This window comes from Sciurus carolinensis, chromosome 1 (assembly GCF_902686445.1).
Source record: "Sciurus carolinensis chromosome 1, mSciCar1.2, whole genome shotgun sequence".
NCBI lineage: Eukaryota > Metazoa > Chordata > Mammalia > Rodentia > Sciuridae > Sciurus > Sciurus carolinensis.
Genome location: NC_062213.1, coordinates 165293942 through 165582299, shown reverse-complemented (window position 1 = coordinate 165582299; position 288358 = coordinate 165293942). Strand labels below are relative to the sequence as shown.

The 288358-nt window shown below is 42.3% G+C and overlaps 4 protein-coding genes, 1 non-coding gene and 1 pseudogene across 9 annotated transcripts; 4 read left to right on the top strand and 2 right to left on the bottom strand.

The window, feature by feature from the left end:
- Nucleotides 1-13360: 13360 nt before the first annotated feature.
- On the top strand, nt 13361-22259 carry Tmem61 (transmembrane protein 61). 2 transcript variants are annotated; one of them, XM_047519243.1, is made up of 4 exons: nt 13361-13717; nt 15027-15135; nt 16078-16427; nt 21789-22259. In XM_047519243.1, exons 2-4 carry the CDS (start codon nt 15112-15114, stop codon nt 22147-22149), a joined length of 735 nt encoding a protein of 244 aa, XP_047375199.1. In that variant the 5' UTR covers nt 13361-13717; nt 15027-15111; the 3' UTR covers nt 22150-22259. The 2 variants fall into 2 exon arrangements, with proteins under 2 accessions (XP_047375199.1, XP_047375207.1); XM_047519251.1 differs by lacking the exon at nt 15027-15135.
- Nucleotides 22260-27344: 5085 nt separating this feature from the next.
- Bsnd (barttin CLCNK type accessory subunit beta) lies at nt 27345-37785 on the top strand. Its single transcript, XM_047521881.1, has 5 exons — nt 27345-27426; nt 28614-28894; nt 33636-33730; nt 34947-35210; nt 35995-37785. Exons 2-5 carry the CDS (start codon nt 28718-28720, stop codon nt 36410-36412), a joined length of 954 nt encoding a protein of 317 aa, XP_047377837.1. The 5' UTR covers nt 27345-27426; nt 28614-28717; the 3' UTR covers nt 36413-37785.
- Nucleotides 37786-56649: 18864 nt separating this feature from the next.
- LOC124985269 (DNA-directed RNA polymerases I, II, and III subunit RPABC4-like) lies at nt 56650-56827 on the bottom strand (annotated as a pseudogene).
- Nucleotides 56828-78553: 21726 nt separating this feature from the next.
- On the top strand, nt 78554-106616 carry Pcsk9 (proprotein convertase subtilisin/kexin type 9). 2 transcript variants are annotated; one of them, XM_047556748.1, is made up of 12 exons: nt 78554-79056; nt 82060-82251; nt 82742-82865; nt 85200-85333; nt 85551-85692; nt 86760-86956; nt 87977-88160; nt 89733-89906; nt 90421-90569; nt 91293-91470; nt 103562-103743; nt 105236-106616. In XM_047556748.1, the coding sequence occupies exons 1-12, from the start codon at nt 78850-78852 to the stop codon at nt 105449-105451; spliced, it is 2079 nt and encodes a 692-aa protein (XP_047412704.1). In that variant the 5' UTR covers nt 78554-78849; the 3' UTR covers nt 105452-106616. The 2 variants fall into 2 exon arrangements, with proteins under 2 accessions (XP_047412704.1, XP_047412697.1); XM_047556741.1 differs by having other exon boundaries at nt 90409-90569.
- Nucleotides 106617-109643: 3027 nt separating this feature from the next.
- Nucleotides 109644-249845, bottom strand: Usp24 (ubiquitin specific peptidase 24). Of its 3 annotated transcripts, none has more exons than XM_047538426.1 (69): nt 249389-249845; nt 211541-211706; nt 209842-209909; nt 206097-206240; nt 205309-205431; nt 200678-200713; nt 199972-200037; nt 195763-195828; nt 193436-193510; nt 192706-192864; nt 191503-191617; nt 191206-191309; nt 189120-189227; nt 188831-188926; nt 188579-188739; nt 188102-188149; nt 186145-186208; nt 182591-182698; nt 181828-181977; nt 181163-181294; nt 180296-180407; nt 177570-177646; nt 176319-176459; nt 176054-176107; nt 174957-175072; nt 171765-171831; nt 171534-171644; nt 170764-170862; nt 170497-170670; nt 167865-167950; nt 167605-167698; nt 166427-166582; nt 164469-164566; nt 157184-157279; nt 156840-157068; nt 155833-155992; nt 154278-154433; nt 152013-152083; nt 151118-151278; nt 148202-148263; nt 145667-145858; nt 144585-144702; nt 142144-142288; nt 140820-140939; nt 140194-140319; nt 139441-139539; nt 138519-138601; nt 137933-138074; nt 137614-137733; nt 136987-137207; nt 136519-136643; nt 135197-135338; nt 134582-134732; nt 133999-134094; nt 133258-133361; nt 131453-131566; nt 127650-127746; nt 125222-125338; nt 124580-124672; nt 122888-122990; nt 120815-120936; nt 119745-119858; nt 119125-119190; nt 116998-117064; nt 115610-115688; nt 114381-114456; nt 113295-113381; nt 112860-112970; nt 109644-110387 (listed from the first exon to the last, which is right to left on the bottom strand). In XM_047538426.1, exons 1-69 carry the CDS (start codon nt 249707-249709, stop codon nt 110325-110327), a joined length of 7923 nt encoding a protein of 2640 aa, XP_047394382.1. In that variant the 5' UTR covers nt 249710-249845; the 3' UTR covers nt 109644-110324. The 3 variants fall into 3 exon arrangements, with proteins under 3 accessions (XP_047394382.1, XP_047394393.1, XP_047394398.1); XM_047538437.1 differs by having other exon boundaries at nt 211541-211703; XM_047538442.1 differs by lacking the exon at nt 186145-186208 and having other exon boundaries at nt 188575-188739.
- LOC124968559 (U7 small nuclear RNA) lies at nt 154717-154773 on the top strand. The gene has a single exon (XR_007105764.1). It is a non-coding gene; the product is annotated as a U7 small nuclear RNA (small nuclear RNA).
- Nucleotides 249846-288358: the final 38513 nt, after the last annotated feature.

The window sequence follows — 288358 nt, the reverse complement described above, 5'->3', positions numbered from 1 at the left end:
GTGCCCTGCTGGCCATGTGGAACTGGGGGGGATGGGAAGAAGGAAAGAGAAGTGGCTCTGGCAGTTGCACAGGCCATGACTCCCCTGGGCTCAGGCGTGGGGACAGTCAGATGGCAGAGCCCAGCCGAGCCTGATGTGCTACTTCAGTGACGGTGTGTGAAATGCACAAAAACTGAAGTTTTGGGATCCAAGAGAGAGGGAATAGCAGGGGTCACCTGATGGGCAACCCGACCTATTGTGCCCCAAAGTTCCTGGGCAGTGCCCTGTGCTTCGAGCCCTGGGCCACTACTGACCGTTCGTGAGTCCTCTGAAGCCATAGGGTGGGTGACTGAGAGCAATCAGGCAGGCTGAACCCTGGCCCTGAGGACGCAGCTGTGCAGAGGTCACCGGAGCACTTCCTGTCCTGAAGTTTATGTGGCCTGGGACCCAAGGGGTAAAGGGTCCTTCATTGTTGAAATGCCATAATTAGACACGCCATGGTAGAACTCACCTCAAGGTGGCGCTCATAGGTTTCTCTGTGTTTTTAATTTCCATTCCTCAAGGTCAAATTTGGGATTCTTGCTGGTTACTGAACAAATAGAACCCTGCCTTCACAAATCACCAGGCTGACTCCACATGCTGTGGGAGTTTCTATTCCACCACGTGGCAGCTACCCCCCAGCCTGGGACAAGCAGACTAGGTCTGAAGCCAAGATCTTTCAACAACCCAGTGTGGACCGCAGACTCCAACAACCTCAGCACTGCACACTGGCCAGCCACGTGGCTCTGGGCAAGTCCTTTAATCCCCTGCAGCATCTGTTTTCCTCAAATGGAAAATGAGCATGCTGATCTTTCCTCCCTCATAGGGTTCTTGGAGGGAAATAAGAAGAAATAGAAGCTGTACGTGCTTATCAGAATCCCCCGGCCCCAGCCCTGCACCGCATCCTCCAGCCAACATTTACAGAGCCCTGCTCCCCTCCAGACCCTGTGCTGGCTGCTGGGGAGGCACAGGTAAACAAGAGGCATGGGCCATTCTCAGGTGCCACAGTCAGGAGGAGTCTCCCTTGAGGCTTCTGGGCCCAGGATGTGAGTGACATCCTCTAGGTCTCTCAGCCAAAGTGTAGCCCATTGAGGGCTGAATCCTGAGTATCCTAACTACCTGTCAAGGTGATAGGAACTCAGAACAGTGACGTCAGCTCTCCAAGGCAGAAAAGGCTCCCTGTGATACCTGCCCATTACCTGTTAACACCTTGGCATTAGGTTGACTGATCCCAGTGAACAGAGGGGCCAGTCTTCATGCCAACATAGGAATTTACAAAGAAGCAGGGTCAGATTGCTTCCAGAGATGACTCGGTTTCCTGCAGGTCTGGGCCTCTGCAAAACCATAATAGGAGGCATTGTCCAGTTGGTGACTCAGGGTCACCAGGACAGGGGACCACATGATGTGCTTCTCCTTGAATAAGGTTCCAGGAAGGGTTTGCCTCTGTGTACCAAGCTTGGGCTGCTTTCTCTTCTTAGGAAAGAGACATCAAGTGAGCTGGGCCTTAACCTAACCCTAACCCTAACGCTAACCCTAACCCTGACCTTCCCTCTGAGCCTGCTCAGCCAGAAAAGGGCTGGAAGTCAGATTTGACGGTGGCAACTCTTCTCAGATGCCTGGTACCAGTGGCTCTTTCTGCCTCTTTTGGACCGGCTTTGCCTACTCCGGAGTACAGCGCGATGGTTATCAGCATGCTGCACTTCAGTTCAGCCTGGGCAAAATCCGGGATCTACTTCTTGCTGGCGGCTGTGGAAGCTTGGTGAAGTGGTTTAACCTGACTATGACTTAGTTTCCCCCGATGTGAAATGGGTTCCTGCGAGAACTGAACGTTTGTTTTCGACGTGTTCGCAGCGGTGCCTGCTGAATAATAACCACCGTGCAGGGGGAAGCTTGTCTGTGTTTTCTCCACCTGCCACAGTGGCCCTCTGTGGAACACACCAGAGAGTGAGGGACGTGCATTTTAAGGCATCATATCTGAAGTGCTTTACGCGCATCATTTGCAAAGCTCTAAATACTGTGTAAGGTGGGACTTCTCACCCCCATCCAATGGTACAAGGTCACCTCTGCTGTGGAGAAGTCACCAAGTCCCCAGCCCCCAGGTGGGGCTTCTCTTCTGACCTCTGTGTCTTCTGGCTCCTGCTGTCTCTTGTCCCCTCTTCACTCTGATGGGTGTCAGGAGCGTCAGCGCACGGTCGAAGTGCTGACCGTTCTCCACACTCACCACGCTGGAGATGTCTCACCCACATCGCAGTTTAAGGAAGGTCAAGTATGGGGTGGGGGTTTCCACACCACTGTGTTTCAGCACAGTCACTTGGGGGCCCAGGTCCTTCCATCTAGTGACCTTGCCACCCTCCCCCACATTTGGGCATCCAGTGAAGGAAGAAGGAGAGCATGGAGGCTTGTTGGAGTGGGTCATGGGTGGAGGCTCTGTTGTGTCTGAATCACGCCTCTGCCCAGGATGCATGAAATGCATGTTTGCTGAACTGAGGGGATCATTGCAGGGGAGCCTGGAGGACACCTAACGCTGCCTGGGGGAGTCGGGGGAAGTGTTCATCACAAAGAACACACTGAGTTGGGTGTTTTGAGGAGTGAGTAGGAGTTCTCTGGATAAGAAGAGGGGAAGGGCTTTCTCGGAAGGAGGAGCACATGTGCAAAGACACAGTAAAAAAGTACCCAGCATGGGCAAGAAAGGTAGGACCCTGTTATGGTTTGGATGTGAAGTGTCCCCCAAAAGCTCATGTGTGAGACAATGCAAGAAGGTTCAGTGGAGAAATGATTGGGTTGTGAGAGTCTTAACCCAATCGGTGATTTAATCCCCTGATAGGGATTAAGTGAGTGGTAACTGAAGTGTTCGGGTGTGGCTGGAGGAGGTGGGAATTGGGGGCGTGGCCTTGGGATATATATTTTGTATCTGGAGAGTGGAGACTCTCTCTGCTTCCTGATGATGTGAGCAGCTTCCCTCTGCCACACTCTTCTGCCATGATGTTCAGCCTCACCTCGAGCCCTGAGGAATGGAGCCAGCTGTCTATGGATTGAGACCTCTGAAACTGGTGTTATTTTATCAGCTGCTTTCTCCATATCTATCAAGATAATCTTATAAGTTTTCCTACTTGTCCATTAATGAGATAATTTCATTAGTGGTTCTTAATGGAGGATAATGTCCCAGAGGACATTTGGCACTATCTGGGACATTTCTGATGAACTCATGTGTGGGTAAGTGTGTGCACTACTGGCATCTATTGGGTGGAAAACTAGGGTGTTAGTAACGTTCTACAATGCCCATAACTGCACCCCACGGCAAGGAACTGTCTAAACAGCATCACAAGTGCCGAGGTTGAGAAGTCCTGTTTCGTTTCTGAGTGTCGGATCAGCGTTGCATTTTGGAAACTAAACCAACTGGGTTGTGATGTGAGGGACACTCAGGAATAGTAACCGAGGCCAGGCAGTGAGTGGCGCTGTCCAGGCCATGTGGGAAGTGTGCAAGGCTGATGTGTTCAGGGCAGTGTGGCCAGGGGACATCTGGCAGGCCATGTGGAGGTGTGCGTGTGTCGGGGGTGGACTCAGGGAGTAGTGCCCTCCTTTGCAGGCAGCGGAAAAGGGAATCCCACTGGCTGTGGATTCTCTCTCTCCACCTTTTCCATTTTGGGGCCAGGGTAGCAAAGTGCTAAGCAGGTAGTAATGATCTGTGCTTGACAGAAGAGAAAGGAGGCTTCTGAGGATGTGGGATCATCAGGGGTGGAAGAAAAGGGCCAAAGGAGAGGATGAAGACAACAGCCCCCTGGGGAGATCAGGCAGGTAGAGAGGAAAAGTGCCAGTGTGCCCAGGGCCCTCCTGTGGGGTGCAAAGAACAGGGCCCAAGCAGCGTATGACAGTCGTCTTTTCGTTCTGGTTAATTCGACCATCCGAGTGTCAGTCTCCCCACCTATGATGCAGAGATACCCACAATTCTGGGAATTAGAACCAACCAACAAAATGCAGATGTCTCTCGGGAGCGTTCCTCTCCTTGAATACTTACTGTGGTGACTTAGGAAATTGTCACCCGAGACTTGCTGCCCTAACGGAATGGAATGCCTGATGAGCTGACAGGAGCACCTGCTTACTACCTGCTTAGTACTTTGCTACCCTGGCCCCCAAACGGAAAAGGTGGAGAGAGAGAATCCACAGCCAGTGGGATGCAGCTTCCCCCTTTCCGCTGCCTGCAAAGGAGGGCACTACTCCCTGAGTCCACCCCACACACACGCACACCTCCACATGGCCTGCCAGATGTCCCCTGGCCACACTGCCCTGACTTCTGAGTTACGGGGCACGAGGCGAGCACCCCCCTTTATTGTCCCATTCACGTGCTGGGTACCCTTGCTAGCAGCTTCCTCATCTTATGGGTGAAAATATCCTCTAAGAAATTTGAAAACCAGTTAAGAAAGTAGGCGAGCCTGAGTGGACTAGAAATGCCCTTCATTAATAGATAGCACAGAAATGTAAGAGCACGGGAAGTGGGGCTCATGAGTGGGATGAGGCTGGTGTGAGCCCCTGCCATCGGCTGTGCCAGTGTTGGGAAGTCAGACCAACAGTGGTGACCAGCGGCAGAGGTCACAACACACACAGAGGCACAGAAGTCAGAATCCAATGACCAAAGCCGAGCGTGAATGCACACATCTGTAACCACAGGGGCTCGGGAGGCTGAGGCAGGAGGATCACGAGTTCAAAGCCAGCCTCAACTTAGTGAGGCCCTAAGCAACTCAGTGAGACTGTGTCTCTAAATAAAATACAAAATAGGGCTGGGGATGTGGCTCAGAAGTCAGTGCCCCAGGTTCAATTCCTGGTACCAAAAAAAAAAAAAAAAAAAAAAAAATCCACTGAGCAGAGCATGGTGCCCAGAGATGCGTAACTGTGAGCAAGGGAAAAGAAACACGAGTCCACTTGGATGTGTTTTTAATCCCAACAGTTCATGGCTTCAGCATAGACAATGGGTGACAGACATTCAATTCCTGCGTCCTACATGTCCAGAAGAAAGGGCCTCCACCAGTCCCTTGGGTGTGGACGTGGCATCTTCACCCCACCTCTTGCGGTCACAGGCTCCTCCTGTCTCTGCTACACCCCGCTCAGGCAGCACCCTGATGATTTTCAGTTCGGCTTATTTATGTATGGTACTGTGCTGAGTGGCACTTGTATTCAACACGTGTTTATCAGTTCAGCATACTGTCTATTACAGTGCATGCTTATTCAAAGAAAATACAATGCCTATCCATTTCTGGACAGCGTTGTGTGTGTCCGTAACATCCTGCGAGGTCAACGCTTCGTATTATGTGGAGGTCATAGACTTCATATTATGTAGGAATCCTTGGTGGTGTGTTAAATGGAGGCTTAGGGGTATTTTAGTGGTATCAGAATAATTGGTTGGGCTTTTTCAATGGGCTGTGAACATAATATTCGCTTTTCTATTTAAAACAATGGAATATAAGCTTCTGCTGGCCAAGTTTTCTCCTGCTGCCTGGAGAGCCACAGTGAGTAAGGGCCTTCAATTGTTCCAAAGGACAATCTGGAAGCTTCCAGAGTGTTGAGAGGAGACAGACACATCCTGGAGCTGTGAGCTAAATGAAGCCAGAGCCCAGCACGTCAGGGCTGGGGGCTGGGGACCCTTGGAGGCAGGGAGAGCATCGTGGCTTCCCCTGGGAAGGGCAGGCCCAGGGCTGCATTATGAATCAGTCCTCAGATGAAGCCCGAGCTCCCGTCCCTAACGCCAGTGCTTTTCACTCTTACGCGACCTGGGTCACCTGTCTCAACTACTGATGGGGAAATGGATGCTGAGGTTGCAGAGAGGAACAACTTGACCCAGGCAGAGGTGGGAGTCAAATTGGAACATCTGGGCTGGTCAGCAGCCTGAGCCTCCAAGCCCAGATCCTTGTCTCATCGCTGGGAACAGCCCAGAAGGTGCAGCAAGGCTCGCTCTGCTGCCAGGCCCAGGTCCTGCTGGCACTGTGTCTGGGCGGGCAGGTGGAGGTGCCACCACTGAGCCTAGAATGAGGGGCAGGGTGGCTGAGTGGGAGGTTCCTGTGGGACACAAGCAGTTGGAGGAGGGGGCCTTGGGGTGGGAGGTGACCTGGCACAGGAGTGGGAGTTGAGGAAGGAAAGGGGCTCTTGAGAAATCCTGGGTCACCAAGGCAATTCCAGAGGAGCCTCGGATACTTGTGCAGAAGGCTCCGACAGTGAACGAAGCGTATCAGATGTGGGTGGGAACGTGTGGGTTCGCGAGTCTAATTCACAAGAGGAGGGAAGGGAGGAAGACAGTGAAGCCCAGAAGAGTCTCAGAGCTTGAGAGGATCCCACATTTGTACAGCAGGGAGCCTGCGGCTGGGAGAGACAGCACACATCAGTCAGGCCCAGGCCCAGCTGTCTAGGGCCCTCTCCATTGCAGCGTATTAAGAATAGTTCTCCACAGTGACCTCCAGGCCTGCTGGATCTTTCTAAAATCTCTGTAAACAGAGGGAGCAGCTGGCTCTTGCCCAGAATCCAAGCCCTTTCATATGTCTGCCTGAGTTCCCTGAGGTGCCCCTGGAGTCAAGGCAGGCTGTCGCCAACCCTCCATCTGGGCTCCCAGACAAGATTTCCTCCTCCCACGGCATGTATTCCCCCAGCTCCGGGGCTGCTGGCTGCGTCTCACCCCTGGGCCTTCCCAGAACAGAGGCCCCAGAATAGCCCTAGTGGACTTGCTTGAGCAAAAAATGTCTTCCAAGGAAGCTGGGGCCTTGAAGTTTCTGATTCCTTTCTTACTCACGAGCTGCAGTTTCCTTTTTTAGAACATGAACTCAGAGGACGCCGCTTCTTGCCTCTCCATGAATAGACTCTCTCCCAGGCACAGAATTCCAGGAATTGACGGGGCCTCCAAAGACGATCAGTCGTGGGACTTTCAAGATTGGCTCAAGGGAAGAGCACCTCCCTTTCAGTGTGGCTGTAGCCAGCCCCGACAGTCTGAAAAATTCATCCTAGCACCAAGCCTGATAACACTGTGGACCGAACAGGAGCCTCAAGATCCCCAGCTTCACTCACCTATCCACACTGGCTCACTCTCCCCTTCATTTAACAATTGAATGAGGGTTTGTTTGTTGGTACTGGGGATTGAATCCAGGGGTGCTTTACCACTTAAATTTCTTTTCTTTAAATTTTGAGACAGGGTCACAGTAAGTTGCCCAGACTGGTGTTGAACCTGTGATCCTTCTGCCTCAGCTGTAGCTGGGATGTCAGGCATTCACCATTGCACCTGGCCCTTTAACGAGTCTTTATTGAGCACCTACTCTGCAACAAGCCTCTTCCAAACAGTAGCTGTTTTTAGATACAGCAGACAAGACAGTCTATTAATTTCTGCTTTCCAGAAATTAATATTTTATGAGGGCAACTGTAGGTGGAGGACATGGTGGTGCATGCCTGTAATCCCAGCAACTCAAGAGGCTGAGGCAGGAGGATCACAAGTTCGAAGCCAGCCTCAGCAACTTAGAGAGTTTCTCAGAAACTTAGCAAGACCCTGACTCAAAACTAAAAAGGGCTCAATGGTGGGGGATGGGGAGATAGCTTAAGCAGTAGAGCACTTGCCTTGTAAGCACAAGGCCCTGGGTTTGATCCCCAGCACCCCCCCAAAAAAAAGGGGGGCTCAATGGTTAAGTGTCCCTGAGTTCTATCTCCAAGTACTAAAAAAAGAAAAAAGAAAAAAAAATGGTTAAAAGAGAACTTTGTGCTATTTTATATATAGCCAGAGGCAGGAGGGGACAGAGCTTTGGCTTTGAATGGATCTGGGTTTAAACCTGCTCTCTTCTATGATCTTGGGCAACTGAACTTCTTTGAGCCTAGTTTCTTCCATCTTAATATGAGGGTAAAAATTATTACCTTATTCTCAATAAGTAGAATATAGAGTTAAACTCACGTTCCAGCAAGTCTGCTCCTAGGTTATAGGTCCAAGGGAAATGAAAACATGTCCATATAAAATCTGGAACAGAATGTCCACAACTGCAGTGTCCGAATAGCCCAAAGGTCGAAATAACCCACATGCCTAGCCACAAAACCATAGGGAAGATGTGGCCCCATATATCCACACCATAAGATAGTATTCAGCAATAAAAAAGCATGAAGTCCTGATGCATACTCAAATGTGGATGAACCTTGAAAACACACGACATGAAAGAAGTCAAGACACCGAAGACCATGTTATGACTTGTTATGACTCCCTGTACGTGAAATGTCCAGAGAGGCAAATCCACAGAGAGAAAAATAGATGAATAGTCAGTCGCCTACGGCTGTGGGGAGAGAGGAATTAGGGCGTGATGGTTAAGTGGCACAGGGTTTCTTTTTTGGGGATGATGAAAAAATTCTGAACTCGATCATAGTGGCAGATGCACAATTCTGTGAAGATGCTAAAAGTCACTGAATCGTACACTTTAAATGGGTGAGTTTTATGGTGTGTGAATTATACATCAACAAAGTGATAAAAAGAAAAAAATTCCTATTGCATAGGGCAGGAGACTAAATGAGTCAGGACTGCCTTGTATGTGGCATAATGTCCAACCTTTGTAGGTTTGCAAGAGATGCTGGCTTTTATTCTGTTGATAATCTTCAAACCTTAAAGGTTTATATAAAACCTTAGAAATATGTCCATTGTCAGGGCAACAATGACATGGCCTCTGGCATCCACGACTTGTCTTGAGGAGGTGGCCTTCCCTGCCCTCAGGTCCTGCCCTTTGTTTTCCTGTGGATATTCTCCATGTGCCATGACCCAGTTCAGATGCCACCTCTGCAAAGCCTCCTACTAAACATCTGGAGCATTTTCTGTAGTGTCCTCTATAAGGGGCATTCAGAGGCAAGCTTTGTCACCATCTGACTTGTTTCCCAATTCTTGGTGAACACACTGACCATGTGTCCTGCTGTCCATGTCCATCCTTGTGGCTCCTGCAGAGGTCCTGTGGTGAGTGTGTCCTCCACACACGCTCTCCATGTTCCTTGGCACTGCGACTGAGACACAGCTCTTCTGACCTTTGTCCTCTGGTGTTAATCCTGTGATTAGGAGACACTTTATGGCCAGAGGGATGGGTGGATGTAATTCAGGTTACTAATCAGCTGAGGCTAAGCTGGGCAGCTGGGAGAGGCCGAAGCAATCACAGGACACCTATTACAACTGTGGGTTGACCTATTACAGCTGTGGGTTTTCTTTGACTGACAGCAGAAAAGGCAGGCAGGGAGACGGAGACATCAGGCAGCTTTGACTTGCGGTTCTCCTCTGCTGAGATGGAGCGAGCACAGGACCCCAGAGCAGCCACCAGGAGCAGAGTGGCTCTATGACTGACAGCCAGAAAGAAAGGGAGGCCTACACACACAAGAACCTGACCTCTGCCGAGACCCTGAATTCTTCCTCAGAACATTCAGACAAGCCAAAATCTTGACATGGCCTCGTGAGACCCTAAGCAGAGAAACTGGCTGAACCTACCCTACAGAACTGTGAGTTAATAAATAGGTATTATTTTTAACTGCTGTGTTTGTAGTCATTTATTATGTAATAGAAAACTAATGTGACACCCATCTGTAGAGAGAAGTTTTATCCCTATTTTACAAGTGCGGAAGCCCAGAGAGGTGAAGTTATTTGCCCAGGATGACACAGCACAATAGTGACAGGATGGAGCCACAGCCTGAGCCTGGGCAGCAGCTGGCAAACATTTTCCATTAGAGTCCAGGTAGTAAATATCTCAGGCTGGAGAAGCCTGGCTTAAGCTACCTCTTTCATGAAACTGAACCTCAGAATCCCATTGCTATTTGATGTTATGAAAAGTGTTTTCTTCCCTTCTGGAGGACATGAGCTGTGTTCCTGCCAGGGGAAGAGCCCATGCTCTCCACAGCATGTGTTCACGGTGGCCTGATGTGTGCTGCTTTGAGATGGTATGGGGTAGGGACGCCATGAGATGTCCCTACCTGCCCTTCAGATGTGACGGTCAGTAGGGGAACCAGATACGTGAGCAAAGAATTAGAATGTTCATGATAAAACATGTTAAATGAAAAAACAGTGTGCAGTGTGTGGTCAGATTTTTGTAAAATATACACATTTGGAAAGTTATATCAAATGTTGCAGGAGTTGGTTGTCTGGGTGGTAGTGAAGGACAGGAACCTGCTCTGGAGGCAGGAAGTAGAAAAGAGAGAAGGAGAGTCTCTCCAAGGGACATCATGATTCTTTCCTTGCTTCTCTTCCACTTGTAGACTAAAAAATAATAGCAGCCAGCCACGGTGGCACACACCTATAATCCCAGTGGCTCGGGAGGCTGAGGCAGGAGGATGGTGAATTCAAAGCCAGCCTCAGCAAAAGTGAGGCACTAAGCAACTCGGATAGACCCTGTCTCTAAATAAAACACAAAATAGGGCTGGTGATGTGGCTCAGTGGGTGAGTGCCACTGAGTTCAATCCCTGGTACCAATAATGATAATAATAATTAATAATAATAATAGCAGCCAGTATTACTAAGCACCTCCTAAGAGCCACTGTTGCTAATCATTACATAGTCATTCCTTTAATCCTGATAGCAAACCAAAGAGGCCTGTCTGATTTCAGCACTTATTTCTTGGTACTTCTCCAAGTGTGGCTGCATTTAGGGAAATGTTTTTCTTCCTTTTTAGGATTGGAACTGTTCCTTATCTCAGCATACTGTGCTTTCTTTTAACTTATTAATAATTTTAAACTTTCTGCAATGTCCACCTATTTCTTTTCTTTGGAAAAAATAGAAAAACAGTATGTAATTTTGTCTGCATGCCAAGGGCCATGATGGATGGATTCGTAAGGTCTGCTGGAGCCTGGAAGAGGTACTGGAGCATTCTGTTTGAGGAGAAGTCACTCAGAGAAGGTGACCTGTGACCTGTGAGTGCATGAACTCACAAGGTGAAGCTGGTGAGAAGAACCTTTGTGGCCAAGGCGTGGCATTGTACCTGGGACCCAGAGAACAGTGAGTTCAGGAGTGACATGGGGTGTAGGAAATGAGGCTGGGACATGGCCAGGGTCTTGGTCACAGGCACCTGGATGCTTAGGAGCTGGGGTCATTATTCTAAGGCAATGGGGAGCCATTGAAAGGTTTAGGCAGGTGAGGGACTGACTGGGACGCTCGTGAGGAAGCCCAAGTGTGTGGATCATGAAGGGCAGGCGCTTGGAGGCGGACAGCAGGTGAGACAGCAGCAGCACAGGCTGTAGGAGAGAGGGGAGCCATGGTGCCTAGGGGTCTGGAAGATTCTGATCACATGGATTTCAGCACCACCTGGCCCCACTCCTCACTTCGTAGCTGTGAACCCTAGGCAAGGCACTTTGACCCTCCGTGACTTCGCAGAGGCAACAGTTAAAGGGAAAAGCACCTGACTGGTGACATCCAATAAGTGGGTGTCAGTGGTGGCCCCCTACCTTCCCCAAGATGCAGAAGCTGGTGACCACTTTTCTCCTCTGAGTTGCCCAGCTGATGGCCGAGAACTTGAGGCTCCTGTACACAGAGGATGTGCACATAGGTCTGCACCCACAGTGCCCGCCACCATGCCTGGGCAGCAGGCAGACCTGAGGGCCGGGCCAGTTTCTGAAAACTGGAGAAGAGGAAGATGGAGCCAGAACGAGCTAGATCCTTGGATTCCAAGTAGCACCCAACTGCAGTCCCCTGGAGCCCTGCTGCGCTGTCTGCCCAGGTCTTAAGCCAAATCACACGACTTCCTCCCCTCGGGGAGGTGGCCACAGACTAGGGGAGAGTCACGAATAGAGTCACTGTGAAATGTGAGAGCAGACCAGGCCAGTTCCCTGGGATTCAGGCCTTATTCAACCCTAATAGCTCCCCTGGGAAGGAGATGTCCTTGTCTCCAAGTCCAGAGCTGGACATGGCCAGTCTTCCAGGCTGGGAGTGACTGAGGCAGGATAGAAATCATGATTTGCCAACTTCTGGGTCTGAGTTTCCAGTGTGGGCAGGGAGAAGCGGGCCTGGGCTTGGACCTCAACCTCACCAACCTATGACTCACTTCAGGGACAGTGGCAGGGAGGGGACATCCATCTTTACCAATGAGGGTCCTGCGCCCTGCATGGACACCTGCCCCTGCAGAAATGAGGGGATCTGAAAGCTTCATGGCCTCACACTTCCCTCTCACACTTCCCCTGAGCCCACAGGGGCTCCAAGACATCTGCTGGTGGTCTCTGGTCCCCAGGGAGACATCCCCACCTCCAAACTGAGCAGAGTGAAGTCAGAGGAGTTCTGCCTGGTCCTTGTCTCAGTGCAGTCACTTTTGAGCTTCTTAGCCTTGCTCTAAGCCTCTCCCTAAGCCCCAGTTGCCTGATGTAAAATGGGGCCCTTTATACAAACCACACACATAATGAAGAGGAAGAGATGAGGACTTCACTGCCAGAGGAGTCAGTGCGCAGAAAACTCTCATACTCTGGGTTGACTATTCAGAGAAAGGACTTCCAGGCCACTGACCTGCTGTGTGATGCAGAGACAGAGGCTTCCCCTCTCTGAGCTTCAGAACCCGGCTGGACAGGCTGCTCTGATCCTCAGTATCTCTGGGTTGGGAAGAGAGGTGGTCACCACTAGGTTGTTGGGGGAACCCCTGGCCACGGTGGTGGGCCATCTGGCCCCAAATCTCCAGTCGGTGGCATGTTGCAGCATCAGCACCCACATGAGTCCCTCAAGATTTTTCCTGCCTGTGACTGTCCAGCTTTGCACAGGCTGTTCCTGTTGCAAGCTGGAACCAGCTTCTGAAAACTACTTACGTGTCCTCCCACAGACCCCCCGCCCTCCACACACACACACACACACACACACACACACACACAGCAATCCCCTTTCCCAGGATCACCTGTTCACAAAAGCTGCCTCTAGTGGGACACACCCTGCTTCACTTAAACACCCACAGGCTTCTGATGCCCGAGGAGGGCTGGGCAGAGGGGCCAGGTCCCACACTCCAACCCTGGCCTTTCGGGCTGGGGCAAGTGATCTCAGGTAGAGGAAGAACGTCAGTGCTGGTCATCATACTGAGAATTCCTGCCCGCCAGAACGTGTCAGGGAGGTCCCTGGTGGGCTTACTCTCCAACTAACCCCTGTCCCCCAAAAAAGCTGATTTGGTCCTTGCAGGATGTGGGAAAAACTTGGGCAAGTGGCTTTCTCTCATTGGGCCTCAGTTTCTCTCTCTGTGAAATGGGATTGAGCAGGCCTGGGCGCAAGAGTCCTAGAGTACAGATGGCTCTCACAAGTGTGTCTCGGTTCCCAGGCCCGCCCCTGTAGGTTTGTGGGGTGCATCGGCTCCAAGGGTGGACAGTTCCCGGACCTTCCTAGGGCGGTTCCGGCCAAGAGCAGCCCCGCCGCTCCCCACTACGCGCCAGGAACCCCGATTCCCAGCCGGCCCTATCGTGCTGTCGCTTTAAGGTCGGGCGGGGCGGGCTGGGCGACGGCACCTGGGGCCGCCCAAGCCGGGCCACCCAGAGTCTCGGCGGCGGCGAGCGGCGAGGGCGCGGACCGAGGCCGCAAGGGGCGGCAGAGCGGACGCCACCGGCGCGGCGGGCGAGAGCCCAGGACCCGACGCGGAGAGGGAGCGCGCGGCGGTCTTGCGCGCTCGGAGGGCGCGGCTGCCCAGCTGTCCCGCAGCCACTATGCCTTCAGGCCCGCCGGGCTCCCCGCGCGCAGACCGCGCCTGACGCCTGTCGCCCGATGACCGCGCCCCAGGTGGGTGTGAACCCCTCTCTCCCCGCTTTGCGACCACCTCGGCGCCGGCGAAGGCCGACCCTTCCCGAACCCCTCTCCTTAACCTTGATCGCGTGTGGCTGGACACCCAAGTGTCCACTTGTGTTCTAACTTGCGGGGTGGCCTTAGGCAGGGACACCCAGGGCCTCAGTTTCCCCGGCAGTTAACATGGGAATGGGTCGGGCCACTTCTTCAGTTGGCTTCATCTTTACAGAAACTAGCACCTAAAGTGCCCTTATTGGTGGCGTGGGGTGGCTGCCGTGGCACAGCGCATCCTGCCCCGCCACCCCAGGGCGGAGGCAGCTCCTCCTGCAGCTCTCCCACGGCAACAGGGCTTTCTACCAGGGACTCAGGGGCCCCGCTGCCGCCTTGCCTGGGCCAGAGCCTAGACTCAGGCTGGCCCTCGGAGTGGTGGGGACAGAGGGAGGGCGGCCCGGTACTAAGTGCTGCTGTGGAGGTAAAATCCCAACTTAGGAGAATGAGCGGTTTTCATATATTTTAATTCTCCCGGTGCTCCTCTGTTTTTGTGCCCATTTTACAGAGTAGGGCACCATGGCAGGGGGAAGCTTGCCCACTTTAGAGCCGGGTCCATCCTCTGTCCGCTCTGCCTCCCAGCTTCACTTGTGGCCCTGCTCCCCACACAACCCCCAAAGGCAGGAATTTGAACCCAGGCTTCAGCAGCCTGCTCAAGGTCCAGCCCTAACAGAGTGACCACAGTGAGGGCAGCCATGGGTGGACCCTCCTGATGCCCAGGACCAGATCCCTGACCCCTCTGGCTGGAGGCAGGTGGGCATAGCTCCTGGAGAACTTTGGGGAAGGGGTGGTGTTGGGGCAGCATAGCAGGCGAAATGAGAGACCTAGATGGGAGCAGAGGCCTCCCCAGGCAGAGGGAGCAGAAGACCTAGTAGAGACCCCCAGGGGGCCAGAGTTTGGGTGAGGGTGGGGGAAGGCAAGAGGAGGTGGAGGGCAGTAGTAGAGGCAGGTCAGGCGGGCAGGCCCCACTGAGTGTCAGGATTGAGGTGGGACTTTTTTGGGACTGGAGGGGCTTCCTGCCTGCCCCCTAAGGTTTGGGGTTACATCCTCCAGGGCAGGGAGCCCTTCCCTCTGCCCCATCAGGGTACAGGGTCTGGAGGTGCACCAGCGTGTCGGTGGGTAAACTACCTGGAGACCACCTCTCTGAAATGGATGTCGTGGGACAGGACACCCTGATGATAATCAGTCGTAATCATAAAAGAACCACAGCACGACTGCACAGGCTGTCCTTCATCCAGTGGACATTGACACTTTCCAGCTTTCCCGATGGCAGGTTAGCGAGTGCCCTGCCTGCCTTGGTGATCCAGCTGGAGGGAGGAAGGCCCACACAAGCAGATGACCACATGCCACGTGAGAACACACTCCAGGTGACTGCAGGCCCTCGAGGAGGCGAGGCAGGAGGGAGTGCCACCCACCTCCACAGCTTACAAATACACCTTTTTTTGTGGGGTACCAGGGATAAACTCAAGGGCACTTGACCACTGAGCCACGTCCCCAGCCCTATTTTGTATTTTATTTAGAGACAGGCTCCCAGAGTTGCTTAGCACCTCGCTGTTGCTGAGGCTGGCTTTGAACTTCCAGATTCTCCTGCCTCAGCCTCCCGAGCTGCTGGGATTTACAGGCGTGCGCTACCAATCCTGGCTGAGTGTGTGCCACCAACCCTAGCTTTTTAATGGGTTAATATGAATTATTCCATCTACAGACTATGCCATAGTTCACTGACCGTTTTATTATAGTTGGGCATTAAAATGGCTCTTTCCAAATTATGACCAGCATAAGCAAGGCCACAGTGAGTGTCTTTTTGCACAAAGTCTTGCTCCACGTAGGGATTTTCAACACCTCTCATGCTTGTCCCGGGTCTTTGAATCTTCCCCTGTCAAATGGAGAAAACAGCGAGACCTCAGGACCTTGTAACAAGATGAGGTAAGGCAGAGGCTAACCAGCAAGTCCTGGTCCCGGCAGGCCTGGGGACCTAACAGGGGCATGCTCCCCACCCTCCTACTTGTCCATAGTCGTCATGGAGGGGAGCCTATGCCCACCAGGCCGTGAAGCCCCTGAAACCTGGAGAGAGGCTCAGAGGGAGTGTGGCCGCACTGACAGGGCTCCTGCTCTGTCCCAGGCTCAGCTCTAAGGCCCCCACACACATGATCTGTGACCCTCAAAGCAGCCCTGCAAAGTCGGGGCATCGTCTCCACTTCACAGAGGAGTCGGACGAGCTCTCCGAGGTCACACAGTGACCTTGGGTAGAGAGGACTACAGCCCAGGTCTCTGGTCACCTTTCACACGCCTTTCTCTCTTTTTGGCTCCAGATGTGTGACAGGGGCCAAGTGGCCTCCACCTTTCGCTGTTGCATGACCATCGGTGGCACAGTGTTGCTGGTGGCCGGGACACTCTGCTTCGCGTGGTGGAGTGAAGGGGATGCAGAGGCTCCGCCTGGCCAGCTGGACCCTCCTGCTGAGCAGGCCACGTCCCAGGCCCCGGGCCCCCTGCTCAGGCCCGTCAGCTTCTTCTGCTGCGGTGTAGGTGGCCTGCTGCTCCTCTCTGGCCTGCTGTGGTCCCTCAAGGCCAGCATGCGGGGGCCACCCCGGTGGGACCCATACCACCTCTCCAGAGACCTGTACTACCTCACTGTGGAGACCTCGGAGGAGGAGAGCTGCAGGTCAGTGGGCAGGGCGGGGACCTCAAGTGACTGAGCACAGTTACACTATCCAGCATTTACTTAGTAAATTCTCCTGAGGCTCTTCCTCTGGACCAGGCCCTTCCCTGTGTCCCAGGGACGTGGAGGTCGATCAGTGGGTCTGTAGTAACCTGAAGGAGTTGAAAACTACTCTGGCTGATGACAAGCCAGAGTTAGTTAGAGCTGTGTAAGAGAGGCAGACATGGCCACCTGGGGACTTGAAGAAATCCAGGCAGGTTTCCAGGAAGAGGTGCTGGCTGGGCTCAGTGGCATAACAGAGGAGTTAAGAGCCCAGACACAGGAAGGGGTCAGACCCACTGGGATCCTGTGCTGGTTCTGTCACTAACTAACTGAGGGACTTCAAGTCCATCACACCCCCTGCCCCATAAGCCTCAGCTTCCTCATCTGAATTTAAACTGGTACCTGCCACTTGCTGCTGTTCACAGTCACGTGCTCAGTCCTCATGGTGGCCCTCTGAAGCAGTTATTGCTTTTTTTTTTTTTTTTTTTTTTGGTACCAGGGAAATGAACCCCAGGGTGCTTAACTACTGAGCCACATCCCCAGCCCTTTTTAATTTATTTTTTATTTTGAGACAGAGTCTCACTAAGTTGTGTAGGCCTCAATAAGTTGCTGAGGCTGGCCTTGAACTTGGGATCCTCCTGCCTCAGCTTCCTGAGCCGCTGGGATTACAGGCGTGCACCTCCACACCCAGGGCAGCTACTGTTTTTAACTGCATTCATAGAAGAGGAAACCAGACACTGAGACGTTAAGTCACTTGCTTGGGAACATCCAGCTAGTGTGTGTCAGAACTGGGACTTGAACACAGGCAGCCTCCCCCTACTCCCTATGACATGAAATGACATGATGTCTATGTAGAGCACAGCCCAGTGCCTGCCACACAGTAGGTGCACAGGAAAGGTCAACTTTCCCTCAAGGGGACAGGTATGCACAAAGGAACAGGTCAGGGTGGAGACAGATGCTGCATGAGTTTCTCATCCTGTCCTGCCATGATTGCTGCCATCCTGGCCTTTTAGGACCTTGTTTTTCTCCATGAAATTTGATTCCCATAGTTGTGCATAAAAGGACTATCACCCCAGCCCCAGTACCAATTTTGCCCTGGAGAGCATGCCTGAGTGACACATGCCCTTATGTACTTATTTATTCAACAAAGTACCCAGCAGGCCACACCCCAGTGGCCTGCATACATCATCTGTCCTTCTAGCCTTCTGTCCCTCTGGGGCACCCAGGGTAAGAATTACTATTGCCATTTGCAAGGCACAGCTTGGAAGTGGTGGGAGACGCTGGCGGCAAAGCTTGGGGCCCCTCCCCTCCCCCGTGCTGGATTCGGGTGCAGCAGGGCTGACCCAGACTCCTGAGCTGCCCCTTCCCCTTCCCTTCGTTAGCGGGCAGATGCCTTCCGAGTTGAAGGATGCAAGTATTTCTGCTGTAGTTGTGGCTCCTTGAGGCCAGACACAGCTCACAGCGTGACCACTGAGCCGAGGAGTCAGCCCTTCGGTGGGGTGGACTGTTAGAGGGAGGACTAGGGCCTTGGGGACCACCCAGTCAAACCCTGGACTTCTCAGATGGGTCTCAGAGGGACCAAGTGACTGTGGGCTAGGAGCCAGGCCAGGCCTTGGTTCTCTGGATGGGAGCTGCTTGTCCCCGCCCAGCCGGGCCGCGCAGGGAGTGGGTGTTGTCTGTACACACAGCTGTGTTGAGGCAACAGGGTCCAGGCCACGGCTGTGCCGTTCAGGTGGGGCCACTCCGCCTTCATTCCAAGCAGGCTGACACCCACCAGGAGGCTGCAGGAGGCTCCTGGCCAGCAGGCTCTGGCACTCAAGTCTCAGCTTCTGGCTGGGGTGGCTGTGTGTCCTGTGGAGGGGGCTCTCCTGCTAGTGTGTTCCTTTCTGTCACTGCGGCTGGCCCAGCCCCGCTCTGCAGCCTGTGGAGCCAGCTGCTGGCTGTTGGATTGTGCCTGTCTTCAGGAACCTCGCTCTCTGGGGGGCGCCTGGCTGTGGGTAAATTCAGGTCAGAGACACAGGCCTCCTTGGTCTGAACAGGTTCCTTCCCCTGCTGGGCCTCAGTTTCTCCATTTATCACCCACTCATTCTTTCATGCATTTATGTTTATTGAGCACCTACCGTATGCTGGGTCCTATTCTGAGGGCTGATGATGCAGCAGTGGACAAGACAGACAAAACTCCTGTCCTCAGGGGCTCACAGAGGACATGGAAGCCCCCTGCAGGAGGTGGTGGACATGGGGCCTCCCAGGGGCCCCACCTGCAGTGCACACAGCATGACTTCTCGGAAGGCGCGGGTTTCCATCTCTGCTCCTTCTTTTATAAACTGCATGTCTACGAAGGTTAATAGATTTTCTGGGTTCCACCGGATTCCTCATCTGTCAACTAGTGTAGACCTGTTCCCTACACTGCTGCGAGGCTCAGGTGCACTGAGAGATGGGAGGTGTACGCTGTAAAGCTCACGCACATGCTGGCTTTCCCTGCCGGGACCGTGCTTACAGCTGGCAGTGTCCTCTCATGCCCACTAACTGACTGGAGCCTCAGTCGCCTCTGAAGTGTGCGTAGGGATTGGGCCCATTTTACAGAAGGGAAGACTGAGGTGTGGAGAGATTGGTTGACTTTGGAGAGAAGTGTGATGGTGGGTTTAGCTTGAGCTTTTGCCTTCAGGCAAAGCGGGGCCTTTGCCACCTAGCTGATGTGTGACCTTCACTCACTTGTCCATGGGAGGTGCTGCCCCCTGCTCCGGTGGCCATGGATCTGAAATGAGATCACAGAGCTTGAGTGTTAGGCAAATGGTATCTCTTCCCCGGCCCTTTCCCCTTCCCCTGCTGTGTCTGCTTCACTCAACTGAGGGGCTGTGCAGCGGGTGCCAAGCCCCAGTTCTCCTGCCCTGACCAGGCTCCAGAGAGCGGGGTGAGTCCCGGCCTCCATGGAGCTTTCTGCACATGGGGACTGTTGTGGCCCACACACCTGCTGGGGCGCTGGCTCCAGAATACATACACCCTGAGTGGAGCCCGCCCCCAGTGTGTGCCTTGGCTGCCTGTGTTCCCCGGGTTCCTGGCACTATGGACCATGACCTTGGCGATTAAGTGCTAGTGGGTCCAGCTGGCCACCAAGGTGACAGGAGGTGGTGTTAAGGGCCGCTCCACATCTGCCCTGTAAGCAAACTTCCTGCGTATGCTAAGCCCACATGGCACCTGTGCCCTGCCCTGCCAGCTGTCCCCCTCAGATCAGGGCTTAAAGAACCTGGAGTGGGCAGACCAGGACTGGGAGGGGAATAGACCAGGAGATGTGGGGGCTCTAGAAACCCCACTACTCTCATTTTTCTGAGTGCTGTCGAAGCTTTTTTCTATTTTTCCTTCTCTGCATCTGTGAAATGGGAATTATTATCCCTGTTTTATGTGGGCTCAGAGAAGGTGTGCACAGGGAGCAAGTCACACAGCAAGAGAACCCAGCTTGCCTGACTCCAGGAGCACTGTTCTTTGTTCTGCCTTCTCCTGCAAAGGATGCTGGGAGCTCAGAGGGTGTGAGGCCCTGCTGGCTTCCTCAGCAGGCTCCCGGCGGATAGCCTGTGTTCTACTGCCACCCAGGCTGGGTTCAAATCCAGGTTCCCGTCAACCTGCTCTGTCCCCCTGGTCTGCGATGAGGAGCAGTAATCCTGTTTCCCCAGTAGTCTGGGCCAAGAAGTCACACGACCAGAGAAAGGCTGTGTCCCCAGCAGGCATTGGGTGTTTCCTGGAGGAGCGGCAGCCAGTTCCCAGCACAGGTCCCTGGCGCTAAAACACATTCCCCATCTCTTCTGTCCCCTTTGCTGGCCTCCTGCTACTGGCCCCTCCCTGGTCTAGACAGTAAGACCGCTGGCATGGGGGAAATTGAACCCCCAGCCAGCTCCATGCTGACCATGGACAAGCAACTCGGCCTTTCTGAGCCTGTGCAGGCTTACCATATAGGACACCTGTGACAACGGGTCCTGTCCCCCACCCCTCCTTGAAGCCCTTTGACATATGAATGGCTCCTATTTGTGCAGCATGTGCTGTGTGACTTCTTGCATCATCTCACTTAATTTTCATACTGTCCGCTGATATGGGTGCCATTGTTGTACCCATCTGGCAGATGGGGAAAATGAGGTCCTGATTAATGGAGTTACTAAGCCATGATCTCCCAGCAAAACTGTGGCTGGACCAGCTGATGCTCAGAATCAGGACCAGCTCTCGAGGGACTTGGTGTCAGGAGTGACCTTCAAGATCACCTGGTCAGTCCTATATGTGTCAGTGTCCCCCAAAACTGTAGCAACCTGGCCACAGACCAGCAACACTCCTGCCGCCCGGGAGAGGCACCGACTTCCTGGAGATGACCCCGCAGGGCTCCGAGAAGGCTGAGGCCAGTCTCACTCCTGTTAGTGTTGGTGTGACTGAGGCACGAGTGACTCGTTCTTGGTCTGGCCTGCAGAACTTCAGAGGACCCCAAGGCTGGGACCCCAAGTCCCCAAGGCTGGCTCCGGGGCTCCAGGTGGGGGTGGGGAGCAGACCAGCAAAAGCTAAGCCAGGTGGTGGGCTTGGTAGGTGGCAGGCTCCCAGCCCCGGGAGGTGGCCACAGAATGACAATGTCCAGGCAGGCCTGCCACATAAGGCCCCTGGCATCCGAGGTCCCTCCCATTCTGCCCTGAGCATCGTGTGATCTTGTGAAGGACGTTTCAGGAAGCTGGCCAGGTCTCTCTGTTCATGGACCATCGATTGGTGGTCCAAGAACATCCCCAGACTCCTGCCCTCTGTCCCTGACAACCAGGCAGTGTCCCCACAGTGACAGGGAAGAGCACTGTGAGAACAGAGCGGGAGAGGAAGCTTGACCCAGGAGGAGGTCAGAAAACGTCAGGAGGACTCTCCAAGGACAAGCCAGGAGTGGTGGGGAGCGCTTTTCCCTGCAAGGGAACCGAGGAGGCAGGAGGGAGGGGCGGGAGAGCAGAGGCCCAGAGCTGCCCATGCCGACTGTCCGCTGTACAGATCCGGACTGGGAGCCCAGTGTGGCAGCTCGGGAGGCTGCGGCAGGAGGATCGGAGTCCAAAGCCAGCCAGCCTCAGCAACTTAGGGAGGACCTGTCTCAAAATAAAAATAAAAATAAAAATAAAAAAGGAAAGAGAAAAGGCGGGGGCTAGGGGTGTGGTTCAGTGACTAAGTGGCCCTGGGTTCAACCCCTAGTATCAAAAAAAAAAAAAAAAAAAAAAAGATCTGGACTGTGGCACGGAGCCTTCCCCTCCTCCCCATCGCCCGGCATGCAGCAGGGTTGTTGTCCTGGTCCTTGCTAATGGTCTTTCTTCTTTTTTGTAGGACCCCAAAGGTGGTTTCCATCCCTACTTACGAGGAGGCCACGCACTGCCCACTGGCAGAGGGCTCCCCAGCACCACCTGCACGCCCCACGGAGGAAGGCCGGAAGTGTGGCGCCCCAGGGGACGTCCTGCTGGGGACCCCGCCCCCCTTGGCTCTGCCCAGCTACGAGAGCGTTTTCCTTGCTCTCGATGCCATTTCTGGAGACACAACACCTGCTCCAGGTGCTGCCCGCTCCTTCCCAGGTCTGGCTCAGACTGCAGGGCAGGATGGGGGGAATTACAGGCTCCTGGCAGACCCTGAAACTGGCGACAAGTGTAATACGCCATTTAAAGAGTCTCCTACAGTGCCTGGTATGCAGTAAGCACTCAACGAAGGTCTGTTGCTGAATGCTGTTTCATGTATCTATTGCTGTGTACAAACCACCCCAAAATCTAGTGAGTTATAATAAATCCCTTTTTATTATGTCTCACACCCCTGTGCGTGGCTGGTTCCCATGATTCTTCTGCTCCATGCGGTATCTGTGAGGGTGCAGTCATCAGGGGCCGGACAGAACGTCCAAGATGGCTCTCTCACAGGACTGGCACCTGGCCCTGGCCAGCATCTGGGAGAGAACACAGGGGCCCAGAGGCAGAAGTAGAACTGGCTCAAGATCACACACCAGGTTTATGACTGAAAGAACGTGGACTCTGAGTCCAGACCGCCTGTGCGTGGATCCTAGCACGTTCACACCACCTTGGTGACCTTGGGCAGTGACCCTCCCTCTCTTTGCCTTGGTTCCCTTGTCTGTGAGGCAGAGTTGAGAATCACAGTGGCACCGGCCCCACCCGGGAGTGCTGAGCTGGGGGCAAGAGTGGCAGATATGGAGAGCTGCCATGGAGCCTCAAGCTCAGTGCCAATGTGGTGCATAATACATGCAGGTTTCTTAGCCCAACACCAGGGTCCGATTAAAGTATGCAGCTTTTATATTAATAGAGGTAATTTCCCTTTACCAACTGCAGATTTGGCCCCTGCTCCATACCTCCTGCTTTCCAGATGTGGCCAAGGTGTCTACTTCCTGTCCAGCTACGTCTACATCTCTACCCACCTCACTTCCCCTGAGAAATCCAACTTGATGAAGTTACCTGACCTTCCCAGCAAGCAGGGGTTCCGAGGCCCGGGTCTCAGTCAGAGGATAAGGGTCAGAGGATAAGGTGGGCTGTTGTTTCCCACCTGCAAAACTGCTCCTTACAGCTGGTGAGTCCCCATCTGACAGGGTGAAGACTGCACAAGAAAGGCAAAAATCTCAGCCGGGCGCGGTGGCGCACGCCTGTAATCCCAGCGGCTCAGGAGCCTGAGGCAGGAGGATCGAGAGTTCAAAGCCAGCCTCAGCAACTTAACCAGGTGCTAAGCAACTCATGGAGACCCTGTCTCTAAATAAAATATAAAAAGGGCTGGGGATGTGACTCAGTGGTTGAGTGCCCCTGAGTTCCACCTCTGGTACAAAAAAAAAAAAAGGCAAAAATCTCAGAGAATACAGTTAGAGCCGCTGTTTCCTGAGGCCTGGGATCACCCACTTGTGCCTAGACATTGCAATCTTGGCCACCTGGTCTCCTGCTTCTTGCCTGTCTCCACTGCAGTCCCCTCAGCCAGGGGCCAGGGTAAGCCTCGTCAAATGAAGGTCAGATCAGGCTCAGAACTGATCAGGCTCAGAACTGGTGCCCAGCTTACTCTGAATAACAAAAGCCCTTGCACTGGTCTGGGGAGGTCTGGTCTCCGTCCCAACCTCCCGTCTCCGCCTCCCTGCCACCCGCCCTGGCTCCCTGCACAGCAGGCTCCCAGGCTCTGCAGCCTTCCTCCCTCTAGAAGTTCTTCCTCGCCCACCGCTGGGTTCTGGAACCCTCTCCCTCGCCAGCATGGGAGTTGCAGGCCCGGATCCCCCTCAGGGCCTCCCTCCCTCCTCCTCTGGGACTCTGCTTCCTTCCCCTTCGCAGAGTTACCCCCAGGGCAGTGTGGGAGTTGCCTACCTTGCTGCCCTGACCTTGGGCTGGACACACATATGTGGGGACCCTCTGCAGTTCGTAACAGGTGGGCGCTCCTGCCCCCAGCGTGAGGAATGTCCCCGGGGGCAGGCAAGTTAATGAGTGGCAGGTGTGACCGGAAGGCCCCACTTTCCCTGGCAGGAACGGAGGGGGCAGGGTGGGAGTGCTGGGCAGCCGGAAAGACCTTTCCACGTTCTCTCCACATCACTCATCTGCGTCTTAATCAAAAGTCCTCAGGAGGGACAGTGACAAGGTCACCAGCGCCCTGCCGGCTGAGCCAAGGCCACGGAGATGGTCTCCTGACGGAGGCTTGTGGCTGCCCTCTTCTGAGCTGCAGTGGCCTTGCTGAAAACTGCAGACCCTGTGCCAGCGGCAGGAAGCCCCATCCAGGAGCCACGCCAGAGCCAGGTCTGCCCCTGGGCAACCCTGGTGGCACCAGCTAGCTTCCTGGCCTGCTGTCCAGCGCCTTCACCCACACTCAGACCCCATCTGTGCTGGTCGCTGGAGACCCAGATGTCAGGGACCCTTGGAGCTCAGCCCTCTCCAGGCCTTCCCTGGGCTCCTCCCAGGCTTCCGTTGCCCAGGCAACCCTTCCCTTGGAGGCTCCTCCAATCGGCCCAGCCCAGGCAGAAACTCACCTGCTCCCGCCCCCCACCCGCTGCTAACTACCTGCACTTGGATGGGCCTCTCGGCTACTGAAAAATTAGGAGGTCCTGTCCCTCCCCTGCATTACTCCTGTTCTATGACCTTTTAAAGAAGGTCACGTACCTTCATGTGACCGGGGAAGTTTCCTGCCTGTCCTTCCCTCTGGCCTCCCTCTGCCCTGCTCCTTACAGTCCATCCTTCTACTCACAAATACTATCTAGAGTCTCCCCTGTTCTAGGCCTAGGGACACAGGAGTGAACAGAACAAGGCTGCCACCCTGCGGAGCTTGGTCTACTTGAGAGAGAGAGAGAGAGAGAGAGAGAAGATAAACTAATAATGGGTATGGTATGATAGATGGTATGAATACTATGGAGAAAAATAATTTGGGAAAGGAGGACAGGGCACCACTGGGGAGGGGCTTCTGTGATCTTAGAGTATGACCAGGAAGACCTCACTATAAAGGAGACATTTGGTGGAATCCCTGAAGGAGGTCAGGGAAGGAGCCATGTAGCTATCTGAAGGAAGAGCATTTCAGGAAGGAAGGGCAGGTGCAAGGGTCCTGGGGTACCTGTGCATTCCAGGAATAGCAGGGACCCCAGGAGGTCAGAGGAGTGAGTATGAGCTCAAAGGGGTGATGAGCAGGCTGCGGAGGCACATTATCCAGGGCTTTGGGTCATCCTATATCTTGGCTTTTTCTCTGAGAAAACAAAGAACCATTCCAGGGTTTTGATCAGAAGAGTGACGTGCTCTGACCTCGTCTTGGATTAGAAAGAGACTTCATGGGTCCAGGATGGAAGCATAGACCAGTTAGGGGCAGAGAGATGATGGAAGGCCAGACCTGGTGATGAGCAGTGAGGGCTGAGACGTGCTTAGATCCTCATATCTGGAAGCTTGGGCCAATGGGATATGGGGGTGAGAGGAAGCGAGGGTGGTGGCCTGGACATCCAGGTGGATGGCCTGGTAGCTCATGGGGGGATGGAGTTGGTGTGAGAGAGCAGGTCTGGGGAGGGGTAGGCAAGGTGGACCAGCAGTGTACAGCATGTGGAGTCCTGTCTGCAGCCATGGGTCAATGGGCATCTGCCTCTGGGACTTCGCACATGATGGTCCCTTTCCTGGAAGCCTCTCCTGCCCTGTCAGAGGGATCCCGTCTGTGAATCTGTCCCTGCACCTCCCCATTCTGCTTTTACCCCTCTCTGCTTTGTGCTTGTGCCGACCTAATGCATAGTTCGGACTTCATCATACGGTGCTGCAGGAGGACTGAGCACTCCCAATACTGTGTTTAGCAGAGCGCCTTACACTTCAGTGTCCCACCCGTGTTAGGAGCCCGGCCAGAGACTCACTGAGGAACTGGTTTGAATCCTAGCTCTGCTATTTACACGTTCTGTCCCGTGGGTGGCTCACCTTGCCTCCCTCACCTTGCCTCCATGGGCCTCATTTCTGCCACTGTCAAATGGGGATGCTCTTTCCCTACCTGCCTCTTGTGGGAGGGTAGGTCGTAAAGGCCTGGCTGGGTGGTGCATGCCTGTAATCCCAGGGGCTTGGGAGGCTGGGGCAGGAGGATTCAAAACCAGCCTCAGCAAAAGTGAGGTGCTAAGCAACTCAGTGAGAACTGAATAAAGTGCAAAATAAGACTGGGGATGTGTCTCAGTGATCGAGTGCCCCTGAGTTCAGTCCCCAGTACCCCTGCACCCCGCAAAAAGCGTAAAGACGAACCTCTTTAGAGTGGAAGATGGCAGTGGTTAGCGCGCCCCCTGCTGGAAGGTGACTGGCGGCGCAAAAACTCTCCCCGCCTCCCCTTCGCCCCAGTTCTTGGGGGAAGGTAGAAGTCAGAGGGGCGGGGGACTTGCGGGGAGCGGGAACCGCCGGGAACGTTTTCCAACACACTACGCACACATTTTCCCATTTAGTCTTATCACGACTCTAGGGAGAAGATTAGATTAGACCCGTGTTTCTTTTTCTTTCCTTTCCTTTCCTTTCCCTCCCTCCCTGCCTGCCTCCCTCCCTTCCTCCCTTCTTTCCTTTCTTTCATTAGACCCATGTGTCTTTTTCTTCTCTTTTCTCTTTTCTCCTTCCTTCCTTCCTTCCTTCCTTCCTTCCTTCCTTCCTTCCTTCCTTCCTTCCTTCCTTCCTTCCTTCCTTTTCTCTCTCTCTCTCTCTCTTTCTCTCTCAGAAACTTAGGGAAAAAAAGGCAAAGAAGACTAAATCGTGACTAAAGGTCGGGGTTGCAAGAGAGTGCACGGGTGACCCAGAAAGGCCCCCAGGAATGGCTAAAAGTCAGATCCCTCTACACTGGGATTGGGAGTGCGTTGGTTCTGGTCCCCGCTCAGCCTCCGCCTCAGTTTGGGAAGATACTGACCGACCTCCCCACTCCTCGGTCTCGGTTTCCTCATCCCTGCCCCCTCTCACCTCCCACCCGGGGCTGCTGCCGCCACCTCCCTCTGGGGACTGCAGGACGGAGGCACCCACCTACCATAAGATGACAGGAGGGTGCGAGCGCGTGTTGTGGCGGCCACCAGGGGGCGCACGAGGCCCTGACTGGACCACAACCATCTATTGGGCGGCTAGTCCCTCTGCCAGGTTCTAGGACCAGGTAGGCTGCCGCCCATTTGAGTTTCAGTCTCTTTTCCTGGGAGAGACATCAGCTAGGTGACCTCAGATTCATTGCTTCCTGTCTATGAGCCTCTGTAAAACAAGTGTCCTGACCTGTGAATAGTCACAGGTTACCTCCCCTCCCATAAGTTGTTTCCAATTCATAAGTGACAAAACTCATGCCCACCTGCCCGAGTTTGCCCTGGAATCAGATCTGAGGTGATCCAGTATCCCAGCCCTCAGCATCCGCTCACGAAGGTTCCCTGAGCTCTGTGCCAGGGGACTTCCTCTACTATCTGTAACAGGCAGACCGAATGGGTGATGGAGAAGCCCCTGCTGGGAAAAGTGTCTGTGGGAAGGAGCGCCAGAGCAGGTGCTGAGCAAAGGTGAGTGTGAGGGAACCCGCACAGCCTGCCAGGTCGCAGCGAGAAGGTGCTGACCGCCATCCCCAAACCCTGAAAGTCTGGTATCCAATGACGCCCCTCCACCCTCGCCAGCAATTCAACCCCCCAAGAGCTCCAGTGCATGTTCTCTTAGAGACGCCCATGACCCTCATTCTGCTGCAGTCCTGGGGGAGACTCCGACTTCTCCCATCAGCTGTCCTGAAACTGACCGTCCACCAGTAGAATGTCATCCTCAGGACCGAGGCATCTTCCCAGGCTGGACTGCAAGGACTTAGGCTGTTGCTACGGGGCTCATTCACCCCCTGCAGGGGCGTCGATTCACAGCAACCTTTTGGGGGTGGGGGCAGCTCATTATAAGCAGGTCTGGATGGCACACAGCATATGAAGGGGACAGAGGAGGCTAGACCTGGAGACAGCTGCAGTCCTGGGAGGGACTCTTATTATCCCTGTTTCACAGAGGAGACTGAGGCACAGGCCACAAGACCACACTACCCAAGGTGGTGGAGCCAGAATCCAGACCGAGACCCTGGGGCCTGTGCTTTCGCCGTGTGCTGTGGGGAAGCAGTTTGCGTTGTGGCCAGGGCATGGCCTCTGGGCTCCAGTCCCAGATGCTCTCTGCCATTTCTACTTTGTGACCTTGGTCAAGTTCCTCATCTATGAAGTGGGAACAGTGGCGCCTGCTTTCATAGGTTTCTGCTTAAGTAAAGTGACAGCTGTAATGTTTCTAGAACAGTCACCGTTCAGTAGATATGGGCTCTTCCTCCTGAACCCCAGATGAGCACAGGGTTCTTCAGGGTTCTAAAACTCCAAGCTGTAGGATCCCGGAACCCTCCAGCAGCATTCCAACCTGCAGGACGGCTCCCTGCTTCCCTCGGCTGGAAGGTGTGGAGCTGCCTGGTCACACACTCAGCCCCACACTAGGCAAATGAGGTGATGTCAAAGCCTTGGCTGGGGCCCAGCCTCTGCAGCCTCCCTGTCCCTCCCTGCTCCTCCCTCACTCAGATCCACACACACGGTCGGGGCGGCTGGGCCCAGAGGGAAGGTGGACGGCTGGGTGTGCCCGTCCACTGGTGCATGCCACTCCAGCTCCACTGAGCTGCTGGCCCTGGGACGGGAAGTGGCCCTGAAGGGATCCTACTCTCGCTTTAACTTGCAGCCTTCATTTGCAGCGATCCCCGAGCTTCACCCCTCCCTGGTGTGCCTGCGGGGTTGGCATGTGATTGCTGGCCTCCCTCTGCTGGGGGTGCACAGGCTGGGGCCTGGCCAGGTGGCCATGGCTGACGAGAAGACCTTCCGCATTGGCTTCATCGTGCTGGGGCTCTTCCTGCTGTCCCTCGGCACCTTCCTCATGAGCCATGATCGGCCCCAGGTCTACGGCACCTTCTATGCCATGGGCAGCGTCATGGTGATCGGGGGTGTCATCTGGAGCATGTGCCAGTGCTACCCCAAGGTAGGCAGTGGTGGGCCGGGTGGGGGTGGAGGACCGGGGCCGGCAGCCTTCCTCAGTCCTCGCCCTCCTTCCGTTGACTCCTTGGCTTCTTCCCTCTGCTCTTGGGAGCATCTGTTCACTCACCCATCCATACTCATCACGAGGGCTGATCGGAGCCACTGGGCCCAGAGGCCAGAACCAGAGTCACGGGGAGACGCAGGCAGCTCGGTGCTGGTCCTTGTGCATGATCCCAGAGGTTGATGGGTGTGCACCGCGCCGGGCTCTCCCACGTCTGTGGTGCCCATCTCTATAGCTCCACTGCAGGCTCCGAAAGGCGAGGTCCCAGAGCTAAGTCTGGACTGGAGGCTGTAAAGGGCAGTCCTCCATCTCGGGTCCCCCCGGGCCCCAGAGCTGCCGGGAGTCCTGGGGTGGGCCAGGCCTAGCCGGAGGGCGCATGAGCTCTCTTTCGGTTTTGATATATTCCCAGTCTTGTGAGTCCTCTGGTGATGGGAGGAGCACTGGTTTGGAGTTCTGTGTTCTGGTTCCAGCTCTGTCCTAAGCTCTGTGTGACCTTTGTCTCTCTGAGCCTCAGCGTCTTCATCAGCAAAATGGGGACCCCAAGTCTCCTGCAGCCTTGTGTGTTATGATCAGAGATGGGAATAGGAATGTGTGTGAACTGTAGAGTGTCATATTTAGGTAAAGGCTGCTACTGTCACTGTTATTGATCTTCCCAACAACCCCGTGGAATGGATGTATCAGGAATGTAACCTTCCTTACCCAGAGAGGTTGGGTGACTCTTCCGAGGTCACACAGCAGGTCAGAGACAGACTCAGGGAGATGAGGAGCCTGTTTCCTCAACTGTACAATGTGTGAGCAAAGAAGACAGGTTGTGCAGGGACAACCGAAGGCCCTGCTGAGTGTAACGTGGAGAGCTCCAGGCCCAGGCAGCCCAGCCCCCTAGCCCCTGCCCCTCCTCTCCTCCCACAAGGGCGGCTGTGCTCAGGAGTTCAGGTGGGGAGGAGGCTTGGGCTGGCCCAGGTTCTCCCAGTCCTGCCCTCTTTGTGGGCAGCCCCGGGCGGGGGGGTCAGTTGTTGGCAGCTGGGGCGGTCTGAGCTGGTTTGTGGTCGTTTACCAAGCAGTTTACAGTCAACTGGCCCCTGTCCCTGCAATGCCCTGAGTAGAGGTCACCCAGAGAAGAGGGCCTCGGGGCCAGAGCCTCCACGTCAGACTCTTCCTCCCCAGGGAGGGGACGGACCTGGGCAGGGGACCACGGGCACACAGGGCAGCATCCTTCCTGCCGCTGCCTTCCCCAGAGGTGGCTCGGGTGGTGGGCAGAGTGACCACAGTGGCAGCGGGCGGGACACTGCTGGGTTTTAATGAGTTCTTGTTGATGGGCTCACGTGCTCGTGGGCGGTGGGGGCAGCGTGGTGGGGTGGAACCCGCGCCTTCCAGGTCCACAGGCCCGGATGCAAACCCCTGCTCCCTCCACCACCGCCGTGGCCTTGGCAGAGGGGCAGGTGGGGCACGAGTGGGGATGGGGGCATCACGCCTGGCTCGGAGCAGGTGCAGAGCAACCGTTCTGGACGTGGGTGCTGGTGGCCCTGGGTGGGTCGTGTGTGAGTCCAGGGGCGCGGGGTGGCCGTGGGTCTGTGTGTGTGCCTCGGGACTCAGGGTGGCTCCAAGAAGGGGAAGGAGAAGGAGCGTCGAGAGGAGGGGGACCACGAGGGAGGCCTGGCCCCGCACAGCCCACTGGTGCCAGGCCAGGGGAGCCAGTCCTCCCGGAGCTCCTCCCCGGCCCATGGACAGCTTCAGAGAAGGGATTTTCTGGATTGAATGAAATGTAAACATAAGGGACTGGAATCGGCAGATTGAGGTAGGAGGGTGAGGAGGAGCCGTGTGTTCCCACGCGAGTGAGGCTGTGCTGTCTTTGAGAAGCTGGAGAGCTGGAGGGAAGGAAGCGTTCTGCCTGAGGGGGAAGAAGTAGGCCTCGTGGAGAAGCTGAGCTGGGCCTTGGAGAGAAGTCGAGGGGAGGCTTTTCAGACCCAAGAGCCAAGGGTCAGACCCACGTGGAGAACAAGGCAACTGGGCAGCGTGGCTGCGGGAGGCTGAGGGGAGGAGGGCAGAGGGAGAGGGGCTGGCTCAGCTCCTGGGCCCCGACCTGCTGAGGCGTTTGGACCTCACCTTTAGTGGAGGGGCAGGAAAAGGCCACGGTTGGCTTTGTGGTTTGGTCAGGTTATCAGGCTGACACCTGGATGGAGGATGGTCGGGGCAGCCAGAAGAGTAGGGAGGCTTCTCTGGTCCAGGTGAGAGATGATGGTCATCTGGACTAAGGCAGAACTTGAGCCCAAGGCTACGGGATCTGAGAAGACTCTTCCAGTCCAGCCCGTGTGTGGGGCAGGCCTACCGTGGCCGGCCAGCTCCAGGACCTGGCCTGGGTTATCTCACGGAATTTCTGAAGCGCTCCTGGTCAGATCTGGACACGCACTGGGCCTCAGGACGGGAAGCGGGGCAAATCTAGTGGGCGAGCCCTTGGGCATGTTGACTCTGATAGCTCCGACGGTGCTGGGGAGCTGGGAGAAGGGAGGAGCGGCAGGGGGAGCAGACCCTGGCCCCCAAGGCCCGCTCCTCACTTGGCCAGGGACCTGGAGGTTGAGGCAGCTGTCTCTCCCATGGGCTTCCTGCTCTCCTTCCTCCCTCTCGGGACTCCTCCGGGTTCTGCCTACACATGTCTGACTGGGCGCTCTCCTGGGAACTCTTCGGAGGACCCACTGCTTCTAGATAAAGGCCGAGCTCCTTAGCTTGATGTTCTGGGGGTCTGGTCTCCAGGGTCTGATCTCCCCTCCCCAGCTTCCGCCCTGCCTGTCCTCCCTCCTCCCCTGTGTTCTAAGATGCTACCTCCTCCCCTCCTTCTCCAGGCTTTCTTTACTGATGCTGCTGATGCTGATGGTGATTGACAGTGGTGATGGTGGTGATGATAGTGGTGATGGTGGTGATGGTGATGGTAAGGATAATGACATGATGACGGTGAAGCTGATGCTGATGATGGTGGTTGGCAGTGTTGATGGCGATGGTGGTGATGGTGATGGTGATGATTGACAGTAATGGTGATGGTGGTGGTGATGGCCATGGTGTTGATAATGAGTGGGCCATGAGATACCGAGGGAGGAGAAGAGGTAGCTCCTAAGAAGCTGCCTGGCTACACGGCATCCTTAGTAGGGGTGGGCAATGCCCGCCTTATTTCTAGACATCTGGGGGAAGTTCACCCTCACAGGGGTCTAAGAACCCCTCCATCCATCATTCCCTTCTCACAGGGCGGAGCTTTTCTGGCACGGACGAGGTCTCCTACTCACAGCCCTCCGTGGGCAGGGAAGAGGGTGCTACCTGTGAGCCTGGTATCACACAGTAGGAGCTCAACCAATATTGTTGAAAGAATTTCCAGCGGAAGAGAGCGAGGCCCAGGGAAGCCAGGCAGCTTCGCCTTGGGTAGCGCCAGGTTGGGGTTTGCTGAGTGGCTGCTGCGTGCCAGGCACCACGCTGGGAGGTTCCTTATGAATGACCTCCTGGCAGCCTCACAGCGACCGTGGGACAAGGCAGAACCAGCGCCATCTTTATCAACTGCCGTAAAATACACAGACATAAAACGTGCGGTCTCAACGGCTCTGCATCGTTCAGCCTGGTCAATGTGGGGCCGCAGACTCCAGAACTCTCCATCTGCAAAACTAAACTTTATACCCGCCAAACAGCACCCCCCGCCGCCCCTGGCCGGCCTGCAGCCGTGGCTCTACATCGTCCCTCTGTGCTTCCCCTCCTCCGGTGCCCCAGCTGCGAGGCACCTTCCCGGGTTGTCTCCTCGGGACTGGGATGCCCTCGAGTCTCCCCCATATCACAGCACGGTCTGAACTTCCTTGGTTTTCAAGGCCCAGTTGGGCTCTGATGTGGGGATCTACCAGGTTTGCTTACCCACTCACCTGTTGGGGACACCTGGCTTGCTGCCACCTTTGGGTTGTCGTGCCCAATGCTGCCGTGAGCATGGAAGCTAGTCCACTACCCAGGACAGCACAGAGGGGCTCTGGGTGGAGCCGTGACCTGCCCAGGGGCCACAGTAAGGACCTGCCAGAGGAAGGATCCTCATCCAGTGTCCCAGACCCCAAAAGCAGGGCTCCTTCTGCCCCATCTGTGTCTCCTCCACAGCCAGCACCCCCCATCCCACCACCCAGTGTCCCCACCTGGAGCTGGACTCCCTCCCGGAGACACTGGACGTCTGTAAGTGCAGGGACAGAGACTGGAGGTTGTGACTGAGCCACCCCTTTCTCTGTTCCTTACAGCAACCCCTGAGCCACAGAACACATGACCTGCTTCCCACTCATTCACCAGATATGGATGAAGCACCTACTGCATGCAGGGCATGTGCTGGGCCCTGGATGAAGGCCCCCGGGATGGGCTGAGCCGTGAGCTCAGGGCAGGTTGTCTCTTTCACTCACCTGCTGCCCCATGCCTGGGAGAGTACCTGCACACAGTAGGTGCTCAATGAATGTTGGGGGAATGAAGGGGAGCCAGAGTAGGAAACAGAGCCTGGGTATATGGGCTGCTGTGCCCTGAACAGTCTCCTCCCTGGTCCGACAGAGGGGTCCTGCCTGGTGCAGTTCTCTCCGGGGTGCGTGGACAGGCTTGTGGGGGCTCCAGGGACAGGAGCAGGAGATGGCGAGCTCCCCCACCCCACCACAGTCCCCTGCAGAAAGGCCATCTCCTCTCTGCCCTGCAGATCGCCTTCGTACCCGCTGACTCTGACCTCCAAGGCATCCTGCCCTCTAAGGTCCCTGGCCTGTTGGAAAACGGGATTGCCACAGAGATGAAGAGGTAGGTATGGGGCGGCGGTCAGCCACCAGCCTCCCCCGGGGGGACAGCGGAGGGAGAGGGCCAGGAGGAGGGGCAGCCTCTTCCCTCTGCTGCAGGGCCCAGCCTTGCCTTCCCATTTCCCTGAGAACACATTGTCAGAAATCAGGGACTTTCAATACTGTAGGTTATACATTATTACTCCCATTTTACAGAGGAGGAAACGGAGGCTCAGAGAAATGCCATCAGGAGTCCTGAGTCTCAGGGGGAGTTGGTGATGGAGGTGGGGCCTGAACTCTGATTGTCCTGGCCCCAACCTGCCTTCCCCCTGGAGGGGCCAAGCCCTGGCCCTGGCTCTGGGCATAGTCAAGAGCATCTGGTCTCGGCCACCTGGGCTGTGACCTGGAACTTGAAGGCTGGGCCATGGGCCCAGGTTGTCAGGGCTCAGATGCTCTCTTTGGTTTGCTTGGGGATGGTGGTGATGATGGCATTTTTTGCTTCTGCCACACAGACAGGACAACTGTCCCAGTGGGTGTGAAGCGGTGGAGGGGTGGGTGTGGAGGCATCCCAAGCTCTCTTGGGTCACCGGGCCAGTTATAGGAGTGGGCTGCTGTGACAACTGAGGCTCAGGCCACCCTGGGTTCTGGCCTCTTTCCTGTCACCTCCCAGCCATGGGACCCTGGGCAGGGGACCTTGTCTCTGAGCACCAGTGTCTGCATCTCCATGGGTGCAAGCCACCCTCAGACCTGTGCCTGGGTTTCCCCGTGGCACCTCCAGAGTTTCGGGGAGGTTAGAAGAGCTGAGGCCCAGGGTTGGCAGGCGAGCGGCCCTCGGGAGCCGGGGGCTCTTGCTGCCGATACGCTCTCGTCTCTAACATGGGAACGGTGGTTTCCGCCTCAGGGTGTTGTGTGGGATAGCAGGGTGGTGAGGCCTGGCACCCACACACTCTCCAAGTCAACTGACCTGACTTTGCCATCACACCCTTGAGGCTACCTTTGGAGACAGCACGTGAAGGGAGCCCTGGACCGAGTCAGAGGCGGGGTCAGGCCTGAACCCTGCTCTTAATTTACTCACCTTCTTGGACCTCTGCCTCTCATCCATGAGATGGGTACAGTGGCACCCCCAAAGCTTCTTGTGAGGTTAGGGGGGCCAGAGACGAGAGCAAGCAGGGCAGGGGAGGACGCCGGGCCCTGCCGAGTGACTCGCTGCCCACCTCTTCCCTCCTGCTCTGGCCCCGCAGCCCCCAGCCCCCCTACGTCAGGCTGTGGGAGGAGGCGGCCTACGACCAGAGCCTGCCTGACTTCAGGAACATCCAGATGAAGGTCATGGGCCACAGCGAGGACCCCCGCCCCCTGCTGGCCCCTGAGCTGCAGCCAAGAACCAGCGACGACGGAGGGGCCGGCAGCCCACGCGACGCGCAGGCCTGGGTGGAGGCTGCTGTGGTCGTGCACAGGGGCTTGGACGAGAGTGAGGAGGAAAGAAACCGAACTCAGAACCGGCCTGGGTGAGCGCAGAGCTCAGGCGGGGGCGCTGCCCAGCTCCAGGGCAAGGGAGGGCAGGGGCGCGGGACCCCAGATGGGGGACGGGACACTGGGGAGGGAGGGGAGGCCAGGGAGGTGCAGGACCCTCAGAGCGGCAGGCAGAGTGATGGAGGAGGAGTCAGACAGGCCTGGTGGGAATCCCAGCTCCCTGGCTGCATACATCCAGGAAGTTTCCTGCTCTCCTGAGACTCAGTTTCCCTGATGGGAAGTCATTCCTAACACACCGGGCTGTTGTGGAATGGGGACAATGTATTTAAGTGCCCTGGGACCTCAGGCAAGTGAGCTCTTGATTCATCCATTTATTTACTTATTCCATTATCAATACTGGGCACCGACTCTCTGCTAGGCCTTGACTGACCTCCAGCCTTCAAGAGCTCCCCGTCCAGCTGGGGGAGGCAAAAGAGGGAACAAAGGGAGCCCTGGTGCATCAGGGGCTGTGAGGGAAGAGGGAGAACCCTCTGGCGGGGGAAGTGGAGGCGTGGCCTGCTTTGGATAATAGCACAATAGCCCTGTTTCTTGAGCACCTACTCCATGCTGGAGATCACACAGAGTGCTTTGTACGTGTTATCTGCCACAAACTCAGAGACAACCACGGGAGGGAACGCTTGCTTCCCCTGCTTTGTAGGGGAGGAAACTGAGCCCAGAGAGGTGAGCTTGCCTCCCCAGGCCGTGCAGCTGGGGGCTGGCTCTGGACCCAGGCGGCCTGACTCAGAGCTACTCTCACCCTTGCTCTCTCTGCCCTCGCAGCTCCCCAGCCTGTCCCCAGGGTCCTGCGCCCTTGGCCTCCTTCCAAGATGACCTGGACTTGGGCTCCAGCGAGGGTAGCAGCCCCCACCCATCTCCACCCGATGCAAAGGAACCTCACCCCCCACCACAGAAGCGCGGGACTGGCAGGAGCCCACCGGACCACTTCTATGACTTTGCCTTAATTGATGACACTTCTGTGTCAGAGGACGTGCCCCGACAGGGCCAGCAGTGGGAGACAGCCCTGCCCAACAGCTGGCAGCAGTACCCGAGGACAAAGGAGGAGGAGGAGAAGGCCGTGGACCCGGGTGTGGAGGAGCCCGAGCAGGAAGAGGAAGACTTGTACTATGGACTGCCGGACAGCCCCGGGGACCCCCTCCCCGACGCCGAGCTGGGCTTTGAGCCAGACGCCCAGGGCTGAGGGGGCACTGCTTTCGAGCTTCTAGACCCGCCTCTCAGGGCTTCAGTTTCCCTATCTGCAAAATGGGATTATATAGAGGACTGGCTGAGACAGTGGACCCAAGAGCACTTTGAGAACTGGGAAGGAAGGCCCGGGGAGATGCTCTCCCCAGTTTTCTCTGCCAGCTCTCGAGGGTCAAATGGGATTTGTTGGAAAGATTCACAGCAGCTGGGCTCTCAAAAGCCTTTTCTGCTCCCCCAAAGCGGGCCTCTGACAGGGCGCTTTCCCACTGAGTTCCAGTCCATGGGAAGGTGACGTGGCCCCACGCACTCAGAGCTGACTGGGTCTCCCCCTGGCCCGGTCAGTCCCTTCTGTGGCTCCCCCACTGCTCCACACCTTTGATGACTGGCCCCTGCCGGTCACCCAGCTGCAGCCCTGGGCAGCCCCACCTCGTTCTCTCTGCTTCTCCAGTCTCCATCCCGCTGCTCAGGGCGCGTCTCCTCCTCCTCCGGGAAGCCCTGGTTGCCGCCTCTGCCTGGCTCAGTCTGCAGACCCCTGTGGAGGTGCCCTCCTCTGAAAGCGCTTCCTGACATCGCTGCCTCTGGAGTGGCTGGGCTCCCTCCTCCGTGCTCCCTCCTCCGTGCTCCCTCCTCTGTGCTCCCTCCGCGGCTCATTCGCGTATCACAGTGGCATCATACCTGCCTCCGGCTCCCTGGTGGCCTCTTGGTAGATTCAGAGTGGCGGTGGGGGTGGTCACTGAGGGCGTGCAGGATTCATGAAGGGCCGGGAGCCTTTTGCAAATAATGTCGCTCTCTCCTACTTCCCCAACTTTTAGCTATATGGCCTCTTTACCCCGTGACATTAAAACTTCTGGCCAGATATAAAGCTCCCAGAATGCCCCCCCAGAGCATGTTTGCTTTGGCTTAGAGTGGGTGGAGATAAGCATCGGAGTTCAGTCCATTAGACTGCGTTGTATTTCCTGAGCATCTACTATGTGCCAGAGGCTCAGCTGGGTTCATCAGGAGGGGAGAGCTGGTAAGGTTCTTGACCCCAGAGGACTCACCGTCTACTGAGCCAACTTTCTTATAAGTTTGAGACAACAGCACAGAGCAGAAGCTAAGGTGGGAACAGAGATGTACACAATGACCCTGGAGGCAGCACAGTGACAACTAGGCAACCATCTGGCCCATCAAGGGCAGCAGCAAAGAGCCTCAGCAGCCCTGAAGGCTTTGCCGTGTCCTGGCCTCACAGGGTAACGCCTGCCTCCTGTGGATCCTCTGTGCCCCAGCCTGGGACAGTGACAGCTGTGGAGAAAAGGGAAGTGGTGCCACCTCAAACCAGGTCCCTCACACCTGGACCACCTGGGAGTGGGAGGCATCACCTGGGCTGGGTGGAGGTTGGGGGTCCTGACCAAGGGAAGGGAGGCCCCTCTGCTGGGTCCTTTCTGGGCCATTTCTACCTCTGCAGTGGAGGGTGCCACCTGCATCCTCTCTGCTGGTGGACACAGATGTCCCTGCTCGTGCCCAGGTCATGGCTGAGGTGAGGTGCAGCGGGCCCTGTGCTCTGCTGGTCAAGGCAGGCGCCCCCGTGACCACATCAGAAAGAGCGCCAGCGCGAGGCTGGAATAAAAAAGCTGTCGACAGTGAAGGGGTCACCTTCATTCTCCGGGAAATTCCTCCCTGCGAAACTGCCCACCGCCCCTGGGGCTGGATGAGTGAGCCATCACGCCCCGGCTCTGAGGGCGCCGGAGAGTGAGCCGCAGACATCCGTGGGCCCGTGTGGGCGGCTGGATGAGGGCTCCATGCCCCTAGCCACAACCAAGGGGCCCTGGGCACGATCTGCAGAGAGCCTGGCAGCCAGGCCTGCCCCCGAGGGCCTGCAGGGGGACTGGGCAGTGGAAAGAGGCTCCCCTGTCCCACCCGACAGTGAGGTGACTGCATGCCTGATCTGCCTGGGAGGTCCTGTTTACACTGTCTCCGCTCACTCGAATCTGTCCCCTCTGGATGACAAGTTACATATTCACCCTCCCTGCTCTGTGACCTTGGCAGGTCAGGGTCCTCAGCTCCCTCGTGCATGAACAGATGACGCACCACCACCGCTTTGAGGCTTGCAGGGCCCTGCAGTCGGAGACCACCAGGAGCACAGCCGCGGTTAACAAGCTGGTTCTTACCTGTCGGGTGGGGAACCTGCACCCTGGGAACCGTGAACTTGCCGGGGCTGCGCTGGGCGCTCGGGGAGGGAGCCGGGCTCCAGATCCGAAGCAAGCGAGTCCTGTGGCTGGGCCTCCTCATCGATCCTGTCCAGAGGCAGAGGGCCCAGACAGAAGTCAAAGCTGCCACTGGCAACCAGGCTGCGGTCACCCTACAGCCCAGAGGGCCGAGGGTCCTTCCTGTGGCTTGGACACTGGGGACCCCAAGTTGCTCACTTGCCGCCATGTCCGAACCCACCACGTGCTTCTCCCCGTGGTCAGGCCAACTCTCAGTCCCCTCTAGGAACGCCAGCACCCCTGGCTGTCCCTGGAGGTGGTCAAGTGACATGGAGGTCCCAGGGGTGGGTGGGGGTGCCAAAAATGACCAGAGGAACCACCTTGGGACGGTGGGGGCGGTTCGTGTGCCAGCGCCCGCTCCTGCTCACTCTCCGGTCGGCTCAGAGCCACTGGGACATCTGTACTCTCTGGGGAGGAAAAGGCCCTGCTGGGGGCGTGGGCAAGGGAAGATGGTGACCCTGGGCACAGGGAGCTCGGGCTCTGCTCACTGCTTGCTGTGACCTTGAGCACATTACCGCCCCTCCCCTGGGCTTTTGTCCCTTTCTCTACGTGATTAGGAAAAGGGTCGAGATTCCATTTCCACTCCCAATCCTTGGATGCTGTGTGCTGGGCACACTCGCATACCTATTTCCCCATCTGGTCCTCAAAACTGCCCTGGGGTGACAGAGCTACTGACCCCCTCGTTTCTTCTAAATCTCAGACTTGGGCATGAAAGACTTGAGTTTGTGCTCAGCCCCCTGCCAGTGCCTTGCTGTGTGAACTTGGCCAAGTCACTGTCCCTCTCTGATCCTCGGTGGTCACATGGATGCAGTGGGAAGGAAGACACCTACCTCTTGGGCTGTCATGAAGACTTGCTGGGTACAACACCTCTGCATCACAGGGACTCCAACAGGGTCAGTCTCCTTCCTTCCCTCCCTGGGTCTGCACAGTGGGGGTCACCTCTGTCCTGCTTATACACAAGACAATAGGTGAGGGACCCATAGGGAGAAGATGTGTGTGAAAGTGCCTGCGAAGAGTGAAGAGCACCTACTGTGTGCCTGCGACTGAGGACAGCCTGCTGTCCGGCAGCTGAGACACAGATCAATCCCTCCCGCAGCAGGAAGCGGGGAGGGAGTGGCGTCTGTGCAGCCGCAGCAGCGGAGGGGCCAGCAGGAGTGCGGGTCCCGGTCAGGTCGGGCAGCAACCCTCTAGAGCATCACCTCACCGGGTTTGACCCTGAGAGAAGGCATCCGGGGCGGGCTGGGCCTGGAGCGCCGGGCCTCTGAGCCTGGGCTGGCTCCCCACGCTCCGCTCCACACCCTCGCGAGACTCGGTCATGCACCTGCCGGGCTGGGCTCCCCTGATTCCACTTCATCCTCACAGTGGCAAGGCTGGTGCATTGTCCCCGTTTTACAGGAAACCAAGGCGCAGGCTCCATCATTTGCCCATCTTTCTAGAGAAGGTTGAATGGGGGAGGGGACATATAGCTGCAGGGGCTTCCATTCCTGGCAGGAATTGCCCGGTAGCCCCAGTTATTCTGGCCTTGGTGCCAACAGGAGACTCAGACCAACCAATCAGGCAGCAAGTCCCTCTGAGCACCTGCCTGTGCCTTGCCTCTGCTTGTGCCGCGGGACACGCACCCTCGCTCCCACATCTTGTATGACTCCCTATTATCGTGTGAAGGTCGGATTCCTCAGCCTGACCTTCCAGGCCCTGCGTGACCTCAGCTGGCCTTCCCAGATGAATCTGCCACTTCCAGCTCGGCAGTGCTGGAGACCCAAGCTTGATGCCTCCCGGCCTTTGTGGGACTGTTCCCCCTCTCTGGATGCCCTTCACCCCTTCTCTTTCATCCCTCAAGGCCTGGCTCAAATTCCACCTGCTTCCTGGAGCCTGAGGCAGCCCCACTCTCCCCTCCCAGGGCAGAACCCAGCGCCCAGCCTGAGTCCTTCCCAGCACTTCCTCCGTGGCTGGCTCTGTGCGCACCATTCAGGATGCCGAGCCCCCGTGGAACCGAATCCCCTTCACCGGCTTTCTCATTGTAGCACATATGAGAATTGCAATTACACATTTCTTTGATGAATTTCTGTGTGCCTTATTAGATGCCAGGCTCCATGAAGGCAAGGACTTACTTTGTTCACTATTGTGTCCTCAGTGCCTAGTTAAGTTCCTGGAATGCAGGATATTGTCAAAAAATAGTGTTAAGTGAACCACTGAGTCTGAATGTCTCCCCTCACACTGGGACACTGAGGATTGAACTCAGGGGAGCTTTACCACTGAGCTACATTCCCGCGCTTTTTAATTTTATTTCTCACTGGCTAAGTGGCTGGGATTACAGATGTGTTCCACCCCACCCAGTCCTGAGTCTGTATTTCTTGATGTGAAAATTTGTTAGTAATAAATGATCAAGAGAAAGAGCAAATTATAAAGCAGCATTCATGCTGTAGCAGACACTATTGTGATTTGGATACGAAGTGTCTCCCCAAAGCTCCTACTAACGCAGGAATATTCCGAGGGGAAATGACTGCACTATGAGAGCTGTAACCTAGTTAGTCCCTCCTAGTCTGAATGGACTGACCGGGTGGTTCCTGCAGGCAGGCAGGGCTTGGCTGGAGGAGGGGGTCGTGGAGGGCATGCCCTGCAGGGTGCATCTTCCTGGGGGCTCTTCTCCCCCACACACCCCTCTCTCTCTCTCTCTCTCTCTCTCTCTCTCTCTCTCTCTCTCTCTCTCTCTCTGCTTCCACCATGCCCTGAGGGCAGCCGCCGCCCTTCCCAGGCCCTCCCCAGTGGTGTGCTGGGCACCTCTGACCCAGAGCAATGGAGTCGTCCATCTACTGACTGAGAGCTCTGAAACTGAGCCCCAAATAAACGTATTCCTCTGCTAAGTTGTTCTTATCAGGCGTTTTGGTCACAGAAAGGAAACTGACAAAAACACTGTTAGTTCCCTCTTTCATTGATTTTGTTTGGGGAACCACATGTCTACTCTCATTTGACAAATGATGATTGATTCAAAGCCAATCATTACGATCCTATTTTCTGTTGCTAAGAATGGCCATGAGATTCAGTTCTCGACAATGAGACTTACAGAGAAATTTGTTGGGGGCCGCTTCTGAAAAAATTTTTTGTTTTCCTAATTAAAAAAAATGTGACTGCCTTTGCTGGCCTCGAATACATATATACAGAGGGTGGCGCTGCAGCAGACATATTGCGACCATAGGAAAATTCCAAGAGACTCACAGGGGTGCTGGAGCTGACATTTTTGAACCAGTGAACCACAGCCAGTGACCTTAGGTATTCTACCTACATGAGAAAAATTAACTGCTATTCGTTGAAGCAGCTGAATGCACTTCTAATAGATACAGGCTATGATGCCAAATTGCTTAGTTTGGATGTTAACTGTGCCCCAAAGGTCCATAGGCTAAAGGCTCAGACTTCAGGGTGATGTCATTGGAAAGTGCTGTGGACCTCTAGGGAGGAAGGGCCTCTGGAAGGTCCTGAGGTCATTGGAGCATGCCCTTAAAGGGGATTGTGGGAACTGGCCCCTTCCTCTTTCTCCCTTTTTCTCCCTGGTTACGAGGGGAGCTGGCTGCTTCACTATATGCTCTCTGCCACCCAGGAGACTCCTAAGAGACCGGAAGCAGTGGGTTTGCTGGATCTTGCACTGGGAATTCCAAAAATCATGAGTTAGAATAAACAATTTTGGGCTGGGGATATAGCTCAGTTGGTAGAGTGCTTGCCTTGCAAGCACAAGGCCCTGGGTTCGATCCCCAGCACCACAAAAAAAAAAAAAAAAAAAAAGAATAAGTAATTTTTCTTTATAAATTAATTGCCTCAGGCATTTCATTGTAGTGATGAAAATCTGACTCACACACACACAAACACGCACGTGCACACACAACACATCTGTATGTTCAAAACAGAAGTGAAAAAAGTGTAAGTAACTATGTCTGGGCAGAGGGAGTCTCCTTCATGTTTTTATCTTATGAAAGTTTTGCAGTGAGTATGTAAATAACAATCAGAAGAATGACATTTTACATTCTGAAAATTAAAAATTTTACTAATATATAATTAGTATGTATACTAATTATATTATTATGTAATTATGCTAATGTATAATCATTGTACTAATTATAGATATGCTTCGAATAAGAAAACTGCTGGGCTCCAGGAAGTAATTTACTCCTACCTCCTGAGGACAGATTCAAACACCAAGCAGGAGGTTGGACTTGGCCTATGGAGCAAACTCCAGAGCAGTGTGTGGTTCCAACCTTAAGAGGGCCACAGGTGCCTGGGAGCCGGGAACAGCCTGAGGCTCTGGAGGGGTGCTGGTGTCCTTTAGCTCCTGCAGGACTGGTCTGTCTGTCTGTCCTCACAGCCAGCCTGTCTGGCAGGCTCGCAGCACCAGGTGGATGCATGGGTGGAAGGGGAGCGGATCCCAGCTGTCCCAGCCCAGGACGGTGGACAGGCTGCACCTGTATTGGCTGTAAACAGGTTTACAGGAAGAGCACCGCCACCTCTTCCCACTGCGAACCCGGATTGTCTGTGAAAGTGACCCTGAGGAGAAGCAGAGGGAGGCAGAGAGACGCCGGCCAAGGACAGAAGGGCAATGCGCTGGGAGACGCTATTGATTCTCTTCTCAGCAAACATCCCCAGGGCAGCGGCTGTGCTGTGGGACCAGCCCGCGCGACAACTGCCAGCCTTCTGCAGTGGCAGTGGTGGCTTCAGGTGCCCGCCGTGCGTCCTGAGCACGAGCTAGCTGCAGGGTCCCTGTCCTGGGGGGCAGGGGCGGGGGAGGGCCAGACACCCAGCTGTTCTCCAGGAGAAGCTGGAGCCAGGGATGTGCACCGACGACAAGGATCACTGTGGGGCGGGGGAGACCCGGTGGGGAGGTCCCCGTGGGAGAGGACATGGCAGTGACACCCTCCGCCCCACTTCTGCTTTTCCTTTAAAGTGGGGGTAGTCAGGTGTCCCTCAGTGACCCCAGGGCTCCTTCCCTTCCTCTTCCCCTCTGAACCCCAAGCTCAAGTCACCTGCCTGAGTCTCCATTTTCTCATCTGCCTGAAGGGGTGCCTGCCAACCCTCCCTACCTCCTTCCAGGGCTGATTTCGATCTTTCCTGCCTGGGCTGGGGCCCTTAATCCTGTGGGATCTTCCCTGGCCTTGGTCCCTCACTCCTGCCATGGACAGCGCGCTGCCTGCCTGCTCACGGGTAGTGCCTCTGTCGCTCCTGTGCTGGGCCTCACACCGCTGGGCCCAGGTGGCTGACTTCCCTGCATCACTGACGCCCTGTCCGGGAGGCAATGGAAACATTTTGACCTGGGGGTGAGGGCTGGGACCCCTGGAGCTCCCAGGCACGTTCCTCCTGGTCCCCACCCTACTTGCCCAGGGCCCTGGCTGTTGGGGTTCTTGCCTTTCACCCCAGACCAGGAGCATGCACTTCACACCTCAGAGCACTAGATGCAAATTGGGCACAGGCCCTTGGGGTCCTTTGGGTCCACACCGCCAGCTGGGTGTTTGTGGAGGGGGGGCTGCCATCGGACCCTGACAAGACCCTTCCTCCACGCTCACGAGGCCCCTGCTTGGCCACGAGGCAGCCTTTCAAGGCCTGTCATTTCCTTTGGCCTTGCCTGTCCTTGGTGAGGCTGGAGCTATCGTCACCCTTGTACGGATGAGGGAACTGAGGCTCAGAGAGGGCAAGCTGCTGCCCAGGGTCACGCTGAGTTTAGTAGTAGAACTCAACTCGTGCTCTGAATCCCAGCTGGGGTCCTGTCCCACCTGCAGTGATGGCCCCTTCCCCATTCCTTCCCTCCCAGCCAGTCGCCTCACCGTCGCCGCCCCCTGGGCGGGGCTTACCATCACGAGGCCCTGACTGGCCCCGCCCCTAGGTCGGACCCCACACACCCAGCCGAGGGGCCCAGCGGGAGGCTCTGAAACTACTCACAGAGCCGACCTGGGCTGCAGGAACTCCTGGTCCAGGGACGAGATGGACACACAGTAATGTCAGCATCCCTTGGCGGCGGAGTGAGGGAGCACAGGGGAGAGTTCCTAAGTGCTGCTCCAAGGAGGCCACCCCCGTGATGTGTCAATGAATGAAGGGAAGAATGCTGGGAAGGGTGTTCCAGCAGGGTGGAACAGCATGCGTCCAAGCATGGACCCGTCTGGTGGCTGTGGAATGGACAGGGGCAGACTGCAGTCCTGGGCGGCAGTGCCCAGGTATTCCGGGAGAGTCAGAGGAATCTGCACGTCCCATGGGGTGGGAACATGGCACCACGGCCCCTGCCCAGGGACCACCTCTGAAGCAGGCGGTCCCTGAACAGGTAGAGAAACACCAGCAGGAGGAGGGAGTCTGGCCAGAGCACCGTGAAGGGGCTGGGTGGGTTGTAGGAGGTGCCGCTGGGCTGGAGCCTCGGGGACCACCCTGTTAAAGAGTGTGGCTCTCCTGTCCCTGTTCCTATGACATGTCCCCTTCCCTGTTACTTTTCTCAGTAGTTCTTGTCGCCGTGGCACACACTGAGCATTTGGCTGATTCGTTTGTGATCTCTTTCACTCTGGGAGGGAGGGAGGGCCTCGAGGACAGGGACTGTGTCTGTCTCGTTCACTGCTGGAGCCTGGCGTCCATGACATGGAGGGTGATACAGGGCACTTTTCTTTTTTAAATTTTATTTATTCATTCATCTATTTATTTATTTTTAGGTGGAGGAGACCTGAGCATGCTCAGAGGCTGGCAAGGAGGCAAGGGGCTTCCTGGGAAGGGGCGTGGGAAGGAGGGAGAAGAAGCATTACTGAGGCAGGGGCTCTGGTCAAGACCCTCTTTTGCTCACAAACGTCCAGAATCTGCCTACCCTTAGGAAGGGGCTATGTCTTGCCTTGACCTTGAGACACTTTAAAAACCAGCCTCCAGCCGCAACATCTGCACTGGGCATGCACTGCCCCCTGGGTGTACCCCCAGGACAGATGGCTCACAAAGCCCAATTGGCCTCTTCCAGGAAGTTGCCCAGACCCAGCGCCCGCCTGACTGGGCTCCCACAGCCTGTCTCTTCTGGTGGGACTTCCCTCCTCCTGCCTCTCATCACTGTGCTGGTGCCTGCTACCCTGTGGGTCTTGAGGGCAGAGCCAGGTCTGACTCATCTCAGGGCCAGAGCAGGTGCAGGGATTGCTGGGCTCTGCTCGGCTTGGTTGCCCATTGCCAGTTCTCACACTGGGTGCTGGGCGCCCTCTGCTGGCCCAGCTGGGCACAGCCACCGCTCCTGCGTTATCTTAAACCATCTCTCCTTGGTTTCTTCCTTCCTGCTTCCTGGCCTCCTTCACTGGATATCCTGGCCCCTCACCAGCAACCCCTTGTCCTCAACAACCTCTGCCACATGTCCGTCCCACCTAGCTCTAAAATGCCTGCCCCTGGGGACCTGCCTCCCCTCTGTACTCTCCTGCAGCCTTTCCCCACCTGAGGTCCAGTGAGGGTCCTTCTGCTCCTCGGTGCCTGCCTCTTCCAGATTACTGCCCTCTGTGCTTCATCAATCTGCAGCATTTTATTCATGACACAAGCGCCACAGTGTTCTGTATGGAGACCTAGCCCTGAGCTCACGGTCACCTTCTCCTGCTGGGGGGATTCCAGCATGCACAGAACATCTCTTCCTGAGTTTGGGACTCAATCCCTCCACCCTCCCAGCCGGCCACTCCCTCTGGGCTGATCCATACATAACTGTGTCTCCTCTAGAACCTCAGTTTCAAACACCTCCATCTGACCACCACTTCTCCACTTCTCCCCTCTACCTCTCGCTCACCTCCTCAGAAGTCTCACCTCCAGCCAGCCTAGAGTCGTGGTCCCGCCTCTCTCACCCCCGGCCCCTTTGCCCCACTGTTTCATATTCACAGGGAAAACCCCCTCTGCTTGAACCCAGGGTCCCTCCCCTCTGCTCCTGCACTCAGGTGGGAACACATGCATTTCTAGTTCCATGAACCACAGACCTGCCGTGGCCCCGAGGCAGCCCTATGGGCCCACTAATCCCTAAGTCCGTCACTGCCCAGATAATTTATTTTTTTATTTTAATAAAAGTTCACATGATAGTTACCTTCTGCAGGCGATATTCACAGCATGTTATGCATAGCAGCTCCTTTAGTTCTCATCAAACTCTGCGAGGGACATTCTATACTTCTTACCATTCTACAGATAAGAAATAGAAGCAGGAGACAACCTGAGTCACTTGCCCTGAAACCCACGTCCCCAACCCCAAACCATGCTGCCATGACCCGGGCCTGCGTTGTTCCTTCTGCTTCTCCGGGGAACTTCCAGGATCTCCTGCTCCATCCTTCCTGGAGGCTGAAGCCTCACTTCCTGTTAATTGAGAAAATAGAAGCAACGGAGACAGGACCTCTGCCACTCCCACCTCCATGCCTGCCAGCCCGAGTCTGCGCCCTCCTTGCCACTGCCGTAGAGGAGGTGCATAGAGGTCTGCGTCCTGCCCTGCGCCTCTGGAGGCCCACAGATGCTATCTCCTGCCTCTGGGGAAAAGAAACACTCCTTCCTCTTTTTTTTTTTTTTTTCTTTTTTTTGGTGCGGGGGATGGAACCCAGAGCCTTGTGTTTGCAAGGCAAGCACTCTACCCACTGAGCTATCTCCCCAGCCAGAAAAAAACACTCTTTCTTGGCCTCACACTCTCTCTGGCCACAATCGATTTTGAGGGTACATTTAAAAAATAATTTTTAAAACATTTAAAAAATATTTTTAATTAATTTTTAAATTTGTTCTATTTTGTTGTACATGGCAATAGAATGCATTTATATATTTTGATAGGTCATGCATAAATGGAGTGTAATTTCACATTCTTCTGATTGTACATATTGTAGGAGCACATCGGTCCTCATATATGCACACGAGGTAATGATGTCTGTTTCACTCTACTATCCTTCCTACCCTCCATACCTCTTCCCCTCCCTTCACTCCCATCTACCTGATATAAAGTAACTCAATTCTTCCCTATTTCCCCCCCTTATTGTGAATTAGCTTCCGCATATCAGAGAAAACATTTGGCCTTTGGTATTTTGGGTTTGACTTATTTCACTTAGCATGATATTCTCCAACTCCATCCATTTACCAGCAAATGCCAGAATTGTACATAATTTTAGGGTGCAGTGTGAAGTTTTGATTGAAGCATACAATGTGTGATGATCAAATTTGGGTAATCAGCATCCCCATCACCTCAAACATTGATCTTTTCTGTGTCATAAGCGTGTTCAAAGCTTCTCTTTTATTTATTTATTTTTTGAGGTACTGGGGATTGAACCTAGGATGCTCTACTGCTGAGCTAATTCTAGGATCTTTTTATTTTTTACTTTGAGATGGGGTCTCACTAAGTGGCTGAGGCTGGCCTTAAACGTGTGATTATCCTGCTTCAGCCTCCTGAGTAGCTGGGATTACTACCCCCACCTGGCTAAAAGCCCTTCTTGTAGCTATTTTGAAATCTATGTTATTAGCTATAGTAACCCCATGCTGCAACAGAACCCCAGAACGTATTCCTATCTGTCACCCTGCTGGCCCATCTCCTGCCCGGTTAGAGGAAGATCCAGGGAGGGAGCCGTCTACTCACCTCCTGTTTCCCTTCATTTCCTCCCATGCACTCTCTCTCCATCAGGCCATTCTGGTGACTTCGACTTTGCTAAATCTGGTTGCCTCATGTGTTCACTGGATCGATTTTCTGTTCTCAAGATGGTTGCATTGGTCCCAGCTGGTCTCTTCCTCCTCCTAACAGGTTCCCTTAGTGATCTCTGTGAGTCCCCATTGTTGAATGTCATTGATAGGCTGACAACTCCCCACTTGGGGTCTTCCCTGAATCCCTGGGCTGGGATCCGTGGTCACCCTGCTGATGGGGCATCTTGGACATGGTGTCCTGGATGTCTGGTGGACCTCAGTTTCCCTGCAGAGCTCTTTGTCCTGAACTTCCCAGTTCAGTAAGCGATCCTTTCATTCTTCTGCTTGTGTCAACCAAAGCTCTTCCTCTCATATGCCACATCGCAATTGTTGGTGAGTCCATCAGGCTCTACCTTCAAAGCATATCCAGAGTCCGACCACCCCCGCAGCCCTGATCCTGGGGCACAAGCCCTCTAGTGTGGCTCCCAGCTCCTGGCTGGTCTCTGGCCTGCTGCCATGGTTTATCTAAAGAGCTCACAGCGACCCTTTAAGAACACGCGTCAGATTTGAGTACTCCTCTGCTCACAGCCTCCCTTGGCTCCCATCTCCATAAGGAAGACCAGGTCCCTAGAAGTAGCCCACACCACCTAGCAGCTCCCTCCTGTCTCTGGGCACATCCCCTGCTGGGTGTGCTGTTCACCACATCCATGTCCCATTCCCCAAGCCCCTGTCCTCTAGGATTCTCTTCTCACACTGCCCTGTTTTATTTTATTTGGTACTGGGGATTGAACCTAGGGGCACTTAACCACTGAGCCACATCCCCAACCCTTTAAAAAAATATTTTATTTATAGATGTGGTTTCTCTAAGTTGCTTGGGGCCTTGCTAAGTTGCGGAGCTTGGCTTTGAACTTGCAATCCTCCTGCCTCAGCCTCCCTCCCTTCCCCTACCCATACACGGCCCCCCTTTCCCTTTTGTCTCTTCACAGCAGCTCGGTCTCACATAGTGCGTTTGGCTCTGTTCACTGCCTGGCTTGCTTTCCTGGAGAGAGGGCTGCACTCTCCCAGGTGGGGATTCCGCCCACCTTTCTCACAGCTGTTGCCCTCCATCTAGAACAACACTCTGCACCAATGTGTGCTCAGGAATCATTTAAGTCAATCATTAAGTGAACACATCAATCTCTGGCTTGGTGCTGGGGACATGGAGGTGATTTAGACAGGGTTTCTGCTACCACCAAGCCCACAGGTCCATGGGGGAGGCAGACACCTTACTTGACAGACGTGCAGTCAGTCATGGGTATTTGTCCCTTCCCACTGAACTTGGGAGGAAGTGCACTCCCACAGAGCGCTGCAGCTCTGCCACCCCCACGTCACCAGCCCCCTCCCCAGAGCTCCATTAGCTAGAGGAAGAGCCCTGGGCTCCTCAGAGGCAGCCCGTGGTGGACTCAGCCCTCGCCCTTCCCTCTGGGCCCTGGGGCTTCACAGACTTTAGAAACACCTGGAAAGAGAGTCTGGGCCCACTCTGACTCGCAGCTGTGTGATGTCGGCAAGGCAATCCCCTTTCTGGTCTTCAGGGTTTTCATCTATTAAACAGAGATGATGACCCCAGCTCCCCAAGCTCCATGGGACTGGACCAATGACGCCGTGTTTTAGTCAGCTTTTTCACTGCTGTGACTAAAAGGAGCCAACCAGAACAACTGTAGAGGAGGAAAGGTTTTATTTAGGGCTCACAGCTTCAGAGGTCTTAGTCCACAGAAGGCCGGCTCCATTCCTTGAGGCTCGAGGTGAGGCTGAACATCATGGTGGTAGAGTGTGGCAGAGGGAAGCAACTCACATCACCCTCAAGAAGGGGAGAGAGGAGAGGGGGAAGGGGGGGGACTCCACTCGCCAGATACAAATACATACCCCAAAGTCACGCCCCAATTCCCACCTCCTCCAGCCACACCTACCACTTCAGTTACCACTCAGTTAATCCCGATCAGGAGATTAATTCACTGATTAGGTTAAGGCTGTAACCGAATCATTTCTCCTCCAAACGTCCTTGCATTGTCTCACACATGAGATTTTGGGGGACACCTCACATCCAAACCATGACACACAGGGAGAGTGCAAAGGCTTTGTGGGCACAGAGCAGTTGTAAATAGACCTGGAGAGCCATCATGCTCACTTTACAACTCCAGACACGACAGAGCTGTAGAGCCCACGTATCAGGACGCCCTGTAATTCGGTTGGGGTCTACACCTTAGATTTAATGCAATTCCTGTTGGGGTTCCAATGACATTCTTCACAGAAATAGTAAAAGCAGTCACAAAATTCATTTGGAAAAATGAGGCCTAGAATAGCCAAAGCAATCCTCAGCAAGAAGAGTGAAGCAGGTGGCGTCACAATATCAGATCTTAAATGACACTACAGAGCTATAGTAACAAAAACAGCATGGTATTGGCGCCAAGACAGACACGAAGACCAATGATACAGAATAGAAGACACGGACAAACCCACATAAATATGGTTATCTAATGCTAGACAAAAGCACCAAAAACATTCATTGGAGAAAAGATAACCTCTTCAACAAATGGTGCTGGGAAAACTGGAAATCCATATGTAATAAAATGAAATTAGAACCCCTTTCTCTCACCTTAAGCAAAATTTAACTCAAAGTGAATCAAGGACCTAGACATTAGACAAGAGACCCTGTGCCTACTAGAAGAAAAAGTAAGCTCAAATCTTCATCATGTAGCTTAGGAACTGAATTCCTTAACAAGACTACTAAACTGCAAGAAGTAAAATCAAGAATCAATTCACAATAGCTAGATTGTGGAACCAACCTAGACGCCTTTCAACAGATGAATGGATAAAGAAACTGTGGTACACATACACAATGGAATATTATTCAGCCATAAAGAATAATAATACTATGGCATTTGCAAATAAATAGGAATTGGAGAATATCATGCTAAGTGAAATAAGCGAATCCCAAAAACCCAAAGGCCAAATGTTTTCCCTGATAAATGGAGAATGATATATAATGGGGGTCAGCGGGGGTAGGGAGTGAGAGAAAACTGGAGGAACTTTAGATTATGTAGAAGGAAATGAGAGGGAGGGAGTATGAAAAATGATGTAATGAGACAGACATCACAACACTGTGTATATGTATGATTACATGAATCGTATGAATCTACATCATGTACCCATAGAAAAGAAACGATGTACCTCATTTGGTATAAGAATCAAAATGTAGTCTGCAAAAAATTAAAAAATAAGTAAGTAATTTAAAAATAAAAAAAGAATCAATAAATGGGATGGTATCAAATGAAAAAACTTCCTCACAACAAAGGAAACAATCAAGAACCTGAAGAGAAAGCCTACAGAATGGGAGAAAATATAGCCTGCACCTCAGGTATAGCATTAATCTCCAGGTTATATAAAGAACTCAAAAAACTTAACACCAACAAAACAAATAACTCAATCAATAAGTGGGCAAAGGAACTGAATAGACACTTCACAGAAGAAATACAAATGGTCAACAAATATATGAAAAATGTTCAATGTCACTAGCAATTTGAGAAATGCAATTTAAAATCACACTGAGATTCCATCTACTCCAGTCAGAATAGCAATTATCAAGAATAAAAGTAACAAAAAATGTTGGTGAGGATGTGGGGAAAAAGGTACACTCATACATTGCTGGTGGGACTGCAAACTGGTGCAACCACTCTGGAAAGCAGTATGGAGATTCCTCAGAAAACTTGGAATGGAACCACAATTTGACCTAGTTATTCCGCTCTTCAGTATATACCCAAAGTACTTAAAATCAGCATACTACAGTGACACGACCATATCTATGTTCATAGCAGCTCAATTTACAATAGCTAAGCTATGGAACCAACCTAGGTGCCCTTCAAAGGTGAATGGAAAAAGAAAATGTGGTACATATACTCAGTGGATATTACTCAGTCATAAAGAAGAATGAAATTATGGCATTTGCCAGTAAATGGATGGAACTGGAGTCTATCATGCTAAGTGAAATAAATTAATCCCCCAAATCCAAAACTGAATGTTCTTTCTGATGTGTGGATGCCAACTCACAATAGGTGGGGTGCGGGGAGGGAGGACTGGAGGTTCACCAGATTAGATGGGGAGAATGGGGCGAATCAGGGGGTGGGGGGACTGGAGCGGGGGAGGGAATGGGAAAGAAAGGAGAATGAGTCGGACACAACTTTCCTATGTTCATATATGACTACATGACCAGTGTAACTCCACATCATGAAGTTATACTCCATGTATGTATGATGGGTCAAAATATATTCTACTGTCGTGTTTAACTAAAAAGAACAGCAACAAAAAATTTGTTCTGTCAACCCAGAAACTGACATTATATATGCTTATGTGCCTTGCCTTGGGTATCATTTCATTGTTTGAGTGTTCCTGAGGGTTCATTGTAATGGAAGGCTTGATCCTCAGGGTGGCGCTGTTGGGAGGTGATGGAACCTTCGGCAGGCAGGGCCCTGTTGGGAGGCTTTTAGGTCATTGGGAGCATGTCCCTCAAGGGGATTGTGTGAACCTTTTGCCTCAGCAGGTACCCTCTGTCACTGGCATCTGACACCCTCGCCAGAACTGATCTGACCAGCAAGTGCCATGCCTTTGAACCCACAAAACTGAACTAAATAAACCTTTTTTCTTGATAAATTAGTTGCCTCAGAAATCTCACTATAGTAAGATGAAGCTGACAGATACAGTATGTAACTACTTTATTGAAATGGGATCATAATATACTATTTAAAAAGTTATTGATGTTGGGTATCTTTCCCTATCAATATATAAACATCTCTTTCATTTTTTTTAACAGATGCAAAATATTCTGCCACACCAATAGACTAAAATCTGCCTCTCCATTGGAAGGATATTTGGGTTACTGAACCGTTAGAAGAATTCAGTGAAGGCAAACAGAAGTTTATGACACCTTGGCAGATCCAAGTGACAGCTTTATCACAGGAGACAGGTGTGCTAGAAGGAAAGGAGAGGGGCGCTAAGTGAACGCGTGCGCTGCCATCAGCGCCCAGAGTCACACCCGCTTAGGGGAGGAGAGGGCGCAAACTGAGCCCTGAGCAGAGTTGGCCAGAGGCCCTGTGACTCCTAGCAGCAGACCAGATGCAAACCTCCTACCACACGCCTGGGCTTCTTATGCCCTCCACCGTCCTTAATGAGTCAGAGATGGTTAAGAGCTGAGAGGTTGGCCTGGGCTTCCATCAGTGGTAGACAGCTTGCCTAGCATGTGTGAGGCACTGGGTCAGATCCTCAGCACGGCAAATAAATAAATTAATTAAATGAAGGTCCATCCACTGACTAAAAAAAAAATTTTTTTAAAGAGCTGAGTTCACCCATTATTATGCATTATTATGCAGCATTATCTGCATTATTATGCAGAATTAATTTCTTTCTTTCCTTGTCCCTCCCAGTGTTGGGATTGACCTCACACGTGAGAGACATGTGCTCTGCCACCGAGCCACACCCCAGTCCTGGGAAGCTCTTAGGAATGAGTGCAAGGACCCATGATCATGAGATCAAGGACTCCTATCCTTGATCCCCCAGCCACCTGGGCCATTGGGCCAGCTCAGGCTTGTCATCTGATGATGGATGGATACCCCTGGGGTTCCTACTAGATTATGTTAGGCTGCCACACACTTCTGTTGCCCGCACTTTTTCACAACGATCATTTTTATAACATTAATACCCTCTGTCCCCTTGTCTAATTATTTCCTTGGGATAAATTTCTAAGCAATAAAATTGCTAGGTCAGACCATATGCATATTTTCACAGTTACTAAAGAAGCAAAATGGAGAGCCATAAACAGATACAAAGCCATAGGAGAACTGAGTCACTAAGTTGTCATTTCTAATTAGTGGAGAAAAGATAGGTTCCTAAATGAATGGATTTGAAGCGGTGGGCTAGCCATCTGGAAGAAATAACCTCACTTCTTTTTTGTTCGCTTGTTTGGTAGGGAAGGATTGGGGATTGAGCCCAGGGCTACTTTGCCACTCAGTACATCCCTAGTCTTTTTTATTTTTTATTTTGAACAGGGTCTTGCTAAGTTGCTAAAGATCTCACTGAGCTGCCCAGGATGACCTCAAATTTGTGATCCTCCTGCCTTAGTCTTCTAGGTTGTTGGGATTACAGGTGCGTGCCACCACATCTGGAAAACCCCATTTCTTTTATGAAATAAGATATTAAAAGAAGTCAAGATATTAAAAAAAAGTTTTAAAAAATATTTTTATATGATCCTGATAAAAGGGCAGACTTTCTAAGCACAGTGTAAAATTCATAAGTCATTAAATACAAGACTGATAATTTGACTGAATGAAAGTTCATTCATTTATTTATTTTTTTAAAAGACACATTTATTCAGCATCATGATCAGACTAACATTTAGCAATTGACAGCCTAGGTGCAAAAAATAAAAAGTCTACATTAAAACCTTTGTTGGAATGCTTTATACTTTCCACAGAACAGAAACTAAAATACCCGTTACCCAATTAGTCACAAATACAGTTCTTGAGGGTTTTTTTGCCCATATACATGAGTACTGTCTAAATCATGTCTTGTTTGTAGCATTCCCTGTCACTTCTCTGGCCCTCCTGCCTTGCTAAGCTTGGTTTCCTGGCAGTAGTAAAATCTTCTACCACTGTCATAGCTACTGCTGCTGCTGGAACCACCAGAGCCACGTTGGTTTTGTGTTTTGGCAAAGTATTGGCCTCTAACACCATAAGGTCCGCACCTTCTGCCTCCAGTTTCCACCCTTAATGGGTCCAAAATTTGATGACTGTTGTAACTGCCAAAATCATTGTAGCTTCCACCACCTCCAAAACTGTTTCCATCATTACTAAATCCACTGTAGCTGTCCCTGCTGTCACCATATCCACCACCGCCAGTTGCCAACAAAGCCACCATGGCCAGTTTTCTCCACAAAATAGTCTTTTCTCCCAAAACCACCTCTACAACCTCCACCAATGTTTCCCGAACCACTTCGACCTCTTTGACTAGACGAAGCACTAGCCGTCTTGTGCTTTGACAGGGCTTTTACCACTTCGCAGCTGTGGCCATTCACAGGATGGTTTTTCTGAATGACAATCTTAGACACGGTGTCAAGGTCGTCGAAAGTTACAAAAGCACAGGCCCTCTTCTTTCCACTGTCTCAGTCAGTCATGATTTCAATAACTTCAATTTTCCCAAACTGTTCATAATAATCTCATAGGTGACATTCCTCAGTGTCTTCTATAATGCCACCAATCATTTTCATAGTTAAGTGGGCCCCTGGTCTTTGAGAATCTTCCCTTGGGACAGCTCTCTTTGGTTCCACAACTCTTCCACCTACCTTGGTCTTGCATTCATAGCTGCATCCATTTCCTCCACAGTGGCATAAGTGACAAACCCAAAGCCCCTGGAGCACTTGGTGTCTGGGTCTCTCATTAACACACAGTCCATGAGTGTTCCCCATTACTCAAAATGGCTTCACAGACGCTCATCAGTTTCAGCTCACGTCTTTGATGAATAGCTTCTGCAGATGTCTGGGCTCTTTAGGGGACTCTGATTTAGACATGATGGCAGTAGGAAGAGAGACTTCAACAACACTTTCTTGGTGGTGTCCGTGGGCAAAAACGCAACCTCATCTTTTCCCACTATCTCACTGTTGAAGTTTAAGTCACACGGGCTTCATTTTGAAATGGAAACAAGACAAGTTCACATTCTGCCCCAGAGCTTTTACACAGGCTGTTTCCCCTGATCCAGTAATGCTCCTAATCTTTCAGTCTTCTACTCAAAGTAACTACTCCACCTTGATAAATTGTCTACATAGAACGCATTTCAGAAGAGCAGGCATGCATATGTGAAGAAGCAACTTGTTTTCACACGTTCTCAATCATTCTTTTATATATTCATTTCTGATTTTACCTATTATTTTTTAATTCTTTGTGTCTTTATACTGAGAGCAAGTAGACTAGTTTAATCTGTACCAAATAATGCTAGGGAGTTTACCAATAGTTCACAACAGAGAATTGTGGTTTCCCAGGAACTCATTTAATTAGAATTTTATAGAACTCTAGAAACCGGCATTTCTAACAAGCCTCTGATTAAAGTGTGATCTTGGGAAGCAATTTTAACTTTCGTTTTGTGTCAGATCACATAATAAAATAATACAAAGTGATTTAATTAAACAAAAATCTTTATACAAATTATTGATATCTAAACACAATTTGGTTTGGAAAATGAAATGAAATAAAGTGAAATCATATATATATAGTTGTATTCATAAGTGTGCTAAATGAAAAGCTGTACGACAATGAGAAACATTAAAGGGTCGAATCCAAGTACAAAGGAAGACACTCCTCTGAATTCCCATGTTTCATCGAGCATCAAAAACCACTAATCTTTTGGTTTTTTTTCTTGTACATTATTCTGTATCCACATTCTCTGCATCTGATTAGATCCCTAGATTTTATTTCATTCTCTGTGTGACATTCTCCACAGATATATATCATTGGCTGCTGCTTTGGGGGTTGAACATCCTTCTGGGTGTCCATTCCTAGCATCTATATGGCTCGGAGACTTTTCCCTGCATTTCCAAACAAAACCCCAATCGTTGAGGCCTCGCAGTCAATTTCGAAAGTTTATTTTTGAAAATTACTTTGAAAGAAAAAAATTACTTTGAAATCTGGTCTTGCTAAATTGTTGAGGCTGTCCTTGAACTTACGATCTTCCTGCCTCAGTCTTCCAAGCTGTTAGAGCGAGAGGTGTGCACTACTGCACCTGGCTAGGGCATGGGTTCCTGTGAGTGTTTAAGCTATAGGCACCGGGCAGGGGACAGTTTCAGTGTTTGGGGTAACAACCTAGACATATTTAAGGGTGTCTGGGGATGTCCAAGCCTGCTGGGAAACCCTGCAAGTGGATGCAGAGCAGTTAGAGTGCTCCATGATTTTAGGTCAGAATACAGAAAGAAGCCCTGAGGCCGGGGTGAGGTGGGGACAGCGGGACCTTACAGCCTGCGTTAACATATTAGAGCCCCAGGATCCAAGAGAGCTCCAATATAAATAACAAGTAGATTAAAGAAAGGGATTTAAAATGACGAAATAGAGGCAGACTGCATTCCTAATTGCTCCATGGCTCAGGACTTGAGCAGCAGGAGCAGGATTCTCAGTGAGGTACAATACTGGACAGTCAGGGTGATTTAGAGACTCAGAAATTTAGTTATATTAAACGAAGAAGAACCAGTACATTGGAGCCAATCCAGTTATGCAGCACAGAGGGAGAGAGAACACACAGAAAAACAGATTTGGTACAGAAAAACCTGAGACCAGAGAAGAGGCCTGACCCAGAGGCCACACTGTGCTCTGGTGCTTGAAGAGTTTGCTGTGTTTCCCAAATGGCCGCGGAGAGCTGAGGTGGAGCCATCTTGAGGTGGCCACACTGCCGCCGCGGTTGTGGGAGCCAGGAGATCAGAGCAAACACTGCCACACTGTCCCGGCAAGCACCTGCCGCGTGGCCTACCGTATACCCAGCAGACTGAGAGTGAGACAGAGGCAGAAGATTGTACCCAAGGGGATTGGAATCAGAAAAGCAAAGGAGAGCCCAACTCACTTCCCCCTTTGAGTCTGGCAGTTCTTGTGATCAGCCGAAGTGGGTGGGGAAACTGAACAAGTGGGCGTGAATACACTCAGGGACTAGGCCTGGGAAGGCTGTGTTCCTCGGCAGTAGAGTGTGTGAAGGATTGTCTCTCCTGCCCCAGGAGTAGAATTTTGGGGAGGATCCTGGGATTCAGGCCCTGGAAAGAAATCAGCAACTGACAGGCCCTAGGGCTATGTTGACCTAATCTCTCCAGAGCAGATACCGCCCAGCAAAGTCCCTGAGGCCTGAAGAGAGCTAAGTCCAAACTTGCTTGAACTCCTTCCACAGAGCACTACAGCAGCCCCACCTTGGAAGTGGACCCATCTGGTCTGTGTGGACAGAACTCCAACTGACAGTACATTCCACTCCATCCCACCTCATGCTGGTGAGAGGGAAGTTGAGAATTATATCAACCAGCTTAGGCTTAGGCCACTCCAACCGGAAGCTCAGAGAGCAACACAGGAAGAGGAGGGTGTTAACAACCCCAGCCCTTGCTCTCACTCTCAGTACACAGGCTCGAGAAGAAATGGAGAGAAAGTCAGGCATGGACAGTGACTACCCATTCTCATGTACTATTTTGACTTCCTTAGTAGAGATGATTCTGTCATTTTTCATTAAGAATCTATTTCCTAGGGCTGGGGAAATAGCTCAGCTGGTAGAGTGCTTGCCTTGCAATCACAAGGCCCTGAGTTCGATCCCCAGTACTGCAAAAAGAAAAAAAAAAAAAAAAAGAATCTATTTCCTGTGTGTGTATGTGTGTGTGTGTGTTCTCCATATGCTGGTTGATTCAGGGACATGTATACATATACATGTTGCTTGTCTGTTTTTTCTCATTTTTAGCATTTTAAAATTTTTCCTTGCTGTGTCCTTTAAGGGTTAGAGTTTTCGATTGGTAAATTTGGTTTTGTTTTGTATTATTTTCATTTGCTTATTTCTCTTTGTTGCTTTTCTTCTCGTGGGAACTGCCAAATTCTATTCTCTCTTCTCTCTCTTGACTTCGTTTCTTGTATTTTTTTCTCTTCCTTCCTTATGAACATCATCTGCTACATCTCTTCTACATTCTTTCTGTTCACTTTTTGGAACTCTAAACTCTTTTCTACCTTCCTGTCATATTTTCTTTTCCCTTAATTAATTGTATTTTTACCATCTTTGAGAATTGGTTTATCTAACTATGACCCCTAACATTCATGCTGATGAGATCATTACTGCTGTGTTGACAGTTTTGACACCAGTTGTTTGCTTTAAAGCCAGATTTAGTTCATGGTTATTGATTTTTAAAAAATGTTTTAGATGTTGATAGAACTTTATTTTATTTATTTATTTATTTATATGTGGTGCTAACAATTGAACCCAGAGCCTCACACATGCTAGGCAAGGCTGAGCCACACCCCAGCCCCCATGGTTATTGTTTTTACGGTTGATAATTGCTGGCCCCACCATTCCTGTTTTTCATTGTTGTTGCTTGTTTGTTTGTTTTTGGTGGCAATTAACACAGTAGATGTCATGGTAGTAACTTGGTATTTATTTTAATGTTATATATGATCTGCATCTGTTCTTGCTATTGCTTGTTTTGCCCTATTCTGTCAGGTGCTGGGAAACTGTGAGGACACTACAAGTTCACAGGGTGGAGATTCTGCTGCTGAACTGAATTCAAACAAAAGACAGCACACCTTGCTCCACACACAAATCAATGACACTCAATCTCCAGCTATACTTTAATAAAAATAGAAGAGACCAAAACCCACACTAACAACCAAGTAGAAATGGCTAGGGGTTGCCACAGGGTCACACCAATGAACATTCACTGCTACAGGAAAAACAGAAACAACACAAAGGCTGTGGACACTGTACCTACGAGCGTGGGCGTGTCTCAATCTAGATCACTCTAGGACACTTTGGCAGTGTCCTAGTCTATACCCTCAAAAGGCCACCATAACAATGGAGGAGAAATAACTCCAAACAGATGCATAAAACAAACACAGGAATAGAACAAATATGAATATGAAAAAACAAGCTAACACAACACTTCCTAAACTTCAAAATTCATCAGAAAATAACCCCAAAGATACTGAAATGGGTGAAATATCAGATGAGGAATTCAAAAAAATAATTATCAGAACAATCAATGAATTCCGAGAGAACACAGAAAAACATGAAGGAATTAAGAAACTCAGAATACAACATGAGTGAGAAATAAATATTGAAAAATAACCAACAGAAACCCTGGAAATGAAAGGCACAATAAATCAAATAAAATGTTCAGTTGAAAGTGTCTCTAATAGAGGAGACCATGCTGAAGACAGAATCTCAGAGCTGGTAGACAAAGTGACCAGCTGTGAACATTTCAACTATATTATAAACAAATAAATAAATAGATAGATAAATAAATAAATAAACAAATAGATAACCATGACCAGAACATACAAGAACTTTGGACAACATGAAGAGATCAAAGTTAAGAATCATTGGAGGTGCTGGGGTTGTGGTTCAGTGGTAGAGTACTTGCCTAGCATGTGTAAGGCACTGGGTTTGATTCTCACCACCAAATAAATAAATAAATAAATAAATAAATAAATAAATAAATAAATAAATTATGGTATTGTGTCCATCTACAAATAAAATATTTTTTTTTAAAAAAAGAATAACTGGGGTTTTCAAGATGGCGGACTAGAGGGCGGCTGCATTTCATGTTGCTCCAGGACTCAGGATTTAAAAGAGGAGATAGTGAGTGACTTGGGACCAACTCAAAGCCGCCAGGTGAGTTTCTTCCATTGGGGAGGCGTCCCAGATGGGGCAGTAGCCCCGGAACGCAGGGAACTTTGTGAGAAGAGTTGCCTGGCGAGACACCCCTCCCCCCACTGGAGCGGTAAACACGGACCACTGGGAACTTTTCAGAGGAGGCCGCGCAGCACAGCGCTTGGTTTCAGAGTAAATCGCCAGGCTTCGGCGGCTGCCCAGAGGACGGCCTGCATACGCAGGCGATTAGGTGCAGAACAGGGTCCCAGGTCCTAGGTGGCTTTTCGGTGGAAGAGCTGCAGAGACAAGCTGAGGGGCGCAGCGAAGGTTCCAGGACTGCGGGCAGATTCTGTGAGGAGAGGCAGCCTAAGGAGACTCGTCTGCGAAGGGTGAGGCTCCCAAGCCCAGGAGGTAGGTCCGGGCCCCTGGGAACGTTGCCTGGGAAGGCTGCCCTGCCCAGGCTGCAAGATACCCTTCTCCCCGCTGGAGCAGTGAACACGGACAGCGGGGAACTTTGCAGAGGAGGCCGTGCAGCACAACGCTTGGTTTCAGAGCAACCTGCCGGGGATCCGGCGGCTGCCAGAGGAAGAGCTGGGCGGCGAGCTGTTTGGACTCAGAGCAACCTCCTGAACAACAGGGGGAGCTGTCCTGAGGAGGTGGAGGTGCGCAGTGAGTTGCTTGGTCTCCAAGCACCCACACAGAACACTGGGTGGCTGCCTGGAGGAAGAGGCGAGCGGCGGGTCACTGGGGCTCGGAGCATATGTATGAGGCTCCAGGTGGCTGCTCAGAGGAGTGGTCGCATAGCCAGGCGATTAGATGCAAAGCACGGTCTGGGGACCTAGGCGCCTTTTGGTGAAAGAGCTACACAGAGACAAGCTGAGGGGTGGAGAGAAGGTTCCAGGACTGTGGGCAACTTCTCTGAGGAGGGGCAACCTAAGGAGATTCATCTGCAAAGGGTGAGGCTCCCAGGCCCAGGAGGTAGGTCCGGGCCCCTGGGAAAATTGCCTGGGAAGGCTGCCCTGCCCAGGCGGTAATTGTGGACTGAGGGGAACCTCTAGGAGGGGAACTGACCAGCGAGACCTCCCCACCAGGTGAGTCTTCCCCGCCGGGTGAGGTTTTCCCACAAGGACGGTAAAACCAGAGACACAGGCCCAAACAGGCCTTGCCTCAGCCCACAGTCTAGTACCCCTTTGGATGACCATTGGTCAACAAGTGGAGGCACCTCTGCCCACTAGCAGGGAATATACCCCACCTGAAGACCACCACCCCTAGAGAGGCAGCTTCCTTGGGGAGCACCGCATTATCAACTTCCTCCAAGACTTCAGGCTACTGAAGGATAAGAGGGGATACACTAGCAATCTTCTATAAGTCAATAGAGGAAATCTGCAACATCTCAGCAGTCCACTGATACCTGAACGACATGAGAAAACAAGGGAAGAAAATGCCTCAAACAAATCTGGATGTTTCATCAATAAAATCCAATGACAGCATGGCAGAAGAAATGTCATAAAGGGAGTTCAGAATGTACATAATTAACATGATAAGGGAAGCAAACGATGAAATGAAAGAGCAAATGCAGGCATTGAATGAACACACCAATCGACAGTTAAAAGAGCAAATACAGGAAGCAAAAGATCATTTCAATAAAGATTTAGAAATACTGAAAAAAAAAAAACAGAAATCCTTGAAATGAAGGAAACAATAAACCAAATTAAGAACTCCATAGAAAGCACAACCAATAGGATAGAACACCTGGAAGACAGAACCTCAGATGTTGAAGACAAAATATTTAACCTTGAAAACAAAGTTGAACAAACAGAGAAGATGGTAAGAAATCATGAACAGAATCTCCAAGAACTATGGCATATCATGAAAAGGCCAAATTTGAGAATTATTAGGATTGAGGAAGGCTTAGAGAAACAAACCAAAGGAATGAACAATCTATTCAATGAAATAATTTCAGAAAATTTCCCAAATCTGAAGAATGAAATGGAAAATCAAGTTCAAGAGGCTTATAGGACTCCAAATACACAAAATTACAACAGACCCCCACCAAGGCACATTATAATGAAAATACCTAACATACAAAATAAAGACAGAATTTTAAAGGCTGTGAGAGAAAAGAACCAAATTACATTCAGGGGGAAACCAATACAGATATCAGCAGATTTTTTCAATCCAGACCTTAAAAGCTAGAAGGGCCTGGAATAACATTTTTCAAACCCTAAAAGAAAATGGATGCCAACCAAGAATCTTATACCGAGCAAAACTTACCTTCAGATTTGATGATGAAATAAAATCCTTCCATGATAAACAAAGCTAAAAGAATATACAAAAAGAAAGCCAGCATTACAGAACATTCTCAGCAAAATATTCCATGAGAAAGAGATGAAAAACAAGAAGCAAATCAGCAAAGGGAGGAGCTATCCTAAAGGAACTCTCAAATAAAGGGGAACCAAGTCGTGTCAAAAATAAACAAATGAATGAATAAAATGAGTCAAATGACCAGGAATACAAATCATATCTCAATAATAACCCTGAATATTAATGGCCTGAATTCATCAATCAAAAGACAGACTGGCAGATTGGATAAAAAAGAAAGATCCAACAATATGTTGCCTGCAAGAGACTCACCTCATAGAAAGAGATACCCATAGACTAAAGGTGAAAGGTTGGGAAAAAACATACCATGCACATGGACCCAGCAAAAAAGCTGGAGTATCCATCCTCATTTCAGATAATGTGGACTTCAAGACAAAGTTAGTCAGAAGGGATAAAGAAGGACATTTCATACTGCTTAAGGGAAGCATAAATCAGCAAGACATAACAATCATAAATATCTATGCCACAAACAGTGACTCACCCATGTATGTCAAACAAATCCTTCTCAATCTCAGAACCAAATAGACCATAATACAATAATACTAGGTGATTTTAACACGCCTTTCTCACCACTGGACAGATCTTCCAAACAAAAATTGAACAAAGAAACCATAGAACTCAATAACACAATCAATAATTTAGATTTAACAGATATTTATAGAATATACCATCCAACGAAGAGTGAATACACTTTCTTCTCAACAGCACATGGATCCTTCTCTAAAATAGACCATATCTTATGCCACAAAGCTAATGTTAGCAAATACAAGAAGATAGAGACACTTCCTTGTATTCTATCAGATCATAATGGATTGAAGTTAGAAATAAATGAAAGAGTAAAAAACAGAAATTGCTCCAACACCTGGAGATTAAACAATATGCTATTATATGATGAATGGATAACAGAAGATATTAGGAAGGAAATTAAAAAATTCTTAGAGGTAAATGAGAATAAAGAAACATCATATCAAAATCTCTGGGACACTATGAAAGCAGTACTTAGAGGAAAATTTATTTCATGGAGCACATTCAATAAAAGAAGTAAAACTCAACAAATAAACGACCTAACACTACAGCTCAAAGCCCTAGAAAAAGAAGAACAGACCAACACCAAAAGTAGTAGAAGACAGGAAATAGTTAAACTCAGAGCTGAAATGAATGAAATTGAAACAAAAGAAACAATACAAAAAATTGACAAAATAAATAGTTGGTTCTTTGAAAAAATAAACAAAATTGATAAACCTTTAGCCACACTAACAAAGAGAAGACGAGAGAAAACCCAAATCACCAAAATTCGGAATGAACAAGGAAATATCACAACAGACACGACTGAAATACAAAACATAATTAGAAACTATTTTGAAAATCTATACTCCAACACAATAGAAAATTTCGAAGATATCAACAAGTTTCTAGAGACGTATGAATTGCCTAAACTAAACGAGGAGGACATACACAATTTAAATAGACCAATTTCAAGTAATGAAATAGAAGAAGTCATCAAAAGCCTACCAACAAAGACAAGTCCAGGACCTGATGGGTTCTCAGCCGAGTTCTACAAAACCTTTAAAGAAGAGCTCATTCCAATACTTTTCAAAGTATTCCATGAAATAGAAGAGGAGGGAACTCTCCCAAACTCATTCTATGAAGCCAATATTACCCTGATACCTAAACTAGACAGAGACACATCGAGGAAAGAAAATTTTAGACCAATATCCTTAATGAACATCGACGCAAAAATTCTAAACAAAATTTTAGCAAATCGCATACAAAAACATATTAAAAAGATAGTGCACCATGATCAAGTGGGTTTCATCCCAGGGATGCAAGGTTGGTTCAACATCAGGAAATCAATAAATGTAATTCATCATATCAATAGACTTAAAGTCAAGAATCACATGATTATTTCAATAGATGCAGAAAAAGCATTTGATAAAATACAGCACCCCTTCATGCTCAAAACACTAGAAAAAATAGGGATAGTGGGAACATTCCTTAACATTGTAAAGGCCATCTGTGCTAAGCCCATGACTAATATCATTCTAAATGGTGAAAAACTGAAAGCATTCCCCCTTAAAACTGGAACATGGCAGGGATGCCCTCTTTCACCACTTCTTTTCAATATCATCCTTGAAACTCTAGCCAGAGCAATTAGACAGACCAAAGAAATTAAAGGGATACGAATAGGAAAAGAAGAACTCAAACTATCCCTATTTGCTGATGATATGATTATATACTTGGAGGAACCAGGAAATTCCACCAGAAAACTCTTAGAACTCATAAGTGAATTTAGTAAAGTAGCGGGATATAAGATCAATGCACATAAATCTAATGCATTTTTATACATAAGTGATGAATCTTCAGAAAGAGAAGTTAGGAAAACTACCCCATTCACAATAGCTTCGAAAAAAATAAAATACTTGGGAATCAATCTCACAAAAGAGGTGAAAGACCTCTACAATGAGAACTACAGAACACTAAAGAAAGAAATTAAAGAAAACCTTAGAAGATGGAAAGATCTCCCATGTTCTTGGATAGGAAGAATTAATATTGTCAAAATGGCCATACTACCAAAAGTGCTATACAGATTCAATGCAATTCCAATTAAAATCCCAACGACGTACCTTACAGAAATAGAACAAGCAATCATGAAATTCATCTGGAAGAATAAGAAACCCAGAATAGCTAAAGCAATCCTTCGCAGGAAAAATGAAGCAGGGGTTATTGCAATACCAGAACTTCAACTATACTACAAAGCAATAGTAACAAAATGGCATGGTATTGGTACCAAAATAGACAGGTAGATCAATGGTACAGAATAGAGGACAGGGACACAAACCCAAATAAATAGAATTTTCTCATACTAGACAAAGGAGCCAAAAATATGCAATGGAGAAAAGATAGCCTCTTCAACAAATGGTGCTGGGAAAATTGGAAATCCATATGCAACAGAATGAAACTAAACCCATATCTCTCACTGTGCATGAAACTAAACTCAAAATAGATTAAGGACCTTGGAATCAGACCAGAGACCCTGCATCTTTTTTTTTTTTTTTTTTTTTTTTTATTATTGTACACAAATGGGATACATGCTGTCTCTCTGCCTGCACATGCAGATTACACCATTTGTGTAATCACAAACCCACATAGGGCAATGTTTGATTCATTCTGTTATTTTTTCCCTTCCCCCACCCCTCCCACCCCTCTTTTCCCTCTATACAGTCCTTCCTTCCTCCATTCTTGCCCCCCTCCCTAAACCTAACTCTAAACCTAACACTAACTCTTCCCACCCCACATTATGTGTCCTCATCCACTTATTAGCGATATCATTCTTCCTTTGGTTTTTTGAGATTGGCTTATCTCACTTAGCATGATATTCTCCAGTTTCATCCATTTGCCTGCAAATGCCATAATTTTATCATTCTTTATGGCTGAGTAATATTCCATTGTATATATATACCACCTTTTTCTTTATCCATTCATCAACTGAAGGACATCTAGGTTGGTTCCACAATCTGGCTATTGTGAACTGAGCAGCTATGAACATTGATGTGGCTGTATCTCTGTAATATGCTGATTTTAAATCCTTTGGGTATAGGCCAAGGAGTGGGATAGCTGGGTCAAATTATGGTTCCATTCCAAGTTTTCTAAGGAGTCTCCATACTGCTTTCCAGAGTGGCTGCACTAATTTGCAGCCCCACCAGCAATGTATGAGTGTACCTTTCTCCCCACATCCTCGCCAACACCTGTTGTTGCTTGTATTCTTGATAATCGCCATTCTAATTGGGGTGAGATGGAATCTTAGGGTGGTTTTGATTTGCATTTCTCTTATTACTAGAGATGTTGAACATTTTTCCATATGTTTGTTGATTGCTTGTAGATCTTCTTCTGTGAAGTGTCTATTCATTTCCTTAGCCCATTTGTCGATTGGATTACTTGCATTCTTGGTGTTGAGTTTTTTGAGTTCTTTATAGATTCTGGAGATTAGTGCTCTATCTGAAGTATGATTGGCAAAGATTTTCTCCCACTCTGTAGGCTCTTTCTTCACATTGCTGATAGTTTCCTTTGCTGAGAGAAAGCTTTTTAGTTTGAATCTATCCCAGTTATTAATTCTTGCTTTTATTTCTTGTGCTATTGTAGTCCTGTTGAGGAAGTCTGGTCCTAAGCCGACATGTTGAAGCTCTGGACCTACTTTTTCTTCTATAAGATGCAAGGTCTCTGGTCTGACTCCGAGATCCTTAATCCATTTTGAGTTTACTTTCATGCATGGTGAAAGATATGGGTTTAGTTTCATTCTGTTGCATATGGATTTCCAATTCTCCCAGCACCATTTGTTGAAGAGGCTATCTTTTCTCCATTGCATATTTTTGGCCCCTTTGTCTAGTATGAGAAAATTCTATTTATTTGGGTTTGTGTCCCTGTCCTCTATTCTGTACCATTGATCCACCTTTCTATTTTGGTACCAATACCATGCCATTTTTGTTACTATTGCTTTGTAGTAGAGTTGAAGATCTGGTATTGCAATACCCCCTGCTTCACTCTTTCTGCCAAGGATTGCTTTAACTATTCTGGGTTTTTTATTCTTCCAGATGAATTTCATAATTGCTTGCTCTATTTCTGTAAGGTACATCATTGGGATTTTAATTGGAATTGCATTAAATCTGTATAGCACTTTTGGTAGTATGGCCATTTTGACAATATTAATTCTTCCTATCCAAGAACATGGGGGATCTTTCCATCTTCTAAGGTTTTCTTTAATTTCTTTCTTTAGTGTTCTGTAGTTCTCATTGTAGAGGTCTTTCACCTCTTTTGTGAGATTGATTCCCAAGTATTTTATTTTTTTCGAAGCTATTGTGAATGGGGTAGTTTTCCTAACTTCTCTTTCTGAAGATTCATCGCTTATGTATAGAAATGCCTTAGATTTATGTGCATTGATCTTATATCCCGCTACTTTACTAAATTCACTTATGAGATCTAACAGTTTTCTTGTGGAATTTCCTGGTTCCTCTAAGTATACAATCATATCATCAGCAAATAGGGATAGTTTGAGTTCTTCTTTTCCTATTCGTATCCCTTTAATTTCTTTGGTCTGTCTAATTGCTCTGGCTAGAGTTTCAAGGACAATATTGAATAGAAGTGGTGAAAGAGGGCATCCCTGCCATGTTCCAGTTTTTAGAGGGAATGCTTTCAGTTTTTCACCATTTAGAATAATATTAGCCATGGGCTTAGCGTAGATGGCCTTTACAATGTTAAGGAATGTTCCCACTATCCCTATTTTTTCTAGTGTTTTGAGCATGAAGGGGTGCTGTATTTTATCAAATGCTTTTTCTGCATCTATTGAAATAATCATGTGATTCTTGACTTTAAGTCTATTGATATGATGAATTACATTTATTGATTTCCTGATGTTGAACCAACCTTGCATCCCTGGGATGAAACCCACTTGATCATGGTGCACTATCTTTTTAATATGTTTTTGTATGCGATTTGCTAAAATTTTGTTTAGAATTTTTGCATCGATGTTCATTAAGGATATTGGTCTAAAATTTTCTTTCCTCGATGTGTCTCTGTCTAGTTTAGGTATCAGGGTAATATTGGCTTCATAGAATGAGTTTGGGAGGGTTCCCTCCTCTTCTATTTTATGGAATGCTTTGAGAAGTATTGGAATGAGCTCTTCTTTAAAAGTTTTGTAGAACTCGGCTGAGAACCCATCAGGTCCTGGACTTGTCTTTGTTGGTAGGCTTTTGATGACTTCTTCTATTTCATTACTTGAAATTGGTCTATTTAAATTGTGTATGTCCTCCTCGTTTAGTTTAGGCAATTCATATGTCTCTAGAAACCTGTTGATGTCTTCAAAATTTTCTATTGTGTTGGAGTATAGATTTTCAAAATAGTTTCTAATTATGTTTTGTATTTCAGTCGTGTCTGTTGTGATATTTCCTTGTTCATTCCGAATTTTAGTGATTTGGGTTTTCTCTCGTCTTCTCTTTGTTAGTGTGGCTAAAGGTTTATCAATTTTGTTTATTTTTTCGAAGAACCAACTATTTATTTTGTCAATTTTTTGTATTGTTTCTTTTGTTTCAATTTCGTTTATTTCAGCTCTGAGTTTGACTATTTCCTGTCTTCTACTACTTTTGGTGTTGGTCTGTTCTTCTTTTTCTAGGGCTTTGAGCTGTAGTGTTAGGTCGTTTATTTGTTGAGTTTTACTTCTTTTATTGAATGTGCTCCATGAAATAAATTTTCCTCTAAGTACTGCTTTCATAGTGTCCCAGAGATTTTGATATGATATTTCTTTGTTCTCGTTTACCTCTAAGAATTTTTTAATTTCCTTCCTAATATCTTCTGTTATCCATTCATCATATAATAGCATATTGTTTAATCTCCAGGTGTTGGAGTAGTTTCTGTTTTTTACTCTTTCATTTATTTCTAACTTCAATCCATTATGATCTGATAGAACACAAGGTAGTGTCTCTATCTTCTTGTATTTGCTAACATTAGCTTTGTGGCATAATATATGGTCTATTTTAGAGAAGGATCCATGTGCTGCTGAGAAGAAAGTGTATTCGCTCTTGGTTGGATGGTATATTCTATAAATGTCTGTTAAATCTAAATTATTGATTGTGTTATTGAGTTCTATGGTTTCTTTGTTCAATTTTTGTTTGGAAGATCTGTCCAGTGGTGAGAAAGGCGTGTTAAAATCACCTAGTATTATTGTATTATGGTCTATTTGGTTTCTAAAATTGAGAAGGATTTGTTTAACATTCATGGATGATCCACTGTTTGGGGCATAGATGTTTATGATTGTTATATCTTGCTGATTTATGCTTCCCTTAAGCAGTATGAAATGTCCTTCCTTATCTCTTCTGACTGACATTGGCTTGAAGTCCACATTATCTGAAATGAGGATGGATACTCCAGCTTTTTTGCTGAGTCCATGTGCATGGTATGTTTTTCCCCATCCTTTCACCTTTAGTCTATGGGTATCTCTTTCTATGAGGTGAGTCTCTTGCAGAGACCCTGCATCTTATAGAAGAAAAAGTAGGTCCAGAGCTTCAACATGTCGGCTTAGGACCAGACTTCCTCAACAGGACTCCCATAGCAGAAGAAATAAAAGCAAGAATCAACAACTGGGATAGATTCAAACTAAAAAGCTTTCTCTCAGCAAAGGAAACTATCAGCAATGTGAAGAAAGAGCCTACAGAGTGGGAGAAAATCTTTGCCAATCATACTTCAGATAGAGCACTAATCTCCAGAATCTATAAAGAACTCAAAAACTCAACACCAAGACTACAAATAACCCAATCGACAAATGGTCTAAGGAAATGAACAGACACTTCACAGAAGAAGACCTACAAGCAATCAACAAACATATGGAAAAATGTTCAACATCTCTAGTAATAAGAGAAATGCAAATCAAAACCACCCTAAGATTCCATCTCACCCCAATTAGAATGGCGATTATCAAGAATACAAGCAACAACAGGTGTTGGCGAGGATGTGGGGGAAAAGGTACATTCATACATTGCTGGTGGAGTTGCAAATTAGTGCAGCCACTCTGGAAAGCAGTATGGGGATTCCTTAGAAAACTTGGAATGGAACTACCATTTGACCCAGCTATCCCACTCCTCGGCCTATACCCAAAGGACTTACAATCAGCATACTACAGAGATACAGCTACATCAATGTTCATTGCTGCTGAATTCACCATAGCCAGATTGTGGAACCAACCTAGATGTCCTTCAATTGATGAATGGATAAAGAAAAAGGTGGTATATATATACAATGGAATATTACTCAGCCATAAAGAACGATAAAATTATGGCATTTGCAGGCAAATGGATGAAACTGGAGAATATCATGCTAAGTGAGATAAGCCAATCTCAAAAAACCAAAGGAAGAATGATATCGCTAATAAGTGGATGATGACACATAATGGGGGGTGGGAAGGGTTAGTGTTGGGGTTGGATTTGGGTTTAGGGAGGGGGGCAGGAATGGAGGAAGGAAGGACTGTATAGATGGAGGGGAAGGGTGGGAGGGGAGGGGGGGAAGGGAAAAAATGGCAGAATGAATCAAACAACATTACCCTATTTAGATTTATGATTACACAAATGGTATGCCTTTACGCCATGTACAGACAGAGAAACAACATGTATCCCATTTGTTTACAATTTTATAATAAAAAAAAAAGAATGATAAAATTATGGCATTTGCAGGCAAATGGATGAAACTGGAGAATATCATGCTAAGTGAGATAAGCCAATCTCAAAAAACCAAAGGAAGAATGATCTCACTGATAAGTGGATGATGATACGTAATGGGGCGTGGAAGGGGTTAGTTTTAGGGTTAGAGTTAGGGTTGGGGGGCATGAATGGGGGAAGGAAGGACTGTATAGAGGGAAAAGAGGGATGGGAGGTGTGGGGGGAAGGGCAAAAATAACAGAATGAATCAACCAACATTACCCTATGTAAATTTATGAGTACACAAATGGTATGCCTTTACTCTATGTACAAACAGAGAAACAACATGTATCCCATTTGTTTACAATAAAAAAAAGAATAACTGGAATAGCGAAGGGCTGTGAGATATGAGCTAATGGGATGAATAAACTCTTCAGGGAAATGATAACAGAAAACTACGCAAAACTTCAGAATGAAATAGACATCCCAGATACAGGATGCATTCAGAATCCCAAATACACAAGATAAGAAAAGAACCTCTCCATGACAAATTGTAATTGAAATACCTAACCTACTGAACAAAGATAAAAATTTTAAAGCCTCAAGAGAAAAACATCAGGTCTCATTTAGAGACAATCAGAATCACTTCTGATTTCTCAGCACAAACTACAAGTCAGGAGGGCTTGGAATGATGTGTTCCAAGTTCTGAAAAAAAATAGCTGTCAACCAAGACTGCTACATTCAGCAGTTATCCTTCAGAATTGAAGATGAAATAAAAACCCTCCAAGATAATCAGAAATAAAAGTTTACAACAACTAAACTGGTACTACAGAACTTACTTAAAGAAATACTGAACACAGAAGAAATAAAAAAATAAACTCAGAGATCACAAATGACAAATCTCAGTTGAAGACTAGCTAAGTAAATGAGAATCAGGACCAAACTAAGCATTGTAAATAAATCAAAATGGCAGAAATTAATTAACATCCATCTGTAATAACATTGAATGTAAGTGGGCTCAACTCTCCAATTAAATGATACAGGCTGGAAGAATGGATTAATAAACAAGATCCAACTATTTGTTGCTTGCAGGAGACACATCTTACAGGCAAAGACCATCATAGGCTGAAAGTGAAAGGATGGAAATTGATACACCATGCAAATGTAGCCCCAAAACAAACAGGAGTAGCTACTCTCATATCTGATAAAGCAGATTTCACACCAAAAGTTATCAGAACAGACAAAGAAGGTCACTTCATACTGGTATAGAAAACAACCCAACAAGAAGATATAACAATAATAAACATTTATGTCCCACACATGGGTGCAACTAATTGCATAAAAGAGACACTCCTCAAATTGAAGCCTTAGAAATATCCCAATACAATAATACTGAGAGATTTCAACACACATCTCTCACCATTAGATAGGTCATCAAGACATGAACTCAGTCAAGACTCTTTGGACCTGAAAAATTTTATAAATTAAATGGACCTAACAGATATCTATAAAATATTTCACCCAACAACAGCTGAATACACTTTCTTCTCAGTGGCTCAAAGACTTTCTCCATAATAGATCACATTGTAGGCCAAAAAGCAACTCTGAGTGAATACAAAAAACTGATTTAATTTCTTGCATCTTATCAGATCCTAATGGTATGAAATTAGAAATTAACATGACAAAACTCTACAAAAAATATATGAACACATAGAGATTGAACAATACTGTTTTGAATGATGAATGGATGATAAGAGAAATTAAGGGAGAATTTTAGAATTCTTAGATTCAAATGAGAATAGTGATACAACATACCAGAATTTCTGGGACACTATGAAGGCAGATCTAAGAGGAAAGTTTATAGCCAGAGTGCCTACATGAGAAAATCAGAAAGATCCCAAATAAACAACCTAATGATTCATCCCAAGACCCTTAAAAAAGAAGAACAGAGCAATTCCAAAATCAATGGAAGGAAGGGAATAATTAAGGTCAGAGCTAAAATCAATGAACTTGAGAATAAGAAAAATACAGAGTATCAATGAAACAATAATTGATTCTCCGAAAAGAAAAACAAGATTTATAAACCCTTAGACAAACTAAAAGAGAAAAGAGAAAACCAAATTAATAAACTTAGAGATGAAAAAGGAGAAATCACCACAGACATCTCAGAAATCCAGTAGATCTCGAGGGACTACTTGGAAAATTTATACTCCAATAAATTGAAAATCCTAGAAGAAGGGGATACATTTCTAGATAAATACAATCTCCCAAAACTGAATCAAGAGGATACAGAAAACCTAAACAGATCAATAACTTGTAATGAGATACAAACAGTAATAAAAAAGCCCTCTGACAAAGAAAAGTCCAAGACCAGATGGATTCTCAGCTGAATTCTACCAAATCTTTAAAGAAGAATTAATGCCAATACTCCTCAAACTATTCCATGAAATAGAAAGGGATGGAACACATCCAGATTCATTCTAGGAAGCTAGTATTATACTCATACCAGAATAAGATATGGACACATAAAGGAAAGAATACTACAGACCAATATCCCTGATAAATTCAGATGCAAAAATACTTAATAGAATATGAGCAAATCATGTTCAACCACATATTAAGAAGATTGTACATCACAATGAAGCTGGTTTTATTCCAGAGATGCAAGGATGGTTTAATATAGGCAAATAAATCAATGTAATTCCTCACATAAACAGAATTATGGACAAAAATCACTTGGACATCTCAACAGATGCAGAGAAGTCTATGACAAAACCCAGCACCCATTCATGATAAAAACACTGAAGAAACTAGGGATAGAAGGAACATAGCTCAACTTCATTAAAGGTTATATATGAAAAACCCAAAGCAAACCTCATACTAAATGGGGAAGAAATGAAATCTGGGACAAGACCAGGATGTCCACTCTTACCGTTTCTGTTTATTATAGTGCTAGAAATTCTAGCCAGAGTAGGAAAGAAAAGAGATAAAAATAGGAAAGGAAGAAGTCAAATTACCACTGTTTGCAGATGATATGATCCTATTCCTAAAGATCCATAGAACTCCACCAGAAGACTTCTAGACCTAATAATACATTTGGCAAAGTAACTGGTTACAAAGTCAACATGCAAAAATCAATAGCTTTCCTATATACCAACAACAAATCTGCTGAGAAAGAAATCAAGAAAATAATTTCATTCACAAAAACCTTTAAAAAAAAACTAGGAATAAATCTAACTAAAGACATGAAATACCTCTACAATGAAGACTATAGAACATTCAAGAACAAAAGTGAAGAAGACCTCAGAAGATGGTAAGACTTCCCATGTTCATGGATAGGAAGAAATAATATTGTTAAAATGGCCACAAAACCAAAAGCAAGATACAGATTCAATGCAACCCCATCAAAATACCAGTGACATTTTTCACAGAACTAGGAAAAACAGTCCTAAAATTCCTTTGGAAGAATAAAAGACCCAGAAGAGCCAAAGCAATTCTAAAACAGAACAGCAATGCTGGAGGCATCACAACACCTGACTTCAAGTTATACTACAGAGCTAGACTAACAAAAGCAGCATGGTACTGGCACAACAGACACATAGACCAATGGTACAGAACAGAAGACACAGAGACAAACCCACACATCTACCATCATCTGACCCTTAACAAAGTTGCCAAAAACATACACTGGAGAAAAGGCAGCCTTTTAAACAAATGGTGTTGGGAAATTGTTTATCCATATCTAGAAGATGAAACTAAACCCTTATGCCCTGCACAAAGATCAACTCAAAATGGATCACAGACCTAGGAATTAGATCAGAAACTATGCAACTCCTAGGAGAAATCTTAGGGTCAATAATCCAGCTTTTAGACATAGGCAACAGCTTTCTTAATAGGATTCCTAAAACTCAGCAAATAATTCCAAGAATTAATAAATAGGATGACACCAAAATAAAAGACTTTTGCACAGCAAAGGAAACAATTAGGAATGAAAGAGAGAACCTACAGAATGGGAGGAAATCTTTCTAACTGCTCTTCTGACAGAGGGTTAACATCTAGAATATACAAAGGACTCAAAAAACTTAACAACAAAATGTCAAACAACACAATTAATAAATGGACAGATGAACTAAACAGACACCTCTCCAAAGAAGATATTCAAATGGCCAACAAATACATGAAAAAATGTTCAACATCACTAACAATTAGGTAAATGCAAATCAAAACTACACTGAGATTATCTCACACCAGTCAGAATGGCAGTCATCAAGAATACAAATAATAATAAATGCTGAGAGGATGCGGAGAACTCTGTTGGTTGGTGGGACTGTAAATTAGTACAACCACTATGGAAATCATTATGGAGTTTCCTCAAAAGGCTGGAAATGGAACCACCATATGACCCAATGATACCACTCTTCAGTGTGTATCCTGAAGAATCCAAGTCATCTTATTACAGTGACATGCACACCCATGTTTATAGCAGCACAATACACCATAAGCAAACTCGGGAACCAGCCTAGGTGTCCATTGATGGATGAATGGATAAAGAAAATGTGGTATGTGTACACAATGGAGTTTATTCAGTCATAAAGAAGAAGGAAACCATGGCATTTTCAGGAAAATGGGTGGAACTAGAGACCATCATGTTAAGTGAAATAAGTCAAATTCAGAAGGTTAAGGGTCGTATGTTTTCTTTCATATGCAGAAGGTAGAGAGGAAAAAGAAAAAGAAAAGTGGGGGTGAATCTCCTAAAAACCAAAGGGAGATCAGTAGAGGAAAAGGACCAAGGGACAGATAGGAGGTGGGGAAGGAGGGGCCAAGTGCTGTGGAGTGACATTGGCCAAATTACATTGTCATATTGTGTATTGTGTGCATGTGTAAATACGTAAGGACAATCCCATCAGTGAGTACAACTATAATGTACCCAAATTTAAAAAGTAGGAAAAAAGACAAAAGAGCCCCCAGGATCTAAGAGGTTAAGGTGTTCCCTCCCCTTATTCCCAATATAAATAAAAAGTTAACAATAAATCATAAAATAAGTGTTTAGAAGGTCATTTACAAATATTTTGACAAAAATAGCATATCTCTGAAAAGAAAGTAAGTGGGTATATCATTTTCCTAGGGATACTCTAACAAATTGTACAACCTGCATGGTTTCAAAGAACATAAATTTGTTCTCTTGAAGTTTTGTAGGCCAAAAATCTTCCATCAAGGGTTGGCAGGACCACGTTGTCTGAAGGCTTTCGGGAGAAACTTCCTTGCCTTCCAGCTTCCAGTGGCTTCTGACTTTCCTTGCCTATGTCCCCATCACAGGTCTGAGCCTCCGTCCTAGGTGGCCTTCTCCCCTTAATCCCTCTCTATGTTTTACACTATCTCCTCCTCTCTTACAAAACCAACCATTGAATTTAAAGCCCACCCTAAACCCAGGATTAGCTCATCATGGGGTCCTTTGCTTAATTACATCTGTAAAGGCCTTCTTTCCAAATAGGGTCATAATCACAGGTATCAGGGGATAGGAGTGGACATATCTTCTGGGGACACTAGTCAACCCCCTGCCATGGGTAACAGTGTTTTCTCCTAGGAAGACAGGGTTCAGGAGTGGGAAGAAGACAAACTTCTCCTGTACATTCATTTGAATTTGACCTCTCAAGGAAGCAGGCTGGTGATCAGTGTCCAGAATACGGGAACCGGATCTGAAAAGAAGGAGGAGGTGACCCAGTCGCTTTGGGTAACTTACAGTGGAAGATGATTAATGAGGGCTGAAAACCCTGCCAAGTGGCAGAAGACCCAGCTGGGGCTGGTCCTCCAAAGAGTGCAGTGGAGGATGCGGGATGAGAAGTGATTGCCCCTCTGGTTCCATCTGTTGCAGAACCCAGGGTGCCTGTGGAGCTTCCTTCCTCCCTCACCTCCACACAGACATGCCCACTGCATTTTGGACAGTGGTCCCCTCCTCCGCCTGAAGACATCCCAGTCCCTCTGTGCATATGCATCATCATCCTCTGGTACATGCTGGGAACCGCTGACAGGTGAGAAGCCTCGCAGGAGAAGTCTTGCTCCCAGCTATTCTTAGCTAGTCTTGCTACAGGAGGAGGCCTTGGATGAGGCAGCTGCCAACAGCGAGTTTGAAATGCGATTCTGTTTACTGGCCACAGGAAGGAGATCCTCCACTTACCCCTTTTAGCAAAAAGTAATGAGCTCCTATTTTGTGCCAGGATGGCGGGGGTATTTGGTGGGGGGATGAAGCAAAAGAACAAAGTGGGGTGGTTGGGGATATAACTTAGTTGGTAGAGCGCTTGTCTTGCAAGCACAAGGCCCTGGGTTCAATCCCCAGCACCGCAAAAAATTTTAAAAAAAAATTTAAAAAGGGGGTGGCTTTGATCTCACCTCCCACAGGCCACTGTCAACTCACTGGTTTTATAGTTTTGTTTGGTGAGCCCTCTGAAGTAAGGTCTTTCCAAACAAGGTGGAAAGGGCAGCAAGACTCTAAGACCAGACTCTGGACTCTAAGACCCAGATTCTGTCCTAAGAATTCACTGTACATCTACAGAATGGGACCCTAAAGCCACCTTTGTTTTTTCCTTCTGGGAAGAGGACATCTCATATTTTGTCACACAGCAACCCAAGGCCTGAGCTTCCCTTTCCCATTTGCATTCTTCTGCCTGGTACAAAGTAGGCATTTACCAGGCACTTGTCCTGTTGAGTTCTTGGACATGGTGTGTAAAAGGAATCTGTGCAAACTGAATTGTTTGAAACACTGAGCTTGTGCCTACAATGGAATTTTGAATGTATCTATATGCCATATTTGCAGATTTAAAAACTGAATCTTAATACAGCAGACTGGAAATCAAAAGCGAGCAGTGTCTTCAAGGTACGCCCATGGTGAGACCAGGGGCAGGGTGCCTAAGGGGCAGAGGCCAGAGAGGGATTCAGGCAGAGTTTAGAATGCCAAGTTACTGCCGGTGTAAAGAATTCAGTGGGCAGTGACGAGTCTGCAGTCAGATTGATTAGGAAGGGTCACCAGTCACAGGAAGGAGGAGGCCCAGGAAGGTTGTTTAACATCCTTCGAGGGAGCGGCGAAGGGATGGTTGACGGGTGGCAGGGCAGACCCCGGAAACACCGGCGAGGTGGGCCAACAGAACTCGGAGCCTGGCATCTCACTGGGCTCCGGGTGAGAGGCGGAGACCGGACGATTCCGAAGCGCAGGCCCAGCTCTCAGCCCAATTAGGATTTGGGATTGTCTTTTACTCCCTGTGAGCGTAATGTGACGCTGTTTGGGGAGGGCGAGGCCGAAACCTGATCCTCCAGTCCCCGGGCTCCGTTAATGTTTAATCAGATAGGATCGTCCGATGGGGCTCTGGTGGCGTGATCTCCCGGACCCGGGCGTCGAGCACCCACACCCAGAAGGTTTCCTCCCCGACGTCGAGGCACCCGCTGCTTTGGGCAGTCTCTGCGCCACGCCCCTCTGGGTCCAAGCCAGCGGGAGTGAGCCCTGCTTTCTGACTCCGGCTGCCCCGGCGGGACTCCGCGCGCTTGGCCCCGCAGGATCCCGAGCTCCCGTGCCCGCACGTCCTTCCCTCTTCTAAGAACAGGGCGCGGCCTCTGGGTCTCTGGCGGTTGGAACGCAAATCCCTCCAATCGCCCTGATGGGCACCGGCAGCTCTATGCGGCCACGGTGGCCGCTGCCGTCGCTGGTGCTGCTGCTGCTCTTCCTGAGTCCCGCGAACGCCCACTCCCAGGAGGACGAGGACGGCGACTACGAGGAGCTGGTATTCGCCTTTCCCTCGGAGGAGGACGGCCCAGCCGAATCGGCCCCGCACGTGGTCGCTGCCACCTTCCACCGCTGCGCCAAGGTGGGGGCGCTGGGGTGGGAGGCGGTGGCGCACTTGCCACCCGGACCTGTGCGGATGCCCTTTCTTCTCCTGCCCCAGTTTCCCAGTGTAAGGGAGGGGCTGGAGTGAAGGTCTCCAGGGTCTTCTGCTGGTCCTGTGGTGGCTTGGCGCGATCTCTGGCAGGACAGGCTAGGTAGCTGGGGAAAGAGAACTGACAAGGGCGCTTGGGGACGCGCTGGAGCTTGCGGCTGCACCGTGCGGTGGAACAGTAGCGTGGATGCGGGGAAACTGGCAGCCACGACGGCGGCGAGCGGAGTACTGCCCAGATCGCCTGCCCGGGTTTTAGAGGTTCGGCTCACCGTGGCTCGGAGGGGCGAAGGAGGCAACGCCCCAGCGCACTTAGCATGGCCCGGGGTGCTGAGGAAGCAGGCTTATTCCCGTGTGTTCTGACTTAGTTCTGGGTGTGCGGAGTACTGGGGAGAGGGCATCATTTTATATAGGGGTGGAGAATCGGGAGGCAAGTTCTTCGTGTCTTAGAACTCCGGCTCTGACACTGCATCTTTTTTAACCAAAGAAACTAAAGGGGAACGGGTCGAATTATTCTCAAGGTCTACGGGGATCTTTGGGAGTTTAGGTTAGAGGAAGGGCTTTCAGTACTGGGGGCCTCGGAAGCTGGTGCACCAGGTAGCCAGGACCCTGGGGCGAGTCCTGCGCAGGTGCGGGTCTCCTAGGGTGGGCAGGGCGAAGTTCCTGAACCTCAGCTTGCCCTTGGCCCTGGTCTGTAGGAAGCTCCTGCCCAGGGTGGGGCTGTCGGTTCCCTCCAGTTATAACCTTCCCAGGGTTGGGCTGAGGTTCTGTTGCCTAGGCTTGGAATCAGATGTGGTATCATCCGTGGCTTCCTCTCTCTAGCTGCGTGGAGCTTGGCAAGCTACTTAACCTTGAGTCTCTATTAAAGCGGAAGTGACAATCCTTTCCGAAGGGATGAGGGGAAAGGAATGTTGGTGACCCCTGAATGACCCCAGGATGTAAGAACCAGAAGAAGTTAGTTGCAGCAAGTAGTTATGTCCCTGGTTGCAGTGTGACCTGGCCACACCCTCCTGCACAGCTGTGGGGGCGGGTGTGCAAAGTGGGGATTCTGTGCTAGCAGCTGCCTGGCTTGCCCTTCTGTGTGCTGGAGCAGGTGTCAGGCCTTTGCTCAGTTCCGAGCACCCTCTATGTTTCCCCTGATCCTTTCGCCTGTGGAGAGATATCCTGGGGTTGTGGTCTCCCCTACCCCAAAATAACTGTTCTGGCACAAGCGAGTACCCCATCCTGGAGGCCAGTGATCAGAGGCTGGACAACCACCTGGGCCAAGTGCTTGTTTCTTCCCTGGAGGAAGTTTGGAAAAGCAACTTCACGAAGTTCACTTTTTCTTCCATGCAATAGATGATTTCTGGGAATAGAATTTAGAATGAAAATACTTTTGGCAAACAAGATTTTAGGCCTATCCTTTGTTTCAGACCTGAGAAATTGAGGCCCAGAGTGGGAGTGCACCATCTCCTGGTGCACTGGAGTGAGGCTTCCAGGAGAAGTCTCATTCCACTGTGCAGAGCGACCTCCTGATTCATAACATTTTCCTATAGTGGAGAGCAGGAGAATTTTACTCTAAGGGAGGGAGCAGCGCAAGGGTACAGAGCTGGGAAAGAGAGGCGGAGCACAAGGAAGCAAGGAAATGTAAAGTGTTCCCAAAGCCAAAGACATTTTGTAATTTATTTAGTGGTAGATCCTAGCCTGAACTGAGTTTGTTCATGATCTTTGTTCATTCCACTTGTGCAAAGATGCATATTCATACATTTGGCAGTATAGAGGACAGTGCAGACTACTCTGAGCTGGATCCCTGATTGCTCATTACTGACTTTTCTAAATCCAAATGAATTCTGAATCTTGAAATCCTTCACGTCTTAAAACTTTGAACAAAGGGCTGTGGACTCTTCTCTGCTGGAGTCTAAGGTGCCCAGATAGAGATACAGGAGGCAGGCTGCAGAGGTGGGGTGAGGCAGAGTGGCTGGGGAGGACACGGAGACTGAACTTCATTCATCAGGTTGGGGAGAACCAGGGAAGCTTCTCAAGCAGGTGTGTCTGCTTGAGGCCAGTTGCAGCAGGCAAGAGCTAAGACCAGATAAATCTTGGACAGTTGCGGCCTTCTGCCTGCATTATACAACCTTCTCTCTTGGCCTTGACAGCAGGCCTGTTCCATAGGTATTGTGGTTCCTGTAATTCAGAGGCGATATCTGAGGCTCAGAAAGGTTAATGACTTGCTTATGCCACACAGCCAGTAAACACTGGAGCTGGGATTCAGGTCCACATTTTTCTGGCTCCAAAGCCTGTGAATGTTCTCTTTTGCCCTGCCTCTGGACGGGAGTCATGGAGGTGCTAGGACGGTGAGGAAGTGATTTTTTTCTGACTGGGGTACTAGGAGGGAGTGTGACTAGGAAGGCTTCTGGGAGTGACTGGCCTTTGGGCAGGGCTGCAGGAATGACCAGGCCTGGGTTTGTTCCTAGAAACGTGGGTGCAGTTACAGAAGAGACCTCTTTGTGCCCCACTGACCAGCTAGGAAGTGTGTAAACTATGTTAATGCTGAGAGTTGGACTATATATGGGCTTTGCTTTTCAGTCCTAATTTGGTAACTTGTGTTTATAGTTGACTATACTTGATTGTGCTTCTTATGTTATAATCCTAATTTGTAAACAGGGATGGATAAGGTAAGGGGAGGGCTTGTTGGTAGTTTTTTTAACTGGTACTTTATAGATGAATAAAATTATGGCATGTGCCAGTGAATGGATGGAACTGGAGATCATCGTGCTCAGTGAAATAAGCCCAATTCAGAGAATCAAGGGTTGAATGAAATCCTTTTTGCTAGAGCAAAATGAGGGGGAAAGGTGGGATGGGGGCTTGATATCATAAAGACATAGGGAAGATCAGTGGAACAGAAGGAGATTGTTGATGTTTTAATGTTCATCATGTTACCTTCCTCGCTTGGGGCAGGATGCCTGGAGGTTGCCAGGAACCTACATAGTGGTGCTGGGGGAGGAGAGCCACCGATGGCAGACGGAGCGCGTGGCCCACCGCCTGCAGGCCCAGGCTGCCCGCCGAGGCTATCTCACTAAGGTCCTGCATCTCTTCCACGACCTCTTTCCTGGCTTCCTGGTGAAGATGAGCAGTGACCTGCTGGACCTGGTAAGTCACCCTCTCTGGACATGGCACTCTCTGATGGAGATGGACAGCACTTGCATGTTGGGCACTGACATTAATATGCCCATAGCTAAAAACCAGGGGGAGACAGCAAATGTTTACTGAGCACAAACAAGGGTACCACCAGTACCAAGCCCAGTGACCGTTGGCTCAATATGTAGATGCCTTGGAAGCCTGGCTGTACCCCAGGGGTACGTCCATCTAAATTTGAAATGAGGATTCTGAGGTTCAAGAAAGGACCAGGCAGACAGCTAGGGACAGAGATGGTGTCCAACCTGCTAGGTACCCTTGTGCAGAAGCCTCTGCTACTTGTGGGACCCTGTGGGGACAAGGCCCTGGGACACTTGCTGGAACCTAAGCCATTTCAGAAAAGCATATAAAAGGACTTTTATAAAAGGACATGGAGACAGGTTTGATCAGGTTCTGTTGACCAAGTGGCTCTGAGGCAGAGTCCCCTGGCCCCTGTCTTCTGCAGGCCCTGAGGTTGCCCCATGTTGAATACATCGAGGAAGACTCCTCTGTGTTTGCCCAGAGCATCCCGTGGAACCTGGAGCGGATCAGGCCTGCACACTACCAGGCGAAGGAGTACCGAGCCCCCAGTAAGACCGTTGTGTCTGGCCATCTGCACCTGAGCTGAATGCCTTCACTCTGCTGTGGCCTCTCTTCTCCACGCCCTGGGGTCTCGCCTCTCAGAGGCTTGGGACTCAGTGTATTCTGCTGACCTCTTCTGTTCTGTCCCCTGTACAGCTCCCTCTGATTTTCTGTTCTCCCACCCAGAATGCAGGCGTCTTCCTTAAGTGATCCTCTCTTCCACCTTCTAGAAGCTCTTGTTCACCTCTCCTCTCCAAGGCTACATCTATCTTGGGGAAGGCTAAATCGGACCGTGACTCATGGTCTCTGAATGCCCAGTGCTGCAGACAGGACCAGACCCCTGAGTGGGACAGACACAGCCTCATCTGGGCTGCCCCCACCTACCCCTTGTCTCCTCACCTCCCACCCTACCTTCAACTCCATTAGACTGCCTGGGTCTCCCCGTGTGGGTTATGCCATGTCCCCTCCAGGTCTTGCCACCTAACCTTCCTTCTGCCTGGTACAGCCTGCCTATGGAGGTGGGGAGGAGAGGCCAAGAAGAATGGCCTGGGTCCTGACAGGGCCCCATGGGTGACACTGAGGTGGAGAAGACTGAAAGCACCCCTGATTAGGGGAGAAGATGGGTTCTTGTTGGACCATGTTGCATTTGAGGTGCCCACAGCCTAAGATTGAGCTCTGTGGAGAGTCAGTGCAATGAGAAATGAGGCCTCAGAACTTGGGGTGGGCTCAGTCTCCACCCCTTTCCTGATAATTGCAGGGTCTTTGGGAGCTGCTTCCCTCTCTGAGCTTCTTTTTCCTGATCTGTAAAATGGGCACAGTAACCTGTGTCTGTCCTCTTCACAGGGTTGTTGTGAGGTTCCAATGAGGTGAAGGATGTACAAAGGCTTTGGGAACTGAAAGGGGCTTCCGAGTTGCTGTCCTTGTGACAGGAAGGGGTTACACACAGGTGAAGGGCAAGGAGATGGGACACCTGATGAGGGTGAGAGCCTGGTGTGGGCAGCCTGTGCCGGGTAGCGCCAGGGGGGCTCTGCAGAAGGAGCTGCCTTCCATACAGGTGCGCCTCTCCAGATGAGTCCTAAGGTGCCCAGGGTCCCAGGTCCACACCCAAGGGCCAGAGAGCAGCAAGGTCCCAACCAAGCAGGAGTGAGGGAAGGCCTGAGCATGCTGTCACCAAGTACCACGAACCAGTGGCATAGATGAGAGAGGTTTCTTCTCCAGTCTCCTTCCACCACAGGGCGGGGTGGACAGTAGCACGGAGGCCGGGGAGATGACAGACTGGAGCAAGTCCAACTCTGGCAGTGTGGTGTGGTGGGACGATGTGGGACAGGGGCTACCTTGCCTGAAATTAGTGTAGGATCTCAGAGAAGCCACAGGTTAAATGATCCGTGTACTCAGAGCCTGTGAATGTGACCTTATCTGGAAAAAAGGTCTCAGTAGATGTAATTAAGGATTTTGAGAGGAGATCATCCTGGATTGTCCAGCAATTTCTCAATCCAATGCCCTTCCTTGTAAGAGAAAGGCAGAGGGAAAGTTGAGACGTACAGAAGAGGAGGCCCTGTGGAGACAGGCAGAGACAGAGCAATGTGACCACAGCCAAGGAATGCCAGTAGCCAACAGGAAGTGGAAGAGGCTTCCTAGAGCCTTTGCAGGGAGTGTGGCCTGGCTAACCCTTTAGTCTTGAACTTCTGGCCTCTGTAACTGTGACGGAAGAAATGTCTGGCGTAAGTCACTGCATTTGTGGTAATTTGTTACAGCAGCCCTACCCAAAATACACACTTTGGTCCTGTCATGATACATGACGTCATGTCACATTGACAATGAAGCATTTTCAGTGGGTCACCATGGTAGCCTTAAAGGAAGGTGGCACAGCAAATGCACAGGCCTGGTGCCAAGAGGCCCAGACTCATGCAGCCTCTCCCAACCCGTGTCCTCAGTGACATGAGCTGGCCAGCTCAGGTGGCCCTGCTTTTCTCCTTGAACTCTCCAAATCTTGTACTGTCCCCCTCTGGCTCAGGGTCCTGTCAAAGGCTGTAAATGTGGGCTCGGTTTATTTACACCATGATACTTATTGTTTTTCAAATGCCCCTATTGTTCATGATCGTGGTTCATTTCCTGTCTCTGTCGCTTGCCAGCTGCTTGGCCTTGGACAGTTCCCTACACCTCACAGCCTTTGTCAGTAAAGTAAAAACGTAATGGTACATAGCTTGAATTTTTGTAAGGTTAAATGAGTTAATGTGTTTACGGTGCTTACGGCAGGGCCTGGGACATGGTAGCCAGCTTGTGTGCAGTAGTTATAACACTGACCTCATGGGTATCCTCTCCCACAATGCTGCCTTGGAAAGATGGAAGTGGCCTGGTGGAGGTTTACCTCTTGGACACCAGCATCCAGAGTGGCCACCGGGAAATTGAGGGCAGGGTCACTGTCACTGACTTTGAGAGTGTGCCTGAGGAGGATGGGACACGCTTCCACAGACAGGTGAGCATGACTCTCAGGTGGGAAGGTTGCCATCCCTCACTCCCCTCTTGGATCTAGGGGGAACCCCACCCCTGGAGCACCGAGGCTACATGACCCGGCAGCCACTGTCCCTTCTTTACTGTTGGGTGGGGAGTCAGTGCCAGTTCGTCCACCCACTACTGAGGTCTCAGGCGGGGTGGGCTGGCTTTCTCACGTGGTCCTTGTGTTGGTCAAGCAGGCTAGCAAGTGCGACAGCCACGGCACTCACCTGGCAGGGGTGGTCAGCGGCCGGGATGCTGGTGTGGCCAAGGGCGCCAACCTGCGCAGCCTGCGTGTGCTCAACTGCCAGGGGAAGGGCACTGTCAGCAGCACCCTCGTAGGTGAGTGGCAGCCCTTGAGGCGCTGGCCTCTCTCCATCTGGACCTGGTGTGGGGGCGGGTGGGTTAAGCCCAGATGCACTAAGTCTCCGGGCCGAGAAGGCTGAGGCAGCCTCTGCCGTGGAGGTCAAGAGCGTTAGACAGGCGGGGCCCTGAGACCACACGGGCAAAGGGAGAAACCCAGGTCAGGAGGGTGGAGGCTCAGCCAGGTGGGTACTCTTTCCTCAATTCCTCACGCCCCCCTTTCCACCTCCTTTGAAATAGTTGTATCTCTTGTCACGTTATTTTAGATTCAGATGGACCCTGAGATGATTCAAATGAGCTCCCTCCATCTTCTGCTTACTTACCTCTGAATCCAGTTGTCTCACTGACTTGCATGTCTGATCAGGCCTGGCAGGTCACCCTGGCCAGGCAGGCTTGGTGGAGGGACTGGCAAGGGCCTTCTCCAGATTTTTGCAGGTCACTTCATTCTGTCCATCTGGTGGCACCTGGGATGTCCAGCTGAGAGCTAACACTCTGGGGGCCTGTGGACAGAAGAGGGAGGGAGCTCTGGCTCACCAACATGCTGCTGAGCCCACATACTGAACAAAGGACCTCACACAGCAGGCCCTGAGGCTGACACCTGTTAAACCATTAGTCCAACCAGCCAGAGACGGTGCCCTGCCTAGGGTCACACAGCTAGAGTCTGTGATCTCACTGGGGAAGCTGCAGGCTCTCAGCTGGCAGAGGCAGCCCCAGCCTGATTGAGAGACCGAGTGGCTCAGAAGCCCGGCTGTGCCCATGAGCTCTGCTCTCCTACCTCCAGAGACCTCGTTCAGTCTTCTCTGTCTTCTAACTAATTGGAAGGGGCCTTCCATACACTGGAGGTTACCTGCTCAAAGTAAATGAATAAGTGGTTTAAATGTTAGTTGCATATAAAAGCTGTCTTCACAGCAGCATTTAAACTGGGGTGTGACCAAACTCAGGGCACAAAGGTGACACAAAATGAACCATCACCCTGTGCCCCTGCCGGAAGAGGGTGCAGGCGCAAGTACATCTCCCCGGGAAGTCACTGGGCTTTGTTCTCCTAGGCCTGGAATTCATTCGGAAAAGCCAACTGACCCAACCCGTGGGGCCGCTGGTGGTCCTGCTGCCCCTGGTCGGGGGGTACAGCCGGGTCCTCAATGCTGCCTGCCGGCACCTGGTGAGCACTGGCATGGTGCTGGTGGCTGCTGCAGGCAACTTCCGGGATGACGCCTGCCTCTACTCCCCAGCCTCAGCTCCAGAGGTAGGTGCCAATGCTGCTGGCCCCCGGGAAGGAGGGGAAACGGGCAGGCCCCGGGGCTTCCGGTGGGGTGTTGCTGGAGGCGGAGCAGCTGCAGCTTTGGAGGAAGTTGTCAGACCCCTCAGTGCAGGAGCCAGGGAGGGGGCTGTGCCTCTGCTCTGCCAGTCTAGGAGCAGCCGCACCCCAACTCCCCTCCCCATGCAGCCACACCCCCAGGTCCTGTCCTGGCCATTTTCTTCCCGAAAGTCTTCTGTATGCCCAGTCCCTTTCCTCCTCCCAAGGACCTTGGGCCTCACCTGGGCTCCTCTGTGCTCTCCTGAGTGGCCAGAATGGCATCCTCAGCCTTCTCCCACCTTTCCCTGCTTGCTCTCCCAGGCCACCTATGAGGCCCCTGGGGCTCCACCTAAAGCACTAGCCAGCCCACCCCTTTCTCCTGTGCAGCACCCCAAAGCCTCCCCACCGTCCATGCCTCCCTAAAGCCCCTGCCCCTGGCCCTCATGACTGACCCCCTGAGCAAGGCTAATGAGATTGGGAGCCATTGAGGGCCCAGAGCCACTCCTGTGAGGAACATCCTGAGCTCTGCTGTGCGTCTGTCGCTGTCGCAGGCATGTTCCAAGCAGTGGGGCGTGTGAACACAGATGGCGCCTCTGCTCTGGAGGAGCTGATAGCAGGCAGGGGTGGGGGGCACCTTGTCCTTCATCTGAGTAACATTTGCAGGACCCCCACCATGTGTCGGGCTGTCTTGGTGCTGAGGGTACCGAAGGGAGGGGCTCTCGTTCCACTCTGAGGGCTTCATGGTCCCGCATGCGGCATGGGCGGGGGTGAGGGTGCAGGTACAAACCTGGTAGTATGACCTGGGCCTCATGGGTTTCCCCATGAGGCTTATAACTGCCAAGGAGCATGGGGTGGTTTCCTGTTTAATGTCTGACACTCCACCAGGATGACAGTTCCACAGGGGCATCAGGAACAGTGCTGGGCATATGGTTGTCTCTTTTTCTGTCACCTACCTCCCTACCTTTCCAGGTCATCACAGTTGGAGCCACCAATGCCCAGGACCAGCCAGTGACCCTGGGGACCTTGGGGACCAACTATGGCCGCTGCGTGGACCTCTTTGCCCCAGGAGAGGACATCATTGGTGCCTCCAGTGACTGTAGCACTTGCTTTGTGTCACAGAGTGGGACATCACAGGCTGCTGCCCATGTGGCTGGTGAGTCACCACCCTGTCATCCTGGCCACCATGATGCAAACAGCCTGTTGGGCAGGCGGGCAGGGTCTGTGCCAGGACCTCTGCGTGCCAGGCTCCGTGTTGGAGGACCAAACATGAGGAAGACCTGAGAGGACTGTGCTAGTTGGCTTCCTATTACTGTGACAAAATACTTGAAGTAATCAACTTAAAGGAGCAAAGGTTTATTTCAGTTCATGCTTTCTGGGGTTTCGGTCCCTAGTCTCTTGGCCTCTTTTTCTCTGGGTCTTTGGAGAGGCAGAACATTGTGGTGGAGAGTGTGTGGTGGACGAAGTTGCTCATGGTGACTGGGAAGCAAAGAGAGAGACAAGAAGAAGCCAGAGTCCCAATATCCCCTTCAAGGTCATGGCTCCAGTAACTTATTTCCACTAGGTCCCCTCTCCTAAAGGTTCTGCCACCTCCTAAAAGCTTCACAGGTTGGGAACCCACCCTTGAACATTTGGGCCATGGGAGGACATTCCAAACCGAGCCCAGTGTGTTAGTCACATTTTCATTGCTATGACAGACATCTGACAAAAAAACAAAAACTTAGAAGAAGAAAGAATTATTTTTGATGCATGGTATCAGAGATTTCAGCCCATGGTTGGCAGCTCCATTGCTCTGGGCCTGAGGTGAGGCAGAACATCATGGTGGAAAGATGTGCTGGAGCAAAGCTTCTCAGCTCATGGCAGCCAGGAAGTGGAGAGAGAAGGAGCTGGGGACTAGATGTACCCTTCCAGGACACGCTCCCAGCGACTTATTTCTCCAACCATGCCCTACAGTTTATATTTCCATCACCTCCCGATAGTCTGCTCAGCTACCAATGGTTAGTCCACTGATAAGATCAGAGTCCTCATGATCCGATCACTCCCCCAGAGCCCCCACCTCTGAGCATGGCTGCACTGGGGAACAAGTCTCCAATACACCAGCATTGGAGGACATTCCAGATTCAAACCACAACAGCTAGAGATGGTAATGCACAGTCTGAAATCCCAGGAACTCAGGAGGCTGAGGCAGGAGGATCTCAAGTTCTAGGGCAGCCTGGGCAACTTAGTGGGACCTTATTCCAAAATAAAAAATGTTAAAGAGGGCCAGGAATATAGTTCAATGGCAGAGTGCTTGCCTAGTGTGTGCCAAGCCTGGGTTTGATCCCTAGTACTGAAAAAAAAAAGATTCAAATCATAGCAGTGCCCTCACAGACACTCAGTCTGATAGGCTAGGCAGATGGACAAGCAAGGGACACAAAGTAGTCAGGGCTCTGTCAGAGGGACCCCAGAGGAGTCGCCTGTACTGCCTGAGGGTCAGGGAAGCTTCTTGGAGAAGGGTCATTTGATTTACAATTTGGTGGGTGAATAGTTCTCCTGAAGAGCAATCGCCAAGACCCGGCGGCAGGAGAGCAGGATGTCTGTCTGATTTCGCTAAGCCAGGGACTGCAGGCGGCTTATCTTCAGGAAGAGCAGCTTGTTTGTGTGTCTGCCTGTGCATGTGCACCCTAGCAGGAGGGCCCTGGTTGGGAAGGAGGGCCGGATCACTGACATCTCTGACTGCCCCCCCCAGGCATTGTGGCCATGATGCTGACAGCTGAACCCGAGCTCACTCTGGCTGAGCTGAGGCAGAGACTGATCCACTTCTCTGCTAAAGATGTCATCAATGAGGCCTGGTTCCCTGAGGACCAGCGGGTACTGACCCCTAACCTGGTGGCGGCACTGCCCCCCAGCACCCATTCAGGAGGTAAGCAAGATGGCAGGACGGGCAGTCTGGCCTAGGGCTGAGAGGCCTGTGTGATCTTGACAAGTCTCCCCTGTCTTTGGTGTGTGCCAGGAGGATTGCACTGCTTAAGAGAGAACTGGACTTGGACAGGGCTTTGCAATTTTTTTTTTGGCAGGGAGTGGGGTGTGGGATTGAACTCAGGGGCACTCGACCACTGAGCCACATCCCCAGCCCTATTTTGTATTTTACTTAGGGACAGGGTCTCATTGAGTTGCTTAGCACCTCGCTTTTACAGAGGCTGCCTTTGAACTGGTGATCCTCCTGCGGCAGCCTCCTGAGCCACTGGGATTACAGGCCAGATTTACATTTACATTACTGTGCCAGATTTACAACATTTTTATAGTGTGTTCTTATGGAAAAATTCCATGTGTTCTTTAAGCTCTGCTCTCCTCCCGTGAACTAAAGCTTCTTCTAGCATCCCCTGGCGCATGCTCCTCACTCCAGCACCCTCTCCTCACCCGAGGCCTTGTCACAGGTGGACAGCTGTACTGCAGGACTGTGTGGTCAGCACACTCGGGGCCCACGCGGACAGCCACAGCCATGGCCCACTGTGCCCCCGGCGAGGAGCTGCTGGGCTGCTCCAGTTTCTCCAGGAGCGGGAAGCGGCGGGGCGAGCGCATCGAGGTGACCTCACGCTTCTGTTCGTGTGTCTACACGGGAAGCAGGGTTCTCACTTCCAGGCCCTGATCAGCCCCCAGCCCTAGTGACCCCAGTGGGTCCCTGCATCCTCTGGACCCCAGTTGAAAGGGTTGACCAGGGCAGGGGTGGGGTGCTGCTGGTGCACCACACCCAGAGGGCATCCTGGAAGACTGCAGGACGTCCAGAGCCCTCCTGATGCGGGGGGAGGACAGCAAGAGTCAGGGCTTGGCTGGCCTGGACCCAGCATCCCAGGGACCTTTTTGCTCAGAGGGCCCACGGCCGATGCTTCAGGGGATGCACACATGCACTCCTACCACTTGGGGGCAGGCTGTGCCTGGCTGGGAGGGTGTGGGCCCCTAGGCTCTTCAGCCTGGGAGATTCGCTGGCTGCGAGTGTGGCTTAGAGGGGCCACTGGGTCAGGAGAGTGAGGTGGGTCCCTGTGTTGGTGTCTTAGATTCCATGTACTTTCACTTTAAGGTCACTGTCAGTTTCTGGAAGGACTTTATTAAAACACACAGCTGCCGATGGGCTGAACAGTCTGCCTTGGGCAGGAGAGAGCTCCTTGTCTGCAGAGGAGTGGGACACAGGACGTGTTGAGGATCCCAGGGGCTTGCACTGGGTGCTTGGGTGGATGCCTTCTGGCCCTGGCATCTTGTGTTTCCCAAGCTATTTCTACAGTGGGTTCCTGTTTCTGTCTTTGGCCCTCAGACCCGAGGGAGCAGGCGGGTCTGTCTGGCCCACAACGCGTTTGGGGGCGAGGGTGTTTACGCCGTTGCCAGGTGCTGCCTGCTACCTCAGGCCAACTGCAGCGTCCACACAGCTTCTCCAGCCAGGACTGATACGGAGACCCGTGTCCACTGTCACCAGCAGGGCCATGTCCTCACAGGTAGGAGTCTGGGCCCTGCCCCAGGGTGAGGAGGAGTCCCTGTCTCCTGACACGGCCAGCCCCTGCCTGGTCCTCAGGAGTATGAACAGTCAAACTCTGGAGCCTCAGTGTCCGTTGCAAACTCCACCTTTACCACTTCCACAGTGTGACTCGGCAGGTTACTCTCTCCGACTAGCTTCCTTCTGCATGAGAAGGTGGCACCTGCTTTGGTGGCTGTGATGAGAAGGAGGGCATTTGGAGCAGGGGCCCACAGCTCTTCCAGGGCGGCAAGGAAGTGCAGGGTAGAGCAGGCTCCGGGGCCTGGAGGGATCTGGGAATTCCACTCTCCCACTCACAGTTAGGCAAGTTAATTAACAGCTCTGTGCTTCAGTTTCCTCATCTGTAATTTGGAGAGGATGGGTGCCATGGGTTGAGCTGGGGATGGAATCGTGCACATTCTAACTGTTGTTTTTATTATTATTTATTTCCACATTTTTGGAAATCCAATCCTTGATGGAAGATTTTTGGCCTACAAAACTTCAAGAGAACAAATTTATGTTTTTTGAAACCATGCAGGTTGTAGGATTTGTCAGAGTATCCCTAGGAAAATGATATATCCACTTACTCTCTTTTCAGAGATATGCCATTTTTGTCAAAATATTTGTAAATGACCTTCTAAACACTTATTTTATGCTTTATTGTTAACTTTTTATTTATATTGGGAATAAGGGGAGGGAACACCTTAACCTCTTAGATCCTGGGGGCTCTTTTGTCTTTTTTCCTACTTTTTAAATTTGGGTACATTATAGTTGTACTCACTGATGGGATTGTCCTTATGTATTCACACATGCACACAATACACAATACGACAATGTAATTTGGCCAATGTCACTCCACAGCACTTGGCCCCTCCTTCCCCACCTCCTATCTGCCCCTTGGTCCTTTTCCTCTACTGATCTCCCTTTGGTTTCTAGGAGATTCACCCCCACTTTTCTTTTTCTTTTCCTCTCTACCTTCTGCATATGAAAGAAAACATACGACTCTTAACCTTCTGAATTTGACTTATTTCAGTTAACATGATGGTCTCTAGTTCCATCCATTTTCCTGAAAATGCCATGGTTTCCTTCTTTATGACTGAATAAACTCCATTGTGTACACATACCACATTTTCTTTATCCATTCATCCATCAATGGACACCTAGGCTGGTTCCCGAGTTTGCTTATGGTGTATTGTGCTGCTATAAACATGGGTGTGCATGTCACTGTAATAAGATGACTTGGATTCTTCAGGATACACACTGAAGAGTGGTATCATTGGGTCATATGGTGGTTCCATTTCCAGCCTTTTGAGGAAACTCCATACTGATTTCCATAGTGGTTGTACTAATTTACAGTCCCACCAACCAACAGTGTAAAAGTGTTCACTTTTCTCTGCATCCTCTCAGCATTTATTATTATTTGTATTCTTGATGACTGCCATTCTGACTGGTGTGAGATAATCTCAGTGTAGTTTTGATTTGCATTTACCTAATTGTTAGTGATGTTGAACATTTTTTCATGTATTTGTTGGCCATTTGAATATCTTCTTTGGAGAGGTGTCTGTTTAGTTCATCTGTCCATTTATTAATTGTGTTGTTTGACATTTTGTTGTTAAGTTTTTTGAGTCCTTTGTATATTCCAGATGTTAACCCTCTGTCAGAAGAGCAGTTAGAAAGATTTCCTCCCATTCTGTAGGTTCTCTCTTTGCATTCCTAATTGTTTCCTTTGCTGTGCAACAGTCTTTTAATTTGGTGTCATCCTATTTATTAATTCTTGGAATTATTTGCTGAGTTTTAGGAATCCTATTAAGAAAGCTGTTGCCTATGTCTAAAAGCTGGATTATTGACCCTAAGATTTCCCCTAGTAGTTGCATAGTTTCTGATCTAATTCCTAGGTCTGTGATCCATTTTGAGTTGATCTTTGTGCAGGGTATAGTTTCATCTTCTAGATATGGATAAACAATTTCCCAGCACCATTTGTTAAAAAGCTGTCTTTTCTCCAATGTATGTTTTTGGCAACTTTGTTAAGGGTCAGATGAAGGTAGATGTGTGGGTTTGTCTCTGTGTCTTCTGTTCTGTACCATTGGTCTATGTGTCTGTTGTGCCAGTACCATGCTGCTTTTGTTAGTCTAGCTCTATAGTATAACTTGAAGTCAGGTGTTGTGATGCCTCCAGCATTGCTGTTTTGTTTTAGAATTGCTTTGACTCTTCTGGGTCTTTTATTCTTCCAAAGGAATTTTAGGACTGTTTTTCCTAGTTCTGTGAAGAATGTCACTGGTATTTTGATGGGGATTGCATTGAATCTGTATCTTGCTTTTGGTTTTGTGGCCATTTCAACAATATTATTTCTTCCTATCCATGAACATGGGAAGTCTTACCATCTTCTGAGGTCTTCTTCACTTTTGTTCTTGAATGTTCTATAGTCTTCATTGTAGAGGTATTTCATGTCTTTAGTTAGATTTATTCCTAGTTTTTTGTGAATGAAATTATTTTCTTGATTTCTTTCTCAGCAGCTTTGTTGTTGGTATATAGGAAAGCTATTGATTTTTGCAAGTTGATTTTGTAACCAGCTACTTTGCCAAATGTATTATTAGGTCTAGAAGTCTTCTGGTGGAGTTCTATGGATCTTTAGGAATAGGATAATATCATCTACAAACAGTGGTAATTTGACTTCTTCCTTTCCTATTTTTATCTCTTTTCTTTCCTTTTCTTGCCTAATTGCTCTGGCTAGAATTTCTAGCATTATATTAGAGTGGTAAGAGTGTACATCCTGGTTTTATTCCAGATTAAAAGAAATGCTTTCCTTTTCCCCCATTTACTATGTTTTGGTCAGCTTTTTCACAACTGTGACTAAAAGACCTGACCAGAACAATTGTAGAGGAGCTCACAACTGTTTGGGGGCTCACGATTTCAGAGACCTCAGTCTATAGGAGGCCAGCTCCATTCCTTGGGACTCAAAGTAAGATACAAAATCATGGCAGAAGAGTGTAGTGGAGAGAAATGGCTCACATGATGATCTAGAAACAGAGAAAGAAGCTCCACTTACCAGATACAAAATATATACTCCAAAGGCAATGACCCCAATGACCCACCACAACCTACCCACCTTCAGTTACCACTCTGTTAATCCCCTAAGGATTGATTCAATGATTAGGTTAAGGCTCTCATAACCCAATAATTTCTCCTCTAAACCTTGCATTGTCTCATACAGGAGCTTTTGGGGGATACCTCACATCCAAATCATAATGTTCTACCTCTGCCCCTGAATGCCTCATAACCGTCTCACAATGCAAAATACATTTTGTCCATTTCCAAGAGTCCCCATAGTCTCAACACTTTCAAGATTGCCTAACAGTTCAAGCCCACAGTCTCCTCTGTGACTCAGGACAAGCTTGCATCATGAACTCCTATAAAAATCAAAAGCTATTTACAATTATTCAATATATAAAGGTACAAAATAAACATTTCCATTCAGAAAATAGGGCATAGAAAGAAAGAATGAGACCAAAGAGACTGAAATTCAACTGGGCAAACAAGTCCTGTATCTCCATGTCTGGTATCTGGGACACAGGGCATGACGATACTCTGTTCAAAAAACTTGCATAGCTTAACCCCTGTGACCTTATTGGTTGCAGCCCAAGTGGCCTTTCTGTTGACTTGTCTCTGCTCGATTCCTGTAGCTTTCCTAGGATGATGTCCCATGTTACTGGCATTTGTTAATCTTGGGAGTCTCCATTGCAGTTTTGGCTTCCTCCTCACATCTGCATGCTTTGCCCTCAGGGACTGCCTGCAGGGACTCTGCCCCTGCTGCACTCTGGTACTTTGCCTGGCTTCCCAGACATTCCTTTGAAATCTTGGTGGAAGCCTCCATGACCTCCTAACTCCAGCATCCTGCATTGCTCACAGGACCATATGGTTGATGCTGAGGTCTGCTGCCATCTTGAGACATAGCCAAGCCTCCAGGGACCCTTGCTACAGCAACCTCTGAGTGTCTGGATAGCTGAGCATGTTGAAAAAACTTCCTATGCCCCCTTGTGCAAGAAGGGTACCCCACTGATCTCCTCTCAAGAGAATTTTTACTTTTAACTTTCTTGAGTCTGAGATGGATATGATCTTGCCAATTCCTGAGATGTCCCCAAGCCATCTTTCTCTGGGCAGTCTTAAGCATTTCTTTAGTGACAGTAATGTCTTTAATAACCGCAACTTCCTTCACCCCAGTTTTACTCCCACCTTTCAAGTCCACGTTTTTCAGAGCTTTCTGCTTCTGAATATCACAATAAACTTGGCTAAAAGCTGTCAACAATATCCATGCACTGCCTGGATGCTATGCTGCCTAGAAATTCTTCTGCCAGTTTAAGAAGTTCACCACTTTAAAAATCAGCCCCACAGAAAGTCTTAGAACATGGGCAAAATGCAGACAACTTCTCAGCCAGAACATATCATGAATGACCAACAGTGTTCTCCTTTTCCTCTAAATCCTCACGAGCCCTGTCTTCACTGTACACAGTCCTATTGGCATTCTGATCCTCAGAGCTCCCACCAGAATCAGCCATTAAGTTCTGCTTACAACAACCTTGCACTGCTACGCATCTCAAAATTCCTCCAACCAATTCCAAAAAACTCCCAAAGCTTCTGAACTACATGGTCAGGTTAGTCACAGCAATGACCCCACTCTTGGTACCAATTTGTTTTAGTCAACTTTTTTGTTGCTGCAACTAAAAGACCCATCAGAATAATTGTAGAGTAGGAAGTTTATGTAAGGGTTTCATGATTTCAGAGGTCTCAGTCCATAGAAAACTGACTTCATTCCTTGGGGCTAGAGATGAGGCAGAACATCATGGCAGAAGAGTATAGTGGAGGAAAGCAGCTCACATGATGATCAGAAAGCAGAGAGACTCCACTCACCTGATCCAAAGGCACACTCCCCATGACCCACAATCTCCTCTAGCCACAACCTAACCACATTCAGTTACCACTCTGTTAATCCCCTGGGAATTGATTCAATGATTAGGCTAAGGCTCTCATAACCCAATAATTTCTCTTCTAAACCTTCTTACATTGTCTCACACATGAGCTTTGGGGGACATATCAGATCCAAACCATAACAGAAATGCTTTCAGTTTTTCCCCATTTACTATGAGATTTACTTTGGGTTTTTCATATATAACCTTTAATGATATTGAGTTAAGTTCCTTCTATCCCTAGTTTCTTCAGTGTTTTCATTATGAATGGGTTCTGAATCTTGTCAAAGATTTCTCTGCATCTGTTGAGAAGACTAAGTGATTTTTGTCCTTAATTCCATTTATGTAATGAATTACATTTATTGATTTGCCTATATTAAGCCATTCTTGCATGAATGAATTACATTTATTGATTTGCCTATATTAAGCCATTCTTGCAACCTGGAATAAAACCAGGTTGATCATGATGTACAATTTTCTTAATATGTTGTTGGAACATAATTTGCTAATATTTTATTATTTTTTCATCTGAATTTGTCAGGGATATTGATCTGTAGTTTTCTTTCCTTGATGCGTCCTTATCTCATTTTGGTATGAGTATGATACTGGCTTCATAGAATGAATCTGGACTGGTTCCATTCCTTTTTATTTCATGGAATAATTTGAAGAGTACTGGCATTAGTTCTTCTTTAAAGATTTGGTAGAATTCAGCTAAGAATCTATCTAGTCCTGGGCTTTCCTTTGTCGAAGGGTTTTTTATTACTGCTTGTATCTCATTACAAGTTATTGATTTGTTTAGGTTTTCTGTGTCTTCTTGATTCAGTTTTTGCAGATTGTCTAGAAATGTATCCAATTTATTGGAATATATATTTTCAAAATAGTTTCTAATGATCTGCTGGATTTCTGAGATGTCTGTGGTGATTTCTCCTTTTTCACCTCTAATTTTGTTAACTTGGATTTTCTCTCTTTCTCTTTAGTTAGTTTGGTTAAAGATTCATCAATTATTTTCGCTTGTTTTTTCAAATCAGTCTTGTTTATCTTTTTCTTTTTCTTTTCTTTTCTTTTTTTTTTTTTTTTTTGGGGTGCTGGGGATCAAACCCAGGGTCTTGTGCACATGAGGCAAGTTGTTTATCTTTTTAAAGAATTAATTCTTGGTTTCATTGATCTTTTGTATTTTTTTTTAAAATCCTCGAGCTCATTGAATTCAGCTCTAACATTAATTATTTCCTTCTTTCTACTGGTTTGGAATTGCTTTGTTCTTCTTTATCAAGGGCCTTGGGATGCATCATTAGGTTATTTCCATCTTTCTGATCTTCCTATGTAGGCACTCATAGCTATAAACTTTCCTCTTAAAACTGCCTTCAAAGTGTCCCAGAGGTTCTGGTACATTGTATCATTATTCTCATTTGTGTCTAAGAATTTTTTATTCGTTCTTTTTAGTTGTATATGACAGTGGAATCCATTTTAATACAGTTATACAAGCATGGAACATATCTTATTCTAGTTAGAGTCCCATTCTTATGGATATACCTGGTGGTGGGATTCACTCTTGTCTTCATATATACATGGGAACACTATGTCTGATTCATTCCACTTTCTTTCATTTGCTTATCTCCCTCCATTCCCTCTGTTACCCATTGTTTAATCTAGTGTACTTCTATTTTTCCTCTCATCAGCACATTGAGTCTGAAAATTTTTAAACTTTTTCCTTAATTTCTTTTATCACCCATTCATCATTCAAAAGAGTATTGCTCAATCTCTATGTGTTTATATATTTTTTGTAGAGTTTTGTCATGTTGATTTCTAATTTGATACCATTAGGATCTGATAAGATCCAAGGAATTAAATCAGTTTTCATATTTGCTGAGAGTTGCTTGGTGGCCTAAAAAATGGTCCATTTTGGAGAAGGTTCCATGAGCCACTGAAAACAAAATTGTATTCAACTGTTTGTTAGATCCATTTGACTTATAAAATTTTTCAGGTCCAAAGAGTCTTTACAGAGTTTATGTCTTGACCTATCTAATGGTGAGATATGTGTGTTGAAGTCACCCAGTATTATTGTCCTGGGTGTAACTGAGGCTTCAATTTGAGTAGTGTCTCTTTTTTGTAATTAGTTGCACCCATGTACAGGACATAAAGATTTGTTTTTGTTTTATCTTCTTATTTGATTGTTCCCTTTTTGAGTATGAATGACCTTCTTTGTCTCTTCTGATAAATTTTGGTGTGAAATATGCTTTGTCAGATATGAGAGTAGCTACTCCTATTTGATTTGGGGCTCCATTTGCATGTTGTATCAGTTTCCATCCTTTCACTTTCAGCCTGTGACTGTCTCCGCCTGTAAGGTGTAACTCTTGAAAGCAACAAATAGTTGAATCTTGTTTATTAATCCATTCTATCAGCCTATATCTTTTAATTGGAGAGTTTGAGATCATTTATAGTCAATGTTATTACAGACATTTATTAATTCCTGCTATTTTTATTTATGTTTATTTTGGTCCTGTTTCTCATTTGCTTAGCTAGTCTTCAAATGAGATTTGTCATTTGTGAACTCTGGGGTTTGTTTTTTATTTCTTCTGTGTGCAGTATTTCTTTAAGTAAGTTTTGTAGTGCCAGTTTAGTTGTCACAAATTCTTTTATTTTCTGGTTATCTTGGAGGGTTTTTGTTTCCTCTTTGATTCTGAAGGATAACTTTGCTGGATATAGCAGTCTTGGTTGACTGTAATTTTCTTTCAGGACTTGGAACACATCATTCTAAGTCCTCCTGTCTTGTAGTTTGTGCTGAGAAATCAGAAGTGATTCCTGATTGACTTGCCTCTAATTGGGACCTGATGTTTTTCTCTCGAGGATTTTAAAATTCTATCCTTGTTTGGTATGTAGGCATTCAATCATAAATTGTCATGGATAGGTTCTTTTTTTGATCTTGTGTATTTGGGATTCTGCATGCCTCCTTTATCTGGATGTTCATCTCATTCTGAGGGGTTGGAAAATTTTCTGTTATTATTTCCCTGAAGTTTTATCCATTTCATTAGCCTGACTCTCACAGTCCTCCTCAATTCCAATGATTCTTAAATTTGGTCTCTTCATATTGTCCCAGAGTTCCCGTATGTTCCGATCAGGGTTATTTATTTATTTGTTTATTTTTAATATGGTCAGAATGTTCACAGCTGGCCACTTGTCTTCCAGCTCTGAGATTCTGTCTTCAGCATGGTCTCCTCTATTAGAGACACTTTCAACTGAATATTTTATTTGAGTTATTGTGTCTTTCATTTCCAGGGTTTCTGTTTGGTTCTTTTTCAATATTTCTTTCTCCTTATTGAATTTCTCATTCATATTCTATACTGACTTTCTTAATTCATTCAGTTGTTTCTCTGTGTTCTCTTGGAATTCATTGATCATTTTGAAAATTATTTTTTTCAATTCCTCATCTGATAGTTCATCCACTTCAGTATCTTTGGAGTTATTTTCTGGTGAATTTTGAAGTTTAGGAGGTGTTGTGTTAGCTTGTTTTCTTCATATTTGTTCTATTCCTGTTTTTGGTTTATGTATCTGGAGTTTTTTTCTCTTCCACTATTATGTCTGGGTCTTTTTAGGGCACAGTCTTTACTTGCCAAAGTGTCTTAGAGGATCTAGATTGAGGCACCCTTGGAGGTGTGGTATCCACAGCCTTTGTGTTGTTTCTCTCTGTTTTTTTCTATAGCAATGGATATTCATAGGTGTGACTCTGGGCCTGAACCCTAGCCATTTCCGCTTGAGGCCTGGTCGTTAGTTTGGATTTTTGTCTCCTCTGTTCTTTGTATTAAAGTATAGCTAAAGATTGAGTGTCATTGATTTGTGTGTGGAGCAAGGTGTGCTATCTTTTGTTTGAGTTCAGTTCATCAGCAGAGTCTCCACCCTGTAAACTTGTAGCGTCTCCATAGTTTCCCAACATCTTACAGAATAATAGTAAACAAACAACAGCAACAACCAATGCCAACAATATACAGCATTAAAATTAATGGCTAGTTCCTACTATGACATCTACTGTATTAATTGCTATAAACTCCAGAAATGGTGGCATCATCAGTGGGCAACAGCAGAAACAATAAGTGACCACGAACTATAAGTGGCATTAAAGCGAACAATAGGTGTCAACTATGTTAGTCACAGCAGCATAACTGCCACAGCATTAATGGTGGGGGCAGCATTAATTAGTGCTAAAAGATGGTGAGAATACAGTTCATTAAGAGAAAAGAAAACATGATAGGAAGGTAGAGAAGACTTTACAATTTAAAAAAGTGAACAGAGAATGTAGGAAATATGTAGCAGGTGGTGGAGGAAAGGAAGGAGGAGAAAAATAGAGGTAACCAAGTATAGCGAGAGAGAAAAGAGAGAATTGGCTGTTAGCAAGAGAAGATACAAGGAGAATCAAATAAATGAAAACAAGAAACAAAGAAATGAAAACACTACAAAACAAAACCAAAATATGCTAATCAAAAACCCTAACCCTGAAAACATAAGGCAAAGAAAAATAACTACATTAAAAATGCTAAAAATGAGAAGCAAAACCCAAATATGTGTATGAATACCTGTCCTTGAATCAATGAGCGCAGCAAAATCACACATAAACACAAAACACAAAACAAAACAAAAAAGAGAAAGAGAAAGAGACAAAGGAAAAGGAAAGAAAGAAAGAAAAAAAGAAAAGATTCTTAATGAAAAATGAAGGCATCATTTCACTGAAGTGGTCAAAATAGTCAACAAGAATAGATGGTCACTGTCTATGCTTGACTGCTTTTCTTTGTTTCTTCTTGAGCTGTGTACTGAGAGTGGAGTAAGGGCTCCCCTTCTTCTTTTTGTATTGCTCACCAAGTTGCCAGTTGGAGTGGCCTAAGACTGAGGTTGGTTCAAATAATTCTCAGCTTCCCTTCTCACCAGTATAAGGTAGGATGGAATGGCACTATCAGTTAGAGTTTGTCTGCACAGACTGGATCCAGGTACTCCCAGGCTAGGGCCACTGCAGAGGTCTATGAGTGGAGTTCTGGCAGGTGGGACTTGGGTTGAATCAGGCCTCAGGAGGTTTGTTGGTTGGTGTCTGCTCTGGAGAGATTAGATGAACACAACCCTAGGGCCTGGCAGTTGCCAAACTCTTCTGGGAATCCGGATCTCAGGAGCCTCCCAAGGATTCTACTTGTGGGACAGGGGAGCCAATCCTCACCCCTCTGCTTCTCATGAATACACTCTTCCCAGGTTTCCCAGGCCTAGTCCCTGAGTGCACTCACACCTGCCCGTTCAAATTCCTGACCCACTTTAGTTGGTCACATGAACCACCAGACTCAAAGGGGGAGTTGGGCTCCCTTCACTTTTCTGAGTTGAGTAACTGGGTAAAATATTCTGTGTACCTGTTTTGCTCCCATTCTGCTAGGTACCCCTTAGGCCATATGGTAAGTGCTTGCCTGGGCCGTGTAGCAGCGTTTACTTGATCTCCTGGCTCTTGCAACATGCTGCTGCAAGCATGGCCACCTCAAGATGGCACCACCTCAGCTGTCTGCAGCCACTCGGTAAAAACGGGGCACTTTTCAAGCACCAGTGCACAGTGCAGCCTCTGGATTAGCTAAGGGCAGTCTGCTTTTCTGATCTCAGGTTTTTCCATACTAAATCTCTTTGTTGTATTTCTCTGAATCCTCCCTCCCTCTGTGCTGATCCAATATTGATATTGGTGCTGCTGCTGCTGCTGCTGCTGCTGCAACTGGCTTGACTCCAGTGTAGTTTTTATTCTTTGTTTGAAGGTCCCCACATTTCGGAGTGTCTAAGACACTCTGACCGATATTGAGTTTCAGTGAAATCCTTCTTTCACCCACCTCTCAGAGAAGTGGCATTTCTGCTGCTTGAATCCTGAGCCACAGAGCAGATAGGAATGCAGCCTTCCTCTAGCCCGTCATCTTGAATCGCAAACTGTTGTTATTGTCATCACTCACTGGTTTAAAATACATTTCTCTGGTATAGGTAACTATTCATGGACCATGCCCAGGAAGGTAGCAGGAAGTTATAGGTGGAGACCTTGTATGGGAGCAAGGGATGGTGGCCCTCTGGTTGGGAGAAAGCTGAATTGTTTCATTTGAATGGAACATTAATGTTCCAAGGAGAGTTTTGGAGGACAGTGGGGAGCCATCTGGAGTAACTAGCTCAGGAATTGATAATTATATACTGGGGAGTCATTGAAGGTTTAGGAACAGGAGGGTAGGGGCTAGGACCTGGCTCTGGAAAGAGCGGGCTGGTGTGCAGGATGGCTTTGCTGTGAGACAAGGAACCAGGTCCGTGGCTGGAGCCCTTGGCCAGCACCTGGGCTCCACTGTGCCACCCACAGAGTGCCACTTGCCCTCCCTTTTGGGGATGCCTAGCAGATAAACCCAAGGGCATGTGTCAATTTGAAGTCATGAGCCAAAGACTCTGTTTGTGGAACATATCCTAAAGGGTCCCATTTTGCAGCTAAGGGACTGAAGTCTAGACATACTGAGTGACTTCCCTAAGGTCATGTATCTGGGACACAGAACTCTAGGCACCATGGCCCTGACTTATGCAGAGCACGTGCCACATACTAGGCACCCTGCTGGGTCTTCACACATGTAATGTGTGTAAAGATGTAATGTGTCCTCATTTGCAAATAGGGAAACAGGCTAAGTGTAGCTGAGTATCCACTAACCATGGTTGTGTAGCCAGTGGTGTGTCTGACTCCCAGGCCTATGGAGGGAGTCCTCTAGTGCTCTAGGCAGCTCCAAGGTCACCCCTGAACTTCTGCCTGATGGTTGGATGGGGAAGGCCCCCTGGGGTGGTTTGAGCTTCTCAGGCCTTTGAGCCCTGACCCATGGCTCCCCATTCTGGATGGAGAACAGACTGTGTTTTCTTGGTCAACTGAGGCTCAGAGAGGTGGAACACATCTCCGAGGGTTACATAACAGATCCGCAGCAGAGTTGAGCTGGGAACCTAGGAATTCTGTTTCTCAGACCAGCATTTCTTTTCTTCTCTGAGCTGTTTCTGGGTTTTCCCAGCCTCAGACTCTAAGGAGATAGGATCCAGTTTGGGATAGAAAGAGTGTTCCCAATATTCCAGCATCTGAGTTACCCCTCCTCTCTCCAGGCTGCAGCTCTCACTGGGAGATCTCAGATATTGGCACCCACAGACCATCTGGGATGAGGCCTAGAGGGCAGTCTGACCAGTGTGTGGGCCACAAGGAGGCCAGCGTCCATGCTTCTTGCTGCCATGCCCCAGGCCTGGAGTGCAAAGTCAAGGAGCATGGGGTTGTGGGCCCTGCAAAGCAGGTGAGGAGATATGGGGGTGGAGTAGGTGCCTGGGGTCCCTCACGGTGGATGTGTCTGTCCTGTGAGGCTTTTGTAGGGGGCTATTTTGCTCTTGTCCAGATCAGTAAGGTTTGCTGCCTGGGCCTCTGCTCCTCCTTGGGCATGAAGAGATGCAGTGCCTGCTCATGGTCGATGGGTCTGCTTAAACTGGGAGGTTGCTCAGGGGCAGGAGCCCCACTGGACTCTGAGGACACAGAGGTGACTCAGCTAGGATACCTGAAGGTTGAGGGGCGAAGAGGGCCCTGCTGAGAGGGTAAGGCGTGCACCGAGGCCTGGAGCTGAGAGCTGGGCTTGGTGAGCCAAGGCAGGCTGGCTGCAGTGCTCTGAGCAGCTCCTTCAGGAGGGCCCAGGGAGCCAGGCAGCCCCAACCCACTCCTCAGGGAGCTTAGACGCATTGCGATGTGCAGTGTGAAGAGACTGTGGTCTGGATGGTGGGTCCTCGAAGGCAGGGATGGGGTCAGATTGCTCTGAGCGTGCACAGGTGAGGTGCTGGCTCCGGACACTCCTGCAGGCGCTGGAGAGACAATCTGGGTCACACCCCTGCTTCTGCACCTGGAGCGAATGTTCTAGTTGGGGTAAGTTAGTAAGTTAGGGTACTATCCACATGGTGGATGGAAGTGAAGCAGGCCAGGGGATGAGTGGGAGGGCTCCAGAGGGGCCTTTCTGAGCTGGTGTGGGTGACAAGCCACGAGGACACCATGGGGCACTCTGCTGCAACACTGCTGCAGGCAGAGAAGCAGAGAGTAAAGGGGGAGCAGGCCCGGGGGCTACCAGGAACATCTGGAAGCCAGTAAGGCTGCATTTGCGTTAGTATGGAGGGGAGAGACTCAGAGGGGCCAGGGTCAGGTCAGCTGGGGCCTAAAGACCACAGCCAGGTCTCAGTTTTTGCTGAGTGACCTGAGAGCCATGCAGTGTTCTGAGTGTAGGGTCCGGGGTGATCTGACTGGGGTTTGGACAGGCTCACTTTGGTCCCTGAGCTGAGAAGAAACTTCAGGGGACAGAGCAGGAGCAGGGAGACTAAAGGGAGGCTCTTGCCATGGTCCGGGCCTAGGAGTGGGGCTGGGGCTGGTGGGAGATGTGGTGGGACACAGGCTGGGTGTGCTGAGGCGCTGGTGGAGGTGGCGGGTGGCGTGGGGTGAGGGGTGGAGTGTGGTTGAGGTTTTGTTGAGCTGGACAGTTGGAGGTGCCGTGGAGTGGGGCGGAAAAGGACACTCAGGGTTGACACTGGGGGCAGGTGACCAGTGGACACTGAGGAGGTTCGCCTGTGCCCTGGAAGATCGGGCGTGGAGCAGAAGTGGGTGTTGGCATGCAGACCCACTGTGAGGAGGTGGGCATGGTGCTCCAGCTGGTCCAGAGCCTTGGCCCCACGGGGAGCTGCTGGGAAGGAGAAGTGAAGTGGGGGCGTGGCCTGCCACCGCTGGACCTGTGCTTTCTTCCCCCTGGGCTCTGGCAGGTCACCGTGGCCTGTGAGAAGGACTGGACCCTGACTGGCTGCAGTGCCCTCCCCGGGGCCTCCCTCATCCTGGGGGCCTATGCTGTGGACAACACTTGTGTGGTGAGGAGCTGTGACATGGATACTGCAGGCAAGACCAGTGAGGAGGCCACCATAGCTACTGCCATCTGCTGTCGGAGTCGGCCTCCAGGCCTGGCCTCCCGGGAGTTCCAGTGAAAGTCCAGGCCAGGATGGACACCTGGGCAGGGGCCAGGGACTGGGTGCTGAGTGGACGAACATAGCTCTACCAGCCTGGCCCTGCTGGCACTGGCCGGGAGTAGGGTGCTCCTCACCTGGGAGAACTCAGTGTCTCACCCTGGACCCTCTTCCCCAGGGAGGTGCCTGGAAGTCCCGCCTTCACAGAGGGGGCAGGGTGGGGCCCTTCACCCCATTATTAAAGCGGGTTAAGCTGCGCTCAGCTCTGCCGGAGGCTCCCAAGGTATCACCCCCATGCCCCTTGGCAGTTACCTTCTGTGGTGCTTTTGCTGGTGCCGGGCTCTTGGTCCTCCCTTAGGGGTTGGATGGGGCAAGTATCAGTCCGCGGAAGTGAGGGCGAGGGTGCTGGGCGCCCTTCACTGCCTGCTCTGAGAGAAGCCCTCTGGGCTCCGATTAATGAGGGGTTACTATCCCGCATCTCCTGCGGGTGGGACTAGAGCGAGATCCAGCCACAGGCTGGAGACAGACGTGCCAGGTTACCACGCCGGGGCCGTGCTTCAGCTTCTCCCAGTGCCCTCACTCTGCTCCATCTCAGGCTTCGTCACTGCCCAGTGTCACCTGTAGTGAGCCACCACCCCAGGACCGGCTTTTCAATTTGCAGTGGCAGGCCACATGGTACATACCCCAGGTCACCTGACCCCCCCTACTACCCTGCACGACACTCCTGCTTTATGGAGGAGGACACAGGATCAAAGTGGGAGTGCCTGCCAGGCTCACACAGCCAGGAAGTGAGGTGCCAGGATACAAACCCAGAGCCAGCTGGCTGGAAGCCAAGCCTCTTTTTGGTGTACCAGGCTGGACACCCCATTTTTATAGAGGACAGCAGGGCCACAAAGGTGAAGGTGCTGCTCAGTATGGACAAGGGTCTCCACTGTGGCCTAGCGTGGAGGTCACCCAGTTGAGTATAGCCCAGCAACTGTCCCTCCCTGAGCACTGCCCACCCAACCCAAGAAAGCAAACAAGCATGTGTATCTTTGGGGGCTCCTCTCTGTTGCCTTTATATAGCAAGGACCTTTTTCAGACCTGTTTTGCTTTTGTAACTTGATATTTATTCTGGGTTTTGTAGCATTTTTATTATGTGGTGACTTTGTAAAATAAAGCAATGTTGTCATGAGTCTGGCCTGGACTTCACAGTGTGGGATGTGCTTTGCTCCTACAGGGCACTGGTGTTTGCTGAGGGAGGGATGAACGGGTACTGGGTGAGAACTGCAGGTTGAGCTTATCCCTTGTGCCTCTCCTAGGTGCATGAACAACTGCCCTGGCCCCAAGTAGTCAGGGTGCCCTGCCCCTTGCAGCATTCTAGACGTCCTGCTGCCCATGTCCACTACTGCACCCTGGACTCCCATTACTTTCCTATCTTCTAGCAGCAGCCTGGCAGTCTATGGAATCACTTGTCCTAAGTGTGCCAGATGCTTCTGGAAGTCAGTGCTTGTCCATGGTGGCTGTTCCTGACTCGTCAGATCTCTTTCCAGTTTGCCGAGTGTTATTATCCCATTCAGTGTAGGATCTCTCAGCCCCCTGCTGAGGTCGATATGTCACTTCTTAAGCAATACACCTCTACAGAGCCCATGTCATAAATGAGGAATCTGCCACAAAGGCAAAAACCCCAAATTGTTTTCCGTGTCCTAGGTGGAAACAACGCTAATGGCCTGACGGCTAGAGCTGTGCACCTGGGCTCACTGGCACCCATGCTGCTGTGAGGTCTGAGACACGCCCTCCCTGCACAGGGCCGCATGGGACCACAAGTCAGGTGGTTAGACACCCACCCCTAACAGCTTGTGGCACGAGAGGAGGGAACAACTCCATCCTGCAGATGCATGGCAGGTGGTCACCAGGAATGGGGAAGACCTAGAATAGTGCGCGGGAGGGGACCCGGGTGAGCAACACAGGACGTGACAAGTGAGACAGACCATCGCAAGAAACCCAGCTTGAAAGGACATGAAATGGTTGGGAGACTCCTTGGGAGAGCAGAAAGCTGCAGGCACATGTCTGGGGGCTGTGAGCTGGTCAGCATCCTCACCCCAGCTTTGCAGAAGCAAGCTGAAATGAGGAGAGATGGCGAAAGACTTAGAAGACCCACAGCCCTTCTGAGCAGCCCTCATGTGTCTGCAGAGAACGGGAAGTCAGCACCAGGGTGGGCCCATGTGCGCCCCCACTGGCTGTGTTCTGATACTTGGTAAAAAACGTTGGTGAAACTCCAACTCTACATTTTTGAAAAATTTTATTTTATACTCTTAGAAGCTAAGAACTCTGCCACGCATGAATGAAATTTAGAATTAAGATTCGTCCCTAGTTTATCTACTTTCTTTTGAAATTTTATAAACAAGATTTTGTACACAAGAGGTAGCAGTGGAAAATTCCAGTCTGCTTGTTCCAAGCTCAAAAGGTACTGCACACACCTTGATGTTAGCAGGGAGGGTGGGGCAAGCTGGGGGAGACTGGTGGCGCTCTAGGTCCTACGACTTATTTTAGCAGTCAGTGACCATTCGAGTCCGCCGGGAGAGTCCTGGGTGAGCTGCCCTCTGGGATGCTCACCTGTGGGTCCCAGGATGCCTTCAAGGGCAGGAAGGGCTGTCCTGAGGTCAGCCTAGGCCAAAGGAGGTTCTTGAGAACACACAGCATTAAGTCAATTGTGCAATTCCTGCTTGATTTGCAGACCATTGTGAAAGATTATAAAAACATCTTCATCCAAAAAATTGGCAGTAAAAATGACAACTCTTCCAAGGCAAGCCTGTCACAATTGTCACTTTGTGGTACTACATTAAAAAAGTCCCCAGCAGGTTCGTTGACTGCAGCCGTTGGAAATCAAGTGGTTACTGGCAAAGTGGAATCGGTGCTCATTGCAGCAGCAACATAACACAATGAACCAAAGCTAGAGTGACGGCGATCCTGATGCAGTGTCACATGAGGACAGCAGGCGCAGGGGCGGAAGGCGTCGTTTCCATAGGAAATAAGGGGACTAGAAGTGGAAATTTCACTCCTGAATCTGGGCTCCTGAGAGTGCAGTTGCCAGCGATGACATCCCAATGTGCATCATCACCAGCATTTTAATGCGTGTCCCACACAATCTCTCTTCAAGAATGGGCATAGAGAGGAGGTTGTTGGGGGTGGGGAAGAAAACAGTAGGGCATGGGATATTCAGGTATTCAAAAATCAATTTTTGAACATCACATTCAAAATCGTAAAAACACAAGAATCATACCAAATTTGCTGCGTTGTGCCTGTTTCTCTGAGAGCAGAGTTCTGCTCTTAAATGCCGGCCCTTTCAACTGATTGTGTACTTGACAAAAGCCATCACTAGCCTGCAGTAGTTATAGAATTACAAACTGAAGCCTGACCGCAGAGGAACTTCCACAGTTAAACAGTGAAACGAAGGGTTACTGGAAGTGCGCAGCAACAAAAGCTGTCTGCCCTGTCACGTGTCCCCACAAATGCAAAAGCAACCAAAAAGGCACTTTGGGGCTGGCTGCGCCTCTTTGACTTGGCAAATCTGACAGTGGCGACCTGGTGCTTCCTAAGTTTCCCCTAGTTCTGTGCATGGTGAGTTGAAAATAAGGCAGAACATGTAACTAAAGGCAAAACAGGGCTGGAGATGTGTGAGCAATTCAAAATACAAACTGTACCAAATTTATGAAATGTTGGTCGGTGTAACCCTCTCGACCTGCCGCCCCAAAAGGGAGCCAGTGTCTAACCTGAAATGAGTGAGTGATGCTATGCCTGGGAAATACAACCAATGGATGGGCGTTCAATTGCTTTCTAGTTATTTCAGGGAAAGAAGTCTTAAACCTTGCCTTTTCAGTATTCATCAGTCATCTTGAGGAAAAGGAAAGTCTCAAGTTCCTTTTCTGCATTAAAATTATGACGAAACTCACAAAGCAGTGTGTCCCAACTACGGTACTCAACTTCATATACAACACCACCACAGGCTTCAGTAATTATGTTTTAAGCAAAAGCAAATGATTGCAGGATCACTTGATTTAAGACTACAGTTTATTCAATATGTCTCCAAGCATTAAAAAGAATTTTATGGAGTCAAACTCAATAAATTTTATCTTAAAGTGCTTTTTATTTTGCTGTTCTTAAAATTTGTTTTAGGGACAACTTGTAACTTTTTTAGTGACAGATGTCAAAGAATGCACCTTGTACTTCTGAATAATGTAGCATTTTTTATTGCTCTTTTTAATCTAAATCATATCAGAAAATACCTTAAAGAGCTTAATAATTTCCCAATTTTTGATCCTGATAACATTTCATCAAGGTCCAAGCAGGGCTCTCAACCAGACCCACTGGAAATTCTATACAAAGAAGGAGACATATTAAATATAAAGGTCTGTGTAAACCGAATTCTTCAACTACCATTTTACAATGAAAAGGAATTTTACCACATATCTTTTACATCATTTTAAATTGGATTTCCTACTCGATTTTACTGGAAGATTAAAAATTTGCCCCCGCATACCTAAAGGCAGCTTGCTTTTTTCTTAAAATATAAAAACCAAAGGAATTTCTTTTGTTGCATCATAGAGAATGCAACAGCTTCACCCTCACTTTTTAATGTTCGTGTAATAGAAATCAGCCACCAGTTTTATTTCCTAAAATATGCAAGGGGAAAAAAAGTTCATCTGCCTGTGGACGGCGGCTGCTGGACAACTGGTCCACACTGGAGTCCTGCCACCGACACAGCCTCCTGCCTTCTCCCGCCCAGAGAACGCTTCCTCTAAGGACTCGGCAGCTCTCCCGGACAGTCTCCAGGCTGCCCTAAGGGTTTCAAGGATGAGATTCTGGTTTCCGAAAGGTGCTGAGCACTGTCTTGTCGGGTGCTAGGCACGCTCCTCTAAGGATCAACATCGTCAAGGTCACTTCTTAACTCGCCAATCATCATGGGAGATTCTGAACCCTGTGAAAAAGAACAGGTAGTTACAGTTCAGACAGTTAAGTTAGGGGAAAAAGTCTTCTATACTGACTCCCTTGTGTTCTGTAATTTAAACAGGTCATCATGTAGCAACTTCTTTCTGTTTATGAAAGGGTAATAAAACAGAATGGTTAAGTATTGTACCTTCTATTTAACAATTCGTAATTAACACAGAACACTTTCTATGATCTCATTTAGTCACTGACTTGTCTATTGCCACAATCCTCCTCAGCAACCCAGGCAGGCTCTCATTTGAACTGAGAGAGCAATGGGACAAAGCAGAGAGAGGGACTGGTTGTCACTGACAACCATTCTGAGTCAGGCACTCCACCTGACAGGTGGGTTTTGGTTCATTCTTGGGTCACTAATTTGTGGTCTTTGGTTTATATGTTTAATAAATAGTTCTGAAGACCTGTCATGTGCCTCGGGACTGATATGGCTGGAGGCAGGGACGGGGGAGGAGAAGGGATGATCTCCTTTGGACGTGACAAGCTGGCTGAGTGGGAGTTACGTGACAAGCTGGCTGAGTGGGAGTTACAGTAGTGTGTGGGGGACAAGGTGTGCCACATCAAGCAGGACGGTGTGGAGGGTTCCAGCCTTTACTTAGCAGCAAGGGTAAGTCACATAAGGGTCTCAGCATGTGAACCTGACAGGCAAGAGTGGAGGCCCCTGCCTCTACTTCTTCCAGAGACTAAAGTACTTGGACAGACCAAAGAGATGGGCGGCACTGTGTGAAAGGTCCAGGGCTCTGTGTGAGATGAGGAATGGCCATGGGGCGTGGGCTTTGGTGGGGTGGAGAGTGGGGCTGGGCACGCTGAGTTTAAGGTGTCTTTGGGACAAAGCAAGTAGAGATGTCAGGAACCGGAGAGCTGGAAGTTCATGCCTGGAGCTCAGAAGCACCGTAGTGACAGCTGGGGGAACGGCATCAGGGGACATGGGAAGGAGACCTGAGAGATTCCTGCTGGGCGCCTGGAGGAGTCAGAGAGAACAGGGACCCAGGAACCCAGGAGTAGGATGGGTCCTGGAAGGCCCTGGAGAGTGTCTTGAAAAGGGGAGAGTGGCAAGCAGGGTTAGATGCCACTGCACAGGCCACTAAGAGGACTGAGAATGCAGGCCCCACTTGCCACCTGCCACTGTGGAATCAGAGAAGAGCGAGGGAGTCGGGCCTGAGCCTGAAGAATAAGTGAGATAAGAAAATGGGGGAGGGGGGAGTCAGGTTTAGATAATTTTTTGGAAAAGTTTGGGAAGAAGAAAGGTAGGGATAAGAGGCAAAAAGAGAGGGTTTTTTAAGAGCGTGGGAGGAAACTGATGGAACTCTACTAGAAATGACGGCAGAGAGGAAGCAGGTGGGGAGTAAGGTCTGTCAAGATGGGGTGGATGAGGCAGAAGGCCTTGGGTGGCAGAGGGCAAACTGTCCATTGTCACAGGAGAAAAGACTGTGCAGACACTGGGGCAGAAGTTTGGGAACCAGCAGCTGCTGGAAAATAGGTGATATGTGGACAATGACCCTTGTCTAAGCCACTTCGCTACACTGGGCCTTAGTGATCCTTCTGTGAGATTAGGGCGACAGACACCTCACAAGGTTGTTGAGCACCTGAAAGACACCACTGAAAAGAAATGACACACAAATACCAGCAGTGTTCACTTAACGGGGCTTACTGTGTGCCAAGCCCTGTGTGGGGCCACACAGGAGACAGATCACTGTTGAGGAGGGCCAGACTCTGTAACAGTCATATTCAAGCTTATTTCAGTATTTTGTAAGAAGTAGGTGCTTCATAAAAACTTTTTTTCTTGGGAGGCTGAGACAGGAGGACAAGTTCAAAGCCAGCCTCAATAATTTAGAGAGACCCTGTCTCAAAATTAAAACCAAAACAAATAAACCTGTTCTCTAGTGATGAGCAATGAAAATGTTGTTTAAGGAAATAAATGTAGAGAATTGGAGATGTAGCTCAGAGGCAGAGTGCTTGTCTAGCATGTGCAAGGTGTGGGTTTGATCCCTAGCAGTGGGGGAGAGTAGGGGAGGACCACGGGCAGGTCATAAGCTCCAATCACCTTCTGAGTTCTCTGCCAAGCAGGTGCACTTCAGTAGCACGGGGGCCTTCCTTTCAAGGTTCTGTATTTCTAGTCAGGCTGGTGACAGCAGAAGAGATTTTTTTTTAGCAACTTGGCAGAAAGAAGCAAGCAAGCTGGAACAATGTGTGTGTGCTCTGGCTTTACCGGGACTATCTCAAGCTGAGTGGCGAGGCCAGCAAGACACCTCGAAGCCTGGCCTCATTTTATACTTCTGCACTGTTCAGCTTTGCAAGCCTGCGGTCAGTGAGCACTGGAGGGTCAAGCTGGCCTTTCTTCAGACACACATTCCAGAAGCATCCTTGCTTCCTTTGAGTAGGAAGATTCTTTCTCAAAAGCTTAGGAGCAGGTATTACCCTTTCAGCCAAGGGGGGTCCCCGGTTATACCTGTTGTAAGTGCCTTTCTCCGTTCTCATTGGCAGGACTGCTCTCCGACCCATTACTGCTTCCTGATTGTTCTTTTTCATTCAACAAAGCTGTGGCATATGCTAATGTGTCCTGCAGGAGATTGAAACACAAGCAGAAAGGGTTAGGGGCCTTCTTAACACTTCTCTGATCTTTGGTACCACCAGCAGCAAGAGTGGTGAGTTCCACAATACTCAACTTTAATGCTTTGCTGGGACCAGACTGACCAACCTTCAGTACTTCTTCTAGACAAATGATTTCTATGGATTTGCATGAGTGTACACCCACCTGTTGCCTTCTTAGAGAAAATTCTGCCTGTTCTCTTTTTCAGTCCCACACCTCTTATCTGAGATGTGGTTTCTGAGGAATGCTGCACAAAGGGATTTCAAAGCACATAAGAACAAAGAAGGCCCTCACCTGAGCTGAGATGGTTCGCTGGAAGGTTTTTCCAGTTGATGTTTCATTAGAGACGTTACTCTGTGGTGTCCAATAATGTTCCGACATCTAGATGAAAGGTCAAGTGTGCCATTAGAGCCCACAGTTTACATCATTATACAGTAAAGTCTAACCAGCACAGGCTCAGGTCCATGTGGACCTCCAGTCACCTCAGGAGATCAGAGGATTTCTCTCCTCTCTCAAAACCCCAGGAAATACTGCTTCTTCTAGCATCACCCCTGTCTTTTTACCCATGAAGTTAAGACATGTTTAGTAGTTAGTGCCCCCCTATTCATAGCTGTTCCCCTCCATTATAGTTGGTTGTGATCACGGTCCAAATAATATTACGTGGAAAATTCCAGAAATACACAAATCCTAAGTTTGAAATTGTGTACCAGTTTGAGTACCATGATGAGAATGTGAACTTCCCCATGCTGTCCTGTTCCACATGTAAATCATTCCTTATTCCAGCAATATGCCCATACTATAAGCTACCTGCCTGACACCATGATGCTGCAATGATCTTTGTCACTGACATTATGTTGGAATGCCAATAGTAGCTTGGTTGTGTCACGATGACTACGTCATTCACTTCACTTCACCTCCTCACGCAGGCACTGTGCCATTTCACACCATCACAAGAAGGGTGAGTATGACAGGTATTTTAAGAGAAAGAAACCACATTCATACAACTTTGAGTATATTGTCACAGCTCTATTTTATTATTTTCCCTATTTTATTATTAGTTGTTATTATTAATCTGTTATTGTGCTTAATACATAAACTACACTTTATCACAGGTTTATATGTCTGAGGAAAAACAACACATACAGTGTTGAGTACTACCTGTGTTCAGGTATCCACTCACCCCCCTGTGGATAAGGGGGTACTACTGTACTCAGACACATTTAACTACATATAAATAGGTACTGACTGTATAAAGGAATACTTGAAGTCTGAAAATACTCTGAGGTCAGTTTACAAATAAGGTTTAGGAGATTCCCCCTGATAAGATGTGCTGTTACTGACCCCTACGTGTTTAGTTAGAAGAGTTCAGAATCTGATTACCTTTTTCTGGAGCCACTGCACAGCCCAGCTCCAGTGGTGGGAATTCTCCTTAAAATATTCTTTAGCAGCAGGACACCTGGTGATAGAGGAAATTTTTATTAACCAAATATTTTCTTTGAAATTCAGTTAACACCTGTATTAAACTTTCACTCTGTTCTGGTCTGGGTAAGCAACACGTGCACAGGTTGACACAACAGAGGCAGTACAAGGAGCACGTGAGGCCAGTGCCCATCCTTTCACCTAACTCCCACCCACTCAGACCTGTTAAAATTCAAAGATGGAAAATAAAAATAAAACCCACAACAGATTTTATATTTAATAAATGACTTTTTCACATATCAAACTGGTCTTAATTTTTGTGCTTTGCATAAGAAGAATGAGATTATGGGGAAAGTTAATTTGAAGGCACTGCCTTGCAACCTTCTCCATTTTCCTATGCCTGTCTAGAAAGCTGTCCGTCTTCAAAGGCAGTCCTGAAGGAGGGGAAAGAAGAGTTAGGAGTTTTAGTTTTGGAAGATGAAGAGATTTCTGGAGATGGCTGGTGATGATGGTTGTACTGCTAGGTGAATGAACTTAATACTACTGAAATGTAGACTTAGAAATGGTTAAGACGGTAAATTTTATGTCATGTGTTTTCTTACCACAGTTAAAAAAAAAAAAAAAAAAAAAAAGGAGAACCTCCACTTTGAAGCCCATCAGCCTGTGTTCAAGTCTTAGCTCTGTTGACTCTAGTCCTGTCACTTAAACTACCCATGACAAATGATTACATACCTCATGAGGTTGCTGCAAAGATTAAATAAGAAAATGCAGGCAAAGTATTTCACAAAGTGCTTGGGTTCATAAAGGTCAACAGCTATAGGAGTCAAAGTTTAATCTCTGGAGAGACAAAATTTGAAATTTGGGACCCAGAGCCTAAGAGTTAGTAGTTGGATTATATTAATGAAGGCGATCTGAGAGAGGTTTATAAACTCTGGCTCTTAAGGTCCCCAAACCTGCCTAGATTCCTCTCTTCTGGTTTAGCTTTCTTTCTTTTTAAAATTCTGTTAAGATCTGCTAGTCTTTTAATACTCCTCCATGTTTGTTTTAAGATCATTCCTGCAAGCATGCCCTGAGTCACACTTTCTAAGATACAATGCAATGACAAGGCAGATGTTTTATTTTTCAGTCATGTCTTCCTTGTAAGAGTGTTAAAACACCATTTCATTCCTAAATTCCAAGTTTATACTTACTTTTGAGCAAGAGTTACAAGAAATTTGACACACTGGTAGCAGCGACTACTGTCTACATGATTACTGTGGTGCATCAAAGCTGGAGGAAGAAAAGGGACATTTTAACAATAAAGCACTGAACTGAAAGTGGGTCCAAGTGATAAGTTCTCTTGCTTTAAAAATCTATAAACTGTTCTGACAAGCTGAAAGGGTAAAACTTAACTAAAAGCATGGTGATGCCTGTTTCAATAGCATGCCCCAAATTCTAATGGGTAGAAAGGCTACTTTAATAATATACATGGGGGGCGGGGGGAGTACATGGTAGTGAGTCTGACTTTCAGAAGGACTGAAATGGAACTATAATTTAAACTAGCTAATTATTCATATTTTCCCACATATCACATTACTGAGTAGTTATGATATAGTTTGATAAATATAAATTTATGACATTAGTTCTGTTCAACAAAATATTTCCTGTTTTGCATTTTAGAGATTTAAAAATAAATAATAAGTGTCCTGGTTCTTGATGAGTTTATTGATTTCTAAGTTTCAGACAGCCCGGTGCTGCTCTGACTACAGCATACTGTTACAAATGTGGGCCTGGAAAGCTGTAGTTATAAAACTTTTTAGCCTGTGTCTCCTTTCTGCAATAAAAGGAGACCCTAAATCTCCTCTTAATATAGTCATGTGCTGCCTAACAACACAGATGTGTTCTGAGAAATGAGTCATTAGGCAATTTTCTTGTGCAAATATCAGAGTGAATGGACGCAAAGATGGCTGCCACATCACTAGGTGACATAATTTTTTGTGATGCCATTTTTACATATGCCATTTTACCCTGCTGACAGAAATGTTAGGTGGTGCATTATTATACAGCAAAATTCAAAGTGATTTTGATTAACTCCAGTGGGAGGGGGATAAATATTTTTTTGTAACTCAATTTTCTTTAATAAATTGCTTATTAAAGCTGTTTGCCTTCTGAAAAAAACAATGGACTTCTATGAGTAGACAAATGGAAGCATGGGTATATTCGTACCATAAATCAAACCATGACCACACATCAAATTCCTGACAACATGCCAAGTCTGAGGTTTTAGTTTCTTCCTCCCCAATTGCTGCTGAGTGGAAAGATTTTTAGCTTCAGAAAGTGATCTTTAGCCACAGTGCTCCTGAGCCTTACCTAACCTGGGAAAAGAGCTTTACCTTAATGACTAAAAGTAGGAGAAAGTTCATGGCAATAAGATCCTGGGGTTTTAATTCTCCCAGCTAGGATGTAGAGCCCACTATCCTGAACCAGACTTGTAACGGGCCAGTCACTCATCTGCACCAGGAAGCAGGGTGGGCAGTGCTGCTGGAACAACTAGTTACCTGAACCGCAGACACTTGTTCATTAAATGGGGTATACTTGCCTAGTAACCCATTTTCTGTCTCAAACACAAATTTGACTCGCTCCACCTGTATGGGATCTTCAATGACCTATGAAAGGGAGGACACAAAGATTGGCAAATGAAAGAAGAAACCTATATAATAGCCACAGTGCCTTCTTCACAGCTCTACTGAAGAGATTTAATTTCTAACATAATAAAACCCAATACTAATAAATATGCATTGCCATATATCTCAAACTTTAAACTGAGATATATTACTATTAAGCAATATTGAAAGATCCATTCATTTCCTAGCTACATGTTCCTTAGGATAAGAGGTTTATTCTCTAACTGACTTATTAAAAATGCATTTAAGTTCTGTTATTAGACAGGTTCTAAAAAACTGATGTAGAAGGTTTGGCCCTGTTCCAGAGGGAATCTGTTTCTCACCTCACTGTATTTCTAATTCTTGGCACTGAATTGTGTGCAGTGTAGTGAACTATATGGATTTGTTGCTCATCATCTGAACAATACACAGTCCTATCCTTTCTTTTAAAATATATATGTATATTTTAGTTGTAGGTGGACATAATACCTTTATTTTATTTCTATGTGGTGCTGAGGATCGACCCCAGGGCCTCAGGCATGCTAGGCGAGCACTCTACCATTGAGTCATAACCCCAGTCCCCACAGTCCTATCCTTGAAAAGCAAAAATCTTCCAGAATTTGTAAAGGTACCAGAACCAGGAGGAAATAAAGGATCAGAAAGATGGGTTTCTAATAACTGGCATCCATGATGCATTTTCTTATGAAGATGCCAAAACCTATTAAGCACTGGCAATCTAAATGGAACATTTAGATTCTCTTTAAGGCTAGTCTCTCTCATTAGCTTACTCCAATCACCAATCACTATTGATTCTCTTTCCAAAGTACCTCTAGATCTGTCCCTTGCCACCCTTCCATGCTCTGCTCCTTCCTTACTGCAAGTCTTGTTAAGTCACACTCAGATTCTTGACAGACTCCTATATAGTCTTCTAATTCCCACCCCTGCTTTCTCTTCCATCCCTCAAAAGACTGCCAGGGGAATCTTTCCAAAACAAACTGGGTCATGCCACTCTCCTACTTAGAATATTTCCATGGTGCACCATCACCGACAGCAGGCATTGCAACTAAGTGCCTATAGAGTCTGGAAGGATAACTGAAATGAGCAAGTGGGCTGTCTCAGACAGAGTGGTGAGGATGGTGGGCAACTGGAGACCACAGGCCTCATCCAGGGCTCCCGGTGACTGTTACACACAGGGAATGGGACTAATGTGGCTCGATTGCCAGACTTTTCAAGATAGGTAGAAATTAAAAGAAATATGAAGAAAACAAGTGCACAGGTAGAACTTGGCCCTAAGACCTAGGTGTACCACCAGTGGCCGACAGGAAGAAACGCACACGCCTTAGGACTGGGAGCAGAAGCCTTTCACAAGCTGGTCTGAGTTTCTTCTCTCAAGTTCTACTCAGTTCCCACACCCTCCTCTAGTCACACTGTCAAAGAGCTTCTCAGGAGTATGTGTTCGATGGAGAGCCTGGGCTCTGGGCCAGTCACTTGGCTTAGAAGGTAGCTCTGCCACAGACCCTTCTGCCAAAGGTAGCCTCAGGCAAATCCCTCTGCCTCTTTAAATCTCAGTTTCCAGTGATACTGTTCTTTGCCAGTTACAAACGATTTTTCCCCTGCCGCTTTTCACGTTTCTCAAATTGGAAAGCATCTCATAATTGATTATATCTCATCGTTTCCTGGCTCTCTAAATATTTTTAACAATTCATATATCATCAGTGGTGTCCAAGATCTGATGAACTCTAAAGCCAGCAGTTTACCTGCAGGGGTCACCCTGAGGTTTAAACATGGTAACGCCTGTGTTTAGCATGGTAGGTCATATGCTGTAAGGCCTCAACAGGGCTAATCATCACCCTTTACGCCTCTCACCTCTGCACTATAATTTCTTGTGTATTTGCCTGGCTCCCTCACTGAACTGCAAGCTCCCAGAAAGCAGTTTTATGATATAAAAAGAACTCGATATATGCAGACCAAATGAATGGAAAATAATAAAAGAACTAATTCTTTATAATCATGTGCTGACTTATAAATACCTAAATGCAAGTGAATCAGAACATGTGACTTACCAATATCTCATGAAGCAGTTGGAATGTATTCTTTAACTCATGGGGTGGAGCAGTTTCTAGTTGGTTCTGAAAGAGTTTTTTTTTTTGAAAGCATAAACATTCTAGTACCTTTTCAGTGGAGAGCACACTGGAGTGGCAACGAACATGCAGGACCCGAGCCCTAGTTACACCACTGGCTGATTTGGGCAAGTCAACTTCCCTCAATGGGTCTCAGTTTCCCCAAATGCTAAATCTGGGAACTGAAATAAATGACCTCTTTCCAGCTCAACACTCCATGATAATTTACTGTGAAATTAGGGGGAGAGAGAAGAAATGGAAAGGGAAGAATCTGAAGTCTATAAATAGACTGAAAATTAGGTTGTACATATCCTATTTTGCTTTCTAGAAAATGCTGACATATGTATGAGAGTATGAATGAGAATGCTTTGAGCCAAGTCTCCTTTGAAAAAGTATATAGAAAAATCAGCTAAGATACACTAAGAAAGCAGGTTAATAAATATTCCATTGTACATTTTAATAAATTTATATATATAGAAAACAAGAAAGGTGTTTGTTTTAATGCCACACTTCCAAGGTGTGTTGTTCTATCTGGCTATCAACAGGGTTACCTGAGGTTGTACCTTAATGAAATGCAGCATCATGAAGGAAAAGTGCTCATTACAGAAGCAGCAGTACACCACCATCTCCATGAGGGCCAGGAGGGAGCCTGTCAGCTCCCGCAGGGCAAACATGACCTGGTGGGAGGACAGGAGGAGTGAGGCTTCTCATACTTCAGTCAACAGCTGAGCACTCTGGCTTTAACTAAGTCCACCCAGACTTAACATCAACATCACCTCAAAGCAGGGTTTCTTGTTAAAGGTCCACGGACAGATTTCAGGGTGTCTGAGCCTGTCTGGCATTTTATACAATATTGTGCAAGTGTGTGTTTTTATCCTGGAGAGTCCCTTTTATTAATTTTAAAAGGTGAACACCTCTGAATGATTAAAACAATCACTAATGCACTGCTGATGTAATTTTAAAAAGCCAGTGTGCATGCTGTTCATGGATTCGAATACATGTAAACCAGGTTGGGAAGACTGAATCTGCAGGAGGGGACGCTCTGGGTGGAAGGGAAGGCTTGGGCTGAGAACAGGCCATGGTGTATGCCCAAAAGAGGGCTGGAGCAGCCACTCCCACACTCCGAGGTTTAAGAACATGGGGGAACTGAGACATGGCTCAGCGGTAGACTGCTTGCCTAATGTGTGGGAGGCCCCCAGTACTAAAAATAACAACAAGCAAAACAAAAAATCAAGTATGACTCTGAATTTAGTATATTAGGACCACGATCTTTAAAAGAGTGAGAACAAAACCCTAATAATGAAGTAAGCTTTTAACAGGTGAAGTGTCATTTACCTCCTGCTGGGCCTGATTCCTGGTTGAAGAGAGAACTAATAATAGTCTCTTTTACTATATATTTATTTATTTATTTTTGTGGTGCTGGGGATGGAACCCAGGGCCTTGCACATGTAGGAAAAGCATTCTCCCATTGAGCTACACCCAACCCTGATTTTCTGACAGACGTACAGGAAAGCATCCCTTCTTCTCTTAACAGTCCTCCTCATCATCTAAGTAACATACAGCTGAGCAACAAAAGGATTTTTTCTCAAACAGGAGAAAATCATGAACATAGAGAGAAAAGGTGAGCACGCACCTCCAGCAGGTAGGGTTTCCCTTCAGACAGGAACAGCAAGGCCTCTACTTCCTTGTGGAGGGGCAGCAGGGGGCTTGAGGGAGCGATGCTAATAGGTGGCCGTTGTTTAAATATGCCAGGAGCTTCAGGGACCAAAAATAAAACACAAAACACACCCTGACTCACTTGGTGTTATTCCACAAAAGACACCCACTGGGTGACGATGTGACTCCTAAGATACACACACTTGACTGCTGACTTCCTCCAGCCTGGTTCCTCTCAGCCTAGAGGGGAGAGCTGACAAGGAGACAAGAGGAGATGTTCACCTGCTTCCTCTCAAGCATGCTGCAGCTGCAGCCATGCGCTCCTAGTGATTTCCATGCAAGATGGTCTTTCCAAGAGGTGAAAATATAAATAGTAGATGGAAAAAATGCTCACGGCTGCTCCCAAAGAAAAGGCGCACAGTACATTTCTGTTCTTCCAACAATTGTACTCATATAATGACTGACCTATGCTGAAGCAGATTCAACACACACTGCAGGGCTACCTTGTTTTCCAGGAAAACAAGGAAAACTCTGAACTCATGAAATGAGGCAGCTTTGTCTTTTTAGGGGAATAAGTCAGGGTTTAAGAAGCAAACTCTGCCTTACAACTCTAAGTGTTCCTTCAATGTCCTGTTAGAGAAAGCAAGCAGTTGTCTGTCAGAAAGATGCTCTGGCACTTGTATCTTGTTTCCTGCCTTTATATCTCACTTTCCAGAGGATGTTCCAACCCTGCCCTGGGGTTAGAGGCCTGCATCATCCCTGAGTGCTGTCACTAGCTGAGAGACCTTGCAGAAGTTACTAAACCTGCATCTTAGTTTTCCAACTACATAAGGGTATAATATCCCTCATAGGTTTGCTGTGGGTATTAAACAATAAATATAAAGCACCACATAAAAGCACAGCACACAGAAGTCACTGAATACAGTTAGCTGCTCTGCTGTATTATTACTGCTATTGTCATCACAGCCTAGGAATGGTATAAAAATGTGGCACAACCTTTGTGACTGTGCTGCTGGTGAGTGACCAAATAGGAAATGTTACCAAGTCTACCTTCTATTCAAATATGTTTTACTAATCTTACATCTGAGATGCCCCCTCACTCTGTTTTACAAAGTACTTTAACATTTTATTTCTTTAATCTTTATTAACCTGGGGAGTTATGCTTTTAATATTTTATTTTGTACTGAGGATCAGAAAGGTCAGGTGGCTTGGTCAAGCTCACAAAGCATGGAGGAGACTCCAAATCATACCTTGGTTATTTTTCCCACAGTATCAGTTGTTATAATTATAGTGAGGAATGAACTCTGAATTACCCTTTAATCCTAGAGTGCTTTAAAAAACAAACATACAAATTCCTTCTATCTCCCAAATGAATGACTGAGTCATTTTCTTTTGTGACAAGCTAGTAAAATAAGATGAGGTTTAACATGAATCAAAACAAAAATTTAAAGTGCTTGTCATGGTTTGGATGTAAGGTATTCCCCAATAAGCTCGTGTGACAGACAATGCAGAAATGTTCAGTGGTGAAATATTAGATTATGAAAGCTATGATGTAGTCGGTGGATAACCCATTTCATGGATTAATCATTTCAAAGGACTATTATATTGGGTGGTAACGGTAGACAGGTGGGGTGTGGCTGGAGGAAGTAGGTCACTCGGGCATGTGCTTGGTGTTTATACTTTATTCTTTGTTTCTGCCTCCTTGCTCTCTCTCTGCTTCTTGGCTGCCATGAATTGATAGCTTTCCTCCACCATGCCCTTCCACCATGTTTGCCTCATCTTGGGCCCAGAGCAATGAAGTTGATTGACTATGGAGTCACCTGAACCTTTGAAATCATGAGTCAAAATAAACTTTTCCTCTTGTTAAGTTGTTCTTTTCAGGTATGTTGGTCATAGCTACGAAAAACTAACACAGTGCTCCTCAAATATTAAACAGCCAATTGAAAAACAAGTTAATATCCAGGTAATTGCTAACATCAGTGCACTTCATGCTAGACAGACTGAGCATCTCTTCATGTTCCTGATGTATTAAAGACACTTTAGAGCTCACCAACATTCCTTTGGGAAGAAACATCTGAATGCAAGACAAGCAATGCTATTGTATTGTGAAGATTCCCAAATTCTCGTGCTTGTGCTGAACTCCATCGGCGTATCTGCCATCAGAGGAGATAAAGCACAGGTTAGTGGCCTGCAGGGGAAGGACTTTAGGTTCACGATGTCAGACATAATTATATCTCAATGCTTGTGATAGAAGAGGACAGTGTACAAAGTCACAAGTTTAGCTATCTCAAAGGGTTTCCCCAGACACATAACTCAGGTTCTAAAACCAATCCATTTATGTATATAATTTAGGTTCCAAGTGTTCAAGACATGCCAGGTAACTTTTCTGTTCCTCAGGAAAATGGAAAAACCCAAAAGCTGGATGGAGATAGGCCGGGCCCTGCCTTGGCCACTCAACTCTCTGTTGGAGAGCATGTGTTCCCTAAACAGTGTCTGATCTCTTCATATAATGGCAGAAGTAATGTTATGTTATATCTATTATGTGATTGTGAGGACCAAATGAAATATTAAAGATGAAAACGTTTTCAGAACTAATGTTTCAAAAATGTAAAATAATATGAATTATAAATGCAGCCAAACTACACTGAATTGAAATAAATCACCACTATCAATGGAGTCCCTGTGAAGAGCCTGAAGAGAAAAAAGTACATTGTAAAAGCTCAACATCTCAATTCCCAGAGCATGCTAAGGTGTCGGTACTTGTTTTACTTTATTTTTTTGGTACTGGGTAATGAACCCAAGGGTGCTTAACCACTGAGTCACAATCCCAGCCCTTTTTTACATTTTATTTAGAGACAGGGTCTCGCTGAGTTGCGTAGAACCTTGCTGTTGCTGAGGCTAGCTTTGAACTCATGAGCCTTGGAGCTACTAGGATTACAGGCATGCAGCACTGCACTCGTAGATTTTTTTTTTTAAACTACTGAAGAGTAGGAGTATCAGGGTGATGTGACAGGAAGCTGCGAGCAACCCAGGTGGCAAGTCTTTCCCCTCAACAAAGAAAGGAAAACTGCCCAGGCAGTTTCATTACATACAGGGGAAAGGCTCTGGCTATGAAATCCCAGAGCTGGGTCTGAATGCTTGCTTGACTGACACATTAGCTTTGTGACTTGGAACAAGCTACTTAATATCTCTGTGCTTTACTTCTTGCTTGAGAACGGGGAAGAAACCACCCATTTCAATGAACCCTGATTATCAAAAGTGTCCACCACAAGGTAGCCTGCTGTGTCTGCTAAGTAGTAAGCACTCTGTAAGTAGTATTCACAATCAAACAACTTCCTTTTCTTTGGACTAAGAGAATTGTCTGCAACATCATTCAGTTTATAATAGTTCAACTTCACATTTGAATTCCAACCACCACCAGAAATATTCATAGGCCCAGAAAGGAAGGCGAGGACCACTCAAACCACCTATTCTTTGATGTCTCTTCAACTGTCCCTTCTTCCTATCAGCATCCAGATTTCTCTCCTATGACACACTGTGATTGATACTCCAGTAAGTCACTTCCATGGGCTATTTTCAGATTGAATTCTATGATGAAGTAAGTCACTACCTCCAAAGAATTTTAAAGTTTACATAGTACTAGTACCCAGACCCTTTATGTAATTAAAAATATTTATCATTTTCAAAGAGAAACAAAGTGAAACTCACGGCCATTCCACTGGTAACACGAAACAGACAGTACCTGGTTGTTCTGCCGATTGGCCCCAAGGAGGAAGCTGATCATGTGTCGTAGTGCTGAGTGCCTTAGGAGAAGATCTCCAGCCCTGATACCTTGCTGTTTGAGACATTGAGAATAACAAATTACACAGTTTATTGAGACGTTTAAAGAAATCAATTTTTGTGGGATTGGAACCTAGAGGCACTCTACCATTGAGCTACCTCCCTGGCCCCAAACTTTATTTTGTGGTAGGGTTTTGCTAAATTGCCCAGGTTGACCTTAAACTTGCAATCCTCTTGCCTCAGTCTCTAAAATTGCTGGGATTACACACATGTGCCACCATGCAGGCTGGTTGATGTATTTTACATATAGCAAGTACTTGTTAAAATCTAATTTAAAAAACTCTTGAGCTTCACATTGCTTCACAGTGGCCACTGAACACAGAAGTAACCACTGGTCTTAATGAGGGCCTCCACTGTTATCAGTGATTAACTATACCTACCTAGACAGTTATGATCTTACAGAAAGTAATCTAGTTTTTTAAATTTTAAAGAAGAAACACTCATAAAACTGTATTGCATAGAAGGTATAATGCAGTCTAAAATTTTCCATGTATAAAACCTCTTTCAATTTTAACTTGGCTGTATTAGAAAAAAATTCATTTACCTTTTGTACAAAAGTGTTGAATAGGAAAAAGTACTGAGCACAGTTTTTACAATTTTCTGGAACATCCTTATCCAAAAGAGCAAGTAGTACTTCCAGTAACTGATGAAGGCTTTTAAACTGGTTAGAGGAAAGAGGAAATTACATAAAGAAAAAGAATGTAAGACAGGTGTAACAGGATTATTCTGAAGTAAACCATCATAAGAACAAAAGGAAACTGATACACTCCAGTCTCAGATTCAGATGGATTTATGCTTTGGAGAGCAAAAAACAGAATCATCAGTTTTACCTTCCAGGAAAAGACCGCTACTGTAGCAATAATTAAAGGAAAGCTAGTCTTGTTTCCTAGATTCAGAGTGAAGGGTGTGATTCTACTACCTAACAGTCGCATTTTCTCCAGAGTCAATTCCTCCATCTCTTAAAAAGGTCTGGTAGAGTATTCAGGGGAGATGTACTTCTGATTCCCTCCCTCCATATGCTGCTTCTTCACATAGTCACAGATGCAAAGAATAAAAACACAGACACAGGCAGAGGGGCTAGAAACCAAGCCGATGGAGCGAATGGAGAGAACAGCCTGACAGGATGACAACGGCAATACCAACTCAACTGGGAACTTACTTGAAAGCCCGCTGACGCCTCATGGAAAGCTTTGAAAAACATTTTATTTGTTTAGAAACTATTTTGGTTATGACATTGCTTCTTCTTTCCCTCCCACCCCAACTATTTCTGGACAAGTTCCTAGAAATTCATCTGTGATCTGACCTTTAAGACCAGGCTAACTACTCTTATTCATTCAATCCTTTGAAGGTGGTGTTCATAAACTTCTGAAATACTCCCATCCATCCTGTCACACCCATTATAAATACAATAAAATAGAGCATTTATACAGCACTTCATTTTCAAAGTACTTTTCAATATAGTGGGTGGCAAGAGGCATCATTTCCATTATGGGGAAAAACAGACATTAAAATACATCAGCTGGGTATCAAACAGAATTTACTTTGGCAAATGGCTTCCATGCTTTTGGCCTCCCTTGCTTTCCCTTCCTACACACTGCTGTTCTGCCCTTAGAGATTGGTGGGGTGCCACAGCCTGACCCCATGTGCACAGAGACTGCACTAATTCTACCTTTTTCCTTTGTTTGGGTTGGTATAGGGGAGGAAGACAGTGAGATGGTCCTTGTGTTAGGGATTCTTGATGTATATTAAAAAACTTCCCTGGGGTTATTTAAGAACAATGGTATTCGAGCTGCCCAAATCAGCTAACAATGAGCTATTTTAGATAATCTACATCTAGGTAAGGTTTTGTTTGAAGACCGGTTCTGTTGTGTAAGTTGACGGTAAACCATTGCCTTAGAGTAGACCTCAACTTCTTAATGATTCCTGGAATTGAGGGACAGCCTTCTAGGACCCTCCAAAAGGGCATATTTGACTTCCTGTTCATCTGGACTGAGCAAGACTCTTGGGTTCTGTTCTAACAGAGTATCCTGGGTCAGGCAATGCTGAGGGAACTAAGCCTTAGGTGCTAAGTACCATACGTGGATCAAAATCTTCCTTAAAGAACTTGCTTAAGATTGCAAAGCAAAACCTACATCTGAATTTGAAGTAGCAATTCCTAGAATTTGTTATTTAGTTCATTGAGAAACATTGCCTATAGCCAATGTTTGTTAGGGAGCCAATTTGTTCTAAAAATAACATTTTTCAAAGTTTTCCATGTAGTGCCAGCTGTTTGAAACAGCAAACTTGGGAAGTAACTGCTGTATTTGATAGGACTTAATAACAGATTGAATAATCAGATTTATAATGTATACCATTTATTTCTCCAAGACTTAAAATCTTTTGGGGCAGAGGATAGGAATAAACACTGTAGTTTGTTATAGCACATGTGTTTGTGGAATTGTGAATCAGAAAATAGGGTTAAGAAAGAAGAAGAAAAAATTCAGAGGAACAGAAACAAAGCTTAGGGAATAACAGAGACCCATGAAGGAACTATTTTGGTCAGTGCCCTTGGATAAATGGCACTACTCGGTTTGGTTACCAACTGCAGGTTTAGATTAGGAAAGTAGTTTGTAAGAAAGAAAAAAGGCCAGGGGTGGCTCAAAATGCCTAGACTAGTGTCTAGACTCAGGTAAGTACTTCAGAGAGGTCTAACACAAAGTCTTGACAGGACTCTGAATAGGTGTGTTCCAGAGAGAAAATTCTGAAGCAGACCAAAGTGGACCTGAATCCCTAGCCTACCCTGGTTTCTGGAACATGAGGAAAGGACAGAATGTCTTCTACCCTGGCATGTTATCAGAAAAGTCAGTTCACAGAAGGTGCGTTTCACATGACAAAATGACCAGACTCCAATCCTAGGCTTTCTTTCTTATGTGCAGTTGAGAACACTTGGTAAAAACGGAATGTATAAATAAAATGTTTAAGATGAGACTGACCTTATCCTGATAAAACAAGGCACTGTCTAAGGTTTTCTCCAGAATGGTGGCCACAGCAACTCGTACTTCTCTCACGCTGCACTCCAACAAGAAAATCCTCAAATAAAGAGAAATGTGATGTGAAAAATAGGATACAACTTTGTAACCCCAACCTGTCCAAACATGGCTCCCACCTAACTGCCATTAGCACGATTACTTGGAAGTGCTAGTTCAGTCTCTGGAGAGCCTCAGCACACACTCATGGGAAGTGGGGCTTCCTGAGGTCACTTGTTTCTTGGACTCTTAATGCTATGTGGAGTCAGAGAGATAAAGACTGTTCAAAATTCACTAAGATTGTAAGTGGCAACTATAAAAATTTTCAAAGATAACAAGTACTCTAGTAATATTTAGCTCTAGGGGCTCGAGCAGATTCAGGTCTCACTCCTCTGGAGAGTACAGCATAGAGCACTAGACGCTTCCTACCGAGGCACAGCAGGAGACACCAAGAGAACACAAACCCATCCAGAATGTGGGGCATCTTACAGGCAAATGGTCAATCTCCTCCCAAAATAAATGGGAAGACAAAGAAAGAGGTGGTGGGACAAAGGAAGTGTTGAAGGTTAAGTCTTAAGAGACGTATAAATCAAAGGCAATGTGCAGACCCCAGCGGCATCTGGACTTGAATGAACCTTATGATAAAATAAAATAATATTCCTGAGATAGTGGGAGATATCTGAATGTAGACAGAGTGTAAAATGACAAAGAAAATTATTAATTTTGTTTGGTGTGATTAAGTGTGTGTGTTTTTTTCAAAAACTCTACCTGAGAGACGTGTTGAAAAACTCTGTGAATGATATGACTCTAATTTACTTTAAATTGGGGGTGGGATGGGGAAGCATGTGCTGGCAAAATGGTGACAACCCAAGAATACATGAGAAAATTTGTTGTTCTGTCAATTTCTGTATATGTTTAAAAATTTCTAAAATAAAAGTTTTTAGAAGATATAAATCATCCTTCATATTAGTAGTCTTATTTTCTTTAGATCGATTTGTAAGCAACTTTTAGTATTAATTTTTATAATTATAACCACATTTACAAAACTGCCTAAAAAAAGGACTTTAGAAATGTTGATCTAAAAGATAAGACCTTCTTTGTATTTACTAATGAACTAAGCTACAAAATCTGAAATCTTTTGAGGGTCAGCATGACACTGCAATTGTAATATTCTACACCATGAAACTATTTCATGCACAAAATTATCTTCAGTCTATGTGTATAAGGTATATATAAAAAACAAGTGAACTCATGTTTGGATTGGGTCCCCTTCTCAAGATACTCATTATGTGTAAGAAACTATTAACAACAATATGCTTCTGGATAAGGACTACTTGACCTGTAAAGTATACATTTATTTTTTATTGTAACAATGACAACCTAAGACATCTTAAAGGTTCTAAAGAAATAAATAATTTATTACTTTTGACATATGAACTCAAAGCAATTGATAGTGATAAATAATTAGTCCTTACAAAAAACTAGGTAATTCACTGGATTTCTGACCATCTGGAATATTAAGAACTAACATATAATCAAAGGAAAATGGAATGTCCTAGGAGTTATTCAAAAGCAAGCCTGCCTTGATATAACGAAATGAATGAAATATCTGTTATGTTCATCCCAAATGGATCATCATTCTATGACATTCTTTTTATTTCTTTTTTTTGGTGTTAAATATTTTAATTTTTTTTTTTATTTTTACATACTGCATTTTGATTCATTGTACACAAATGGGGTACATCTTTTTGTTTTTATGGTTGTCCACAATGTAGATTCTAATGCCTAGCACAATGCTCAGGGGTCCCATTAGGAAGCTATTTTGGCAATGAAATGGAAAAATGTGTAAAAGGTTATCTGTACTGCAAATTCTAAAGGGACAGGCACATAACACTTCAAAGATGTGTTTCTGAGGTCATTATGAGCTACATGACTACACGCATGCATGAATAATTATTTCAGGGCTTTTTATATGTCAGGCTCTTTGTGTACAGTAAGGAACCAAGTAAGACTTAGCTTCTGCCTTCAAGAAGCCCAAGGTTAGTGGAGAGAGAGGCAAAACCACAGGGAGAAGATCGACAGCAAAAACCTACTTTGTGTGATCAGGAACAGCTGCTTAGAGTGTCAGTTCAGCTGTTCTGAAGGAGAAGGCAAAGAAGAGAGGGAGTAATGTTTCAGAAAGAACAAGGTCCAAGTGTGTGTGTGCGTATGTGTGTAGGATGGGACTGGACATGACCTCAGTACATTCAATGAACCAATAAGCCAGGATGGCTAAATCCTGATGAGCAGGGAGGAAGAAGAGGAACAAGGCAAGCTTGGAAGGACAAAGACTAGATAAGTAGGGCCCTTGTGGGATACATAAAGATTTTGGATTTTATTATAGTGCAATGGAAATCTACTGAAGAATTTTGAAGCAGAAAAATAATATGCTCTAATTTGTTTCAAATTAGATTTGTTTCTAATTTCTTATAATCTAATTTATTTAAGAAAGTTTACTTTTGTTGCTGAATGAAGATAGTTCAAATGGAAGAGATACAGAGAGACCAAGTAGGTTAATGAATGTCTGGAGCTCAGACATGGAGATATGGGATTAGATAGGGGATATGGGATTAGAAGGTGCATTTAGGGATGAGGATGTAGCTCAGTGTTATAGCACATGTCTAGCATGCACAAGAAAGACCTTGAGTTTGATCCCTAGTATTGCAAACAAAACAAAACAAAACATTCTAATTAGGTCTCTAACTTATCAGACCAATTGCCTAGTGGGAAGGGACATGAATTTCTAAAATCTCCATTGTGTGTTTATGTTAAATGGAGACATACCAGAGCTTATCTATATAATGACAGAGTGACCCAATAGAAAATTCTAGAAGATAAAGATGCAGGAATGAGACCTGATCATTAAAGGGTCAACTTCCCTGAAAAAACCTGCCCTTGTAAAGAGATTTGTTTTGAGAGAAGAGATGCTTCTTTTACAACAGGAGGAAAGCTGAGGATAGGAACAGACTCTGGCAGGTATGTGGAACTTGTCACTAGTGCTCGTTTGTTAATCTCTACTTTCTTAATGACATCTGAGGCTAGGTCACTAGCAAGAAGTAAAGTGAGCTGACAGATGTCTGATGCAGAGGGAATAAGGGTCCACTGGGGGTAAAGAGGACAGGACATTATCTCACCAACAGTGAAGGTGCTATTGGGCCCCCTTATGAATGCTGAATTTCTGAAAGTTAAAATAAGCACATCGAGAAGATAAGAGAAGCTGACCTGAGTGGCAGAACATCTTGTGTTTTTATTAGAGAAGGCAAATTACTTCTTTTTAAAATCACAGGCACAAAGGCAAATGTACTTTTATAGGTAATGTACTATGGGTAAAATTCTGAGAAATAACTTTGTAGCCATAATCCAAACCCAGTTGAACAGTAACTGGACTGTGTAGTAACCTCAGATCAATTATCTATTTACTTGCCACCAGACTGTGAGTCCCTGGGGGCCTTGCACTCCTCCCCTGAGCAGGGCTTGGGATCTGCTTCACTGGGAGCACATGGTGGGTCATCTGTCTCAGGCTCTCCTTGCTGTCACTGAACATGTGCCCCAGTCTAGTCCAATACGGATGATTTTGGAGTGGTCTGAATAATTTCCTCATTCTTTCAGTAAAGAGTTTAAATGAACCCCAAACAAAATAATTTAAGTTGAAACACAAAGAATCACAGGAAACTTCACTTCTTAATCACAGAGACATGAATTTCTTTAAATTAAAAGAGCCTGACACTTACTTTATCAATTCTCGTCCTTCAGAACTAATAAAATATTCAACAAGCCACTGACAAGCATCAAAACTTTTTGAAAGTAAAGCTTCAATAGTAGCAATCCATTCTTCAGTGTCAACCCTTTAAAAAGAACAAGGAGTGCTATTAGGCCCCAGCAAATAACCCCAAAGAATACCACTCCAACCCACCTACCTACCTACCTACCTACCAACCAAGGGTGGATGGGGTGAAAGGGTAAGTTAAATATTCAGTGACTACCCACCAACATGGCTCCATACACCCCAGGAGCCAGTCATGTGACACTGCCTCTCTTCCATTTTGCAAAAACAAGTGAAGATGCTTAAATCTCAGACTTTAATTTTTCTCTTCTGTATCTTCATTAAACAAGTTTAACCAGAAAAAAAAAGGACATACAGCACTGTTTGACACAACTAAATTTCATTTTAAAAAATGCCTATTTTCAGAATAGCTTAAATTGATATTTTTATACTTTATCATTATAGATATCAATATCCTACTTTTTAAAATAAAAATATTGGGCAAAAGCCAGGTATGGTGGTGCATGCCTCTAATCCCAGTGGCTTGGAAGGCTGAGGCAGGAGGATTGTGAGTTCAAAGCCAGCCTAAGCAACATAGAGAGACCCTGTCTCAAAATAAAAAATATAAAGGGCTTGGGGATGTGACTCAGTAGTTAAGTGCCCCTGGGTTCAATCCCCAGTACCGAAACAAAAACAATAAACAAAAGGCTGAAAAAGATGACATGACTATACTACCTATGACCTCACACCACTTTACTGAGTTCCCCAATATCCCAAAACAGAAAATATAAACAGAGTGGAAATTCAGTGTGCCATGTATAGATACCATGAACAATTTCACAAATACAAGTAATGAAATAAATTTCCCCAAGTGATCCTATGCAGGCATTAAAAGAAAGGAGCATGTTCTTTCTTTTCTTTTTTCAATAAAAAATGAGTACTGGAATATACCTTTGGTTATTACAAGTAAAAATGAAGCTGCAAAATCTTTCTCCAAACTTCCCCATCCTTGGAGAAGTTCACTGTGCTAGTGAGAGAGAGGAAAGATGGAGAACTCAATGGTCTTCTGGCTCTTCGTTTGTCTCCCCTTACTCTAGCTACACCCCACAAACCATTGCTCAACTCTTCACCCTCACTCCTTTATTCATAGGAGTGAATAAGTGTACTTACCCAGAACACCACTCCAGGCGCTGGAGATAAGAGCCAGTGATGAGTAAGATGCAAGTGATGTCTAGAGTTCCCCAGGCATCACTCTGAACATGCAGCTCAGGTGAGAACCCCTCCTCCACCTCACGTTGAATGAGCCCCGCTCCCTACTCTGGCACATAATGGGTGCCAATCCACATGTTGTCTCAGCTCAGTGAGCCCCTCTCATATACGAGTGAAAGATAACAAACTACTCATTCACAATTCCTTAGCCAGGTCTTGTCTGTTACTCAGGTTCTTTTTTTCGGCCTAGAATGATCCCTCTGTGTTTATCTATTTTTGCCTTTCAAAATTCTCTGAGAACATCAACCAATGTCTTTATAGACTAATATCCATGTATGGATACAATTTTGCCCAATTTCCAGAGGTGTACTGAGTTTATGCCTTGCATCAGTTATTTCTTTTTTGTTTTTTATCTATCCTTCCCATTAGATTAAAACTTTCTTATAGAGACCCTGATAGTTAGCTGCCACCATAATATTTTGAAAAGCTGAATTTGTAAATTTGACTTGACTTGAATTAACCAGTGCCTTCTGTCACAACGAACTTTCAAAACCCCACTTTTACCTGAGTTTTTTCTTTGTCCGTAGGTAAGTTTGGAAAAGGAACTGAATGGCAAGCTGCAAGCTCACCTTTGCCATGCAAGGATAATATGGATGCTTTAATTTAGTCTAAGAGAGAGGGAGGAAAAAGAGAGGCTATTTTTGACAGGAGTTTTATAGATGATTACACATTACTATGACACACATGATAAGGTTAAATAAGAAAAATTTAATCAGTTCATGGTAGAAAATATTTCATTTAAATTTCAAAAAGGTTAAGAAAAGAGAGATCTTCCTCATTTTTTTAAATTAAGTCTCTCAAAGCAGACTTTGGACCACAGGATGTTAAATAATCAAAAGACTTGGAATATTTTCCTTTTTTGGCAAATTGTAATAATGGTAACTTAAGAAAAAGAAGAACTGGCAATATATGATTACAAATTAGGAAAAAAACCCCAATCTTTATGAAGTCCAGGATCCACTGTTATGACAAGACTTCAGAGCTTCTTTTAGATTCTTTACAAAAATTTAAACAAGGACACTTAAAAAATCCAGTATGTGGACACCCACTTGCAATCTTCATTATACACCCCCAATACCACCTTCATTTTAATATCACCCAATAAGTTGAGACATTACATGAAGAACTTTGTGCATCTAACCTGAATGCTAATAACTGAGAGTGAGGATGTCACTGAATGCTTTAGCTAAAATGTGAATGCCATCCTTTCTTATTTCTTTAATAATAATACAAATGGCTACTTACAGCATTCAGTGAGGCTAATGACAACACAAAACTGAAGTAATCACTACTGTACACATCTCTATTCTTCATAAACTTCAGATTTTCATCTCTCACCATCTGCAAAAAAATTAGTAATTATTTCTAAGAAACAGAGTAAAGTATTCAATGGAGGATATTTCTAGTAAAATGTTTAGGTAAAAGGGATTTGTACAAAATGAATTATAATTTCCTTTTGTCAAGCTCTGCATTTTGAAGAAAAAAAGAAAGAAAAACTTTTTTGTTTCAGATACAAAATGCTGTAAAGGGTTAACTATCATTACCAAACACTTCTGGGAAGTTGAGGAAAACCAGCGTATGAAGGACAAGTGAATTCTACCCTGAAATTCTGGGTAGGAAGGGACAAACAGAGCTCTCCCAAGACCAAGCAGTTCTGTGCTTCCCTGTCAGATGGCTCACTTCTACCTCAGGGAAAACTTGATAGTTTTTTTAAATTCTCCAGTTCTGGCTATTTAGCCTTTGGTTATCTATCAATCAATCATCCATCCATCCATCCATTCATCCATCCAATCCTGTTTTCTCCTTAGACTGTTCGCATGGTTCTTACCTGGTATATTCGAGCAGGCATTTTCTCCACAAATAGTCCTTTCTTCTCGCCTTTCTTGACCAACTTGGTTAGAATGGAGAGGCGGTCATTGTTAGGCCTATGGGGTCGTGGTGACGACTGAGGTGAAATCTCTGGTGAAGATGGAGCTGACCTGAGAGATGGAATGGTTATAGTTTTAGTAGTTACCAAAACTTGCTAAACTCATAAACAGGGCACTAGATTTAATTGACAAAAAAAAAAAAAAAAAAGAAAGAAAGAAAAGAATCTTGGGTTGGGTATGTAGTTCAGTGGTAGAACGCTTGCCTAGCATGCAGGAGACCCCAGGTTCCATTCCCAGCACCACAAAAAAAGGAAAAAGAACAAGTTTTAATTCTGGAATGAAATAACTTATATGCACATTTATAAATATAAATATCAAAATAACTTCCTGCTAAGGAAATAATAAGGTCCAGAAAGCAGTGAGAAAGAAAAGGGATAATTTATTTTTAAGAATATTTAAAAAAATTTCTCTCTAGCTTAGCTACTTATCTTCAAATTCTAAATAATATATTATCAATGATCACAGTATCACCTACTGAAATCACAGTAGATTTCTCATATGAAAGAGAAACTTACAGAGAGAGATCCTCAGCCTCCTGTCTTACAACGCTGACTCGACTTTTCTTTGGCAATACTGGGGAGTTTTGATCAGATACTCTTTGGTAGAAGAGCATATAGGCATTCCAGTATCTTCGACGTACATCAGTATATGGATTTGCTATTTTATAACAAGACATTAAGAAAGAATTTTTGTAAATAAAGTTTTCCTTGTCTTAACAATCTAAAGCAAAGAATCCATAAATCCAATAAGTAACCACTTACTACATTTGTCAAATGCAAAGTATAAGTAAAGTGGGTTTTGGGAAGATACTGTTTAGAATGCAAGTCAGGATACTTCAGTTCTTAAATTAGAACAGTAGTTCAAGGGGAGGGGAAACTTGGTGTGGGAAGTAAGGGATATGTATGGCAATGGAATAAGGGAAGACGGCTAATACCCCAGTGAAGACTAAATTTAAGCCAAAGGCGAGCAACATTTAGAAATACCTTCTGTGACAGGATGGGATCATAATTGCCTTCACTTATCCATTTCTGTAAAGATGGCCAAATTTAGGTCAATTTTTGGAAATGCTACTAAGTGCAGCCCTTGAAGGCTGCCAGCACTAGATGTGTGATTACCATGGAGTGGCAGTGAAACCTAACACAGTGGATCTAATACATGTACGGATTCAGAAATGTTCCTAAAAGATTTCAAAATCAGGCTTCAGGAACTATTTCTGCAAATGAGATTTTTCAAAATCAGTCTCATGTATATTTTGTGACATACCTTTCCCCCCTTGGGATGGGAGCTATGGTGGGTAACACTGCTTTACGTTCTACATAACAAATATGGTTTTAAAAGATTAAGAAAAAGAAATTTCTCCTTTAAATATAATTCCTCTATATAAGTGAAAAGGAAATTTGAAAAATTTAGATGGCAACTACTTCTGAAACAATTTTTAAGGTTAAAATTCTTCATTAGCCTTTTTTTTTTGGTATTATTTCATCCTCTAGACTTACTCTAACTCTTGTTATTTAAAAACATTTTTTATAAACAGCTTGAACATTTTCACTTTGGTTACCAAAGAGTTCTATTGCTAGAAAAGCAGAATTACAAAAAGAAAAAAAGACTATTTCCTTATAAAGGATACTGTTTCCAATTTGATAGGAAACTATAAATTAAAAACAAGAAGAATGAGGGGGCTGGGGTTGTGGCTCAGTGGTAGAGCGCTTGGCTAGCACGTGTGAGGCACTGAGTTTGATTCTCAGCACTATATATAAATATGTAAATAAAATAAAGGGCCATTAAAAACTAAAAAAAGTAAAATAAAATAGAAAAATATCCATTTGTAAATACTTACTTTGATCATAAACTTTTGGCCTATATTCTCCTCCAAAGCATTCATACTCCAGGGTCTCATCATTTAGGTCAAATTCTTCTATAACTGTGTCATTAAATTTATACCACTTTCCTTTTCCACACCCCCTAGGGTCCAGACACCAGACATAAGGTTAAAAAGCAAACATCCTCATCCCCCACTTTTAAAAAACACTGTATTACCTATAATTAAAACAGGCAATTAGCATTTGAAAGTATTTAAGAAAAATGTTAGTAATAGCAATTTTAGTTTCTAAAACAACCTTCTAAATTGAAGAGGTAAAAACAGTTTTGCTAAGCTTTCAATATTCAAAATGAAGTAAGACCAAAAAGCAATGCAAAAGTTCTCTGCACTATATTGGTGAGTTATGGATGATAAAATAGGACAGAGAAAGGCAGAGGGACCACTGTTAAGGCAGAGGGAGTGAGGGCTGCCTCAAGAAGCCCTTACCGTCTATCCTTAATGAAGGAATAGTAGTGGCCTGCATGTGCCTGCCCACTGTGTACAATGACACCAACAAGTTCATAGTTTTCTGTGAGAGCAACTTTTTTCCGAGGGGATCCTCCACCTCCCTGATCCAAACTTCGTCCATTTTCACCAACTTCAGAAGATGAATCCTGGCGAGCCATTCCTGAAACTGTGTAAGGCTCCATGTTTAGCATCCAAGGAAACTAAATAAAAGCAAAAAGAGCCTATTAGTGCTGGCTGAGAACATATGCAGCAGTTCCCAATTAAGTCAGGTACAGTAAGAAGTTGTATTTTCCTAAGTTAAACAAAGACTAATCACATCTTCAGTTCAATTTCAACATCTCAGACCGCCTAAGTCTGGGCAATGTGAGTAGCCTGTGGCTTGAGTATTACAGAAAGCATTTTACTTTAGAGCTATCACTAGGATGCCTTCCATAAATGAGGGTCATTGCTTATACACGCTCCTGTCCCACTGGCAGCATCTTCCCCCACAAGGGCTGTGCAACCTCTCAACGGGAAAACAGAATGTGAGAACAGAAGAAGGAAAAAGTGAAGCTTCAAGGCAGTGAGGTCATGGTTGTAAGAAATTCAGGAAGATAAAAACGTTACCCTTATTTGTTCATCATATTTAATGGAGCGTCCACTCTCCCAGTCAAATCCAAATCTCATCAGGTGAATGACCAAGACACTAGGTAAAGACTTAATACAGGTCCTTTTCACTGTTATTCTCTAAAGAAAAGAAAAGACAATATCTCCATGGAGAAAATAAAATAGCAAAGTAATTAACATGAAGGCCTCTCCCACCCATGTTATACAGGTAATGACACAATCTAATGGAAGCAGCAGTGGGAGCCTAACACTGATTTTATAAGATGCAGCACCTGAGTGACAAATTAATCTTGCTTCTTAGAAAGAATGAACGTAATACCTTTTCTTTACACTTTTCACAGTAGTATGCATTACTTCCTTCTAGAACTTCTCCTCTAACAAACTGGTCCAAAGAAATTTCCAAACTCTGACATGAAGTAACTCCTAGATTGAGAGCCATGAAAGCTTCCTCACGTTCATATCTGATTTGGAAATGACAGAGAAACCCATGAATATAGAACTCATATTAACAAGATACCTGAGCTTAAACATACAGCTACATTCGTAACACAAGACTCACCCTTTTAAAAGTACACTACCAAATAAAAACAACAAATTGTGGCAATTCAGAGTTGCTTAAAATTAGGAAGTTAAATATTTTCTTAAGGGCATGAAGAAATTTTGGAAACAAAAACCAAAGAAATTTAATTCATTAAACGTTTACAGAACCATTGAAAGATATATTTTTAAAGTCAACAAATGCAAAATTCATAAATACTAGGAAAAGCATTTAAAAGTGTTTTTATTTTTAGGTGGTACTAGGGAAGGAACCCAGGGTCTTGCACATGCTAGAGAAGTACTCTGTCACTGAGCTGTACCCGCAACCCTGACATTAATTTTTGTGCGTCAGTGCCATCTTCACTAACCTGTGAGGACAGTCTTTACAGATCTTCTGATCAGAATAGATGCCCTGAAATGTATTCTTAAAAATTTGGTCTCTCCCCATTTTCTGTTGGGATAAAATGTTAAAATTTTAATTACTTCCCTGGTGCTGATAGGTTGTTTCATAAAGAATTTTATTTAGACTCAAGTTAAAACATGGATTTCAATTTAGCCACCAAAATAAATGAAGTCATTTTGGTAGTTTCAGATAGGAACTAATAGAAGGTTAGTAGCTCATTATCAGACCCAAGGTCAGAATAATGGCGATCAGCAGAGGAGGAGAAAGGACGGCTCGGTGAGAGCTGATGACAAGAAGGGCATTCTCCATGAAGAGTCTGAATCCTGCTTAAGCCACAAGGATAAAGCTAGAGCAATTTTATACTCTTCTTTGTTCTTGTGGACATAATTCTATCAATTTAAGTTATTTTAAGAATAAATTGTACCTACTGATGAGAGGCCAATGCTGGCAGTGGTAGCAGGCAATCTTAGAAGACAATACTATTTAGGAAGTCTGTCACATGTATTACTAGAAGTAGAAAGCTTTGGGGTTAAACATCACCATAAATAACTCTTTTGCCCAGAGAACTTGAGAAGTTCCAAAACTGCCTGCAGTGGGGGCATCAATTCACTGGGGATTACGGCATCCTCTAAAGTTTTAAGGGATACTCAGTAAAATATGCAGGTGCAAATGGTTATTACTCTGCAGTCTGGGTTAAGAATTACAAACTTTACTGAGTATTAGATCAATCAAGAAATAACATGTAATTCCAGTGATCTGTATAAATTTTGATGTATACACCCAAAAGAAATGAAATATAGTTATGATATTAGATTACTAATTTTTGATTTCTTAGCTTCATAGTAATCACAGTTCTCATACTGCAATTAAAGTAAGACTTTTATTACCTTGAGATATTCATCCATCTGATCAATGAGACTAGTAAAAAATTCATATGCATCCTGCTGTTCTCTCACATAGAGTTCTTTGTTCCACATCTTGAAAATCTATGTAGCAAGAATTCAAAGATTTTAAAGGGAAAGCAGCAATTTCTGAATACAGTAGAAAAGGCATGTGAAAACACTTTAAAACTTCTAAAAATCAGGTTCATGATGGAAACTTTTACTGAAATGAGACAAGCTTGTATTCAGCCATCTGTGGCTCTTCCCTGGTATCTCAAAACCACAGCAAGTTTCTGAAACCAGAGGTGGGTACAGGGTGACATTTAAGGCTGTGGAACAGTTTATTTCTGTGAAACTAACCAATCACTGGGAAAAACACAAGTAAGCCTCCAGCCTGTGAAAAAAATGAAGCAGTGCTCAAAAACAATGCTCTTTATTTAAAAGCATTAATGAAATTGGTATCTATTTAAAGGAATGATTTGAACCAATATTTCAAAGAGCTAAAATGAAGAAACAGAAATATTCAAAATAACGAAGATTTGCAAATCTTCAGGAATTGTGAGTGACTATTTTCAACATTCTAATAATTTGAAACCAAGCATCAATTTCGATAAATATATTCCTAGTTCTTTTATAGGTCAACAGTGTGGATTTGCTTGAGTTAGTAAAGATAAGAAACACTTTATCATTAGGGGAAAAAAATGTAACCAAACTCTAAACGTCTATCTTTAAGTCTACAAAGGTTACTGGGAGAAATACCTTCCAGAAGTTCTCGGGTACATAATACTGCAGCTTGCTTTCCATCAAATGCCCAAAGAGAGACTGCACCTGGTAAAATACACTGTCATCTGGATTGTCTGTGTCATCATCCACTGAAAGTAGTGACTAAAAAGAAGGAAAGTATTAAATTAGAAATACTTAACCACTTTACAGAAAATCCTGACATATGTACCCACATTGTTTTTTTAGAATGTTATATATATGGTTGGGTGTGGCTACAATTCTGCACATAAGCACTCTCAAAATTCTGCCTGTCACACAAGGTACTGCTATAGTATTATGAAGCTCTGACAACAGAGCCTGTGTCATTTCTAAAATGTGTATTTCTAAAATGCTAAAAATGTTAGTAAGTTTACAGAACAATTTTAGAATTATTTTGGAGTTCAAAATTCATTAAGGTCAAGTCTATCTGTTATACGGGCATATATTAAACAAGCAGATTTATAAAAACATGACAATGAACAACATGACTACACAGATCTCAGAAGCTTACTAATATCTGGGTTCAGCAAACCCGAGAAGCAATAAGTACTTATAGAACAACTTTCAGGCAATGAACACATTCCAAACAGGACATGCCAAACAGGACAGAGGAAGCAAATCACCTCAGGGAGCCCGGGCTGCATGTACAGCTGCTGGAAGACTGCATTCATGTAACAGGTAGCACCACCATTCCTCAGACCCACAAACCCTGAACTGGATCTGCTATCCACTGGGGGAAGGTACTGGGAAACAGGAACAGAAACAGCAGGGAAGAGAATTAGCACCTCTGCTACAGGCACATTCCACTTTAGCTACAAGGGATGTCTAAGAGGAAAGAGAGGTACATTCACAGATTTACCCATCCAGTGTGTTAAGCAACTCAGACTAGCAAAACTTATGTTAATGAAGTACCTTTGTCTGAAGATGTTAACACAGTGATCAAAATACCATCTCAATGGTTCTTTTTTTTTTTTTGTCTATAAAGTATTTGGCATATATAGCTATGTATTTGTTTATTCATTTATGTAATCATACATTCACTTATTCACTTGATTATTACTCAACAAATATTAATTAGGGGACTACCACATACTATGCACTGTGCCAGGGATAAAACAAAGAACAGAAATGTGCCATGGTCCCTGATGGCAAGGAATTTACAGTTAGTAGGATAGACTATGGAGTGTCAGTCAAGCAAATATACCAAGTATATGTTAGTAACTAAGGTGGTACTCTGGGGGGAAAAAAAAAAGGAACAGGATTCTATGAAGTGTTTGTCATAAGGAATTTTGCAGTGCAGATGGTCAAGGAAGGCTCATATTCATTCCTTCCCTTTTACAGAAAGTAACAGTCTCCTATTAAACAACTTGTGAGAGGTGTTATGTTCAAGGAGAAAGCAAAGGATGCTTTAAAAGTGTCTTCCCGCTCCTGGTCTAGTGTTCCAGTGCACCTACAACTTATTTCCCTCTTGCAGATCCCAACATAAGCCTAGCTGTTTTGTTGCACCATAAACTTTTCTTCTGTTCTCACTGCTGAATCACATGACCTTCCCACCTTGCTTCAATTGGCTCACTTGTCTTTAAGGTCCTACTTACAGTGTCATCATCTCCAAGAAGATTTCTAAGGTACCACCACTAGGGGTTAAGTGTCTTTTAATGTTAGAGAATTCAGGACACATACCTCTATCTTGTATTTTATCACAACACTGAAATGGTTTGCTTATGGGGGGTCTTCTCTTCTAACTACATACACTGACCTTCTTGAGGACTGGGATATTTTCGTTTTTGAGCTCCAAAAACTCAACATATCTCTTAGTGTATGCTAAAGTTCATAAATTAAACTGAACACAGACTGTGCTGAGATGGAGTCAATGTTCATCTGATTTTGTATCTCTAGTCCCTGACATTTATTAAAAAAATGAAGAGCATGACATTCTAGAAAACTTACATCAAACTCCTTAGTGAGAGCAGGGTCAGGTTGATGATGCATAGAAAGTAGTTCTTTTGTAATAATTTGAAGATTTGAAGGTGAACTATCAGCCAACATTACAAGGACTTCATAGGCTGCCAATCGGCTATTCACTGTACTACACCTAAAAACAAAAGACACAAGTCATTTTCAACAATGAATAATCTACTTATACTCTAATTAAATTAAATCAACATCTGAAATGAAAGTTTAAGAGTGCAATTCCTCACACATAGTTAAGTCAGGTCTAAGTCAGAAATCTAGTAATTGATAAGACATGAAAATAGGAGGAATGAATATGGCTTAGAGCTAAGTATCTTCCTGGCCTGATTTTAAAGTAACAAAATTCTGTCACTTTTGACTTGAGAAGTGCTCTTATCTAAGGATGGACCAGCAAGAATAGAGTGAGAACTTTGTAATGAACACAATAAAGAGTAACCATCTTTCAATCAAAGTAGGGAAGAAATATTTTGTAGCTATCTTTCTGAAATAAAAAAAAAAAAAAATGGCAGAAAAAGAAAGTTATGCAAATCAGAAGAGACCCACTAGCATTTTATGTGCCTGAGGATCAAAAATTCTTCAAGGACAGTAATTAACTTTCCACTTTACTTAAAAAAAAAAAAAAAAAAGGAGATAGAAATACATAATTTGCCAAATCAATTTATTTAAAGTGACAGAAAAGATAACTATGAAGCATCCAGACTTCCATATTGCCTGCCTTTGGGCATGGATAGTAATTTCTCACTGTAATCTATGCCAAACTTGCATTACTGAGGGGATCACAGATATGAAGGATACACAGAAAAGAGGAAATGAGGACATGTATCCTGAGTGAAAGCAATTGTGAAGTGTACGAGGGAGTCAAGGCAGGGTTGTGGGGCTCTTAGATCAGCACTGTACCAAGCACTGAGGACAATGGCCATGGAGCTGGCACTGTCCTTTGCTTCTTATCTAGACTAATGGGTTGAAAAGGACAAGGAAGAAATGAACAGGCACAAGCTATATATCAAGAAGCTGCTTTTGTTACATTGATATAAGAATATAGCATGGCTTCTGAAAAGACCTTTTATGTATTTTAAATCTTTTTAAAAATTTTTTTGCTTTAAGGTTTTGGTGGGAAAAGACTGAGAGTGGATTGTGATAAATAAATACCATTTAGTACACTGGGGAGGGCTGAAACAAAAAGTTCTTTTTCCAGTCAAAGCACTGTATATGATGAAAAAAATTCTCCTTGCTGATGGAGGTATTACTTTAAAAAGAAAAAAAAGGGATTAAAAAATACTCCTTGTTGATGGAGGGGAAGATTCCTCAATAAAAAAGTTCACTAAAACAGCTGAAGATTCACTTTTTTTGTGTGTTTACTAAAAATCAAAATACTCATGTATTTCTGCTGCTTTAAAGGCGAACCTAGCACTGAATCTTTCAAAATAAGACTGCAGCAAGAACAAGAATGAGAGTCAGAGCAGGAAGGGCAAGGCAAGGGTTCTAAGACAGACACCCCCAACCAAAACAGACTTTGCTATTTGCTAATAAGGATTCTCTAGCTAGAAATGTATGCACATGATACGTTATCTCATAAGATTCCATAAAACATTGATGATTATGTCTTTTCTATTTCAATAGCCACAGAAGTTGTACAATTTTATTTTTCACTGTCAATACTAAATCCTCAGTTTCTTCAGAATTAACTCTGATTTTCATATTCTTGAACTAAGAAGTTCAATTCAGAGCAAATGAGATGGCAGCTTGTAGCTGCCTCTTCTTCCTATCCCCCAAAAGTATAAATATCACTAAAGTAGGGTCAACAGTACAAAGGGATCTTCCAAATTTCTACTCATAAAGTTTAATATAAAATTTGATTCCAAAGTTACAAATGTAATAAATCACTGGCAGTTGCAGTTGCCAGAATGGTCAATCCTCAGCGAATAGATTCATGTATTATAGCACCTGTTCTTTGCTCCTAAAAAAAATCCTGAACATTTTACTTGTAGTCTATTTACTTTAGACATATTTCTTTCTCTTTTTTCTTTTGGTTCTGTTTTTTCCCTCTGGATTATTTTGAACCCAGAGTCTCATGCACATTAAGCTAGCACTCTACCAGTTAGCTACAACCCCAGGTCTTGGCATAATTCTTACAGCCTTCATTTCTCTTGGAATTTGTTCTGGACTAAGTTAGGCACAGTATTATTTATTTTTCCACTTTGATGATGGTAATGGTACCGGCACTTGCTATATGCCTACTATGTTCCAAGCAGGCTTTATACTAAGCCCCTTTACATGCATTTCTTTATAGAGTGAATAATATATGACACACAGACTACAAGATGGAAGACAAACTTCTAAGTTAAGGAAATATTTTTAGACTAAAGTTTCGAATTAGAATTTTTACCAAAACTGAACACAACGTGCATTTTCCATACTTTGGATGAAAGTCCTGTTGACTGATGGCGGCACTGCCAGCTGGAGAATGACTATTTAAAATAATTCTAGAAGCTCGGAAAAGGAAGTCATCTAACAATGGTTTAATGAGTGATGAACCTGGAATAGAGCATAATATTCATATTGAGGATGACATAAATTTTAATTCAAAGATCCTATTGTGCACTTTCCGATCAGTGCAGCAAAGACACCCAAGGCCACCCAAAAGCAGTGCATCTGGTTTAACTGAATGCTTATTTTTTGAGTGCTTACTAGGTGGCAAAGCCCTGCAGGGAGGAGAGGTCAGGGGACAGGATACCATAGTAGACCAGAGAGGGTGCCTTCCCTTATGAGTCTACAAATAGTGAAAGGAGTCAAGCTTTCTCCTTAGAAACACATGTGCCAAGATACCAAAGGGCAGAAAAGTGTGAATGAATAATTCTTACTCTGGGAATAGGGGAGTTCATACAGGGTTTATCAAACTTTTAAAACCCTACTGTCTTAGGTAAAAATGATATGTGCCTTGCTCTTCCTGGTTATAAGAATCACTCTTTTCTATGTATCCCCAGTAGCCAAGAAGATTTTTGTAGAGCTTAGTTTGCATTATAAAAGTGGTCAGCAATTTTTTAAAAATATAATTTTGTAACACAGCATATGCTTTTACAGATTACATATATATCCCAGGAGAATCTCATATATACCCCATCAGTGGGAGACAGTGGTTAGGGGTTACCACTCCAGATAAGAATCGTACTTACAAAAGTACTATATACAATAGATTATACATTATGAAGTACGACAGCAAAAAGAGACAAACCTTCTTTGAACTGTAATTTTTACTTGATATTAAGAAGTTATATGATTCCAATCTTTTAAACATGCAAAATTTTCTACATGATATAATGTTACCAGTTACGCCTTAAGTTTATTAGCCACTAAAATTACAGATGATTTCCTACTTGTGAATGGTCAATTTTCCATGAAATATTTAACAACTATCTGATTGTTCTAATTACATACTATACTATGACAATATCTGAGAACTAAGGTATTCTGCCACATAATAAGGTGAAGCAATAATTACCAAGCATTTCCTTTTCTGCCCCACAGAGTGAAAGGAGGGTCTTAATGAGCCGCAAGTGTCCTGCCAACAAGATGTTGTCTGCTTCACTGGTCTCACATTCAGCTGTGCGATTAGGTTCAAAGTTATCCAGCCATGTAATCTCATCTTCAAGCATGGTAGCTGGGCTTATTCGTAACTGCTCCATCTCTGAAGCTAAGAAGGAAAGAAAATCTATTACAAAGAGGAAGGATTTCCCTTTGTGGAGTCAAAATCCTGAATTAAAGTAAGCAGTCAAATCCAATCTTTTACTTCACGGATCTCATAAAACTTGTCACTAATAAAGGGCAGATGACAGCTGCCTCCCACAGGGCACCTGAAGGCTTTACTGTCATAAACCAAACTCTGTAAAATGCCTGCCCCACACAGGACACTGCACTACGTGCTGAGGTTTAGGACAAGGGAGACCATCCTTGCCCTGAAGAAGTTCCTGGTTTAGGGAACCAAGCCTTCTGGAGAAGGCAGGGATGGAAGGACACGGGGAACCAAAGTTCCTGCAGTGTTTCCCAAACCAAGGGAGGGAGGAGTTCTGCAAAGGAGGAGGTCAAGAGCACAGCAGCCTGAGCTGAGGTTTCTAAACGATGAGTCCAACTCAGAACTGCTCTGTTCTTTCATATTCAGTATTTTACTTTCCTGAGCAAACGAGAACTTACAGCAAAATGACATATGGGATGGGGAGGAGAAGAAGAGTGATTATCTTCTACTACAGTGAGAAGCAAGCAGGTCTGAGAAAAGGGACACTTTAGGGTCAGTCAGACCTGGTCTGGCACCAGACGTGAACCTAATCTCTATAACCCTGCTGCCTTAGTTATGCAACAAGGCCAATACCTCCACCACACAGTGCTAGGTAAAGTGCATAGTGTAGGCCCTAGGGTATGAAATGTACCCCAAAATCAGATAATATTGTTTGTTTTAAAATGAGAATTAGTTCCCATGAAATATGAGATCCTGGATCTTTCATTTACTATTCGACAATGCAGGGACAATCTACCTTAATAACTTGTTCATTTCATTTGAAAGTTGCATGTGTATAGCCAACTCGAGATTTCAGTTTTCAAAAAGCAAAGCAGAGAGCAAAACCTCGATGGCTGCTGCCCCATTTTGACTGGAAGCCTTGTAGAAAAACACACATTGGGCTAGGTGATTAGATGAACACACAGTCCATCCACTTTCTAGACATAACCAATCTCACCCTGAATCAAGACATATACAGCCAGACTCCGTTATCTTAGTCTGCATGAAATCAACCTTACTGTACTGCTTGGAGTTTCTGAGGGAGACTCAGAACCAAGGAAGGAATCTGCCTTAAAAGATGTCACTAAGGGGGCTGGGGAGATAGCTCAGTCGGTAGAGTGCTTGCCTTGCAAGCACAAGGCCCTGGGTTCGATCCCCAGCACCAACCCTCCCCCCCCCAAAAAAAAGATGTCACTAAGGATTATCAGTTACTGGATCTTCATGTGTCCATTACATGAAGACTTTCATATGAAATTTCTTTTAGAATAAAGTGATGGGAAAAAGATCTGCTTCTCTGAGAAACCATTTTCTTTCTTCTTAAAAGATATCAAGAACAACTAACTGTACACTATTCCCTTTATACCTTTGGCCCATAGGAATCTCAAAACCAAATTGACTCTGTGGGGCTTCACAGCATACATATACATAAAGTATGTTTTTTTCCTCCAGGCCTTGACTTTTTTTTTAAATTAATATTTTTGATCACCAGAACTTTTTTTTTTAAACCCAGGGCCTCAACACATGCTAGGTGAGTGCTCTACCATTCGACTATATCCCCAGCACTTTTAACATTTTATTTTGAGAGAAGTGTCTTACTAAGTTGCTCAGGCTGGCCTTGAACTTGTGAACCTCTTGCTCAGGCCTTCCTAGTAGCTGGGATCATACAAGCATTCACCATGATGCCCAGTCTTCTTTTTATTTTATTTATTTCCTGCATACTGAAGCAAATTATCTGCATAAAGGATGGGGAATAAACTAACAAACTCTTGATTTGAACAACTGAATTTTATATAGAGCACTGCAACATACACTTGCATTATTTAAGGGTAAGTACAGATGATTAAAATCTTAACACTCTAACAAGAGAATTCCTAACAATGACACTTTAATCACTTCATCAGCTTCTATCACTACGAACATGTTTCAATAAAGATTCTCTCTTTCATTCAACGATCAACCTTCATAACTGTCAAAATAGATTAAACTAAAGAGAAAGGTTCTTCATCATAGTTCCATGTTAGTACAAATGAAATATGAGACTTTGACAATTTTTAAATTAACAAATGTTCTCAACATATTAATGGCTGGAATTATACTAAAAAACTCACTGGTATATGGGCTTACAGGTTGTTTTCAGGAAAACGTTTCATTTCACAACGATTATAATCTCATTTGCACTGACAATGCTAAATCAGATTTAAAAACATCTACTTGGCTTTTCTTCTCTACTTCCCCATCCCAAATCAAAGTTAGACATTTACTTACTCGTCAGATCATCTAATAACTGGCACCTCAAATCAAAATACTCCATACACTGAGATAACAGTCTAAAAAATAGATAGGTTTCAGTTACTAAGGAGGCTGATTTCAAAATAAAAAGCATTTACCTTGTAAAAACAAGTTCACAAAACAATAAAGATAATTTTCCTAAGCATAAAGTAACTGCTTTTACATTAATTTAAATTTTGTAATGGCAGCATGGAGCATTAATAATTTTGCTAATAATGATAGTAAAGGAATAACAGTGTAAAGAGAGGGAACTTTTAATAGTATTGTTTTTAAATAATTTATGCACTGAGTACATTTGTTCATTCAATTATCAACTAATATCTATTAAGCACTTACGAATGTTTATACCTGTTTTAAGGGGACACTGAACAAAAGAACAAGGGAGACTGCAAATAACAAATATAAACATATGTTAAGTGGAGATAAGCACTAAGAAGAAAAATACAGCAGAAGAAGAGAAAGAGGGCAACTCTTTAATGTGGGAATGCTTTTTCTGGGTTACAGTGGTCAACAGCACAGGTTTTGAAATCAGACAGACACTGGTTTTAACCCTGCTTCTACTACTTATAGCTAGGTGCACAAGAACAACTGATTTCACTTTGTTTTCTAACTTCTAAAGTATAGTATACATGTATGTATCATACATACATATACATGCATGTTTATACTTACTGGTATATATATATACACATAAATGTTTGTGTATATATATACATATATACAGATATATATATATATAGAAAAATATATAAATAAAAGGCTTATTATGATTTAGCTTATTATGATTTAGGTGTCCCCCAAAAGCTCATGTGTGAGGCAATTCAAGAAAATTTAGAGACAAAATGATTGGGTTGAGCCTTAACCTAATAGGTGTGCTAATCCCCTAATATGGATTAAATGGTGTCTATGGGCAGGTAGGGTGTGGCTGGAGGAGGTAGGTTGATGGGAGGAGAGCCTTGGGGTTTATTTTTTGTCCATGAAGAGAGCATGCTCCCCCTGCCCCCTGCGCTCTGCTTCCTGGTGTGGTGTCCTGAGCTGCTTTCCTCTACCACACTGTTATGCCATCATGTTCTGCTTCACCTTGGGCCCAGAGCAATGGAGTCAGTCATCTAAGCCTGAGACCTCTGAAACCATGAGCATCAAAATAAACTTTTGTTCTGTAAAATTGTTTTTGTCAGCTCTCTTGTTCATAGCAGTAAAAAAGCTGACTAAAATGAAGCTCAAGCATATATTAATGATGAAAATAAATAATGAATCAAGAATTACAGTTAAAAAAAAAGAGATTCACTTGGTCATTCTGAGGAATGAAAAATATATATAAAGAACTTAGTAGGCTGTGTGGCATATCATTAGCCCATGGTAACTACTAAATAAACACCAATCCTAGGCATTAAAAGCTTTGAGACATAATTTTCAAAATTATGCCAAACCTAATATTCAATTTTATTTGAAGTTAAACAGTTGTAAACTAATGTATTTTTAAAAGAGATTTTTTGATATGTTAAAAATCTAATCTTTTTGCTTCACCCTCAAAGATTAGAAGAATTTAATATTTAAAAAAAAAAAATCCAGGCTTAGAGGCTTATGTTAGGGGTTTACAATGGCCCTAATGCCACTTCTCCTCTGGTGCTCTAATTTATAAAATATATGTACAATGAAAGTAGATACTGTTTTCACAAATCTCCGTATTTTATGAGTCCTATGGCAGGGGCTCTCTGATAAAGCTGAGGTGAATATGTGATGGGCTGACAGATCTGGCTCCATGAGAAATGTTACAGGCCAGACTATGAGGGAATTGACTAAACAGACTCCATTTTGCTCTGAGACTCCATGTTATGCAGGAAGTAAGTTTCTCCCATGGGAACACCCTGCCTCTGTGCCCATCATCAGCTACTTGGTGTGACGTGCTTAACAATATAAAATGACAATTCCTATGTAATGAAAAATTGCTCTTTTGATCTCTAGTGCTCTTAACCAGTATACCACGTAGCAGTAATTGGGTGGTTGTTAGTAACCATTCTTTAGTTTGTACCTAGGTGACCCACTCCCTACTCTCACTCTGTTGATGATCTCATGATGTTAATGTGTAATTTCAAATCATAGCAACAGGCACTTATGATTAATGTAATTTTTGGTATAAGAACCCCTACAATCCTGTGGTCGGGGCTGTTCTCCCAATAGCCATTTTTGGGGCATTGTGTGGACAGTCAGTCGGCCGGCTTAATAAAGACTCTCAAATTTGGACTTCTCAGTGGTGATCGGTCTGTTCTTAAGTTCCCCCCCCCCCCGTAACAAAAAAAGTGGCAGAGACTTGAAATCAATGTGGACCTCCTACTTCCTTTCCTGGGACTAGATGAAGGAAACAGTCAGTCAATGCAGAGGTAAGGTACCCTCAGATGTAAGAAAGGGCAGGCAGAACGGACCTACCTAAGTCATCCTATGAGCCTGAACCACAAGTTTTCTTGCATGCTGAGGCATGTATAAAACAAAGACAGAAAGCTAGCAGGATACCCCAGCTACCTTGAGTCATGGGGCTATAAGGGATCTGGGCAAGAAAGTGATGTGTAGGGGACATGAGCAGTGTAACCTTCAATGACCCAGTTCAAATAACTTCAGTCACACAAACCAGGTGACACCTCTTTTTCTCTGGATAGGTGGACCAAGTAGGATGGGTTGGGAGTTGGGGGTGATGGTGGAGAAAGCCATATGGTATTTGATTCTCCTGTCCTGCACGGGAAGAAAAACAAATGCCCTTTTTCAGGAACCTAATGTTAGAAGAAAAAAGAAGTTCTTTTGTCACCTCAATATGCACTGTAGATTTTAGGGGAGCAGTACATAAATATTATTCATTCTTTCTTTTGGTTAACGGGCTTCTCCATCTTTATTACATACCTCTGATTGACTCCTCTCATAATGCTAGTTGGGGACCAGAGAGGCAGCTGAGCTGTGAGAATGACACCTAGAAGGAACTGATTTGGCTTCTGCACATCTGGATGGGCTGAAGTGTCTGTCTGACTAAGAGTGTACAGTTGATCACAGGCAACCCGGCGGATCTGAAATTATGTGATTAGTGGCAAAGGACATATGTCAGTCAACACTTAAAGACTACTTAAAAAGTGATTTCCTCCTAAGTTCACACTATATTCATTCATGTTACTGAAGAAAACTAGTAAGGTACCCATGTTTCAATTTTAATAGTAAAGAATCCACTGAGTAAACAGGCTAATTTTGAATGTGCTTTGGGAACTGATTTCCCAAATCATATTATTCTAGAATCACTAGTTTTAATTTAATGTAGACAAAAATACAAAAAAGAAAAAAAGAAAAAAAACCCACACCCACTCTTCTTTAAGTGTTTAAAAAGTTCATTTTTGAAATTATGTAAGAAAGAATTTTAACATCCAATAAAAGTTCATGGCTTTAAGGTGGTCTTCTCCTGATTTTGACCAACATGTTGATGCTTAATGCCAGCTGCCCCTACAAGTTACAGGAGCTGCATACTGGTTGCAACATTGTCATTAAAAAAAAACAAAAACAAAAACAAAAACCATTAATCGTAATGCAAGTCTCATAATTTCTGGTGGGATACTGAAGGGGTAGCAGAGAGGAGGGTGGTATAGTTCTAATAGTCACATTTCCTTCAGAGTGGTTGGCCACACTGTGTATAACTCCTATGAGGACTAAGTGTCATTCCCTCTATATTCCCCACAATGTCACAGGTATCTATGAGAGCCCCAAAAGAATAGGACTAAAGGGTTTTTTAATAAGGAATGCAAAAAATTCTTACTTCAGCACTTGGTGATCCAAGCAGAATATCGATGATAAAATCAGCAACACAGGGCAAGTTATAGAAAGATGCTAATGACAAGAACAAGGAAAATTAAGGGGGAAAAGGAACTAAGGTAATGCATTTTCAAAATTTTTTAAAAATTTGAGTAATTTCTTAAGTGCAACTTAAGCAGAAATTAAAACATGGAATCAAAATTCAGGGGCTTCTATAACTGCTTCCATGTCTGTCCATTTACCCTACAAAATTTTAAGTGCTCAAGAGAAACAGCCATGTCTTAGTAATCTTTGTATTCTGGTACAATGTATGTACATACCAGTTAAGAAAAAATGTCCTGTCTTGAGAAATTATCAATATTGGTAACTATTAAAATGTACCAAAAATAAACTCATAAATGATAAAAGACAGAAATTTGGAGGGAAGTTATAATTTTATCTTGATTTAAAAATATCTCTAAACAGTTCAAAGAAAATCAAATTAAGCATAAGGCATAGATTTCAAGTCATTTCATAATGACATATTTCTCACATATAAACATTCAAAAGCATTCTTGCTCAGAGAAAATAATTTTAGATACTACTTTAATGTTTCATAAATTTCTTTCATTTTCTGTGTGTTTATCTCAATTACCTTCACCACTGGTATATACAATTAAGTTTTATAACATATAAAATACATATTGATTCCCAACTCAACAAAACTGGAAGTATGAAATTGGTAAGAACAGCCGAGACTAGGGCTTCTTTGTGTTGGCACCACTTTTAAAAGTGGAGTTAAGACTTCATGTCTGAATATTTACATATTTAGGGCCTACTGCACATCCGGCAGTATTTGGGTGTTGAAGATGCAGCAGGGAACAGAATAGACAAAGGGTCTTCATGGAGCTTACAATCTAGTTGGGGGATTCATGCCAATAAACATGATAATTATGTTATAAAGAGATAAAGGTTACAGAAAAAAACAAGGTTAGAGGTCAATGCAGTGCTAGGGCAAGAGGAAGAATATATTTTTTTTTTTTTTAAAAAGGTGGTCAGGGAATGTCTCACCAAGATGAAATGAAAGCAAGGTGTTGCAGGAGATAATAGAGAAAAATGGGCAGAGATGGGGAAAGAACATACCAGAAAGAGGGAACAGTCAGTGCAAGAACCCAGAAGCAAACAGCAAAGTGTCTTTGGTGTTGGGAAAAATAAGGAACCCAGGAAGTGAGAGGGAAAGCAGAAGGTGAAAGCACAGAAAGATCACGGTAGACTGCAATGCACCTTGAAGGCCTTAGTAAAGATCTGGCTTTTACTATGGGTGAACTGAAAAGTCACTTGGGGGGTTTTGAGAGAGAAGTGATGTACATGTTAGGAGATCTACTCTGGTTATTGCAAGGGCAGAAGTAAGGGGACTGGTTAGGCACTACCGCAAGGCAAGTAAGAGGTGATGGCAGGTTAGAAGTGCTCACAGTGAAGGTGGTGTGAAGGGGCGCAATCTAGGCACAGCTGGCAGGATGATAAGCTGACCAACTCAAAGTAGGGTGTGAAAAAAGGAAATCAAGGGTGACTCCAGGCTTGTGATTACAGCAACTGGCAAGGTAAACCTGCCTTTATGTGGGGGAATTCTTGAGTGATGTGGGCATGATCAGTTGAGCTCTGGACAGAAGGCTTACTATGTCTATCTGCTATCCCAGTGGAGATGGCAGGGGAGTGGTCCAGGTCACAGATCCAAATTGAGGTGCTGATGATTGTCAGCATCTAGATGGAATTTATGGCTAGGTAACTCGATGAGATCTCCAAAAGAATGAATGCAGAGACAATGAAGGGCTCAGCCCTGAGTGCTACAATGTTAGAGTGGTTAGTGTTAGCCCAGTCCCCCAAAGCCAACAATAAAGATGAAAGGGAAAATCTTAAAAGTTTTATAATTTGTAATAAGTCATTATCAGGGATTCATACATAATTCTAATTACATAGTATATGAACTAGTGATTTGGGTTATTTTAAATTCCTCACCTGGACTGTAAGCTCCAGAAGGGCAGACATCCTGTCCTTATAAAATCTAAAGCTAAATTCTATAAAATCTCATAGAATCTTGTGTATATAAAATGCTCAATAAACACTTCTTCAGAATGAACTATTGTTGTACCATCGTGAGCTATTCCACATGCCAACTTTACCCCTCCTTTCATTTCTATCAGTAGCACCTTGTCTATGAAGCAATGTAAATAACTCCCAATAGAAACCTGGTCTTTCCCTGAAAGAAATTAATCCTGAAGAAGCCTCCTACCCAGCTGCTGGCTCCGAAGCTGCAGGCATGTAACAAGAAGAGACAGAGCCTCTCCAGCAATCAGCGAATCTTTGGTGGACACAGATTGCTGTCGGACACAGATTCCTGCATGCAGGGCTACAGGTTCTCCTTCACTTCCAGAACTGCAATTGCTTCCTGAAAGTAGGCAAACAGGAGTTTACTACGGATCTTACAAGAACTGTTCAGTTTTAACATTCTTTTAATATATGATCCAGAATTCTCATGTGAAAAATACATCAAGAGTGCACTGAAGTCTAAGATACAAGAGATTTAATCACCATATTTGAAACACCCTGTTTTGTCTTTAAAACACATTTGCAGTAATTCAAAATGGATTCACAAGGCAAAACTAATTTCAGGTGATGGAAGTAAGAATAGCGCAATTTTGGGCATGAGGGAAACCTTCCTGTGATATTAAAAATGTTCCATATCTTATAACTTGATCTTGAAGGGTTTTCATACATGAAAATCCTAAAAATATTGTAAACTTAACATTTCTGTATTTTACTGTATGTCATAATTTAAAACTTTTTATTATTGAGGTATTTATAAACCCACAAAGCAGGAAGAGCAAATAAAGCTAGGAAATAACATTGTATTTAAAAAAACCCAACAGATGGTATCAAATTAAAAAGCTTCTGAACAGCAAAGGAAACAAGAGCATGAAGAGAGAACCTACAAAATGGGAGAAAATCTTTGCTACCTATTCTTCCAACAGAGAATTAATATCCAGATTGATTATATAAAGAACTCAAAAACAAAACAAAAAATCCCCACCAAAAAAGCTACCCAAATAAAAGGGCAAATGAACTAAACACACACTTCTCAAAAGACAAAATACAAATGGTCACCAAATATACAGAAAAACATTCAACATCTTTAGCAATTACAGAAATGTATATCAAAACTACCGAGATTTTATTTTACTCCAGTTAGAATGGGAGTCAGGGGTTGTTATGTTTTCTTTCATATGTGGAAACTCAGAGAGAAGGTGGGGGGAAAGGTAGGAGGCAATCTCATGAAAATAGAAGGGAGACCAGCAGAGGAGTGAGGAGGGAAGGGAAAGAGAAGTTAGTGGTGGATGATATTGACCAAAGTATATTGTTAAATTGTGTGCATACATGAATATGTAACAATGAATTCCACTATTATGTGTATTGTAAAGCACCAATAAAAAAATATGGGGGGAAAAAAAGGCCCAAAAGAAAATAACCCACCAAACCAAGGAAAGAAGTGTTTTCCAGGTCAGAATTCAAGATGAATTTGTGTTACTGTCACAATTTCTGGCCCTCTGGCATTTTTTGCATTCAGTGAAGCTGAAAACTGCTGTTTTTACTTACTATACGCTCTTAAGAATGCTTTTTATTTAAATAAAGAATGGCACATACAGTAATGTGCACAAATATTAAGCCTGATTAATTTTTACTCATGCTCAAAAGCAAAAGAAAAGGTTCTCTTTGTGACTACACACAGATGATTCTGACAGTTATTTATTACTCAGTATTCTAATTACTGTCCCTTTTAAAATCAGTACCTGAACTGCTGAGTCTGTTTCGAATTCCAGCAGGAAACAGAGAATTACTTTCTTTAATTGGCTGGCTACTCCCAACCAGGTCAAGTCGTCCTGCAGCAGCAGCCCATGACAATCTCATGAAACAAGCCACCGTAGAAGTGAAATCACTTACTTCCATAGTCTGAAGAAGTGTGGAAAGAGTGTTATGAGGAAAGGCAGTGCAGTATGAGCACATTCTACTGACTCCTATACCTTCTCACTGGCCTCAGCTTTGTGAAACTCTTTTCCCTCCAAGAGCATACGAAAGGACAGCCTTCCTGTTCAGACTTTTAGTATCTGTTATCTGTAAAACAGTCTGCTTCTCAGGCCCCAGCTTCAAATGGCCCTTCACCAAATTTCCCCCACAGTACTGGGGATTGAATCTAAAAGTACCTTCTGATTCTCAGCAACAGCTGCAGGTAGTCCTTTCTTTTTTCAAATTTTACTTCGAGATAGAGTCTAAGTTGCTGGGCTGGCCTCAAATTTGTGATCCTCCTGCCTCAATCTCCTAAGCAGCTGGGATTACAGGCTGTGCCTGGCCCAATTTGGTTTCCTTTCCTACATGCTATGCTTTGGCCTTTGTAAACTACCTGTGACCTGGTTTTATCTTTAACTTTGCTCGCACTCCTCCTTTTGCTTGAACAAATCTCCTCTCTCCACCTCTCTAAATACTCTCTTTCCATATCTAATCCCCATCTAGCCTTCAGGATTTAGCACGGATGCTAAATCCACAATAAAATTACCCATGATGGCACAGGTGAAGGAAACTATTCCATTTACTATGAAGGCCCACAGATCACTTTCCTTTATGACACTTGACACCTTCTATCTTTCACAGTTATTTTTGCACTACTGGTCTCTTTCTTGACATAAATTCCTTGAAAGCAGTATTCACATTTTAAACATTTTCATATCTATACAGTTCCTCTTCCCAGCATAGCCTTTAAGGAGGCGGTGCTTAATACTTCTTGAATACATCACTCACTCACTTGTATTGCAACCCGAGCAGCAGGGATGATTTCCTCAACCCTGATAGAGGATCGATCTGATACTGACAACTGTCGGTAGGATGACTTTTCTGGGGTACCACATAAGGACATCTGTCTGCTTGTCTGTCGGCTGACATTTCGGAATGGGCGAGAAGAAAGAGCTTCTATGCCATCTTTGGTGAGGTCTTCATCTAATAACGTGGGCATTGTTTGTCCAACAAGTAAAAATCTTAAAAAGAAAAAGCTGGACTTATTCAAGGTCATTTAATATCAAAATGATATGATTCGGAAGAAAAATAAAATCAGGTATTGCCTTCTGAGACTAATACAATACATGTACATACCTTGCAAGTTGTAGACAGATGGAATAAACACCCTGCCTTGTCTCATAGTCCACTTCTGATGGAATGGAATCTCTCTGCATGACATTTACAACCAAACTTCAAAGAAAAGAAAAAAGGTAGTATAGTAAAGATTTCTAGTTTTTTTAAAGGCAGTTTTTAAATAATAAATGCAAGGGCTTATAAACATTCTTAGTTATCAAGTTTCTCCAAAATTCTTATATATATAAATGAACAATGTATATTTCTATCACAATGATTTCCTAAAATAAATACAACTTTCTTGGATCCATCAAAATTAGATTCAATTTAGCCATATACCCAAGACAGTGTTCAAACAGTTCTCATTCTCATGAACTGGTTTGAGTTCAATGAACAACTGCTATCTTGGTACAAGTGGAACTATCAATTCAAAAATATATCAAGAATTGGTGTATTTGGTCAACCTGTTTTCCAACATCCACTACACCCTATACTACTGCTAAAGCTTCCAATTTCTTCTCCTTGCCCACTCCTGCCCCCCTACCCTCTAAAACTATTTTCAAATGATCATCCAGAGTGAACTCTTTAAAATATAAGTCAGAGACATCTGACTCTGTCTCTGATCGCAGAGACAACTCAGGCAGCACTTGCTGGGAACTGGTATCAGCCTGGTTCATGAGTCCCTCCCCAGTACAGCATTCACCGATCACCTGGTGGCACAGGTTTGGCAATCAACAGGGCCCTCGGCTCTTCAATCCCCAGTCTCCCGACCACCCCTAGCCACCAACCCAGTCCAACGCTTGCAGATATGTGGCTGGCCCACAGCTCTCAATGTCTGGTCCTGCTCTGCCCAGTACAGAACAGTTTTCTGGGACAGATGCACAGGTCCTAGTGCTCGGCCCTCAGGACCTCCAGGAAGAGAGGTTCCTGATTGGGAAGTCAAAAGGGCAGGGGCAGGAGAGAGACAATTTAGAGACTAAATTAGAGACCAGGAATTGTGGGGTACACAAGCGAGGTAAGGGGCTAAGACCAAACTCCTGCGTCACACGAGTGGACCCCAAAGGAGAGTCCTGGGGTGCAGTCTTTCAGTGGGACTGGCAATTGCTGTACCCTGCCTCCAGGACTCCTGCCTCTGAGTCTAATCCTCCCACCTTAGTAACTGCATCCTGAGGGTGGAGTTACCAGCAAACTTCACACAACCCCACCTATCAGATGAGAAGGGAAACAGAGTAGATATTGAACTCCAACAGAAACAATTGTTTAATTTTCCTTCAAGATTCTTTTTCTTTCCCTATTTTTTCTTTTTTCGTTTCCCGCTCTCACATTCCCAACATTTTTTAAATCAAGTACTTTCCATGCATTAGGCTACTGAGGACTGGGAGGTTTAAATAGTATATACAGGGTTTTTTTTTTTTTTCCCTTTTTTTTTTTCTACCTCTATTTTCCTCTTATTTATCTGTTTTCTCAGAGTCTCTTCCTCTCTTTTCTCCTGCTAAAAACCAACTGCTTTTGATTCCTCTTTCACTCTTCCTATGATCTAAAACCTCTATATTCTCATCTTCTACCTCATTAACATCAATCCTATACCCCTCCCCTGTTCTCTCTCTGTCCATTAGAAACTGTAGACCTTATTACAAACCTACTGCTTATGTTGTAGATAATAATCCAAAACATATCAACTCTGTTTATTGCAACAAAACTTAATGACTTAATAGGGGCTACGTGGCTTAAGGTTGCCTTATTATTTGCATTGGGTGCTGTTAATATTGATCTCCCCCTTAAAGGCATGGTATTGGAAACCTGCAGGGACACTATAAATCTAAGGGGTGGAAACTATAATACCTTGGATCTGTACTGCTAGAGGGGAAGACACACAAATGACATGAAAAAACAAGAGAAGAAAGTATCCCAAACCAACCAAGATGCTATATTAACAGAATCCACTGACAACACAGTAGAAAAAATGCCAGAGAAGGAGTTGAGAATGTACATAATTAAAATGATCTGTGAAGTCAAGGATGATCTAAGAGAATAAAAGTGGGAAGATCACTTCAATGAAGAGTTAAAGGAGCAAATGCAGGAAGCAAAAGATCACTTCAATGATTCTGATTCTGGGAAAAAAAAACAAAACAACAGAAATCCTTGAAATGAAGGAAATAATAAACCAAATTAAAAACTCAATGGAAAGCATCACCAACAGACTAGATCACCTGGAAGACAGAAACTCAGACAATGAAGACAAAATATTTAATCTTGAAAATAAAGCTGACCACACAGGAAAGATGGTAAGAAATCATGAAGAGAACCAAGAATTATGGGATGACATAAAAATACCAAATTTAAGAATTATAGGAATAGAGGAAGGCACAAAGATACAAACTAAATGAACAATATATTCAATGAACTAATATCAGAAAATCTCCTAAACCTGAAGAATGAAATGGAAGAGGAAATACAAGAGGCTTACAGGACACCAAATGCACAAAATTAAAACAGATCCACACCAAGGCACATTATAATGAAAATGCCCAACATACAAAACAAAGACAGAATTGTGTGTGTGTGTGTGTGTGTGTGTGTGTGTATGTATTGCTGGGGATTGAACCCAGGGCCTTGTGCATGTAAGGCAAGAACTCTACCAACTGAACTATATCCCCAGCCCACAAAGATAGAATATTAAAGGCCTTCAGAGAAAAGTATCAGATTACACATTGGGGGAAACCAACATGGATATTAGCAGATTTCTCAGCCCAGAACCTAAAAGCTAGGAGGGCCTGGAACAACATATTTCAAGTTCTGAAAGAACATGGATGCCAACCAAGAATCTTATGTCAAGCAAAATTAAGTTTCAGATTTGAAGATGAAATAAAAACCTTCCATGATAAAAAAAAGTTAAAAAATTTACAAGTAGAAAGTATGCAGTACAGAACATTCTCAAAAAAATATTCCATGAGGAAATGAAAAACAACAATGAAAGTCAGCAAAGGGAGGAACTACACTAAAGGAAAAGCCAATCAAAGGAGAAACCAAGTCAAGTTGAAAACCAAAACTAAGCCAAAATGACTTGAATACAAATCATATCTCAGTAATAACCCTGAGTGTTAACGGCCTAAACTCATTAATCATAAGACATAAACTGGCACACTGGATTAAAGGGAAAAAAAAAAAAAAAAAAAAAGACCCAATAATAAGCTACTTTCAAGAGACTCACCTCCTAGGAAAAGGCATCCACAGACTGAAGTTGAAAGGATGGGAAAAAACATCACTCACATGGACTCACTCACATGGACTGCATAAACAAGCAGGGGTTTCCATCCTCATATCAGACAAAGTGAACTTCAAGCCAAAGTTAGAAGGGATAAAGAAGGACATTTCATACTGCTTAAGGGATCATACATCAATAAGACATAACATTCGTAAATATTTATGCCCCAAACGATGGTGCACCTAAGTATGTCAAACAATTCTCAATTTCACGAATCAAACAGACCACAACACAACAATACTGGGTGTGACTTTAATACACCTCTCTTATCACTGGTCAGATCTTCCAAACAAAAACTGAACAAAGAAACTACAGAACTCAATAATACAATCAGTAATTTAGACTTAACAGAATTAGAATATTCCATCCATCAACGAGGGAATACACTTTCTTCTCACCAGCACATGGATCCTTCTCTAAAATAAGACCATATGTTATGTCAAATACAAAAAAAAACAGAGATACTACCCTGCATTCTATCAGATCATAATGGAGTGAAATTAGAAATCAATGATAAAATAAAAAATAGAAGCTACTCCAATAACTGGAGAATAAATAATATGGTATTGAATGATGCATTGATAGCAGAAGACATCGGGGAGGAGATAAAAAAATTCTTAGAGGTAAATGAGAACAATGATACAACATATCAAAATCTCTGGGACACTATGAAAGCAGTACTAAGAGGAAAGTTCATTGCATTGAGCTCATTCATTAAAAGAATAAAAAGTCAACAAATAAATGACCTAACATTACATCTCAAAATTCTAGAAAAAGAAGAACAAATCAACACCCAAAGCAGCAGAAGACAGGAAATAATTAAAATCAGAGCTGAAATCAATGAAATTGAAACAAAAGACACAACTCAAAAAATTGATAAAAAAAATTTGACAAACAAAAAGTTGGTTCTTGAAAAAAACAAACAATAAACCCTTAGCTACACTAATGAAGAGGAGAGAGAAAATTCAAGTTATTAAATTTGTGATGAAAAAGGAAATTTCACAATGGACACTATTAAAATAAAAAGATAATTAGAAGCTATTTTGAAAATATATACTCTTGAAGATATCAACAAATTTCTAGAGACATATGATCTACTCAAACTGAAGTAGGAGGACATACAAAATTTAAACAGATCAATTTCAAGCAATGAAATAGAAGATGCCATCAAAAGATTACCAACCAAGAAAAGCCCAGGACCAGATGAATTCTCAGCCAGGTTCTATAAAACCTTCAAAGAAGAACAATAAATACGAATATTCCTCAAAGTATTCCATGAAATAGAAAAGGAGGGAACCCTTCCAAACTCATTCTCTGAAGCTAGTATTACCCTGATGCCAAAACCAGACAGAGACACATCAAGGAAAGAAAACTTCAAACCAATATCCCTAATGAACATAAACGAAAAAATTCTAATCAAAATTCTGGCAAACTGCATACAAAAACATATTAAAACAATAGTGCACCATGATCAAGTGGGGTTCATCCCAGGGATGCAAGGTTGGTTCAACATCTGGAAATCAATAAATGTAATCCATCACATCAACAGACTTAAAGTTAAGATCATTTCAATAGACACAGGAAAAGCACTTGAGGAAATACAGCACTCCTACATGTTCAAAACACTAGAAAAAAATAGGGATAGTAGAAACATACCTCAGTGTTGTAAAGGCTATCTATGCTAAGCCCATCGCCAACATCATTCAAAATTGAGAAAAATTGAAAGCATTCCCTCTAAAAACTGGAATAAGACAGGAATGCCCTCTTTTGCCACTTTACTCAATATAATCCTTGAAACTCTAGCCAGAACAATTAGATCAAAGAAATTAAAGGAATATGAATAGGAAAAGAAGATCTCAAACTATCACTATTTGCCGACAACGATTCTATATTTAAAAGATCCAAAAAATTCCACCAGAAAACTTCTAGACCTCATAAATGAATTCAGCAAAGTAACAGGATATGAAATCAACACTCATTAATCTAATGCATTTCTTTTCATAAGTGATGAACCCTCCCAAAGAGAAATTAGGAAAACTACTCCATTCACAACAGTCTCAAAAACAAAACAAAACAAAACAAAACTTGGGAATCAATCTAAGAAAAGACGTTGAAAGACCTCTACAATGAAATCTACAGAACACGAAAGAAAGAAATTGAAGAAGACCTGAGAAGATGGAAAGATCTCCCATGTTCTTGGATAGGCAGAATTATGTCAAAATGGTCATACGACCAAAAGCGTTAAATAAATTCAATGCAATTCCAATTAAAATCCCAATACCTTTCCTCATAGAAATAGAGAAAGCAATCATGAAATTCATTTGGAAAAGTAAGAGACCCAGAATAGCCAAAGCGATACTTAGCAAGAAGAATTAAGCATCTGGCATCACAATACCAGACCTTAAACTATACTACAGAGCTATAGTAACAAAAATGACATAGTATTAGCACCAAAATAGACATGTAGACCAATGGTACAGAATAGAGGACACAGAGACAAACCCACATAAATACAGTTGTCTCATAGTAGACAAAAACATACATTGGAGAAAAGATAGCCTTTTCATCAAATGGTACTGGGAAAACTGGAAATCCATATGCAGCAAAATGAAATTAAACCCTTATCTCTCACCCTGCACAAAGCTCAAGTCAAAATGGATCAAGGACCTAGGAATTAGACCAGAGACTCTGCAACAAATAGAAGAAAAAGTAGGCCCTAATCTCTATCATGTCAGCTTAGGACCAGACTTCCTTACAAGATTCCTAAAGCACAGGAAATAAATCAAGAATCAATAAATGGGATGGATGCAAACTAAAACTTTTTCTCAGCAAAGGAAACAATCAACAATGTAAAGTGAGAGTCTACAGAGTGGGAGAAAATCTTTACAACATGCTCTTCAGATACAGCACTAATTTCCAGGATATATAAAGAACTCAAAAAACTTGACACCAAAAATACAAATAACCCAATCAATATATGAGGTAAGGAACTGAGCAGACACTACACAGAAGACGTACAATTGATTAACAAATATATGAAATGTTCAACATCTCTAGTAATTAGAGAAATGCAAATCAAAACTACTCTAAGATTTCATCTCCAATTAGATGGGCAATTATCAAGAATAGCGACAGTAAGTGTTGGTAAGGATGTGGGGAGAAGGTACAGTCATACATTGGTGGTGAGATTGCAAATTGGTGCATCCACTCTGGAAAGCAGCATGGAGATTCCCAAGAAAACTTGGAATGGAACTACCATTTGACCCAGCTATCCCACTCCTCAGCCTATACCCAAAGGACTTAAAATCAGCATACTACAGTGATGCAGGCACATCAATGAGTATAGCAGCTCAATTCACAATAGCTAGATTGCGGAACCAACCTAGATGCCCTTCAACAGATGAATGGATATGTACACAATGGAATATATTACTCAGCCTTAACAAAGAATAAAATTATGGCATTTGCAGGTAAATGGATGAAGTTGGAGAATATCATGCTAAGTGTGATAAGCCAGTCCCCAAAGGCCAAATGTTTTCTCTAATAAGTGGATGCTGATACATAATGGGGAGAGAGAAAGGGTAAGAAAGAATGCAGAAACACTGGATTGGGCAGAGGGGAGTAAGGGAAAGGGAGGGGGGCAGAAGGGTGGGAAAGATGGTGGAATGAGATGAACATCATTATCGTGTACACATATATGATTGCACGAATGGTGTGACTCTACATCATGTACAACCAGAGAAATGAAAAGTTGTACTCCATTTGTGTACAATGAATCAAAATGCATTCTGCTGTCATGTATAACTAAATACAACAAATTAAAAAATTTCCCCACTACTAGTGGGGAAGGAGATGTGCTTCTGTACGTTTTTCAAATAAACAAAGGTCTTAAGATGAATCAAAACATTCTTAAGGACTAAAACATCATTTCTTCTTCTTATAACTCTCATAATGTTTCATATGATACCTTTCAGGGATAAGCAAGGCTTTGCAGGGAAAATCAGCTATTACAACTATACTCATTTTCTATAACTCATGTACCTCAAACCTCCTGCTTTGAGGAAATTCTCACAGAAGGATTTAGCACAACTTCTTGCCATGTCATCATCAGCTGTTGGCATGAGTTTGGAGCTCAGAACCTAGAAATAGACAAACACACTTAATCATCCCAACATCTGTGTATTTAATTTGGAATGAAAATTTCTGTTCTCAAGAAAGCTAACATGTCTTCTTTATATGAAATGGGTAAATGTGACAATCTCAGGCCTTCAGCTTACATAAGAACTGACAACCTTATGTGATGTGCTGGATAGGTACTTTAAAAAGCACAAAAGCCAATGTTTTATAAAACAATCCAAATGTTAAAAATGCTAGATGAGCTTCCTAATGACTCTAGTTCCTGTTCACTGAACATCTACAATGCACTAAGATATTTATATTTCTTTATACTTAAGAGGACTAAGACCAGAGAAGTCAAGTGACCTCCCACTCAAGGTCACATGATTAGAATTCAAATCCAGATGTGTGTCATTCCAATAATACAGGTCCCCACTACAATACTGCAATACTCACCTACAGAAAGCTTAACTGAATGTTCTGGTAGGACAGAGAAGAATTTCATACAAATAATCATATGATAATATAACAAATTCAGTTCACATTCTAGTTTCCCCAGCTACCAACTGAAAGAGTAGCCATTTTGAGAAGCCCATTTCCCAAAGAGCTGCCTCAGTTTTCTCATTACCTAAACAAAGATGATAATTATGATCACCAGAGGTTTGTATGAATTAAAAGTTTAAGCTGTTTAGTGCAAGTATCAGCACAAATGCTCAGTAAACTAATAGATTATTCAACTATTATGATTTAAGTATTTAAATCTTAAAATTTAAATCTCTAATTGCCTCAGTTTTAAACAAGATAGAGTTAAAGAACCTTCTCTAGCCTAAAAAAATTTTGCTTCTATGAACCTATGGGCTTTATGCACTTAGATTTCTAATGTGGGATTTCTGTTAGAGATGCCGTCTTCCTAGGTAGCTCTGTGGAAAATGGGGTCCTCAGTCTCAGATAATGCACTGCATGGGAGAAAGGAGCCTGCTGCTCTTCGTGTGCTTACACAGTTCTTCATCTATATGCACACACTCCCCAGGCTTAGTGGGCAAACATTTACTGAAGATGACAGGTTTCTTCAAAAGAATGGGTATTTGCTACATTCACTTTGAAGTTTCCTAGTGGGCAAACGAAAACTAACAAGCATACTGCAAGGAAATCAACCTTGCAAAAGTGCTTTCTGGAGGGTAAGGCTTTCCAAATATTTGATGTATATAAAAGCAAAACATACCTATCAAAGAAATTCATAGTTAACTGAGAGGTTTTGAAATTATACTGCAGATATTCTACTATTATAGTGTTTTGGTTCTGAGATAATGCAATCTAGGTGGCTGATGACAAGCTAGAGCTCATTGTTGGATTATTCTGTTTTCCAGGTGCTCTTATACAGATAGAAATATGAATTAACAAATAAAGATAAGATTAAAATTAATTGCTTGTTCTAATTCTTCCAAGGTTTTTAAGTCTTGAATAATAATGTTAATGTGCTTCCTAATCAGTTCCTCATTAATCTCGACTGATGTCAACAAACTGACTTTTAAAAATATAAGGATATATTTAGTCAAGAAGAAGGCTGAAGATAATTCATATAATATAGGTTTGCAAAGCTTCCAGAGGAAGGTAATGACCTATTTAGCAAAAAGATTTCTTATTTATTTAGATGCTGTTTTACAAGGGTAACAATGAATATAGGCATAAATCAAAACAATGAAAAATTTCTAGGGTAAAAAGTTCCATTTTATCTTCTTTCTGCCCCCACAAACTAATTTTCTAACAGATCATTCCATAATAAAAGGAACATTTTTATTTGTTTCTCACATTTGAAAACATGAATCTACAAAACAAAGTAGATCTGCCAAAATGAAATGAAAATGTTGAATAAGATTTCTTACTTCCAAGTTGTAAAGCACTCTGAAGGTGGACATTCCTGGAGCAAAAGACCGAAACAGACTTTCTAAGATTGAACTGGCACTTGGCTGATGCTGTTGTTTTGAAGAGAGGGATGGAGATTTTGAAGACTGAGAACTTGATTCAGACAACAATGTCTTCTAGTTTTAAAAAGAGTGAGAGAAAAAAAAAAAAAGTCTTAAAATCACAAATTAAACATTTCAGTGGATATTGTAACATTTTTCTTACCTTTAATTCAAACCACATTAATGAAATTTTCTAAACAATTAGCTTCATATAACCACACTACTCTGTAATTATCAACAAAACCTCAAATTGCCCCATACGAATTCTGAGTGTTCAATGATACTCAAATACTACATGAATACTTTTCAGAATATATTCTAAGCAATACTAGCAAGGTCATTTAAATTTGTTTCCATGTTTAAAAAGAAAATTTCTAAATATTTACAATGAAATCATAAGACTGCTAAAGTAGTAATCTTGAGAACTTCTTTTTAGCTAATACTAGTGATATACTGTATAATTACATTAGTTCCCTTCACTCTCAAATTACTACCTAAGCTATAGATGACAGGACTAAGCGGATCTAAATTTCAACCACTAAAATACAAAATACAAAAGTTGTTCTAACCATTTTGGTCTAAATGAATTTATTCTGAAAACATAATGGAACAATATGATGGATAAAAAGTTTCCCTCCCTCCATTAAAGAACAACATTCTAAAAATCAAACAAAACGAACTTTAAATATCACTTATGAAGAAAATCAAAATCCGTTTATGCAAACCACTCAGACATGCAATAATCAAATCCAGACAGGCATCATGACAGAAGAAAAACTCAACTGAGTTAAAACCAATCTGATCATGGACAAGCAACTTTCATCTTTCTGGGCTTCAGTTTCCTAATATATGCCATGAGGGAGGAAAAGTGGATGATATTAAAGCCTCGTCTGAATCTAAAATGTTATCTCATTACTGACTCTATCTGGCTGGTTTTATTGCCAACATGAAGTTTCTATTTCTATTTTTGACAAAGGTACTTCTCAAAAGAAGAAAAAACACTAGGAAACAATGGTATCCTATGGTCTTACTGTAATTCCACTGAATCAGATTCAAAATTCATATGCTAGTTAAATAACTGTAGAAGGCACACATACCTTTCTGCCCAAAGAATCAAGTTGATCAAGAGCTTCCTGAATGGCAGGATCAGTGGGTATCAAAAGCAGAAGCTTTCGAACTCGTAGAGTTATCCTGAAAATTTTCAAATATAAATTTCTTTCACATAAGTCAGTTACAATAAAGAAGTTATTTAGTTTGTATGGGATATAAAGTAAAATACATTTCAAGTGAAAAGTTACTTGGTTCATTAACATTCATAATTTTCTCGCTTTCAAGTCTCAAGAATATTTTTATTTACCTTGGCTCCTCTAGATTGGCAAGCTGGTAAAGCATGTCGAACACATTACATACAAGAGCCATCACCACACCAGGGAGGGATTTCTCCTGAGGGGAAAAAAGAAAAATATAAATACACATCTATCAAAGAATCTTTTCCTTTGCTCATCAAACTTAAAACAAAAAACAAAAACCACCCCACACACACTAGTTCCAAAAAGCTGGTCATTACAAAGCTTGAGGGGAGCACGGTGCTTGATGCTCACTTGCTCTAAAGATCACAGTAAGGGATCACCACCTCTGGCACGTACTACCTGGTGTCCCTCTCCCAGCCATCGGCTGGCAAAGGGCTAAGGCACCAAAAGCCAGCTTTGAAGAGAGGCAAAACAAGGGTCATGTGTAAGTAATGCAATGGAAAGCACCAGAGGGCTAACTGCAGCTCATGTGCAGCCAGTGAGATCATGAGTAATTTGAAAACGAGAAATTAAGCATTTTATATATATGGACACCCATTCACACCAACACATATGTACATGTAATTTGAGAAAAAGAAGTTACCCTGTTTTTTTCTAAAGATCAAAAGACAACAACAACAACAACAACAAAAAAAACAAAGTGGATATAACTGCAAAGAAGATATGTGATTAAAGCACTATTTTCTGGTTACAAGAAGTAAGAACCAGACATTAGCACAGAATATATTCATACAGAAAGATTATTTTTAATAAATTAATTACAAATATGACAGTTTAAAATTATTAAACTTGAAGATAGTACATATAGTTGCGAATTAACCATCATCATATCATTCTGAGACTTAATTCTTGTTTACATTAAGTATAGTTACTTTAAAACCCCCCACAATATTAAATCTGAAGAGTTCTTTGATATCTATGGCAAGGCGATACAAAGTCAAGTCAAGAAGATACAAAGTCAAGAAGATACAAAGACCTTCCATTTGGAATTAAAGGAATACACATATAATAAACATGAAAACTAAATTCCCGCATGCCTTATAAGTATCTTTATGTCACATGAGCTTGATCTCAGACAATGGAAGCCTGAAGAACAGAATGGTATTATTCAGCTTTGTACCCCTGGATAATCTTCACTTTTGGAGCTTGTTTTACTGGGGAGACAGATAAAGAGGATTAAAAAAAAAAAGTATAGTAAGTAATAAAAAATGAGAGAGGAAGGGAAATGATAAGAGTGCAGGAACAGAAATGGGGTTGAATATTTAGACAAGACTATATGAGAAGGTTCCTTGAGAAGGCAGTATCTCTGTAAAACCGGAAGTAAGAGAGAGGGGCCTGAGGGCACTGGAAACGGCACACTGTTAGAGCGAGTGTGTGTGGGCCTGGAGTGGTGTCAGTGAAGGGAGAGCTATGGGTGAGGCCTCAGAGACCATCCAGAGGGGACATCAGGTAGGCCCCAGAGGCCGCAGCAAAGACTCTGAGTGGGCTGAGGAGGGTTGTAATCTGACATAAGTTTGGTAAGACCATAGGGCTGCTGGGTGCCCTGAAGGAAAGAGAAAACTGGCTTAAGGGCAAGAGCTGAGACCACTGAGGGAACTGCTGACACACTCAGGTGAGGGAGGACGGCTGCCTAGACTAGTAGAAAGCTGTGTAGGCAGAGGAAAGTAGCTGGATTCTGAAAGTACTTTAAAGGTAGACTCAAGGATTTGCCGATGGATGTAAGTGTGGGGAAAAAAAAAGAGGAATTTAAAAATGTTAGTATGAGGAACTAGAAAAATGGAGAGGGCATTATCTGAGACAGAAAGATTACAGAACAAAGAGAATTGGCATCAGGGTAAGGTGGTAAGAAAAGGGAAAATCAGAAGTTCAGTTTTAGATTATGACTGGTTTGCCTAGCAGATATTTGAGAGGAGATACTGAGTAAATAAAAGGAACCATGTATTGAGTTAAGCTAAAGATAAAAATTGGGGAGTCATTAAAGTACATACAATATGTAACACTTTGAGACTAGATGAGATTACTAAGGGTATGAATACGGAGAAGAGCGCTCCAAGTACTGGCCTGGGAAAGACCACTGTATCTGGATAAAGATCAGGGAAAAAAAGAGGAATTAGCAAAGGAGCCGAAAAAACATCAGAGAGGCAGTGGAGTCAGGAGAGTCCAGAAAGTCAATTTCAAGGGGAAGCAGCTATATGCATCGACTCCACGGAAGCATCAAAGTGAGGATTCAGAGGTGGAGGAGACACTATACCTAGAAAAGAGCCTGACTCTTCAAGAGACGATGGCAAAAAGGAAGGTGAACATAAGTTTGGACAAGTCTTTCAAGAAATGGTTCAGTAACTGCTAAAGAGGGAATTTGAATGAAGTTTTTTTTATGATGGCAGAAATAACACAAAATGTTTGGATGTTAATGGTAAGAAAGGGAAAAATCAATGTATCCATGAAGAGAGATGTGCTGGAGGACATTGTGTGGACAGGCAGAATGACTTGGTGCCTCAGAAAACTGCTAAGCTCTGTGTCATCCCCTAGTCAAATCCTAGCAGTTCTCAGTACATAGTTGTGAAGAGTTAGAACTTGTGTGACAGAAAAGGACACAATCATCCACATCTACACAGGATGAAAGCAAAAGATACTGATTGCTAAATTCCTGTTTCTAAGTTGAACTCAATCGCTCAGTACCTGCTCCATGGCGTATGATGAACTAAAAACCCCACTGCTGCTGCTGCTGGAGCTGGTTGAGGAATCTGCTGAGCTCCCAGAGGGGGTCCCACTGCCAGAGGTCTTTACTGTAAGGACTTGTTCATCAGAAAAGCCCAGCTGGTGGAGAAGCTTTTGATCTTTATTCACTGTCAGCTGTAAAAAGTGGTTTCTTAATTACTGAGAGGGAAAGGAAGAGGAAAGTATTCACATCAGTCTAAAGTGCCAGAGGCTATTATTTAAACCCACCAGACTATCATTTGTAAATATCTGTATATTATCCACAGGAGAGCACAACTGCTTGGCTATCTTCCACCGCACACTCCCTATGGTTTCGTTACTGTGGGCCTGTAAAATAAAATCCAACACTGTTGTGAGAGGGTTCACTTATACCTTTAAACAACCGTTAGTGAGTACCTACTATGTACAGGACTCTTTTCTAGAAGCTGGGATCATAGCGGAAACCTTGTAAGGCTTCCCTTCTGCTATCATCAAATGCTCAACTCCACATCCCCACCATTCCCTATCACATGTGGAGTAACATCTCAAACCCTTCTTCCATAGTAGGGTCTTCCGCTCACTCTCTCCTTTCTCACTGTGCTCCACTCATGCCAGTCACCATACCAGCTGTGTACCTGCTGCTCTCTTTGCCTGGAATGTTCTTTCAAGCAAATATTATTTATTCTGTTGCTTTATTCAAGTCTTTAAACATCACCACTTCAGAGAGACATTCCCTGCCCATCTTTATCTAAAATGGCTCATGCATAACACCAACACCCTCTACCAACCTATCCTGCTTTATTCTTATTACTCTTTATAACACCTATCACCACCTGCCATTATATTATGTATTTATTTATATATCTGCTTGTATCCCATGGTTTCCTTTCCTTTCAGGCCTTTAGTCTAAATTTGTTTATCAGTTTTGAGAATCATCATTCATGCAGCTATCTCCATTAACAGTAATCTTCCGTAAGTAACAAGACATGAAAGTGGCTACAAGCTTAATACAAACCTACCTCTACAGTGAAGGTATCTTTGGTAGACTCGTAGGTAACGTTAAGAGTTAAAAGATGTCCATGAAATGAGGCACCATGAGGTAGAATAGTTCGCGGAACAGAGTAAAAATCCTTGAATAAGACATAAGTCAAACAATCAGATGCGCTGTGCCACTCTTAAACATGTCAAAAATATACACCTACACAATTAGTATGATAATATAATGAAGTTGCTTTAAAAAAGAGGTATACCTCAATAGTGATCACATAGCGTTCTGCCAGAAGCAGCAATCTCTCAATTATTACAAGTTTAGTGGATCTACGGTTAAAGAAAAAAAAATTAAACATATTTGAAATGAATCACTGATATGAGCTCAGTTCTGTTTCACCAAAACCACAATCACAGTCAGCACTCACTGAACAAAGACTGAAATTTGCCAAGATTAAACCTCCTTTTCACCCAATGTTCAAACCAGCTTATAGCTGAAGTACCTAGATGGGGACAAGAAAGAAGCCTCCCCCTGCCCACATTTCCTTTTCTTCCTTCTATTTCTCTTTTAAAACAGTATTTCAAAAATAGAGGACCTGGGTCCCCAACCCACCAAGAATGAACCCACAAACCCACCAAGAATGAACATTCAAAGAGTCTGACTTTCATAATCTTATAACTAAAATATGCCACAAAATTGTGTAAACACATGGAATCTGATATAAACTGTCTGAAAATTAGAAGACAAATGCAAACAAGTAAGTAGGCCATAAATAAAAGCTATTTGAAAATAAAATCTGATACATGCATACCTGTGCTTATAGCAGCACAATTCACAATAGTCAAATTATGGAACCAGTCTAGGTGTCCACCAGTAGATGAATGGATAAAGAAAACACAGTGGAGTTTTATTTGACCATCAGGAAGAATAAAATTAGGTAATTTGTGGAAAAATGGATGGAACTTGAGGGCATTATGTTAAGCGAAATAAGCCAAACTCAGAAAGTCAAGGGTCATGTACTCTTTCATATGCGAAAGCTCAAGAGGAAAAGAGAGTGGGGGAGCTTAGGAAAACAGAAGGGAGACCAGTAGAGAAGAGAATCAGGGAGAAGGAAGAACAGAGGAAAAGAGAGGTACTGGGGAATGAAACTGACCAAATTACTGTTCTACTGTGTGTATATGCAAATATGTAACAATGAATCTCACAATTTTGTAAAATTATAATGCATCAATAAAAGGAAAGAATAAAATAAACTCCAGAGGCAATGAAGAGCAAAATGAAAAAGAAAATGAAATCTGAGGTATTTTTTGGATGAAGACTTACAGAATTTTACTTGTCATTTGAAATAACAGGCTCACAATATTCAACAGCTTACATAATCACAGCGTCATACTTGGAGAACACTACACATATTAATATTAAGAAATAAAAATCCAAGAGCTCTTGGATAAAAGTCTAAGCATTTCAAATAGGTTTATTTCTAAAAACAGAAAAGAGGTACTTCCATTTTCCAACAATTGTACTGATATACTAATTACCAGTACTTGAAATTTCATTTTAAAAAGTTGGTTAAATATATTTTAACAGTTCTATTAAATATAAGTTCTAATTCTTCCAGTCTATGGATATGAACTACAACTTGAAATTCAAATAAAAAATACTTAAGTGATATAATAAATGAGTGAACTATTGAGTGAATTGCTTTGGTTATGCCTCAATAATTAAATCCCAATAGTACGGCAAAATACAGCACAGATAAGGAAATAATAAATTCCCTCATAAACTGGAATATTTACAGATTTAAAGAAGTTCTTTGAAAACTAGTGAAATGAGATAAACTACAATGTTCTGGTTCAAATTCAACTATGAAATTATACATTCTTACTAACTCTACTTAAGAGTTTACAATAAAAATTTTTAAATAATCATGTGTTTTTTTCTCTGTAGTCAAATATAAAATGATTGAGAATAAAAAGCACTTTTAATAGAGAGAAAAAAACAAAAAGTACATTCATTTAGAGAAGTGGCAGTTTGGAAATCCCAATCCAACAGCTCATAAATTATTTACCTGACAGATGAACTGGTAGGGAACTGAATAACAGGGATGAACCACATCTTACAAACATGTAATAAGGAATTCATAATGAGTGTGCTTGAGATATACTTCCGAGAATGAGAAAAACATCAGTGTCCTGTCATGAATCGAACCTATAATCATGTCAATCACTTAAAAATGAAGTCTGAGGGGACAGAATCTTAATTTGCTTCCTTCACAGTAATAAAGTACTGCTACACAGCACACAACTTGTTTTTAAAAAGAAGGTAAGAAAAGAATGTGGGCAAGGACCTTGCATTGATTCCCCCTTTAAAGTAAGGTTCTGAAAAGAAAAGCATCCTCAATAGTGAACAAAAACCAATACACAAACAAAAACAAATACACAAAGCTGCTCTGTTCCGGGAGTAGAGAACAGTTATCTGAGTATCCATCACCAGGGGGCAGCAGAGTGAGGCATGGAGAACAAGCTGTCTGAGCACCTGCCAAAAGTTTCATGGATATATATGATTTGGAGAGGCTTATCAGTAATGAAAGGCTCATAAAACCCACAAAAGTTATTTTAGTTACTTCATTCTAATGTTTCTAAACATGTGTTGTTTCTCCTTACTATTTTGGAGAACTTCAGCAAACGCTAAATTCAGATTTCACTGACATATCTGAAAACGCTAAAAACAGCAATGTGAGTAAGAGACGTCAGCACAGTTTAAACACAAACATTTGGGGATAAAGCTTTCAGTAAAAATCATTTCAAAAAACAATACTGGGCGAATAGTATTTTACTGTGATTATATTATATTACATGGTTTAAATTATACCATCTTCCACTTCATATTGCTTACCTGGATGTGACTATTCAAGGAGAAAAGCTACATATAAGGGGATTTTTTTTTTTAAAGTATTCTTTCTATAATGAATATATCTTTATTCCATCCTAAAGAAATGGTTATTCACATTACACAGAATAAAAGTGCTTTAAAATAAATCAAAACCAATAATAGGAGCTGGGGTTGTGGTTCAGTAGTACAGTGCTTGCCTAGCATATCTGAGGAACTGGGCTCTATTCTCAGCACCACATATAAATAATAAAATAAAGGTCCATCAACATCTAAAAAAAATTTTAAAAAATAATAATAAAAAGAGAACTTGTCTGCCAGGAAGAGAGAGGGGTAGAGCAATATTTGGATGGTTCTGGTGATGACCTACAGATCTTGAAACACAGATGTGAGGGGTATCATGGGGTACATATAATTTCCCAGGATATGACTCTTTACCAAAGTTATGACAAAATGAGGAATCAATAATTAAGAGATATCATAAGAGGAAAAAGGTATTGACTTTTAAAAAAACTACAATACACTTATATGCTGTTTATTTGTTCTCACTTCTATGATCACTTACCTATACGGAGACTGAACTGATGTGGCTACAGTTGGCATGGCGGTTGCTGTAAGCATTTTTGTTGCTCTGGTCACAGCATGTGTTAGAGTGGGGCCACCAAGTGCTGAACTAGCTGCCTATAAAATATGAAACAATCATTCTGTATTTCTCAACCTGGACTCAACTGACATTTTGGGAGGGACAATTTTTTTGTTGTTGCAGAAAGTGGTCCTGGGCATTGCAGAATATTTAGCAGGATCTCTGGTCTCTACCCACTAAGTACTAGCAGGACCCCTTATAGTTGTGACAATCAAAAATGTCTATAGTCATCACCAAATGACCCTTGAGAGATAAAGGAAGATGCAGTTGAGAACTACAGCTCTACATATAAACACTTACCTGGCACCTTGCATAGGGATACTTGAAAACTTAAAAGTTTTCTTATGATGACACATTTGAATGAAGCCACAATTTAGGACATATTATATAGATTATAGCACATATTTGTAAGATTTACTTATTGATATTTGGGGGACAGAAGCATTTTATGCTTTTGGAATACTCTATTAGAAAAAAACTTAAGCACAAATTTCAACTGAAAATGAATGTACAATGCTTTACATCATGCTAGAGAAAGGGCACTGGAAATACACAGGAGATAATATTAAACACCAGGTTTCTAATGAACAAAGACAACCACTTCTACCTACTACTGAGTGTCCTGCTGTGGTCTTTAATAGCATTTGTTAAATAAATTACATGAAACATAGAAAAGAACAGGAAAGGAAACAAATGCTTTCATAAAATTCCTGGAGAGAAAAAGGAGGAAAAAACTACTAGAAATGTGGAACATAGTTCCTATACCCAAATGGAGGATGGGTGGAATGGGGAAGAGAGGTGGTGGAGGAAGAAGGAAAGATTTCCTATAAAGTGTATTTCTATACTGGGGGCATTATGGCAAATGTCTGTTCTCTATGCCACAATATGGTACTCTTGACAAATTCACCATTAAGATCTGGCCACAAACATCAGTATTATGCATTATCTAAAAATATAAAATTAAAAAATGGAAAAAAGTATTCATTTCAAAGACATGTTAAGTAAAAATTGTTACTCACTTCTAATCTAGTATAGCAGTCAGCAATAAATTTCTTATGTAAAGACACCGAATCCTGAAAGTGAGAGGTAAATGGAAATTAAGATTAGGCTTTGGCATTGAGTTGTAATAACTATTCAGGACATAATATCAAAACAAGGCAAGTTGGGGATATGTGAAAGATCACAACTTAGGAGTAAAACACACACACACACACACACACACACACACACACACAATTATCTGCCTTTTTTGTGTATGTGTAGTTTCTTTCCTTGGATACTTACCTTCTTTAACCTAGGATTTAAATTAATGTAACTATAGTTTATGATTAACTGAATAGCTTCATTAGCAATTTCTTCATCAGGTGATTCCATGGCTATTTTCCATATGAAATCCATTCCTATCAATTCCAGCTTTTCTACATACTGTATAAAAGAAAATTAAAAGTATATACAAATTGAATTACATACCAGGATCACAAAATTATAGATAAGTATTTTACATTACATAATGTGTTTTCACCTCTTTAGTTCAATATGAATTAAGGTTACGAAAAGTCAGCTATATAGGAAGTCACTACTGTACTGATACAGAACTTTAAAATGAAAAAGCAATCAACCACAGAAGCACTAGGCAGCCTCCATGGGGACTAGCATAGGCATGGAGAGTTTTCTCCTGACATTCTAGCACAGGAGTGAAGTGGGGCACCACCAGCATGAGCTTTTCTTCAAAAGAAAATGGTCAAGCTAGAAGTGGTTATTAATTCTTGGGGCTAGATCTGGTCTTTCCCAAGCTCAGTTAGAAACAGCAAAAGTGAAGACTTACAAGATCTTACCAATATTCCTACCATCCCAGGAAGTCAAGACCTGAAAGAAGGACTTAGAAAAAGAGCTAGTTCTTGCCCTTCTTTGCAAAGGGATGTGTGTAAACATACATAAGTTATATACATTGCATAATTCCCCATTTTCCTGCTTTGTTCTATGTCACTAAATTTTTCACCCAATCCCTGTCATTGAGATCCCAAGACTGAAGATTCCATTAGTTTATTTAGGTACATGTAAATTACTGAATCTGAAGAGTTGGAAGCCCACACAGAGTTACTCCCTCCTCCACATTCACCTAGCCATAGCAGGCCCCCGATCAGCAAGAAGCCAAGACAGTGATATGAGAAGTTATCAGTGACCCCCAGCACTCTTAAAGAGAGGCTCTGCCATCAATGCCCAAGTCAGCAATTTGTTCTTTCAATTAGAACACATAATCTGCTGGGTGCAGTGGCACATGCCTATGATCTTAGTTACTTGGGAGACTGAAGCAGGAGGATCACCAGTTTGAGGCCAGTCTCAGCAACTTATTAAGACCATCTCAAAAGAAAAAATAAAAAGGGCTGGGGATGTAGCTCAGAGGTAGTGTGTTTGTATAGTAGGTACGAGGCCCTGGGTTCAATTCTTCAGTACCAGAAAAACAAAATATTTTTGCTGAATGTTAAATTGTAATAGATAATTCAAGTGATCTAGATTTGAGAATAATTTACTTACCAACTGAGCACCTTGTCTTTTTAATCGATGATCACAGAGATTCACATTTTCAAAAAAAGTCTTAAACAAGTTAAAACCTGAAATGATAGGATGTCAGATAAAGTCACACACTCTTAAGTAAAAGACTCAAAGTACATTAAGAGGTATCACCACAAAACTCTTGACAATGATTTCTTCAGATATGGCATCAAAAGCACATGTAGTGGGGGCATAATCGCCAGAGGACTGCTTCAATTCAGAAGTTTGAGATCAGCCCGGGAAACACAGCAAGATCCCATCTCAAAAATAAATAAAAAAATCAATAAAACTTAGGAAAAAAAGAGCACAAGTTCTAAAGTATTATATAGGGCAAGTCTGACTTAACCAAAATGAAAATCTTTTGTGCTTCAAATGACCCTATCAAGAAAACAAAAACACTCAAGAGTAAGAGGAAATATTTGTAAATTATTTATAAGTAGGTAGTATCCAGAGTAATAAAGAACTTTTAAAACTAAACAATAAAAAGACATATAACCCAATTTAAGAATAGGTAAGGCTGGTCAGGGTGGCACACGCCTGTAAGACCACCTACTCAGGAAGCTGAGGCAGGAGGGTTGCAAGATCAAGGACAGCCTCAGCAACTTAGCAAGACTCTGTCTCAAAATAAAATAGAAAGGGCTGGGGAGGCAGCATGTAGGAAGTTCTAGGTTCCATCCCCAGTACCACAAGAGGGGAGGGAAAAAAGAAAAAAAAAAGGAAGGAAGAAAACAGATTAGAATAGACAATTCTTCAGAGAATATATAGAAATTGCCACTGAACACATATGAATAGATGCTCAATATCATGAGACACTAAAAAGCAAATCAAAACTTAAGATACCACTTCACATATAGCAGGATGCTGTAGGAAAGAAAAGAAAAAAAAAGAAGAAATAAAATAAAATAAAATGCAGACATTAACAATTATTGGTGAGGTGAGGACAAACTGCAACCCTCAACTGGTGGGATTATAAAATGGTACAGTTACTATGTAAAACAGCCTGGCAGTTCCTCAAAGGTTAATCAGACATCAAAGCAATTTGACTCCTATATAAACCCAAGAGAAATGAAACCATAAAAATTTGAACATGAATGTTTATAGCAGTATTTCTGATAATAGCCCAATACCAGTAACAAAAAGGTCCATCAACTGATAAATGGATAAACAAAATTGGGTACGTCTTTAGTGAAGTATTATATCCTGATATACAAGTGACAATGTAGGTAAGCCTTGAAAACATTAGATTTTCACATAATGAAAGAAGCCAGATAGTCATATATAGTATGAATCCATTTTAAATCTCCAGGTTAGGCTAATCCAAAAAGAAAGTAAAGAGATTACAGAATGAAGCAAGGTAGGAAATGAAAAGGCTGCCAGTAGGTACCGGGTTTCTTTTTTTTAAAGATTTTATTTTTTTAATTAATTAATTTTTTAATCTTTTTTTATTGTTATTTTTTTACAGACTGCATTTTGATTCATTGTACACAAATAGGGTATATCATTTCATTTCTATGATTGTGTACCATGTAGATTCATACCAAATCATGTAATCATACATGTGCACAGGGTAATAATGTCTGTCTCAGTCCACCATTTTTCACACCCCGCCCCTCCCATTTCCCTCTATGTAATCTAAAGTTCCTCCATTCTTCTCTCACTCCCCAACCCCATTATATATCATCCATTTTTCAGGGAAAACATTCGGCCTTTTGGCTTTTTGGGATTGGTTTATTTCACTTAGCATGATATTCTCCAATTCCATCCATTTATCTGCAAATGCCATATTATTATTATTCTTTATGGCTGAATAATACGCCATTGTGTATATATACCACAGTTTTTTTATCCATTCATCTGTTGAAGGGCATCTAGGCTGGTTCCACAATCTAGATATTGTGAATTGAGCTGCTATAAACATTGATGTGGCTGCGTTACTGTAGTATGCTAATTTTAATTCCTTTGGGTATAAACCAAGGAGTGGGATAACTGGGTCAAAAGGTGGGTCCATTCCAAGTTTTCTTAGGAGTCTCCATACTGCTTTCCAGAGGGGCTGCACCAATTTGCAATTCCACCAGCAATGTAAAGTGTGCCTTTTTCCCCACATCCATGCCAATATCTATTATTGTTTGTGTCCTTAATAGCCATTCTAATTGGAGTAAGATGGAATCTTAGAGTTGTTTTAATTTGCATTTCTCTAATTATTAGAGATGTTGAACACTTTTTCATATATTTATTAATCACCTGTATGTCTTCTTCTGTAAAGTGTCCAGTTCCTTGGCCCATTTATTGAATGTTCTTTGTATTTCTGGTGTAAAGTTTTTGTTTTTGAGGATATGAAAACATTCAGGGATTATAAAGTAGTAAAGGTCACACACACTTTTACAAAGTAAAAAGAAACAAAAGAAAGGAGCTCTATACTTTGATTAGTTTTTTACTTTAATGAATTCTTTTGCATTAGGAACTTCAAAAAATAATTGGGCAATAGGGTCTATCAGGCCATATAATTTAAAAACTAATCATAAGATATGATTTACATAAAAAGGAATTTATCTGTATCTATCTAAACAAGTCTTTATATGAACAGGGAAAATTCTAGAAGGATATACCAAACTGGTTAGTTGCTTCTGAGAAGCAGGCTTATGGGAAAAAGAAGAATAAAATTTCTTACTCTAAAGAAGTAAAACAAATAATATGAAGTAATTACCTACCATTCATAGTGATTTCATATGACTCCAGTTTCAGAATTTTCTCCTTGAAGAGTTGCTGCTGAACATCACTCTCGAGATCATGTTGCCCTTTTGTAAACCACTCAAAGCACATCTGTGGATCAAGACAGAAAATGCCCTATAATTAACTGATACACGTTGTGTAATGGGAAAGTAAACAGACATTATTCTTAATGATTAAAAAATTTAGGTAACTGCCAAAATGCCACTCAAAACAGACATGTTTAAAACTCTGAAACAAAATGAAGCAAACTAACATATAATCAAAATATACACTCATACTTTTCATTGAATTTTACAGCTGGGTTTTCCCATCAACACTTAGTAAGCCTTGCTGTGTGTCAGGCCCTGGCATACTTAGTCCTTTCAGCAGTCCTAAGTAGTAGTTAATATTGCTCTGTAAAATGAGATGAGGAAACCGAGACATTGTCAGCAAGTCAAAGTGTTCTAATCCCAATTTAACCTTTTTTGGCTGTTTAATTGTAGTTTCGAACATGTGCCCAGGCACTAATTCTTCCTTATTGTTTCTGGTGTACAATATCATTTTAAGGAACTCAAAGTTTTTCGAGTGGTAACTTAAAATTAATTTCATGGGAGGGGATAACAAGCTAAAATATACCTGGAATTCTTTATCTATATTCACTTGGTTGAATTTGGTATTTTAACCAGAATGGTATCAGAATCATCGAAGAATTTATGAATTTATTTTTTCAGTATTTATAGTTCCTAGCCTATGGTAGTTAACGCCCATGTAAGTTGAAGTGTTTAGAAATTAAAGACATGAGACACAAGACACAAGAGTGCAACATTTAAATATTTCTGCCTTGTGTTGTCCATATAGCATCTTACCTCTCTATCTAATTCACAAACATCCTGGCCAGTCACAAGACACTCCCAGATTTCCTTGGCACGATTCCAACCCAAATACAGGGTAGCTTCTTGCAAGAAAAATGCCAGAAATTTCAGATGTGCCTCTAAATACTGCAAAAAGAAATAATGTTAATCAGTTAATTCCAGGCATTTGTACCTAAAAGAAACAGTAAAACAGCACTTTGAACTTCAAGAAGCAGGTTTACTTGAAGTTTTTTTTAATGTAATTTAAGGGCAAAGTGAATGTCAGAAATCTGTTTACCAGTTGACAGTTCAACATATTAGAAGCTACCTCGAGTCTATCACAATTTCAGTTAACTTTAGATGTCAATAAAATATTAATTCCAATAATATCAAAGTAAAGTACCACAACCTACAACTGACAAGTTAAAGATTTTTGTCTAACTTTTTAAGCAACAACACTGTGTAATTCTTAGGTAATTTACTGAAAAATTAATTCACAAATATCATTCTTCTAAACAATTTGAAATGATTATATTCAAGAGAAAAAGCTGCTAAATCATTATCAATACAGCTCATGCTACACCTCTTTATAACTATATCCAACATGACTTTTATAACTAAAGTAGAAAAAGGTCAAACAAGTGTGGTAAATCATGAAACATAAACACAGTGCCTGATACCTCCCGGTAAGTGTATCGGCCATCCACTAGCGTCAAACCAGTTAGGCCTCCAGGCCCAGCCACAGCTGCTGCAAGTCGATGGCAAGCTATCAAACTTCCCGTTACCAATTTCACTATTTCAAAATTTTTCTTCAAGTCTTGAATAATGCTCTTGGCAGAAACAATAAAAGAAAAGTGGTATGAGAATCTGTAGTTATTTTGTTGGTTTAACACAACTCTATTTTAGGATGTAGTCTTAGGTGGAAGCAAACATAAGGATTTCCTCACTTGCATTTCCTACATAACAGTAAAGGCGGTATGTATATTTACTAGGAAGCTAATAAACTAGCCTCCTTATTTTTTGACCCCAAAGAAGATTTCTTTTTTTAAAAAATAAAGGAAAAACACCTTTAAAAAGAGCTATTTTATTTTCTGTACACTTTCCCAGAGCTTTCTTTCAAAGTCTATTAAATTGAGGACACTAGCTCCTTAGGCAAACTAATCTTTAGCATTATAAAACAGACTTGTAAATTTTTACAAATTTCCATGATACCATTCTGATGTTTAAAAAGGGGTTTAGATCAATGAATTAAGCAAATAAAAAGGAAAGAAGTTATTACATCAAAAGAAAGGCAGAGGATGTTTAAATTCAAGATTATGAAATACAAATCAAATACACTAATAACTCTAAAGATAGAACACAGTGACTATAAATTCAATAATTTTGGCCCTGTTTTGTTATTTTAAATGGTTAAGCAAATATTAAAAACAGCTATATTCTTACCTTGTCTTGCTTTTGGTAGGTTTGTTTTATGAATGAGCGGGTGATTTCATGGAGCTGACGCAAAGCTGGTACCACCCAAACAAACTGGGGATTATTAAGCTGAGATGACTAGAGTTAAAAAGAAGTTATATTAATTAAATTTAGAAATTAATAGCAGACTAATTTATTAGCTATAAAAAATATGCAAGTCAATTAGGTTTTATTGTCACACATTCTATTATTTTTATCTTCATGTTGTTCATTTACAGCTTATCTCCATGCACTCATAATTCAGTCTTCAACTTCTTATTCTGCATGCAATTTCCTAAGGCCAAGAACTGCAAACAGGAGTGGATGTGAAGTGACAGTGAATGTACAGGGGTACATCAGCAAAAAACAGACAACAAGGAATTAGCAACTTCAGAGGATAGATTAAGTAGCACAGGGCTGCTAAGACATGTGGACACAATAAAATAAATCAATGGCAAAAGCTTAATACTGAACTGGCTGGCAAGTAAGATGGGAATAAGAAAATGTCTTTCTTTAGTTATATGATTTAGATACCAATGATATGTTCAACATATTGACAATGGTCTAACATATTAAAGAAAATGTGATCTGTTTATATTTCCTAGTTAAAACCACTTCATGAGTTAATTCTAATCTTATTAAAAAGGGGTTGGGCACATAGCCCAGAGGTAGAGCCTGTGCTTGGTATGTATGAAGCCTTGGGTTCAATCCCCCACACTTCCCCTTCCCTCTCCCAATTACTATTTTTAATTATTATTTATATTAATTATTATAGATACTTTTTTACTTAGACTGTATTTTATATTTTTGAAACACTTTCAAATTTATTAATTCAGAAACTAGCACAAGACAATCCAGATCTTTGAGTATAGATCTGAAAAGTTTGACGTTCACAATAAATTCTTTAAAAAAAATTGGTTTTTAATATGTAAATGTGAGCACGTTATTGCCAAAACAATACTGTTTTCTTTGCCTCATAGAGATTAACCAATCAATTAACAAATACCATATTTCCTGGATTCTAAGACACAGGCTTCATAAATCTAAACATTTCTGAAGTTGATATTTGTTACAATTCTGCCAAAAGAAACTTACCAGCCACTAAACATGGGTGCCAATTTTTCTTACAACTGTTCTTCCCTGAATATACATAAGGTATTTGTCCATCTACCTGTCATTTGAATTCAGTTGTTCCTTGGTATAGGTACTACTAAACAAGGATGGCTCTAACTTATATTTGGATCACTAATTTACTACTTAAATGTTATAAAAAGGATTATACTATGATACAGCACTGACTAGCCTAATCGATGCAATTAAAAGCAAAGAAAACTGTCAGTGGTCTTAGACTAAAGCACTTTTCAGACCAGAAGCTGGTGTGACAGACTCAAACATTGGGAAGGGTTCTTCACTCAGCACTAAATGTCTCTGTCTTAAGTTGCACCTTAATTCAAAAGAAGCTGTAACTTGTAGTACTCATCACTCAGTAACAGAAAAAAGCAGCTTGGAAAAAAAAAAAAAAAAGCAGCTTGAATTTTATGAATGAGGACAAGCATACAAAACTCTATAGTCTTCAACATGCCTCAAAATTATACAGTCAATCTGAAAAATGTCAGAGCAGTTCAGAGCATTACTATAGAAAATGACAAGCAGTGTACCCTGGTGAAGTTGTACTTAACTGCTCAAAGAGAGACTTGGACTCAACCTGAGACAGTGAATCTAAACAATGGCTGGTAAATGAACAATTTCTTTTTCTCTTCTGTGTAAAGTTTATTAATTCTGTGATGCAGGGTGCAATCACTGGCATCTTAGAATCACAGAAATAAGGTAGATATTAAAGGCTGACTACTTTTAAGACTAGCTAGAATATTTCTGCTTAAATAAAAACTTGCAAAACAAAATAATCAAAACTTTAACGCTATGTCCAAACTGGTACCTTCCAAAAGAATTAAGGAAATTAGGATATGACTATGAGCCCTTAAGCAATAAGCAGATGCATTAAAAACTATCATCATGACCAGTTAAGTCATTTGTGGTTAGAATACTTTATTTGCTATGGGTAATTATCTGTTGAAGGTAACTCATTCATTACACAGTAAAATTAAAAGATAAATCGTATGAAATTGGTGTTTAAGAATTATTTCTGATATGGCTTTCTAAAGTTTAGCAATCAGGAAATATGATATTTATTCCATTTCATTATAACATTATATTGCCAAGTTGCAGGAAAAATTTAAAGTACTCTTCTCCAATTGCTAAAGACTATGGTAAACAATTAAAATGAATATAGCTGATAATGTTGAGGTTTCATAAGGAAAAGTTAATGGGATGTCCAGATTTGATTCTTAATGTCAGATGAAGCCTTAGAGGTCAACTGGAGTGGACTGCAAACCTATGTCTACATTTTCTTTATTCGTTTATTAAGTGACTTACTATTTCCACTGATGAGGAATCACTACCTTAGAAGGCAGTGCACTGTTTTCAGACTGTTCTCACAAGAAAGTTCACTGATCTACCACAATGATACATGTCTCCATGTAACTCCTTAGGAGACATAAAAAAATAAAACAATTCAAACTCCTTTGTAATGATCCTCTTAAGAAAGTTTTCATATTCACTGAATTCTTTCTTCTAAGATGAACATCCCCCACTTCCTCACCAGTCTTGTTTTTCCAGATACCCTTTCATCCAGAATCAAAGCAAAAATTTTTGCATAGAAGGGTACTTTTTAAAAGTACTTCCTCCTCTACTAACCACATCACTGTGAGACTATCTATACTGAGGACACCTTGCTACTTTTACTTTCTGTTGTGTGCTTTGGCAAGCAGAGGCAACTCATTTATGTACAGGTTGAGCGACCTTAATTTAAAAATCTGGCCACCAAAGTAAAAAACTTTTTGAGTGCTAACATGGTTCTCAAAAGTTTCCTATTTTACAACATTTCAGATTTCAGAATTTAGATTAGGGATGCTCAACCAGTAAAGTCTGTGCAAACATTCTAACATTCAAAACCTCTGAAATCTGAAACACTCTGGTCCCAAGATTTCAGATAAGGGGTACTCAACCTGTACAAGTGAGGCTTTGATTCTCCTCATGGGGTGAAGGGGAAGAAGCAGGAGGAAGAGAACTAATATTTACTGAAAGTCTGCCAGGCACTGTGCTAGGAGGCCTAAAGATAACATCTTAAAGACTATCCAAAACTACTAATTGAATAAAAATGATTTTTTGTTTAGTATTTTTTTGATGAATACATTTAAAAATTTTAATTGAAGGAAAAAAAGAAGTGAAATAAGAGGGAAAGGGTTGGGATGGACAGTGGAAGGTATAAAAGAAGCAAAGGAAAGAAAAGAGGATCAAGGGAGCCAAGGGTACCCTGGCAGAATCTATAGAAACAAAGTTAAGAAATAAAGGTCAGAATTTCTGAACACAACAGTGGAACTTGGGAATTTTAAAGAATGTCAAAAGCAGAGGGAAGGGGGATCAGTTGGGGGAACAGAGGTAGCTGAGGGTGGGAGGGGAGTAAGAAGTGGGTGATCTTGTCTTACCCTTTGCTTAGTTTCTGTGTAGCCTGGCAGGGAGACATAATCCCCAGTCAGCCCACCTTGCTGCCTGGCAGGAAAGGGCATAGCATAGAAAAACACCTTTAGTGGCAGTAAATAATTCACCCCCCTGCCTGGAGCCAAATCCAGGGGGCTTTGATCTTCCCACTGCCCCCCTTCAGCAATGTGTACTTTCAGAGAGTATCTGTGAAAGCACTTAGTAAACTGACAAGTGCTATCTAAAAATGCAAGCTATTATCTGGAAGGGAATAATGTACACCAGAATTTCTTTGCTGGGAGCAGTGGGGAAATAAAAAAGGAAGAATATTCCTTTTCAGTCTCTCAAAGTGACTCCAGAAATTTTCCTGTTTCTTTCTGAGTTTAGTTATAAACCACAGACATGAATGAAGTGACTGCAAAGAGAAGCAACAAAGATGCAACGATGCAACAACTGGAAGAGCTGGCAGTGCTTAGCCGTGGCAATGGAGGAATGCTGATCTGGAAGGATTTTCTGGTTTCAAGTTATTTCCCTAGAGGGAGGGGAAAGTTCCTTTAGCTTTGGCCTTCACAGCTATAAAGAAATGTGTCTATTGCTGAGAAGAAAAGACCATTTTTGTACAGAGACCCTTTTCCTCTTACTAAAACTACTGAAGGATCGAAACTTCTTCAATGACTAGATGAAAACTCTTCAATCTTAAGGAGAGGGGTTGCTAAATCATTTGAGTTACTGAGCTTAGAAAACTGGAAACATTCAAATTGTATCTGAGTAGAAAGAGAGCAGTGTTGTTGAGTTAAAGGAATAATTCCTTATGGCCCCAGCATTAATAGCTCCAGTTTGTGAATGTCTTTTAAAAGACTCTAAAACTAGATTATATGCAGAAAATTTACATGATCAAATTTCAATGTCAAAATACAAAACACAAGTTTGACAATATGCTCAAGACGAAACTTTATGGCCAAGTACAACTTATGCAAAAAAAACCCCATTATGTCACCAAAGACTGTTAGCAAGACCCAAGAGTCTCTGAATATACCAATGAAAAATAGAAAGCAACATTCCAGATCTTTTAAAGAAATATCAATGAAAACCAAGAATGTCTGACCAATGAAATACTAAGCCACTAGTTATTTTACCAAAAACTTTTCTTAAGGCTAAAAATAAAATGAAACTCAGAAAATGAAATCTCCTTCTGCCACAGCGTGGTCTGGGCAACCTGAGGATCTAAGAGTGAAGACAACACTGCTCTGATCAGGGCTTCGACAACCAAGAAAGCATATTCTACTGAGCTGGCCACTGCGACCACTCCTCTTAGAGGAGAGACTGGAGTTTAAGAACTGGAGCTAGAGGAGAGCTACAATCATTACTGTTACGTCTGCTAAACATCATTTCCAACCACTTTTCATATGTTCACAGCAACCTAGAGGCCAGAGTCCAGAAGGGTAAGGCTTTTCTGGCCCCAGTCCTTCTTGCAGTTGCCATCTAATTCTCCCTTCTAAAATCAAACACCAGTACCAGGCACTCATTCAATGACTATCTGTGTAAGAAATTATTTTAGGGTACATCTGCACCAAGCACCTGAAAACTACCATGTGCCAGCACTGAATGAACCTCTTTCTTCCTTCTTTTTCTCTTTATCTATGAATGTTTCTCCATTTCTCCCTTATGCAAGAAAAACGGGCATGATCCTTACTTAGAATCCACTGTACATATTAAAATTGTACATGCTTTAAGTCTAATTTAAGAGGGAAAAACTAAGTTGAAAGTCATAGTTTTTAAAAAATTATAAAACTATGTAATTTCCATGTGATCCTTAATGCTTTTCTCTTTAGGACTCAATAACTATTGAGCTTTAAATAATAAAAATAAAGCTTTAAGACTAAAACACATTATAAAAATTGTGATGCAATTAAATGATTATTAAATTCGTATACCTTTCAGTGGGTTCCATCTGCAAATTCTTACCTTGAATCCATCCTTCTTGTTTTTTTCCAAACCTGACCATTCTCCAGGCTGAAAATTCATTTTAAGAGAAATATAAGTGATGTGATAAAAGTAACACCTATAATTTTTCAATCTTGGATTCTAAGGTAAGAGCTTCCAGACAGGACATTTCGTTTACTTAATACAATAGGGGGAAAACTACTTGGCTCTAATTACTCAGACAATACTGTTGCTTTATTTGGGGGTGAGGCGGGGGTTACCAGGGATTGAACACAAGGGCACTGAACCACTGAGCCATATCCCCAGATCTATTTTGTATTTTATTTAGAGACAGGGTATCACTGAGTTGCTGAGCGCCTTCTGTTGCTGAGGCTTCCTTTGAACTCTCGATCCACCTGCCTCAGCCTCCCAAGCCACTGGGATTATAGGTGTGTGCTACTGCACTCAGCCTAATACTATTGCTCTTACAACAAAATCTGACCAAAGATAAAAACCAACCCTTTAATATCTTCTATGCACTTAATGATGTAGCTCCTCTTGATTGCTTCCTTCACTGCATATGCGTCACTAAGGATTGTCAGATGCTCCTCCAAAGCTTGCTGAATGAGGCTACTGGGCAGGGTTGGAAGATGAGCCAGTTCCCAGAGGACGTCTAACACCTGCGATAATACCACTATGATGAGCCCTCGGATATGCAAGTAAAACTGCTTTAAGCATTTGTAGCTAGAAAAATCCATTTGATTCTCCTGCCTTTCCAGAAGTGGTCTCAAAGCGAGCTTCCCGGCCTATTCGTCCAATCAGGCTCAAAAGCTTCTGTCTTACTCTATCACTCTCAGTCTCCCAGCTCTGTGCAACAGAAAGACAAGACATAGGAACTGTTTCACAATTATACTGGAGAAATAGGCAAAAACTTTAAACTTCAGCCAAAAAAAATTAATAAAGAAAAGGATACTTAAAACACTGCAATTTTGGCAAGAATCTCAAAAAAGCCTAAAAACTAGGAAAATTTAACAGTAAGCAAATTCAACTGAACACATACCTTCTGAATGAGAACAAACAAATGATTAAGCTGATCTGAATTAAATTTCACAGCTGCTGCAGCAATAATAGTGTGAATGTTCTCGATCACGGTAGATGATTGTCCTGACTAGAAAATAGAAGAGGCATATCAGAAGAACTCAAGTCCTAGAACTTTTTTCCTGGTAACTGACACAAGTAAAAGCAAAAATATAACAAAGATCAATGGACTCTAGTCTAATCAGCATTCACATTCACAGTAATATTGGCAAAACTATTATAAAAGATTATCATCTGACCTTATTTTAATTCCCAGCAACAAAGACAAAATGAAAATCAACTTCTCGGTCTGATACTCAATTTAAGAGAACAAAATATTTTCAAGTATGTAAGAAAATGAAATTGATGAAAATTACCAGATAAATATCCTCATTTTATAGATGATCTCAAGGGCCTCAGTTCAGAGTAAAATCTGCCTCATTTTAAATTGTGCTCCTATCTATTTTCTAATGTCACTTAATATTTATTTATTCTACAGTCAGTAAGTGTGCATCAGAGCTGCAGAGACTACTGTCGACCTATGGCTGACACTCACTTGATAATTTCAAATCACGGCCTGTTGTGCCTCACTGTTCACAAGGTGAGGAACTTGAAAGGCAGGGGATATTTATACATTTCTTTAATTTTCTTAGTATCTACGCATAGAGAGAGCTGTTCACTGAATGTAGGAAAACATTAATTTAAGGAAAAACAATACAGGCATCATGGCCTCCAATCTTCAAATTCACAAAATTATATGATGGTATTCAACCACGAACAAGACATGGGAAGTAAAATATAAGGGATCTAGGACTGTGTTTCATTCCTTCCTGCTCCTAATTTTCTACAGTAACTTTGCAGTTCTGGGCTGGGAGCCTGCCGATTACATTCCTCAAAGTCCTCTCCCAGCTATACTCCTATTATGTTCTGCCAGTGAAGGGCAGTGCTAAGAGGTGAGAAGGCAGGAATATTAACGGGTTAGTCTGAAAGTGAATGCAGGGTGGGTTGGTGCAGCAACAGATTTCAGAGTGCTGGTGGCAGAAGCACCTGCGAAAGTTCTTTTCACTTGGCAATGAAAGCACCTTCCAAGCAGCTTCCTCTTTCTGAGTTTAACACTTTCTTCCTTCTTTTTTTTCTTAAAACCTTTTTCACCTTATTACCACCTTTGTAAATAATCTCCTATAGTTCAATTCCCTGTGTTTGAAATACCAGGCATAGTTTCTGTTTCTTTCACTCGATAGTGACTAAGTGGACACAATCGAGGTGAGCTCCTTGTTTCTTTCTGGCTCAGTGGCTAGATAAAGATAATACTATTACTAAAAGAAACCAGAGAATGAATGGGTTTGGATGTGATGAATTTGAGATGTCAATAAGATGCATACTTGAAGGTGAAATTGTTATATATAGATATGCTATAGTGGAGCTTCAAGAAGAAATGTGAACTAGAGATATGATTCAGTGTCAGTAGCACACAACTGTAGTCGAAGTCACAGGAGTTGATGAAACTAACTAATGAAAGTTTGCACACTAAGAAAAGTCTAAGAACTAAGGCTTGGGGAAATAAACCAAATTACTTAAAGGAAAAGTAGAAGGGAATATGTTAATAAAAGAGATCTAAGAAGGAACAGCAGAAATACAGGACGGAAAACCAGTGGTATGAACCATGATCAAAGTGAAGAAAAAAGAAAATGAAGGGTATGTTAGATTCGGTCACACCTGCTTAGAGTCCAGATGAGATGAGATCTGAAAGCTCAGCAATACTTATCCTCATTTATTAGGATAATTGGGAAAAGATTATTAATTAACATTAATAAACAATGAAATAAAAAAAACATGAGACTGATAAACAAGACTTACGCCCATTCCTAGCAGAGCCATTAACGGATATATAACTTTCATGAAGGCTTTTAATTCTTTAATTTAAAAAATGGTAAGATTAGATCAGTAGTTTGATATTCTTATGACGAGTGGAATTCTTTTACATATGCAATCTTCATAGAAACCCGAAAGTGTAAAACAGATTAAGTACAGCTGTCAGGAAAAGGCAAAAATAATTCTGATCAACCAACCTGTATCTTCCAAATTTTAGTGAGTTCATCTAAAGACAATTTACTGCCCAAGAGTTCAATAATTCCCTTTATACGATCACAGTATTGTGCTTGGTCTATGTTGCCTAATAAGAAACACAAGAGAGGAAGAAAGATACAGTGAACACTGATTCTCTAAATATGATTCCATTAATTCAAAGCTATTAATTCTAGCAATTTAACAGTAAACTGCTAGAAGACTATAAAGAAACAATTTGTACCTGTTTAAAGAATTTTAAATTATGTGTTAAGTAATTTTATTTTTTGAAAGCAACTTACCTTCTAGTGCAATTGACAGAACCGAGTTTTCTACTAGCCAATCTAATAATCTGTCTGTATCTATAGCATTCTTCACAGATTTAGATAAAGTGCTATCTTCTATCAGTTTGGTTACCTAAAAAGAGAGGATTATTGTGACTTAATCTAATACACATTATCTAAGTCTTCATACATATAAAATCTGGAATTCTTACAATGTGGTCTGATAATTAGTCAAAATGTAGTAAATGCCAATTACTGGAAGTTAACAGATCACTATTTGTTATGTCTCTTTAAAAAGAACATGGAGTCGTTCTTACAGCACCCAATCCCTTGGATCACTGCTTATTGGCTTAGAGATGAGAATCTAACCCAAACTTCATTCGGGTCATCTCCTCTAAATTTTATAAATGGGACCAGAACCAATGTATTAGCTCCTCTGGTGATGGGACGTGCAGGCTGTGAAACTCATGAACTACCCGTGGTCATGGTCTCTATTATAAGAAAGATGCCTCACTGCAGGTACAGAGGGAATGAGACCAATTGCTCAGAAAAGCAGAGACAAGACTTGGGCAGGGTCCTGGCAATGATCAGGCCTCAAATTCTAGTTAGTCACATGTTTTGGCAATTCAATCCTTCATTCATGTGAAACAGCCAGTCCCTTCTACTTTTGGTCTGAAATAGTTCAACTAGAGTTTATTTCATTTGCAGCCAAGAATCCTAAATAATCCAAAAGTGAACAAAAGACTGGATTATGACTGAAGTGTATCAAATCTACTTGTTATTCACTGAAACCACTGTACTGTTTGTGTGGGTCTAATAGGCTGTTTGCGTAGGCTGTAACTACAGAAAATCATTTCCTCATTTTGCTCAGACCAACACAGCTGTAGTCACTTTGCTTTTGTCCTAACATCAGTTAGAAGATTTGGTGTAAGTAAACCTACATATGAAATAAAATAAAAGAAACTGTTAGGGTAAAAAGTAAATGTCACAAAAACATTAAACAGTTCAGAGAACAAATTGTGAAAATAATACAAATAAGAGGATGGCTTTATTAACAATTATAAATATACACCATTTTCTACATATCACTGTTATCTCTTCTTTATATGATTATGAGAAATTACTCTCTTCTCCCAACACTTTTATATTAATAATCACAAGTTTGGGCAGACTTAAGGAGGTCTGTATTTTAAATCTTTTAGAAGTAAATGCAAAACTTACTTCTTTGAGGGAATTCATTTTAGCACTAAAATGTGGTGATTTCAGCATGCGCAGCAGGATGTCAAGCCGAAGGTCATCCACAATTGTCACAAGATCCGGTTGGAAGCGCATGCAAAGTAACTTAATGGCAGATAGGAGCTCAGGGATGCTAACCAATCTCTTTTATTGAAAAGAAACAAACAAACAAACAAAAATTTAAAAAGGAACAATAAAAACAGTTTGAACCCAATTCTCACAACACACACACACACCTTCCCCCGTCCCCTTCCTCTCTCGTGACTACAGGGTAACAATGATTTGGAGATATCTGATATCCTATATGGTCAATTAACTGAATTTTGCTTCTAAACAAATGTTAAGCAACTGGTGAATAGTAAAGGAAAGGGAATATAAATATGTCAAATCATGTTAAAAGATAAAATTGCTTTGAACAACTCCACAGAAGCTTTTAATATTCTAAAGTTCCTTCTACTTGTAATGCCATCAATTTATTAATAAAATTCCTGAATGATATCATTTACTGAGAATGCTATATTCATTCTATCGACTGAGTTAATATCAACCTCTATTGTTTCAAAACTAGAAATTTTTAAATCCAAAAACATAACATTAATTTGATGTGAATTGTCTCTGACCAGAATCCAAAGAGCAATAGCACAGGAACTGTGCCAAATCCTAGTTCTGTGAACTAGCCAGCACTAGGGCCTACCTGACTGAAAAGAGCACTTACCTTGTCTTTGAGGTCCTTCTCCTCCACGCTCCTCACATCCTGTATTGTGGTAAGGATGACTGGGTCTAGCATGGGCTGCAGAAATAAAATGCTACAGTTAATAAGAACTCCTGAATCTGTTCAAAAGTGGGGAGAAGGTATTTTTTCATCCCCATTCGCAAAAGAGGGTACAATGAAGAATGTGAATTCTAGTATCAAAGCCACCACTAACTAGCTAATATTGCTCCAAGGAAATCCTTAGCTGACTCTCTGCCTCAGCTTTCTTAACACTATGAGTATATTCTTGAAATTCTGTAAGAGTGATCTGAAGAACAACTCAAGACACATGGACTAACCTTAAAAACATCAATTATATGTATGGATTATTTTTGTAACAAAGTAAATATTTTACATTTCACTTTAAAAAATGAAGAATACAAGCACAGATCTCACAAAATAAGTTGTCATACAACTACTGTTGCTTGTTGATATGAGACCTATAGATGAGACTCAAATGACACACTGTTCCAAAATAGTAACATAATCTGATACCTAAATAATAAGTGAGAAGTGGTATAATATTAGCTAGAGTTAAATTATCAATTCCAAGATAATTTTAAAAACATAGCTAGTGAGGAAAACAAAGTCAATATCTGGCTATTAGAGACAAAGATACATTAGAACTGGATTAAAATGACATTAACTATCCAGTTAGAATTTCTTTTATATTTTTGTCAACTGTACAGTAAAGACTGAGGACTACTATGGTTAAGAGCTGAGTCAGTGTTGCCATGCCAGACCCTGTGTATTCCCCACTGCAACTCCATGAGGGTTAGTAGTATTATAACCATTCTGCAGATGAGGGAAGAGGAGGCATAAGTTAAATAAGTCAAAGTTATATAAATACCATGAAGTAAATACCATGTAATGGAGACAACTGTTAATTTGTATCATGATAGGAATTTACTGATTAATGAATTTATCACTGTAGGGTTAGGTATAATTAAAATAAAGATGAAGTTACACATGCTTTGGTTGCAAATTCATATTTCTTACTTCAAAAAAGTATACTATGCTTATAAACACACACACACACACAGTATGTGCACTTTAATTTCTAAAGAGATTATTTAGCATCTAGGATATTAGTACCCAATTGACTTGCATGAAACAATGTGTGGGCAAATGCATTTCAAATTCAATCCTGAGCCTGGTTATTAAAAAAAAGTCAATTATTAAATTATTAATATTTATTATATTATTAAGAAGTCAAATCACTTTGCCTCTTTATGTCTTAAGTGTTTTAGCTACCCAGCTAATGGCATATTCATATGCCTACACTGAAAGAACACTAGATGTTTCTAAACAGTATAAAGAATAAATAAAATACACAGCCAGCCAACCTACTTCACTTAAAATCTTTCAGTATTTATGTGTGAGGCCCTGGATAGGAGCCCCAGCACCATGGGGGTAAAAAATTAACAGTATTACCTTGATATGGAAAAGTACCTAACATTTGGAGACGGGAGAAATTTCTAACACCCACTAAAAAATATCATGTATCCCTGATTTATTATCACCATTATGCAGATGAGGGAACAAGAGGCATAAGTTAAATAAGTCAAAGTTATACTATGGCCTGAATTAACTCTGATACAGGAAAGAAACACAGTACATACAGAACATTACTCTCACAGGACATTATGTTTTCAAAACCATTTACAGAGATTTAAAAAATATAAATAAAAATTGTAGATTTCACAGACTAATTTATAAAGAAAACAATAAGCAGAGGTCTATCAATGACACATTTTGTATAATAAAACTAGTTAACCGAAATGGAAAGGAATAAGAAGGTGTAATAGGCCTTTAGCATTAGGAAATTAAAAACCCACAGCTTTAACTATTCTATGGCCTGTTCATTACAATTCTGCAGAGGCAGGAAATCAAAAAAGATGTGCTATCAAGTTATTCATAAGTGAGTGACTGAGCTAGTAAGCAAGCCTTGTTGACTGCTCAAAATTGACCTAATATAATGGTACTGAACCCCAAAACATTCCTGTGAAGAGGACAGGGGTATTATGTATAGATAAGAAAATGGGGAAAAAATATATTTGATAAAATGATTTTAATGAGTACATAACATTCTCAAATGTTAGAGGTCTCCTATACTTTGAATTATTAAACATTTTTTATTATCTTCTGACAATATTTTTACTAAAACAAGCTATTTTTTAAAAAGTTACTCTATATTAAGAACAACTCTGAAAACCTAATAAAAAGAAAATGATCACTATTAGCAAGTCTTGAATCAGCCTGTGCAGTGATGTAAAATGGCTTAATCCTACCTGCACCACTGAGGGATTCAGGTACTCTGCACACACTCCTAAGGGTTGCACCAGTGCTGAAACGGCCTAGAAAAAAAAACAGTGAAGATAAAAAGAAATGTGAGAGGTCTTTTTCCTTTCAAAATTAAGTAAACCCCTTTACAACTATCTGAGAAAAATTTAAGCAGTGATTTGAGCAAGTCATGAATGAATGACTAGATAAACTAAACTTCTGGAGAGCAGTGAAATGAAGATGTCTGTCCATTTAAATTATTAGAGAAATTCAATGTAATTTAAATCAGAGTATGACAATAAAACTTCCATGGAGGACTAGATGAAATCATTCTAAAGATCATACTGTAGAATACTAAAAAGATTTTTCTTTTGACACCAGGGATCGAACTCAGGGTTGCCAAATCCCTAGACCTTTTTAAAAAATATTTTATAAGAGACAGGGTCTCACTGAGTTGCTCAGGGTTGCCAAGTTGCTGAGGCTGGCTTTGAGAGATCCTCCTGCCCTGGCCTCCTGAGCCACTGGGATTACAGGTGTACACTACTGCACCTGGCTAAAAAGATTTTTTTGAAAGAAAGGGACAGTACTTGGAGGAGGGAGTGAAATATGGCTTTAATGCAAACCATTTAAGGCTTCTTTGAAGAAAACTATAAAATTTCACCAAAATACATAAAAGAAGACCCAAATAAATGGGGAGATACCATGTTTCTGAATGGGAATACCAGTACTGTTAAAATGTCAAATTTATTGTAAAAATGAATGTGGAGACATACTGACCCATACATTTAACTTCCAAACATGGCATCAGTGGGATTTTCTGCAGAAGCTGACATGCTGACCTTCTGCAGAAGAGTGAAAATATTAAAACAACCAAAAGTTTAGAAAATAATATTGGGCAGACATGGCCCTACCAAAAATTAAAACAGTGGAGCAATAACAAAGTATCCAAAGGAATGAATGACCAGAACAGATGTCCAGGAATAAATTCATGTATGTGTAGAACTTCAAGATATGATAACACTAGCAAATACAAATAGTAAGGGAAAATCAATTAGTCAGTATAGAATCTTCTAACAATTGGTTATCTATTTGAAGAATAAATTTTACACCTCACGTGATATGTAAAAACAAATTTTAAATAGTTAAGTTAAAAAAATGAAACTAAATATATTAAGAAAACAAAACCAACAAAAAACCCTTTTGATAGGCATGGTGGCACATTCTTATAATTCAAGCAATTTAGAAGGATCACAAGTTTGAGGACAGACTAGATAACTTAGTAAGATCCTGCCTCAACTTTAAAATTTGAAAATGTCTGGAGAAGTAGCTCAGGGTGGTATACCACTGCCACTAGGTTCAATTCCCAGTACTACAAAACAAAACAAAACAAAAACCAACCCTTGAGGTGGAGGAATATCCCCTAAGCAGTTTAAAATAAAAAATTTTAAGTCATAAAGGAAAATTAGATAATATAAAATTTATAACTTCTCTATAAAATTTTATAACTTCTATACAGCAAAAGACACCATCAATAAAAATGAAGAGATGCAAAGTATTGGGAAGAAAGATTTACTAACACACAAAGAGACACAGCGTCGATAGGCTTAATATAAAAAGAATTCCTAAAAATTAATAATATATACCACCCAAAAGAGGCCTAAATAGCAAGGTCAATTTATAGAAGAAATACAAATAGCCAGTAATCATATGATGAAATGCGCAATTTCACGGGAAATCAAGTATTGCAAATAAAATAAACCATTTTTTGTCCACTGTATTGGAAAATTAAAAGATTGAAAATATTAAGCACTATTAAGAGTATCATGACATTGGTTCATGGGAATATAGACTCATTACTACAAGTTTTTTGGAAAGAAACTTTCCCACTTTCTAGGAATTAATCCTTTAGAAATAGTAGCACATGAATGGAAGTACATGAAGACCCACTTTTAAGAAATATTTTCAGTAAAAGCATCATGACATACCCTTTGCAGAAGTATGCTACGATCATTAAAACACTGATGTTACTAACCTAGAAAGATTTCCATAATATAATGCTAAATGAAAATTAAAATATACACCTAGATACAGTATGATTTCCATTTAGTTTTTTTATTATTTTACCTTTTTTTTTTGTTATTGGGGGAACCACAGGTGCTTTATTACTGATCTACATCCCTAGTCATTTTATTTTGAGGCAGGGTCTTGCTAAGTGTTTTTGGGCTTTGCTAAATTGGTGAGGCTGGCCTTGTACTTGTGATTCTCCGCCTCAGCCTCCTGAATCACTGGGATTACACACATGTGCCACCAAGCCAGCCTAATATAGTTTTAAAGAGAAAGAAACAATACATGCAGATTTATAAAAATTTAAGAAAAGATCAGAAAGATTATATATTAAATGGGTAATCATTACCCAGGAGATAGATAGGTATGTGTGTGGGGACGGGATGAAAGGACAGGCAACTTTAATTTCTTACTTAGTACACCTGTTTTTAATTGGTGAGACTGTGAGTGATAATTTTTTTTCCCCACTGTTTGTCAAATTTAAAAAATATGTGACCTGAACTCAGTCTTATAATATTGGCCTAGATTTATTCTGGGACACAGCCACCTTCCTTTTTTTTTTTTTTTTAAGTTGCACATGGTATTTATTTATTTTTATGTGGTGCTGAGGATCAATCCAGTGCCTCATTAGTGCGAGGCAAGAGCTCATGGGAGCTACAGCCCCAGCCCCAATAGCCACCTTCTTAATTGGTCAGAAATCTGATATTTATCATGAATTTTAATTATACTTATTTGTTAAAATGAGAATTTCAACCTCTGGATCTCTTTGTCTGAAGCCTGAGTTTTACCATCTCTTCAAGACAACCTAGATAATAAAATTCTGTCTCAACTGCAGTCAACAACATAGTTGTGAAAATGGTCTGACCTAAGGGGAAATTTTTAGAATTATTTTAACATCACAACACTCAACACTAATGAAGGAGAAGGCCAGAATCCTAAGTATGTATCCTTAAACAATTTTTATTCAGGTATGCTAGAAATCTAGACCTGCTCTGGTTTTGATTTGCTTTTAAATAAATTGAATCTATAGAAAATTACTAAGTGTTTTAACATTTTTCAGAAGTAAACTTAATTTATGATATTTCCCAATGTCCCCAAAGACCAGTTAAGAAGTAAGCAAACCTGTCTCTAAGGTGATTTTTCTTTGTTTAGTTTTTAAAATCACTACCTATTATCTTCTATGTCAATAAAGTCATTTCCAACATACTTGATGTACTCAATGGGGATCAAAATGATAGTCCAACAGCTTAAGTAACTTCTAAGACAGGAAGAAGAGGCCCCCTGGCTAGTCAATGATATGGTAGACACCTGATCTTTAAAGATAAACATGGGTAGCATGAAAAGGTCAGTCTACTATTATACCATTAGTCTCTTTCCCTGACCAATGTTACACCCTCATCCAAAGAAGGATCAGAGGAAACAATGAGTCATGGTTCCACAGAAATAAATGCTTCTCTAAAGCACAATTGGTAACACATAGGTATATTATTTTACCACATCATTTTCTGCATTGATCAAAATATGGCAGCTAGCACGGGGTCTTATACATGACAAATACTGAATAATTAACTAGAATAAAGTGTTCTCACCTAAGTAAGGTCAGCAGTCTGTGAAAAATCAGAGTTATTCCTCTTACCATAAGGTGAAATTCTTTAAGAAAATAAAGTTGACATGAAAAGCTAGTGGTATTGCACATGGGGGGTCATGGGAAGTTCCCATGTTATGGTACACTGTTACCTGTTAAGTTTCTGTAACATCAAAAAGCCTAAACAACCTTGCTAAAAAATTTTTATTTGTGTTTGATCCAATGAAATAAATTCTGATTTATATGGTCATTTAATAGTCACAAAATTATTATGCACATATATATTGCCACATATAGCAGCTGTTGTTAAACAGCAAGATAATTTCATGTAACAATTGCAAATTGAGAGAAGAATCCCATAGGCAAAGGGAAAATAGTGAGGTTAAAAAATACAAACAGCTTACGTGTGAATTTGGTTATGATTACATTTCTTTGATTATCAGAACTCTATAATTTGCTCCTCTAAGGATTAACTTTTAACTATTTTGTTCAGATGTTACCTCTGGCTGTATACCAACCCAAATAAAGTAAATGTGTGCACTGAGTACATGCAGTAGGTTTAACTTACCCCAAGTTCTATGTCTTCTGAATGGAGTTTGGCTTGGATTGCTGCAAATCCACCTAATTCTCCGAACTGAGAAGAAAACAGGCACAAATGAACTTTGAAACCCTGTATGTTGTTAATTTAAGGAAGGAACTATGGATGGTATTTTACTTTCACTGTGCTCTATACTACTGGTCTTGAGAGTTTTGACAAAGGTAACTCAAATGCTCTTATAGATACTGCTGAAGACAGGCCAAGTCCAAAAGCTGAGTTTCCCCTGTATACATTGTACATGTGAAAAGAAGGAATGATAAAACATATCCCCTTGAGAAAACATTATTCTCTGTAGCTTAAAATATTCCACTCTGGGAAATTTCATTAGAAAATGGAAAATAAAATACATGACCAATGCTACAGTTTGGATCTGGAATGTCTGCCCCCGCAAATCTAATGTGCTAAAGGCTTAGTCCCCAACGAATCAACAATGTTCTGGCTTTGGGGAAGTGACTGGATCATGAGGGTCCTGACCCCACCAATGGATTATTTCACTGATGAATTCATGCTGAATGGCCTATTGGGAGGACCTAGCTGAAGGGATGGGGTCCTGGGAGGGAAGCATGAACTATACCTTGTCTGCAGCCCTTCCCTCCCTTTTTCTCTATTTTTTCTGTTGTTTTTCTCGGGTATAGTAACAAAAGCTAATACAATCATATTAATAATAGTTGTATACCTTATTTACCAAATCCACAACCCATCCGTGAGGTTCCTATGAGAAAAAAAAGAAAAATTGAGATGGCAACATAAAAGCTTCCACGTTAACCCTTACATTTCTTTCCTAAATAATGTCAGAGGAAAAACCATTAAAATTTGAAAAATACTTTGAAAGCCTGTCCACTGGTTTCTTTTGACATTACTATATAAAATTTTTAAAGTGTCTAAGTCTGGATTTGAGAGAATTGCCACAATGTGGAACATTTATGCATAAAAGCATTCATGTATTTTGGGACACCAAGATCAGATGTTTAAGCTCTCCAAAGAATAGGATAACTTGACTCTCTCTAATAAGAAAGTTATAATTTAGAAATTAAGAATTAATTATTTACCTAAAATAGATAATCAGGAATCAAGAGATTAAAATTTTAGTCCCAGTTGTATCATTAATACCCTTCGGAAAGTTTTCTTCTCCTTTTCTTTCTCTTCCCTTTTTATATTTCTAGGTGCTGGATACAGAACTGAGCAACTAAGAAGAGATGGGAAACCTGCTTTCATTAAGTTCATATTCTAGTAGGGTCAACAAAGTAAGAAAATCACTACATACATAAGATAATTAGACTATGTTAAGTCCCATAAAAGGAAAACTAAAAGGTCCTCTAATAGAAAAATGGAACTAGCCTCCTCTATGGGTGGTGGTTATAAAAGACCTCTAAGAGGCAGTCTTTATGCTGGAACCTAAATGATATACATAGAGGTAGCCATTTAAAGAATAGTCCAGACAGAGAGACTGAAATGGCAAGGTTCTGTCCTAGAATGGCAGAAAAGAGTCTACTGTGTTTGAAAAACCAAGAGAAAACTCTCCCAGCTGGGACATGATGAGCCAGGAGGAGTAGAAAATATAAATCTGTGGACAAAAGCAATGACCAGATCATGCAGAAACTTGGAGGAGGCACAGAAGAGAATGTTTTGTTTTAAGAAGAGCACTCTTACAATTCTGTTGAGAATGAAATGGAAGAACAAGCAGCAGGCACAACCAGGTGGAAGGCTAGTGTAGTGACTAGATAGTATATGGTGGTGTGTGGAGCAGGATGGTACCAGGAGCTGGGGGGAGAACTCACTTGAAGTGTATTAGAGATAAAGAACTTGTTTATGGTTTAGACATGGGGAATAAGAAACAAGGGATGAATCATGGCCGACTTCTGTGTTTTTGGCTTGGGCCTGAGGGTAGATGGTGATGCTATTTATTGAGAGAAGCATGAAGTTCCACTTAGGCACACTAAGTTTGAGAACTCTGTGTGGCAACCAAGAAGACATGGTTCACTCAAGTCTGGTGTGCTCAGAGAGGAGGTGTGGGCCTGAGATACAAACTGGAGAACCACTAGCACAGAGATGACATTTAAAAGCATGAGAATAGAAGATATTTTTTAGAGGAAGTGTGGTGAAGGAAGAGAGGAAGGCCTGGTCAAAGATGACTTCAGTGGACGTGAGAAAAGAAGATGGAAAGCCCTGAAGAGTTAATGAGGACTTAAGTCTGGTTACTCTAATAAGCTCTCCAAATCAAAATAACAGCACTAGATAAAAACATTAAAGAATTTTTTCTTCTTTACCATTGGGGATTGAACCCAGGACTTTGCGCAGGCTCGGTAATGATTCTACCACTGAACTACATTCCCAACACTTTTATTTTTTAAATATAAATTTTATTTTGATACAGGGTTTTATTAAGTTGCCCACATTGACCCTGAAATTGTGATCCCTCTGCCTTCACTTCCTGAGTAGCTGGAAGTGCAGGTGTGTGCCTGGCTTAAAGAAATAATCTTTTAAAAACGTCATTCTAGTTTAGCAACAGATAGCTGGGAAGTTAAAACAAGGAGAAAGCTGGAATCCTGTGAGATAAGCAAACTCTCATGAAGCCGGCTTTTACTCCACAGGCGTCTGTGGAAACCTGGTGATCTCAGCTTCCATCTTCATGATAAATAGGACACAGCCAAGGTGGGGGCAGGGAGGCCTCGGAAGGTTCCACCTAAAGCTGGAACCTAGAGGGTCATATCCACAGGTAAGATGAAAAGGAATACCTACAGAAGAAAAGAAAGGAAATCTGTCTACTCTTGATTTTGGGACTGTCTGGAAAGGAGAACAAAATTCAAGAATCTGTAACCACAGAAGTGCCATCATATGACTTTACTACACAAATTCCCACTGAATTTGTCATCTGAAAAACCTTACTGTATACAATTTGGGGAGTCTATAAGTCTGTGTTTTGATGAAAACCAAAATGTTTTCTAAAGTGGTCCCAGACTATGGTGTTTCCAGGCAGCTGGAAGAAGTGCAAATAAATCTTTTTTGGAGGAAAAGAGCTTTTAACTCAGGCCTCAAAAAAAACAAACCTAGATTAAATTCTAAGAAACATGAGTTTACAGAAAAACAAGTAAAAGTATATTTACACACCCAGAACAAGTAAGAAAAAGCCAGAAGAACCAGATCTTTAGATATTAGACACAAAATATAAACTAAACATTAAACAAACTTCAGGTTGAAAAGGAGTCAAGAACATGGTATAATGAAAAGTAACTAAATAGTCAAAAATGCCAAATAGAATTTTTATATAAATAAAAATATAGGAACTGAAGTTAAAGACTTAAATGAACAGGGTAAATAGATTAAATGCAAATAGAAAAAAAGAACCAGTAAACTGGACTATGGATCTAGGAAAAAAAAAAAAAATGATCACAAATGTAGCACAGAATGACTTGGTCAAATTAAACCACCAGAAGAAGAGAGACTAATGGGAAATAGGCAATATTTTAAATGAAAATGGTTCAGAAATTAATAGAACTAATGCAAGATACTAATCCTTAAATTCAGAAGCCTAATTAATGCAAAGCAAAATAATAAAACAATATGTCGGTCAATTCCATGAGAATTCAACTGACAAACATCAAAGAGAAAGACAAGATCTCAAAATACACCTAGGGAAGAACAACAGATGAGGGGGTAGTGATCTTGGGGAAACATGCTAACATCTTTATGTTCACACGTACACACACACACACACACATACACACACACACTCTGAACTTTAGGTTTTGTTAGTGAATGAATTAAAAATTTGGGGTAACGAATTAAAGAATGACTGGGAGGGGACAACCTGGAATCTTTTATGAGTTATGGATGTGAAGGGGAGCAGAGAACCATGCTGAAGTTAGAGAGGATATAATATTAAGGGCAGAATATTTAGAGATCAAAGCATACTGCATACAATGGGAATGATCCAACAGTGAGGAAAAATTTGAGGATAACAAAGAAGGAACAGAAAACCTAAGGAGCAAAATAGTTTAGAAGGCAAGAGGAGAGGGGATCTAGGACCTTGGTTAGAGAGAGAATTCCTCTGTGGTAATAAGAGGAGTACAGGATCAAACCTTTCTGTTCTCAGCTGTGGCACATGGGAGCTGAAGGGAAGAAGGAATGTCTGCTGAGTACTTACTATCAGGAACCAGTAGGTTCAGTGTTTCTATATCCATTTGTCATTTAATCCTTACTACAAACTTGAAGAGACTATAGTATTTTGGGAGACCGTACTACCTATGGTTAAAGAAAGCAGACTCTGGAGCTGGGGTGTATGGGTTCTTCTTATGACCATGCAATTGGGCTTGGGCAAGTATATAACCTTTATCGCAGTTTCACACATATGGAAGGAGGGTAAAAATAGCATCTAACTCAAAGAGTTATTGTGGAGATTAAATCCAAGTATGAATTCATTGCTCTCACACTCAATTCTTAACTCCTTTCTGGAGTATTGCCTGACCCACCAACATGGCAATGACTACTCCTTCCCCTGTATTCTATATACAGTATATATTATTCTAATTGCAACTACTGTTTATCATGCTATAATTTTTTGTTCTCATATTCTCTCTGCTATACTACAAGCTAAGGATCATATTGTTGTTACTCTTTATATTACAGACGAGGAAACTGGTTTATATTTATATTTTCCAAACTTAGAATAATGCCAGACACACAGTAAATGTTCAATAAATGAGCACTGAACTAAACCTCTACTTCTACTAAAGCAGTGGGCAAGTTTCTTACTAACTAACACAAACTCCTTTAAACTGTTTCTCAAAAACAAAACAGTGTTTGAATTAAAGGACTATTTAGATTACTTATGGGTATAGAGTTATTGACACACTGCAGACCTTTCAATAAAAAAAAAAACTGGTTCTGGGCCTAAAAAAGCAAGTTTTAATGCCTATGGAATTTAAGACTTACATTAAGAGACTAACTACTAGATTTTTTTTTTTTAGGTACAATTAGTTACTTCAAGTCATCGAATGCTTTAGTCTCTCAAATCTTTCTACTGGGGGATACCAGTTAAACTAAAGTTCTGATTATCTATATACAGGGCACCAAATTTATTTCTTACTTTACCAAATGTAAGTTTAAATGTATAAAATTCTCCATGATATCAGTTAACAGCCATGTAATATTTGAATAAATTTTAAGCAATTTTATGAACTATTTGGAATATTTATAATTTTCATAGATTATTTTTATCTTTCCATATAAATTACCATTTTCATAGCACAAAAAATATTTTTCAAGCTTCTGTCTATAAAAAGAACTATGAAACACAACTATATTTACCTTTTGGAAAGCAGATACAGGTGAAATAGCAAACATATTTCCCTCTCCAAACACTTCTGCCCAATTCCTTTGTGACACTTTCATTCTGTTTTTAAAATGGTATTCATTATCAGGATTGAAAGCCTAGATTCAAAGAGAATGGAGAAATGTTATTACCTACTTCTATAGCAAGGCATTAGCATTAAAAAGAAGGTAAAAGCATAGTCTTGGACTCCTTCATTAATGGAAACTTTCAAGAACACTGACAAAGTACACGCCTTGGCTGGTGCAGAGGAGCAGAGTACTGGGGTGGTATTCCCCAGCCCTGTTTCTGCTCACTGGGATGGGGTAGGGTGGGGGGAGACAAAACAGAGAAGTCTGACTCTGGACAGGGCAAGTGTCAATGTCCCTGAAGCACTGGGGCTGCCACAGGCAGAGCTGGGTCATAGGACAGTGAAGAGAAAGTTAGGAAGGGAAGGGAAGGCATGAGCTTGGGGAAAGGCCAGAAACCAAAGAACAAGAACAAAAGCTTTAAGATGTGCATAATCAGGGAGAGTGACGGGAAAACTATTTAATCATTCTATGAACTGAACTTAAAAATAAAAAAAAGAAACTCCATATTTCTTTCAAACTAAACAAAGAATTGTTGCTCTGCTTTTTAAAAATAAAAACAAGGACTCTAGGGGCTAAGTTAATATCTTTAATAATAAAATCATTACTATTCATTATTAGATAATTACAAGCCAAAGAACATCAAGTATTTTAGACAAAATCAAAACACAAAGTACTTCATTCTAGAGATACTATACCATTGTAAGCACACCCAGGAGACCAATGGGAATTGGATCTTGTTTTATTCTCTCTGCAACCAGTTCTATTAATAGCATCAACATGTTGTAGATTCCTTCATGAATTTCAGTACCCCACTTGTGAACAGCACTTGATGTCAGGAGCTACAAAAACATAAAGGGCAGTCTAGAGTCTAACTTGAAAAAAGAAAATAAATTCACAGTTTATCAGGTCAATTTCAAATAATCAAAAGATTATGACCAAAATACCTTCTTTTATGCATATGACTTGATTTAAAAGGACCCTCAGCTGTACACCATCTATTTCAAGAAAATAGCTTGCTTTTCTTAATTTTACTGCCCTTACATGAAAGCAGTTTGTTTAAAAGGTAATTTTTATTTGTTCCTATATTTTTCATTATTCCTACAGGATGTCAAGTGGTATAAAGCAAGTAAAAATCTGACATCGATTCTAGATACTACTGTATTCTAGCCGTGTGGCTGTGGACAAATGTGCCTGGATTCACAGGGTCTCAGTTCTCATCTTTAAAGAGGGAGAATTCTGGCCCTCTTCAAACAGATATTACCACTACTGAGATATAACAAACATGAAAGCATTTTATAAATGTTAAAGCACTGTATCTTGATAGCTGGATATTAATATTTCTAGAATCCAATTCATGCTATATATTTCATGGATTCTAATGTGCATACTGTTTTCATTTTCTAACATCTCAGAAGTAAGCCCCTATCTTCCCACCTATTGACAGAACTCTAAATGTGAACAAATTTTAGAAAAGCCTTACTAATTTATTGTCCCCCCTCCCCCCTTTTCATTGGGATACCAGGGATTGAACTCAGGGACACTCGACCACTGAGCCACATGGCCAGCCCTATTTTTTATTTTAGAGACAAGGTCTCACTGAGTTACTTAGCTTTGTTACTGAGGCTGGCTTTGAACTTGTGATCCTCCTGCCTCAGCCTCCAGAGCCACTGGGATTACAGGCATGTGCCACAGTGCCCTTTTTATTCCTATTTGGTACATTCGAAAGTAGTATTTAACTTTTTAAATGTTTAAGCAAATCTAAAATAGCTTTAAGTGACAAGATACCTGAACACTATTTACTATATAACTATTTTTCTTAAATATAAACATCAAATATAAATCAATGGTACATCTTATAATAAAACAGTTTCTTAAATTTCTTAAAAAAGAGAGAATCTGGAGTCCCAATCCTCAGTCTTCTAGTCCTTGTGGCAGTCTAAATCAGGAACAACTGCTGGAACAGGGAATAAGAAACCACAGAATTTCACTTGATCTGGTGTGTTGGTTTCATGATTTTGTTAAGATTTCCCTTGAGAGGGAAAATACTATGCAATGAAAATTTCACCTTGATCACATTGAGAACTTCTTAAAAGGAACAGTCTGACAGAGAACAAACTTCAGTAAACATAGACAGAAACCTCTGTTCCAGATTTTTCTAAAAATCAATTTGCTGCACTATTTGCTCAAATGAGCAAACATCCTAAGACTAATTTTATATAAACCAGTGAGTTCTTACTTTTTTCAAAAAAAATTTTGACTACATATTCCTCCTATATTTAAAAATTAAATAGCAAAACAAAATGAAACAGATTAACAATGAAGGAACTTCATGAGGTTACAAAATAAAAATGTATGTGAATTAAGCACCCTCTCTCTGCTATCATCTCATTTACTTTTCACTTTGAAAATGCAGTTCTGTCTACCTTCTGGTAGAGATGGGGAAAGGCAGGCAGCACCCTTGTGGGGTTGAGGCATACAAGGTTTAAACATAATGATGTTCTACAGCCAAAACTAGATGATTTTCTCTTCCTGAATATACTAGAAAGAATCCAGATTGGCCTGAAGGTGAAAAGTGAAGAACACAGAAATAACAAGCTCCTTTTGTGCACTTCATTCATGTAGTCACTTATTATTTGTACCCCTACTTCTTAAAAAAATATGACACCTTGTAAGAAAAGTCTGGTGATGATGACAGTCAACATACCAGGAAATACAGCTAAAGGAAATAGTACCAATTACATTAAATCCTACCAAGTTTTCCAGAAGCCCAGCCTAAAGGCATGCAACATTCTGCAGCTTTCTTGACTGAATGAAACAAAGTATGGCCAATTGATGGGGAGGAGAGAACATTTAGGGCTCCAAGCTTAAGAGAATTTTACATTTTTTACATTAACACAACAATTGCATAATGCAGTGTTGCTTTAAGCTTATAGTTTTATAGAAAAACAACTGATCAACCATTTTACTATTTATTTTACTGGGCTACCTGCAGCTGAGGACTCTCCAGAGCATCTCTGTACAGGGGTTGAGATGGACCACATTTCTTTTCTTTTTTTTTTTTTTTTGCGGTACTGGGGAGCGAACTCAGGGCCTTGTGCTTGCGAGGCAAGCACTCTACCAGCTGAGCTATATCCCCAGCCCTGTACAGGGGTTGAGAAGCATCCATCAAATAAGCAATTTATTGGTGAACTGACCTAACACAGGACTTTCTAGACCTAGAGATCCTCCACCCAAAAGTCCTTTTCTTGGACTAATAATTCCTTTTTTCATAACTGCAAATAAACTTGTATTTTCTTTCTCCATAAATTCATGCATATGATACCTGTCACAATATATATTACATTATAGTCTGCTACTTTTTAAAGCTACTATTATTAAGGGTCTCACTTACTTTTTAGATGATTTTAAAACTATATATTGGTATATATAAAATCCTCTAAAATGAAAATGTCTTGATCCTACATAATCTTAAATCTTTAAATGTCAATTTAAAAAGATTTCTCCTGTTTTTCAAAGAGGAAGCTATTTTGTTCCCAAAATTAATTTAGTTAATTTTTTAAACTTGAATCAAGGGAGGTATGTTTACCAAACTGAGATGGAAATAATCATTTGCAAATGACAGTTTGTTTCGCTGAGTTTTAAGATAAATACAAACTTTACCCATCTGTAGTTCTAATGATTTACTTGCATATGGAACAAAAACAGACGTCAAAATTTAGTAGTACAAGACATCAGGAGACTCATTCATTCATTCAACCATGATTACTAAGCTCATTTTATAAGCTAGGCCCTTGGTTATCCTCTAGTAGGGAAAACAACAACGTCTACGAAAGACATAAGTCTCTCCTCTTGTGAGGATTGAAGACTCATGTCCTGAAATGGGATCATGCTGAGTCAGACTGCTTTTAAAAACACATTCCTGTGATCTATTCCTATTTTAAAAGAAACTGCTAAGAGATGTGAACAAGAAGAGAGCAAGCATACCACTCTGGTTCTGACAGAGATGTTGCCATATGTATGCCATTTTGTCAGGAAGGGTATCTAACCTAGTCAAACTTTCAGTAGTTTAAAACATCTCCATCTGTCTCAGTAAAATAAGAAGCATAAAGTGACTCATATTTTGGTAAATGAATACTAAGTGTCACAATTCTTAGTTTATCTAGATGTACAATTTCCTAGTATAATTAAGTCTTAGTCTATTCTTCAGCAATTTAACAGTAGAAAGCAAAAGTCGTATTCAATCAAAGACGAGAGCAAATGATTAGATAAAAAAAATTAAATCATCAATAAGTCTCAAATTCAGAGTTGATTTTTTTCCTATTGGAGAATTCCTCAGTTGAACAACATTCATAAACCCGGTCTTACACATAAATAACTAAAGCTAAAGGTTTGCCACCTTTACTCCCCCACCCCAAAATCAAATTAGCAAATTTTTCTTACCTTTTTAAATGCTTCAGGCATACACCTATCCATAAATCTTTTACAATTCTCATCAGACTCAGAAAGACCTTGGCAAAATAAAGAAAGAATATACTTCATTTAAATTTTGTGTAGTTTATAAAAATCTTACATCTTTCCAAATTCATACACATGGAGCTATTTATCATAGAAACCTTAATTTTAAGGGGATTATTAAAAGTAGAATATAAACATTCTCCTGAAATAAGGGGCTGAGAAATAACCATAGCAACAGACAATAAATATTAATTAAAATCCAAATGGTTTATCTTATGTTTCCATGACAGAATAACTTCAATGGTCTGATTAAATAGCTAATAAAACAGCAGCAGCTACTTATTATCCATTATTGCTTTCCTAAACAGCTTTATAAAAACAGACATTGTTAACAAATGCCACAATCACTCTTCTTCCCTATAACAAATCGATGAACTCTGCATGATAAAATACACAGAACTGTGTCTGGCACATTTCACACAGTTTAAGTGATTAATACTAAGTGAATGAATGAATCCACTGTAAAAGCATACTTTGGAAGAAATGCATTTCTTTCCTAAACTTAATGATTAATTTTAATCACTGGGAATACTGCTGAAAAAATTTCCTTTTTCCTTTTGTTCAGACCCACTGCCAAGCACAGTTCCTAGATCCTAACAAGTACACAACAAATATTGCTACTGGGAAGCTAATTTTAAATGTACCATAAAAGACTGTTTGTATTAAATCTAAATCTAGTCAAAATAGTTCATTTTGATGTGTCTCATTTAATTCTGGTAGTAGACTATACACTTTTCATTTTTTTTTTTTTGGCGCTACTAGATATTGAACCTAGGGCCCCCACGTATGCTGGGCAAGTGTTCTATATCACTGAGTTGCATCCCAGTCCTTTTAAAAAACTTTATTTTGAGACCGGGTCTTAGTTAGCTTCCCATGCTGTCCTCTAATTTGCAATTCTCTCCACCTCTGCCTCCTAAGGAGCCGAGATTACAAGCATGTGCCACCACACCCTACTATGCATTCTTAATAAGAAAAAAATCCTAAAATAGTGGCCCTATTCATTTTATTTTAAAATAATTTAATATGAAAAGTGGTTTTCATATAGTATAGACTTTCCTTATATTGACACCTGTTCTTCTAATCTATTGACATTTTATTACTCTATTAACTTTATTTTTGTAAAACACTTAAGATGGTTACTAGGCACTTAATAAGCACAAAATGTGTGTGAAATAAACATTACCTTTTTCTTTCTTTCTCTCGTTCTTTAGTAGTGCCAGGGACTGAACTCAGGGTCGTGAACTTGCTAGGCAAGTGCTCTATCACTGAGTTAAAACCCCAGACACTTTCTACTCTTAAAAACAAACAAACAACAACAACAAAAAAAAAACCAGAACAAAAAAAATCTGAATTGAGCCCAAATTCAAAGCATTCCAAGTTTCTGTGGAAAAAGTTAATTTCAATTTCTATAAAGCTTTTCAATTACATTTTAAATGATCTTACACTCTACTAGAGCTAGAAGAAAACTGATTAAAGCTTTTTATTCCACAGGGCATAAAACAAGACTAAGAGAATAAATGATCTGTCCAAGACCACACAGATAAGCAATGAGGAAAGCCAAGATTAAACTCAGTCGCCTGTGAAAAAAATTTCCTCAGGTGTTCTGAGGTATGTGAAAGCTTACCAAGTCTTGCTAGGTAGGTAGAAGCCAACAGGCATTTGCCTAGTGATTCTTCTCGCTTATACGGGATGGACCAATGATCAGTCAAAACACGGCTTTCCAGTTCATATAAATTGGTTGTAGGGAATTCAATTCCTTCCCCTGAGCAGTTTCCATTTTCATCATTCTTCTGACAAAAAGGGATTGAGATAAAAAGCAAATATACGAGTTAGTGACTCCTCTAAAAATCTAGAATTTAACACAGAACAGATGATTCATGTGTGGTAGCTATTAATACCAACAGTGTGAATTTCATCCCTCTTTCTCAAAATTGTATCTTTCATCAATAATACCTCAAATATTCTCAATTTTCATCATTCTGGCATTCCCTACTCTTTCTCAGGTGATCTCTTTCTTTGCAAACACACTCTCAATTTCTCATGAGATACCAAACCTGCCTTCATCTCTAGCCATCCTATTCTCGCCTCTTTCTTTTTTTCACGGTGGGAATAAATTTCCCACAGGTATGTAACCTGCTACTTTCCTCTCCCCAGTGCTTCATTTCTGACACACCCCTATCTGGATTCCAGAGTCCCTACTGCCCTATGGTGTCTACTGTTACCTTCACTTCTGAGCTTGGTATCATTAACTCCAGTAATCATGTTCCAGAGCTTTCCTTACTTCTCAGGAGTATCTGAACTTCTACCCACCCTCACTCCTTCCTCTTGAAATGCTAGAATTCTCTTCTACATTCCTATTTTCCTCCAACATTGGTTATGGCTGTTTCTAGTTGGTCTCCTCTTCTGGTACACCCTCCCCTCCTCTTCCAAGACATCAAATATCTCAGTCCTCAAAAATCAGCACTAAGCCCTCTCTTCTTCTCATCTATCTCCCTTGGTGATCTCATCTGCTCCCCAAATCTCAATTACCTCTACCAGCAGATGACTGATAAATTTCTACCTCCAGTTTAGACCTTTCTTTTGGGCTTCAGACCACAAATGCAAGTGCCTATTGGGCATCTTCTATAATTAACAGTGTGTCCCAAATCACATTCATGTGCTTCCACTCGATCCTTGTACACATCTCTGTTTTCCACCCTAGTGAATGACATCACATTCATCTGGCACATGGCCAGAAACCATGATGTTGATTTAACACTCTATTCTCCTTATCCTATCCCCATGCCCAAGACCCAGTGATGAAACCCAAGTTTCTCTCAAATTCAACTGCTTCTAGTTATCTCCACAGTGAGTCTAGCCCACACTACCACAGTTTTTCCTTGAATTATTTCACCAGTTTCCTACCTGGTCTTTCGTAACCACATATACCCATTTGCTCTCCACACTGATCTTTATACAACACAAATCTGATATTAACTCTACAATACCTGAATGGCTTCCCTTTGTTCTTAACATTAGCCCAAATCATTTTTAAAATATTCTATCAGAGCTTGAACAGCCCATCCTGAACCTCTCTCTCTCCAGCTTCTCTGAGACTTAGTTTCTTGACAGGCACAATGTTCCCTGCGCCAAATTACTTTTCCAAAAGGCCAGAGCAATACTTCTGGTTCCTATTTCTTTCAGAATCTGTCACTCTCCCAAATTCTCCTGTCCCTGAACTAGGGTGGGACTGTGTGTTTGTCCTTGCCTTGATGAACAGAATGCAGAAGTGACATGATATCTACGCCAAGGTCATAAAAGGCAATAGAGTTTCCTACTGGCTCTCTCTTGGTGCATACACCCCTGAACCAAGATACCACATCATGAGAAGCCAGGCTCAATGGAAAGGTGACATGTGGGTATCCTGTCCAACAGCCTCTCTAAGATACCACCAGTCCCTAAAGACCAGGGAAGGAGCCTTCAGGTGAGTTCGGCCTCTAGCTATCACCTCTAGTCTTAGCCTTCCACATAAGGCCCTAGATATGGGACAGCAGGAAGGGCATAATAAATGGCTGTTTTATGCCACCATTCCTAACTTACCCTTTGCCCTCTTTAGCCTACTTAAATTGGTTAAAAAGTAAATTGTGTGTATCTTTAACTCTTTCAGTAAAGTCTTTCCAGAACTTCTAACCTCAGAGTCCTCCAATCATCCTGAACCTCTCTTTCACAGCACTACTCACAAATACAATTTGACATTTATTTGTGATTCATTGTTTGTCCCCAGCTCCGAGCCACAAGACCAAGCTCCATGAACCTTGTCTATTTTTGACAACCTCTAAAATCTCAAGAACCTAGTACCTAAATACTGTTGAATGGAAAAATAATCCATGCAAAGATACAACTTTTAAAGGGTTAAGTGTCAGACTTTCCTTTAGATACGTTCACAGCATGCTAATTTGTAACAAAGCAACTGATCTCCAAACTGCCTAAAACCTACTCTAATTTTTTTTTGAAAACCTACGTATTTTCACAATTCACTCCATAGTTAAATCATTAGAAATAATTCATTCCACTAAAATACCTTTAACTTCAATGAAGAAAATGCCATAAATGTGAAGAACAAAGAAAAAAAAAAAAACAAATTCCAATTCCATATCAGTGGTATCTAAAGGAATCTAACACAATATTTTTTTATGTGTAAACTGGGATGAAAATAAGATTTTAAAACAGGGAGGCAATTAGGTGTGGAAGACAATGTAAACTGAGAGGTGAAAAGTAAGAGTAGTGAAGTAAGTAGATTTACAATTATAATGTATGAGGGAAATTTAGTTCTTAAAAGCACAATACTTTCCAGAAATACATTTATTTCATAATGAACAAATAAATAAATTTTACTTAAAAGGAACCAGAGGGGATCTAAAGAGTAAAAACTTTAAGATATCCTGAAAAAAATTCACTTGGCCAATTCTGAAGTAGGTTTATATCATTACTTAGGAACATCCAAATTTAATTCCTGTAAGCTAATAGATCCAGTTGATGAAATCATCAAACGTAACCAGTAGCCATAAAAACTGAAAGCTTCATTGGGAAAGGGGAGAAAATAAAAGGATCTTTAACATTATAAATTATAGACTGAACTGTGTTTTCCCCAAATTCATGTTGAAGCCTTTAGTCCAAATGTGACAGCACAAAATCATTACCTGTGGGGGACTGTTACAAGAACCCCTCCCCATGGATATCAAAATACATGGATGCACAAGTCTGTTATTTGCATATAACCTACCTATATTCCTCCTGTACATTTTAAGTCATCTCTAGATTACTTATAATACCTAATACAATGTACATACCATGTAAACAGTCATTATGCTCATGGTTTATGGAATAATGACAAGAAAATAAAGTGTACGTGTTCAGCATAGACAAAATATTTTTTTCAAATATTTTGAATCCTTATTAGCAAAACCACAGTTATCAAGTGCTAACTGCATTTGAGAAAGAGCCTTTAAGGAAACAATTAAGGTTAAATGCGGGGTCCTGATCCTATAAGGTTGATGTCTTTATAAGGACAGGAAGGGACCCAGAGGCATCTCTCTGAGAAGGCGGAGGAAAAGCCAGTGAAGACAGTGCAAAAGCAACCGTCTGTAAGTCAAAAAGACACTTCCCCAGAAAACAACCCTAATGACATCCTGACCGTGGGGTTGTGGCCTCCAGAACTATGAGAAAATAAATTTCTGTAGTTTGAGCCACCCAGTCTACAGTTTTTTGTCATGGCAGCTGTAACAGATTAAATGCTTAAAATTTTTAACCTAGGGCCAAAGATACACAAAGCCCCACACACTTACCAGTTGGCTGATTCTGAAGTAGGTGTATGCCATTACTGTGCAATAGCTATCATTAATATCTACAGAAGTTAAAAGATCAAATCACATATGAAATCATCAAATGTACCTAACAGCCATTAAAATTAAGAGGCCCCCTAAGGGGGAGAGGATCCTTAACATAATCAGTAAAAAAATAACCATCATGTGCTTCCTGATATGATGTACTGTACTCCTGCCCAAAGTGTCTTCATTGGAAACCCCAAATAAGGAACAGTCTAAAACATGTGTCCTTTGTTCTTTAAAAAATATCATGCAAAACTGAAGGAAAATAGGCAGATAGGACAACCAGATACAACACTGGATCCTGAAACAGGAATTTTTCTTTACTTCTTGATGTCAAAGGACTTTAGTTAAGTTTGGTTTTGATAACTATAGTACATTGATGTTAAGAGAATATCCTCATTTTTTAGGACATATATTCAGAAATATTTTTATTAGTTCATCTTTCATTGCTGTAACAAAATACCAGAAGTGGATAACTTTTTATGGAAAAAAAAAGTTTATTTAATTCAGTTTTAAAGGATGAAAGTCCAAGATTAAGCTGCCCCACTGGTTTGGCCTCTGGTGAGGACCTTATAGAGGATGAGATCATGGTGGGAGTATGTGTGATTGAGATCACACTACCAGATGGGAAGCAGAGAGCCATGCAGACTTTTGTAACAACTCTGTCATGAGAACTATCTATCATGGCTCGCAGGGTTCTACAAGAACTACCTTAAACCCATCTGAGGGTACTGACCCCACTGACCTAAGGAACTCCCTCTAGACCCCACCTCTTAAGGTCCTACTACCTCTCATATCACCACACTAAGGACCTAGTTTCCAACACCTGAATGTGAAGGGAAAACCACAGCAATATTTATGGGTAAAGGAAAGGGTACCATCTTTGTAAATTTATTTTAAAAACAGTTCAGGAATGACAACACACACACACACCATACATGCATGCACTTAATACATGTCAGAATATTTATATACATACATACATATAGAAAAATAAAGCAAATGTGAAAAATGTTAACACTTGAAGAACCTGAGTAAAAATGATCTAAACGTTCTTTGTAATATTTTTGCAACTTCTCTGTAAATTAAGGATGTTAACTGTAATTCCCATGACAACCACTAAGAAATTACTTTAAAAATATGTGGTGAAAGAAACAAGGGAATTAAAATGGTACACTGGAAAATATATACTTAATACAAAAAAGAGGAGTGATGGAGGGTTAGAGGAAGAGTAGTATGGAAGATATATATGGAAAACAAATAGCAAAATGCAGGTATAAATCCTGACTTATCGGTAATTATATTAAATGCAAATAGACTAAATAAGCACCCCAATATAAAGAGGGAGGCTGGCAGAACAAATCAAAAATATGATGCAGGACTGGGGTTGTAGCTCAGTGGCAGAGCCCTTGCCTAGCACGTGTGAGACACTGGTTTCAATCCTTAATACTGCATGGAAAAATAAATGAAAAAAATAAAAGCAAGCTATCCATCTGCAACTACCAAAAAAAAAATATGATCTAACTATATGCTATCTACTACAGACACACTTTAAATACAAAAATACAAAGAAGTTAAAAAAAAAAAAAAGGATGTAAAAACATATCTCACACACACATAAGGGAAGCTGGAGTGGTTATATTAGCATCAAGTAATGGTAAGATAAATATATTTCTACCAACTAAGACAAAGATTTCATGAAAGTCAATACAACAGGAAAATAAAAGGACAGAAAGAAACCATAAAAATAATAATGAAAAGAACTGGATATCAGAAAAAAATTAAATACTATGTGAAAAGTTGTTAGTAGAGACAAGGAAGGCTATTTTTTAATGATAAAGGGTTAACCCATCTTCGGATGAAATCTTCTGTTAAACCTAACAATTACAAACAAATATGCATCTAATATCGGATACCCAAAATACAGGAATCAAAAAGAGACACACTGCAACAATAATAGTTGGAAACTTCAATACCTCTCTGGAGGTGAATAGAATTAGGTAAAAGATTATCAATTAGACCTAAAACACATTTACAGAACATTCCATGCAATTATAGTAGAACACAGAGATTCTTCTCCATTGTACATGGAACAGTTTCCAGGATAAAACATATATTAGGTTGTAAAACAAGCTTTAACACATTTGACAGGTTTGAAATCAGAAAAAAAAAAATGTTCACTGACCACAATGTAATGAAATTAGAAACCAATACCAGAAGGAAAGTTGGGGAATAAAAAAATGTGAAAATTAAACACCACATTCCTAAATCACAATGAGTCAAAGAAGAAATCACAAGGGAAATTGGAAGTGCTTTGAGGTGCTCATTAAAATACTAACAAAACTCACATAATACAGCAAAAGCAAAGATTAGAGAGAAATTTTCAACAGTAAATGCTTGTATTATAGAAGATAGACAATCTCAAAATCAATTACCAAACCTCCCACCTTAGGAAACTAGAAAAAGAACAGTAAACTAAACCCAAAGCAAACAGGAAGAAGAAAATAATAAAGATTAGAGTGAAAATAGAGAACTGAAAGAATAAACAAAACCAAAAAGTGGTTCTTTGAAAAGATAACAAAAGGGACAAAACTCTCGCTAATTGATCAAGATAAAAACAGAAAAGACTCGAATTTAATCATAACCAGAATGAACATCACTACTGACCTAACAGAAACAAATATGACTATATGGTAAACTATCAATAATTGTATGCTAATAATAGATAGCCTAAAAGAGATGGACAAAATTCTAGAAAAACATGAGCTACCAAATTTGACTCAAGAAATACAAAATCTAGAGGCAGCTCAGCACAGCGCTTGGACTCGGAGCAACCACTGGGGCTCCGGGAGGCTGCCTGAGGAGGAGCTGCGTGGTGAGCTGTTTGGATTCAGAACGACCGCTTCTGAACACCGGGGTTGCCCGGAGGAAGAGGAGGAACATAGCGGGTCGCTTGGTCTAGGAGTGACTGCATCAGAGTCACAGGCAGTTGCCAGAGGAGGAGGCAAGTGGTGAGTTGTTTGACTCAAAGTGACCACTCCTGAACACCCGGGGGGCTACCCCGAGGAGGAGGAGGAACAGGGTGGGTCACTTGAACTCGGAGTGACTGCCTAGGGCTACGGGAGGTTGGCGGGAGGAGGAGACGCGAAGTGAGTTGCTTGGACTCCTAGTGACTGCGTCGGAAACCGGGCTGCTGTCCAGTGGAGGAGGTGTGTGGCGGGTCTCTGGGTATCGGAGCTATTGTACGGGGCTCCAGGTGGCGGCTCAGAGGAGGGGCCGCATAGCCAGGTGATTAGGTGCAGAGCAGGGTCCCAGGACCGGCTTCTTGCTGGAAGAGCTGCACAGAGACACGCCTAGGGGCGGAGCGAAGTTTCCAGGACTGCGGGGAGATTCTCTGAGGAGGGGCAACCTAAGGAGACTCATCTGCGAAGGGTGAGGCTCCCAGGCCCAGGAGGTAGGTCTGGGCCCCTGGGAACGTTGCAGAGGAAGACAGCCCAGCCCAGGCGGTAGTTGTAGATTGAGGGGAACCTCTAGGAGGGGAACTGACCAGCGAGACCTCCCCACTGGGTGAGTCTTCCCTGCCGGGGGAGGTTTTCCCACAAGGACGGTAAAACCAGAGACACAGGCACTAACAGGCCTTGCCTCAGCCTGCAGCCTAGTTCTCCTTTGGATGACCATTGGTCAACAAGTGGAGGCATCTCTGCCCACTATCAAGGAATATACACCACCTGAGGGTTACCATCCCTAGAGAGGCAGCTTCCTTGTGGAGCACCGCATTATCAACTTCCTCCAAGACTGCAGGCTACTGAAGGATAAGAGGGGATATACTAGCAATCTTCAGGGACATTATAAGTCAATAGAGGAAATCTGCAATATCTTAAGGACCCACTGATTCCTGAACAATATGAGAAAACAAGGGAAGAAAATACCCCAAACAAATCTAGATGTTACATCAATAAAATCCAACGACAGCATGGCAGAAGAAATGACAGAAAGGGAGTTCAGAATGTACATAATTAAAATGATCAGGGAAGCAAACGATGAGATGAAAGAGCAAATGCAGGCATTCAATGATGAGATGAAAGAGCAAATGCAGGCATTGAATGATGAGATGAAAGAGCAAATGCAGGCATTGAATGATAGCACCAATTGACAGTTAAAAGAGCAAATACAGGAAGCAAAAGATCATTTCAATAAAGAGTTAGAGATATTGAAAAAAACCAAACAGAAATCCTTGAAATGAAGGAAACAATAAACCAAATTAAGAACTCCATAGAAAGCACAACCAATAGGATAGAACACCTGGAAGACAGAACCTCAGATATTGAAGACAAAATATTTAACCTTGAAAATAAAGTTGAACAAACAGAGAAGATGGTAAGAAATCATGAACAGAATCTCCAAGAACTATGGGATATCATGAAAAGGCCAAATTTGAGAATTATTGGGATTGAGGAAGGCTTAGAGAAACAAACCAAAGGAATGAACAATCTATTCAATGAAATAATATCAGAAAATTTCCCAAATCTGAAGAATGAAATGGAAAATCAAGTTCAAGAGGCTTATAGGACTCCAAATACGCAAAATTACAACAGACCCACAACAAGGCACATTATAATGAAAATACCGAACATATAAAATAAAGACAGAATTTTAAAGGCTGTGAGAGAAAAGAACCAAATTACATTCAGGGGAAAACCAATACGGATATCAGCAGATTTTTCAATCCAGACCTTAAAAGCTAGAAGGGCCTGGAACAACATTTTTCAAGCTCTGAAAGAAAATGGATACCAACCAAGAATCTTATACCCAGCAAAGCTTACCTTCAAATTTGACGATGAAATAAAATCTTTCCATGATAAACAAAAACTAAAAGAATTTACAAAAAAAAGCCAGCATTACAGAACATTCTCAGCAAAATATTCCATGAGGAAGAGATAAAAAACAAAGAAGCAAATCAGCAAAGGGAGGAAATATCCTAAAGGAACTGTCAAATAAAGGAGGAACCAAGTCATGTCAAAAAAATAAATAAATAAATAAAATTAAAAAAAAAATGAACCAAATGACCGGGAATACAAATCATATCTCAGTAATAACCCTGAATGTTAATGGCCTGAATTCATCAATCAAAAGACATAGACTGGCAGATTGGAGTAAAAAGAAAGATCCAACAATATGTTGCCTGCAAGAGACTCACCTCATAGAAAGAGATACCCATAGACTAAAGGTGAAAGGATGGGGAAAAACATACCATGCACATGGACTCCGCAAAAAAGCTGGAGTATCCATCCTCATTTCAGATAATGTGGACTTCAAGACAAGTTAGTCAGAAGGGATAAAGAAGGACATTTCATACTGCTTAAGGGAAGCATAAATCAGCAAGATATAACAATCATAAACATCTATGCCCCAAACAGTGGCTCATCCATGTATGTCAAACAAATCCTTCTCAATTTTAGAAACCAAACAGACCGTAACACAATAATACTAGTTGATTTTAACACGCCTCTCTCACCACTGGACAGATCTTCCAAACAAAAGTTGAACAAAGAAACCATAGATCTCAATAACACAATCAATAATTTAGACTTAACAGACATTTATAGAATATACCATCCAACCAAGAGCGAATACACTTTCTTCTCAGCAGCACATGGATCCTTCTCTAAAATAGACCATATATTATGCCACAAAGCTAATGTCAGCAAATACAAGAAGATAGAGACACTACCTTGTATTCTATCAGATCATAATGGATTGAAGTTACAAATTAATGAAAGAGTAAAAAACAGAAACTACTCCAACACCTGGAGATTAAACAATATGCTACTATATGATGAATGGATAACAGAAGATATTAGGAAGGAAATTAAAGAATTCTTAGAGGTAAACGAGAACAAAGAAACAACATATCAAAATCTCTGGGACACTATGAAAGCGGTACTTAGAGGAAGATTTATTTCATGGAGCGCATTTAATAAAAGAAGTAAAACTCAAAAAATAAATGACCTAACACTACAGCTCAAAGCCCTAGAAAAAGAAGAACAGACCAACACCAAAAGTAGTAGAAGACAGGAAATAGTTAAACTGAGAGCTGAAATCAACGAAATTGAAACGAAAGAAACAATACAAAAAATTGACAAAATAAATAGTTGGTTCTTCGAAAAAATAAACAAAATTGATAAACCTTTAGCCACACTAACAAAGAGAAGACGAGAGAAAACCCAGATCACTAAAATTCGGAACGAACAAGGAAATATCACAACAGACACGACCGAAATACAAAACATAATTAGAAGCTATTTTGAAAATCTATACTCCAACAAAATAGAAAATTTCGAAGACATCAACAGGTTTCTAGAGACATATGAATTGCCTAAACTGAACGAGGAGGACATACACAATTTAAATAGACCAATTTCAAGTAATGAAATAGAAGAAGTCATCAAAAGCCTTCCAACAAAGAAAAGTCCAGGACCAGATGGGTTCTCAGCTGAGTTCTACAAAACTTTTAAAGAAGAACTCATTCCAATACTTCTCAAAGTATTCCAGAAAATAGAAGAGGAGGGAACTCTCCCAAACTCATTCTATGAAGCCAATATTACCCTGATTCCTAAACCAGACAGAGACACATCGAGGAAAGAAAATTTCAGACCAATATCCTTAATGAACATCGACGCAAAAATTCTAAACAAAATTTTAGCAAATCGCATACAAAAACATATTAAAAAGATAGTGCACCATGATCAAGTGGGTTTCATCCCAGGGATGCAAGGTTGGTTCAACATCAGAAAATCAATAAATGTCATTCACCATATCAATAGACTTAAAGTCAAGAATCACATGATTATTTCGATAGATGCAGAAAAAGCATTTGATAAAATACAGCATCCCTTCATGCTCAAAACACTAGAAAAAATAGGGATAGTGGGAACATTCCTTAACATTGTAAAGGCCATCTACGCTAAACCCATTGCTAATATCATTCTAAATGGTGAAAAACTGAAAGCATTCCCTCTAAAAACTGGAACAAGGCAGGGATGCCCTCTTTCACCACTTCTATTCAATATCGTCCTTGAAACTGTAGCCAGAGCAATTAGACAGACCAAAGAAATTAAAGGGATACGAATAGGAAAAGAAGAACTCAAACTATCCCTATTTGCTGATGATATGATGGTATACTTAGAGGAACCAGGAAATTCCACCAGAAAACTTTTAGATCTCATAAGTGAATTCAGTAAAGTAGCGGGATATAAGATCAATGCACATAAATCGAAGGCATTTTTATATATAAGCGATGAATCTTCAGAAAGAGAAATTAGGAAAACTACCCCATTCACAATAGCTTCGAAAAAAATAAAGTATTGGGAATCAATCTCACAAAAGAGGTGAAAGACCTCTACAATGAGAACTACAGAACACTAAAGAAAGCAATTCAAGAAAACCTTAGAAGATGGAAAGATCTCCCATGTTCTTGGATAGGAAGAATTAATATTGTCAAAATGGCCATACTACCAAAAGTGCTATACAGATTCAATGCAATTCCAATTAAAATCCCAATGATGTACCTTACAGAAATAGAGCAAGCAATTATGAAATTCATCTGGAAGAATAAAAAACCCAGAATAGCTAAAGCAATCCTTGGCAGAAAGAGTGAAGCAGGGGGTATCGCAATACCAGATCTTCAACTCTACTACAAAGCAATAGTAACAAAAACGGCATGGTATTGGTACCAAAATAGAAAGGTGGATCAATGGTACAGAATAGAGGACACGGACACAAACCCAAATAAATACAATTTTCTCATACTAGACACAGGGGCCAAAAATATGCAATGGAGAAAAGATAGCCTCTTCAACAAATGGTGCTGGGAGAATTGGAAATCCATACGCAACAGAATGAAACTAAACCCATATCTCTCACCATGCACGAAACTAAACTCAAAATGGATTAAGGACCTCGGAATCAGACCAGAGACCGTGCATCTTATAGAAGAAAAAGTAGGTCCAGAGCTTCAACATGTTGGCTTAGGACCAGACTTCCTCAACAGGACTCCCATAGCACAAGAAATAAAAGCAAGAATCAATAACTGGGATAGATTCAAACTAAAAAGCTTTTTCTCAGCAAAGGAAACTATCAGCAATGCAAAGAAAGAGCCTACAGAGTGGGAGAAAATCTTTGCCAATCATACTTCAGATAAAACACTAATCTCCAGAATCTATAAAGAACTCAAAAAACTCTACACCAAGAATGCAAATAATCCAATTGACAAATGGGATAAGGAAATGAATAGACACTTCACAGAAGAAGATCTACAAGCAATCAACAAACATACGGAAAAATGTTCAACATCTCTAGTAATAAGAGAAATGCAAATCAAAACCACCCTAAGATTCCATCTCACCCCAATTAGAATGGCGATTATCAAGAATACAAGCAACAACAGGTGTTGGCGAGGATGTGGGGAGAAAGGTACACTCATACATTGCTGGTGGGGCTGCAAATTAGTGCAGCCACTCTGGAAAGCAGTGTGGAGATTCCTTAGAAAACTTGGAATGGAACCACCATTTGACCCAGCTATCCCACTCCTTGGCCTATACCCAAAGGACTTAAAATCAGCATATTACAGAGATACAGCCACATCAATGTTCATAGCTGCTCAATTCACAATAGCCAGATTGTGGAACCAACCTAGATGTCCTTCAATTGATGAATGGATAAAGAAACTGTGGTATATATATACAATGGAATATTACTCAGCCATAAAGAATGATAAAATTACGGCATTTGCAGGCAAATGGATGAAACAGGAGAATATCATGCTAAGTGAGATAAGCCAATCTCAAAAAACCAAAGGACGAATGATATCGCTAATAAGTGGGTGATGACACATAATGGGTGGTGGGAGGGGTTAGTGTTAGGGTTAGAGTTAGGGTTAGGGAGGGGGGCAAGAATGGAGGAAGGAAGGACTGTATAGAGGGAAAAGAGGGGTGGGAGGAGTGGGGGGGAAGGGAAAAAAATAACAAAATGAATCAAACAGCATTACTCTATGTAAATTTATGATTACACAAATGGTATGCCTTTACGCCATGTACAGAGAAACAACATGTATCCCATTTGTTTACAATAAAAGAAAAGAAAAAAGAAATACAAAATCTAAAAAAAGAGAATGTTCTGTAATAAAAAAAACTTCCTAAAACAAAAAAACAAAAACAAAAACAAAAAAAAACCCAGAACTAAATAGCACTACTGGTAAATTCTACCAAACATTTAAATAAGAATCAACATCAATCCCTCACACTTTTCCAAAAATATAGAAAAGGAAGGAACACTTCTCAACTTATTTTATGAAGGTAGTGGCAAAACCAGGCATACACTTTATAGAGTTGGAGGGTGGCTTTGTAGTAGGGCATTTGTCTCACATCCAAAAGACCCTGGGTTCACCCCCAGCACCAAAACCAAACAAAAAACAAAACCAAATAAAACTCCTAAATCTATTAGTATGTTTACTATCAAAAACATAGAAACTAATAATTGTTGGGAAGGATGTGGGAAAATTGTAAAACTGTAAGAGCACAGTGAATAACTTAATGCCACAGAGCTGTATATAAAAGGATAAATTTCATGTTATATATATCTTAGCACAATTTAAAATAACATATAAAACTATAACAAAAAACTACAGACCAACATTCCTATGAATATGGACATGAAAATCTTTTAACAGTAAAATGGTGAACCAAATTCAAACATATAAAAAGGACTAATACACCACAACCAAGTGAAATTTATCCCAGGAATCATTTTTATGACCACAAATACAAAAAAAAAAAAAAAAAGTAAACAAGGTCTCTGTAACTTCCAATAATACTTGACAGCAATGTGAACATGCAAGGAATTTAAATAGCTGTGACTATAATTTTTATACAAAAATTAATCAATATATTATACCAGAGTAATAAGACAAATACCACAATACTTCAACTGAGGCAGAAAAAAAATTCATAAATTCCAACATCTTTTCATAATAAACAAGATTCAACAAACTAGAAAGAAAAGGGATCTTTTTTTAACTTCCCTAATCCAATGAAAGAATCTACGAAATCACCTACAGCTAACATCATACTTAATTATGAAAAACTGAATGCTTCTAAAGTTGAAACAAGACAAGGATGTTTGCTCTCACAGATTCCATTCACCATTATATTGCAGGGTCTAGCTAAGGCAGTTAGGCAAAATGAGAAATAAAAGGCATTCAGAATGGAAAAGATAAAATTACTTTTAATCACTGACAACTTGATTTTACATACAGAAAATCATGAGGAATCCACAAAAATAACTACTAGAACTAATGAGTTCAGCAAGGTTGCAGAATACAATATCAATTTACAAAATTCAACTATATTTCTATACATTAACAATGAACAACCTTAAAATAAAATTAAGAAAATAATTCCATTTACAATAACATTAAAGGGTAAAATACTTAGGAAGTAAAAGATTTGTACATTAAAGATTGCAAAACATCCCTGAAAAAAAATTAAAAGAAAACCTAAATAAATGGAAAGACATGTCATGTTCATGGACTAGAATGTAATATTGTTCAGATTTCAATACTCCCTAAAGAGGTCTACAGATAAAAAGTAATAAGCATGAGAATTCCAACTGGCCTCTTTGCAAAAACTGACAACCTGATCCTAGAATTCACAAAGAAAAGCACAGAATCCTTAGCAGTCAAAATAACAGTGACAAAGAAAAAGTTACAGGATTCATAATTTCCATTATTGAAACTCACTAAAAAGCTATAGTTATCAAAACAGTGTGGTACTACACTGTCAACTGAGATTCCACAAATGAAATCTTGTATTTACTGTCAACTGATTTTACAACAAGGTTACAAGACAACCTAATCTTTGACAAAGGCACAAAAGCTATTCAACTGGAGCACCTTTTCAACAAATGGTCCCAAGATGACAGTACATAAACAAGCAAAAGAATGAAACTGGATTCCTATCCCATACTACATACAAAAATTCACTCAAAATGTAACATAAGAGTAAATCTTCATGACTTTGAATCATGTAATTATTTCTCAGAAGAAGGTGAAAATTAGATAAACTGAAGGTCATCAAAATTTAAATGTTTGTGCATCAAAGGTCACAAGAGTGAAAACAGAATCTAAAGAATGGGAGACAGTATTTGTAAATCATGCATCTAGAATATAAAACAAATCTAGAATATAAAACTTAAAATCTAGAATATAAAAGAATTCTTACAACTCAATTAATAAAACACAAACTACTCCATAAAATATGGACAAAGCATTTAAATTGATGTTTCTCCAAAGGTATATATGTGGTTGATGAAAAGATGCTCAGCATCATTAATCAGTAGGAAAATGCAAATCAAAATCACCTCAAGATATTACTTCACACAAACAATAGGATGGCAAAATAAATAAATAAATAAATAAAAAGACAATAACAAGTACTGATGAGGTGGATTAACTAGAATCTTTATAAATTGCTAGTGGAATTATAAAACGGTACAGTCACTTTACAAGACAATTTAGCAGTTCCTCAAAGATGAATCATAGTTACCAAAAGACACAGCAAATTCTACTCTAAGGTATACACCTAAGAGAAATGAATACATGACCACACAAAAACTTGCTGATGTTTGCAGCAGCACTATAGTTAATAATCAAAAGGTGGATGGAACAAAAACATTCTTCAAAACCAATTGCTAGATAAACAAAACGTGTTTCATTCACACAACAGAATATTATTTAGCCTTAAAAATTAACGAAATACAGACACATGCCACAACACGAACGAACTTCAAAAATGTGCTACAGCAGCCAGACGTGTAAGGTCATATACTGTATAATTCTGCTTATATGAAATGCACAGAAAAGGCAATCCATAGACATAGAACGTAGACTAGTGATTGCCAGAGAATGGGGAGGAGAGTAATTGCTAATGGGTATGACAGGTATGAGCTCTCTTTATGGGGTGATGAAAATACTCTAAAATTAAATGGTCATGAGAGCTGTGCACTGAATGAACACTTAAGGGTGAATTTTATGATATGTGAATTATATCTCAATAAAGCTGTTACTAACAAAAATAAGTAAAATAATTAGTCATTAAATATATATGAATATATGAATATATCTAAGAATTTCAAAACACAAGAGTTGTACTTAATAGCCCGTAATACAAATATAATACCTATTAACATTAAGACAGTCAAACAGCAATTTAAAAAATAATATACTTAAGACTTGACAAGGGAAAAGTAACATTTACCTGCTAAGCAGTTAATATTCTTGGTCTTAAAAAGGAGGAAACACCTCACTACACCCAAAAAAAAAAAAAAAAAAAAAAAAAAAAAATGGAGGGAAGGAAAGACATGTAATACCTGAGAGTCAATAAATGATACAGGGCATAGCAGCATTACATTTTGAAAAGGTTGCTGCCAACACAGAGAATTACAGAAAAGGGGAATTTGTGATATGAACCCATATTTAGGTTGGTTTAATACTCTGAGTCAGAGACATCATTTGGAGTAGAGCCTGAGCCTGTTTTTGGCAAAAATCACATATTGAGCAAATGAGCACTCATAAAACAGCTCCCAAAAACCATACAATATATTAGGTTTTTAATAAAAACTCTGGAATGTAATACACTATTTTCTTATTAGACGTCAAATCCAAATGATACAAAAGTACTCATTAATAATCACTGATTCTAAATTGATTAGAAATATATTTATCAAAGTTCTGCTACATTCTAAACAAGAGGCTTAATGCTGGGGAGAGTAGTGAGATAAAGATGCAATTCTTTACAGAAGAAGACAATGAGGAAGTACAGAAATGGGGGAAAGGGTGAAGGGCACACCAGGTTAAGAGTCCTCCTGCACCTGCAGTGCTACAAATATATGTACACAGGTTTGTTATATGATGTAGTTCAAGGTAAATGGTACTTGAGGCAAAAGGTATAGGTCATATTTCAAACTCAGTACTACTTTACTTTTCAAGAATATTCATTAACAAAACCTTAACACTTTTAGCTTTTTTGGCAAAATCTTTACTGCTTATCCATCAATTTTGTGTAAAATTTTAAAAGTTGCTTTTTAAAAAAATATTTTACATTTATATAAATCCAGCATTTATTAGAGAGGCACAATTCTGACGGTAAGGCAGAAGAGAAATGAGCTTGCTAACAATTCTTTTTTTCTTTTTTTCATCCATTTCTATGTGGTGCTGAGGATTGAATCCAGTGCCTCACATATGCTAGGCAAGCACTCCACCACTGAGCTACAATCCTAGGCCCTTGCTAACAATTCTTGAATGTCCCTTTTAACTAAAAATAACTTTCTAATAACACTAAGTTTTGTGTATTGTCATCCAAGAAAAGTAATACAGATGAGTTAATGTGTTAAATTATGATTTCTGAATTGGCCAATTTAGGACTAAAATTAAAATAACATTGCTGAATAAATACTTATATATATCTTCAGTATTTTAGGCTATTTTCTGAAGATGTAATTTTTGTATGACCATAAATACAAAAGAAAATGTAAACAAGGAATTCATAACTCCTATAATACTTGACAGCATCATGAACATGCAAGGAATTCAAACAGCAATGATTAAAACTATATCTGTTCGATAACTGTTTAGTCTAAGGCTTATTATTTACTTATTTGTGAGAACAAGACAGCACTGTTATTGGAACTGAAGTTTTCAAGGGAAATTGATAAATGCTGGCATTGTATGTATAGTATTTCTGTATAGTGATTATCACCCTCTCCCAAACTTAGTAAAGATTTTTATATTTAACAAAGGTAATTTTGACAATAATATTTTCTGCATAACTTTTACATTATAAATTATAATTTAAAATGTTCATATATGTCACTACCCATTATCCAGAAACAAGCTTATTTGAAAAATGCAAATGAACCAACCTAAATATAGCCATTATTCTAACTGGGTTTTTAGAACACAAAAAATATTTACCTGCATATAAACTTTAAAAGGCCAAGTTATAGCCCTGGTTTACCTCCCTCTTCCCCCACCAAAAAAAATCATCATGTAAACTTATAGTTAACAATATAATTTAATATTTATTTAGAAAACTATCTTCACTGAGTTTTTAAAAGGACAACAAACTGCTCTTGAACTTGATAAGGATGAATTATTAAATTTAAGCCTTCTTTGCTGAGAGAAGTAAAACGGACTTTGGGCGGTACCCATGCTTGTTAGTAATGATAAGTTCCTGTCTGCTCACTGACTTCACAAATTCAGATAAAGAAAAGAATACGAATTAATGGATAAGAAACTGACAATGTCGCTTAAAGTTTAATACTAAACTCAATTACTGAACTATCCTACTAGCCAACAATGTACTCAAAGAACTTGTAAATTTCTGATCAATGTATAAAAAATGAAGATGGCAAATTGATTTCTCCATGATGATTTTAAAAGGATTTGTCTATTAGTTAAAAAAAAAAAAAATAGCTCTATATGTCAAATACTTAAGGAAAAACATGAACATTTCATTCCAAGTTACAATTTACAATAACTTTCATTAAATCTTGAGATTGTTAGCCTTATGAAATATTTTTCAAACCAATTCAGTAACAGTTACATGCAGATCTGATATTCCTTTTGTTATTTCGGACTAGCAAAAATAATTCCTAAAATACTACTTCCTGGAAAAAGAAGAGAAGACGGATAAATTAATGTACAGTCCCCAAGCTATTAACACACTGTGTCTCAAGTTTGCAAACTGTTTTCCTGGAATGCCTTTTCATTCTATGTTATAAACAATAAATAATCTCCTAACTATTCTACAAAGGTTGACATTTCTTGAGGTCCCTGACTTTAACCCTTGCTGATTATTCATGCATTCAGGATATTAAATACTAAGCTTTTCATGAGATATTACTTTGTAATTCAAAGGTATCTTAAATAAAGAATTTATTCTTTCACTTGGATATAAGATTTGGGTATTAACAGATCATTGATCTCAGCAACAAAAAAAGTAGTTAATTATAGTCCCAATTTTCTCAGGACAACCCCAGTGACAGGAGTTATGTTGGACTTTCAGTTTTAACAGATGGCAAGGAGGAGAGAGATGGTAAAGGAGACTTAGGACAATTAAGATGAGAGTACAATGAGTGGGTGGCAAAGGAAAACTAATATATCCAGTAAGTACCTTGTTACTGTTTCAGGCAATGGACAGGTACTGTAGAATTGTGTGTATGTGTGTGTGTGTGTTGCAATTTAACTTTTCCCAAAACTTCATGAAGTAAAAACTATCATCCTCATTTTTTGGATAAGCAAATAAACTGAGGCTCAGGTAACGTTACTGACTCAAAGTCATATTTCTTATGGTTACCTAATAACAATAACCACTCTTGTTCAGAGTGGAATACAAATTTAAGTTAAGACTTCCTCAAATCTGAGAGTCTATATTAATTATACAATTCCTCCAAAACTGGGCAGAATGGCATTGCCTCAAAAAGCAGCACTCCAGAATGGGGCAAAATGTTTTACAACAAACAAAATTTATACAATATACCCACAACCAAGATTTAGGGAGATAAAAGAATTACCAATTAAAATTTTTCCCAAAGCCCTATTTTTTAATCACTAAAACTTAATATAGCATTCTACAGAGATAAGGGATTACTAGCACAGGCAATTAGTGTCCATGCTTTTTTTTTTTGGGGGGGGGGTACACTGGAGATTGAATTCAGGGGCACTCAACCACTGAGCACATCCCCAGCCCTATTTGTATTTTATTTAGAGATGGGGTCTCACTGAGTTGCTTAGCGCCTCACTGTTGCTAAGGCTGCCTTTGAACTTGCAATCCTTCTCCCTCAGCCTCCCACGTCACTGGGATTACGAGTGTATGCCATGGCACCCGGCAGTGTTCATTTTAAATTTTGTTGTCCTTTAATTTCTTTTATTCTGTGTTCCTGCACAACAGATCTATCTAAATGCTGATTCTGTCATCACCACTAGCTAGTTGTGTGACTTTAAATAAAGATTTCTGAATCTTTCTATGGGCAAGAATTTTCCTCAATGAAAATAGTAGTACCTGGTTTGTGGGAGTAATACTGAGATCAAAGAGAACCCCGATAGCCTGAAGACAATAGTAAACAGAAGCCAGACTCCATTCGAGCTTCAGGTGAAAGCTTCTGTCTTTGCTAGACTGTAACTTTGGGGCCTTAAAGATACTTCAGATGTCAACGTCCACAAAGAAGTAACTCAGAATTTCCTCTCTGACCTGTTTATTCTCTAATATTTCCAATATCTGAAATAGTGTTATCTTGCCTATGTTATCACACCATGCCACAATGATTCCATCTCTGAAATTTCTCCTCAACAGTCTCACTTGGCCAAGCACTGCTTTAGTTGAACTTCAATATGTGTGGCTTGGATTGCTGCAACACTCTCAACTGCCCCACCTGTGCTTCTCCTGACAAATTGCCACTAGAGTGATCTTCCTTAAAAAACAAACACACACACACACACACACACACACACACACACACACACACACACCTGACCCCATCACCCACCTGTTCGGAAACCTCCATTTGCTCCCAGCTACCTATCAGTACCGAGAGAATAAAAACAAGCTTTTGCACTGGCATGCAGGGTCCTTCCCCTCCTGCCACACCTCCACACACTCATCTACCACCTTCCTCCAGTTATATGAATCTCTCAGTCCTCTGCATACACAGATCCTGGCATGAAACCATGCACAGCTGAATGCTTACAAGGCCCTTTTCTCAGCCTAATAAATTCCTACTTCTTCAAAACCAGTTCAAGTACAATCTCTTCAGCAAAATTTTCAAGATTCCTTCAAGCAAAGTAAGATATTCTGTCTTCTATTTTTATACAAATTCCCACTATTTTCCAGAGGCTGTGAACACACTTATGAATAAGACAAACACATTCTGCCTTCGGAGCTTGGAAATACCCTATCAGGAAAGAAAACAAATAAGAAATTACAACTTCTTAAAGGCAAGATGCTATTCTAAAAGTGCTGTGAAAGAACATAAGGGTATCTATTCAGTATTTAAAAAGAAAATCCTGTCACATATTACAACATGAACACAGCTTGACGATGTCACACTAAATGAAATAGTCAATCACAAAAGCACAAAATACTGTATGATTCCACTTATATGAGGTATTTAAAGTAGACAAACTCAAGGAAACAGGGAGGTGGTTGTCAGGATGTGGAGTTAGTGGTAAATGAGATGTTTAATGGATACAGAGTTTCAGATTTTTGCAAGAGAAAAAACTTCTAGAAAACCCTTTCACAACAAGGTGAATAAATTCAATGCTACTGAATGCTACTAAAGATTAAGAAAAGATAAACTATGTGTTTTATCACAATTAAGGAAAAAACGGTCAAAGGAACCTAGTACATGAAAAGATATTTAAGCCAAATCCCAAGGAAATATGCAACTTCTTCACAACAACATGTACAGGGCTTACACAAGGGGGTTAATTCTCAGTCCTCAGCTCACCTGCCTCATCGGAAACATTTAACACAGTTAAACAGAGTCCTCATCCTTGACAGACTACCTTTACTTGGTTTCCAGACAGCGCCCTTACCTGTCCTCCCCACTCTATCCACTCCTCAGGCTCCTTTTGCTGGGCCCTCATTTCCAGTGTCTAAACACTGAAGAACCTTCAAGGTCAGACCCTTCCTCTATTTCACCTAACCTCCCTACTGCCGAGCTCATGGAGTCTACTCTACTGTAGTGTTTTTGACCTGGTTTTCATTATCACCTCCCCAAAGAGTCCTTTCAGACATTTTTTTCTCTCTGAAGGCCCCACTCCCCATGAAATTAAGGAGTAAGGAATAAGACAGTGTTGGACAGGGTTGAGCTCTGGTGTAATTCATTGCAATATCTAAGATTTTTTTTACCCTCCCTCAAGAACCAATTTTGCCCCCCTTAGTAGTGACATTACCCATGCTAAAAATGTGTGATCAACTGGTTTTAGAAACTATCTCTAAGCTGAAGGATTCATATTTTACTTCTAGTGTAGACCTGTTCTTCGGACTCTAGGCATATATCCAACTCCCTTTTTGACAGCTGCATTTAGGATATCTAAGAGGCCTCTTAAATTAACATGCCCCAAAACAAACTCCTAATCTTTCCTACCAGATCACGTTATCTCCCTGTTTAAAACCTCCAGTACCTTCCTCATTCTAACCAAAAGTTATCAGCAGTTAAGGAGCTGACTGCCCCCCCATCCACCATTGAATTCCAATGATCTTTTTTCCCTGTTGCTCTTGAAGCATGCCAGCTCTGCTCCTACCCAGGTCTTTGCATCAGGCGTTCCTTCCACTTAACAGAAATTGACCAAGTACTGTCTACTGCCTGGTATTCTTTTTTTTTTTTTTTTTTTTAAATAAAGTATTAGGGAATACAGACCTACTCATTTGTTTACATATCATCTATGGCTATTTTCACATGACAGCAGCACAGCTGAATTGCTGTAAGACTACATGGCCCACTGAGCCTCTACAGACAGGTTTGCCAACATCTAATTTAAGAGCACACTTCCCTCCTACAACGTACCTTCTTCAGGCCTTTGTTCAGACATGACTTTCTCAGTGGAGCCTTCTCTGAATAATTTATTTAAAAAACAGCTCTGGTCACACCACCCACTCAGGTTAGCACACTCTTCCTTCCTTCCTGCTTGATTCTTTCCATAGTACTTATAAACATGTGACAGCCTACATTTTACTTACCTGGTTTCTTGTCTGACTCCCTCACTAGGATATAAGCTCCATGGGGGCAAACCTTTTGCTTGTTGTGTAATCTGTACTAGTCTCTGACACAGAGCAGGTGCTCAATAAACATATGGTGAATGAATGAGTGAATGTTAAACACAGAATGAAAACGAAGGGGAAGAGATCTCAGCACAGAGAACTACATGCTCAGGTCCTACAGAGAATGTGGATGTTTTAAGACACTTACTTCTATCCCCATAACATTAAATAATAAAATTTTATTAAACTTCTTTTATTTACAAGTTTGGTTTCCCAATTAGATTACCCTATCAATGGGAGGAGCTGTAATTATCTATTCTATTCCAATGTCTACACTTTTATTTGATACCTAAAGCCCTTGTACAACATCTCTAGCAATATCCCAGAACCTCTGCTTAAAGAGATCTAGTGACTGAGCGCTTAGGTCATTCTGTGACTGTCCGTTCCCTTTTACTGCAGATCAAAAGTTCAACTGAAATCTGCCTCCAAGTCATTATGGTTAATACCTACCTGACCACGGTTAGATGAATGTTATTCTGTGAACCTTCACTTCCTAGTGAAAGGAGAATACCATTTGCTGTGTGCTAACTGCAAAGAGTTTTGTGAACACTGAATAAAATAATGTATGTGAAAATGCTCTGTAAACTTAACTTCAAATAAACAAAAGTAAAGTGCTCCTGTGGTTATCTAAACGGCTCTTTAAAAGGTTATTCTGCAAATATTTTACTTAAAAGAGTAGAATTTCAATGAAAGCATTTCTGAAAACATCTTTTTAAAAAGATACTTCATGTTCTCTCAAGAAATGTTCTTTCCCACATTTTCTAATTAATGCACTCTAGTTGTACATACTGATGGGAGCTGTTGTTACATACTTGTACATGCACACAATATACAACAGAACAATATAATTTGGCCGCTATCACTCCTCAGCACTTCCCCCTTGCCTCTCCACTTCCCAAAACCCATTGGTCCCTTTCTTCTACTAATCTCCCTTTGATTTTCAGGAGACCCCCACCACCGCACACACACCCCTTTTTCTTTTTCTTCTTTTGCCTCCACTAAGCAGTATGTTCTAACTTGCCTTAACCTTATAGCCACAGAATAATTGGTCAAGCTTAACAAGAAGATTCAAAGTGAAAGCATGGAGGATGAAGGTGGGGAAATGAAAGGGAAAGAAAGCAAGGCACTGAAGTTTTTGTGTGTGGGAAGAACACAGAACTGAAAGTCAAGAAATGTGGGTTTAAGTCCCATCATTAGCTGGGCAGTTTAGATCGAGGGTTCTGAACCATGCCTGCTGACATTTTAGGCTGGATAATTGTTGAGGGGACTGTCCTGTACATTGCAAGACGTATAGCAGCATCCCTAGTTTCTATGTACTAGGTAGCAGTAGTATCCCTTTAGTTGTGACAATCAAAAAGATCTCCAGACACTGCCAGATGCAAAACTTTGTATCATCATACCTCAGTTTCATCTTTAAAATGAAAATGTTTACCTATATAGCAAAGATCCAGTCTGGCTCTAAAAACGCTAAAATTCTATAAAAAATAAAAATAAAATTATTTAAAACGCAATCTTAAGCCAGGTGCAGTGGCTCATCTCTTTAAATACAGCAACTCAAGAGGCCAAAGCAGGAGAATCGCAAGATTGAGGCCAGCCTGGGCAATTTAGAAAGATCTTGTCTCAATGTAAAATTTTAAAAAGGGCAGGGATGTAGCTCAGTGGTACAGGGCCCCTGGGTTTCACCCCCAGTACTGCACCAAAAAAATAAAAATAAAAAATAAAATAAATAAATAAATAAATTTAAATCTTACTAAGGGAAAACAAATCATAAAATGAAAGAAGTTAATATTTTTGTTCAGTTTTCCTTACTACCCTATCAGGAAATAATACTTCCTTGTGTATTTAAAATGATTCAATCATAATTTTAAAAAAAGACAATAAGAAAATTGGGTTAAACTTCTCAACAATGTCAATGTCTAGACTAAAAAGATACATCACTATAGAATACAGATTAAAGAAACGTGATAATCAAATGCAACACATAATCTTTGATCCAATCCTGGATTATTTTTTAAAAAGGCAATAGGGAATATTTTTAATACAACTAGAAAAATCTAAATATGAACTAATTAATAAATATTTATTGCATTAACGTGAAATCCCCTTGGTGAGAAAACAGGACTGTAGTTTTGCAGAAAAACATCTTTGTCCTTAGAGGATACATCCTGAAATATTTAGGAATCAAATGTCATAATGTTTGCATCTTATTTTATTTTCAAAAGTTTCAGGAGAAAAGTGTGTCTTTGGAGACAGAGGAAAGAAAGAAATGTGACAGAATGTCTCTTAAGTGTTGAATCAAGGGAAAGGGTATGCAAGTATTCATTGTATTTTTTCCCCCAACTTTTCAGTAGGATGGAAATGATTCAAGATAAAAACTTGGGGAAAATACATCTAATATATAAATCAAATTATACCAACTTTGGATTTGCAGCTGGCTATTTCTAAACACTTTACTTAGTACTTTTATTCAATTCTCTTCACTCTGTCAGAATCTCCTTCTACAGCCAGAGACCTTATAGGGACCAGCAATTCTAAAAAAGCAACACAAGTAATCTCATCTGGGGCTGGCCCTCCTTTCCAACTCTTCAGGAAGGAAATACTATGACCTCCTTGAAAGTAGGAGCTATACGTTGGTTCTCCCAGGTCAGACAAGAGTCAAAGACATTTGAGTATTTGTTCAGTGTTGAACTAATGGTTATTATACTGCTATAATAATTTTCCTCCTCCTACTCCCCCCCACACCTTTTTATATTGGGGTAAGAAAAGAGAAGGGGGAAATCAAGTGTGTCAACAGATTTACTTCAAAATACACTCTCTGGATTAATAGTAACATCAATAATCATTATTTTAGAGATAAATGAAACAAAAAATATGGCAATCTAAAACAAAAGCAACACTAAAATTCATTCCTGTTTTAATTAGAAATGACAATCTTGGCAAATTATTTTCTCCTTACTGAACCAGAGCTCAACTAAGTCATGCAACAAAGCTGTATAGAAACAGACTGGTAAACGGTCCTACTAAAAACTAAAAAAGGATTCATTCATTTGACTTGTAAGTGTCTATTATGTTCTTTCTTGTGTGCAATATTTTTCTGTGAGCTAAAGAAAACACATAAAGCAAAGGGAAGGGTATAGAATACCTAAGCTCAAATTTAATGTGTTATGTCCAGAATTGAGTCAATTATAAAGACAATGGCAATAATTGTTTTAAAGTGCCTTTCCACAAATTTTAATGCTAAACATCACAATAAAATATGTTAATAGACTACCAAAAAAGAAGTTACCTTCAACCTGCAGTGTAAGGTTTTAGGCAAGATTAGCTTTAAGATTAGCTTTTTGTACATTTGATATACAAATGGAAGAAATATTGTTTCTCAATGATGATGCAAACTACATATTTACCAGAACTGACTCATCCATTTAACTTAGCATCTCCTATGTCAAGTGCTACCTTGGACTTTATGGAAAACACAGGTAACCAGACCAAGCCCTCAAAGGAATCAAATTCAGTAAGATGACAAATAGCAGAACAGAATCAATATAATGGAATAAAGGCTATGTAATGTAAGGGTTTCTACTCAAATTCAACAAGGGACTTCTAACTAGGAGGAGGGGAGAACAAATGGGAGGTAAAATAATGGGAAGGTTATGCTCCATCAAGCCCCAAGAGAAAACCAGGAGCAAAGTGATTAACAGTACACACGGGCATGTCAGCCTTTAGAGTCTAAGGGGACTTGCAGGATTGAAATAAGGAGATGTTCTTAACCCATCCCTGCCAATGCAAGTATGTGTTAAAGCTACTTTGTAGAGAAAGGATAAAATGCAGGATCAAGTTGATGCCACATAGAGCTATGGATTAACTCCTAGGGTCCAACATGGCAAGGGTTGGGGAAAGAGGAGGGCATGCCAAATAGGAAAAGGGGCACATGCACAGATATGGACTCATAGAAGGATTTGCCATATTTTAAGGCTAGTTTTTAGAAGTGTTCTCCAAGGATTCATCGATACATACTGTTTTATTTCTGCACTCATTAAAATATACATCTAGGCCAAGTGTTGGTTTTAATATAATAACTTTAAAGATGTTTAATTTCAAACCTGCAAGTGTATAATATACCCCAGATGGTATTTGTGAAAATGACTGTGTTTAATACATAGAGAACAAAAAGACAATTTTAAGGAAACAAAGTGTATGTCATGTCTGAAACAATTATTAAATTAGGCTATTTATTTCAAGAGATTTGTAAACTAACTCTCAAAGCGTATTTTAAAGCACTCAATACCCATGTCAAACTGTGCACAGACTCAGGCAGTGAGTGGGGTAGTTGTCCAGGAACGCTAAGTGGACAGCCTGACCCAGCACTTTACAGGTGATGGCGGCTGCTCTGCCTCCTCACCTCTACCACCCTCATGAGCTTATGAACAATTGTAAAGGTAAAAAAATGATGAATGAGAAAGGGGGAGGATTCAACGGCAACTATGCCCCCCCAACTCAAACTACAGCTAGCAAAGGAATGGTGATGATTAAAATACACAAAGTTTCTGAGGAAGGATATATTAAAGATGACCTTCAGTCAAAGACTTCCTCAGGTCAGAAAGAAGGGGTGGAAAAGTAAACAAAACACATCTGGAAGGCAGAAGGCTGGATTCCCTTGCTGACTTTGCTAATGAGCCAAGAGTCAAGACCCTCAGCACCCACTGACAAGACTTAACACCCCAAGATGCCATGGTCTCTTCCAGCTCTGAAACAAATCTTTAATTTTAATTCTTAAAGTTAGAACTTTTTGTTTACTGGACAAAGGAGAGGAAATGGCTGGAAATATAATCACTTTGCAGGTAAATTTTTTTGTCTATAGAGTATATCTTACTAAGTAGCCTTAATATCCTCCCAGATTATAATCACTATGAACTGGGTGAATCCAAGGTCACTCTGCATCATTTCTGAACTTTGATTCTTCTTAACAAATGCTTAGAATTTTTTCCACAGACACATTTCAAATACATAAAATTCAGAGTAAAAAAAGGAAACAGAACTTGCTTGTTATCAGCTAAAGATGTCAATACATTTGACATCTTTACATGCATTTGTGTGTGTGTGTGTGTGTGTGTGTGTGTGTGTATCTATATACAAAATGAATCAATTGTTTTTATTGTACAAAATACAAATATTTGGCTGGGATAATTTAAACACTGAGATTCAACAATACTGGTTGCCCAACAGATATGTGACATTTTCTCAATATACTTTGTCACTTTAGGGAAATAAAGGAGGATCTGTTACTACTGTAATTCATCAAAACATTTAAAAATGAGGGCCATATCATGAGAAGTAAATTTCACAAAATAAAAATTACTATCATTTTCAAAGTATTACTTAGCACAGTCCAATATAGAGTTAACCACAAAAGACAAAATAAACTAATAATAAACTAAGGATTCCTAATGTTACTAATCCCAGACGATTTCCATTTACAGAGTTGTTGCCATTTCCATCATCTGAAGTCTTTCAAAAATTTCCAAGATTCCTCTAGTTTTAAAATATATTTTTTTTAATTATCAAAAGTCATAAGAGATTTTTAGCCTAAAATAAGACTAGTTTCTAGAGTACTTTCCTATTCTGGGAAAAGATTATACAGTTACACTTTTACAACAACAACAACAAAAACCCCAAAACTTCACTGAAAAGGCTAGCACCATTATTAAAAGAGAGGTTGAGAGAATATCAACTTATAAATATTAAACATCTAACAGCAAATAATTACAAATTCTGGACATTTCACATCACTAAAAAAAACACTACTTGGAAAAAATCATCACTTGGTTTCTTGGCAATGGACACCACTTTAGATCAAATTACATTACAAAAAATTCTTGAGGCACTACCCACATGTTTCTGATAGACTATTTCACATTTAACCCACAACTTTTCAAGGGTTCTAGTTACTGAAATCAAATACTATAATTAGATTTAGGGCAAAAGAAAACTACCAGCCTCAAGGCTACAACAGGAAAAGGATGCATCTGATTTGCCCATCAATGCATTTACTCTGGACATCTACCTCAGTGCCCAGCACACAGTAAGTTCCCAATAAAAAATAAAAAATAAAAAAAAACAATGAATGGCTAGTTTGTTAAACAGGCGATTAACTATTCTGATGCTCTGAAGTTTTCAGTATACTGTTGTTACTACTGGAATTTGATATAAACCATTACTCGATATAAATCTAGAGTTTTTATTTGGGAACTCTTCAATTTTCCTTTAATAAAGATAACAGAAATAGTTGTCCCAAAATGTTCAAACAGACATGAAAGGAAGAGTCAAGTGAGTATTGACTCTTCAAGTGGGGGGGGGGGGGGCGCTAACAAGAGCCCAACAACGCCACTATACCACCACTGCAGGTCATAGGAACACAGGTATCAAGGGAAGGCTGTGGTTAGCCTAGTGTACATCTGTACTGGACCAAACAAAAACAAAACCTCTAAAGAGAGATGTTTTCAAAACAGAGTCTCAGATTTCTGGGAGTTTTCAAAGGCTGGAAGATACACCAAAGGTCAATCAAAACACACTGCAGTCATATATAACAAGGCAAAATGCTGTGAGATATTGGGGAGGCAAGGGGGAGCACACAGCATAAGTGCAGGAAGAACAACTAACTAAAAGTGCCCTTAGATTACACTGTGACTCAAATTTGCCAAGTCCTGCTAAATCATAACTTCTCAGTTTTCTTAGTCAGAAATACCTAGACACTATTAAATAACACTGGGCACAGTGGTATACACCTGTACTTCCAGCAACTCAGGAGGTTGAGGCAAGAGGATTGCAAGTTCAAGCTCAAATTAAGCAAACTTAAGTAAGGCCATGTCTCAAAAAGACTAGGGATGTAGTTCAATTTTAAAGTGCTCCTGGCTTCAATCCCCAGCACCAAAAAACAAACTATAAAATAACTAGATAATCAAATATGAATTCTAGATTTCTAAAAGAAAACTCCCAAATATGTACTAGGAAGCAGTAAACTCTTTCCCCCATGCTTCAGTTAGACTAATAAATAAATAAATCTTAATAATTTTTCTCACCAACAACTTCAAGTAATTTTGAAGTCTATGCAAAAATCTAAGAATTATGCAATATTGTCTTTTTAACTACTCCCATTTTAATAGGCAACCACCTGAATCTGTGGTTTGTTATTTAATATGTATTTAACAAAGCTTATAATATTTCTTAAAAACTCGTAAGAAAGCTTTTAAAATTCATAAGAATGTAGTTTCATCATGCCAAAATAACAGTATTAATATTTTAACATCAGCTTATTTTAAACCATATCCATATGACTGGTCCCATAGTTTTTAATTTCTCAAAAGGGTTAATGAAAAAAATGAGCCACAATCTAAAATGCCCACTTTATAGAGGAGAAAACTGAGGATCAGAAAGTTAAATTGACTTGCCCCATAACACAGCTAGCAAGCAACAGAACCCTGAACAGAATCTCCCAAATCCCTGGAATACTACTCCTTCAAATACCATTTGACTTTCTGTTTCATTCAAGATTCTGTTGCCACCCATCCACTTGGTCATCTCTCTACCCAAACAAAAGTCAGGAGTACAAGAGAAAAAAAGATAAAAGAAATAGTTCTGTCTCAAGTCTACTGGGAAGATACTTAAATACCTTTTGTTAAACCTAAATGGCATCATTGTTTTAATCAGTGTATATGCAAAATGCAGTGGGGAAATGTAGTCCTGTGAGATAAGTGTTCCTTAAAGAGAAGTGGCACTTGTGCTAACCCTGAAGAATGAATCAGCCTTAGCCAGGTGGGTAAGAAGCTGAGGAGAGAAGCAAGACTGGAGAAGTGACTGCACCTAACCTGCAAGGGGGACTACAGAACAGGAAGGTGGGAGATGAGGCCAGATGGGTTAGAGACCCTAAAGTAGAGTTCAGATTTTACCTATAGGAGATATGGAACCAAACATCTGTGATCAAAAGTCATCCCATGTTAAAGTTTGTGTTTTCAGGAGATTACTCTGGGGTCACTGAGTTGCATCTGAAAGACTAAAAAAAATGGACATGAACAAAACCAGAGGAGTCTGGGAAGGGGCAGGAAAGCTACTTAGGGTAAGAATTGGAAGGTAGTTCAGGAAGAAAAAGAGGAGTCTCGAGTAACTGAGACCAATGACAGTGGGTGCTGCCATTTACAGTATAGAATATCTTCATATTTTCTAGGAGCTGAAATACATTTTAAATCACTACTAAAATGCTTCACTATAGATTTTCAAGCACAGGTTTCAAAACAACTCAATTTTCAACCCAAATCGACAATACAGAGTGAGAAATGGAAAAGAGAAAAAGCGAAAAAAATGTTGACCTGTTCATGAAAAGCTGGGATCTAAAAGCACACTAAGCAGAAACCAGTCTTGGCAACAAAATATCTAACCAACAAGCCTTTCTGGAAAAGACTAACAGCAGGAAAAAAAAAAAAAAGACTAATAGCATTTTGGAAACCTACTGATAAAAAATGCAATTAATCACACTGATCACACTGTTTATTAAATTACTGCTTTATAAGATACTTTTCACAATTCAGTAACTGGATGGATACTACAGGAAGGGACAATGTGTTGGAACAATGAAGCTTAATTCCAACTGTTGAGCACCTGAGGAACTACTCATCTCTAAGAGGACAATCAAGTCTTCCACTAGGTCCTAGGAAAAGGTTCCAAAGACCGCTGCCCCAGGGCTGAGGCATTCTCATTTCTGAAAGGACTACCACAATAAAATTTTGCCTTGGGCTGGGTTGTGGCTCAGTGGTAGAGCGCTTGCCTAGCATATGTAAGGCACTAGGTTCCATTCTCAGACTTCATATAAATAAATGAATAAAATAAAGGTCTATCAAAAAAAAAAAAAAAAAAAAAAAGACTGGATTTGTGATGGTTAATTTTGAAAAAAAAAAATGCCTTAATTATGTTTGCTCTTTCCTTTGGAACAAATAAAAACAATTCAATTCTACAGTTATATATTCCTTTAGCTGGCTTAAGGTAAGCATCTCTACAAGTAGATTCTATTTCCTTCACACTCAACAAACACATAAGGAGAAATAAAAAACGTAAGCCATTAATGGTAGAAGCCAGATTTCTCACTGTTGGACAAAGAAGTAAACCTGAAAACAACACAAAAACAAAATGGTTATAAAAATACTTTGCCAAAAACTCGCCATGGACATTGTCACTTACTATCAACATGAACTTAACAAAAAAGGTTTATAAGTCAATTGTGACTGAAATTCATGACACTACTAAACAATAAAAACTCCCTCAATAAATATGAAAATGAGAAATACAGGATTAAAGAAACTAAAACTCCCTACAGGAAGGGGAGGAAAGAGAAAAAACACATTTACTCTTCTGAAAATGAAGCTCAACTTTCTTAATGGTCTTCTCAGACTGAACTATCCCCATATTTGAATTCTCTAGGTGTCTGAAGTTTGTTTCTTTATGCATCCAAAGTTCTCTGTTTTTAAAAAACTAAAATCTTGCTAAAATATATTACACATTCCTGACCCTTCTTAAACAGAGCACAGTGTAATGTTTTCTTGGTTGTGACATCATTAAAAATACAGTTATCCTCTAAGGGCTATGACACACAAAAAGCTGTTTCAAACCTATACAAATCAGTTAGCTTGCTTTAAAGTTTCCCAGACTCCTTTATCTCTGAGCTACTACTGTCACTTCTTAATATTGCCAAAGATGCTGCCTCCAAGAGCTCATCACCTCATGTTTGGACTACCACAAAGCCCTTCTAATTTGACAGGAAACCTACTATGAAAATTTATTTGAACTGTCTTTACAAATAAAAGTTTAAAAAATTAGCGGAGCTCTATGGAGCAAGACTGTAATCCCAGAAACTCCAGAGGCTGAGGCAGGAGGATCTCAAGTTCAAGGATGCCTCAATTTAGGGAGACTGTGTGTCACAACAAAAAATAAAGAAGGCTGGGAATGTAGCTAAGTGGCAAAGCACCCTGGGTTCAATCCCCATTACCACAAAATACATATATAGATAAATGAAGTTCAAACAGAAACAAGTAAAATGCATTACATTACATTTATGGGGGTATTTGAAGTGATTATTTATTTATATTTTACTTATTTCTCTTTGGTATTCCAAATATGAAAAGTTTCCTGGAAAACTGAACTCTAGATTTGAAGGATTCTACTAGATCTTTCTAATACTTTCTCTCTTTTTTTTCTTTTTAATACTTTCTTATTAAAAAAATGAAAAAATTTAACTTTCATATTCAGAATCAAATGAATGTCCTTTGCTTTCTGGGCAGTGGTCATACACATATGTAAGTACACGCACATATTTTCCTATTATCTTCTTAGATTATTAAGGCATTACAATATTTACTTTTCCAGTATTAAAAATGGTTTCAAAATTTAGGCTTCCAATATTATGCTATATAAAGCTATCACAATCTACAATGATTTCACTAGAATCAAGCACTTAAGACATACAAAAGGTACTTCCTTCATTACCTTCATTCTAAAAGCAAATAATAATCAGGTAATTACAAGGTGAGAATTCAACCCTTAAATGAACTCACAGTCCTAATTCCCAAAGGAGATACATATAACAATCACAGAGAAATTCTTATTTCAAAAACTAGTTATGTTGATTTTTTTTTTTTTTTTTTTTTTGTACCAGGGATTGAACCCAGAGGCACTTAACCACAGCCACATTCCAGCCCTTTTTATTTTGAGACAGGGTCTCAATAAATTGCTGAGGCTGGCTTTGAACTTTCTATCTTCCTGCCTCAGCCTTGTAAACTGCTGGGATTACAGGTGTGAGTCATTATGTCCAGCTGTTGATTCATCTTTCAGATTTCCTATTTTTTTCACCTACTTTCAAATGAGTTGAGGAATTATTATTATTATTATTTTTTACTCAAAGCCTTTAAACAGAGCCAGACACATGCCTGTAATCCTAGCAACTTGGGAGGCTGAGACAGGAGGATTGCAAATTCAAGGTCAGCCTCAGCAACTTAGTGAGACTGTCTCAAAATAAAAGGTTGGGGAATGTAGATCAGTGGTAAATTGCTCCATGGTTAAATCCCCAGTACCAAAACAAACAAACAAACAAACAAAAAAACCCTTTAAATATTTTTTTAATTTACTAAATCAGGTAAATTACAAATGACAGGTTATGTATTCAAATTTCAAATCACTAATGATTAACTAAAATTTGCTCATTTGATGTTTTATCAAATACACTAAGATTGTTACTAATTTCAGAAGATGAATTTTAATATAAACCTCATATATAACTTCCACTTTCTACCAAAGGGGGGAGGGGAGGGTAGAAATGGGGTAAATCGAAGACCTATTAACTTAATGTGATTTAAACTTCTGTGATATATATACACACACACACACACACACACACATACACAAACGCACACATACACATATAAACATATACATATACATGCACAAATAAGGTACGTTTCATAATTATTAAAGTTTTATAAGATTCCCGGGATACCTGCTTCAGATTTCCACTAACACCCTGGTCAGGATTACAAGGACCAACTTCAGGGCTCTGGAGAGAAGAACCAGGTGGGTAGGTAGCACTTAGTAGTGGCCAGAGGGGTTTCCATTAGCCACAAGGAAGGAGTGATGAGTTCTGACAGTGGGGCTTTAAGATCAGGAGCAGTTATTTAGAGCAGCTGTGAGGTCTCACTCTTGGTAATAATAGAACAGATTCCTATCTGTCACAGAATGGCCCTGAAGTAATGCTATTCAAAATCAAAATCAGAGAGATTCTCAAAGTCCAATTGAGACACGAGAGAGATCAAGAACTATATCAAAATTCAACAGTTCTAGTAAGAACCAAACACAGCTTTTCTGTGATGCTTTACTTAATTGGAAGCTATTAAAAAGGTGGCTTTTTATGCAGTTCCATGTGTTTTGTAGATATCTAGGTCTCTCCAAATGCAATCTTCTTGCTCTACTGAAACAGAAATTAACTTCTTTTACTTTTTCAAATTATGATTTTTAAGCCAAATCCTAATTATAGTGTGGCCCTGAATTACTAAACTGATTTCCCTAATTCATATGACCTTGAGAAGTCACCTCTTGTAAAATGAGAGCCTTAGACTAAGATCTACTAGAATGTAAACTCTATGTTCTATTCGACACTCTATTCCCTGCCCCTGGGTCATGGAAGGCATTGAATGTTTACTGAATGTAAGAATCACTGCTGTTCCCACACTACAAATATAAATAAACCAAATCATTTCTCAGTATGTGTGGTGCTGGGGATCAAACCCAGGGCCTCATGCATGCTAAGCACACACTATACGACTGAATTGTATTTTTTTCTTTTTAACCAATTAGATTTCATTCTATATATTCTCACACATTTTTAAGAACACACTGAAACTGAAATGTCATACATATAAAAGAGAAATACATATAATTTTAAATAAAGTACTAATTTTTAGAAATAAAATTTAGCTGACAATCTTCACTCACTTTTTTACCCTTCTCTTTTCTTCTTTCCCTTTAACTCATTACTACATCTTGTTCTTGGCAGCTGATAGGAAAAGCACAGGCCTGAGTTCTAGCCCCACCTCTTCTATTAGCTGACTCTAGAGACAAGCCACTTCCCCTTTGGGGTCTGAAAGGCTGTATTAGTAAAACAAGGGAGCTGAACTAATTATTAATTTCTAATTTTCTGCTCTAAAAAAACCTGATTCTCCTTTCATTCCACCCATTATTCAAGCCCTGATGCCTTGATTAGGTGCTCACCACATCATTTCTAGACTTGCGAAGTAACAGCAAAGCTTGCCTCTTTTCCATTTTTCCTTGTTATCTATACTGCTACCAAATAAATTCAGACCTAAACCATAAGTTGAGCACAGTGGCAAGCACAATGGCTTTTGATGTGAGAGAGACCTAGGTTCAAATCCAAGTTTTGCTACTAACTAAAATAGTAATATTTCGCTGAGGATTAATAAAATAGATAAAGCACCTAATACAGAGCTGACCTGCTACAGACATCCATAAACAATTCTATTAGATTTTCCAGAATCAAAAGCCTCAATTTCCTACTCTCTACAGCAAGAACAGACAAGCAGCAAGGTGGCAGGCCTGAAGATTTTTTAAACCACAGAAGCAAACTTTGGATTAAATATTCTCACAAGGCTCCCATGTGCCTATCACCCTGTAGGTCTGCCAGGGGCAAGGCAGTCCCAATCACCAGCTCTCTTCCACTCTCAGAAGTAAATAGTGCAGCCTCCCCTAAGTCAAATCTACAGGTCAAGGGGAAAAGAAAAACTGATACTGCTTCAAAAAGAGTCTCTAGATTTTACCTGACTGCAAATTCCTCAGTCAGTTATTCACCTGACAAGACGACAAAAGCCAACCCTGTTAATTGTAAGTCTTAAATGTACAGACAGTAAGCTAATGTTAACATACCACCAAGTATTATAATTTAATTTGATTTTAAATCACAGGAAATTGTGACCAAAAACTAAAATAAAATCTCTTCCATAACAAGGAAACACTGAACTTTGTAGAACTATGCAAACGCCTTCAGAAAAAGCATTGTTTTGCTTCTTGATTTCAAAGCTGGGTCAAAACTGGAAGGGGTGGTAGGGACTGGCAATGAGAAACTAATTTCTTAAAGTGACTTAAGTAGTTACTTAACAGAAATTTTTTAAAATTCCCAAACTAGAAATAAATCTTTACTTTCACATACTAGTCAATGGCACAGCTGAGTTCTGGGTAACAGGGCCATGGAACAAATGTGTCAATGTCTGAAAACCAAAGAAATCTTGTGCAGAAACCTGGGTCTTTTTGAACTGCCTTCTTTTCCCAAGTGCCACCTTCAGCCTGAGCAACTGCTGCAAAAGGACATAATATTACTCAGGAAAAATGCTTTAGAAGACTTAACTCCATTAAGAATTATCCATATTCATTTTCTTGTCTAAAAACATAAGCCCCCTAACTTGAGGTCTGTGTTTTTGAGTGGTCAGGTCAAGGAGATCTCCTGGTTCAATGAATCTAAACAAATTTCCTGCCATGAGCTGCCGTTTTTCTGCAAAGTAATTAATCGTAAGTACTGCTGCTTCTTGTTGTTTTCCCTTATTTTAGTACAAGTCTGTCATCTCCCATGTTCTTTGGTCACATCCCAAATTTAAAAGGCCTAGTTTTCTCCACTCAAAAATCCTGAGCAAGGCCACTAGCTGAGAGTCCCTTCTCAACAGACTCCTCACTCCTATCTCCCGCCCCTCACCCCTGCCCTGCCCCTCTGCGTATCACTCTCTCCTTACCCAGTCTAGTTTCCCCTCATTTCTGACGTTACCTGTGACCAGTACTCCCCCTATCCAGGCTGGGTCCCAGTTTCATGATCCAATTTCAGCCCAATTTTACTGCCTGGTCCCTTCCCAGCTCTCATCCCTTAACATTCTCAGTCCAATCCCCATTACACCCCTTAATACCTACATGACCTTAGTAAAACCGTATTCCTTCAACCCATACCTTATTACAGCTGAGCCTCCTCCCGACTTTTTATCAATTCCTGTCGTTCCTGGCTCCTGCCCAGTCCCTGTTCATTTTAGACCCTGCTCAATGTCCTCTCCTCCCAACCCTTGGCTAAAAACCCCCAACTAACCCCAACAGCCCTCCTCTGACCCTAGCAAAGACAGGCTACTACCCTGGTTGGCCCATCCCACCTTTTCTCTGACTCTGAACCGGTGCTTCACGCAATCCTTCACTGCAACCTGGTGCCACAAAATCTGGGACCCAACCTGGTCTACCAGTACCCATTTCGGACTAGATACGCCAGTCCTTCCGATCTCAGGCTCCAGGCCAATGTCATGCTCCCGTACCGCGGGCGAGCTCTGCACCCTGGTTCCCAGCTCGAACCCTGCCCACTGCGTGGGCGTGCGGAGCCTGAAGCCTAGGAGACCCCTCCCCACCGCGAAGGCTACCCTGCTCTACATCCCCCGAACTCCCCTTCGGACTCCTCCCCCCGGAGTCCCTCTCTCCACCTGACCCCAATTCACCGCCCGCCCGACTGAAGCCGGGGCTCTATTCTCAGTCGGTATACACCCACTCCCACTACAGTCCCCGCCGAATGCTCCCTCCCCACGCAAGCCCGGCGGGGTGTGTCCCCTCCCCACGGGACTCCAGCCCGGCGGCCTCTCCCGCGGGGATCAGGGGCGCCCTCCTCACCTCCGCGTCCACGACCTCGTGGTAGGCGGGCGGGGGGTCGAAGCCGCCCCCGCCTCCGGTGCTCCCGCCGCGGGAGGGGCCGCCGCCGCTGTCCCCGCCGCCGTCGCCCCGCGGGACCCCGGCAGGCCCCGGGCTGGGGCCGCCGCCGCTGTCCATGGGCTCGTAGCCGCCGTAGTCGAGGCCCGGCCGCTCGTTGGTGAGCAGCGCCACGGCCTCGTTGATGTCGTTCTTGGCCAGGCGTAAGGCCTTGCGGATGGTGGCGGGGTCCGAAAAGCCCATGCACAGAAGCGTGGTCATGTGCTGCTCCTCCTCCGATTCCATGGCTCGGGCCTCCGGGCCGCGCCGGCCGGCGAGCGGCGAAGCTGCGGGTCCCGGGCCTGGCGGGCCGCGCGGCGCTCCCTCCGCGCCGCCCCCGCGCCCGAGAGGGCCCCTGAGCTCCTGCCCCGCGTGCTTCGCAGCCGCCGGGCCAGGTTGGGTGCGGGCGTGGGCGCCGCGAGCCGAGCCGGGGCGGTGGGGCGCTCAGGCGCGGCGGTGGCCCGGCCCAGCCCTGCGCGCCGCCATGTTGGCCTGCTCCTCCTCCCGGCGCGCGGCCGCGCCTCCGCTCCCGGAAGCGGCACGAGCCGCGGTCGCCCTGCTCTTCCCAGGCGCGGGGTGGCGGAGGCTGTTTGTTGTTGTTGTTGTTTTTAATAAAGGAGCGGAGGGAGGAGCCCTGCCGCGGAGCGTGTGGAGGGTGAAACGGCTGCCGGGCGGCCGGACCAGAGGCGAGGGAGGGTCCGCCGCCGTCGCCTCCGCCCGCCCCTTTCTCCGGCAACAGGTTCCCCCGGGGCGGGAGGGGCCGAAGCGGAGCGCGGCTGGCTGCGCGGAGCGACGCCCGGGTCCCCCGAGCCGGCCGAGCCTCCGCCCCGGCACTCGGAGCCGCCACCAGGCCCCTCCCGGAGCGGCGCGGCCCGAGACGCCCCCATCCCTGAGGCCCCTCGGCCGCCGCGCTAATCCACCTCCGCCCCTCCTCGGAGCGCACCGCAGTCCCGGAGGAAATTCACCCGCGGCGCTGCCGGAACCCGCCTGGCCGCCCGACGACCTGCAAGCTCAGACCGCGCACGCCGCCCCCGCGTGCCCCAGCGCCCCTGGTCCTCCCCGAAGACCCCCAAACCCGTTGAAATGAACCCCCAGTCTTGACGACTTTACCAAACTCTTATACTGAAATCCCCGGAGACGATTCGATTTAGCCCGAAATCAAAATCCCAATTCAATGTATGAAAAACTTAAAAACGCAGCCTACATTACCCTCCAGCCGCGGATGCACTGGAACACGGAACATCTACTCCCATGCTGGTGCTGACCGCCTACCAAGTTTCTACCGCAGTCTTTGGCTCCGGATTGCCTCCTTGGGGAGCACCCTATTCCAGATTCTAGTTTTCAGCATCCTCTCCCTCTCTAAAGGTTTGCTTCCTCTGCTTTCTCTTTCCACCTTGAGCATTGGCATTCTGAGGCCATTTTGTTGATACCCTCCTCACCCTCCCTTCTAACCCCTGACCCTGGCGGTTTTCCCTCTTCCATTTGTTCCAATTCAGGCTTCTCCTAGAGTACTTTCCCAACCTTCTCCCAAGGTCCTGATGCCATTTCATTCTCTCATTACATCCTTAACAATTCAGTTGCACCTGCTAATGCTGTTATCCTGGCTTATTCCTCAACCAGAAGTTGACCTGCTAACCTTTCTCATCCAATCAAACCACTTTCGGTTTCCAAACCAACATTCGCTAAGATCTTCACATACCCCAAACTTCCAAGTTAGTGGCAACACACCCAGAAAATTTCCTTGTATTCTCTGTGCTAGCATCTTTTCCCCTAGACCATGAACCCTTCTTGCCTAGAAACTTGCCACCTGCATTTATAAGAACCAGCAATTGAATTTACAGAGTGATTTTATCTCTATACTTTGCATTTAATGGGGTAACAACTGTATTTGTTGTTCTTATTAAAAGCTAGTATATAGACTACAAGACTAGGCCTCATATCCAAAGCAAGTAAAGTCAATTTATTAATGAAAATTACAAAACAAAGCCGCCACCTTCCATTTCTGAACAAATGTACAGAAAGCAGTCTGCTAAGGAAGAACACCTATGATTGGGTTGGGTGACAGAGAAATAAAAATCTATTAAATGTTATTTTGTAGGTACCAATAAAGTTTTAAATATATATGGTGGACCAAGAAAGAAAGCATTTAATGCTACCTAATGCAGTCTGTCATAGAGTACATGTCAATGTAATTTACTCAACAAATATGTTCCATTTACCAGGTGCCAGGTACTATTGTTCTTGGCACTCGTGATACAGCAGTGAATAAAAGAGACAAAATTTGATGATGGCAAAGTGAGGATATTCAGTTTTGCCTGTTTTTGAAGTGTTAACTCAGTGACTAAAATGTGGAATGAATTATAAGGAAAGAGAAAGTAACCAGGAGAAAAAAGAAATTGTTTGCCACTAAAACTTGAGATAGAACCTAGGAGGTAATGAGACAGAGCCGGCCAATTCAGATGGCACATAAAAAGACTCATCAACAGTGGCAGGTTTATAGAACATGACAGAGGAAGCTGTGCTTAGCTGAGAAGAGGAGGCAGAGAAGGAAGCAGAGAAAAACAGTCTGTGATAAAAACTGGAAAGGAGCCACAAAAGGCTACAAAAAACAAGGAAGGCCATTTTTAAACCAGATCCTGGAGTGACTGAAAAGCCATTGTGTCATTTGAGGATGCAAGTAGTAAAATCACACTTTTTTACATGTAAGAAAGCAAGTGAGCACTTTAAATCCTGCTGATTTGGTATATCATGGGTGAGTCCTATGATATGAATATTCATATTTTTCCTTTATATTTTAATTTTTATTGCAATAAAATCCAGAACATGTTAAAAGACTTTAAAAAGGAAGTTTAAATTACATTCAGTTCACATATATCCTTCTCTAGAAAGCTTCTAAAGAAAAAGAAATAGGTCTAGAATTGAGGCATGGTGGACCATCTTGATGAAAGACATGAAGATTTCTAATATTAATTAATGATTTTTAAATTATTTATTGAGTGTCTATTTTGAGCCAGGCTAAGCACCAGGGAAAGCCAAACATACACAGTTTCTCCCCCTTGGAACTTACTCTCTATAGGAGAAGATGAACAGTTAAGCAATAATCAAAAATTGAAATAGATTCTTTGATAGGGAAATTTCAGAGTATAAGGGTCTAATTTCTGGCTTTCTGTGGGGGTATATTGACAAGTATAGGAAATCTGGAAAGTTTCCTCTGGGAAGAGGAAATGACATTTAAACTGTAATGTAACAGAAAATGGGAAAGTCAGGAAAAGGAATATGAGATGAAGGGAGAAAATTCCAAAGGATAGGAATAGCATGTGCAAAGGCCCTGTGTGAGAGTAAAGCAATTTAGAGGAATTAAAAGCAGGTGGAGCTATATGCGGTGGCACACACCTGTAATCCCAGCTGCTTGGGAAGCTGAGACAGGAGGATTGCAAATTCAAAACCAACCTCAGTAACTGCAAGGCACTAAGAAACTCAGAAAGGTAGACAGCAGATCCAAAAGGACCACATAAAACTGTGATAAGGAGTTTCATTCTGAGGGAATCAGAAGCTATGAAGAGAAGAGAGGTGATGTTACTTAAATTTTAGAAAGATCAACCTAACTGCAGTGTGGAGAATGTTTTATAAGGGAGGAAGAGTGAAGGTGGATAAGAGACAAAACCAGTTAGTCTTCCTGGGTAACCACTTTCAGAGTTGGGTCTTGTTTTCTTTGTCACTCTGTGCTTCAGTCTATGTATTTTTTCTATCCTCTCTTCTAGTTCACAAATTCTCTCTTCAGCTCTATTTTATCTGCTGTTAAATCCATTTATTGAGTTCTCAATTCCAGTCATTATGTGTTTAAATTCTATAATTCCACTTTAATTCTTTTTTATGGCTTCCATATCTATGCTGAAACATTCTGTTACTTAATTTCTTTAACACTAGTCACAACTGTTTTATAGTCTGTCTGATAACTTCCATATCTGGATCTCTCATGGGTCTGTTTCTATGGTCTGATTTTTCTCTTGTCAGTTCTTCTATTTTTATAAGCATAGTGTTTGTTTTTGTTAATAGGGTATTGCATGTTAAAAACTATGGAGATCACCTGATGTTCCCTTAAGGGAACATTTACTTTAGCTCTGGCAGGCAGCTAAAAGGGTGATGAATGATTTAATTCAATCAGGGCTTAGGTTTTTTTGTTTTATTTTGTTTTTAATGTGGACCACAGATTATGGGAGAGCAGGTCTATTTTTTGTTGACCAAGGGTTCTTTAGTGTTCCCAACTGTTTCAGTTGTTTATTGCTGTATCTCAAACCACTTTAAACTTGTGGCTTAAAGCAACCATGGTTTATCATTTCTAGTCATTCTGTGGGCTAGCTGGACAGTTCTCCATTTTGCATAGGCTGGGACTACTCTTAGAGCTGCATTCCACTGGGAGATTGGCTGGGACATTTTCCTGCTCTTCCACATGCCTTCTCCTTCCATGTAACGTTATATCCTCCAGAGCTTCTCCGTGTGTCCTCTCTCTCCCTTGGGATAACTTTCTCTTAAGCATGGAGGCTGGAACTCAAGAGGGAGGATTCCCAAAGCACAAGTTCCAGTTAACAAGTGCATACCAAATCTGTTTGTGTCACCTTTATTAGTGAGGTAATAAAAACAATCACATGGCCAAGCCCAGAGTCAGGAAGGGGACCATCCAAAAGCATAAATACTGGAAGATATGGTTCCTTGGGGGACAACCAATGAAACATTATTGTAGCCAATGAAATATAAAGGTGTTTGCAAGAAAATCTGTTCTTTAGTGGCCCTTGAGCTCCAATTTTTCTCATCTCAGCCTTGCAAGACTGCCCAAAGCTCTTTTCAGCTTCTTGGCCTCTGGGTTGCTGATTAGAATCAGCAAATACATCAACGGGAAAAGCAGCATCAACACATAGGCTCACCCCTGTGTACATTCTTTCTCATTGGGATTTGGCCCTTCAAGTTCTCACTGTCTTGGAAACTTTCTAATGTCTTTAAATCAGATATTTCCTGTATTATGTTCAACTTTTCTGGTTATTCTCAGAAAGAGTGATGACCTTAAGCAAGCAGATCTATCATTGCTAGAAACAGAAATCCCATAGAGGAGAGGAAAGTGCTTAAAGGCAGGAGGCCCTGGAGCAGGCCCCGACAGGAGGATTTCCAAGACTAGCAAGATTTTAGTGTTTGGAGGATTCTGGGAGGACGAAGAGCCTTTCTGTGCTGCCTCACAGTGCCTAGAGGGAGATATGGTTCAAGGAGAAATGACTGGCTGGGCCCTTCTTCATACTTCAGACTGCAGATGTATCCCTGCAACCAGAATGAGTCCTCCCTGGAGGTAGGAGGGGAGCCCTAATTGTGACTGTAATTCAAGGTCTCAATACTTGGGCAAATGAGGGTTCAGGTGAGTTTACTTTGTTTTAGGAAAAACAAAATGGAATGATATTTAATGATACATTCAACTCCATACCCATTACGTATGTTAAAAAGAATATATCAAAACAACAACCTGAAAATTGACATCAATGTTTATACTTGGAATGCTCTAATAGGGCATTGATTTTTTTTCATGTGTGTTAACAACTGCCTTGAGATGTGATTCACATGCTATACAAGTCACTCATTTAAAGTGTACAATGCTGTGGTTTTTAGTGTATTCAGATATGTGCAACTATTACCACAGTCAATTTTATACTATTTTCGTCACCTGAAAAGAAACCCGTAGTCTTTAGTTATCACTCTTCTATCTCCCCATTCTCTCCAGTAGCAACCTTGAAGCTACTTGGTCTCTATAGATTCAACTCTTCTAGAAACTTCATATAAATGGAGTCTTGTATGGTCTTTTATCCCTTAGCATATCTTTTCAAATTTTAGTTATGTAGCATGGATCAGTACTTCATACCATTTATGGCCCTGTAATATTGCATTATATGGACATACTGCTTGGTTTTGTGGTTTTGTTTTTTGGTGGCACTGGGAATCAAACCCAAGAGTGCTGTACTTATGAACTGTATCCCCAGCCCTTTTTATCTTTTGAGACAGGGTCTTGCTAAGTTGTCCAGGCTGGCATGGAACTTGTGATCCTCCTGCTTCAGCCTCCTGAGTTGCTAGGATTATCGGCAAGTCCTGGCCACTGCTTTTTGTTTATCCATCCATGCTGGACATTTGAGTTATTTCCAACCATTGGGTAGTATGAGTGATGCCCATATAAACATGTAAGTTTCGCATGGACATTTTTGGGGGGTATGTTCCTAGGAGTTCAATTTATGGATCAGATATTAACTTGGTTTAACTTTTTGAGGAACTGCCAAATTATTTTCCAAAGCGACCCAACCATTTTATACTCCTTCCAGCAGCATATGAGGGTTCTGACTTCTCCACACCTTCTCTAAATATTATTCTCTGATTTTTAAAAATTATAGCCATCTTTGGTGAGTAGAAAGTGGTATCTCGTTGTGATTCTGATTTTCATTTCTCCAATGACTAATGATGTGGAGCATCTATTGATGTTCTTATTGTCCATTATACATCCCCTTTGGAGAAATGTTTAATCAACTCCGTTACCCATTTTTGAATTGGGCTATTTATCTTTATATTCTAGCTCAAAGTTCCTTATCAGATAGATAATTTGTGAATAATTTCTCCTGTTCTGTGGGTTGTCATTTTCATGTTCTTAATAGTGTCCTTCGAAGCACAAATATTTTTAATTAATGAATTAATTAAGATTAATTGATTTGTGGTATTGGGGATTGAACCCAGAGGCCTTCTACCACTGAACCATACCTTAGCCTTTTTTATTTTATTTTGAAACAGTGTCTTGCTAAATTGCTGGCCTTAAACTTGTGATCCTCCTGCCTCAGCCTCCTGAGTTGCTGGGATTACAGGTATGGACCACCACACTAGGCTGCAAATGTTTTTAATTTTGATGAAGTTCAATTTATCAATTTTTTTCTTTTATTGCTTGTAATTTCAGTGTTGTATCCAGGAAATCCTTGCCAAATCCAATGTCAAAAGCCTTTTGCTTTGTATTTTCTTCTAAGAGTTTTATCATGTTAGGTATTTGATTCATTTTGAGTTAATTTTTGTATATGGTGTGAGAAATGCTCTAATTTAATTTTGTGCATGTGGTTATCCAGTTATCCCAGCACCATTTGTTTCCTAATTGAATGGTTTCTGCACCCTATCAAACCTCGATTAGAGCTGGGGTTGTGACTCAGTGGTAGAGCACTCACCTAGCATGTGTGAGGCCCTAGGTTAGATCCTCAGCACCACATAAAAATAAAATAAAGGTATTGTATCCACCTACAACTAATATATATGTATTTTAAAAACTCAATTAATCATAGACACTATGGGCTTATTTCTGGAATTTGATGCTTTTCCTTCCTTCCTCTTATCTATCTATTGTTCCATACTATCTTCATTATTGTTCCTTTGTAGCAAGTTTTAAAATCCAGTGTGAGTCCTCCAACTTTGTTCTTTCTCATATTGTTTGGGCCATTCTGGATCCCTTAGAGTTACATAAGAATTACAGAATCAGATTGTCAATTTTTATGAGGAAGTCACCTGTGATTCTCATAGGGATTGCATTGAATCTGAAGATGAATCTGGAGGATATAGTCATCCTAATAATATTAATTCTTTTCATCAATGAATACCAAATATCTTTCTGTTTATTTAGATCTTTAATTTCTTTCACTAATGTTTTGTAGTTTTCAGAGTACATGTCCTATATTTCTTTTGTTAAATTTGTTTCTAAATATTTTACTCTTTTTTTTTTGTTGTTCTTGTTCCGGGTACAGAACCCAGAGGTAATTTACCACTGAGTTATATCCCCAATAGTTTATATTGTTTTATTTTGAGACAGGATCTCACTAAGTTACCTAGGGTCTTGCTAAGTTTCTGGGGCTGGCCTCAAACTTGTATTTCTCCTGCCTCAGCCTCCCAACTCACTGGATTATAGGCATGTGCCCAGCCATTTTACTCTTTTGGATGCTTTTGTAAATAGAATTGTTTTCTTAATTTTATTCTTTATTTGCTTATTGAAAATGTACAAAATGCAATTGGATTTATATATTGACTTTGTAACCTGCAAACTCCTTGAACTTATTTATTACTTCTAAAGGTTTTCAGCAGACTCTTTAGGATTTTGCATATACACGATTCATGTTATCTGTGAACAGAGAGTTTTATTGTTTCCGATCTGGATGCCTCTTATTTGTTTTTCTTGCCTTATTACCCTGGCTAAAACCACCAGTACAGTGTTGAACAGATATGTGATACTGGATTCAGTTTGCTAATACTTTATTTTAAAATGTAGTGATAACAACGGTGAAAGCCAGCTTTTCAAAGATGTGACCAAAATACCTGACAAGAACAACTTAGAGGAGAAAAAGTTTATTTGGGGCTCATAGTTTCAGAGGTTTCAGTCCATTGTCAGTTAACTCCATTCTTCTGAGCCAGAGGTGAGGCAGAAACATCAAGGTGGAAGGGCACAGTGGAGGAAGGGAACCCATGAGAACCCAGGGACAAAATATAAACCCCAAGGTCACACCTGCAGTGACCTACTTCCTCTAGCCACACCCCATCTGTCTACAGTTACCACTTGGTAATCCATTCAAATTATTAACTCATCAAACAGATTAATCCACTGATTAGGTCACAACTCTTGTGATCTAATCATTTCACCTCTGAACATTTCTGCATTGTCTAACACATGAGCTTTTTGGGGGGACACCTCATATCAAGACCGTAAAGAAAGCAATTACTTTCAGAGGAATCTAGGTTCTGAGTAGGTACTATCAAAAAATCGTTATGGCCAATGGAATATGAAGAGGTAAAGATAATTCTCAAGTCTGTCTATCCCTGGGTAAAGACAGCATACTGCCAAATGTACTTAAGAAGATGATGTGACTGGCCTTGTGGCAATCTTACATTAGCTTTGAGTTCTTTTTCCAGAAGCAGCACTGGGTTGTCCAGAACTCCCATGACTAATGGGCACACATATCCCTTGGGCACTACAAATTGGTTTCACTGCCTCCACTTTGGGAGTCTTTCACTTGTAGTAGATAAGAAGTAAGTCCGCAAATCAACCATATAAAGAAATGCATGATATTGAATTGTCAAGTAGAGAGGAGGCAAAGCTGTGAGAGGTAAAACCTAGGACCTTTCATTGATTTATTAGCAGGAGGCAGCAATGAGTGTTGAGAGTCAGGGAAGGCCATGTTTGGAGCTCTACTTTAAGATTACACCTGCCCTAATTCATTGACTACAAAAGATCAATTAAGCAGCTGTGGGTTAAGGATAAAAAGAAGCTTGCAGAGAGCTTGCAGAGAGAGTGGATTTTTCAGGATTTTGGGTGTAACAATCAAGGCGAAGGAAAGTTTGCCAGATTTTAAGGCTGATTGACTGAGGGACTAGTGGCAGTATTTCCAAAGTCAGCGTTAGACCAGAGGAAAGATGACTTGAACCTTAAGTAACTTGGATTTATCAGGCAAAGTTTGTCTGCAGACTTCCACAGTCACATCACATGCATACAGTTGGAAACAAAATAACTAAAGTAGATAAACATTTATAAGGAAAGAATACTGGGGCTATTTAATTTGGAAAAAATGAAAAGATTTCACAAAAAAGAGAGATTGAAGGACCCACTCATTTCTCTGATTACCTAGTCCCTGGCCTTTAACTCAGCATTTTCACCTACATGTGACATCAAAGCCAACTGGAGAAAACACAGTTGGTTCTGGGAGAAGTTCCCAAGAATCCACTGCCCATTTGTACCTCACTGCACTTCATCTTCATTTCCCTGGATAGTTGGCTCCATTTTCCAGCTTTACACATAACTTGTTTTTTAATATATATTTGTATTTGTTCTAATTAGCTATACATGATAGTAGAATGCATTTTGACACATTATACATAACTGGAGTATAACTTCTCATTTGTTTGGTTGTGCATGTGGAGTTACACAGGTCATGTAATCACACATGCACATAGGGTAATAATGTCTGATTCATTCTACTGTCATTCCTACCCCCATGCCCCTCCCCTCCCTTCACTCCCCTCTGTCTAGTCCAAAATACCTCTATTTTCCTTCCCCCACCCCGGCTTATTGTGAATTAGCATCTGCTTATCAGGGAAAACATTTGGTCTTTGGTCCTTTGGGATTGGTTTCTTTTGCTTAGCAAAATATTCTGCAGTTCCGTCCATTTACCAGCAAATGCCATTATTTCATTCTTCTTTATATACCATGGTTTCTTTATCCATTCATCTGTTGAAGGGCACTTAGGTTGGTTCCATAGTTTAGTTATTGTGAATTGAGCTGCTATAAATCCATATAGCTTTTGATATGTTTGTGGTCTCTTGACCTTTAGTAACTTTTCTTTCTGCTTATAAGAGAAAGCCTGAGGGCTAAGTCCTCTTGGTTCCAGAGGGAACTAAAATCTCAGACCCTGATTTTTCAGCTAAACATGGGGGAGTCCTTCTTTATATTTTCAAGCATTAAATTTCAACCTTGCTTTCAAGGTAAACATATCCCTTATTAGACTCTTCAACATGATTGAGAGAATAGTGGTGGTATTTCCAAAGTTAGGGTTGGACCGGAGGGATGGTGTGAGGCTCTGAGGATGTTTAGATTCAGTGCATCAGTCAGTTTTCTGTCACTTTAACAAAATACCTGAGCAAATCAACTTATAAGGAAGGTCTCATGGTTTCAGAGCTTTGCATCCATGGCCTGCTAGCTCTGTTACTTTGGGGCTTCTGGCAAGGCAGCAGATCATGGTGGGGAGGAAGCACATGTAAAGTTGCTCATTCATGGTGACCAGGAAGCAAAGATGGAAAGAGCAAAAGGATAGGGTCTCAATATCACTTTCAAGGGCATGTCCCTAGTGGCCTAACTTCCTTCCCACAGGCCCTGCCTCCTGAAGGTCCCACCACCTCCCAATAGCACCACAGATTGGAAACCAAGCCTTCAGCACATGGTCTTTATGTTGGGGTCAGGGTATAGGACATTTAAGATCCAAACAATGACATTTAACAATCTCATGATTTCCAGCAAAAGATTTTCTCTGCCAATCAGGCTTCTCAAAACCTCCTGCTCAGGTTGACCCCATAATCTGTGTCAGGAGATAGAGATATGAGCTCTTTGTTTTAAACAGATTAGTAAATAGACTTAGCTTTTCTGAAACCACAGTCTTAGAAGAAATATTTAGTCACATAGCAATGGCTTGCAATGCTCCTCCCTAGTTTATAATATGTTGAAAAGTCTAACAAGGGATACATGTACCTTGAAAGCAAGGTTGAAATTTAATTCCTGAAAAGAGAAAGATGGCGCCAGGCATGGTGGTAATCCCAGCAGCTCAGGAGGCTGAGGCAGGAGGATTGCAAGTTCAAAGCCAGCCTCAGCAACCTAGTGAGGCCCTAAGCAACTCATTGAGACTGGGGGATGTAGTTCAGTGGTTAAGTAGCCCTGAGTTCAATCCCTGGTACAAAAAAAAAAAAAAGAAAAAAAGATGAACTCCCTATATTTAGCTGTAAAATCAGGGTCTGAAACTTTTAGTTCCAAACAAAAAGGACTTAGCCCTCAGGCTTCAACTTAATTCTAACACGATTTAGAAGTCTGTTTGATTTCCCTGCTATTGAGTCACCAGACTGGATTAATTTTCCAGGGTGTTGTGCTAATTATAGGTTGGTGGAGCTAATGGACTAAATCAAAATGGCAACAAGTGAGAAAGTAGCAGGGCTCTCTGGGTTCCGCTCAAATGCAAAGCTATTTATAACCTCACAATTGTATGGTTACTATTAATTAGTAAGCATTGCAGTGACCCTCAATTTTCCAAGGCAGCAACCATCATTTTCTAGTTAATCCTTCCCATCCCTCACCTCATTCATTTTATACGAAGGGCGGAGCTGATGAATTCCTTGCCTGAAGTCACATCTGTGGCACAGCCAAAATTACACTTTAAGGTCTGAGTAATAATCAAAATAAAATATTCATGAGGTGCTTCACAGTTTTCGGAAGGTTTCCTCCTTCGTCGTCTCATTTACACTTTTTCAGCATCCTAAGATGGTTTCCTGTTGGTTAGTTGAAGACCGCAGACGAGAAGAAGGTTCACTTTCCAGTTCTGCTGGTGAAGTCGGAACTCAGGAAGAAGGCAGGGACACTTGTTTAGGTGTCAAGGGGTCTGAACTGTAGGATCTTTCCTCTCACTGCCTCTTTGGGTCAGGGTTTCTGAGCCTTGGAGGATCTACAGAGCAAATGTTCAGCCTCGTGTTTTATAAGGATTTTATTTTGTGCCAACCAGATCTAAAATGTACAGACCCACAGGATTCTGTGTCATTAGAAATCTCAGTTTTAGAAAGTTTGGTTAATCCAAATATTGCTCCTGCTAAGAATGTTGGAATAAAATCTCCCCAAAGTGGAGTCAGATTTAATGAGTACCATGGACCTTCAGCACAGGTACCATTTCTGCTCGCTTTTTAATCACTCAGTAAATATTAGGCCTTTCTTGACCCTCACAGGTCCAGAGTGTCCATGTGCTACATTTGGTCCTTCTGGACTTTCTATAATCCTGTGACAAATTGCACTGTGTGACAAGTGGCACACACCTGTAATCTCAGTGACTTGGGAGGCTGAGACAGGAGGATAGCAAGTTTGAGGTCAGCCTCAGCAAATTAGTAAGGCCCTCGACAACCTAGCTAGACCTTGTCTCAAAAAAAAAAAAAAAAAAAAAAAAAGATTTGCACAGCTGAATAAATTCACATAAAGGTCACAGAAGCCAACATTGCTCCTTACAAATGAAGAAGAAATGAAGCTCCAGGAGTTAGTTTCCTATCCCCCAGCTAGTGGTAGTCAGAACTGGTATGGGAACCACTCAGACTTTTGCTCAAGTAGAAAAGGAACGGGACGACAGTCCCTCCCACTGGAGCACTGTGTGCCCCAGCACAGCCACAGAATGAGCTATGTAAAGAACAGTTGCTAAGACGTATTCACGGATCCTCCTTGACATAAGGTTGCGTGGTCATATTTACTTTGCTTAGCTGAGCATTCATGATGCAAATGAGAAAAGTGGAGACTGGAAAGTCCCTTGGGAAAGAAATTGTTTAACCAGCATTTCTCAAATCAGTTCATCACTTTTTTTCTTCCTCCTCAAAGCAAACCTAGTAACGGCCTATGTCCTTGGTGTTCCATGGTGATAGTGACACATGGATGAACAAATAAATAGGGCCTGTTGGGACAGAGTAGTCACAGGCTAGGTTCCTCACTAGATGTCATTTTATTTACACAACATCTGAGGGGGAAGTGTTACGACCCCTACTCTACTCTGGTTGCATGTGACAGAGATTAAACTCAAACTTGATTAAAGGAGAGAGTGTTTATTGATTTGTGTAACTGAGAAGACCGCAACAAAGAAATCGACAAGGTTCTTTTTCCTATCTCTGCTTCCATATTTATTCAGTTTATTCCTTTTTAGACAAATGGGCACAGCTTACCCGCTCGCCTCCCCGCCCTAACCCCAAACCACCACTACTCTGCAACCTGAGAGTTACTCTGGCCAGGCCCACTTTGCAAAATTCTGGAGAGAGCCCATCAAAAGCCAGCCCCTATGCTGCCCCTGTCTTTGACTGGGAATATGAGCACCATGATTAATTTAAACCAAATTTCATGCCCTCCCCTCTTCCTAGGACAAGGGAGATGTGTCTACAGAAGAACAGAAAGGAGCTCAGACAAAATAGTAGTCTGAAAGTTAAGTAACTTGTCTCAGGTCACATACTAAAGTGGCAGAACTGAGTCTATCTCACTCCAGAGTCCATTTCATTTTTTTCTGTAGTTTATTGTTTCAATAAGCTAGACTCTTCCCCTAAGGAAGTAATCGTCTGGTAGGAGAGATGGGAATCCCTGCAGGAGGAGAGGAAAGTTACAAGCGCCACAGGTATTCAGAGGATGGAGAGATCGTTATTATAAAGATCATATCAAATTCTTTGGAGATTATGGGCACCTCTGAAGATCTGATGAACTCTGCAGATGTTTTTATTTCCCTGAAAACACACGAGAACACATTCGCGCGCAGGCGCACACACACACACACACACACAGACTGCAAATTTTGCAAATATTTTTTGGCATGTAGTTAAGGGTGGTCCTGGAATTCTGTAAACTTGCTCTCCAAGGTATTTAAGACTTTGGGTTAGGAATTGCTGTTCTGGTGGGCGTGGGGACACACTTAAAATCTCAACTGCTTGGGAGTCTGAACCAGGAGGATTGCAAATGCGAGGTCAGCCTTGGCAACTTAGTGAGACCCTGTATCAAAACAAAACTTTTAAAAGGATTGGCAATATAGCTTAGCGGTACAGCATTTGCCTACCATGTGTGAGGTCCTGGGTTTGATTCCCAAATTGGGAGAAAAAGAAAAGAATTACTGTTCAGAAAATGTCCTTACTTAGAAGAATCTAGGTCTCTGTTCCAAAGACCTAGGCTTGCTGTGGAATGTTGGTATTACCAGTAGCAAACTGACGAGCCTCAGATGGCCCGCAGCAGGGCACAGCTGATCCAGAGACATGTCTGCATGGGGTGCTTTTAACTTTCTGCAAAAGGGTGTGTGTTCAAACCTTTGCAAATTTACTCCGAAATTCATTTTCCAAGGTCCGTGTAATTGCAATGCTGTCACATCTCCCTTAAAAACATAAAGTGTGATGAGTTGTGGTAAATTAGACATTTTTAGAAATGTCATCTCTCACAGTGTTGTTGTGAAACGTAAAGAGAGTGAAGTGTGAAAACTTTAGCATGATGCTCATCACGTCAGTTGCCCTTTCCTCTTATTCCTTCTCCAGCTCTTAGGGAATAGGAGCCAGAACAGGGGACACTTCTGTGTGTACAGGGTAGGAATGATTTTGTCTATAAATAACAGAAAACTCAACATAAGAACCTAGAAAAACAAGAGCTTTCCCCCTCACCTAACAGTAAATCTGCTGCTGGAATCTGCTTCTTTCATTTTAATTGAGGAGTCCACTAAACTCCTGGCCAGAAGCTCTTCAATTCTCTTGGTTTTCTCCTCATGTTTGTTGCCTCATGTTTTCAAAATAGTTGCTGCAGCTCCAGAGATCACATTCATATCTGAGACAGGGAGGAAGGGCAAGAGACCCATCTATTCCTTTTATCAGAAAAGTAAAACGCTTTTCCAGACCACTAATTATGTCCTGGCACTTCTTGGGTCTCATTGGCAATTCTGCCTCAGGGGAAGTTCAGAAAATGAGTATTTAACTTTTCCAACTTCTATTATAGAAGCAGACAAGGGAGAAGGTGTTCAGGAATGGGTTTTGTGTCAGCTAATGTAATATTACTACCCTGAAGCTTTCAGTGTGACTCTCAGTTATTCTCCAGAACTAGAGAAGGGAGTTGGGGGTCAGTTAGCGGATCTGACTTTACTTTTTCCCCTTTATCAAACTAAAGACCCAGTTCAGCACCATTGGTTCCCATCTGGGACATATATGGACCTGTTAAGCTGTATGTCAGTGCTAGAGGTGTCTCCCACCATCTCCTGGGGGCCAAGTGTTGAACTTTTAAGAATTTCATAAGTCAATTTTAAACATAACCACTATTAAAAGTTGAATAAAAATTATAATTAAATAAAGTGCACATGTCCAAAAATAGTAAATACCTAAAATTCATCACAAATTCTAATACTCTACTACTAACCATGCTCCAAGGTTGTTTATGTCTGCTGTATCTGTGTGGTATTTAAAAAGTGTGCTACTGTGCATTTCTTCCCATTTCTGCTTAGGAACAGAACGTTGATAGTTTTAAATCAGCCATGTGAGTACTTACACCACAGAAATTGGAATCTGTTTGCTTGTTTGAGAGTCATTTGGTAAACAAACATTTAATTGCACACCACTCTGCATGATCCTAGAAAATGATAATGTGGAAAGAGGAGGAAAGTGAATGTACATGGGGAGAAAGTAGATAGGTAGTTCCAAACCCCCTTCAGATCCCTGCCAGAGAAAAAGAACACCAGAAATGGTTCCTTGTGTTTTATGCCAACACAGTAGGAGTGCATTCTATAGCTTTTTTCCTTTCTCTTTCTTCCTTCCTTCTTATACTGAGGATTGAACCCAGGAGCACTTTACCACTGAGCTACATTTCAGTCCTTTCTGTTTTTCACTTTGAGACAGGGTCTTGCCAAGTCGCCAAGGTTGACCTCCTGCCTCAGCCTCCTGAGTTGTCGGGATTACAGATGTGCACCTCTGCACTAGGCATAGATTTCTTTCATTCTTTTTTCCAGGATGCAAAGAGAAGTACAGTTTCTTCAGTTCCTGGTACTTTAGGGTCATCCTCCAACAGTCCCGTCTCCTGCATCACACCATCATCTTTAATAAACATCCACTGCTTATGTTCTACGGGCTAGGTTCTGAGTTTAACTATGTGACATAAACTATGGTTTCTATGCTGAAGGAGTTTATGATGAAATTGGAATAGTCAAGAAAATATGTCTAGAACATTCTATTCTAGATGCTCTATAGTTTCTCTTCACAGCATGCATCTTGATTTGTACTTAAACAGATACATACACACACACACACACACACACACACACACACACACATACATGCATACACTTGTGAGAACTTTTGTTTAATGCTTTGTCACCGTTAGACTGTGAGTTCCATGAGGGGTGGTGATTTTATCTTTTTTGTTCACAGTTGCACCCTAAATCTGCAGTGTCTTGCAGATAGTAGGCACTCAGTTAATGTTTGTTGAATGCATACATAAAATGAGTGGTGTGGGCCACAAGGGCTGCAGGAGGTGAGCTGCAGGAACACTTATCAATGATCAGAAGGACTGCAAAAGCTTTAGGGATCTTGAAAGAAAGGCAGGGTATAAATTTGGCAGAGCACATTCAACATAAGACTTGTATAGCTGGAGTGGAAAGTTGACTCCCTCTTGCTGGAGTTGGTGCAGACCCAGCAGAGCCGCTGGGTTAGGGTCACCAGTGTTATATTCACTTGAAACGTGCCATCACCTAGACTCAAAAGAGACAGTTGCAGGGGACAGTTCTGTTCTGGTAACCATGACTGCATGTTCACATGGTCATCACTGCTGTGGGTATTTCAGTTAGCCCCTGCTCAATCTATACCTGCTATCGGTTCCCAAATTGGTTCACGGTCTCCCCTTGCCCATGAAGCAGGACGGTGATGGCGTGAGCGATGCTTACAACCTTCAGCCCTGCCCAGCAACTGATGAGCCACGTGGAAGGTCCTGCTTCTGACCTTTCCGCCTCTCTTTAGGACGTGTGGTTTTCCTCATCTTCCTCATAGTGGGACTCTGCGGAGTCACCTCCTATATACGTGAACCCTGTTCTAGTTGCAGGACAAAGAACACCCCAAGCTGTAATGAATGATTGATCCTGGGACCGTGATGCTCACCGAATCCAGACTGCCATCCACCGTGCCATTCCTCAATAAAGGCCTGACAGCGGTTGTTAAAAAAAAAAAAAAAAAAAGCAGAAGCAATTTGAGAAGCAAATGCAGATCAAGGCTAAGAAATGGACCCAAAGTTGAATGAAGAGACCAACAGCCATTCTGAGAGCTAAGGAACAATTTTGAGGTCATAGTCAAGATACTGGGGATGAAAGAAAAATACACAGATTGACCTGCAAGTCTGGACGAGGCAGAGTCTGAGCCTGAGTTCCTTTTCTTTTCTTTCTTTTTCATCTTTTCTCTTTCCCTAGAAGATGTCACCCAATTCCATGGCTTTAAATACCCCTTCCCTTGGGCCTAGGCTTGGTATCCAATTGCTTACTTACCATTGCCACATGGGTTCAAACAGGCACTTCAAGCTTAATTTGCCTAAAACAGGACCCTTGATTATTGTCATCCCGTCTCCTGCCCAACTGTCCCTCCCTCTGGCCTTTCCCCTTGCAGGGGAAAAAAAAAAAAAAAAAAGCAGAAGCAATTTGAGAAGCAAATGCAGATCAAGGCTAAGAAATGGACCCAAGGTTGAATGAAGAGACCAACAGCCATTCTGAGAGCTAAGGAACAATTTTGAGGTCATAGTCAAGATACTGGGGATGAAAGAAGAATCTCTCTTCTTTCTGGGGCTCCTCACCCTCGGTATTTCCCTCTCCTTTACCAGCACTCCTTCTCCCAAACCACATCTAGTCCAGCAGCAACATCCTGTATCCCATGACGCCTCACTCTCTAATGACTCATCTGTAATGCAAGATGACAACGGGACAACGGCTATTAGCTTGCTGACTGGGGTCCCCAAGTTACTTTTGTCTTCTGTTCATTCTCCACGTAGAAACCACAGCAGTCTATCAAAAATGTAGTTCCATCATTATTTCTCAGGAACTTGGAGGCAAAAATGTTCAACAAAATCTTAGCCAGCTGCATCTGGTAATGTATAGAAAAGTTATACTCCGTGACTCTATGGGATTTATTTCGGGGATGAAGAGCTGCTCAGTATTTGAAAATCATAGAATGTTATCTATCATGACAAGAAGATTCACTTGGTCATATCAAGTAAAAAACCTTGACAACATTCAATATCCATTCATGAAAACTCTCAGGAGACTGGGAATAGAGAGAAATGAATTAACTTGATAAAGAGAACTTCCAAAAATATCTCCAGGTAACAGTGTACTGAAGGGTGAAAAGTGAAATGCTTTTCCTGCAAGACTAAGATAAAGGGATGTCCACTCTTGCCATTCCTGTCTGACATAGAACTGAAGATTCCAGATGGCACAAGACAAGAAAGGAAATCAAAAAACATATAGATTGGAAAGGCACAATTAATTTGCCCTGAGCTGTAAACAACATAATTGTCTATGTAGACAACCCCAAGGCATCTATCAAAATCCCAAAATAAACAAAGCAAAAACTCCTAACCTGGATGCTGCATTGCTGCAGATGTGGTAGTATTGAGAAAACTGAAAATTGAATTCGAATTCTGGGAAATCTGCTGTATCAGCACCAGTAATAAAATATCTGGATCTAGCTTCAGATTAAATATCATATAAGACAAAAACAAAAACAAAAACTCCTACAGCTACTAACTTCAAAAAGACCACAGTGTACTCCTAGGTACACACACGCAAAAGTCTACATACTAACAAGGACTGTGTGGAACCTGAAATTAGAAAACACAATGCCATTTACAATGGCTCCAGAGAAAATGAAAAACTTAAGCCTGGGTTTAACAAAACATGTACAAAATCTGTATGCTAAAAATTATGTAGGTGGAAGGAATAAAAGAAATCTAAATGTGAGAGATACACCAATTTCATTTGTTGAAATAACATAGTAATGAAAGCAGTTCTCTCCAAATCGATGTATAGATTTAATGCAATTTCTGTTAAAATGCTAGCAAGATTTGTAGATTTGAGAAGTTTATTCTAAATATATTTGGCAAGGCAAAGAACCTAGAGTAGTGAAAACAAATTTGAAAAGAAAGAATAATGTGGGAGGAATCACCCCATTTGATGGCAAGTTTACTTTATAGCTATAGTAATCAAACAGTGCGGCCAGGTGCGATGGTGCACACCTATAATCCCAGTGACTCAGGAAGCTGAGGCAGGAGGATCGCAAGTTTGAGGCTAGCTTTAGCAAGTTAGTGAGGACTTGTCTCAATAAAATAAACAAAACAACAAACAAACAAACAAACAAACAAACTGGGAATGTAGCTGGGTGGTAAAGAGTCCTTGGGTTCAATCATATATGTATATATGGACACTAGTGGACAGATTTGTGCATGAATGGAGTGGAACAGAGAATGCAGAAAAGAACTTAAGCAAATGTGCCCTAATGGTTTTTGACAAGGATTCAAAAGCAATTCGGTGAGGAAGGCTCATCTGCTCCATGAATGGTGGTAGTGCAATTGGTCATCCACTGGGGAGGACCTTACTGATGCTCACAGGGTCAGCTCAAGATAGACCCCAGATTTGAAATGTAAACATAAAACAGCAAAACAGAAAATTTTAGAGATCTTTGACAAAATGAAAGTTTCTTGGACTTTAATCCAAAAATGCTTTGCCAAAAAGGATCCAGGCATGGTAGTACATGCTTGTAATCTCAGTGACTCTGGAGGCTAAAGCAGGAGGATTGCAAGTTTGAGGTCAGCCTCAGCAACTTAGCGAGGCCCTAAGTGACTTAGAGAGACCCTGTTTCAAAATAAAATAAAGAGGATTGTGGCTGGGGATGTAGTTTGGTGGTAGAGCACCCCTGGATTCAATCCCCAGTATCACACACACACACACACACACACACACACACGAAAAAAGTTATGATAAATTTGATCTCATCAAAATTAGAGATTTTTGCTTTGTAAGAGACCTCATAAAGAGGATGAAAAGATACCCTACAGACTGGGGAATATTATTTGCGAATCACAGATCCAACAAAGGGCTTGAATCTAGACTATAGAAAGATTCCCTCAACATTCAATGGTAAAAACAATATAAATTAGAAAACGGACAAAAGATATGTAGAGATAGTTTACCCAAAATAAATATGCAGATGATAAATAAGCACATGAAAAGGTGTTCAGCATCATTAGTCATTAAGGCAATGCAAATTAAAACCACAAATCTGATATCACTGTATACCTATCAGAAGGGCTGTAATGAAGAATAGTGCTAACCATAAATGCTGGTGGGGACAGAGAAAAACTAGTCCTCTAGTAATACATCGCAGGTGGGAATGTATGATGGTATAGCCACTCTGGAAGATAGCTTAGCAGCTTCCTTTAAAATTAAAAATGCATTCGCCATGCACTGCAGCAATTTCACCCCTGGACCTTTATTCCAGAGAAATGAAAATTTAAGTTCATGTCAAACCAGCACACACATGTTCATATTATTCCTAATAGCCCCAAACTAAAACCACCCAGATGGTAAACCATACCATGGACTACTACTCAGTAGTAAAAAGAGAACAAATAGTGATACAAACAAGTTAGGTACACCTCAAAGGAATTCTGCTGAGTGAGAAAGGCCAATTTCAAAAGATTACATACATAGGGTTCCATTTATATAATGTTCTTGGAATGTTGTTATTACAAAGATGGGAAGCAGATGGGTGGTTTTGGGGGGTTTGGGATTTAGCTGGGAGGGAACAGGAGAGGCTATGAGGGGGAGCACTTTGGAGCCTTGTGGTGATGGGGTAGTTAGCTTCTTGATTGTGGTTGTGGTTATGGGAAACTACACATGCTTTAAAATTGCCAAGAACTATGCCCACACATGCGTACACACACACACACACACACACACACATGCATTCTCAAGTATACGTGTGACTGGAGAAGTCTGAGCAAGCTCTGCTGATCACAGCAATGTCAATTTCATGCTCTTAACATCGTACTGTAGTTACGTAGCTGCTAGCGTGGGGAGGAAGGTTAAGGGTTTATAAGTCTGTACACTTTTTATAAACTCCTGCGAATCTATAAATTAAAGGTCTTAAACAATGTAATTCAGATGGTAACTGATGTTGCAGAAAGCAATTTCAAGGTTTCTCATTACAATTAGAAGACAATCCAAGTTCCTCAGAGGACATCGTCTGTTCCCTGGCCCTCTCTGACTTTGTCTCACGTTTCATCTTATCAATCAAACTGAGGCTGCACCAATCTTGCCCATGTGTGTGCAGTCTCTGGCCTCAGAGATGTTCCACTTGCTGGTTCCTTCCTGAGAAGCTCTGTGCCTGTCTCGCCCACATGACTGCTCATCATTCAAGCTGGTCTCCATGCCATCTTCTCAGAGAAGCTACCTAAAGACTTTCCCCTCCCCTCTCTTCCTCTATGTGTTCCACATTCTGTCTTCTGTCTAGTCCCTGCCATTATCTGAATTTATCTTTTATTTTTGTTCACTGGTTGCCTTCCTCCATTAGAATCGGGGACCATGTTGTCTTATTTACAGCATTATCTCCAGTGGCTTAGACATGCCCAGAGTTGAATTCCAAGGTTCCAGTTCCCTCCTCCATTATTAATAGTCCTACTCTTCCTTTCCTGGGTTCTGACTAATTTCAATACATACAAGCAAAGTGTAAAGACAGAAGTGAAAACATCACCTTTATTATAGACAGGGGCTAGTCTGGAAGAGTATCTTAGATGATGCTCATCACTGAACTAGACGACCTTACCCATCGGGTCCCACGCATCTTGGCTGGACTAGCCTCTCCTTCTCAGGCCTGGAATGCATGCTAAATATTCTGCAAATGAAAGAGCAGAAGGAAAAGGCCGCGATGAATTCCTGAGACCTCAATCATATAGGGATCCAGAAAAAGGCACAGAAATAGGCCTGCCAATTTAAAGATACAGGACTCAGCGGAGAATCGGGAGAGGAAGGTTAGAGACACAGGGAGAAGGCAGCCTGTGGAGAATCCTGAATGCCAGACAAAGGCAGTGAGAAGCTGTCCAAGGTGGAGTTGGAAATGATCGTGCGTCTTTTATCCACCTCCATCTGTCCGTTTACTCAGGTGCTATTTTTATTATGGGGGGAGGTTGAGTGAGTGATTTTCTATGACTAAGCTTACTTCAGTACTCAACACAGGTACAGTCTAAAGCAATCCTTCAGCCTTAATAGGGTTTATGTCTTTACTACAGCTCTCTTGTCTCAAAAATAATAAAATCACACCGAGCATGTCACTTGTCAGCTACCACAAAGTGCCATATTAATCACAAGTGGAATTTTAAAAAGAGAGAGAGAGAGAGAGAGAGAGAGAGAACTCATGAATTACAAACCACCAGAAGTAGCATTTTCTTTAATGGAAAATGAAAGTTTGGGGAGCCAAATAGATTGTCTGGAACAGTCTGGCCATAGCTACGAATAACACACACAGAAAGGTAACTGTCAGCAGAATAAAGGAAAGTACAAGAATATGGGTCATACCAAAGCGTGGGGAATAAACACTGTTGACTCAGCAACCCTGAGAAAGAAGACTCTAAGCAAACATGAAATACTGTTTCTACCCTGACCACTACCACAAGTGTCACATGAACCCAACACTGTGCAGCACATAGACCCAGCTTCTCCATGGTGGTTTCCCATTATTTCTCCATTATATCTACCCAGAGGTATCTATTTATATCTGTATTCAAATAAAATATCTATCTATCTATATATATATTTTTTTCTTTTCTGTTCTTTCTCTCTCATTTGGCTGCATCCAGAGGGAAGGTTTAAGCCTATCTGTTAGATGCTTCGGTTTTCATCGTAGTCTTTGTGTGTGTGTGTGTGTGTGTGTGTGTGTGTGTGTGTGTGTGTGCATGTGTGCTACACTGGGTGGAGAGAGAGGTATGAGAGGTTGCTATCTGTAAAGACCAGATAGACTGTTTTGGAGTGACTTTAGGATGTGAAGAACTGCAACAACTCACTAACAGCTTGGTGCGTTAGGTTTTCTCCTTGCTGTGCTGTGGAAGAAGACCCTGAGCACTGGAACACATGAAAGGTAGAGAAAAGGAAAGTAGACAGATTTTTTACTTACTGCAAGATGCCTATTTGTAGAAACCAACTCACTGAAATGAACATACCTCTCCATGTTAATCTGTGCTGCTCAGTTTTGCAGGAACAGATTTCAATCTATTGAAGTTTGAAAATGTCTTTTAGTCAAGAATTCATCCACATTGGCGGAAAAACATGATTGGCATCCATAGCCCACAAGGAAGTGTTTTGCAGACAGACTTTGGAAATCTACTTCCATAAGTTAAAATGTTAGAATCTCAATTGACTCTCGCTTAAGTCTGTTTTCATGTATTTACTGTTTGGTATTTAACTTTTTGACCGTTTAATCCCCCTACTCCTCTAAGTAAAAGAGGGACCAGGTGGGTGTGCCAGGTACAGTCCTGTTACTCAGGTGGGATCTGGGAGATAATCGAGCAAAGAATTTTTTTCAGAGGTAAGGACTAGCTAAGGAAACAAACCAGAACTACTGAGGCACCCAGGGATGAGAAGTCTTTGCCACCTGTTGGCTTAAAGGGCCCATGGGAGCTCAAGTCACAAAGGAGGGGCTGCCAGCAGGGAGCTGGGGTCCCTGAGGGATCCCAGAGGGGATGCTATTGCCAGAGCCCCTGTGCAGGCAGGGGTGGGGAGACATACTGACCTCACACATTCCTGGTTCTCAGTCTCCTGCCAGTGTCTCCCTTTAACACCCAGCTGGTCACAGAGTGAGGGAGCTCAAGGGACATGACCCACAGCTATTATCCCCTTGGGACACAGAGAAGGGAAGACAGCAAATGGTGGGGCAAGAGGTGGTAAAAGGAGTGAACTTTGCCAGTTAATATTAGTGCACTTGATATTCCAGGTAAAAGGAAATGTTGACTCGGCAAATTACCTCTGATAGGACCACTCAGGAGAAAAGATAAAAGTGAATGAGAATGGTGGATCCTTCTTTTCTCATAATGAGCAATGAAATCATTCAGACCTGGGTGGCGAGGAATGAAAAAGGAAGAGATCACATGCTTTCTTAGGTTGGTCTTCCGAGGCAGCAGGCAGCCCAAATTTGAGGCAACTGCTCTATCTGGGATAATTTCTGGCTCTCATTCTGCCAGATTATTGCTCCACTTTGCAAGGAATTTAGGCAAAAGTTTATTTAAATCAGAGCCCTGGGTTCCTTGGGAAGTTATTTTGGCCAAAGAAAGGCTACAGCTGAGCCTGACTTAACTCATTGGGTCTTCGATCTCTAAGGACTCACTGCTGTATCTTCATCCTCGATGTTCCAGTCAGAGCCTGATGTCCTCTTAGTTGCCTCTGAGTTGATCAGAAGCCATGCTGCTCCAGGCAGGGCTTATCTTGCTCCCAGGGTGGGCTTTGTGGATGGATGTGCAGTTGGGTGAGCTTTGGTGGAAGGTGGAAAGCATTTTCCGAACTCTGGTATTCTCTTTCAGAGGCTCCATTTGTTGCTGTTTACTCATGTGACATTCAGTAACTATTTATTGAATGTATTGGCTCAACTCTAGCAGACTCCAACTTACACAATACAGATAGTTATGCTCTATACTTGGCCCAGGGGACATAAAGATGAGATCCAAGCTACTGGGATTATAGGTGTGTGCCTCTGCCCCCAGCTTCTCTTCAGCCTTTAAGGATGCTTCCTGACCCCGCTTCCTTAACCCTTAAAAACAGGAAGAATGGGGCAGATGGATGGTACACCCAGTTCAGTGTTGGAAATACTGCAACAGACTCTATCCAGGTACAGGTCCATAGAGATGGAGCTTCAACCTGACTCTGGCAGCATTGTTGTTATGGTTTAGATGTAGTGTACACCAAAAGCTCACGTGTGAGACAGTGTGAGGTTTGGACGAGAAATGATTGGGTTATAACCTAAACCTAATCAAGGAATTAATCCCTGATGGGATTGAGGGGTAACTGGAAGCAGGTGGGGTGTGGCTGGAGGAAGTGGTTCTTTGGGGGTGTGGTTATGGGGTATATATTTTGTATCTGGAGAGTGGAGTTCTCTTTCTGCTTTCTGATCACCATGTGAATTGCTTCCCTCTGCTACGCTCTTCCACCATGATGTTCTGCCTCACCTTGAGCTCAAGGAATGGAGTCGAACTTCTATGGACTGAGACCTCTGAAACTGTGAGTCCTCAAATAAACCTTTCTCCTCTACAGTTGTGCTGGTCAGGCCTTTAGTTGACTAAAACAGTAGTTGATACTGAACCCAGGTTCACACAGAAAACCAGTATGGAAGAAGAGGCACGGGTTGGGAAGAAAGAAAGGCTTTATTCAGTGGCCCAAGAATGGAGAGGAGGGAGCTTTGTTCAAATCAACTTCTCAACCCCCAGGTATTGAGGGGTTATAGGATAGGAATAACAGGGAGAAGGATAGGCTAATATAAGGGAGGAATATCCATGTCTTTTCACCCATTTTCTGAATGGGTGGAGACCTTCCAGGAACTCAGATGTCCCCTATTGTCATTCTTACGTGGTATAATGTTTCTGGTCATGGTGGTTGGTAGGTGTCTTTGGCCTTAATGGGATAGGGTGGGGGAGTAGATTAGGTAAGTTTAGGTCAATTTAACCCTATATTATGTCATTTTGGACAAAACAACTCAAAGGATCATCATGTCTACATGTAGTGCTGAGTAGAACCTCACCCCAAAGTGACGGCATCAAAGGAGATGAATGTAGTAAGCGGAGATGCCAAGCCTTTCCACTCTGTTCCAGCCCCCTGTTAAACATCTACGGGCCCAAGTGAAGAGTCAGTGCTTTTGGTAGAAGTGGCCCTCAGGTCCTCTAAGAGTAATCTAGGCCACTGTTACCATCATAATCCACATGTCAGAAGTGTGATCTCCAGCAAAGTCAGTGTGTGTGTGAGTGGGGGGCGGGGGTGATACTAATAGTGCATTGCCTAGCCATGCTACCTCCAAACATAGTGATGTTTAAGTTAGGTAAGAGCAACTGAAGTTTGAGGGTGTATTTAGGTTTTTCTCAGTAACATAATGAGGCTAGAAAGTCCCACATCATCTGTTACTTGGATTAAGTCATCAAATACCTATATAAAAACATGGGAAGTCCTGAGAGGTGGGTGGTGTTAATCTCCTCAACAATTTTCAGACCGATTTTATTGAAAGAAGTCAGCCTATTTCTTCCCAAGTATGCTGCTCTTCAACCTTTTCTTTGGGGTGGGGGTGGGTACTAGGGATTGAACTCAGGAGCACTTGACCACTGAGTCACATCCCCGGCCCTATTTTAGAGACAAGGTCTTGCTGAGTTGTTTACTTCCTTGCTTTTGCTGATGCTGGCTTTGAACTCAAAATCCTCCTGCCTCAGCCTCCAGAGTCGCTGGGATTACAGGTGTGTGCCAGCTGCACCTGGCTTCTCCTCTGCCTTTAAGGACGCTCCAGCCTGAGTTCTCCCCGACACCGCTTCCTTCAGTACTCATAGCTCCCCTTTTTGTCTGCAGAGCAACAGTTCAAAAAGGATTGCCTTCTTCCTGGGTTGTCATTTCTTACTTCCCAGTTGCTCCTCCTCTCATGGCATCCTCATCCCCCACTCCCACTGAGCAATGGAAACCATTCTCACCAAGGTCCGTGATGGCCTCAGTGTTGCTGGAACATTTGGCAACTTTTCCATCCTTAGCTTGCTCAGCCCTCAGTGACTTGAGATTGTGGACCTCAGCTGCTTCTCAAAACCCTGGCTGCCTGTGGCATTGGTGAAGCATGGTCTCCTGGTTTTCCTTCTCTTTCTTTGTGCCTTCTGAGTATTGTTTTCCAGGTTACCCTCCTCTATGTGATCTCTTAATGTAATTCCTAACAGCTTTTCCTAAATCTCTTCCCCTGTCCCTTCATACTCTATCTTCAGATGAACTCACCTGAAGAGTTCCCAATCATGGCTTCAATGATCGTCTATACAATAAACTCAAATTCACATCTTTAGCCCCATCACCCCACGCCCTCATGCTGGGGATGAACCCAAGGCCTTATAGATGCTGAACTAGCACTCCAGCCCTGAGCTACACCCCCAGTCCCTGCGATCTCTTTTGAGACTCAGATTCATACATAATAACTATCCCATCGGAATGTCTAAAAGACAACCCAAATTCAATTTATTTAAAGCCAAACCTATGACATCTCATCTTGAAACTAGCCTTTTCTATAGTGAATAATCCCACCATCTATCCAGAAGTATAACTTTACCAATCTTAAAGCCCTCTCTCCAGTCTCCCCAAACACCAAGTCCTATTTATTTCACCCGAGTATCTCTCCAGTCTGACAATATCCGTCCTAATCCACCACTATCCTCTAAATTTAAGCTACTCTTGCCCCTCCCTTGAATTCTGGAAATGGCCGGATAATTGGTTTGCAGATGTCCATACTTGCTTCCTCTCCAATTAATTCTCCATGGAACCACCATAGTGATGATTTCAAAATACAGTATAACCATGACACTCCCCTGCTTAAACTCATTTGGTGGCTCCTTGCTGCCCCAATGGTTAACAGCAACATCTTTCCCAAGACCCACTGGTCCTAAACATCTCTGTCTCTGCTCCACCATGCAATTCCAACTCCTTTCCTCACTCCCTACTCAGTCACACTGATTTTCTTTTAGTTGTTCCTGCCTTTGCACACCTCCTGCTTGAGGACCTTGGATTGCTTGCTCCTTTACCTAGAAACTCCCCGCTTGCTGTTCACCAAATGAACTGACTTTCTGATTTTAGTTCAAATATGACATCCTCAGGGAGTCTTAATTTTCACTTTCTTGGGGTACATTATAATTGTACGTAAGGATGAGGTCTGTTGCATACATGCACACAATATAACAATATGATTTGGCCAATATCACTTCCCAGCACTTCCCCTTTCCCTCCCCACTGCTCAGTGATTGGTCCCTTTCCTCTACTGGTCTCCATTTCATCTTCATGAGGTCTGCTTCCACCTTTCTTTTCCTTTTTCCTGTCTAGCTTCTGCATAGGGGAGAAACCATTTGACTTACATAACGGTCTCTAGTTCTATTCATTTTTCTGCAAATGGCATGATTTCATTTTTCTTTTTGGCTGAATTAAACTCCAATTGTGTATATATATCACATTTTCTCTATCCATTCATCCATTGATGGACACCAAGGCTGTTCCATGGTTTGGCTATTGTGATTTGTGCTGCTATAAACACGGGTAGGCATGTATCACAAGAGTATGATGACTTTAATTTTTTATGATAAATACTGAGGGATGGTATAGCTGGGTCATATGGTGGTTCCATGCCTAGCCTTTTGAGGAATCTTCAGGGATTTTCCTTGACTTGGATAAGGCCCCACAGCTGTCATAACTGCCTATATTTCCTTTCTTAGTTGTTTTCAGTTTATAATTTTATGTTTATATGATTATTGGATTAATATCTATTATTTCCTCTTTATTGTAATATTCATGATACCTGAGTCCATTTCTGTTTTCCTTGCTATAGAATTCCTAAGTAGTGCTAGGTACATAGTAGTGTGATGGGCTGACAGATCTGGCTCCATGAGAATGTTATAGGCCAGACTATAAGGGAAATGACTAAACAGACTCCATTTTGCCCTGAGACTCCATGTTCTGTAGGAAATAAACTTCTCCCATGGGAACACCCCGCCTCTGTACCTACTTACTTAGCATGACCTGTTTAGCAATACAAAATGACAATTCTTATGTAATGAAAAATTGCTCTTTTGATCTCTATTGCTCTTAACCAATGTACCATGTAAATGGTGATTGTGTGGATGCTAGAAACCATTCTTTAATTTGTACCTAGGTAAGGGTCATTTTGCCCACTTCCACTTCTGTTGATGATCTCATGATGTCAGTTTGTAATCATAGCAACAGATCCTTATGATTGATGTGATTTTTGGTATAAGAACCCCTACAACCCTATAGTCAGGGTTGTTGTCCCAATAGCCATTTTTTTGGGGCATTGTGTGAGACAGTCTGTTGGCTGGCTTAATAAAGACTCTCAAATTTGGACTTCTCAGTGGTGATCAGTCTGTTCTTAAGTTGTGCCCCATAATAGTAGGTACTCAATAAATAATTTTTTTGGAAGGAGGGAAGCCTGAAGATACTTTGTAACCTGATAGGTTATAATGATAGGGCCTATCTGATAGGGCCCAGTGGAAAAGTGACTGAGAATAGGTAGGTTATGGCTTTTGAAATGACTTAGAAAGATAGAGACAATTTTTAAAATTTGTTCTTTTTAGATAGATATGACAGTAAGGACATAGACAATTTGGCTAGTAGATCATGACAGTGGTGCCCTCTGGGTGGGAGAGAAGAGGAGGGTATGCCCACAGGAAGCATCCGTCCTGTCAGCTTGCATCATGTGAGGACACGCATACTAAGCTGGGAGTCAGTAGACCTGCTTTCTAGGTCTGGGGTTGATGCTAATGAGCTGTGTTCTTTACCTCCCATTCATAATTTAATCTGTAAAATAACAGGTTTGGATTATAATAGTAGCCAGGGCTCTTAGTTGCAAAGCATAAATATTGCCTCTGGGTAATTGAAGCGGAAAATTAACTGGTTGAAGGGGGATTGGCCAACTCACAGGATTTCCAAGAAGCCTGAAGGACCAGAGATCAGGCAAGAACAAGGAAGCCCGCACAGGCAAACCAGGGCCAGAATCCCCACGAGGAGCCAGACTCCAGCAGGGCCACCGTGGCCACTCTGCCATTGCACCTGTGCTAGAAGTGGGCACCAGACACTCCTGTTGGCAACACCAGCCATGTTGCCCTGGGGAGCCAGATGTCACTGCCTTTGCTGCTGACCTGGGAAAGAATTCCCTGCTCTCCCTCCTTCTTTGCGTCATTAACTCCTGACTCAAAACCTGAGCAGGTGCATCTGACATTCTGAACTGGGTCATTTATTAGAGCCCTCGCTGCCAGGAGAACTGGGAAAACAGCTTTCTAGAGAAGGAAGTAGGCTCTGCCCCCTAGCTATATTCCCAGGAGAGGTTTCAGGTTCTGGGCAGCCCATAAACATCAAATGTCCAGTTTGAGGTCATCTCTAGGGTTCTCCCAGCCCTGACAATCAGTATCTCCACCATCACAAGAATGGATACAGCTGTCACCTCGGCCTCCTTTCCTGTAAGCAAACAGCCCATAAAAGCTACAGCATCATTGCTTTGCCACAGAAAAGTGTGTTTTGTATTCCAAGTTCTTACTTCTAGGTATTTCAGACATGTGCTCTGTATGTCCTTGAATTGCATGTTTAATTGAGCCACTGAAGCCAGCCTGTTTTTCCTGGCTCCACAGCCCTAAAAATAGGGCATTATTGAATAGCCCAATAACCTGGTCCGAGCTCTCACACTGCAGCGAGCCTGTGTGTTGGTTCATATTTTTAGTGGGCAGATGCTCTATCTATTGGAGTAACTATTTTTAAACTTACCAAATGTCAATTCTCTCTCAAATGTCAATTCCCATTCTCAAAGACATGCTGGTTTGTTTGTTTGTTTCCCTGGCAGAATTTACTCTGCAATGTAAGACACATTTGTCACTAATGGTTCTTTTTGGACAGAAGTAACATTTTTTATTCTTGTTTCAACTGTCTTCTTTTTATTTGAGAGCTAGGAGAAGCGATAAAAAAGGAATCTGGAAATACACAGTCCAGGATCTTGGAGTAATTTATGTACCTGCTTTAAATGCCATTCCCACCATATCTGCTTCATTTTTTTTTTTTTTTTTTTTTTTTGCATTTAAAATAGCCAAGCTGCAGGAATTTGAAGCGAACTTTATAAAATCATTCAGTGTGAAAAACCGATTCCAGCTTAATTTGCTACTACTCCAAGGTAACCCAGAGGTGTGAATACCAGTGATGTGACTGATGCAGAATTGAATGCTGAACTCCTCGGAGAGTCACCTCCAGAAGGCACCGTCTGGCAATATCTTTTAGCACAGAGCATTTTGGGTGTTGCCTTCCTAGCTGTGGATCAGGCTCTTGAATGTCCTCAAAAACAACAAACCTATGCTTGTGGGGGAGAGCTCAGGAGAGGTGCTGTCCACCCTGGGCAGTGGCTGTTGGGGAGGTACATGTGTGGAGCAAGTGAAGGTCGTGAGCTTCAGAGTCAGGTGACTGAGTTAGCATCCTCTCTCCCACCTACAAACTTGGCCATGTTGCTCAAGGCTGAGTGCATCAGATTCTTCATGTGTGAAATGAAGGAAGTTACACTTTCTTTTCGGGTTTGTTGTGAATATTAAATGAATTAATGTGTGCAGAGTTTTAGCACCTTGGAAAAATTCAGGAAGTGTTAATACTCTACTGCATGATTCTTCTTAAGACACCTGGTCTCCAGTCAGTGGGAACGGAGTGGCTCTTCCGCTTTCAGGTCTCCTTGTCTTCCCCGATGCTCTCCGCTTCCTCCCCTTCCTGCTTAACACAGTTTCTCCCAGCTCTAGTATGTCCAAATCCTATTTCAAAGTCTGGTTCAAATAAAAATGATACTAATAAACAGAAAGGTTAAGCAATTTTCTCAAGGTATTACAACTCTCAAGCACATGGAAGAGCCAGGTTTCAGGCCAGGCAGTCAGAAGCCAGTGTCTACACTCCACAATGTCTACACTATGTGAGGCTAAGTTATCCATGAGTGTCAATGTCTCCACATTCAAATTCTACCTTCTTCAGGAAGTTTTCCAGATCCCTCATTTAGAAACCCTCTTCCTGCATTTGAATTCTACAAATGCCATTCACAAAGTTTTTCTAATGAAATGGATCTCTTCCCACATGATAAACACATGCCTTTAGTTACTGGTCTAATCTCCATACAAAAGAAAATGTCCAGTGAGAAGATTTTTTGTGTTTTTGTTTTTATAATACTCTTAGTACCTTGCATAATCTGTTATACAAGCATATTTGTTGAATAAATAATTTTAGGCTTTTTTTGGGGGGGGTGCCGGGGATTGAACCTCACATATGCTAGGGAAGCACACATGCTAGGGAATCACTGAGCTACATCCCCAGCCTGAGTAAGTGATTTAAAAACACAAATTTGATCATATTTCCTCTGCTTAAAATGTTCCCTCTCCTTTAGGGTAAGACCCAAAATCCTCTACATGACCAGTAGGTCCTAGGAGATGAGTCCCCCAAGTCCCTTGGCTCACCGGGTACCACTCCCCGCCACCTCCTGGCTCTCTGATGTGCAGCCAGCAGTGGCTTCTGTGCACTCTTCCAGCCACCTAACCCCTCGGGGCCTTTCAGTTGCTTGCCTCTCCTGGGAAGGTGGGCTCTTTCCCTGTCTTGACCTTGACTCCTGTCATGGCTGTTCTGATGACCAACTCCTATTCTGTTACCTCCATCCTCCTGGGGAGACACCTCCTGCCTTGCCTGAGATTCTGGCCAGTCCTGTGCAGTCCTGTGAAAGGGACCAACTCCGTGGCCCTGTCTGTGCCCTCGTTCTCCTGGTGGGAAGGTCAGGCTGGCCGACACTCTGGGGTCTGACCTGACCTTTGCAGGGACTCTGGGGCAACAGAGGCCACTTGTTCAGTGGAGTGCACCCTGTCACAGAGGAGGCGAGCTCTGACTCTATGCCAGAGATTCATCCTGGCAGGAGCATTTTCTGAAGGGACTTGTACCCTTCATTTCTCCTTGGCTCGTACATTCTGACTGCCAGCAGGCCTGGCTCAGAGCCACCTTGGCAAAGAAGAATTTTTATAGTCTGGTTGGTTTAATTTTATTTTCACCCAAATTCCCAATTCCAGGCAGAAATATTTCTTAAACAGCTTTTGTAACTTGGGGAGAAAACATGGGGGAACTGTGCAGGGCAGGAAAGAGATCAAAACAAGGATGTTTCAGTTGGAAAAGATCAGTTCTTCATTTACTAATACTACGTAAGTATTTTAACAATGACATTTATTAAATATTACTGGATCCCAGGTACTTTACTAGGAATTTGTACAAATAGCAACTCCTTTACTTTTCTTAATTATAGACTTTTGAGTTAGGTCCTAGTATTTTCCCCACTTTGTAGATTAGAAGGTTGAGGCTGGAGGTTAAGAAACTTACCTAAGGCTAGGTAGTCACAGAGGATAGCGGAACACGTGCTGACTATTTTGCCTCTAAAATGAGAATATCCAATTATATGGTTTGCAGTGCAGGAGGCCAGCAAAGGATAATCATCCACACCATGGATTCTAGAGAGATCTGAGTACAGACCTCAATATTCTCCATGTTCACGTCAGTAATTATGTTTTATTGTTATTAGTTTTTTCTCTTTCCACATTTTTTATTGGTGCATTGTACTTGTATATAATGATGGGATTTGTGTTACATATTCATTCATGTACACAACCTAACACTATAATCTGACCAATATCACTTCCTAGCATGTCTTCCCTCTCTCCCTACCTCCCACCCACTAGTCCCTTTCCTCCACTGGTCTTTTCCTTTTTCCTCTCTAGCTTCCACATATAACAGAAAACATAGGACCCTTGATCTTCATTTTTATGGATGAATAAAATTCCATTGTGTGTGTGTATATATATCATACACACACACACACATATACACATATACATACACATACACACATATTTTCTTCATCCATTCATCCATTGATGAACATAGGCTGATTACATAGTTTGGCTGTTGTGAATTGTGCTGCTATAAACATGGTATGCATGTATCACTATAGTATGATGACTTTAATTCTTCAGGATAAATACCAGGGAATAGTATAGCTGGGTCATATGGTGGTCCCATGCCTCGCCTTTTGAGGAACCTCTATACTGATTTCCATAGTGAGTTTATGAATTTACAATGCCCCCAGCAGGGTGAAAGTTGTTCCTGTTTCTCCACATCCTCTCCAACATTTATCATTATTTGTATTCTTGATGACTGCCATTCTGACTGGTGTGAGTTGACATCTCAGTGTAGTTTAGATTTGCATTTCTCTAATTGCTAATGATGCTGAACATTTTTTCATATATTTGTTGGTCATTTGTATTTCTTGTGTGAAGTGCCTGTTCAGTTCCTTTGCCCATTTATTATTGGGTTATTATTTTTTTTTGGTGTTGTTTTCTGAGTTCTTTGTATATTCTAGATATTAATTCTCCATCAGAAAAGTAGCTAGCAAAGATTTTCTCCCATCCTGTAGGTTCTCTCTTTGCATTCCTAATTGTTTCCTTTGCTGTGCAGAAGCTTTTTAATTTGATGCCTTCCCATTTATTAACTCTTGACATTATTTCCTGAACTTTAGAGTTCCTATTGGAAGTCGTTGCCTGTGCCCATATGCTGGAGTCTTGACCCTACATTTTCTTCTAGAAGTTGCATAGTTTTTGGTCTAACTAGATCTTTGATCAATTTTGAGTTGATTTTTGTGCAGGGTGAGGGAGAAGGGTCTAGTTTCCTTCTTCTACATATGAATAGCCAGTTTTCCCAGCACCATGTGTTTTTAAAAGGCTGCCTTTTTTCCAACGTATGTTTTTGATACTTTTGTCAAAAACCAGCTACTGTGGCTGTGTGGGTTTGAGTAGTTATGTTTTAGATGCTTATTCCCATTTGCTGGGAAGCAGCCTGATACAAAAGGGAGAATATGAGCTTAGGAGTCACAGAGGCTTCTGTTTGGAGCCAAATTCAGCCTTTTCTATCCACACAACCCTGTTCAATTTATGGAACCTAACTGTTTCCTCATTCTTAAAATGGTATTGTGATCCATAACTCAGGGTAGTGAGGACTGAATAAGGTAACATAATGAGGCTCTTTGTACTGTGCCTGGTGGATAGACATGACCAATAAATGGCATCTATTAGTATGGTGCTGATATGAAGGGATGTCCCCAAATACTACGATTAGCCTCTCTTCTATATTTTATTATCAGCCTACAAGTCCATGATTAATTTATTCACTAAGACATGCTCTCTCTGGGAGGCCTATTAAAAATAAAATGCCTTCAAGGAAAAAAAAATCAAGCTATGATCATTCTAAATTATTGTCTTAATTCATAATTAAACTATATATTACACAAGTTCCTTGGAAAGTAAGATGGCAGCTTGTAAAACTGTCTTAAATGAGTAATACTAACAACAGCTGCTTCCATTTAGTTAGGATCTATTATGTCTTCTTGTCTTTTATTTTACTGTTAATCCTTTTAATCACTTTGTGAGGTTGATATTGTTGTCACTTGATTTATGAGACAGGAAGAGATTAAACAACTCATCTAAAGACACCTGAGAGTAAGTGTGGGATACAGGATCTTGATCCAGGCCTTAGTACAAAGCCTAGCTTTCTTAGTAAGCCTTTCCAGTCTCGGGACTGGACACCTCACTTTTGGTAAAATATCCTAAGTAAATGACTTAAAAGGAAAAGAAGTCATTCATTAAAGCAAAACAAAAAGTCAAAACTTGCTATGGACATACTGTATTCACCACCTCTCTCTATGACCCCAGATTGGGAGGTGAGAGGCAGGCTGTCAGAAGACAAACACATGGATTACGTCAACAGGACATCTGATACCATGTTCAGTAAAAGGAATGGAATTCAAAATAGGACCACAGAGCATGTAAACACTGCTCAATGTTAGACAAAGTTGACGTTTGTATATTAATGAGGATGAGAAGTATTTATAATGTTATGCTTCTTGGCCTCTATCTTTTTGGGCAGAGCAGAGTAAATATTACATTCAGTTAAAAAAAAAAAAAGGAAAAGAAAGAAAATATGAACCAAGTTGAAAAAAGGAGATATATATTTATATATTTTAAACTGTCTAAATTTACATAGTAAAACCAGCTTCTTCAAAACACAGAAACCAAAAATAATTACTCTCTTAAGAGGGACTCCTTTATTTCCTGGAAGTTCAGAACTTTTAGGGGTATTAAGAGTGACAGAGGAACTCCACATTTTTGCAATATTTTACAAAACATGATAGAAATTGTACATTTTAACAGCAAATTTCATCCCCTTGGTTATAGGATACTATGGGCTCTGTCACTGGATCACCTGGCATTGTTACTCACATGCTCTTGATGCTGGGAAAATCAGCCTCTTCTGTTTCCTTGACTGTGACACAGGTTAATAATAATCCTACCTCAAAGGGCTGCTGCCTGGCACAGGGTAAAGTTTCCACAAACATTAGCTATTATTAAACCATAAAACGGCTGTGCCTTGATGTGCAATTATGTGAGTTCAGCACTAATTTTGTTATCTCAAGCAAATCAGAAGTGTCGACCCACACCTGTACAAGATTTTTTTTTAATTTCGTTTTTTAGTTAGAGCATTATAGTTATACTTAGTATTTGGGTTGCTTTTGACAAAATTATATCGTATAAGGTTCTAATTGCTAAAATATGGGCAAATGCATTAACTGTGAGTGAAATGCATTTTCACCAATAAAACTTTTCAAAAATATGGGTGAGTAGGAGAAAGGGGAGGAGAAGTAACAGGGATCCTTCCTGACAAAATTTGAAGGTGAATATACAAGAGAGGTAAGTTTTATTAAGGACAAGAAGAGACCCTGTATAATATGCTATGCCTGTAATCCCAGTGATTTTGGGAGGGTGGGGCAGGAGGATTGCAAATTCAAAGCCAGCCTCAGCAACTTAGCAAGACCCTAAGCAACTTAGCCAGACCCTGTCTCAAAATAAAAAAATAAAAAATATAAAGGTCTAGGGATGTGGCTCAGTGAAGAAGAACCCCTGGGTTTAATCCCTAGTACAAAAGAAAAACAAAAAGCAAAAAACCAAGAAGAATGAAGGCACTCCAAGTTTTGCAGAATCAGAAAGAAGATCAAGTTTTGTTGAGGCCTGACCCTTCTTGAAGACATTTTTCCCTGCCTTCAGCTCTGTGCTATGTGGATTTTGACACCTGAACCCAAACCAGGACTGCAGGGGTGAAGATGTGTTTTGGAAGGCAGTTGTGCAAGCTACAAGTCAGATGGGGCTCCCCAGCCCTGGGAAGTCTGGTTAACTTGACCTGTACCCAAATGCCACTGTCTGTGATGTCAGGAGTCCTCTGTATGATTTCTCTCTGGCTCTGGTCTCTTCCTCCATCTCTCTGCCATGTGCTGCCTGCCCTGAGTCCATTTAGAGGCGAAGTTTAGCCCTTCCCACTAAGTTCCACTAACAACCCACATGCACCACTTCTTTCATGAGCTCAGTTATGCTGCTGAAGATGGACAGAGGTAGAATTTTGTGGTTCAAGGTCACATCACAGCCACATAGCCTTCCACCTGCTCCCAATTCCATGGCTTTCATTTTTCTGGCTTCTTTCCTTCTCCCTCTGACTCATACAAATCTAGCCCTGATACCCCATCTCACATGGGGGAGATGCTCGGACCCAAGCACTTCTCCACATATTTTGTCAACAAAGACAGTTTACCCATCCTGAGAGGAACTCTGATTAAAATGTTTTTGCATTCATATTACAGTTATGAGTATTAGGTCCAAACAGCAGTTGTGTGACTATCCTTTTTTTGCAAAAAAAAGAGCTTATAAATAATATGTCATTAAAAAATATAAAATTGCTTATAAATAAGTACTGGTCTATCAATGGAGTTTTGATAAATGAGAACTCAGCAGCAGCAAGGAGCTGAGACCAACAGGAAAGCAATGAGGGACCACTGTAGAATCTTAGTGGGAGATTTGCTCCATTAAAAGTCTTTTGGGAAGATCAGTCTAGTATTTCTTTTCTTTTTTTAAATATTTTTAGTTGTAGATGGACACAATACCTTTATTTTATTTTATTTATTTTTATGTGGTGCTGAGGATCGAACCCAGTGCCTCACACGTATGAGGCAAAGTGCTCTACTACTGAGCCACAACCACAGCCCCCATTCTAGTAGAACAACAAGAGGGGGCAAAAGTAGATGCAAGACAACCACAGGCAGGAGACAGCTTGTCTTTTTTTTATTTAGAGACAGGGTCTTGCTAAGTTGCTGAGGCTGGCTTTGAACTTGCCATACTTCTGCCTCAGCCTCCTGAGCCACTGGGATTTCTGACATGCCCCACTGCACCTGGCAGGAGACAGTTTGTGGGGGCAGTGGCCTAAAGGATGGATTCAGGAGGTTGAGCTTACAGAAGTTTGTGACCAATGGATGTGTAGGGGCAGGGAGCAATCATAATTAGGGGAACCAACTAGACCCAGTTTGCCTGGATTTTATCTAGTTTTATATGTCCTGTGAAACACCAGTTCCAATCAAATCAGGATGATTTGTCTTCTAGGCTTGTGACTTGAAGAGTAGGGGTTTAACAATGCTATTCATTGAAGTGAAGACCATCAGGGATGGATGGAGGTTGAATAATGGGTAGCAAAATGCAGTTAGGTTCATGAAGTAAGTCCCAGTGTTCTGCAGCACAGTGGGGTGACTGTAGTTACACTACAACTTATTATATGTGTGGTAATGAACTAGAGAGAGGAGTCTGAAGTTTTAAGGTTCCCAATTTAATTTCCCAATATAAAGAAAAGATAATCACATCAAGGAGGCAGAAATGTTAATTACCCTGAGCTGTTCATGACACATTGTAAA

What these genes read in the sequence shown, in the direction of transcription:
- Tmem61 (XM_047519243.1), top strand. Translation starts at nt 15,112, where the DNA reads ATGCCACGTGAGAACACACTCCAG. An exon ending in CACGTGAGAACACACTCCAG is followed by an intron (nt 15,136 to 16,077) that starts GTGACTGCAGGC and finishes TTTTGGCTCCAG; the next exon opens with ATGTGTGACAGGGGCCAAGT. An exon ending in TCGGAGGAGGAGAGCTGCAG is followed by an intron (nt 16,428 to 21,788) that starts GTCAGTGGGCAG and finishes TCTTTTTTGTAG; the next exon opens with GACCCCAAAGGTGGTTTCCA.
- Bsnd (XM_047521881.1), top strand. Translation starts at nt 28,718, where the DNA reads ATGGCTGACGAGAAGACCTTCCGCATTGGCTTCATCGTGCTGGGGCTC. An exon ending in TGTGCCAGTGCTACCCCAAG is followed by an intron (nt 28,895 to 33,635) that starts GTAGGCAGTGGT and finishes TCTGCCCTGCAG; the next exon opens with ATCGCCTTCGTACCCGCTGA. An exon ending in CGAACTCAGAACCGGCCTGG is followed by an intron (nt 35,211 to 35,994) that starts GTGAGCGCAGAG and finishes CTGCCCTCGCAG; the next exon opens with CTCCCCAGCCTGTCCCCAGG.
- Pcsk9 (XM_047556741.1), top strand. Translation starts at nt 78,850, where the DNA reads ATGGGCACCGGCAGCTCTATGCGGCCACGGTGGCCGCTGCCGTCGCTG. An exon ending in CCTTCCACCGCTGCGCCAAG is followed by an intron (nt 79,057 to 82,059) that starts GTGGGGGCGCTG and finishes CGCTTGGGGCAG; the next exon opens with GATGCCTGGAGGTTGCCAGG. An exon ending in GGCTGCTGCCCATGTGGCTG is followed by an intron (nt 88,161 to 89,732) that starts GTGAGTCACCAC and finishes TGCCCCCCCCAG; the next exon opens with GCATTGTGGCCATGATGCTG.
- Usp24 (XM_047538426.1), bottom strand. Translation starts at nt 249,709, where the DNA reads ATGGAATCGGAGGAGGAGCAGCACATGACCACGCTTCTGTGCATGGGC. An exon ending in TTGAGACCACTTCTGGAAAG is followed by an intron (nt 188,740 to 188,830) that starts GCAGGAGAATCA and finishes GTATTATCGCAG; the next exon opens with GTGTTAGACGTCCTCTGGGA. An exon ending in ACACAGAAACTAAGCAAAGG is followed by an intron (nt 182,699 to 186,144) that starts GTAAGACAAGAT and finishes TTTTAACTCTAG; the next exon opens with TCATCTCAGCTTAATAATCC.